Source organism: Anolis sagrei, chromosome 2 (genome assembly GCF_037176765.1).
Source record: "Anolis sagrei isolate rAnoSag1 chromosome 2, rAnoSag1.mat, whole genome shotgun sequence".
Taxonomy (NCBI): Eukaryota; Metazoa; Chordata; class Lepidosauria; order Squamata; family Dactyloidae; genus Anolis; species Anolis sagrei.
In genome coordinates, this window is record NC_090022.1 from 262,201,350 (window position 1) to 262,443,214 (window position 241,865).

Genomic DNA, 241,865 nt, shown 5'->3' on the forward strand with positions numbered 1-241,865 from the left:
GTTTGATTTATAGTTAACTTACAATCAAAGAGCATTCTAAACCCCACCAGCGATAGCATTGGGCCAAATTTCCCACATAGATCCCCCATGCCTTGAAGGGACTCACTGGCGCAAGCCTCCCTCCCACCTTGCACGCTCTCCCTCACTTGCACATGTGCACCAGTCTGCCATGCACCGAGCATGCCTGCTCTCCCCTCTTCGCTTGGAGTCTCAGAAACAGCCTTCCACCTGGCTGAGAAGCTGGCCAATCACAACAGGAGGGGGGTTTTGGTGGAAGGATTCAGCATCTGTTTCCAAAAAGGAAGAGAAGGACAGGTGGAGAGATCTTCACCCTTCTCTGCCAAATAGGTTCCTAAGATTATCAAAAATGTTTTCTGATGGTCTTTGGTGACCCCCCTGAAACCCCCTTGTGACCCCCCAGGGGTTCCGACCCACAGGTTGATAAATGCTAGCCTAGAGTGAAAGAGACAGACGTGCAATTAACCTGCTTCAACATGGAGATTATCCCAATTCAGGCTGATGAAAAATGCTGTGACTCGGACATACTGGCTCCACTAACATTAATCTTAAGGGGGTAAGGAAAGTGGGCCTTCTTGGAAGTTTTTGAAGTTTAGTGTCAGGCAGATCTTCCTTAAATACAGCAATCCTGAACCTCAGACTTTGTGAGAGATGAAGGATCAGATGGATGCCCTATCATATACTCAGACTTCCATTTCAGCCGATTTTGGAACCAAGAGACCTTAAAAATTATCTGAAACAAAATAGCAAAAGAAGGCCATTTCCTTAGATTAAATCTTCAATATTGGTTGTGATGTGTCTGGCTGATGCTGAGGGACTATGTTTAAAACGTGACAAATATTTCAAGACGATGGCAGTGAACAATTACATCCTACGGAGTTCTTGTTGGTTTCCTCAAGGTTATATCTCATCTTTCCTTCAACTTCAATGCATATAATGAAGCTACTAAGCAAATGGCAACATGCTGAAGATATTGTACCTACCTTTTTGTTCTTTAACCTCCAAGAGCTCAGAATTCAATGCAAGTGTTTTTTTTTTAAATAAACCCTGATGGCACTAGCAGTGCACAATATTTATTAATTACATTATTTATAGCCCATCCTGTATCACAGTCAACATAGTGCAGTGATTCCCAACCTTTTTCTTTTGATCAGCGACCACCTGAACAGGAACCACTTTGACCAGGGACCACTCTCCAACATTAGTAACGAAAGGATTACGAATCAGTTTTTGGTCAACTTTAGATTCGGTTTGGTTATTTGGGGTACTGATTCAGAAAATTGCATTGGATAGACCACATCAGCTCTAGTTTCTGATACAGAACATATGCCATCCTGTAGTCGCCATCTGCTCACCCAAAGAAAACCATATTTAATAATCTAGAGCTGATGTTTTGGTAGTAATCTTTCATGGGTAGTCAGCCTCTCTCTTCCAGACATCCTTGTTGCCATAGCACTATGAGGGTTTAGCGAGACCAATCGCTCTTGCTGCTGCATGGTTTTGAGGCAACGGTGTAGTAATGGTGAAGCCGCAGACAATATTTTCGTTCTTGTGGACCGCTGGTGGTCCAAGGATCACAGGCTGGGAACCACTGTACTAGATGCTAGGAGGCCAGGTTTTGAATCCCTGCCCAGCCATGGAAACCAGCTTTGGGGCATGACACACCCTCTGAGTCTTAGAGGAAGGCAATGTATTACCACCTTAGAATAAATCCACCAAAAATCCATATGTAATAGGATTATCGTAAGTCAGAGTTAACATGAACCCACATGACAACAACAAACCAGGGCAGTTTTCAAGGAAATCATAGCATTGGAAGAGATCACAAGGACCATCCAGTCCATCCGCCAGCCATGTAGAAACATACAATCAAAGCATTCCTGAAAGATGGTCATCCAATCTCTGTTTAAAAACCTCCAAAGAAGACTTCACTACACCTCGAGGCAGCATATCACCTGTCAATCACCTCCAATAATGTCGAACAGTAATAACAATCATACTGTTGGAACAAAAATCGTATGTATGTGCTGCTGGTACACACATATATGCATATAATGTTACTGACATTGATTTTTTGCAGAGTACGTTGCAACTTCACAGACTACATTGTCTTTTGTGAGCGATTGAAGGTGGAATTATTAAACTGGAGCCTCCAAAGATTGACTTGACCAATTTGCAATAACCCATTTCTCTTCATGGGTCTTCACCAGTTGGGGAAAATGTGGCATCACGAGGTCACTTTTGTGACAGCTGTCCTGCCCTTTAAAAACAAAAGGCCCCAGTTATCTTGGATAAGTTGAGAGTAAGGTATTTCAACTGATGCGACACCTTCTAAAACAGAAGCCAATGTGTGGTGCAAATAGTCGAGGACCCTAGTCACATTCTGTTTTGCTCAGCTATAGTCTGGAGCTTGGACCTTCCTGTTCATACTAATCTGAATGTGAATGGACTTACTAATATTCTTTTGCCAGCTGTGCAGACAGTTGCTTGATTCTAGGACAGCAAAAGACTGTCTGACACTGAGCTGAAATGAAGGGAAGTAAATGTGTAATTTTCCTCTTGTGAATAATGGACCTTCTCTATTGGATTGAAAGTGTTGTGAATAATAAAGGGAAGGGAGGGTTGTATATTTGCTTACTGATTCATTAAAGTATTTGGTGTCTGCTGTGAATTTGAATCAGCAATTTGCATTTCAAATGGCACAAAAATTAACTCTTTTGTAGCTCCAATCAAGAGCTGCCATTGGATTAAAAGCAAAGCATAGTGTGGACGCTTCACAATACACTCACACATTTTTCCTTGACACCCGGTAAGTTACAAAGCATGTATACAAAACATAATCACTATAAGGAAATACTGAATACCCAAAGTGTTGGTTCTTTGTAAAACATGCTCACTGGTTTTCTGCCTGCTGTTCATAAATGAAGAATTACCCCCAGCTATTTATAAATGTACACAATGCAGAAAATAGTACATGAAAAAGAAATACTCAAGACTATATTCTTCTATTAATTTGCCCAAGAAATAATCCCTATTGAATATGATATAACTTGTTTCTGTGCACTGTACTTGCCTTAAGTGTTAAAGGCACAGGCATGTTTCTGTTGTAGATGCTATGCTACATGAGTTGAATGTTTGTGCAAGCATTTATATGTGTATAATTGGCAGAGGAGTTGTATAATGGAATGTGGTAACTTATGGGTGTTAATCTTTACTGGGCCAAACCATCCTTCTAGTCCAATGGTTCTCAACCAGTGGGTCCCCAGACATTTTGGCTTTCAACTCCCAGAAATCCTAACAGCTGGGAAACTGTCTGGGATTTCTGCGAGTTGTAGGCCCAAACACCTGGGGATCCACAGATTGAGAACCACTGTGAATGTCTAGATGTCTGTCTCAGGACCTTACACATACAACATTAAGAGTTATGCTTAGCTTACTAATGCTGTGGATGGGAGAAGGCATCCACACCTGTCAAATACAGTACTTTTCCAACTTGGAAAAAACAAAACTTCGAGTTTGTAACCAGCAACCTCTATACATTCTTAAGGAAGTTTGAAATCATCCAGACTTCTCTGGAAATCATGGAACACAGTACAGGCTTATAAAAGCACCAAGTCTAAGGGCTGGTTTATATTTGGCAATAAAATAATTATTATACCCAAAGGATCAATCTGCTAGGTAAATGCTGTAGAAACGACAAGTTTACAACCATTTATAAGTAGACAAATTCAACAAAGAATCTGTATTCCTGGATTTACATATAATGTGTGTAAGTGCTTTTAATTACATTGGCAAGTTATCCCTGACCAGCTTGAATGAAGAAAACATCCCTGGGTATTGCACTAGCCATGGTGGCCTACATAGTGGTGCTACTCAGACATCTAGAGCAGCTGGCAGCCAACTGAGGGTTAAGTTTATCTTGTCTAAGTAGTAAGCAGCAGGTCTACTTAAGGAGCACATACGGTCCCCCAAATCGGAGCCAAAAGATGGTATCATTCAAGATAGTTGGATGACTGTAGCTCTCTCTGCATCAAGGCATCTGTGTCATGATTAATGCCCCTTTCAGTGACTTACTTGACACCTAACGCTTGCAAGAAGAAATAGAAAGAGCAGATAGTATAGAACTGGAGAGAAGCAGATTTTTAGACAAAGAAAGAAAGAAAGAAAGAAAGAAAGAAGGAAGGAAGGAAGGAAGGAAGGAAGGAAGGAAGGAAGGAAGGAAAGAAAGAAAGAAAGAAAGAAAGAAAGAAAGAAAGAAAGAAAGAAAGAAAGAAAGAAAGAAAGAAAGAAAGAAAGAAGAAAAATGGGTGGGGAGAGTAGGATAAAAGGAGACCAGGGAAATGGCAAAGGTTTTTGAGGGACAAAAAAGGATACACTGGATCAGATGATTGTCTGCAAAACTAGAAAGCAATGAATTGGGTTTCTTTACAAAAGACGGGACTCTGCAGATCTAAAATAAGATCTGGAGGATTTTTCCAGTCCTCCAGAGAAGGTTTGAGGATTTCACTGGGTGGTTGCAGTGCCTAAAGCTGTTCCATCTATATGCTGGACACTGACCAGTCTTGGCTACTACTATGATGCACTGTGACATAAACATAACCATAAACTACTACATTGCAGAAATGTCTGGTGACAAGAGTTAAACTTTACAGAAATTGAAATTATAAAACTTTATATTTCAATGCACTGCAATAGAGAGCAGCACAGCAAGCAAGTTGATTCTGTCACATAAAAATAAAACTAAAGCTTTAAAAAGTACCACAATAAACTTCCTCAAAATTACTTTGCAGCTGTTCACAAAGGCTGTATGTAAGCTGAAAAACACAGACAAAGCCAGGGGCAAACTGCAAACAGAAAAGGTCAAAACTGATTTGCACAAGCACAATTATACCTCAATGACTTAGAATTTTCAGTTTGAGACACATGGCTTATTTTGCAAGGCAAGTTTAAAAACCTATTTAGGACAGAATTAAGATTCCACAGAAGTTGATAAATTGCTTGTGAAAAGCCTGGAAGCAACCTATGAAAGAAACGGGTTGAATGGAAAGGTTGCAGCAGAGTACATAGCTTTAGGTTCTTATCTCCACTGAGGGCTCCCAGGTAGAAAGCTGGAAGACAAGGAGATGGTTTGGATAAATACTGACAGATAAAACTAGGTGGATTGGTGTTTTGAGCCAGCTGGACCCATGATTTGCATCAATGTAAAACAGGTTCAAATGTACTGTCTCTGAATTATGAAATTAAATATTTTTAAGCATTCAAGTCAGCTTTTCCTAATAGTGCCCACAAAGGGATGGTCAATAATAGTGCTGCTCAGTCTGTGCCAAGGACCAGCACACTATGTTTGTGTCCACTGGTCACAATTCTTTCTTTCCTGGAAACTTTCCAATGACCAGCACCTGTCCAAGGACTACCACTTTTGAGTAGCATTACTCTATCAATTCCAGAGAATACAACTGCTGGCCATGATAGCAAGAATGATCAGAGCAGCACTCCTATACATCTGGAGGGCACCAGGTCAGGTAATCTTCATTAATACCTGTTAATCAGTGTTTCTCAACCTTGGGGTCAGGACCCCCGGAGGGGTCATGAAGGTGTGTCAGAGGGGTCGCCAAAAACCATCAGAAAACACAGTATTTTCTGTTGGTCATGGGGGTTCTATGTCGGACGTTTGGCCCAATTCTATCATTGGTGCGGCTCAAAATGCTCTTTGATAGTAGATGAACTATAAATTTCAGCAACTACAACTCCCAAATGACAACGTCTATTTTCCCCCAAACTCCACCAGTGTTCACATCTGGGCATATTGAGTATTCATGCTCTTTTGGTCAAATCCATCATTGGTTGTGTCTACAGTGCTCTCTGGATGTAGGTGAACTACAACTCCAAAAGACAAAGTCAATGCCCACCAAACCCTATCAGTACTTTCTGTTGGTCATGGTAGTTCTGTGGGCCAAGTTTGGTTCAATTCCGTCGTTGGTGGAGTTCAGAATGCTCTTTGATTGTAGGTTAACTATAAATCCCAGCAACTATAACTCCTAAATGACAATATCAATCCCATCAACCCCACCAGTATTCAAATTTGGGTGTATAGAATATTTGTGCCAAATTTGGTTCAGTGAATGAAAATACATCCTGCATATCAGATGTTTACATTACAATCCATAACAGTAGTAAAACTACAGTTGTGAAATAGTAACAAAAATTATTTTATATTTGGGGGTCACCAGAACATGAGGAACTATTAAGGGGTCGCGGCATTAGGAAGGCTGAGAACCACTGTGTTAAATGAGTGAGTGACTAGTTCCTCTCCGAATCACAAGGATTCTGGTGGTAGATTAAAGCCCAGCAAGTATATAAAAATTTACATTACTATAAGTAACTTGATGGGTGTACAATAGCAAACAATGACTGTGGCCACAGTATTCTGACTGTATGGTCTCATTGAGCTCATTTTAGAAATGAATCATTCATTACACGACAGATCTTTGCTTCTAGACACAACATAGTTTTTTTTTCGTGTCAGGAGTGACTTGAGAAACTGCAAGCCACTTCTGGTATGAGAGAATTGGCCGTTTGTAAGGACGTTGCCCAGGGAACACCCGGATGTTTTTGATGTTTTACCATCCTTGTGGGAGGCTTCACTTATGTCCCTGCACTAGGAGCTGGAGCTGACAGAGGGAGCTCATCTGTGCTCTCCTCAGATTTGAACCTTTGACCTGTCGGTCTTCAGTCCTGTTGGCACAAGGGTTTAATCGGTTGCGCCACTGGGGGCATTTGGGGGAAGAATAATACTAAATAATAGCTTTCAAAGGGATGAGGAAATACTCTTACTAGATTGGTAAGTCAGATGGATTGGAAAATGTTTATTTGGAATACAGTCAAAGCCACATGGCAGTTTGGTTTCTGGACGATTTCGTAACAGCTCCTGTTCACTGCCAGGAGTATCTCTGCCGCATGAGAAAGTTTATAAGCAGGAATATTAAGCAGATGCTTTTGCTGCTTCCCGGGCTTCCATCTGTTTCTTGGCCTTTTCCTTCAGCTCTTTCTCCCTTTCGATCAGACCGGCTCGCTCTTGCTCCCACTCCTTTAGCCTCTGCTTGTAATTTGCAGTGTCTTCCACTTCAAGTGCTGGCAGCTTTGCCTCAACAAGCTGGGTGGTCAGTGTCAACAACGGTGCAGACTCCACCTTGCCAAGCGACTGCAGTTTAGAATTCAGTTCCTGCCACAGTGGGAGAGGGAAGAAAGAAAAAAGAAAACAGCAGCTCATCAACCTGCCACAATACAGCAACAACCCAGTCACCCAGCCCCAGATGATCTTATTTTCACTGGAAATGGAATATAACATTTCTGTCAGATTATTCTGCCTTGGAAACATGTGCCAGTTGCAATAAAGGCTCACTCATTCCTTCCTCCTGTCTCTCCCTCCTTCCTTCCTTCCTCCCTGCCTCTTCCAAGAAAGAGAAGGAGAAGCAGTGGAAAAAAAATAATTTATAGATTAGATTTGTGTTATTTAGCAATAACAAAGCAGAGACAAAAATGAATCAATTTTTAATCCTACTAAGTGCTGGGTTGGGCCATACTGAATGAGAAATGGCACTAATAAAAATGCTAGAAGCCAAGATATGATGAATGGGGAAGCTAACAATCTCAGCATTTCAGGGCCCTCTGTCCCCCGTACTATGCCGTTGCAAGAACGTGCCCTGAGTTGTTTCAGCTAACCTTCTTCTCAACAGATGGGAATAATTTAAATATCCTTGTGCTAATGGCATACTAACTAGCTCCCGTGAGCCACCACACGATTGCCCAGGATATTCCTCTATGGCCTTTTTTCCTAATGCATCATGTGATTTTGAGGTCAGCTCTAAGTACACAACCACGATAAATGCTTTCATTCTGCTTATTGGGGGATGCTGTTGTGGGGGGGGGGGCTTGAGGTGGGGGTATTCCACTCCAATCATGCCAGACATCTGAGCAGTACATCTTATCAGAGTTCCACTTATATATGTGGTGCAGTATTTCTTGCAACACCCCCGGATGAATCATAAAAAATATTAATTCACTTAAGTGCTTTAAGATGCAGAGCCATTTGTGGTTATGGAAGTTTTACTGGACAGCTTGATGTTCCCCAGACAAAAGGCAAATTAATCGTGGTAATGGAGAAGCTTCCCAGAGTGTGGGAGGAGAGATATCTAGGAAGGAGGCAAGATGCCAGCTAGGGGCTCCTGCTTTGCTCTGGAGGCAGAAAGAGACATTTCCTCAAGTTGGATGCATGCTGGACAACAAAGAATTAGGAGATATTGACATGTAATGATGCTAAATAATATTCCGTAATGGACCTTCCACCCCAAGATTCTTAGGTTGCAGCCCATCTGAACCTATTTGCTTTCATATCTGAGTAGACATTTTACATTTACTCAATGGTGTATTTATTAAACTGTCATCTTAGCTAGGAGAGCATGTCACAAGGCATCATGGATATTTATTTATTTATTGGCGACATTTCTACCCCGCTTTTCTCACTCCAGAGAGGAATCAAGGTGGCTTTAAATACAGGCAACAATCTGATGCCCTAAAACACAATGTACACTTAAATGAATATTAAAATAGAATTAAAAAGCACATTAAAACAATTAAAAACAATACAATAAGAGTTAAACATGTAATCCATGAGCGTAATCCGGGCTGTTCCAATGGTCATTGCACATTGTGCCAAGTCTATCCATTGCACAAGTTCTCTAAAGGCTTGGTCACAGCTGAGGGGCCATCAATGAGAAGGTCCTGTCTCTCGTCTCCGCCAATCACGCCTGTGAGGGAGGTGGGACCGAGAGCAGGGCCTCCCCAGATGATCTTAAACTCCATGATAGGTATGCACTTTTCTATATAATTTAATATTTGCAACAAACCTAGGTAGTACATAAGGCTAAGAACTAGCCCAACATCATCTGTTGCGATTCATGGCAGTGTAGGCACCTCAATTCTAGTCAAATGCTCTAACTCAGCAGCGGGACTACAAAATGCCATTGGACTGCACTTCCCAGCATTCCTCGTCTTTGGTTATGCTGGGAACAGCCAACAAAAGCTGGAGGGATGTGCTTGCTCACTTGTGCTCTAACCACAACTTCACAGTGGCTTGCTTTGCAAGTGACAATAGAGGTATGCAGGGTGCCTTATGTGATCAGTAAGATAGATAATTTCCAAACTACAAGGTAGTTCTCTTTAGGTTCTATATCACTGGATTACAGTTCCTGCTCTCAATTACAGCTACCATACTGGCTGCTTCAAATGCCACATAAGTTTGAATATCCCTTGTATTTAGTTCTTGGTCTATGTAACTTGTAATTTCCATCTGACACACAATTCTGATCCCACAATCATCCTTTTTTCAAGGGCAGGTTTCAAAATAGGGAGCTAAAACAGTCATTCTGTGTTGCAGAAGGAGACAAAGCAGGGAGGGGGGTCAACAGTGTGCAATTGATTGTATACAACGATAAGGGTTATAATCATCATCATCATCATCATCATCATCATCATCATCTTTATTTATACCCCAGCACCATCTCCCCAAAGGGGATTCGAGGCGGCTTACATGAGGCCAAGCCCAGAAGTGCATTCCAATACAGTAAAACATAAAAAGCATAAAGCAACATCACAATAAAATAAAATAAATCAAGCATAAAATATAATAAACAGTGCAAAGCAATACAACAGAAAATCAAAGACAATCACAGTGAGCGGGCCACATGTGCAAGATACAATGATAAAAACTAAGGATGGGATAAAAATAAAACCTATATATTTGTAAGGGAGACTCATGAACTGAGTAGTAGAGACAATCCTTCTTGCGGGCAAGAGACAGTACAATATGAGGACACCCTTTATAGAGGAACATGACAAAAGGAGATGTAAAAGCACTCTCCAAAAGCGCAACGGAAAAGCCACGTTTTGAGGTTCTTCTTAAAAGTTTCTAAGGTGGGGGCTAGCTTAATCTCGCTGGGCAAGATTAGGCTAGAATAAAGCCCAGCAGGTATATAAAGATTTAAATTGTAAATTAGTAACTTGATAGGGGTCCTTGGTGGAACAGCGGGTTAAACCGCTGAGCTGATGAACTTGCTGACCGAAAGGTCAGTGGTTCAAATCCGGGGAGCGGAATGAGCACCCGCTGTTAGACCCAGCTCCTGCAAACCTAGCATGCAAATCTGAGTAGATCAATAGGTACCCCCTTGGCAGGAAATAACGACGCTCCATGCAGTCATGCTGGCCACATGATCTTGGAGGTGTCTATGGACAACGCTGGCTCTTTGTCTTAGAAATGGAGATGGGTACACCCCCTAGAGTTGGACATGACTAGACTTAATGTACCGCTTATGTGGGGAGGCTAATTTAACTAATTTACGATGCTATGAAATCTCCAGCAAGCAAGCAAAGAATGAGGAAGTACTCCATCAGTGTCTCAAATGGATGATGAAGCGACAGCTCCCCTTGTGGCCAGAATACCCTCATGAAAGCTGGAAAGTTAAATAGCCTATGTGTGTCTGTCTATATATGTTGTGTGTCTATGGCATTGAATGTTTGCCATGTGAAACCTTTACCTTACTAGTAACTAGTGCACAACAGAATTAATATTGATCAGCTGTTGTTGTTAACTGCCATCAAGTTGACTTCAACTCATGGCAAACCTATATATGAGGGTCCTCCAAATCACCTTGTTATCAACAGCTCTGCTCAGGTCTTACAAACTCGGGGCTGTAGCTTCCTTGAGTGAGTCTTCAGCTTGATCATTGAAATACTGCATATCAAATGTGTCTAATGTTGCTTAGTGGGTTTCTTTGACCTTTCCCCACCATTATCATCTAAAGCACATCCCTAGAGTTATACAGTAAATGACAGAAAGGATGGTGTTGTGCCTTTACTGACACACCAGGCGTGCTTTTTGAACATTTGTTATCCAAAATATAGGCAGATAAGGGTAAATGCGAAAGTGTCCGGTGCTCCTCCCCTGGTGCTACCTGGCTTTTATAGAGAAGTATGTCCCATTCTCAGAGTTTCGTAACTTGATACAAACCAAGAGTATGCGGCACTGCCTGTCTATGACAGAATATGTCTCTATGCAGGAAGCCAGTAGTAATTTGCTCAAAGAACAAGACAAAATCTTCTGTAGAGATAAATAGCTCCTGGATGCAGATAATATTTCATTAAAACAGACAAGCAAAGTAACATAGCTGCCTATCTAAGGAATACTTTTCTAAAATGACATCTTTTCTACACATTGATTGAAAAACTAAGGCTTTTACTGAAAGTATAACCCATGTTTCCACCGTGTTTTCCGCACCCCACTATGAACTTTTCTTTCCCTTAATATCAAAGCATATGGATAGCCCTGTGGGTAAGAAAAAGGCAGTACATTTACATGACACATGCACCATTCAAATTCAGGAAAATTCCTTGTTCAGTTTAGTAAAAAGGATGTCCTGGTTAGAAATGTGACCTTATGGAACAAGGAAGTGAGCAATGCCACGAGACCTATCCTTGCACATATGCACAGTGACTGAGCTCAACTGAAGGATATTTTAAACTGTACTATGCCTGGTGCCATCCCTTTAATTTTGTGTGCTGGTAGAGTCTGGAAACAGTGCTTTGAGCCATGGCAAAACACCAGACACCTTTTTAGGAAGCAGGTCTAATGGAAACACTAGTACAGGTGCAGAACCAGGACCTACATCCTGATCATTAAATGAGCTTGCAGTTATACAATTACACTTAATATTAACAAAATACATGTTTATGTTATAAATATCAAGCACTGAGTACCTGGTGCTTAATCGTTACCCAAATGCATGCACTAATTGGAATTACCATATATCCTCAAATACAAGCCAAGTTTTTCGGCCCCCTTTTTTAGGCTGAAAAAGCCCCCTCGGCTTATACTTGAGTAAAAATTATTTATTATTTTACTCTGTTATTATTTTTATTACATTTATTATTTTACTCTACTTATAATTATTATTACATTTATTAATTTACTCTATTATTGCTAATATCCCCTAGTGTCTGGGATAAGCAATTCAATTTCAGACTTTTCTTCCCTGGAGGTTTTGAAACAGAGATTGGGTGGTCATCTCTTAATGGTGCTTTAGTTGTGCATTCTTGCATCGCAGGGGGCTGTACTGGATAGCCCTTGTAGTCCTTTTCAACTGAATTATTTTGAACATACTGAAAGGAGTTCAGCATAAACAGAGATATTATACTGCATCCACTCTTTAGCCCTGTTCAATGCTGGGAAAACCTCCCCCTTACATTCCCAGAGCTTCCACACCCTCTTCCTGACAAAATGTCACATAGTGAATCACACAGACATTGGCTCTGCATTAAGTCCCTGGCCCACAAGAAGCAGTGATTCATTCTAAGCAACTAGCATGATCATTTCCACTGTTAAGGATGCCCTGTCACAGACAGACAAGAGGGTGAGTGGGCTGTGACATTTTTACAGGTTAGGTATGCTTTTCTTGAAACAAACTCAAGAGGCAAAGCAGAAGATAAGATCAAGTGCTATTATTATCCCTCATCCTGCAGATGGAAAGACAGTCTAAGAAAGGGAGAGACTATTATGTATGCGGTAGTAAAAGTAAAGGTTTTTCCTGACGTTAAGTCTAGTTGTGTCCGACTCTGGGGAATGGTGCTCATCTCCATTTCTAAGTCAACAAGCTGGCATTGTCCGCAGACACCTCCAAGGTCATGACTGCATGGAGTAACGTTACCTTCCCTTTTGATCACATTTACTCACATTTGTTTTCAAACTGCTAGGTTGGCAGAAGCAAGGCCTAACAGTGGGACCTCATCCCACTCTCCGGATTTGAACCACCAACCTTTCGGTCAGTAAGTTCAGCAGCTCAGTGGTTTAACCTGCTGCACCACCAAGAGGGGCTCTATGTATTTGGTAGAGGTGAACTTTTAGTTTTCTGACACATACTTTAGGCCCTTATCCATTATGTGTCAACTCCCACTAAACTCCCTGTGTGTTTTAATAAGTATGGATGTAGGATCCTCGCAGTCCTTCAGCCAACACAGTCAGTGTAAAGCAGGCTAGCTGTAACTGAGCAATAGTCTTTGTTCAGCAAACATGCAAAGAATTGACTACTTCTACCAACTCTAAGTCCTCCTGCCATCTCCCCACTTTTGCACACAAGGGACAATACCAAGGGGGTGCTTCCCCCTGATCCATCCATCCATCCATCCACCACCATATGTTATTGGGAAGAGTCTCCAGATCTTGAAAAGTAATGGACAGCCGTATTGAGTGAGGATACATTTGCATCATTCCTGAAGTGCATTGGCATTGTGGATAAATCCGAATTTCCAAAATGTATGCAATGGCAAAAACTGTGGTGCAAAAGGAGTGCTGGAGGCAACTGAAAATGCCTGCAGCAATACAACTGGATATAAAACAGCTAGACATACCTTGACTCTTGTTTCCATCTTGCTCAAAGTCAGAAAAGACGGTTGTCCCAGTTAATAGTAAAGCTAAAGTTTTCCCCTGACATTAAGTCTAGTCTTGTCCAACTCTGGGGGGTAGTGCTCACCTCCATTTCTAAGCCAAAGAGCTGGTGTTGTCTGTAGACACCTCCAAGATCATGTGATCAGCATGACTACATGGAGAGCCATTACCTTCCTGCCAAGGCAGTACCTATTGATCTACTCACATTTGCATGTTTTCGAACTGCTAGGTTGGTAGAAGCTAGACCTAACAGTGGGAACTCACCCCGCTCCCCTGATTCGAACCACCAACCTTTCAGTCAGCATGTTCAGCAGCTCATCGGTTTAACCCACTGCACCACCAGTGGGCCTGCCCAGTTAATATACTGTTAATATAAGTTTAGTAAGACTGAAAGATAATTATAATTTCCCTATCTTCTTCTCATCCACTTGTTTTAAGAAATAACATGGTTCCTGATTAAATCTCAGGTGGTTAACTACATAAAAATCTATTCCTTACTGCATATTTTATTCTCCTACTGCACAAAATGTGTCCAGCTACACATTAGAATGACGCCTTCCCTGCTGTAGATATTGATCTGTAAAGCACTATCTGTGCCATTTCTAAAAAGGGTCTTTCTAGTGCCACAACAAGAAATAAATACAGAAAAGGCTTAAACTTCACAAAAAATCCATCTCATGTATTATTGTATGGTCTCCTTAGAACTAAGCCAGAAGCAAAATATATTTTCTTAAATATAGAAGCAACAGTAATTTGCTAATTACATGAAAGAGAGGAGAAGGCTCTCAATAATATTATGCTGTGGTACATAACAGCATGATAGTATGAATCATAGAATCATAGAGTTGGAAGAGACCTCGTGGGCCATCCAGTTCAACCCCCTGTCAAGAAGCAGGAAAATCACATTCAAAGCATGAAAAATATCTACTTCCTAAGCTGTTTTTTTTATTGTGTTAGAAGCAATTTGAGAAACTGCAAGTAGCTTCTGGTGTGAGAGAACTGGCTGTTTATTTATTATTATTTATTTACTATATTTCTATACCGCTCTTCTCAGCCTGAGGGCGACTCAGGGTGGTTTACAGAACCAGCACAATTCGATGCCACAATAATATAATATAAACAGTTAAAAGCATATAAACATCATAAAATTCCATAAATAATAGCATCAATAAAACATAAATCCTCTGTATCTAATTCCAGAATCTCTATCCGATTGCATTTGTCAAAAGGGACATTGCCCAGGGGATGCCTGGATGTTTTACAATCCTGTGGGAGGATTCTATCATGTCCCCACATGCGAAGCTGGAGCTGACAGATGGGAGCTCACCCGGTCTTGCAGATTCAAACCGGTACAAGGGTTTAACCCATTGCGCCACCCATAGGGCCAGCTTAGCCTAGCGGTTCCTTCACATTCTCTAAGCTAGCATGTAGAAAAGGCAACAGATCTTTCCTAGAGGAGCAGAGATGAAATACAGAACTTCCCTGAACAGCAAGTTAGTAACCAGGAGCAGTATTATATGTTAGATAATAGCAACTTCATTTACTAATTCTGATGTATGAAACACTAAAACAACATTTTAATAAGACAGGGACCCAGCAGCATGCTTTTACAAGATGATTTCCCATCTGAAAGACTGAGAACATAATTTACTCTCAGGGTTAACTCCAATTATTACCAAGTTCTCCTTTATTTCAATAGATCTACTCTATTTGGGATGGACAACTGAACTCAGTAACCAAAAAAAGCCCTGATGTGCATTACTGATGGAGCACTAAGAGCCTCAGCAGAAGCAGAAGGAAGCATACCTTTTACTGCAAACAGTGGAAACTAGCTCGAACCAGTTAATGCCCTGGAGGAAGGAAGCAGCTTACCGTAAATCGATGCAGGTACTCAGGCAGTCGAGATATCTCTGTTTCTTCAGATTCTGCTTGCTTCAGCGTTTCTTCCGAATCCTTGGCGTCCTCTTGAGAAGCTTCCGCTACAGGAACATTCTGCAAAATGGCTGCCAAAACATCCATCTTTGCAAGAGAAATGGGGAAAGATAGTCAATGGCTTGTAAAGAGTGTCATACTGTCCAAAAATTGTAAGGGAGGTCAATGTGACACTCTCATGGGCACCATTCTGGAGCCTGCGGATCCTTGTTAAAATCCTGAGAAAACACCAATTATTTTAAAAAGAAACCTTTCTTAGCCTCGTAAGTCAAGTTGAAAAACACTCAAGAGTAAAATGCTAGAGGATTGAAAATAGGATGTCAAGCAGCCGTACGCAAATTCATGGTTTTTCAGCACTCATCATTTTCTCTTTCGATTCATGTTTCCCCCTCCCTGGAATGAACTGCTGAACAGTTGCTTAACTCAGACAGTCTGCTGCAGTCTAAATCACATATAAAAACAACAATGCACCAACAAAAAGTGGTGTAATGATCAGCAATGGATTATTTGACAACTGTTGTGGGGGAAAAGCTCTGGGAATTTAAAAGTGAGTTTAGCTTTTCTTTTGAGTGTGCCTGCAGGCAGATCAAAGACGGTCGATGAAGCTGGGCCTTTCTGAAAGGACTATTGATTTCATTATCGGCTCCAGACAGAGCAGAGTCTTTTGCTGAAAATTAGTGAAATATTCTAGTGATTACTTGAAGAGGAAGAGATTACTGTATGCTTCAATTGCATAACAGGCATCGCCACTCTTATTTAGTCAAAATGCATCATGAGCTTATCTTGTCTCAGTTGATTTTCAATACAGTCATCTATTTGTTCCCTCAATTTGATCACAAGCAATAAAGGAGGCTTGCCAGGTCAGGGAATGGCACATAGTGAATCTACAGCTTCTGTCTCTCTTGGTTGGGAAAGATGCAAATATCCAAATTGAGACAAGACAGAAATGTAGGATTTCAGGAAGTCCAAGGAACATGCTGCTCGTTTCTTTGAATCAGTGCCACATCCAAAATCACTCATTATGCATCCCATTCACAAGTTCTCATTGTGCGTATGAATGTGTAAACGATCCCAAATGTGCACTAGCTTGTTCCCAAATAACTGTTTATTTAATGGAGCAGAAATGGTTAAAGAAATCTTAGCAGTTAAGAATCTGCTTCTCATGGTCTTAATACACCACAGACTGTTGATCTGGGTGAGTCTAAAATGTTCTACTAAATCCCATGAGGCATGAACTGCAGTTTCAGAAAAGGGGCTCATCTACTTTCATATCTTCCTTCCCAGGCTTTACACTTTGGGATGTCTCTGCACTGCACTGAAACCTAATGAGGCTCACTTGATTGTGGTGTGAAGGAAAGAGCTCTCTGTTTTGTTATCCTCCATCTGAAACTAAATTTAGGTAGCCTCCTGTGATAGATATTTCCACTGCTAACTAAAAACCCAGCTGTTTGTTTTGACATTTTCCTGATTGTTAGCACTGCCAGGTATATCTGGTTTTAACAAATTAGTTTTAATGGATTGTATTATTTATTTTGGGTTGCTGTGCGTTTTCCGGACTCTATGGCCATGTTCCAGGAGCATTCTCTCCTGATGTTTCTGGAACACGGTCATACAGCCCAGAAAACTCACAGCAACCCAGTGATTCTAGCAATGAAAGCCTTCAACAACACACTATTTATTTTGTTATTATTTTCTTAGGTTTTACTGTGATGTGTTCTTACTGCAAATTTGCACTGAGACCTTATGAAGCTGTCCATAAATTAATTATTAATCCCAGCATCCTTTCCCCCCGACAGTGTTTGTCTACGGAAAACCTTCCACAGGCGATGAGGGCAAGAGCACCTTCCGACTGACATTTTCTAGCAACTGGGATTCAGAAACACAACACAAGGATCTGCAATGGAAGAAAATTGAAGGTCTGCTAGCTTTTGGATGTTCTGTCAAAAGCAGGATCAGGAATTGTGGGAGTCTACCCTTCCATAAGTCATATTTTTCTGATTTTGCAGAAAGTACACCTGCAAACTGTTAGATATTTATGTCACCATGAACCGATTAATGATCACCTAATGGTGAAATGTGACATTGCGCAATGCTGGTATCAGGAGGGAAGATGTGCCTATGTCTCTCAGACAATTATGAAAACGGAGGTAACAATGGTATAAGAGTGCTATGAGATTCATTGCACAGTGGGAATTCCTACTGCACAACAAGGCACTGCAGAGGAGGCCTCAATAAACACTCTTGCAATGGACTAGAATGGTGAGGTGAAGACATTATTACATATCGAACTGCAGCCTCTAATGCAGTCTCAACCAATGTTTATTTTGTGACACGCAAAGAAACACCAATGGAATACAAGAAATTCAATGTATGTTCAAACAATATGAAACAGGGAAAGATTCTGGAGAAGTTAAATTTAGAATAACAGTGCATGAAGAGGAAATAGGGCCAACTGCAACCAGGCTGGTTCTCTACTTTTGATTATACACATGTTTCTCAACCCCTTTGCCTTTCCACTTACAGCTTCCTTGCAAAGCTTGACATTGTTGTCAGGAAGCAAGGCCACACTTTCCATCACTTGCAAGGCTCTGTTCAGGTACCCAGGGGTCCACATGAGGGGCATCTTTCGGTAGACGGCTCGCAGCCCATGATGCAGCTCCCCCTTTCCTGTTAGAAAACATCCACCCAGAAAGTTATTGTGCACCATTTAAAGCAGAAAACATAGATAACTTTTAAAAATATATATTTAGGCCCATTAGGTATGAAATAACTATTGTGTGTTTTAAATAGTAAGGGGTAGGCACAGGATTTAGGAAGGACAACATTTCTCACTAGACACTCAACTTCTGGGAAGGTCCCATTCGTGCCTAAAATTAACTTCAGAAAGAAATCTATCAGGAATGGTGGTGATAGGGCAATTTTCACCTGGATTGCAGTGAAGGAAAAAGTTGAATAATTCAACCATAATTCTCAATTTGGCATCACCCAGACTGTGGCTTTCCTGCTTCTTGCCACCTCTTGTGTTTTTCTGCATCTGATACCAAAGTGCATCTCAGATGCACCAAAGTGCATGAAAGACAAAGGATCTTCAGGAATATCACCAAGCCTACCACTAAAGGAGGAGAACAGTCTTAAACATTTTTGTATGAACTGCTCTCTGTTTCACTTTATGCATAAACTATATTTAATTTTCTGAATTGTCAAGAGCTTTGGAGCACCAATGACTTTGGAACAACAAGCAACATTAAAAACATGCACAGTTTTGTACTGAATGGGAGCTCAGGGATAGAACAATAATATTATTATGTGTTTTTAAAAATAGAATTCTTCAAATGTTTTTAACATTTGTAACATAAAGTTGTAATAAGCTGATTATAGCAATGCTATGAGAAAGATGGAAAACTGAATGAATGAATGGATAAAATGAATCAAATTAAAATTTGTAAACTGATCTTACATTTGCACATGACATAATAACTGCATTTTAAAGGCACAGAATGAGGGCTTATCTGAATCCAACTTGACACACAACAAGACTAATATATCTGTGTTTTCATATATTTATTATTTATTTATTTCAGACAATTATATCCTGTCCTTCCCACCCCCAGAATTGTAAGGGCGGGGAATTACACCAATTACTTCTTTCAGACTGAAGTTTGCCATTTTCCCCCTTGTTTTAAAACCATGACATGTGATTTTTTTCAAATCTGAATATTTGAAGAGTTAAAATGTATTGTTGCTGTGTGCCTTCAAGTTTATTTCTGGCCTATGGAGATTCTAAGATGAATCTATCATGAGGATTTCTGGGGCTGGGATTGTATGACTCATCCTAGATCACTCAGTGGGTTTCCATGGCCAAGTGGGGAATTGAACCCTCGTCTCCAGTCATAAACCAACACTCTAACCACTAGACAGTGTTGGCTGTACAACTCTTTATTAGCAGGACTCAGATCCTGTGCTACCATGCTACTAAAACCTGATATTTGATGTAAAATGCTTTTAAAAAAATGTGGATTTGCTTCCTTTACTGGAGACTGTTATCACCTTTATCTGTCTAGTTCAATCACAAAGGTAACTCTAACATTGGAAATGGGTGCGACACACCTTCACCAAGCCGGGAGCCTATGGAGAACTATAGGACTGTGTGCGCAAACAAATAGTCCACTGAGCTAAGGCTAAATATAAACTGCTAAGGTGCCCAGAGGCCAGGAGATACCTACAGACATCCTTCACTCTTTGCAGCAGTCTACTCCACAAGGATTGGCAAGAATTCAGAACGTGTGACATTGCAGAAAATAGCTTTTGACCTGAATGCCAATGTCGAAGGAGGCAACACACAGCAAGTAACATGTTTTCCTAAGTGATATGTTTTCCCATATTATTCAGGCTGCATTTAAAGTGCTGACCATGCTAGATGGAGAAAGTACTGGGAAAAGTAGATGTATATTGGCACCTCAAGTGAATGGCAAACCAATACTTCCGGGGAAAACCTGCTGCCAGTTTGTTTATAGCTTTGTTCTTTATTCCATCATAATCTGGATGGTTGGACTTTCCCCCTTTTTTTGTCTTTCAGTCAGGCACAATTAGAATCAGCATCCTCAGCCTGTCACTTCACAGGCGCTCTAGCTGTTGTTAACAAATTATGATACGCAGGGAGAGGGCAACTGTCTGACACTCTGAGCCAAAACTGTCTCACACTCAAATGTAATCTGCCAGTGGAAAAACTCTTTCCAAGGAGGACACGACCAACACAGGATTGTTTAACCTTGCATGAAATAAATTAATAAAAAACATTTAAAGGATACTGAAGATGTAAGCCAATGGTATTGTGCTCAGAGAATTGTAGTAATTCTCTATCCTCTCTGCAGCCCTCTGTGCATCATCAACATTTATTCTGACGGGTAGGAAGAACCCTCAAGAGAAGACTTTTGGGCAGAATGGAAAGCTGAAATTAGGAGAGGAGGGAAAGTAGGCTTGTAGTACTAATAGAAGTCTCTTAGCATGACCTGGATTTAGGCCTGAACTAGGGAACTAGACTAGGGAACAAAGATGAAGTCCTTTGGCCACATCATGAGAAGACAGGAAAGCTTGGAGTAGATAATGATGCTGGGGGAAAAGGAAGGAAAAAGAAAGAGTGGCTGACCAAGGGCAAGATGGATAGATGGTATCCTTGAAGTGACTGGCTTGACTTTGAAGGAGCTGGGGGTGGCCATGGCCGACAGGGAGCTCTGGCGTGGGCTGGTCCATGAGGTCACAAAGAGTCGGAAGCGAATGAACAAATAAACAACAACAATAGGGAACTGAACCAGGTCAATGACTCCAAAAGGCTCTTTCTTTGTGTCAAAAATATATATTCCTGCACTCACTATAACTTATGGATTCCTAAGGTAAGGCTTCCTTGCCTCTGGGGTTGGGCTATGGGCTAGAGAGAGAGACAAGTAGACGCTATAGCTGAGCCTTTGGCTCTTTTCAAGCATTCAACAGGAAGGCTCAGAATACCTGATTGATTTTCTGGGCCTCACATTGCTTTGTTTGTATGCTGGCGTGGTAAATTTGATTGAGTTTCAATTTTGTCACATCAAAGGCTATATTAGAATTTAATTGAAGAATTTGCTTTACTCTAGCTGTTCTGAACTAATCGATAAAGCAGTAAGAAATACTTTAATTAAATACTTTTAAGACCTACCAAGAAGTGCATGGCCATAAAGCTGAGAACTGAATCCCACAGTGTTGTTCTGTTTCAACCCTGTTATCAAGAGGGATGCACCAAGATTTTTCTCTTCTTCCCACTAAAAACAGAGCAAACATTGTTTGAAAAAAATGATAAAACAACATGAGGTACATCTGGCAATGCTTTGGCTTTTGTTACCATGCCTTATGTGTTCTCTGCCATAATTATTCTTCTATGAGCTACACTTGACACTTTTTTATTGTGTCAGAAGTGACTTGAGAACATGCTGCATGTCACATCTGGTGTGAGAGAATTGGCCGTCTACAGAGACATTGCCCAGGGGACACCCAGATGTGTTACCATACTGTTGGGAGGCTTCTCTCATGTCCCCGCAAGTTAGAGCTGACAGAGGGGTGCTCACCCCGTCTTGTGGATTTGAACTGGTAACCTTCAAGTCAGCAACCCAACCTACAGGTCAGCAGTACAGCCCACACAAGGGTTTGACACTGACAAGGAAGATAAGTAGAGGACAATGCCATGGTGGCTGCACACATGTGGTCTTTCTCTTATTTGAATATTTTCTGTTGATCAGGAAAATTCACATCTATATTTTTAAAAGCAAAACAAACATTAAACAAGTTCTACTTCCACTGATTCTCAGAGTTAGCATACAGGATACCAATTTTCATACTCCCTCCCCTTATCCAATATACAGTAGGCAGCCTCCAAGTTAATAATAATAATAATAATAATAATAATAATAACTTTATGTTTGTATCCCGCCACCATCTCCCTGAAGGGACTCGGGTTATCTTACATGGGGACCAAGCCCAGTCAAACACGGTTAAAATAAAAATACATACACAACATCATAAAAACATAATTCATCACACTTTCTGTCCCTGTGATAAATGGATTTTGAAAAAACTGTCTTGTTGTGGAAACCAGGGTTGTTGAGAAAGCTTCAGTGGAGGCACTTTTCCCCCATGATAACTCTTTCAGGAGTGAATTTCCTTTCTGAGGGGTAGATTTCTCTCACTTCCTGTTGCTTCACCCCCATTCTATGCACTGCTCTCTCTAAACTGATTATGCCCACCATATTCCTCGTTACTGGTTGTTGAGGTTGGTTTGATACACTTTTACGATGTTCTACGATTGCTGTTTTCAATTGCTTTAGTTAGATTGTTTATGGTATTTTATATGTTATTATGTTTTAACTGTGTTATTATATTTTATCTGTGTTTTAAAGGTAAAGGTTTGCTCCTGACATTAAGTCCAGTCATGTCTGACTCTGGGGGTTGGTGCTCATCTCTATTTCTAAGCCGAAGAGCCGGTGTTGTCCGTAGACACCTCTGAGGTCATGTGGCCAGCATGACTGCATGGAGTGCTGTTACCTTCCTGCCAGAGCGGTACCTTTTGATCTAATTACATTTGCATGTTTTCGATCTGCTAGGTTGGCAGAAGCTAGCGCTAATAGTGGGAATTCGCATCGTTCCCCAGATTCAAACCTACGACTTTTCCATAAGCAAGTTCAGCAGTTCAGTGGTTTAACCCACTGTGCCACCGGGGGCTCCTAAAACTATGTTTAAGCTGGTAAATTTTGCTGTATGTTGAGCTTGGTCCCCATGTAAGCTGCCCCGAGTTTCTTTGGGGAGATAGTTGTGGGGTATAAAAATAAAGTTGTTGTTGTTGTTGTTATCATCTATGAGTTGTTTGTAAGTCAGATGTTTATTCCTCGGGGAAGCCTGTACTCGATAGCAGCTAGCTATAGTAATATAACAAAGTAACATAAACAGCAGAGGCATATATATTGAAAAGAAGAAAAGTGCCGTCTCTTCATCATTCTGAACTGAAGATACTAGTAATGCCTTGTGACCTTCATACTTTCAAGCAGCGCCCTTCTATTTAGGTTCCCACCTGAGCTTTAAGGTCTGCTTGAGGGGCTCTCTTTGGTGTTCCATCAGTCAAGGCAATAAGCTTTGGGAGGACATGGGAGAGAGCCCTCTCTGCTGTGGCACCCAGTTATGGGACATCCTCCCTTTAGAGGTCCAACTGGTGCCAACACTGCTATGTTCTGGTGTCAAGTGAAAACATGGCTCTCCATGAAACCTTTGGGGTCTTATTGATTGTAATGAAATTTTCACATGTAGATGGACTTTATCTTGCGGAAAACTATCCTAATTCTATTGATCTGCCTTTCTAAATTGTTTAATGTGTATTAAGCTTTGAATGCCATTTTCCTTCTCCTTGACACGGGGTTGGACTGGATGGCCCATGAGGTCTCTTCCAACGTTATGATCCTAAGCCTTTAAAAATAATTTAACTAGCCTCACAGTTTTAAATGGGTGGATTGTGTGATTGTAAACCAGCTTGAGATCTCTTGACAGAGAGAGGGAGGATAGCTGTAGGGAGAAGGGTAAAGACTAATCTGATGTTGAAATCATGGTGAGCGTAACATCACACTCTGTGACATTTCCAATTTTAGGTAGTTTCTAGATTAAAGATCTAGATTATTCCCATCTAATAAATCTGTCTTCTTAAATACTTTACGCATATAAAAGGGAAAATGGGAACGTAAAATATATTTTATTTCACCTAGGCATACAGTTAGACCTCCATACCCACAGATTCTACATCCATAGATGCAACCAACCAGAGCTTGAAAATATTTTTAAAAATTCAGATTTTGCCTTTTTATATGAGGGATACCATTTTACTACGTTGTATATAATGGGACTTGAGCATCCATGGATTTTGGTATCCACAGGGCATCCTGGAACCAAAACCCTGCAGATACCAAGGGTCCACTGTATAAAGAAAACAAAGAAAACCACTAACTAGAAAACTTGGAATCATATATGATTACTCTTCCATTTGTTCTCTTTATACATAGTTAAATACAAAGATGAGATAATGTTTGCATATGATTATGCACGCTTATGGTGACACAAATAGAAAACTGGGACAATGCTAAATTCAGAGTTTTACTTTATAATTCTGCCAATACCACTGCATTTTTCTAACCCTCATTAGCAGTGGCCAGGGGCTGAATAGAGACATGGTGATATTCCATTGAACATAAATTTGTGTATGAAAAACAAACCACAAGTGATACCAGAAGATGTGACATAAATGAAAAAGAATCGCAAAGTAGATTGGCCTCACTAAGATGCTGTAATGTACTAAATTTAACATTAATAAATGTAGATAAAAAGAACCATACGTTTAGTAAAGCTAAAGGTTTTTCCTGACTAAGTCTAGTCATGTCCGACTCTGGGGGGTGGTGCTCATCTCTATTTCTAAGCCGAAGAGTCGGTGTTGTCCGAAGACACCTCCAAGGTCATGTGGCTGGTATGACTGCATGGAGCACTGTTACCTTCCTGCAGAAGCAGTACCTATAGATCTACTCACATTTGCATGTTTTTGAACTGCTAGGTTGGCAGAAGCTGGGCCTTGCAGCAGGAGCACATCCTGCTCCCCAGATTCAAACTGCCAACCTGTAGGTCAGCAAGTTCAGCAGCTCAGCGGTTTAACCCACTACGCCACCAGGAATAGGGGGTTGGGGCAAGTACTAAACATCACATTTGTATGGATTGGACATTAAAGGAAAACACACAGCTCTCTCAACCTTATTACACATTATCTTTTCCCTTTAGCACTGTAATATTTGGATAGAAAGTTTCCAAATGTAACACCGGTCAAGCATTTAGTTAATATAGTTCCTCAGGATGGGGCTGCCATGTGAATGAAACTATTTGCAGTCTTTTTAAAGCATGTTATGTTTTTAATATGGTAACCTATTTCATTGTGTGTTAACACATTTCACTTTTAATTTAAGAACCTTGTTTTAATTGATGTCTGAACTGCCTTCGATTCTATTCAGGAAAATGTGACAGAGCAATTAAATATTCAGTTTTGGGACTGATAAAGACCCAATATTTTAACATTAATTCATGATTTACAAAGTATATTTAAAATATATATATATTTTAAAATATATTCAAAAAGTATATTTTTGTAAAACTACATTTTGCTCATTCAAAGAAGAAAGGAAAGGATTGGGGTAGACCAGTTTCAATCATATTCCTAATCCTCTGATCCAGTTTTTCTCTATCTTTGATCTGAATCCTTGACTTTGGGCCATGTTACTTACTGGTACTTAAAAATCTAAAACAGAAATGGTTGAGGGCCACTGCTACATAGCATGGTCTGGAAGACAAGGAATGCTGTGTCTGAACTACATCAATGTTCTACCACTTAAACTACAGCAACACAAGTTCGTTATGCAAATAGCTTACCGTTAATTCTGATTTGGTTGCCAAATATTTGTACATGACATAGAGCGAGAGAAGCTGTGTAGACACTTCCTCAAATTTTTCCTGTATCATGATCTCAGTGACCACAGCCATAGCATCTAAACAATTGAACAAACAAATGTTTATAGTAAATAAAGAACAACACTAAAAAAAAAAACCCAGGGGAATTCCAGAGAAAACACCTCTAGCTAAAATACCTCCAACAAAGGATGCCTCCAGGTAGGAAGCAGCTAGGCTTTGAAGCTGCAAGGCTATTCTATGCTAATCAAGCTGGCCAATTGCAACATTCACACTTGCCTCCAACAGACAAGAGTTCTTTCTCCAACCCTGGACATTCCACAGATATATAATCCTCACTTAGTTTCCAACTGACCTCACAACCTCTGAGGATGCCTGCCATAAATGTGGGCAAAACATTAGGAGAGAATGCTTCAGGAACATGGCCATACAGCCCGGAAAACTCACAGCAATCCAATAATAAAATCATTTTGAAATGGTGGGTTTGCCAAGACATTGACCTCACTGACATTAAGCATTCCACAGTGTTTTCAAATGACATACATACATTACGATTTTGACTCTATAGAGACTCAAATCATATGATAACAATACAGCCAGAAAAGAATATAATAATAAATAATAACAAAACATTTTTTATACTCCACTCTATCTCCCCAAAGGGACTCAGGGCGGATTCCAAACATGAAAGGCAAACAGTCAATGCCCAAATACAACAACAATACATCAATGCTAACAAAATTTATACAACCCAACATATAAATATGAATTATAACTTAACAAACGAAAAATTCAATAAAAAGCACAACCTGTCATAACAGGCATAAGACAATTTATTATTTATTTATTTATTTCACAGTTTTGTATACCGAGCTTCTCAACCTCGTCGAGGGACTCAGCCCGGTTTACAGCCATAAAAACATATACATTCATTAAAATATCATATATCACAAATTACAAAACAACTTTAAAAACACTAAATATAAAACTACAGTGGTCAGTCGCCCTAATAAGATGGATCTATATCCACTTCCATCCAGAGTCCTATGGTGTTGTCTCATTCCTCGAAGGCCTGACTCCACAGCCACGTCTTCACCCGTTTCCTAAATGTTAGGATGGATGGGGCGGTTCTGGCCTCCAGAGGGAGAGAGTTCCAGAGTCGTGGGGCCACCACCAAGAAGGCCCTGTCCCTCGTCCCCACCAGCCGCGCTTGCGAGGCTGGTGGGACCGAGAGCAGGGCCTCTCCAGATGATCTTAGTAATCTTGATGGTTCGTAGGGGAGAATACGTTCGGAGAGGTAAACAGGGCCGGAGTCGTTTAGGGCTTTATAGGTCAACACCAGCACTTTGAATTGTGCTCGGAAGCTAATTAGCAGCCAGTGGAGCTGGTGTAACAGCGGAGTGGTGTGCTCCCTGTACCCAGCCCCCGTTAGTAATCTGGCTGCCGCACGTTGGACTTGCTGCAGCTTCTGGGCAGTCTTCAAAGGCAACCCCACGTAGAGAGCGTTGCAGTAATCTAAGCAGGATGTAACCAAAGCGTGTACTACCGTGGCCAAGTCAGCCCTCCCAAGGTACGGACGCAGCTGGCGCACAAGTTTTAATTGTGCGAAAGCTCCCCTGACCACCGCTGAGACCTGGGGTTCCAGGCTCAGGAGAACTCCCAGACTGCGTACCTGAGCTTTTAGGGGGAGTGTGACCCCGTCCAGCACAGGCTGTAACCCCGTACCCTGTTCGGTCTTACGACAGACCAGGAGTACCTCTGTCTTGTCTGGATTTAGTTTCAATCTGTTGTCCCTCATCCAGTCCGAGACAGCGGCCAAGCATCGGTTCATGACCTGAACAGCCTCCTTAGTGGTAGGTGGAAAAGAGTGATAGAGTTGGACATCATCTGCGTACAGATGACATCGCACCCCAAAACTCCGGATGATCTCTCCCAGCGGCTTCATGTAAATGTTAAACAACATAGGGGACAGTATTGAGCCCTGCGGGACTCCACAGTGCAATGGCCGAGGAGTCGAGCAGGAGTCCCCTAGTGACACCTTCTATTGCATAAATTAAAGAAATATTAATTTTGGACCTAATATTGTAACTTTAATTGATAATTTGCAACAAGAATATATTTGCACATTTTGAAGTTAATCCTGAGGCAGTGCATCTTCTTTTGAGCCCTACTCTGAGCCAGGAAATATAATAAGTATTTGTGTTCCATTAGTCAAACAGACAAATAGAAAAGTGTTCCATTAGTCAAACAGGAGATGAACCACAGCTCTTTGACCCATAAGTGAGATCACCAAAGTCACATCTGAAATGCATTGAGGCCTGTTGTCTTAAGGAATGATCTCTGGCTACCGGGGGGGGGGGGGGGAGAGGGGGGGGGCCACATCCCAAGATCCCAACTCCACAGTTGTCAAATAAGTCTTTAAGATGGAGTGGACAGTTGTGGAAGCTAGAGAACCACATGAATCTTAAAGAGACCTTTGAGGGACACACCATCCCCCCAATCTCACCCCTGCAAAAGTTGAAATTTCTTATGTTTTTCAATCTTCCTGGGTTATTTTAGATTTAAGAGAGGTTCATTTTTACAAACAGGGAATGAAGCAAAGTTACTTACTTCTCACCTGATTCAGAAAAAGGATTCTCTTGGGTTGGATCTACACTGCCCCATATACCACGATCTGATACCAGATTAAACTAGTTGAAGGCAGATTATCTGTGTTTCAAACTGTTTTTATTTTATGTGTTAATAGTTGTTTTATAACTTTTATGTGATAGTGTTGTTGTACTCATGTACCGTCTATGTTATATACAACACTTGTAGTGCCTTGCAAGTTGCACCAAGTTTCTTTTGGGAGATGGGGGCGGGATATAAATAAAGATGATGATGATCTGCTTTGAACTGGATTATATGGGTCTACACTGCTAGATCATCTGGGATAAGAAGATAATCTGGGATCAGGTCCTTGCATATAGGGCAGTATAGATCTAGCTTTGAGTGTAAATTGATCCAAGCTTCTCCTCAAGTGGTAGAAATGCTTTGACACTAGACATAAAATGTTTTAGAGGGGAAATGCCATTTTTTTTACCCAATGTGTTGCATTTGCCCCCCTTCCACCACCTTCAAATTTAAGGCAACTTTTTTTCCTTGTGTCTGGAAAGACTTGAGAAACCGCAAGTCGCTTCTTGTGTGAGAGAATTGGCTGCCTGTAAGGACGTTGCCCAGGGGATGCCCAGATGTTTTGGTGTTTTACCATCCTTGTAGGAGGCTTCTCTCATGTCCCTCTATGGGGAGCTGATAGAGGGAGCTCATCTGCGCTCTCCCCGGATTTGAACCTTCGACCTGTCAGTCTTGAGTCCTGCCAGCACAAGGTTTAACCCATTGCGTCACCGGTGGCTCAAGGCAAACTAATTCACTGTATTACTTTGTATAATTACTGGATTTATTGCTTGAATGAATGGCTCTAGAACTATTTAGGGAAGGAGGTTTCATCAATTAATATTTTAGAAGTCTATTTAGCGATTCAGAAGAGTTTATATGACGCAACTCAGTGAAATACTCTAGACATTTATAACAGGAAGGCACATGATATATGACCAATTAATAGATATTTTATTTCTTACCTTCATAATTTCCATCTTTTATAAAAGTATCCAATAAAAGATTGAATGTAAAATTATCTGGGAATATTCCATATTGTACCTAGAATAAATGAACAGAAAATACAAAAATGTGGAAAGCTTATACTACTGGCATCTTACAGAAAATTGGAGCATGATCTGAACAGATAATACAATCTGCCAAGATGGGAAAAAAATATCAGGATTGAATGTTTTCTACTTTAGTTCTGCTATCAGTGATTAAACCAGGAGATATGCTTGGAACATCTAAAATGTTATCAGCCCGTGGCAAGAGGCAAACAATGTCAAGCAAGCAGTAAACAAACTGGCCTTCCAAATGACTGTCTATAGTTCAGTGATTCTTTTTGGGGTCATGAACCTGTTTTGAGAATCTGATGAAAGCTACTGGTTCTCTCTCCAGATAAAGGAAAACTTTCAAAGGAATAGGAAGGAAACTGAATTGCACAGACAGAGGATTTATTATTATTATTATTATTATTATTATTATTATTTTGCAAACTGTTCATAGACCCCTGAAATTCAACTAGACATCTCACGGATGCTAATGAACCAATGGCCGAGAACCTCTGGTTTGGATGAATTGTCTTGAACTTTAGGAAGGGAGCAGTTCCAATGGGTACCTAGCAATATTTGGGTCTCCATGTGTTTTGGACCAACTCCCAGAACGTTGGGAACCACTCCTATAATGGTACTAGTGCCTGACACACTGGGGGAAAGTACACTGTTTAAACAGAATACACCTCATTAATTGTATCTATTTTTTATTCCAATTATCAGTTCACATACTGTGGTAATAAGTTTGTGTTTGCGACCATCAGATGTATGGGAATGCCCTTGTGTCACTTCTCCAAAACGTTATTTAGTATCAAAGCCCACTTCCTTTATTTCACCACAGATATTAAAATATTTCAGTATCAGTCATCAAAACAGAGAAACCCCTGTGTTCCTATGGATACCTGAATCTTCCTATGGAATACCTTCCTATGGATACCTGAAACCATGATAATAGTGAACCCTGGGCCAGAAGCATACCATACAATTGCTCTGGATGACTTAGAAGAGGGCTACAAACAATGGGCGAATGTTTTCTGGAGCATAGGTAAGTAAAATCATGGGCATTGAGTCTGTAGATAAGTGGGTCATACTGTACAATAGAAAAAACTATCCACCTTACCCTTACAGTCTAAGCTAAAAAGACAAATAGAACACAATCTGCATTTCATTGGAAATATCATATCTTCATTTATGCCTTACATATATAATCATAATCATCATAATTATCGTCGGCACTGAATAGCTGTCTTTGTTGTAAACCGCCTTGAGTCCCCTTTGGGGTAGAGAAAGGCAGGGTATAAATATAGCAAATAAATATAAATAAATAATCATAATATTTATTTATATCCTGCCCCTTCTCCCCAGAGGGACTTGGGACGGCTATATGTGAGCTATATGCTAATACAAATCCAAAGAACTTTTGTTTAATTCAAAAATAATGAAATAATTAAATGATTTATAAAATAATTTATTAACAAACAGGGAACAATCTAGGCAGAATTACAAGTTTTTGTGTCCATAGACTTCATGAAACAATAGACAGAGTTGCTATCATTGGAATCGTTGGGACTTTTTAAACTTTGGCTAGATTTTCTCCAGTGCCAAACGGGATTGAAAGAATGTGTGCCCTTTTTAATTAATATTGCACACTATTATTCTAAAAATGAATGGAAAAGAAGAAACAAATCCAGCGCAAGCTTCCTAGTGTAGCCCATTAAAAGAATGTCCTAACACCACATAAAAAGTGTCTCTTCTCTAAATATTACCTTATTCTGTAAAGTGTACAAGGCTTTGTCCTTTGCACCAAACTTAAAGCATTGCCTGATCCAACTGTGGATTATCCAGTCTCTTAAGTAAAAGCAATTAGGGCTGTGACGAAACCTAAATGATGAGACAAGCATAAAGCATTTAAGAGGATAAAATAAAAGCTGGCCCTCCAAGATGGGCACATTAATTAAACATGAGCAGAACAAAAGGCAACATACTGATTTTACTCGTAATTACAATACATCAATGGAGATTTCCAAATGTAGAATTTAGACCCAATTGCTAATTTCTCAGGTGTAACCAGAGGCCTTGGCCTCTGGGATAATTTTTAGGACCAAAGCACACAAAGTTAACATTTAGTTTCACTATTTTCCATAACAAAATGAAGTGCTCCTTCATTGCACATGTAAATTTAATTTATTTGCATGCGTATTTGTAGATGCAGGTAGTGTGAGAACCCCTATATGTTGCCTGAATCAGCACTGTTTCACACACAATGATACAAAATCTTTGGTTAGCTACAAAGGCAATATTCAGTTGGAGACTCTGCAATCCCAGTTAACTGGGAAATCCATTTTCATAAACATTAAATCTGAAACACATGTTCATTCACACTTTTAGACATTTTAGATATACAATGTTAATGATCTATGCTTTATACCAAAAGTGTGAAGAAAACCTCAGAAGCAAAAACAAACAAACAAACAAAAACAAAAATTAAAAAACTCCTGTTGAATGCATTATCCAATACAGAAACAGAAAACAAACAAAAATACCTACTGAAATCGGAGAAAATAGGTTAGAACCGTAAAAGGTACTAGATCCAACTCAATGTTTAAAAGGAAGCAGTCTTCAGTTACTAGAACTGGAACATTAATATAACAGTTCAATTATATCAGTTTGATCCATCAAGAGGCAGGCAAAACATTAGATGCCCGCTTCAAGGATGCTGTATTCTACTTCTCCTAAATCTACCAGTATTCCATTAGATTTTATGCATGCTTTCCCCATATGGGTCTATTTCTGAATTTCTCTATATATTTTCAGGGTACATTGTCCATCACTACCTAGGGAGCAGTGTATAAGCCATTTTTTTCATGTCAGGAGTGACTTGAGAAACTACAAATCGCATCTGGTGTGAGAAAATTGGTCACCTGCAAGGATATCGCCCGAGAGCGCCCAGATGTTTTACCATTCTGTGGGAGGCTTATCTCATGTCCCTGCATGAGAAGCTGGAGTTGACGGATGGGAGCTTACCCCACTCCCCAGATTTGAATTGCTGACCTTTTGGTCAGCAATCCTGCCAGCACAAGAATTTAACCCATTGTGCCACTGGGGGCTCCAGTATAAGCCATGCAAAAATACAGAGCTGTAAAATAGACCAAAAAGGTTTTTGCAAACTTTGCTAGTGATGCAATGCAATCTTCCACCAAAAAGAGAAACTTTTTTGTCAGCAATATACAAAACATGTATTAGGCATTGGACCTTGGAATCAGCTTCTGCAATGCAAGCCAAGCTATAGATGGTCAAAGGATGAAAACTTGTGGGATAAACTCTGGTCAACCAAAGTTATAGTTCAGAGAAAGTCATCTGATATTGACAAAAGACATACCAAAGAAAAACGCAACCAGAGGAAGTGTTGAAACACCACAAGGTTTTATGGCTAGGCAAGTACTTTCTAGTGAATGCCAGTGGCTTGCAAACTAGGATTTGGAAAAGGAGATGTTTGTTTAGGTTGTGGAAAAACATTCAATTATCTTAAGTTCTCCAATTCTTTCTCATAAACTCTCGGGCCCTTAAAACATTCCCAAAGGACACTAGTTTGCAACTGGTAGCTAATTCCAGGTTAGAAAATACACACTCAAATAGCTGAAGTCTAGTCTGATATGTTTTTATCTGCTCGCAGAAGCACTGCAATATTTCCCAGTAGGAAAGAATGCCATAAGTAATCACATCCCCTTATAGGAGTGTGGCAGTGGCAGAAGAAATCTCTTTAACGTGTACCTTGATCTTTGGGCTGCAGAGTAGAGTTTTAGAATAATAAAAACAGTAAACAACAAGAGGGCAGAATTTATTATATTTAAACCAGAATACAGAAACATTCCTCTTCTGCACAATCCCTGCAAATGTAGAAGGTAACTTTTCTAAGATCTGAATCTGGGAATATTTTTCTGGGACCAGTTTCCCAGAACTCTGAAACTGAGAGGCACCTGAAATAGGGTATTTAATGTTGGAAACCGGCATACAGTAAGATGGCAATTGCTTTAGAAGCAGATAAAGAAAAATGTATTACATTGCTCGTGTAACCACCACACTGTTGCCTCCTCTTAGATTGAGGGGCTTAGATTGAGCCCCCCTCGAAATTCTTATGGTGGTCTGCGAGAAGGCCTTACTGGTACTCAGCCCCCCTCCCGAATCAAACTCACCCCCCCCCCCAAATCAAAATCCTGGCTACGGGCCTGCGTAGAAGCTACGTAGCCAGGTATAGAAGCTACGTAGAAGCTGCATAGACTCTCCTAGAATGTTTTCTAGGAGAGTCTGGACAGTTTTTGTAAAATCATAGTCTCAGGTAATATGGTAAACTTTCTGCAGCATTTTCCTATGTTGCACCGTGTCATAGGCTGCTGTAAGGTTGACAAAAACTGTTCCAGTAATGCAACCTTTCTCATATCCTTCATCAATGTGCTCAGTCAGATTAAGAATTTGGGCTGTACAGTTTTTCCCTGGTCTGAACCCTGCTTGTTGTGCAATACGCTGGGGTTCAATAAGAGATCCTAACTGATTTAGTAGTATCCTCTCATATACTTTATATAGATGACATAGGCTCTTTGGCTTAGAAATGGAGATGAGCGCCACCCCCCAGAGTCAGACACGAAAAGACTTAATGTCAAGGGGAAACCTTTACCTTTATATTGTGATGCGGACACCAACCTGGGAGATTCTGGGAAGTAAAAAAAAAAAAAGACCTCTTCCCCACAATCTGATTTACACTGCAGTGAACTGTAGTCCACAGTTCCTTCCTGAAGAATATCAGGATGAATGAATTGCATTAATGCGCAGATGCTAGCCGCAGCCTGGAGCCAAACTGCAGCACCATTTAGTGGCAGGATTGGCTCTTCCATCTGAATGAGCATCTTTTCCAGAACATTTACCAGACTATTATAGCCACCAACCCCTTTCACTTCCCCCCAGTGCATTTCTGAGAATTGTCCCTTATGGCGAACAGCTATAGAGATTACGAAGTCAAGGGGGAGGGGCTGCTTCAGTCTAGTGTTGAGAGACATCCAGTTGCCAAATATAGAAGCTTTTAAATGAAAACACAGCTAGGGGTGAAGGATACATATACATGCTGTGTCCTAAGTGGTGGACTAATGCCTTCCCCTCCTTTCAAATTAGTCTTCCGGTAATATTTTAAAAAGAGACATACTTTCAGCATCATGCTATGGATGTCCATTTAGCTGATCTAATTGCTTCCCTACACTCGTCACTTTAAGGAGAGAAACAGCCTATATTTTCTTTCATTACGGACCTGCCTCAAAAATTCTTGGTGGAAGCATCAATTACAGGCAATCGGATTGAATCATATTCTGATGAATCAATTATCTAATTGGTACTGACTGGCTCACTAGCCATATAAGAGGTTGGAGAGTTAAGCTTCTCATCCAGTCTCCAAAAAGAAAGCATCTCTGAATATCCTGAATATCCTTTCTGAATTCGAGGGGGGCATGGCAAGAGATCAGGCCCCAAGTTGTCAGAATGATGGATTATTTATTTATCACTCTTTTTGACCAGTCAAGAAGTGGAAATCTCTGTGCAGTGCACGAAACAATGCTTAGAATACAATAACATCACATAAAAAGCAAGATACAACCAGCAACAAATAATAAAGGCACTAAAAAACCTTAAAATCTAGGAGCTCAGTTATAAGAATGGATACCAGAATAGAGTGTCATTTGGACAACTTGGAGAAAACCCCCAATACTGGTCTGGAGTCAACTAAGGAGTCAACTAATACTGGAGAAAGTAAGATTTGTGTGAAGTTGAGTTTTCCTGGTGAAAGCCCATCAGTGGCCACACTCTGTTTTTATATGTGTGTCCATGCCTTCAAATTGCTTATTGACTTGTGAAAACCCATGAATTCCATCAGGTTTTCCTAAGCAACTTTATTTATTTATTTACCATATTTATAAACCACCTTTCTCAGCCCACAGGAATATACAGGCTCAAATCCTCACTCAGCCATGAAGAACTGTGTCCAGTTTTTGGCGGCACAATTTAGGAATAATATCAACAAGCTGAAAAAGCTTTTTAAAAAGGGTAAATACGGGTTCCAGCAACCACTGTGAGAAACAGTTGAGGGAACTAGAGAAGAAAAAACTTAAAGACAAATATATTAAAAGGTTAAGGTTTCTCCTAACATTAAGTCTAGTCATGTCCAACTCTGGGGGGTGGTGCTCAACTCCATTTCTAAGGCGAAGAGCCGGCATTGTCCGTAGACACCTCCAAGGTCATGAGGCCAGCATGACTGCATGGAGATCCATTCCCTTCCCTATTGATCTACTCATATTTGCACATTTTCGAACTACTAGGTTGGCAGAAGCTGGGCCTAACAGCGGGAGCTCACCCCACTCCCTAGATTCAAACTGCCAATCTTTCGGTTAGCAAGTTCAGCAGTTTAACCCGATGTATCACCAGGGGGCCCTAGACAATATGATAAACATCTTGACATCTTTACAAACTACGTCTCCATCATTCCTCTCACTAATAAATGATCCTTTACTCAATTGTCTTCCTCTAGTCTTTTATCCAAATTTTCCCCAGATCTAAGGGTGATTTAAATCTGTGAATCCTCTGGCACATAAACGGATAAATACAATAGAACCTCAAACAAATTCTCTTCTATTTCTCCTCTCTCTAATCTTATTTTGAATGTTAATTTTTCAGATAAAATTATAGTCTATCTTCTGTTTAATCAATTCTGTATTGATAACTTCTCTAATTTTCCTGAATTTTGACTATTTCCATCAGTGTAGTGTATGCCATACATTATATAAAGCTTTTATTTAGTAGAGGTTCAATTTTGTTTTTATATAAAGATAAGCAATAATGCCCCTCAAAAGTGGACTCTTTATCCTGTAATTCAGCTCATCCAAATTAAGACCTCTTCCCAAAATCTTCATATCCTTGGACATAACAGCTACACATGGTTTCAATTTCCTAAACCTGTGTATCCTCTCCAACATACTTTTGATACTCCATCATTGGCCCTGTGCAACTTGAGTGTGCAATAAGACCATCTATGGATAGTTTTCAATATGCTCTCTCTTAATTTGAGCCGATAACAAGTTAGAAGTTTAGGTTTTGATTTCTTTTTTAAACACTGAGGTGACAATCCTACACTCATTTCCTAAGCTATTCGCACTGAACCCAGCATGATCTATTTATGCATAAACATGCATACACTGGATTGAATTGTAAATGTGCTTTATTGTCTATATTTTACAATGAATTTTAAAAATTCGTGGATTAGAAAAAAACCTACGAGATATTTATATAGTACAAAAAATTACGACATAAATTTCGAGTCTTCTTTGTTTAACATAAATCATATGAACATGTAAAATTGCTTATCATTGATTCATAGCATTTCTTCAGGGAAAAACTGTTTTGCAAGAAACCCACATCATTGCCTGCTACCATTTTGACTCTGCCTGATTGAGAAGGATGTAGCACATTTTCCTGGAAAAGTTCTTAAGATTAGTTATATATCAATAGTGCAGACATGGCATGCTGTAGAATGCCTAAACTCCATCCATCTTAATTGGGTGGACAGAGTTTAGAAAACATTCTACAGCATTGGAATTGCAAAAGAAAAACAAACATTGCTTTGTAATACAAAAATACTGATCACTATTTGCATCGGGTATTTGCTTTCCTTGGAAATGGAAGCAACTACAATCGCGATGTTGTGGAGAAATGGATCAGGAAAGAGGTAAGCAAATGGATCAGGTGAGGTAAGCAATGAATAATGTCATGTGGAAGAAGATACCTTTCATGTGGCAATTGACTGACTCTGAAAGGTGAAGCGATTCTTAAAAAGAAAAACAAAATCTGTGATGTATTCCTTAAGGGGGGCTGGAATATTGTGTAATAGGTCCCTTGCTGAGTTGACTTTGACTTATGGTGAACCTATGAACGAAAGTCACCTTATCGTCAACAGCCCTGCACAACTCTTTCAGACTTAGGGCTGTAGCTTGCTTAATTGAAGCTATTCTTATGTGACGTGGTCTTCATCTTTTAAGGGACAGGTGCCTATCTGACATGATGGCCATGTATAAATATGTGAAGGAAAGTCATAGGGAGGAGGGAACAAGCTTGTTTTCTGCTGCCCTGGAGATTAGGACACAGAACAATGGCTTCAAACTATAGGAAAGGAGATTCCACCTGAACATTAGGAAGAACTTCAAAACTGTGAGAGCTGTTCAGCAATGGAACTCTCTGCCCTGGAGTGTGGTGGCGGCTCCTTCTTTGGAGGTTTTTAAACAGAGGCTGGATGGCCACCTGTCAGGGGTGCTTTGAATGCGATTTTTCTGCTTCTTGGCAGGGGGTTGGACTGGATGGCCATGAGGACTCTTCCAACTCTACGATTCTATGATTCTAACAGTGAAAGGTAGAACTATACAAATAAATAGGAAAACACAGCTTGCATTTACACTGTTGAATTAAAACAATTTGACATCACTTTAATTGCCATGGCTCTATCCTGTGGAACCATGGTTATTGTAGTTTTACAATGTCTTGAGCCTTTTCTGCCAAAGACAGATGGAGCCTCACCAAATTATAAATCCTGGGATATAACAGCAATGAGCTGTATTAATTAGACAACGCAGGTGCACCCACTAACATCTCAGCAGATAAATGGTTGATAGTGGTTGTACAAATCCTGCCTAAAAACCGAGCTACCCAGGTTCAGTTGACCATAAACTCAAAACCAGGTCATTGTAGATTATGCTCATCACACCATCCCAAGCTTCATCTATCTCCCTGAGTGATAAAAATAGCCTAGACACAGGATAAAAAAGGAAGAGACACAGAAAGAACTGTCCTGCTAAAGCACTGCAGAGAGTTCAGATATATTATACTCTCTACCTTTTTGTAAAAAATGTTCATGCTCATATATGTTAAACTATTATACTTTTCAATACAATCGTATCAGTCTAAAACTGGATTACAGAGAACAGTTCCCACCCAGCATGTTGCTTTCCAGGCTGGGAAAATAGCTCCTCTGAGATTATTGTAGTTCACACTTCCAACAGATTTATTTATTTTTATCATTATCTGCAAGACTGGAGCATATCTCCTTTTGTTCATTCAAGAGGCAACATTACAGGGTATATTCAAGAGACAGTTCCACAACTGTCTTCTTTTTCAATCTTTACTTCCTTCTTTTTATGGTGTCTTCTTACAATGTAATCCCACAGCCTGAATTTATGTAAGGAACCAATGTTTGTAGGATCTGAATGAAGATTTATTCCTTGGTAACCAGAGAAAACTGTATTGGAAGGGAGGGAGGGAGGGAGGGAGGGAGGAAGGGAGGGGGAAAAGAATCCAGATCAATAATTCTTGTAAGTAAACAGTATCACAGCCATTAGGTAAAAAGCCTTTTCTTATGCTTTTCAGTAAGAAAAGCCAATGGGATTTTGGCCTGCATCAATAGGAGCATAGTGTCTAGATCTAGGGAAGTAATGCTACCCCTCTATTCTGCTTTGGTTAGACCACACCTGGAATATTGTGTCCAATTCTGGGCACCACAATTCAAGAGAGATATTGACAAGCTGGAATGTGTCCAGAGGAGGGCGACTAAAATGATCAAGGGTCTGGAGAACAAGCCCTATGAGGAGCGGCTTAAGGAGCTGGGCATGTTTAGCCTGAAGAAGAGAAGGCTGAGAGGAGATATGATAGCCATGTATAAATATGTGAGAGGAAGCCACAGGGAGGAGGGAGAAAGCTTGTGTTCTGCTTCCTTGGAGACTAGGATGCGGAACAATGGCTTCAAACTACAAGAGAGGAGATTCCATCTGAACATGAGGAAGAACTTCCTAACTGTGAGAGCCGTGGTGTGGTGGAGGCTCCTTCTTTGGAAGCTTTTAAACAGAGGCTGGATGGCCATCTGTCAGGGGTGATTTGAATGCAATATTCCTGCTTCTTGGCAGGGGGTTGGACTGGATGGCCCATGAGGTCTCTTCCAACTCTTTGATTCTATGATTCGATGACTTCTGAGATTATTCTTCAATGGCAGCAATGGATGAAACAAACTGCAATGGCAGGAAAAGCCATAGTGGTCATAACTCCAATTACGGAAACATCAAGTGTTGTTTTGTAATGTCAGGCAAATAGCTAAGGTATGCATACAGATGGTAAAAGATCTCACTAAAAGCATGACTTTTGTGAACATATGTGGATCACTGTCAAAGACAAACACTGAAGAACTGAAGAAGCTCTAGTATAACAGTCTTGAATTTGTGGTCAGATTTTTTTTACTTTAGTTCCCATTGATTGAGGCCTCTAGGAATCGAAGTTCAAAACATCTGGTAGATGTTGAGAACCATTGAGCTAGACAATCTCATCTCTTAGCAGTAAAAAATAAAGCAAGGCATCTGTGCAAACAAATGTTCTTTTATGGTATCATTAGACTATGCGAATCTATCTTCCTTTTGACAGGATATCACCACAGAGTATTCTACCTTGATTGCTATTAGTAGTGATGCGTGTGCAAGAAAGTACAAACATTCAGAAGGCTGCACTCCTGAAGGGTGACTAGACCTATTTTGTTCGGGGGTGGGGGTGGGTGGGTGATGAGCTGTTTTCCAGTAATTTCTCAGATGAGGTGTATTACTTTTGCTCACCATTTTGGCAGAGTAATGGCCTGAGATCTGGGATGTTTAAAAAAGATTAGGAGATGGGTATGGCATGACTTGGGGATGACAACTGCTTGAATAGTGCATTCCAAAATTGGATGGTTGGGTGCTTTTTGTTTGTTTCTTTGTTATACATACCCATACAACCATACCTGATGACTTTTTATACAACTGAATTCAACAATAGAGTTTCTGACAGAAATACTAACAGGATATATCATTAGGCCATGAAGTATATTCTGAGTCCAGAGGGAGACAAGAGGAACGAAAAGATGTATGCCACTAATCTCTCTTCCTTCACAGACATACTGATAGGAATAGAGGCTTATACAGAACAGTACTTGGTAGATTTTGCTCTAATACTACCGAAAGACAGCTATGATAAGCCAAGGGATAAAAACAGAAGAAAATGAAATGGCAAACTCCAGCAGTTCTTATGTACCACATGGAAAGACTAGAGGGTTTCCCTGTGGTTTTTAGCTACCTATGTTCTTCCAGATTCTAATCACACACAGTCCTACAAACAGAGAGATAAGCCTAGTATTAATTCTTGTCTTCTTTAATATTAATGCACAGTGAATCAATACAGCAGACCCTCAGAGCCACTGAACTGGAATGTAGTTTCAAACTTCTCTATCCAGCAGGAAAGAGCAGTTCAAAGGTATTCATCCCTGGGTTTACACTAGAGCTACTTTGACCCAGAAAGAGACAGTCCTGTGTGTGAAAAGTGCAGACTTGAATTCTTCAGGCCAGAAGACTTGCCTTTCAAGATTCACAGTTATTCTGGAATTGCTCAGAACCTGGGAGAGGTAGTCTCTTCTCCAAGAAGGATAAAAAGAAAGCCGCAGTTGAGTAGGGAAAGTTGTTTGCTTGGAGCTAGCCAGAGTGCTGCAACTCTAACCCGACAACACAACTCTCAGGCATTGCTTCTGTATATGATCAGGGTAGAGCTACATTTGCCTAAAAATTAAGTGTGAAAATCATGGCTCCACTAGATGCTCGTTATCAACTTTGAGATGTATGTAACATGATGCTCCTTAAGAAAAGCACTTAAAATAAAATAATGAGTATTCAAAGCCTATTCCATTTTCTGGAATCATATCAGATTTACACAAATTATCGAGTCAGTATTCCATCAGTAAAAAATAACCAATGACATCATTCTTATCTTCTAGGGAAAATGCAAATTAATCTGAAGATACATAAAGATGTGATCTGAAACACACATAAGGTTGTATAAATGTAGTGGAGACTATAATAATATAATTAATAATAAATCTTTATTTATATCCCACTTTTCTCCCTCATGGGAAACAAAGTGTCTTACAACATTTTAAAATCATGTAAACAACAATCAAATACATCAATAAGTATAAAATATAATAAAATAAACAGTTTAAAACAACAATAATATACATTCACTTCCTTGTGGCATCATGTCAGATTATATTTTACTTTGTTCAATATAATCTGATTATATTGCACTATATAGCACTTTGCAAGTTAAACCTTCTGTATCAATGATGTACATTTGGCCCTCCATAGACACAGATTCTGCATCTACAGTTTGTACCATCAACGGCTTGAAAATATTCAAATATCATTTTCCAAAAAAGGAAACCTTGATTTTGACATTTTATATGCTATTGTTTATACTGGTACTTGAACATACACAGATTTTGTATTCCACAAGAAGTCCTGGGATCAGACCCCAGTGGATAGCAAGGATTCGCTGAATCAGAATAGTACTAACTTGGTTTTTCAAGCATTATATATAGTAGTTTCCAAGAGATGACATGATATTGCCTCTACATTTCATCTAGAATATCAAATACTAGAACGATGCTGTACTATTATGAATACATAGAATCCTTCTGTAATACCTCAGCTGGGAGATTACAAGAATCAGAAGTTAGGCTAATAATAATAATAATAATAATAATAATTTATTATCCGTCTTTCCTTGGAGCTCGATAATGCTACACACTATGGGACCAATTTCATGTTTCTCATTGTGAAGCATATCTGATCGCAAGCATGGCACTGAAGGGGATGCCTATGAGTAGTAAACAACTACATTAAACGAGTCTCTTCACAAGTCCTTTCTGTTACCTACCTATAATAACCCAAAGGTGAACCTACCACAGGGTTTTATTGACAAGATTTATTCAGAAGATGTTTGCCATTGACTTCATCTAAAGCTGAGAAAGGGTGTGCCTTACTCAAGCTCACCCAGAAGGTTTCATGGAAGACAGGGATTTGAGTGCTGGTTTCTAGAGTCATAGTTACTAGTCATAGTCCCATGCTCAGCACACTATAAATTTGGCAGATGCCTGTTGTGCTAAGTCAGGCCTCTGCCACCAGGCCTGACTTAGTCCTTGTTATCATTCTGGTCAAATGTTAACAGAGACAAGTATAGAGAAAGAGTCAATCTGAAATAATGACCTTGTTTGATACTTTTTACATTGGCTTGGCATTTTGAGGCTAGGAAAAAAGAAAACTGAAACAGACTGGGGTGTGTGAATCTTCTTAATCTGTTTCCACAATTCTGATTGATATTGGATGAAGGGCTGGGTCACACTTGCGCATTTTAAAATGATTGGGAGCTCATCTTCCATTGGTCTCATCCTGGAGATGGTACTCCATAGTCCAGGTCCCCATGTAGTCAGCAATGAGGAATTTCATCTCCAACTGGAAAAGTATAATTGGTCTGGAGGCCTACTAGTCTATTTTAAATATGATTTTAAATTAACATTCTATTACTGTATTTTAATCTGCGGAGAATGTGCTTTGATGGATGTGTTTTACTGTATATATTTTATGTTGACGTGTTGTGACTGTGTTGTAATCTGCCTCAAACTATGAGGAAAGGTAGGTAGCGAATAAAGTCTTATTATTAATGCTGAACGTATCAGCGAAAAAGCTGGAATGCCTCTCCACTGCATAATTTATCACCAACAAAACTTAGGCGGAAGCAGTAATGTGCATTTGGAGCTGCTTCCAGTTTCAGCATCGAGGATTATGGTACCTTCATCCATGGCAGCCCCCACTATTTTCTGTACTGCACTGAGCTTTTTCATTTATTTTTTAATTATCAAGTCTCTTAAAGTTCTGCAAAGTGCCACCATGTGGCAAACAACTGTACTGACATGCTTCAATATAAACTATTCATACTGAAAGCATGCAGTGTGCCAACAGCACTGAAAGTACATACACTCAGTAATGCACACACAGAACCACTGATTTCATTGGAATTAAGCTCATGCAGCCAGGAAAATGACTGCCAGACAAAGGGAGCGCTCAGTCTTTCTCTAACTGAAAGGGGGAAAGAAAACAAAAGAGAAAGGGAAAGGAATTCATAACAAAGACAAAGAAAACTGGAATTAGTTGGGAGTCTGTGCACAAATTACGGTCGTCTGTTGTTGAATTATTTTATTTGTAAGTGCTTAAATATTGTTTGAGTTAGTCTAATTTGGGCTGGGGGAGTCACAACGGAACAAGTGACATTTTTCATGATTTCTTAGTGTTCTAAAACCACACACCCCATTACAGATTAAGAGCATGTATACACATACATATAATGCAGCATGCTCAGTCATATAGATCCAAAACAGCCTGATATGTCTCTGCCTCCATATTGGATGCTGACTGGAGAGCCAAGTCCAAATCGTACCTCAGAACGACAGAGGTCCCATGGAGCCACTTGAAATGCAACAGCATACATTGTATGTATACCTCCCTTTCCAATCAGCACATGCTCATTTACTTTCACAAAACGTATTTTCTCCTGTTCACTTCAGCTTCCCAAATGATTTGAAAAGAAGTCCCCACAAGGAAACAAATACAACAATTGCTGATGCAAGTTTTAAACAGCCAGCAATAAGCTGATCTCTTGGAGCCAATCCAAGGCTACTTCACTTTCCAAATGCAAGTCATAGCCATGGGTTAAAGCTTTAGCTTGGAAAAAAAACCCCCACCATATCCTTTCATCTCGGGCATATTTTTAGGTACAAAGCTTAATGATCAAATAGATTCTAGGCGGGCTTAGCTCAGAGGACGTCACCAAGAAATCTCTTTTGTCTGCCATTTCAAGCTGCAAGCAATGGGAGAAAGCCCACGGGCAGCGGATCATGCCTCACTGTCAAAGAAAAGTGTCCCACAAACCCCCTTTGCTCCTTTTTAATCATGCATGAGTAGAAGGAGCTTTCCTTTCATTTCCTTGCCTATGTCAACACTGCACCCTCTTGGATGTATGCAAGTCCTTGCCCCGCACTTCTTTTCAAGTCCTTGCTCAACCTATTCAATGCACAAGTTGCTACAATAAAAGACCCAATCCACATTTCAACTTAACCACTCTATCTTCAAATTCCTAGCAGAAGTTCAGGCGTTCCAATATATACATACATACATACATTTCCAGGAATGTTAAAGAAAATGCATTCTCCTTGAGCAAGTATTTTTTTACAGCTACAACAATGGCAGAAGAGAAGGCATATTTTACACAGTTATAGAAATCAAATGGGGAAGAAAGAATGCCTTTGTTGCCCTTGAAAACAAAGACACGGCTTCTTTCCTTGCCGCTTCCCTACTCATAGAATCCTGTCGTTTACACTGTTCAGTCAATAATCCTCGGAAACATAATCATTAGTCACCTGCCATTGTAAATGGGCTACCAAACCTGCAGATATTTTTGGCCAAGAATTTAAGTGATAAATTTCATTTTAATTGTTGTTTCAGCCATAGCTATGCATGCAAAATATTTTATTTCTTTTTATAAAGCACGCTTGTTGCCTAAGTGTTACATTGAGTGCTGCACAGCCACACTTCCAAAAATACAAGGATACAGTTTCTCTTTCTCTTTGCAATCTCCTGCCCCATACAGTATCCAAAGAAGTAGTGCCTTGTCCCCATGTAAGCCACTCCGAGTCCCTTCATGGAGATGGAGGAAGGGTACAAAAATAAAGTTGTTGCTATTATTATTTTACTGACACCAAAACAGTATGTCACAGCAAACGAGATATATGTGCTGGATTTCGTATCACAAAATCACAAGTCAAACACTTCCCAAGCGTCTAGGACTGGGATGTATTTTCGAATGATGCGTGCAGATCCAAGTAAGGCGGCCTTTTGCAGCTGACAGATCATGATTTTGTCAATGTTTATTGTTTCCAAATGCCGGCTGAGATTTTTTGGCACAGCACTCAGTGTGCCGATGACCACTGGGACTACCTGTACTGGTTTATGCCAGAGCCTTTGGAGTTTGTTGTTGTTGTTGTTGATGATGATGATGATGATAATAACAACAAGATTGCTACTGGGCACAATTCAAAATGCGGGCTTTAGCCTACAAAGCCCTAAACGGTTCTGTCCGAATGTATCTCTCCTTATGAACCATCTAGGACTCTAAGATCTTCTGGGGAGGCCCTGCACTCGGCGCTGCCTCCTTCACAGATGCGTTTGGCAGGAACAAGAGACAGGACCTCAGCGGTGGCCCCTCAGCTGTGAAACACCCTTCCCACAGATATAAGATCGCCCCCACCTTCTGACATTCTGCAAAAAGGTTAAAACCTGGCTCTTCGAGCAAGCTTTTGCTAATGCAACTTAATCAGGTAAAAATGAAATAATGGAACAACTAGATGAGGGAGGGGTAAGGATTGAGGGAAGTAGGTAGGGGACTTTTGTGTTTTTATGGCTTTGTATGTTTTTATAATATATGCTAAATGTTTTAATTGTATTCATATCTGTTTTAATTGTATTTTACAATTGTGGAGGCATCAAATTGTTGCCGGCTGTGAACTGCCCTGAGTCACCTCCAGGCTGAGAAAGGCGGTAAATAAATAATAAATAAATAATAGTGCACTGCAAACAAGGTCACTCTGCTGGCTGTTGTATTGGATCACACGTCGGGCACTTTCCAAGTGTCTAGGACTGTGTGATGTATCAGCGAATAATGCATGCAGATACCAGTAGTGTGGTCTTTTGCAGCTGACAGATGGTAATTTTGTCAGCACCGATTGTGTTTAAGTGCAGGCCAAGGTCTTTATGCACAGTGTGTCAATCACCACTGGCACCACCTTTACTCTCCTTGCAGTTCGATCTTTAAATCATTGTATGGTGTCAGCTTTTCCAGTTGTTTCTCTTCAATCCTGCTGTCACCTGGCATTGCAATGTTGATGATCCATACTTTGCTTATTTATTATTATTATTATTATTATTATTATTATTATTGTGCTATAGCTACAAAAGCTTATGCAAAAATAAAAACCAATTAGTCTTAGAAGTGATGCCTCATTTCTTTGTTTGCCCTTTCTTCCTTCTTTTTAGAATCCACCTCTGAATCATAGCGGGGCAAGGACCTAAAACTCAGATCTCAGTGCACATCAGGGGCAAGGACCTAAAACCCTGGACTCAGTGCACATCAGTGGCTTTATGGCTGGCAGACAGGGAACACTTCCACTTTAAGAGGGCTTGGATGCATCAGAAAAAAATGTTTGCACAAAGTTTTTTCAATGCAAATACATGTTTCTACTGAAACATATATTGCCCATGACTGCCCTAAGTCAATCCCTAAGTCAATCCTACTGGCTGTTAGGAATTGTAGGAGTTGAAGTCCAAAATACCTGGAGGGCTGATGTTTGCCCATGCCTGCCTTAGGGTTGCCATAAGGCAGAAGGCGAACAACAACTGCATATTTCAAATACAGGCTAGGGAATATGAGGATTCAAAGCTCATAATGTTTACAGCTTCTCACACAGGAGAATATGTGGGCTGGGACAGAAGCAGCAAAACTCCACACTTGGAAAATAGGCTTGAATATATTTTCTAAATTCCATCTGTTTGACTAATAAGGCCCCAAAGACAGCTACCTCCAAATTGTACTACAGCTATGCTAAAAGTGGTACAGATCACTAGTGCAAGTGATACTTCAGACTTATAAATATGTAATTAATTTTAAAAGCTTTATTGTACTGAACAAAATTATACTGCTTAAATTATACCCAAGAGGTAGTTGCTTCTAACAGTAAGTTGTTAGACAATTAGCTCTATCCGCCTCTTTTGGTTGTTCTAGCTGCTGACACCTTTCCCCCCTATAATTCGTAATTAGATGTTGGGGAATCCTCTTAAGAGAAACAAGGGCACCCCATTTATGTATGTAAGTGAGTAGAGAAATGGGATATATATCTGAGAAAGATAGCAAGTGCAGCTGTCTCAATGAAAATAAATAGTAGGGGAATGTGTGAGGCATCTTCTATGATTTGTGTTATACAGTTAGCTCCCCACATTTGTTGGGATTAGGGGCACAGGCCCCCTGTGAAATTGAAAACCATCAAGTAAAGACATGTTTGCCTTTTTTGTCTAGATATCACTTTTCTTGGAAAGTGTAGGTCCTCCAAGGATGTGTTTATGGGCAGCTTCCAATGGGCAGTATCACAGAAGATTATTTCTTTATTGCATTTACAAGACTGGATAAACACACTCTCAATCCTCTTTACGCTAATTCAAACCCTTAATTCAGCTGAGTCCCCTTGGAGAGATAGGGCTGGCTATAAATAATTATTATATTATCAAATTCTCTTTTCTCAGTACAACTCTAGTCTAATTCAAATCCTTTTCTAACTTCACTCTACTCGAGACTTTAGACAAGTGTTTCCAAAACTCTGGTCTTTCAAGTATTTTTGGGCTTTGGCTCTCATAATTCCTGATCATTGACTAAGGCAGTCAATGCTTCTGGGAGCTGAAGTCCAAAAGGATGAAAGTTTGGAAATCACTGCTTTAGATTCACCTGCTTCAAGCAAGTTTCCTCAAACAATCCACCAATCAGCATTCACGCAAACATTCCATTCTTTGGGTTGTTGTAGGTTTTTCGGGTTATATGGCTATGTTCTAGAAGCATTCTCTCCTGACGTTTCGCCTGCATCTATGGCAGGCATCTTCAAAGGTTGTGAAGTCTGTTGGAAACTAGGAAAATTGAGTTTATACATCTGTGGAAACTCCAGGGCGGGAGTCAATTCTTTCTCCCTTCCCAACAGCTTCTTACTTCATATTTTAATATAAAATCAATCAATCAATCAATCAACATTTTCAAATACAAATCAATGACCTCACATCCCCCCCCCTCCACTTTTGTGTGCAGCGTTTGCACCACTGCTACCACCTGTGCCATCATACTGTTAATTTTCAGTAGGATATTAGAGACAAATTGATCTTTGAAACAAGGTGTTTTGAAACAAGCACATTGATTTCAAATTGAATTGTTATCCAGGGAAGACAAACAATTTTAACTTGGTTCATGCTGAGAAAGAGCAGCAGTGGTTTCCATGAGAGCGACATTTTAGTTGCTCATCCTTCCTACACCTGGTGACAATAGAGTGACTATACTGCTGACCCTATTTCAGTGATGTTTGCCCATTCCTTCCCTAAGTCAATCCTATCACAATGTTTTCTGGGGCCAAGAGCCTGCGACTTGCCCAGGGATTTACATGGCTAGGCTGGGATTCAAACTCTGCTCTCCAGAGTCAAACGCTCAAGCTACATCAACAAGATGTGTTTTAATACAGAGTTTTTTCCTTCTTGACACTTCTATTTATCTATTCTTGTTTCTGACATTATTGATTAGTGCTGTGCTAGGAATAGACTAACATGGATATTATAGTAAAGAATTAGGACCTGAACAATGACACAACTATAGCACAACTATACTCTATTGTTCTCTGACCATGACTGTCTTAATGAATCAATCTTATCTGTTAGTCTGTTACAAACATAACTTCAGAATGACTGGGAAACTTGGGAGTTCTAACTAGCCGGTTTTGTCCAGATATACTGTTATCCGTGAATAGTAATTTCCTCTCTGCAGCGATGTTTTCTCATACAATCAGAATTTTCTGTAAACAAAGGCCTACCGCAGAAACAGGGTATTTTGGCAGTAAATCAGGACACATGGGCATTGGGAACATCTCTGCAAATTCCCCTTTTAAAACAACGTCTCTTTCAATATTAGCTGTCTATAAAATACTGTATTTCTTAGATTCCAAGACATCGATTATAAAATGCACACCCATTTCAGTACTACAAAAAAAGGGATTTAATTATATATAAAAAGCACCCACAATTCTAAGTTGATATTCTATTTTTAGAATATTGTGGGGTAAATAAAGTACATCTTAGAATCAAATAAACAGTGCACAAAGCTTCCTATCTTCACAGTTTTTGCATCCTGTTGTTAACTTACGGATATAGCTAGTCATTCCAGGATTTTGAATAATTAAAAATACCTTTTGACGTGTCATAAAGCATTTGCCAGATTGAGTATGTGATTAATTAATAAATTGTAGTCCAATCTGAGAGGCTATTTCAGAAAACATTCATTCCTATTGATATAATGGGGAATTGGGTAAATATATACTGCCGACGTCTACAAAGACTCAGGGGGCATGCTGTATAAACACATTCTGTGTAATTTCATTTGAGAGAGATAAAATGCAGCTAACGAGCTAATCTGACCCGCAGCTTTACTGGAAAAGGCAATAGGAGTTTTATTATCCAATGAATTCTACAATTGCTGACATTTGGATAATGTTTGCAGACTAAGAAGTTAAACGGTTTGGATAGCTTCCTTAAAATTAAAAAAAAGAAAAGAATAAAACCTCCCATGATAGAAGTAACATGGGAAAATATTATTCAAACAAGCATCTTGTTGTCCGTGAGGCCTTATTGTGATTGCACAAGATGATGAGGGAAAGCACCGCACGGTTGCCATGGCAACAACTCACTCCCTCGTTCTCCTGTGTGTGTGTGTGTGTGTGTTCCAACACTGGATTATTAAAGGAATTTGTATTCAGATCCAGCAAGGAAATCTTTGCTGACTGCTTTCTTTATCTTCGGAATCTTTTGAAAAACCATATGATTTTGTTGTCTATTTCCTTATGTATTCTGTCTTCAATGGGACTGCACCTCTGCAATGAAGAATAGTATCAACTCTTTATTAATAGATGAAAACATTTTATGATACACACACACACACAAGGAGGAGGAGCAGTATTGTAGGGAAGCCGGGACACAGGTTAACTCACAATGAAACTAGTTTCAGATTATTATTTTATTAGATGTCCTTCCCTGGTTGGTTTGTTTTGCATTTCTGTTTCTATTCTTCTTAGAAGAAGAAAGCTGTGTTTGGTTCTTTGTAAACAAACAAATCCTAGATAATATTCCCTCTGTAACCAAGCGCAAACCTTCTTCACTTGAAACCAAAGGCAGGCAGTAGCCGGATACTGTGTTACTGACATGGGGGGTGGGGTGGGGTACATCTACACTGTAAAATTAATGCAGTTTGGCACACACTTTAACTACTATTGCTCAATGCTATGGAATCATGAAAGTTGTAATTTGGTGGAGCACCAGCATTCTTTGTCAGAGAAAGCTAAATACTTGGTAAACTACAGCTCTCATGATTTCATAGCATTGTGCCAGGGCAGTTAAAGTGGTGTCAAACTGCATTAATTCTACAATGAAGATCAGGCATGGGGAAACTTGGGCCTTCCAGATGCTTTGGAATTGTGCCATTTTGTAAACTGCCATGAGTCGCCCTCGGGCTGAGAATGGCGGTATAGAAGCATAGTAAATAAATAAATACATACATACATACATACATACATACATACATTTGGACCTCAACTCCCACAATTCCTAACAACCTCAGGCCCTTTCCTTTTACCCCTCGGCCACTCCAAGATCTGCCGGGGTGGCCCTCTTCTCAGTCCCACCACTATCACAAGTATGGTTGGTGGGGACGAGGGAGAAGGCTTTCTTGGTGGTGGCCCCCCAGCTTTGGAACTCCCATCCCAGGGAGATTAGGGAGGCCTCAACACTGTTCTCATTTCATAGGGACTTGAAGACATGGCTCTTCAATCAAACCTTTGAGAATATTTAGTCCCGAGTTGTCCTACATAGTAATCGCACATCCTGCACTTTATCCCATGTCCTCTCTCCATTACTGCAGCTAGCACTTATTTTTTTCCAATGTTTTCCAGTAATTTACCTCCACGGTTAGAGGATCATAGCTTGATTGAATCTGGATTGATGTTTTTATAGGTACATGTGTTTTATTTTATTGTATTTTATATTACGTTCACTTTTATGTTTGTTTTTAGGCACTTTGTGCCGTCTGTAAGCTGCCCCGAGTCCCTTTGGGGAAATGGTATAGGATATAAGAATAAAGATGTTGTTGTTATGTATCTCCTGTGGATATGTGCTTGTTATATAAGAAGCATTTGAAGAACTTGCTTTGTTGCTGCTCTAATTACATCCAAAACTATTTTTTGTCCAACAAAAATTGAGGAAACAGCCACTGATGAAAAGGTGACAAACTATATTCTAGAAATATCACAAGGTGTTATACAAACCCGAGAAATGTTTTCCTATACAGCACTTCACTTTTTCCTTTAGAAATGATTTTCACTCTGCATTTTTGCATACCGTTTATCTTTTAAACTCAAGACAATGTTAAAGAAAAGCCTACTTATAGTTTTTCAATATTGCTGGAAGTTTGCACTTTTAAAAATTAAGTTAATTCTTTACTAACGCACACAAACCATGGCATATGCTTTTAGGGTTAAACAATATATCACACAATTTTAATTTCATTAATTTCAATTTGATCTGTGCATCAACCCTGCCAAGGAAACACCAGAATCCTTGCCCTCAGTAATGAGATAGTCAAATACAAAGTCATATAGCAGTGATTGATATACTATAGTAAATTAGTCACTGGGCATTAAGAAATTACTTGTCAATTTAACAAGGTAATTTTAATTTTTCTCTCTTCATTCCCAAGAGGTCTTTGAATATCTATACATCTGAATGATTCTGGTTCTGTCATCAGAATTTATTGTTTGCAGTAAGCATGGAGGTTACATACTGAATTGGGGAAATTATGGAAAGTTAGTAAGTTCAAAAATGTAGGCCAATCTGGTTCATGGAGTTTTATACTTCAGTTTATCTTAAATGACTACTTTGAAGTGTCTGTGTCATTTTGCACAGTGACAAAAGCGAATTTTCCACTAAGTATGTATATCTGAGATAGCCAACCACCAATTCCTAGTGAATATATCTGTATGGTGTGTATAATATCTCTCACATTATGCATGCTTCTATACATGAAGAAATGAACTGTTTTCAGAAACGTATAATTTGTCTTTGTACTTATTTTGTTTCATTTTTAAACATTACACTTTGTTTCTACCATTTGACATTAAAACAATGGGTTTTTTTTAAAAAAAGTTAATTCCAAGAAGTACATCTAAAACAAAATAGAGTGAAACTGAAATGGAAACAATATGCAGATAACTCAGCAGATCACAAATTCTAGAAACCAATCAATTAACACCTAATCAAAAACAGATCAATTAACACTTATAAAAATCTTTCAGTTTGCCAGTTGGTGCTTAACTTGCTTTGTAATTAACTTCCCAAGCAGGCACAGATGTTTGACTGTGTACGTAATAGACAAAGAAATATTATTGACCGCCTCCCCTTCCACAGATGCTATGGGTCATTTCCATAAATCTAATTTCTATTCTTAGATCCCTTCACTCTTCTCTAGTTCACTTAAGACATTCCTTTCTCGCAAGTGCCCAACTGACCTAGGTTAACTATACAATCATAGTTTCTCCCATTAAATTACACACAAAACAAGTATATCAGGATAAAAACAAATCTAATGAAGCTTACTTTAAAAAATTTTTTTGCATGTGTTAAAATCATAATTACTTATAATACCTGTTGTAGGCAGGTGGCCAGCCATCTTGACTGCCATCTGTGTTTTCCAACTATTTCTGACCTTTCTATGACATCTGTACCCCATTTCCCAGCTGTTACTGCATGAGCAGGATGGCTAATAATGAAACAATAATTAAATGTTTCTGATGCTGAAAGTATATGCAAATGAAGACTGTCTCTGGGGCCCAAACCAGCATGGTGTATAGACTTTTGATTATTAGGTCACCACTGCACAGCACAATCTTTTCTCAGTGCCTGAAATCTTATTTTTTGTACCTACTAATCTTTAACGTAGCCTGCAATATTTGACAACATCAAAGAGCATTTTAAGATGTATACAATCTGAGGCTTTATGAATAGTGGTGTGATTAGACCATAGGTGAGGCACTTCCACAAGTTTAGTAGCTTGATTAATTGCATTTTATTAGGGGAATATTTAAGAATATGTCCACAATGGATTCACAAGCAAAGGGAACCTTCTTCCATTCTCCTATCCAAACATCAACAAAGGCACTGTAAAAACTCTGTTGTGAGGCATCTCTCCCCCATTCGTCTACAGGAGGTGAGATTCAGGTGAGAGGCATCAGGAAGCCGGTGAAATGCATCCTGACAGAATTGTGACCCTTCTCCCATTGATGTTCATATTGGGAGAAAAGAGGTTAAGGAGACCACTAAATCTGTCTTAGCTTAGAGAAAGTGATTCAAGCCTATTCACACATGAGTGCACAGTTCTTTTCACATTTAAGGGGGTTTCAAATGTAGTGAGGAGTGCACCTTTTGGCTTTGTGTCTGAGCCCACCTTATTGTTGTGAGATGGCTTGGAGTACTTTTGGTTTTCTTATCACACGTTATTTTATAGTCCTTCCATCAGCTGACAGCACTTGTTGGCTGTGGATTACCTACTTGTTAGGTAATTTAGTCAATCTTTATACTTCACAATGACCTAGGGCAATGCTAGGCTGAGGGTACTGTCAGAAATTAAAAGAGTGGCTATACATCCGGCTTCAAGGAGCCACTTGTAATGTTGTATTGGGGGTAGGAATTAAGAAGGAATCTAGGGCAGAAGTGTGTCCCATAAGAATGATGACTACTTGGCACAGTCCAAAAAAGCCAAGTCCTGATGCCAACACTCCTAACAGTATGGGTATGTATTGGGGCAAGTCTTGTTTACCAAAGGTAATATCAGAGATCAAACAAGAAATTCTGGATCTACCAATCTATTGCAAATCTAGCCAAGCCAAACAACAAAAACATTGACTTGAAACCCTGATTTCAAAATAAGGATCTTACTTCAATTCTAAAAATGTATATTATATATTATAATTCAAAATCAACCTAGATGCAATTTCAGTATTGATACCATTTTGGAATTTTTATCTCCTCGGAGCTTTGAGGTACAAAGATCTACATTGTGGAAAAGGGAACAAGATGATAATGGAGACTTCCAGATTACAATGAGTGAAATGCAATGTTATTCCAGCACAATGAGACTTCTCCCTTCTCCCTGTGCTAAAGCCTGGGCCTGGCTTTAGCATAAAAGGTTAACCACCAGCTACAATAAATCTTGGCCGGGTATGGGGGGAGCACCTGACCTTCAGCCTAGCTCACTGCTCAGTTAACAGATTGGAAACAGCTGTGAGTAGATAAATAGGTACCGCTTAGCAGAAAGGTATTTTAATAGTACCATAAGGAAATGCCAGCAATTCAATCAAAAGTAGAAAGTTTATGAACAGGGCTCTTCAGCATGAAGGATGGAGTAACAGCACAAACACACACATCCTGCCACACTGGTGGCCAGAATTGAGCGCAACCTCCAAGACGCCGAAGATGGGGAAAGCCTAAATACCTTTATGTGTACTGTTGTCTGTCTTCTCAGTGTATAATGGCATTGAATATTTGCCATATAGGTGTTCTGTGATCTGCCCTGAGTCCCCTTCAGGGTCAGAAGGTCAGAATATAAATACTGTCAATCAATCAATCAAATTATGTCACACCCACTCCCCAAATCTATTCTAGGGCTTCTCTAACTTTCTTTTGGGACTTTTATGGAGTGGGAATTTCAGGAAGTTGAACTGTCCCACTCCCTTTCAGCTAATGAAAGTCCTTCCATTGGGGAGGCAAATTAATAGGGCCCCAATCCTTCAAGTAGACAACTGTAGCTACTAATCAGCAAAATAACTAAAATAGGAAAACTGGGAAAGCATTGCTGATTCAGACACTTTTAAAAATAAATCTCTTCATTTTTAGTTATATTAGTGTGTATCCTTTGCCAATAGAAGTATACCATGATCCAATATAATAAGTCGGCTGCTTTAAACAAGGTGTCAAAATACATAGTGAAAATGTGGGTATAAAATTGGATTAACCAATTAATCTTAATATTAGTCAAAGGAGGATCAAAAGACTCTGCCAGAACACCTTTCTTTATAAAAACAGAACAGAAAAAGAATTCTAAGTCTTTAAAAGAGCAGCTTTAATTGTGGTCTTCAAAAACACAAAGCAGAAAGAAATGTTATAAATCAGGGGTGGGCAAAATGCAGCCCAAAGCCCCATTTGACCCCACAGGACTGCTTTTGTGATCCCAAGGGAGAAGGGGGGGGGGGGCTTTGCACACACACAAGCAATTGTTTGGGTTTTTTGTTTGTTTGTTTGTTTTGCTCCAGAATGTTTCCAAAACTTAATGGCCCTTCCAGGTCTCAAAATAATGTTAGCAACATTTTTCATTTGCAATGTTACCAAAAGGTACACCAAGGGCTAGGAGAACATTTCACTATATTTGTGGCATCCTTGGATAAATTCAGGTATAGGAGAGGTCTTTTTTGAGATAGGAGGTGAATAGGAAATTTCTTCTGCTCAACTTATAGTTAAAATGGCCCAGAAAGGCCCCCAAAACATGGTGGAAATGGCCCCACACCTCCTAATGTGTGTATGTCTGTGTTTTGTTTGCAGGAGAGGTGTGGTGGTGAAGTACGCTTAAGCATTCACAGTTGCCAATTTCCTGCTGTAAATAGTCATGTAATTTCATTTCTTACAACCTTTTTTCAAAGAAAAACTGAATAATGAAGGAATGAAATATAAAACTGCAGAAAACAAAGCCCCTTTCAGTAAAATAAGACGTATCTGGTACTTTTTGTTTAAGTGAAACCACAGATAAGTGCCAATACTGTATAATGCAAGTTTGACTTGGACACTGTTTCATAAACAAGCTGTCCATTAAGGACACATCCTGATTCTTATGGAAGCTAGCTCTCTTTCTACCATTAACCTCATTTTATAAAATGGGAATAATGGTGGTCTAACTTACAGTAAAATCAAATGAAATACAATTTGAAAACTAAAATTATACAAACATTAAAATAGAATTAAATGTGGATGGTATTAAAAAGTAAACAATAAATGTCCTAGGCATCATCATTTCCCACTATTCTGCAGTTGCAGAGATATTAGATATTGTCCTTGAATTTTTCAAGGCATATAAAATAGGGTTTTCTCTATAGTTCATGTTCTCACTGAAGAAAAAGAAGTGTCCTCTAATAAAGAGCTGTGGCCTTAGTTATCAGTAACAGAAAGTTTGATTATCTATAATGCACTTGAGAGCAAAACTTGATTGATTCTGACCAAGGCCTGGAAGAAAACATATGTATTGTTTTTTATGACTTCTCTAACTCAGAAATGATTTTTTTTTTTAAAGCCAAAAAACCAAAGTTTGCTTACTTGTAGACATAATATTCAGCTTGGTCCACTTGCTCGCGAGAAGAAACGTTATCTATAAACTGAGGGAGAAAAAAAGGCTTTAGAAATATATTGCATAATGTAACTTTAAGAAGCATCCCAATTCTGTTAAAACTGTATAATTCATTATACGATATTATTCACCAAGAGAATCAATGGGAGGGATTCCTTCTGTGGAATTCCTGTCCACAGAAGGCCAAACTGAATCTCAGATCTCTTTTCCTCAACAGATGAAAAATATTTTTACTTAAACAGACATTTGATTATTAATTGGTTGCAGATTATGTTTATTGGGAGATAAGTGCTGCATTTTAATCTTAATGTTTATTTTTAAATGGGTTGTTATAGGTTTTTTTAGGCTATATGGCCATGGTCTAGAGGTATTCTCTCCTGACGTATCGCCTGCATCTATGCAGGCTAAACGTCAGGAGAGAATGCCTCTAGACCATGGCCATATAGCGCGAAAAAACCTACAACAACCCAGTGATTCCGGCCATGAAAGCCTTCGACAATATTTTTAAATGATTTGACACTTTTAAAATTAATAGTATTTAATATAATGTAGTTTAATTGTGGTTTAATTTTTTAAATTGTGGTTTGTTTTTTATCATTAGGGTTTTACCTCTAAATTGTTTTAACCTTGTTGTAAGCTACCTGATATTCCGTATTGGGAGAAGGGTGGAAAATATTCTTTTTCAATATTTAAGTCAAAAAGCTACACTTCTACAGATCTGCATGGACAGGTTGTATCTCTGATCCACAACTGTTTATATTATGATCAAACATATCTGTGTTTTACATATGTGTACAAAGACCTGTCTGTAAACATAATCATCAAAGGTCTTTGAAAAACACACTACATATAAACTCAAGCATATTCAATAATACATAAATATGTTTTGTCAAAACTGGGTCATCTGCTAAACTCTTCTCAAGTCGGTTTTTATTTGGGACACAGATTATTATTATTTTGTATCAAAAGCATTGCATACATAAGTATAAAACTGATAAAACAGAAGGAGAACAAGCGGCTAAATAATTTTTGACCAAAACCAGGCAACAGCGACAGCATTAACTGTAGCTTTAAGCAATTCTTCCTCTGTGCATGAGGCAGGACATTGTGGACAATCATACAGGCATGGAGTTGTTTGTTCTGCTCCACAGCAGCACAGGATAAAGGATTCTTTTAGGCAGTGCCATTTTGCCAGGTTGTCTTTTGATCTGTGCACTCAATTTCTGAGTCTGTTCAGGAACTTCCAAGTTGATCATTCTTGGTTTGCACCTGGAGGAAGATCCTCATGGGCACCATCCAATTGGGATTTCTGGTTTAGCTGGATAAAACTATTAAGAGGGATCTTTGGTGAATGCTCTCAATAGGTTCAGAATTACAAACACGATTGCTGTAATGGATTGGCCTACAAGCAAGCATTGAATTATATAGTAGACATGGAGAAATAGTTTAAGATGTTTCCAATGTTCAATATTGCAGCCAACCAGACATACCTACTTACAGCTACACCATGCCATGACCACTGCTTCCATCTGGTTTTCTGTCCCCCATCCCAATAAAGATTCTACTTAAGCATGGGTGATTCACACTGGACTGTTTGCTGTGGGGTTGTTAGCCTTTTGACTTTGTAAATAAGAAGATTTCAAGCTATTTTATCAGAATCAAACCATAGAAGAATTCTATGCCCTTGACTTTTTTTCCTTTTCAAATGTTTTAGTATGGCAAAGAAAGACTTGGAAAGATCTGGTGAGATCACCAATCAATGGAAATGAAATAGAGAAGCAATACTATAAATGACTGTTTGGCCTTTCAACAAAAATATTTTTTTCTAAATAAGTAATTGAAGCAAAAATGTACTAAAATCTTCCCAAAATAAAAGCCATAGGCACTGTTTGTTTGGTTTTTTTTTGTTTTTTTGTTTTGTTTTTTGTTCAGAGTTGTTACTTTGGCATGAATATTTTCTTAAATGCAAAACACATATGGACCCACATGAAATTAATGGCTTTATCTGGGCCAGAGTGGTTCTGATAAATAGCATTCTCCAGATGTTATGGTCTACCACAGAGTTTCTCAAACTGTGCTCCTCCAGGTGTTTTGGACTTCAGCTCCCAGAAATCCCAGCCAGTTACCAGCTTTTAGGAATTGTGGGTGCTGAATTCAAAAACATCTAGAGGAACACAATTTGAGAAACTTTGGTCTACAATGTAGCAACCTTTGTGGGGGCATTTTACCCATTCCTGATTTATACAGAAGGTACTATTCCTGTACTCATAGCTGATTTTCTTTGGTGGTGGACCATTTCATATGCAGGTCACAGACAACAGCAGAATGGTGGGAAGGCTAGAAAGGACCACATACAAAAAAGCAGTAGGACGCTGAAACCTGGACTTGCCTGAACCTTAAAAGTTGTTGCTTCTCCAGCACTGTAATGGGAAAATAATTACATATGGAGAAACTCTATCTACTTTGAAACTCTTTAAAAAATAGCCGGAATCGTTAAGGATGCTTGCCATGAGATTGTTCCTCAGGTGATGGATGTAGCACCACAGACACATAAAAGCAGTTGCTCTATAAAGCAAGAGCAAGATGCAATTATCCTGACATTAGATAAAGTAATGCCCCTTCTTCTTCCTTCCTCTGACACATGCAAAATATAATGAAGTGAAGAGGATGCAACCCCATCCATAGGGTTTCAGCAGACATGTCTATTGATGATGTTCAGCTTCGAAACAACACAGAAGCTTGTGTTGTTGAAGGTTTTCATGGCCGGAATCACTGAGTTGCTGTGAGTTTTCAGGGTTGTCTGGCCATGTTCCAGAAGAATTCGCTCCTGATGCTTCACCCACATCTAGATATGGATGAAACATCAGGGGAGAATGCTTCTGGAACATGACCATACAGCTGGAAAACTGACAGCAGCCCAACACAGAAGTTGCTAGTCAAATCTGTGCTGGATTAGCTCCTCTCCTTGGGAGATGAAAACTTGGTGGAAATGAAGACCCCAATTTGCAGTATATGTTGAGGAAAGGCAACGGACACCTGATCTCAAGTCCCTGGGTGATACCAAAGAACAATCACCCATTCTCTTTGCTTTGGCGCTTGAGGGCTCATGTCATGCATGAAAGCAGCATATTGAGCTATCCATAATTATCAGTGAACTAGAAGATGTCAAACAGGGAGCAGCTGCTTTGCTTTTGTCACAATAAAATAGAAAACACCCATCTGAATAAACAAACCACATGTTTGTTTGTTTTACAAAACACTTTCCACATAACACTCAAATAACCAATGTAACTTTACACCACTCGATGTAGTTACTGCCAACTATTTAAGTAGGTTCCAAGGGAGAGGAACATGTTCAATGAAAGTAAGAAAACAGACAGCTGTTGGGATAGTCAATATCCCAGCATGAATCCCAAAGATCAGGGTTCTCCATACTAAAAATCCTAGGTACAATCATACGTATCTTCAATTGAAAAGATGGCGATGGCTGCCATTTCAGTGAGATAGTCAATTGGTTCTAGATTCTGATGTGAACTTTCTGCAGTAGAGATATTTGCTTTTCAGATTAAACTCCAGATCACGTCCATTGGCCCACTAAAATCTAAACATAAACCATCTTGGAGAATTGCATCCACAGTGGAACAGTGGACAGACCAAACCACAAGGTGACTTCCTATGTTCCTGTTATATAGTATCACAAGGTACAAAATGACATGGGGCAGAAGCAGCCAACTAACAGTCCTATAAATTTTAGAATCTAGCTCCAATCAGCCCTAGTTGAGATAATTGACTGTAAGCAATGATGGGAACTGCAATCCAATTACATCTGCAGAACTACATACTGCTCACCCCTGCCTTAAAGAAAGAGGATAGAGGATGTAGGAGTTAATGCCTCTCCTTTCTCAGCGGCTCAGAGTAGGCAGGTGAAACAGAAGTTAAAACAAGCAGAAGGAAGAATTACTGACATTTACATGACCTCTCTGTGCCAGCAACACTTTATCGACACTTCAGATCTCAGAATTTTATCTGCTGGCCTAAGGGAATTGGGAAGTAGTGCTTGTTCTACATAGTATTAATGATACATCACAAAAGATCAGCTCAATGAGTGAATGAAGAATATACAGAGGCAGTCCCTGAGTTACAAACATCTGCTGTACAAACAACTCATAGTTAAGAATGGAGGTGAGACAACAGGAAGTGAGAGAAATCTACCCTAGGAAGGGAAATTCACTCTCAGAAGAGTTAGCATGGGGGAAACATGTATCCACTGAAGCTTTATCACCAATCATTGTTTCAATAACAAGCCACGTTTTTCAAAATCCAATTACCACAGGGACAGAAAGTGAGGTGAAATCTTCTGAACAGAGGCACACAGCAAAAAAAAACCAAAAAACAAAACAAAACACACACACACACACACACATACCACAGGGATATTAACCCTTCCCTATGCTCTCCAAAGTGTGTGTATATGTGTGTGTACACACACACACTTGGCTGAAGTTACGCTTAAAATGTACATAAATTCAACTTAAGAACAAACATACAGAACCTATTTTGTTTGTAACTTGGGGACTGTCTGTATATATATATATTAAAATAATATGAAAATATGAGCATATAGATAACAAGAAAGGCAAATCATATCAAAAGAAATCATTTCGGCTGATCTGTCCAAGGCTTTGAATTTTACACAGACACACTTAGCTGTGGTCTCAGCAAAATGCTAACCCAGTACCTGTATTAAGAAACAGCACATTAAGCAATACAGCAAAACATATTTCAGTTAAAATTCTCTTAGAAGAAACATGCTACATCTGTCAATGCAGTTTTCAATACAATTTGAAGCTTGTGTTCTTACCCGAGATAAAGTTAAAGAGCTGACTGGAAGTTTTTTCTCAAAGGTGCTGTCCATCAAATTGGCTAAATCAGCTGTAGAAACAAAATAAGAATCAATAATTAATGGTTATCATAGGAGAGGAGGGGGGATTTCCTAACCTAGGAAAATAGCATGTCTGTTTCATCTCTGTTTGGGAAGGCAAGATGGTAATATTGTTTTCAAGCTGCTATATTTTTTAATATCAGTTGGCTGGGTTGCCTTTTCCTAGGCAAGCTGTTTTGTATGTTGATAGTCCCTGCATATGAACGGCACTTCAATTTCACAGTTCCCAGAGCAGCACAGAAGAAGGAAAAACAATAGATTCATAAAAATGACAATGAAACACATTCTCAAACTGATAGGAGACTATAAACATACATAACCCCATTTAACTGTGTACAAACCCAGTCCCATCTTCCAAAAAAGCTCTGGCTATTGTAAAGAATGGTGTGTATACATTGAGGAGGAGTGGTGGTGGTATAAAGGACATTTCATGGGATTATCTCTAAAGGAAGTTCCAGAGGACAGGAGCCAAGTAATGAGAAGCACAATTCTTAAGACTATCAGATTAAAATTTTGACTTTCTCATTGAGTCTGGAGATCTATATTATGCAACCTAAGAGTATCTTAAGAATGTTTCTTTTGCTAAGTTGAATGTGTGTATATTTGTGTCCATAGTCAATATAATAGCCATACTTGCAATTTTGTAGCTTCATAGATGTCGTCCTCACCCTCCCAATGTCTTGAGTGACATAGTGGGTATGAAGGCAAATGGGCTTATATATTACTGTATATACTCAAGTATAAGCCTAGTTTTTCAGTCCTTTTTTAAGGCTGAAAAAGTCCCCTCAGCTTATACTCGAGTCAAGGTTATTTATTGTTTTACTCCGTTATTATTATTATTATTATTATTATTACATTTATTATTTTACTTTATCTCTTATTATTATTATATTATTATATTATTTTACTTTATGATTTTTGTTATTATTATTACATTTTTTATTTTACTCGATTACTTTTTTTATTTTATGCTATTATTTATTTATTTAAAACTTTTGTTTCCCGATCTTCTCTACCTCCGTAGAGGGACTCTATTATTATTATTATTATTACATTTATCATTTTACTTTATTTTTATGATTACATTTATCATTTTACACTATTATTCCTGTTATTATTACATTTCCATTATATTACTCTATTATTATAATTATTATTATTACATTTATTTTTACTCTATTATTATTGGAAAGATACATCAGTATATTTACATTGAAGAAGGTTAGAATAATGGTTTAATCAGAGTTGGGCAGTCTTATCTTAAATTGCAGCTTTATGTAAATATTTTTTAAAAATTAACCTACCGATGCCTCCATTGATGTATTTGAATTAGTATCTATTTTTATTTTTAAATTTACCCATAGCAGCTGCATTTCCCACCCTCGGCTTATACTCGAGTCAATACATTTTTACAGTTTTTTGTGGTAAAATTAGGTGCGCCTCAGCTTATATTCAGGTCGGCTTATATTCGAGTATATACGGTACTTTTTTACTTTTGATGTAGAAGCAGGTAAGCAGCTGGCTATTTAAGGATTGATGCCACAAGAGTATTACATTTTCACAGGAAATAGAAATGCAGGTTTAAATAAAACACTTTATCTGTTGGATAGGTCACACTGTAGAATAACTTTGCTGGTATTCCTTCACTGTGCTGTATTTTTCCCCCGGCTACTGGGATCCTCCAAACACCAAACACTCTGCCAAAAATACTGAAGGGTGGGTGTGTTGGGGGGGGGGGGGCAAAACAAGGAACTTCCAGAACTCCTTGTTTGGAAAAAATGGAAACTTCTGCCATACAAACATTCCAAATATTCCAAATACCTGTAAAGCAATAATCAGAAGAATATCAGTTCATTCTTCTGAACCTGGTAATTATTGGTGATCTCTTATCCAAGTAGTAACCAGGGCTGACTCTAGTTAGCTTGAAACATCAGACAGAATCTGTTGCCTTTAGCATATTTAAGTGGGCTAGTTTTACACTACCCAGTACAAACAGGATAGTACACAATTATCTTTGTTGGCTTTTGTAAATTAATTTGGATATTTTATGTTAGTTATAATTTTCAATAGCTTATGCTTTTATTAAAGTTACAGATGTCATGTTTAAGATGTCCCATCATCATCATCATCTTGGGTTGTAGGTTTTTCAGGCTATATGGCCATGTTCTAGAATCATAGAGTTGGAAGAGACCTCATGGGCCATCCAGTCCAACCCCCTGCCAAGAAGCAGGAATATTGCATTCAAAGCACCCCTGACAGATGGCCATCCAGCCTCCGTTTAAAAACCTCCAAAGAAGGAGCCTCCACCACACTCCAGGGCAGAGAGTTCCACTGCTGAACGGATCTCACAGTCAGGAAGTTCTTCCTCATGTTCAGATGGAATCTCCTTTCTTGTAGTTTGAAGACACTGTTCCACGTCTTAGTCTCCAGGGAAGCAGAAAACAAGCTTGCTCCCTCCTCCCTGTGACTTCCTCTCACATATTTATACATGGCTATCATATCTCCTCTCTGCCTTCTCTTCTTCAGGCTAAACAAGCCCAGCTCCTTAAGCCGCTCCTCATAGGGCTTGTTCTCCAGACCCTTGATCATTTTAGTCACCCTCCTCTGGACACATTCCACCTTGTCAACATCTCTCTTTGATTGTGGTGTCCAGAATTGGACACAATATACGATTATGTATTCTAGAAGCATTCTCTCCTGAAGTTTTGCCTGCATCTATGGCAGGCATCCTCAGAGGTTGTTACTATTATCTTGTCAATTACCAAATGAGAACTATGTGACCAGCCCTTACAAGCTCACTGGAAATTACTGTGATTAATGTCTATCATAAATATGTATTTGGTATGCTGAAATCACTATAATACCCATGGATAAATGTGGAGTATGCCCTTATGCAAAATGGGGCTATGGAAGTCTTATTAGCTAACCAAAGAAAATCCTCTCTAAATTCATCCTGACATCCATTCAGCAACTAAGTATTACCTTCTACAATAATGAGACCTATTGATGAAATTCACCTAGAAACTGTCTATGGGGATTAAAATTTCTGCTCCCTACAAATGCATGGCTCAAGGGACTAGTAATGAGAGAAAGCTTTTCACCTCCCCAAAAATTGCTGGTTGAATGTAGCACAGGTCACTGCAAATCAATAAAAGGTTATTGTATAATAGTGGCTTGGTATGCTATTACAAATAAATCAGTGGTTCCAGCTTAAGTTCTAATGGACAAATACACAAGGAGTAGCTTGCAGGTAATCACTTTATGTTTGACTTTTTCTCTGTTATCAGTACTCAGTGGGACTGTAGTAAAATTCTGAAGTGCATATAAATATTCCAAATGCCCGGAAAGCAGTAAATATATGCTGCCCCTTAAGCAGACACAAGAAGGTTAAAATTGCTTTGCAGTCTTTAGTCCATAATCAAAACAACATACCTTTCTATCACTAAATACCAAACATTTTATTTTAATCCAATGCATTTAATACGACTATGTCTTTTACTAATATGATTAATTTTACTGTACTTTATTTACCCAATGTTGTAAGTCCGACACTTAAAGTACATCTCTGCTGTAAAATTGTTACAGTATGATACCACTTTACTGGCTATTGCTCAATGCTACGGAATCTTAGGATTTGTAGTTTGGAGATGCACCGGCTGTTTTTGACAGAGAAGCTAAAGACCTTGGAAAATTACATCTCCCATAAAAGCCCACAGTTTAGGGCACTTTCCATTTTCTTGTTCCCAGCAACTGCTATGCAGAAGCCAGCTGCCTCTGATTATGTGTAATTTTGTAGCCTTATTTGTGAATAATTTGTCTAATCCTTTTTAAAGCCATTATTCCAATTGGTAGCCATTGACTAACCTATATCTCTTGTTATTCAACTTTGTTGGATGGAACAGGGTTCTACTAAAAAGAGAATATGGGGATCTGTTCCGTTTCTTCCCACTGTGTACATTTTCATAAATTTCTATTTATGAAAAGTCAGACTTGGCCATGGTAGACCACACTCATTACATTCCAAATAGACTACTGCAATGCGCTCTACATGGGGTTGCCTTTGAAGCCTGTTCGGAAGCTTCAAATGGTCCCACGGGCAACAGCCAGACTGCTCGCTGGAGCAGCATACAGGGAGCATACAACCCCTCTGTTACATCAGCTCCATTGGCTGCCAGTCTGCTACCGAGCACAATTCAAAGTGCTAGTTTTGGCCTATAAAGCCCTAAACGGCTCTGGCCCAGTTAACCTGTATCTCCCCCTATTAACTCGGAGATTAAGATCATCCGGAGAGGCTCTGCTCTCGGTCCCAACACTTTCACAGGCACGATTGGTGGGAACAGGAGACAAGGCCTTCTCAGTGGTGGCCCCTTGGCTGTGGAGCCCCCCCCCCAACGATATTAGATCAATGTATTGTCGAAGGCTTTCATGGCCAGAATCACTGGATTGTTGTAGGTTTTTCGGGCTAAATTGCCATGTTCTAGAAGCATTCTCTCCTGACGTTTTGCCTGCATGTATGGCAGACATCCTCAAAGCTCACATCCTCAACCTCTAAGGATGCCTGCCATAGATGCAGGTGAAACGTCAGGAGAGAATGATTCTACAACATATAGCCTGAAAAACCTACAACAACCCAGATATTAGATCAGCCCCTTCCCTCCTAGCCTTCAGAAAGAGAGTGAAAATGTGGCTTTGGGATCAAGCCTTTGGGGAATAATACAGTGCAATAGATTGATTTGGAATTATGTGCAATGACTACCATAATGTCCTGGATTATTATTGTGGATAGCATGGTTTATAACAGTAATTGTAAAGTTTTTAATTTTTTAAAATTCTTTTTAATTTGATTTTAATTTTTAATTGAAATGTTTTAAGGCACTAAATTATGGCCTATGTTGTAAGCTGCCTTGAGTCCCCTTTGAGGTCGAGAAAGGAAGAATATAAACATAGTAAATACATAAATATTCTGCCGTCTCTTACTCACTTTTTTCCTTTAAAAGAGAAAAGAAACAGAAAAGATCCAAACATAGCAACTTTTCCTGATAGGAAAGTTGCTGCAAAACCCTATTTCATTCTGAACCTTTCCCTACACAATACTACTTTGTCAGTGCTGAGAACTGGAACAATTCTACATCAATCCTTACTCCAAATTAATAAACCTGCTGTGTAATCACAATGTTTTTTAAATGAAATCACAGCCCATTTTAATGTTTTCTAAAAGACTGACCAAATCTAGGCTTTAACTGCTCTGGCTGAGAACAAAAGAGGCTTCAAACAATGCCAGGAAAAAAGTTGTCTATACCAACAGTCACAAAATAACTCTACCAGTTTCTAAAAAAATGGACATGCAGCAACATATGCAGTTGTTTGACTTTTCACATCTGCTTTAACACTATCACCAAACACACACACAATATTATCTCTACTATATGCAACTGTAAAGTACCAATGAATGAGCATTGTTACAAAAACAATGCATCCTTTCACCGATAGTTACCACCATCCACAAAGACAGCAGTGCCATCTTGTGTTCAAGCAACATATGTTGCAAGATGGTTGTTTGAAAACTTACAGATCCTGAAAATACAACCAAGCTTCAAAGAAAATTGTTGTCATGATGCCCATAACCTGTTCACTTATTTATCCAAAATTCTTCTCCTGGGATTTCTATCAATCTGTGGGAACTGGAATCCAAAACACCTGGAGGGCCCAAGTTTGCCCATACCTGATCTACACTGTAGAAATAATGCAGTCTGACACAACTTTAACTTCCATGGCTTAATGCTATAATAATATAAACTTTATTTTTATACCCCACCACTATCTCCCCAAAGGGACTCGGGGCACAGCAGAAGGGAATAAGCCCAAAAATACAAAGTAAAATCTATATAAATAAAAATGTAATGTCCGTTTGTGGGATTAACATAACTCAAAAACCACTGGGCGACTTGACACCAAATTTGGACAGCATATGCCTAACAACCCAATGTATGTCCTTCACTAAAAAAAAAATATGATTTTTTGTCATTTGTGAGTTGTAGTTGCTGGGATTTATAGTTCACATACAATCAAAGAGCATTCTGATCTCCACCAACAATGGAATTGAACCAATAGAAAATACTGGAAGGGTTTGGTGGGCACTGACCTTGAGTTTTGGAGTTGTAGTTCACCTATATCCAGAGAGCACTGTGGACTCAAACAATGAAGGATCTAGACAAATATTAGCAAGAATACTCCATATGCCCAAATATGGACACAGATGGAGTTTGGGGAAAATAGACCTTGACATTTGGGATTTGTAGTTACTGGGATTTATAGTTCACCCACAATCAAAGAGCATTCTGAACCCCACTGATAGAATTGGACCAAACTTTCCACACAGAACCCCCATGACCAACACAAAATACTGTGTTTTCTGGTGATCTCTGACGACCCTTCTGATATCCCCCCCCCCCCCCAAGCGACATCCCCTGGGGACCCGATCCCCAGGATGAGAAATGCTGCCTTAAGGCCAGCCAGTCCAACTCCCTTCACCAGGACAAGAAAACATAACCAAAGCCCTCTTTTACTTTTCCAAATCACCAGAATGGGCCACAGCAATGCGTAGCAGGGGATGGCTAGTATCTATATAAATAAAAATGTAATGTTCATTTGTGGGATTAACATAACTCAAAAACCACTGGGTGAACTGACACCAAATTTGGATACGATATACCTATCAGGCCAATGAGTTACCATCACTCATAAAAAACAGTGAAAAACACAGAGGAAGAGACTTAAAAAGCTAAAAAATAAAAAATACATTACAACGAATGCGCAAAACCACATATATACACAAATATACACACACAAAACACACATACACAGACTGGACCACAGCAACACATGGCAGGGGACGGCTAGTACACAATAAAATAAAATGAAAACAGATTAAAATCCACACCATCAGAAAAATGCGATGGAGTCATGGGAGTTGTAGTTTGATGTAGCACTAACCAAGATATTTGGCAAGAAAGGCTAAAGAGAATGTTTTAGCAGACCGCAATGGAACGATTTGGATTATGTTTTGAACCGCCGAACTGTTTTTAATTGAATGTTTATAATTGTTTTAATTATGTTAATTGTAACTGTGTGTTTTAATGTCTTTGGGTTTTTTGGCATCTAATGGCTCCTTCTTTGGAGGTGAGAAGGACAGGATAGAAATGCCCAAAATAAATAAATGAATAAATGAATAAATAAAGATCCTATAAGACTATGACTCCCATGATTGCACAGCATTCAGCTACGGCAGTTAAAGTTGTGTCAGACTGCATTATTTCAATTTGAAAGAAGAGAGAGAACCCCACAGCTTTATGTCTCCCAAATGTGTAGCATTGCTTTACAGGTCCCTTTGTTCAGCTTTTCTTCTGCAATTTAACATCTGCACACTATGCAAAGAGGTACCCCCACTCCTTTATTAAATATGCCACTATCTGTAAGTCTTGAAGTCTTCTTTGGGGAACCCTGAAGTACACATTCAAAGAATTATTCCATCAACTTATTATCTCATCATTGGAAACTCCAAGAGCCCAAAATAAATGAAGTGTTTCCTTACCCAGGCTGTGCTGTTCTTTTTCTCTTTGCTCCCACGCCGTACTGTCCACATAAGCTGATGAAAGAATACATCTTTTACCTAAGTAGAGGGGAGAGTCAGAATCAATATATAATCAAGATCATTTTAAAAGGTTCTCATTTTTCAAACTCAAAATTTTATTAGTCATCGGTCTTTATATACATTCCATTTTCTAAATTAAATGCAATAAATTGTCCCCACTCATTAACATCTATCATTCTTTGAAATCCAAACTCTATAAAAGGCAGAACCCTAAATTGTCTGTGTCAGCTTTACCAAATATTGTTGTAGACGTGCCGTGCTACCACAACATAAATTAGATTTCCATAAAAGTCCAAATGATCTTGTAAATCACAGACTATTACGATCTAGTCAGTTTCCCAGGAGTACACACATCGTATTCTGCAACATCTACAAGGTTTTGATTAAAAATGAAATGACAATCCATTCAAGCAAGTGTTAGGAATATGGGGAGAAAAGTGAACTTGCTGCATGCAATATATATCACCAAAAAGTACAACAAATATTATTGCTATATTTGAACTCCTAGAAAAGATCGATACAGCAACTAGATCGTCCTTGATGCAGATAGACTTATTACTTGAAAGTATGTAAACTTCAAGGTGGCCTTTCCCAAACTGGCATCTATCAGATGTACTGGATTACAATCTTCATCCCAATTGGGAATGACAGGCATTATGGTGCAACACTACGGAGATTATGGATTTATGGATTATTTTTTAAAATACATTGGTATAGGGCCTAAATACCTTAAACATATCAGATACAGACTGATTCTGGAAGCTAAGCATGATCAAGGGTCTGGAGAACAAGCCCTATGAGGAGCGGCTTAGGGAACTGGGCATGTTTAGCCTGAAGAAGAGAAGGCTGAGGAGATATGATAGCCATGTATAAATATGTGAGAGGAAGCCACAGGGAGGAAGCTTGTTTTCTGCTTCCCTGGAGACTAGGACGCGGAACAATGGCTTCAAACTACAAGAGAGGAGATTCCATCTGAACATTAGGAAGAACTTCCTGACTGTGAGAGCCATTCAGCAGTGGAACTCTCTGCCCCGGAGTGTGGTGGAGGCTCCTTCTTTGGAAGCTTTTAAACAGAGGCTGGATGGCCATCTGTCAGGGGTGATTTAAATGCAATATTCCTGCTTCTTGGCAGGGGGTTGGACTGGATGGCCCATGAGGTCTCTTCCAACTCTTTGATTCTATGATTCTAAGCAGGGTGAGTTCAGGATGAGTTCTGATTAGTACTTGGATGGGAAACCACCAATGAATAGATGCTTAGCTTTCAAGATCTGACTGGCTCTAACAAATTCAGATGAAGAAACTGGAAAACCACCTGAGAGTATTCCTTGCTTTAAAAAACTATGAAATAATAATAATAGTGATAATAATAACACTTTATTTATATTCCACCCTTCTCCCCGAGGGGACTCAGAACTGATTACAGTATATAAGCAGACACAGGCAAACGTTCAATGTCTTATTACAATGACATACAATGAGACACAAATACACAGACAAAGGCTTCTCCTTTCATTTCCGGCTCTGGAGGCGGTGATGAACTCTGGCTCTGGAGAAGGTGCTCTTTCTCTATTTCCAAGCCGAGGAGACTGCATTCATACACACCTCTTGGTCGTGTGGCTGGCATTACTGCTTGGAGCATCTTTTTGCCTTTTCCTGCCAAAGCGGTACCTATTGATCTACTCACATTTGCATGTTTTCGAACTGCTAGGTTGGCAGAAGCTAGGGTTAACAGCGGGAGCTCACCCTGTCTCGTGGATTCGAACTGCCTACCTTCAGGTCAGCAGTACAAAGGTTTAACCCACTGCACCACCGTGGCCCCTCATGAGAATGTCATACAAATACACACATGTAAAGTTTCAGGGGGGGGGGAACCTGAAAACTTGGGGAAAACTTTTTTTCTTGAATTGCTGACTCCATTGTTCTCAATGGTTTAATGACAAGATCTATGAAAAGATAATTTGTTGTACTATAGCACCCCTCCTCCCAGCTGATAACATTCAGACTCTTAAACATAATACATTACAACGAATGCGCAAAACCTGATATTGCTTGCAACCCAAGCAATATCAGAGCCTCGTGATTTCTTATCCTTGTATTATCAGGAAATGAATAATATTCTTGCCCTGGAACCAAGGCCATAGAGATTCCAATTGTTGCTAGTCTACAAGTCCTATCATCCCCAGAACAGTGGTGAGCTCTGCAAAAATTGCAGCCCAAACATCAGAGCCTTGTGATTCTTAACCTTGTATTAGAAAGAAATGAATAATACCCTTGCTTTGGAAACAAGGCCATAGAGATTCCAATTGTTGCTACACTACAACCCCTATCATCCCCAGAACAGTGATAAGTTCTGCAAATTGCAACCCAAACATCAGAGCCTGGTGATTCTTACCCTTGAATTAGCAGGAAATGAATAATACCCTTGCCCTGGAAACAAGGCCATAGAGATCCCCATTGTTGCTAGACTACAAGCCCTATCATCCCCAGAACAGTGGTGAGCTCTGCAAAAATTGCAGCCCAAACATCAGAGCCTCGTGATTCTTAACCTTGTATTAGCAAGAAACTAATAATGCCCTTGCTTTGGAAACAAGGCCATAGAGATTCCAACTGTTGCTAGACTACAACTCCTATCATCTCCAGAAACGTGATGAGTTCTGCAAAATTGCAACCCAAGCAACTTCAGAACCTCATGATTTTTTATTCTTGTATTATCAGGAAATGAATAACACTCTTGCCCTGGAACCAGGACCATGGATATTCCAATTATTGCTGGACTGCAACTCCTATCATCCCCAAAACAGTGGTGAGTTCTGCAAAATTGCAACCCAAACACCACCAGAGCCTCTGGCTTTCTGCTGATCTTATCCAATGAACAAGACTCTTAAAATGTTTCTGAGCATGGTGACACACTGGGGCTACACTGCCCTATAACCCAGTTTCTGAATCTAGATTATTAAGAAGTCTCTAGCCACCAGAGCCTTCTTATCCTTGTATTTGCAGGAAATGAAAAATATTCTTGCAATGGATATTCCAATTGTTGCTGGACTCCAACTCCTATCATCCCCAGAACAGTGGTGAGTTCTGCAAAAATTGCAACCCAAGCAACACCAGAGCCTGGTGATTCTTCTCCTTGTATTAGCAGGAAATGAATAATGCTCTTGCCCTGGAACCGAACAAGGCAGCACAAGCATCTGCAATGGACCCACCTGCCCTGAGCCAGAGGCTAATCCCACTCCTGCTCCGGAGGAACCCACGTTGGAACAGAGGGGCCGCCATTGTGGAGCGTACCAATCTCTTCGGCGGGGGTGATTCAAAGAAGATTGCTCTTCTGTCGCAGTGTAATCACAAGGCCTTGGAAAGAGCAGGGCGCAAAGAGAGGAGGCGGGATGTGGGCGGTCCCTGGTCCCGCTTCCGAACACCCCTCCCTGCAGCCGCGCTTGGTACGGTCCGAGGGCAGAATGGCTACAGCAGTGCTTGGAGGTTCCAATCGGATCCTGCGAGAGGCGGCCGGGCTTCCTCCCTTAAGCGGGTTGGTCGCTGCAGCTTCGCCTGGTTGCTGGAAGTGTCCTCAAGGAGGTACCAGGAGGGGAAAGAAAAGAAGAAGGGTTCTGGGTGGCTTCCTTGCCTGCAATAATCCTCTCTCCAGTCTCAACAGAGGACTACATGCCCCATCATGCACCGCTTGATCATAGACTCATAGGAGTTCAGCCAAATTTGAATGGCGTGTGTCCTTCAAGCGAGGAAGGGCTTGAGCTGTTCAGAAGGAGGAGCTACCAAATACGAATAGGACAAGGAGTGCATCTACATTGCAGAGTTAATGCAGTTTGACACCACTTTAATGTCCATAGGTCAATGCTGGGTATAGGACAAGGAGTGCATCTGCATTGCAGAGTTATTGCAGTTTGACACCACTTTAATGACCATAGGTCAATGCTGGGTATAGGACAAGGAGTGCATCTACATTGCAGAGTTAATGCAGTTTGACACCACTTTAATGACCATAAGTCAATGCTGGGTATAGGACAAGGAGTGCATCTACATTGCAGAGTTATTGCAGTTTGACACCACTTTAATGTTCATAGGTCAGTGCTGGGTATAGGATAAGGAGTGCATCTACATTGCAGAGTTAATGCAGTTTGACACCACTTTAATGTTCATAGGTCAATGCTGGGTATAGGACAAGGAGTGCATCTACATTGCAGAGTTAATGCAGTTTGACACCACTTTAATGACCATAGGTCAATGCTGGGTATAGGACAAGGAGTGCATCTACATTGCAGAGTTATTGCAGTTTGACACCACTTTAATGTTCATAGGTCAATGCTGGGTATAGGATAAGGAGTGCATCTACATTGCAGAGTTAATTCAGTTTGACACCACTTTAATGACCATAAGTCAATGCTGGGTATAGGACAAGGAGTGCATCTACATTGCAGAGTTAATGCAGTTTGACACCACTTTAATGACCATAGGTCAATGCTGGGTATAGGACAAGGAGTGCATCTACATTGCAGAGTTATTGCAGTTTGACACCACTTTAATGCCCATAGGTCAGTGCTGGGTATAGGACAAGGAGTGCATCTACATAGCAGAGTTAATGCAGTTTGATACCACTTTAATATCCATAGGTCAATGCTGGGTATAGAACAAGGAGTGCATCTACATTGCAGAGTTAATGCAGTTTGGCGCCACTTTAATGTCCATAGGTCAATGCTGGGTATAGGACAAGGAGTACATCTAGATTGCAGAGTTATTGCAGTTTGACACCACTTTAATGTCTGTAGGGCAGTGCTGGGTCTAGGACAAGGAGTGCATCTACATAGCAGAGTTAATGCAGTTTGACACCACTTAAATGTGCATAGGTCAATGCTGGGTGTTGCAGTTTTGCAAGGTGTTTACTTAACTTTCTCTGTCATAGGCTCAAATCTACAACTCCCAGGAGGCCGTAACATTGAGCTTTGACAGCTAAAGTGGTTCCAAACTGCATTAATTCTACAGTGTAGATACACCTGTAGGCCAGATCTATGCCCCTTATTTTTTGTTTCCTATTTTTTTGGTGAAGTGACTGGACTGACCTTGAAGGAGCTGGGGGCGGTGACGGCCGACAGGGAGCTCTGGTTTGGGCTGGTCCATGAGGTCACTAAGAGTCGGAGACGACTGAATGAATGAACAACAACATTTTTTGGTTCCAGCATCAGAAAGTTAATGTGTTGTCGAAGGCTTTCATGGCCGGAATCACTGGGTTGTTGTGATTTTTCCAGGCTGTATGGCCATGTTTGGCAGAGACGAAAGACAGAGCCTTCTCAGTGGTCCCCCCCCCCCCCCGGCTATCAAACTCCCTCCCCAGGGATATTAGATCAGCCCCCTCCCTCCTGACTTTCCGAAAAAAGTAAATACCTGGCTCTTTGAGCAAGCTTTTGAGAATGCAGCAGAATAGATAATTTATTATTTATTTATTTACGACATTTATATGCCGCCCTTCTCACCCTGAAGGGGACTCAGAGCGGCTTACAAGATACATATACATACGATATATTATATTAATAGCATAGCACAATATCAGTATTATATATTACTATATTGTTCTATACCATTATATTGTAAAGTCCCTAGAGCTCTCCTCTATGCAAAAATTATACTTTTTAATTTTGTATAATTTTAAGCATATTTAAATGAATATTGCTTCCAAAGCCTTAAATATCTAGCTTACTGTGACTATTTTCTTTTTGTCTTTCTTTTCCAGCAAGGCGCTATTTACTAACAGACAATATTGTACAATTACAAGCATTTCAGCAACAGAAATTGGCAACTGGATATAGAATATATGGTGAAAAAGGTATTCCTTTTAAATACACACACATGTCCCCCAATTTATTTATGGGTTTTGTGAAGCATTGACTTACCAGATTTGGATTTTGAGTACATATTTTGCAGTTGCATATGTAGTCTGAGATATAAATAGGCCTACCCAGACAGTATTTAAACAAGAATTTTAAATGTGTGTCTTTTGTGTATTTTAAGATACACAAAATAACTCAGTGGATTACACAGCTAGCTGCAGAAAAACTTGCTGACTGGAAGGTTGGCAGTTCGAAGATGCAGGTCAAGGTGAGCTCCCGCTGTCAGCCCTAGCTTCTGCCTACCTAGCAGCCTACCTAGCAGTTTGAAAACATGTAATGTACTGCCTTGGTGGGAAGGTAAAAGGTGCTCTGCAGCTATGCTGGCAAAACACAGGAGGGTCTATGGAAAACAGGCTCCTTGGCATGGAAAATGGAACTGGAGCACCTCCCCATGGCCAGAGTTGAGCATCACCTCCAGGCGCCAGTGATGGAAAGTGACACCTTTGACTTGGTTTGTGTCTTGTATGTCATTGTTTACTGTATAAAAGGCATTGAATATTTGCCTACATATGTGTATACAGTAATCCGCTCTGAGTCCCCTTGAGGTGATAGAGCGCAATATAAAGAAAGTGTATTATTATTATTATTATTTTATAGAGATATGTTAACGTTTATAGAGTTATGTTTTAATATGTATATTTTTGGTGTTTTGCTGTGCTTATGTGCTTTAATTGTTCTGTAACCTGCCTCCGGCCATGAGGAGAGATGGGTAAGAAATAAAATTATTATTAGTAATATAGTTATTAGTATTTTAAATAGAACTGGATATAATCCCATATGTCTTTTTCTTTTTTATGGGAAATAACATTTTCTGTATTAATTTTGAAGCACATGCATGCCAACTGTCTTCTCCAGTTCAATCTCTTGGCTTCAGTGGGGAATGGGAGCTAAAGAAAAATCTCATTCCCAAGCATTATTATTCATGAGGATTGGGACATTATACTATCAAGGCAGAGTTATTGCAGTGACGATATGAGGAGCCAATTCAGGATGCTGTTGCAGGAGAGATGGATAATGTGTGGCTTTTAAGATATTGTTGGACTTTAGCTGAGACCAGTGATGAGAGATTAAGTTACAATCCAACAAAATGAGATACATTCCCTCTCGTTCTGAGATTGATCCAATCCAAGCTGAGATACAGCAATTTGCATGCATGTTGAATAGAAATAAAACTACATGTTAATATCTCAATTTCAGATACGTATTTTAAAACTATTGAAGAGAAGTTGGCAAAAAACAGACTGATTCTCAAAGACGAGTTAAAAACATTGCTACATCTGTGCCAGACGAAAGATGAAGTGGAATTAGCCAAGAAAGCTATTTACAGGTAAAACCTGTACAAAGGTTTTATTATTTCATTTGTATTTTACTTTAGTTTACAAGAGCCCAGAATGTGTGTCCATTGTTGATTGAGTTTAATTGTTTACATTTGAAATGTTTCAAACCATGCTGGCTCTAAATCGTTGTGTGCAGGCAATGATTTAGATGTCTAGGTTGACTTTTAAGTAGCTGTTCTGAGACAAAACACAATTTTATCACAAGATACAGCTTTTCAAAAAAAGGGCAGGTCTGTATGTCACAGAATAAAATGGCTGTTAAATTTTTTATCTCTGTGGAAATTTTTTGAAATGCAAGAAGGTGAAGGAACAGTAATATGAGCAGAAGCTTGAATTATCTTCTAAAATTTGTCCGGTATTGTGCCGCTAATATAACAAGAAGGACTAGTTTTGGAAGATAGGTTTGGCCACTCTTTCTCAATTTGATAGCCCCAGATTTTTTTTTTTATTTATCGTGTTAGAAGCTAATTGAGAATACAGTTATAATGCATACAAAAACTACAAACAAAGTTAAAAGCTTTGCATTGTACTAAATTTCCTTTGACCAGAAGCTGGCTACTTCAAGTGCCTCTGGTGTGGCTGTAAGAAGGTCCTCCCTTGTGCATGTGGCAGAACTCAGACTGCATTGTAGGAGGGGATTTGTAGTTTGCTCTTCTCACATTCGAATGTTGTGGACTCCACTTTGTAGCCCCATTTCTTAAGGTTAGCTCTGCATCTTGTGGTACCAGAGCACATTCTGTTCAGTGCCTTTCAAGCCGCCCAGTCTTCTGTGTGCCCAGCAGGGAGTTTCTCATCCAGTCTTAGCCACTGATTGAGGTTCAGAGTTTTAGCCTGCCACTTTTGGACTCTCGCTTGCTGAGGTGTTCCTGTAAGTATCTCTGTAGACCTTAGATTTAAGGCATTGGATTGCTGGCTGATATCTGAACAGAGGATGGGCTGGAGATGTCAATGCCTTGGTCCTTTCATTACTTCCCTTTCATTACATCCTTCCCAACGGATGTCAGGTGGTGCAATACCAGCTAAACAGTGGTGTAAAGTGTAGACTTCCTGTGATAATGTGGCATGTCTCATTAAGAGCCAGATCCACTGTTTTAACATGGTGAGATGTGTTCCATGCTGGGCATGTGTATTCAGCAGCAGAATAACAAAGCACAAGGGCAGGTGTCTTCACTATGTCTGGTTGTGATCCCCAGGTCATGCCAGTCAACTTTCATATGATGTTATTTCTAGCACCCACTTTTTGCTTGATAGTCAAGCTGTTTTTCTTGTAAGTCAGAGCACGGTCCAGAGGAATTCCCAGGTATTTTGGTGTGCTGCAATTTAGATTGATTAGGAATCAGCTTGTTTTCCCTGTAATAAGCAATAAGAGTACCTAAAGCTTCGGAGAGCTTGTCTTCAACCATTTCAAAGCTCCCTCCTTGAGTGGTGGTGGCATGGTCATCAGCATAGCCCCAGATGTGTTGTACTCACAGGACTTTCCAGTCCACACAGATGCAGTCCAACTCATCTGGAAGGCATTCAGTTGCTTGGAGAAGAGGATGACTTGATAAACAACTTTAAATATATGAAGGAATATTGTGTAGTAGTGGAGCAAGCTTGTTTGTTTGTTTGTTTCTCTGGAGACTAGGATATGAAGCAATGGATTCAAATAACAATAAGAGAGATTCTGCCAAAATTAGAAAAGAATTCCTGACAGGTTTGTTTGAAAGTGAAATAGATTATTTTGAATGATAGTGGATTCTTACTCATTGGAGGTCTTTGAACAGGGGCTCAATGACCACATCTTGAGAGTGATCTACTTAGGTATTCTTGCATTGCATGGAGTTGGACTAGATAGTCTTGGGATACCCTCCAACTGTATAATTCAGTGTCTGTTTCCAACTCTTAGATGATGCCACTTGGCATTCATTCTTGTTTCTCTTATACATGTGCTCTTTAAAACTAGATAAAAAACCCAGTCCATGTTTTCTATGCAGGTACCATGCAGAGAACAAAAATACAGCTTTTGGAGAATTCAAATTTGGTCCAGTTTTTATAAGGCTTTGTTATGAACTGGACCTTGAAGCATCTGCATTTGAACTAATAAAAGACCAGGTACAGTTTGCAGTCCTATTTGCCTCAGTGGTAAAATTCTTTTTTATGTATGCTGTCTTAAATTCAGTGGGAATTCTGCAATGGCTGGAGTCGATTATATCTGAGGAAATATAATCTGGCCAAGCTCCAACACCTTTGGATAAGGCCCTTCTCTCAATCCCATCACTTTCCCAGTCTGTGAGTACAAGGAAGAGGACCTTCTTGGGCTCTTCCTGGACTTTCTCTCTAAAGACTCTAGCATAACACCCTCTTTGATTTTCTTCCTCCACCAAGTGAAAACTTTCCCAGCAGGGTTTATGAACTGACAGCAATGGGATTTTAATGGTATGTTGCTTCGTTGTTCTTTTTGTCATGCAGATGTCTGATTATATCTTGTATTCCTTCAAATCTAATCTTGAGGGTTAGAAATAATAAATAGAGGTTTGTTTTATTTCCTATTTTTAGATTGTGCTGTTTTCTTGTACAGATTTTATGTTGGTAATTTGAAATTTATCTTAGCCATATTGTTTTTATGATGTTGTTATGACTGTTTTTATTTTATTTTATTTTATTCATTGATTTTAATTGTGTCTCTGTTTTTAAACTGTAATTTTTGGGCTTGTCCCTTGTAAGCCGCCCCGAGTCCCCTTGGGGAGATGGTTGGTGGGGTATAAAAAATAAAATTGTTGTTGTTAAGAAAGGAAGGGAGATTTGGTCCAAGATAATAGCATCACTGAAGCATTGTTACAAACCAATTCTATTATTTGTATTCTTCAGGCTCTCCGTGGCTTCTTTTCAGAAAGCACGTCTTTCAATATATTGATGGATATGCTGTTTAATAAAGGTCAATATGAACGTAAGTAAAATGTGCTCCAAAGGCCAAACACGGTTAACGGTGAACATTTCTTTTATATAATATGAAGATGTTACCATTGACACTGAATCATTTGATCTTTGGAGATAGCAAAACCTGATTTGATCACTCTTGGGTGCTAAAAGAACTCTTCACACATTTTGTAAATATAATTGAAGAGCCCTCAAAGTGGTTTGCTCATTAAACTCTTGCTGTCTTTCAGCGAATGTAATCATGCAGCCCACAAATTGTCTTCTCTTGTCTTTCTTCTATTTCCTGAGCACCACACTGCAGCACAGCATGTGTGAGGGCCAGGTGTCAGTAGCACTGAATATTAAATCAAATCCTGTTCATGCCTATTCTCTAAAACAGTGTTTCTTAAACTGTGGTCCTCCAGGTGTTTCTGGACTTTAGCTCCTAGAAACCCCAGCTAGCTTACCAGCTGTTAGGAATTGTGGGAGCTGGTCCAAAATATCCGGAGGAGCACAGCTTGAGAAACTCTCCTCTAAAATACTGGAATTCAGTAGATGTGCTGAGCTGAAACTGACTGCAATTCCAGGTCTCCTAAGACTTCCTTTGATGCAACTCCCCCCCCCCCCCCAAAAAACTGCCATACACATTTATTATTACTGTTATTACGTTTTATGATTGTGTTTATTTATACCCTACTTTCTTTCTCTATAAAAGAGACTCAAAGCAGCTTATGTATCTATTTTGTTTGTTTAATTTATATCCCACCTTTCCACTAACAAGGGATACAAAGTGGCTAGCAATAAGCTTCGAACAACATATGGCTAAAAACCCGATAATACAAAAAAATTAAATCAATTAATGTAACTGTCATGGGGAAACACCCATAGTTTAGAACAGTATAAAATCATTTTCAAAACATACTTGTAGCAATAATACTAATACCATTATACGTTTTATTGATGGATAGTTGTTACAAAGAAAAACATTAAAGGTAAATGTGAAGGTTTCCCTTTGACATGAAGTCTAGTCATGTTCAGCTCTGGGGGGTGGTGCTCATTTGTATTTCTAAGCTGAAGAGCTGGTGTTGTCCATAGATGCCTCCTAGGTCATGTGGCCGACATGGCTGAATGGAGCACTGTTTCCTTCCCGCAAAAGAAGTAAAAAATACCTTACAGATGAGATACATTGTTGTCACCTGCTCTTTAAAAAGCTGGTGCAAGATGTAATCCAACTCCTAAACCTTGCTAATTCTCACATTTGCATGTTTTCGAACTCCTAGGTTGGCAGAAGCTGGGGCTAACAGTGGGAGCTCACCCTGCTCCCTGGAGCTGAACCGCTGACCTTTCAGTCAGCAAGTTCAGCAGCTCAATGGTTTAACCTGCTGCACCTCCGGGGGCTCCAGGAAAACATTGCAGCCCTTTATTTGGTGGATTTTTATCTTCTCAACAGATATAGAGTTGGTCCCCTAAACAATAATTCTAGATAGAGCATCCCTGGGCCAATACTATAGATCTCCATGGCTGGAGACTAGGTTCATTGAGTTGTATTGGGCAGCTGTACAAGATGGATGAAAGATGAATCCCTGGGGTTATATAGAACAGAGCCAAACAAGGAAACTGAACTGTGCAGGTGTTACCTATCCTCAATCCTAATAGATATGAAAACTGTACACACATTGCTACAAGGAATCTTTATTCCCTTGATCAGTTTCAGCCAGCTGTGCATCCATGAATTGCCAGGTTAAAGCATCAACCATCTACCAAGGCCTACTGAATATTTCCTATTCACTTCCAGATAAGTATAGGATTACTGTACTAAAAACTGCTAGTCTGTATCAGACCCTGAGTTAAGTAGGAGAAAGCTATGCCCAACAAATATATGCTACTGTAGTCATATGTGGCTGATAGTGTTTAAATTTGAAAGGTATTTTGGGTCAAATATCAGGCTAGTAACTTACTTTGTTCGGTGAGTATTGACATTCTCAGGATTTTCACTATCTTGGCCACACAGACAAAACTTACATTTAATTAGCAAGGTTTAGGAATTGGATTACATCTTGCACCAGCTTTTTAAAGAGCAGGTGACAACAATGTATCTCATCTGTAAGGTATTTTTTACAGGTTATAATTATTTTTCAGACCTTAGCTTTCAGCTCTCTGACATGTTATTAATTAACAGTTGAGGGTATGTAATTATCACAATTAATCAAGTAACACTAATTGAAAATCTGTTTGGCAGGTGCTCTTGAAGTGCTGTTAGAAATGAAGCAGCAAGGCATAAAATTCAACCGAGAAACCTATTTCCTCGCATTTGCAATATGCTACAAACTGGTAATAACAAATTTCATTTAAGATGTGTTTCTAGATTTTGTTAAGAGAGAGAGAAATTGTGTACTATCAATCCTATTCATGCTCTTTCCTAATTTTGGTGTTTTATGTTTTTGTTTTGTTTTGTACATTTGTAACCTTCACCTCAAGCGAGCATACATTTTAGGGTAGCTGACAAGATGTACCAAACCAGTATAGTGAATAAACATTGATAATCTAACAACCAGATAATATGGGAATTGGACTTTAAGGGGTGCTTTGATCAGAGCAGGACATTTCAGAGTGTTATAAAATTTGGAGCTTGTTTGGATAGAAACCAAATAACATTTTAGCAGTCTGTCTAGACCAGATATGGGCAAACCCAGGCCCAGGGGCCAGATGCGCTTGGGGAGAACCCCCTCCCTCCCTGCCCGCCCGCTTCGGCCTACAATGCGTCCCCTAAGTTAGAAAGTTTGCCCATGCCTGATCTAGAAAGTTAGCTCTTAGATATTTCATAATCAGTAGTGTTTTCATAACATTTCTGATGCACAAGAATTTGTTTAGACCGTCTCTTTCTGTTTGATCAGTCTTAGCATACAATAAGTATATGTGCAGTTCGTGGTTATTACTATTTGTTATATTACAATTTTTATGTATAACAAACACTTTAGGGTTTTTAAGTAACAGGAGTTGTCCGTTATAAGTATGTAATAGTGATAGGCTGTGGATGGAGGGAGACTTATCCTGATAAGGTGGGTTGAGGTGTTCTTAGTTTGCTTGATCCATGGTACAAATCAGTCAAGTATCCCACCAAACATACACTCCTTTTTGTAGATCAGTGGTTCCCAACCTGTGGTCCGTGGACCACCAGTGGCCCACCAGAACTAAAATATGGTCTGCGGCCTCACCGTTACTACACCATTACAACGAGAGCGACCGGTCTCGCAAAACCCTCCTTATAGTGCCAAGGCTTGTTAAATATGGTTTTCTGTGGGTGAGCAGATGGTGACTACTGGATGGCATATATTCTGTATCAGAAACTAGAGCTGATGGTGTCTGTCCAATTCATTTTTCTGAATCAACACCCCGATTAACCAAAATAAATCTAAAGTTGACCAAAAAATTATTCATAACCTTTTTGGTACTAATGTTGGAGAGTGGTCCCTGGTCAAAGTGGTCCCTGGTCAAAAAGAGGTTGGGAACCACTATGGTAGATGGACCTCAAGATCTCCTTCCTTGAATCCAAACCTGAAGAAGCAATGAAACTCTTAATCCAACATTCTCTCTTACATGCAGTAGGACCTGCAATGGGTTGGGATGTCAATCACTGGAAAAAAATGTCCCATATTTAGACACAGGATCTAAAAAATGTCTAATTTTTGAGAGCTTTCTTGCTAGTAGTAAACTCTGTGTTCACATATATGCCAAACTGCAGCTTTTTGAGCAGTTTGAAAATATCTAAATCATTTGGGGATACACTTTTTTCACATTTGCTTCCATTTGCTAACAGGGCTATTCCTTTCCAGAGGCTTCTAGAAATCAGTAGAATCTATATTAGGGTTCAAATACCTCAATGGCATTGGGAATTAGAAGTACATTTAGTCCTCCTTTGTGAAATGGATATGTAAAACTACCCTGGCTTTATGTTTTCTATTATTGGAGAATTTACATGCATAAGATTTCTAGAAAATTTGTGAAGATTTTTGGTACACATGAAATTATGTTCTTTGTCATTCAGAAAGTATTCTGTAATATAACCAAGCATATATTATAACCTTCTCCTCTTCAGAACAGCCCAGAGTCTTGCAAAATTTGTACCACATTACTTGAAGAGGCACAGCTCAGAGGAGATCAGATGCCAAGAAAAGCATATTATTTTGCAGTTGCATTTGCTCTGAAACAGGTAATGGATTGTTTGCTTCACTTTCCTTTTTATTTGGATGCTGAGCAAATATAATAACATGCAGCGCGGGTTTTGGTTATTTGACCCTAATCCTAGGAAATCACTTTAATTCATAGATACTATTGTGTATCTATTTTTCTATCTTATTGTGCTACGTCGTTCAATTCATACAACATTTCTCAAAAGGAGAGCCTTTTTTGTAAATGTTGATCATGTATGTAATCTATCTGGAAATCCATAGAAAGGAAGTCAAAGTTAGGCATCACAGTGTGAATATCATGTACCCTTGAGAGTAGTTAATTAAGAGTTTATGGATAGTAGGCACTGGAATATCTTTGGCCTGCTTCCTGGTGGCCTTAATGCCTTAATGATTTTGTAGTTGTCATTTTGGGTATGTTTTGGGAAGGCAAAGTCACACTGCTAGTCTACATGTTGAAGAAGTACTTCAGAAAACAGATTCAACCTGTAGGCTAATTTTACAAAATTCCAATTCATATGCTGCAAAGCTGTAAAGTCCTCTGGCATGTATAATACCAGTTTCACGATGGGGTTAAATTGTTTTAGTCCTCAGATTACAATCTGAAGGTCAGATATCCCAGCAAGAACACAGGGATTGCTCATTCCTGCAGCATGAGAGACTTCCTTTCAGAAGAGGTGCTGTGAAGAAGTTTCAAACCTGGGGTAAATGAAGATGCACCCTAAAATAGTAGTATTTGGGGATATCTTGAGGAAAAAAGATTGCTTTGGATAACTTAAAACTGGTGTCTCTTTTGGGAAAGCTACCCAAAGTGAGTCAAAAGATGTTTTGAAAAATACGTGTATCATGTTGGATACATTATTGAGTCATTGCAAAAGTGAGTTGGTTTTATTTTTATTTAAAAAAAATATTTTTATTGACATTTTGTTTTGTGAGCGGATTTATACAATTAATACATGAAAGTTGTCTATAACCACATTTCTCTACACCCTTCCATTATCCTCCACCTCCTTCATTCAATATTGTCCAAAGTGAGTTGGTTTTAATAATAACACTTTATTTTAATAACACTTTATTTATATTCCGCCCTATCTCCCCAAGGGGATTCTGGGTGGATCACAATACACATAAACAGCAAACATTCAATGCCGTTTTGGATAGACAGGACAGAGACAGACAGAAACAACAAAACAGAAAGGAGATATGTTGTGTCAACATCCAGCATTTTGGCACCTTGGAGGTTGTACTCAAATCCAGCCACTGGGGGGTGCTTTTGCTCCATCCTCTATGACAAAGAGTCATCAAGGTTTCCTCCTTCCTTTTGGTCAGCGGGCATTTTCCGATCTTTTTCTTTATGGTGTTGTAAAATACCTCCCCAGCTTGTTTTAGTGGTACCTAATTTCTCCACCTACAGCTCTATCTGTTTTCAAACTGCTTAGGTCAACAGTAAGCCGGGCTGACAGTAGGGAGCTCACACCAACCCAGGGCTTTGAACTGGCAACCTTTCGATTGGTAGATCTTATCATTGCTGGTGATTTAACAGCTGTGCTAAAGTCTGGCCCTTTAAATTAGGATTGGCAAAGCATGGGCCAAGCACAGCTGCTTTGGGTGCATAGGACTCCATGGACCCCCAAGATGCCTCTTTCTGAAAATTAGAAGGGGAGGTATTTTCTATTCTTAGAAGTGATTGTTTAGCTGCATCCCCCCCCCCCCCCAAAAGGAATAGAAGTTGTTGATTGGCTACTTCCTGATTTGGGTCATTGTCGTCGTCTTCCTCAATTTTTTTGGAGATGTGAAGAAAATTGGACTCCCTGGAACATGTCCATTTCTGACTTAAATGAAATGCTCTGCAATGCTTTACCAATAAATATACCCTGATTGCTGCCTCTGTTTTTTCCTTCCAGAATGATGTCGTAAAAGCCCGCTCCTATTTTTCACAGATCATAAACACAGAAAGTAGGACATGCAATAATCTGAATGTAAGTGTGTGGAATGCCCCTGCTGAACGCTGAAGGCATGATGTTTTTGTTTAAAGGAAAGATTCTCCGGTCATTTGAACAGTCTTAGGGCGTGTAATATCCTTCTGTATTTCACACTAATCAGGAGAAATGATCATTGCCGTAATCTTTTATGGCTTAAGACTTGCATTGCTGGGATGTCATTACTCTTCTTTATAGAAGTAAAATGTTTGAAATTGCTATTTCATCTGTTTTAAAACTGGATTCTCAGATTGTTCTTGGAGTGATTCTTAAATAGTACATTATGACACTTGTATCCATGAGGGATACATTCTTGGACTTACTGTCGTTACTGTAGATAATAATGAACTCTATTGATCAAATGAATTCAGGCAGAAGCATACCATAGAGCCTAAACACAACAGTCATTTATTTGCACCTTACACACCTATCCCGAAGGTAATTTTGCACACAATATTTTGTAATCATTTTGTGCATGAAACAAAGTTTGTGTGTACATTGAATCACCGGAATCACCTCTCATTACCCATGAATCTAGGAGCCTCCGGTGGTGCAGTGGGTTAAACCCTTGTGCCGGCAGGACTGCTGACAGAAAGGTCGGCAGTTCGAATCCAGGGAGCAGGGTGAGCTCCCGTCTGTTGGCTTCAGCTACCCATGTAGGGGCATGAGAGAAGCTTCCACAGGATGGTAAAACATCCAGGTGTCCCCTGGGCAACATCCTTGCAGACAGATAATTCTCTCACACCACAAGCAACTTGTAGTTTCTTGAGTCACTCCTGATATGAAAAAAAACCCCCACAAAAACCCACGGATCTGAATATACTAATTTTGTGTGATTTTAAGTGAGGATCAATTAATATTTATTCATTCACGATTTTATTCAAGCTACTCCTTCAGGCTGAATCGGGGGACCTAGACAACCTTGTTCAAACCCTGGAAAGAGCTGTTGATCCCAGTGCTTCGGATTTTGTGAAAAAACCCGAGTTCTGTGTGGAAGTGGTAAGTGAATGAATGATGTAGAAGCAACAAATGAGAGAGAGCTTTGTATAACTAAACATCTGGCTTATTTTTTGCCATTATCAAAAAGAAAAGTTTACATTTCATGCGAAATTCAAAAGTTTACATTTGATGCAGATGTAATGGGCGGGAATGAGAGACAGGGCCTTCTCAGCGGTTGCCCCTCGGCTATGGCACACCCTCCCTAGGGATACCAGATCGGCCCCCTCCCTCCTAACATTTTGAAAGAGAGTCAAATCCTGGCTGTTTGAGCAGGCGTTTGCAGATGCAGTGTAACAGACTAATTGAGATCCACGGAATGATTGGATGATGCGACGGAAAAATAATTTTAGTGATGAGATGCTGAGGATTTGTGTTTTATGGTTTTTATTGTTTTATTGCTTTTATATGGTTCATATTATATGTAATGTTTTAACTGTATGTTGTTTGGGGGCATTGACTGCTGACTGTAAACTTGAGTCACCTCCGGGTTGAGAGGGGCGGTATATAAATATGATAAATAAATAAATACATTACTCTGTAGGCTCAGAATCATAGAAAACCTATACAGTCAGCTTTCCACTTTCATGGGTTGCATTTTCACAAATTTGCTGATTTGCAGATTATTTACTGCCACATCTGCTAATTGCGTAGTCAATTTTAATAGAGACTGCAAGCATTGTGAGACTGAGGGATTGTATGGTGAAGCTTGTAAATCCCTATGAAAAATAGCGTAGGGCAAAGGTAATGGATAGGTTGGTGGAAGGAAGCAAGTGGGGACCAATTTCTTTCTGAAATGGGGCGAAGAAAGGCAAAGAAATTGGGTATCTGGGCAAGAAGAAAGCCACCAGCAAACACACAGGGGAGACTGCAAGCATTGTAAGACTGAGGGAGACCCTGATTGCATGATGAGGCTTGTAAATAAAAAATAGCATAGGGCAGAGGAGGAGGCAGAGAAAAACACATAGAAATTGTGTTAGGAGAAGAAAGACATTGGTTCATACTTCCTTCCTTCCTTCCTTCCTTCCTTCCTTCCTTCCTTCCTTCCTCCTTTCCTTCCTCCTTTCCTTCTTCCCCTATTGCTGGCATGAGAAAGGCAGTGAGCAGCTATACAGGAGTAAAAGATGGTGATTTTTTTTTGTCCTGATCTTTTCATAGCTGAGTACAGTCAGGGAGAAGCTGGAGGATAACCCGACCCTGTGTATCTGGTTTGAAGAAATCATGGCCAAGCTCCAGGCCTCAGGACAAGTGACCTCCCTGTCTCTCGATGACTTGCTGTGTCAGACCCCACAGCCAAGGAGACGCCACACACAGCTGCTGAGACAGAAACAAGTGAGCCAACGGACTCTGAAGCCGCTACAATCTGCTCTCCTGGCTGAGTAAATCTCACATTTGGACTGTATGTTTTCCTTGGAAGAACTGGGATGAAATAAAATATCTCCTGTGCTTAGGAAAGTGCATTTTCACTTTCTCTGTTTTCCTTGGTGAATTCTAATGTTCCAAACAAACTATCAGAACTTGTTGATACTAGACTTTTAAATACCTATTTCCAAAATCTCCTTAGAGCTTGCCAAAATTACTTCGGAGGGACTGTAAACCTCAGAATCCTGTGGCCAGTTTGCACACTAACTCTAGTATACTAGGGGCTGTTAACTCCACATATACCAAAAAAAGGGAGAAATGTTATAGCTTCACCAGTCTATGCAAAATATGTTAATAAATGGTGTAAAGGTAAAGGTTTCCCCTTGATATTAAGTCTAATCATGTCCAACTCTGTGGTGTGTACTCATCTCCATTTCTAAGCTGAAGAGCCTATTTATTTATTTATTTATTTATTTAAAACTTTTATATGCCTACCTTCTCCAACCTCTGTAGAGGGACTCAGACCGGCTCACAACAGAATTCAATAATAACAATACAATATCAAACATCATACAATAACAAGTTAAAAATACATATAAATTAGATTTAGCCAACATCTCTAGACACCTCCAAGGTCATGTGACCGGAATGACTGCATGGAGTGTTGTTACCTTCCTGCAGAAGAGGAACCTATTGATCTACTCATATTTGCATGTTTTTGAACTGCTAGGTTGGCAGAAACAGTAAGGTTGCTTACCTGTAATCATGTTTCTTCTAGTGGTAACTGTGAAATTCACACCTGTGGTATTTCCCTGCATCCACGCAGCTGACTCGGATCTTTCTTGAAAGCTTTTCCTAATTAGGGACTCCAGCCCCGCCCATCTACTCCTAATAAAGCCAGGCAGCGGGGCTTGGAGCCTTAATTCCGTACCGCGAAAGACAGTCGGAGATAAAAGGCATGACAGAATGTGGGGAGGATGGGCGGGTTGTGTGAATTTCACAGTTACCACTAGAAGAAACATGATTACAGGTAAGCAACCTTACTTTCTTCTGCGTGGTACTGTGAAATCCACACCTGTGGTAGACTAGCGAGCAGTCCCACGGATGGTGGGTGTCATGCCAGTGCAGAAAAAAGTACTGCTCACCCAAAAGCCGTCTCCTTCTTGGCAGCTAAATCCAATTTATAATGGGAGACAAAAGTATGCGGTGTTGACCATATGGCCACCCGACAGATATCATGCAGAGGCACACTGTGCAAAAAAACCATGGAGGCTGTCAATGCTCTAGTGGAATGAGCATGGATCTGAACAGGTAAGTCCAGTCCTGCCATTTCACAAGCTAGCCGGATAGCTGCAACTATCCAGGCCGCCACCTCTGGGTAGAAACAGGAAGGCCCACAGTATCCCTACGGTACTTAACAAAAAGTCATAGTGAGTTCCGTAATGGAGCTATGCGGTGGACATAAAAAGCAAGAGCCCTCCGCACATCAAGAAGGTGCAAAGACTGCTCCAGGGGAGTAGAAGGATTTGGAAATAAGGTTGGAAGGACAATGTCCTGAGACATATGAAACTATGATGCTGCCTTAGGTAAGAAGGGAATGTCTGTGCCCAGCATGACGTTATCCTTATGAAATTTCACGTAAGGACTATCGACTCAAGAGCCATAAGCTCGCTAGCGCGACGAGCAAAAGTAATAGGCACTAAAAATGCTGTTTTCCATGATAGATGGAACAAGTCAGAAGTGGCCATTGGCTCAAATGGTGGTTTCGTAAGGGTGAAAAGAACAACCTCCAACCTCCAAGAGGGGGGCACAGGCCTACTTGGGGCCAGAAATTTCTAAAGCCTTGCAGAAATCTCTTTACAAGAGGATCGGATAAAGGAGAGGGAAGAGAATGCTCGCTTCTAAACGAATCTATATTTGCCAGATTGACCTTCAAGAATGATAATGAGAGTTCTGAATCTGACAGAGATCTCAAAAAAAAAAAAAAAATCCAGGAGGAGGGAAGTGGAAGCAGACAGAGGCTGAACCCCTTGCTTTTGTGAAAAAATGCAAAAATGACACCACTTACAAATGTAACAATGTTTAGTGGCAGGTCTCAGGGCAACGTCCAAAATGCCCTTTACTGGTTGAGAGAGGGCTGAGGCTGGAGCTGCCACGCCGTCAACCGGAACTGAGTGACCTGGGAGTACGGGACTGGGCTGTTGCCCATAGCCAGCAAGTCTGGCCTGAGTGGCAACTGAATGGAACAGCTGCCTGCAAGTTGGAACAGAATGACAAACCATGGCTGGCGGGGCCACCATGGTGTGATGAGAATGCAATCTACCTGCTCTGCTTGAAGACGAGAGACCACGCTGGACAGAACTGGTAATAGTGGAAAGATGTACAGGAGGGTGGATGTCCAATCCAGGAGGAAGGCATCTCCCAACAGCCTGTCTGGTGGAGGCAAGACGTGCTCCAAAGAATTGGCACTTCATGTTGGCGGGAGAGGCAAACAAGTCCAAAAGGGGAGTGTGCCATTTGACAAAGAGTTCCCATGCCTGGGAAGGAGGAAGGGACCATTAGTGGTCAGTATAAACTGTCTGACTGAGGGAGCCAACAAGAGAGTTCTTGATGAATGGCACTGATGGTTATGGTATACCAGTCCCAGATTCTGATGATGAGGGCAAGCAAATCACAATCGAGGTGGTGGTAGTAAGGTGGACAATACTGTCCATGAGCAAATGAGAGATAAGGTGCAGTGCCATTTCTACTGCGAGTAACTCCAAATAGTTGATGTGCTCCATGCCCTCTATGGCCGCCTAAGGACCATGGATGGTGTGACCCTTGAGGTGAGCTCACCACACTGAGAAGGAACTGTTGGTTGCTAACATCGCCCACACAGAGATTGGAGCGATGAGTCCACTAGTTGAGAGACCTGTGGATGGCTAGAGGGACAATGACACATTCATTGGGCTCATCCTGCATGGGATGAAGTGCCCGAAGAAACCAATTCTGGAGAGGCCGAAGGTGCAAACAGGAGAAAGGAGTGGCAGCTGTGGTGAATGCCATGTGTCCCAAAAAGCACTGGACATCCTTGGCATGGATGTATGGCGTCTGCCAGACTCAAAGAGCTAATGAATGCAGATTCAGAAACCTGTCTGCTAGCAAGTAGGCCCTTGCATGCCAAGAGTCCAATACAGGCCCATGAATTGGTTGTTTGGATAGGCTGAAGAAGAGATTTTACCTTGTTGATAAAAAGACCAAGCGTCTGCTATAAAGACAGAGTAAAGTGAATGTTCCTCTGTAGATACTCACAGGACTGTGCACCAGCAACCAGCCAGAAATATAGGGGTAAACTACTACCCCGTGCACCCAGGGATGAACCGGCATACAGCCATCTCCTCAGTAACACCTGTGGAGCTGTGGAGATACCAGAATGAAGAACTTGAAATGAAAAAGCCTGACCCATGTCTTGCTGGATAACAGAGTGAGGATGGTTGGTAATGACAATACCTGAAATTTGCAATATGCAATATATGCATAAAATCCTGTAAGGTCCAAACCTGGCCAAAGCCCACTGCCTTTATTGGAAACCAAAAAACAGCTGGGGAAAAGGAAAAAGAAGGAAACATAGAAAGATGTAAAGAAGCTACTGCTCCTTTTGAAACAAAGTAATTACCTCCTGCTAGAACACAGGAGGAGGAGTGGCCCGTAGAGTCCCTACTGGGGACAGTTTGAAAAATTCAATTGCATAAACATGCTCTGTAATCTCCAACACCCATGAGTGAGAAGAGATCTAATGCCATGCATCTAAAAATGATGAGGTGGAGCTCCAAAAACTGGAGCTGAAGGGTTGGAGGCTATGAAAGAAGAGAAAATGCATGCGAAAAAACTATTGGCCCTGATCTACTTCTTCCCTTTAGTTTGTTGTCACCCCTGGATAATTAAGCTGAGGGGCTGGCCACCACAATCTAGGCTAGATTGTGGTAAAAAGCCAAACTTAGAAGCAGGCTATGTTCTGCCATGGGCAGTTATCCTGCCATTGCTCTGCCTTCTCTGGAGAGGGTAGAGGATCTACACATGCTGGTGGATGGCTGCTGCAACAGCAGCAAACACCTTAGTACTGTATCGGTGCTGTGCTTAGCCGTAGCGTTGTGATGAGAAGCTAAGGTGAGATACTACTGACAGAAAGCCCTTGGGATCTGTTGATGTTGTAGGGGAAGAAGATCCAAATAAGGTGCTGAGCTATGCCACAAGAGCACCTGATAGGCTGCCATACAAGCATGGTAATGAATCATGCAAGTGAGTAGGCTAGCAGTGGGGTGGATCTTCTTATCACAGTGGATTAAACAACTTTGACCACAATAAAGTTCAGTTTAGTAGGCTTAACTAACCACTCTGCTGAAGAGGTGCGTATGCAGTAAAGTGCAGTTACAAACTTAGAAATTCCAGACACAGATACAGGAGTTGCCCTTTGTTTTTCTCCAAGCTTAAGCGAATATGGAAGTGCTGGGAGAACTGTACTTGGAGCTTGTTTCTGCTGTTGCTCAACTGAGAAAAGCAGATCCTCTAAGCAATCAAGGAGGAAAAATTAGGTAACACATCCCCTAAGGAAGCTGGGATGGAAAAATCCTCCTCAAGAGTAGGAGAAATCTGCTACTCATAGGAGTCAGAATCTACATCAGACTCATTGACTGGTTGCAGCTGAAGGAAGCACCAGAATGAGCTTAGGAAAAAGTTTTAATAAACTCCTGAAAACCAAAAGAAGGGACTACAAATCCTTGAAAAGGAAAGGAGGGTGCAGTTTGCCTATGCAAAAGAGTAGCAACCTACCTGTTGAGGCATGGGCCAAGTGGAGATGGGGCCCAAAAGACACAGTACTTACAGTCTGAGCCGTCACTGAAGCTCCCAGGCAGCATGACACAGAGGGAGGATAGTAGCCCGAAGGCCCCTCCAAGGAGTTATATTCCATGGGCTTAGACCCAAAGCCTTGGTAGCCATCACTCACACAGATGGCGTGGCTACCTTGAGCCTCCCCTCCCCTGAGGAGGGCAAAAGCATGGCAGGAATTGTTGCAACCCAAAGGCCCCTCCAAGGCGTTATATGCCATGGGCGTGGAGGTAAAGCCTTGGCTAGCCATCACTCACATAGGTGGCGTGGCTGCCTTGAGCCTCCCCTCCCCTGAGGGGGGCAAAAGCATGGCAGGAATTGTTGCAACCCAAAGGCCCCTCCAAGGCGTTATATGCCATGGGCGTGGAGGCAAAGCCTTGGCTAGCCATCACTCACACAGGTGGCGTGGCTGCCTTGAGCCTCCCCTCCCCTGAGGGGGGCAAAAGCATGGCAGGAATTGTTGCAACCCAAAGGCCCCTCCAAGGCGTTATATGCCATGGGCGTGGAGGCAAAGCCTTGGCTAGCCATCACTCACACAGGTGGCGTGGCTGCCTTGAGCCTCCCCTCCCCTGAGGGGGGCAAAAGCATGGCAGGGATCGTTGCAGCGTCCACTGCCTGCTGGGGTAAATGGGGCAGGGAAAGCACGGGCAGTGAGAGCAAGCTGTCCTTAAAAAACAGAGACAGCTGAGAGGCGTGGCTGCAACCCAAAACAAAGTTATTGGCACAAAGCCACAGTGGCAGTTTGTTGCCACAAGCTCTACCAGTTCCTGGGTCTGTAAGGGGTGGTAGGCTGGTAAAAGTCTTCTTCCCTCCTGCTTTCTGAGCGAAGGGAACAGAAGAAAAAGAAGGTAAGTTACTGCCCATTGCCAAAGGCAAAAAAGTCTGCGCCTCAGAGGACACGGCATTTTTTTTTTTTTTAGAGGGAGGGAGTGGGTTTGTCCTCCCACTAGCCTAAATAGGATAAACAAAGGTCCCAGAACACAAGTTGGAATTGCTGTCTGTTAGAGTAGTCAAACTGGAGTCCTTGAGTCAAACCAATAGTTGTTTTAGGAGAGAACACCGAGTTGTTGCTGCTTTCGCGGACAAAAGGAATTAAGGCTCCAAGCCCCGCTGCCTGGCTTTATTAGGAGTAGATGGGCGGGGCTGGAGTCCCTAATTAGGAAAAGCTTTCAAGAAAGATCCGAGTCAGCTGCGTGGATGCAGGGAAATACCACAGGTGTGGATTTCACAGTACCACGCAGAAGAATGGAGCTAATAATGGGAGCTCACCCTGTCCATGGATTTGAACCACCAACCTTCCAATCAGCAAGTTCTGCAGCTTAGTGGTTTTACCTGCTGCGCCACCACGGTCCCTGTGAATGGTGTATCAACAAGTAAATAATAACTGTACCTAGAAATGTCAAAAGCACTCATTTTGAAAGAAAGGTTGCATGATGGACTCTAAAGGGAAATGGACATCCTCTGTGCCAAGTATATCTCTTTCCTGATCACAAGTGTCCAAGCAGAATGATACAGCTTTATCAGTGTTTATAACTACAGGGTAGAGAATAAATTCTCATCACTTCCTTCTGGGGGCCCTTCCACACAGCCCTATATCCAAGCATATCAAGGCAGAAAATCCCACAATATCTGCTTTGGACTGGGGTATCTGAGTGATATTTTTTGAGCATCCTCATTGTGCAGTCCATGTTCTCTCTGTGTTGAGAGAAACATCCCAATGAGCCATCTTTCAAGGGAGGTATGCAAGCCCAGGGTTGTTCTAAGAGAGCCTTCGTCATTGTCCATGTCTCTAACCCATTGCATAGGGCAGGAAGCATGGTCGAGTTGAACAATTGAGCTCGTAGAGGTGTCCTTCTGGTTAAGTCTGCAGCGGCTTTAATAGAATTGTAAGCAGCCCATCCTGCTTTCCTGGAAGACACTGAGAACTCCAAAGAAGCTAGACAGTGTTATCTTATTGCTTGAAAGAACAGCCGTAGTCAGTAAACAGCGTGCCACCATAGAGAATGTTTCAGTTCCCAAGCATTATCGCTGTTATAATTCAGTTGATACTTCCATATAGGAGCTCAGAATTGCCAAAATAGCAGTAAAAAAACTTTCTCAGTTTCTAAGAAGTGATAGGGCTTGAAGAAAATTCAGGAGATACTATTAAAAGGTCAGGTTCAAAGAAGAGAAAAGAGAAGGCATTTCTTTGAGCAACTGATCCAAAACGGTTTAATTTTTTTTTTATGAAAGCAAATTCATCTAATTATACCTGAACACTAATGGAAAGCCAGTCAGGATATTTTTCACACCAACAAAATATGTCATGATGAAGTCCAGTGATCATTGTCTACATTATTCAAGCCCCGCATGTGATACGTTGGAGTAGTTTAAACCAGAATGTAACCAGAGTAGGCAAAACTATTACAATTCTGTCTATAGTCATGAGTGGGGGTGATGGCAGAGGCATATCTAGGAAACCATCCTGAAAAAGTTAAATTTTCAGTACATGAGCCATGCTTATATTCAAAGGGTGCATCTGCACTGTAGAATTAGTGCAGTTTGACACCACTTGAACTGTTATGATTCAATGCTATGGAATACTAGGATGTGTAGTTTGATGAGGCACCAACACTTAAGCAGAAAAGGCTAAAGAGTCTGTGAAACTGCAGTTCCTATGATTCTATAGCATTGAGCTATCGCAGTTAAAGTGGTGTTCAACTGCATTAATTCTACAATATAGATTCACCTAATGTCAAAACTACATATTATAGATTGTGCTGTGAGCTTGCCAATTTAGAGGATATATGCCACCATCTAGAACAGGTGAAACACCATCATTCATAGCAGTTGAACTATTCACTATTGGCTCATCCAGCCCATGACCAAATTGGGACAGGGTTTTGTTTTCTATAGTCTCCACAGTCCAAATTGTCTCAAAAACAAAAAAGGACAAATGTTGCTAGGTGTCATAGGCATAAGGATGATGCTTCATTCTACAGTTCCAGGTAAACAGCTCACAATAACTAATATCACATGTGATATTAGTTAGAAAATGTCCTATATTAGAAAATGTCCCATAATACAGCACGAAGTTTTAGAAAAGGAAATTTAAGGCTGGGTTAAGGAATTCTAATAACTTGTCTAAATCGTATAGAGCAGGCAGCAGAGGGCAGACTGGATCACACTATCTGGAACAATACATCTAGTTCCAACAGGGAAGTATAAGAATACGGCACTGAGTCAAAGAAACTGAACCTTCTGGAGTTAATAATAAATGTGGGGTTTGTATGTGCTAAAAGTCAAACATTTATGAGAATTGTACCTTTTGTGAACTATATTCTAAATTCATATGAGAAAAAGATCCATAGTAGTCTTCATACGAAGCCATCTCCAAAACTCACAGCCTTCGTCAACCTGGATTCCTTTCGATTTCAGCTCTTGTCAAATCCAGCATGCCCAATGGTTAGGGATGATGGATGTTGTAGACTAAACCAAAGGAGGGTTTCATATAGGGAAAAGCTGTCTTAGTGCCATTCTAAACAGACCCTATAACCCAGACTCTGATCCCAAGGTTTCTGCTTTAAACTGGATTATATGAGTCCCCACTGCTAGATAATCTGGGATAAACGGAAAACCTGGGATCAAATCCTAGGATATAGGGCCTGCCTGGGGTGGCCCTTAGAACTCATTGTGCAACAGTTTAAAAAGGATCAAGACATAACTCAATAGGCTTGTGTTGGTTTTTAATATACTTTCCATAGTGAACAAGTTTGAGCAAGTTAGGTCAGTTCTATTGTTCTTTGATTGTCACTCTTTAAGCAAATCTATTACGATGCTGTACATTTGTGATCTGGGTGAGTGACAGGTATCTATATGCAGTATGAACCCTTATCCACAGATTTGATATCCAAGGTTGCATTTAAACCATTATCCAATAATATATTCCCCTTGGAAGTGTTTGTGGGCCTCTGTAGATCCTTTGGCGTGATTCAATAGTATGCTTCCTGCCCAAATGTAGTCAAAATATAAGGCTTGCTATTATCCACACTTTCAGGTGTCCAAGGAGGATCTTGAAAAGTATCCCCTGCAGGCACAGGAGTCACACTGAATACCAAATGATGCATTGTAATCAAAGTCAAGTATCTCTAGCAGATGATCATTTGAGAAAGGGATATTGCTGAACAGACAAACAAAGAGTCTGAATAACAGAAAAGAAAGAAAAAGACAGACCTTTAAAGTTGCAGTCCTACTCACCCTGAGCAAGAAGCAAAAACAGGTTGAGTATTCCTCTGAGGATGCTTGCCATAGATGCAGGCGAAACATCAGGAGAAATGCCTCTAGAACATGGCCATATAGCCCGAAAAAACCCACAAGAGCTGAGGTTGAGTATTCCTTTCTCCAAAATGTTTTAGACCAGAAGTGTTTTAGGTTTCAGATTTTTGATTACCTGCATTTGCATGTGAATTCATAATGAGATATCTTAGTGATGGACCCAAGTTTAAACATAAAGTTCATTTATTTCATGTACGCATTGCCTGAAGGAATTTTTATTTAAAAAAAATTTGGTGCAAGAATTTTTTTGTGTACATTGAACAACCAGAAAGCAAAGTGCCACTATCTTATCTACCCATGTAGATAAGACTTGGAAATATTGGATAAGGGATAATAAAGGTAAATGTTCCCCCTTGACATTAAGTCTAGTTGTTTCGGAATCTGGAGGGTGGTGCTCATCTCCATTTCTAAGTCAAAGAGCCAGCATTGTCCATAGATACCTCCAAGGTCATGTGGCCAGCATGACTGTATGGAGCACCGTTACCTTCCCACAGAATGTGAGTAGACCTATTGATCTACTCACATTTGCTTGTTTTCGAACTGCTAGGTTGTCAGAATTTGGGGCTAACAATGGGAGCGCACCCTGTACGTGGATTCGAACCACCAACATTCCAATCAGTAAGTTCAGCAGCTTAGCAGTTTAACCCTCTGTGCCGCCATGGCTTAACCTTTATTAAAATCAGTGATATTATTAATTTATTTCTATAGTGCCTTTCTATAGTGCCTTTCTCCAAAAACCCAAGGCAGTTTACAGCAGCAATTGCACACAAATATAAAAATAACCACCAAAAAAAGTCCATCAAATAAATATTGAAGGAAACATAGTAGGATTGATCCATAATAATTACTAATATTCCACCATAGCAGAATGGTTTCCCTTATGTTATGTCAGCTTGGCCTTAGGCTTACAAAAGGCAGTATTCTTTATATGTCACCACTATTGCTTCTGATCAATGGAGAGACTCTATTATCTTCCAGGAAAGAAGGGCTGACATCAAATTTTATTAAGAGGAATAATCAGTAAATTAACAAGAGCTGGGAAAAAGGCCAGGTAGAACAGCCAACTGAATAACGTGTTTCAGTGCTGTGGATCAGACTTCTGTCAGGAAAAAATGAATATAACATTTTAAAAGTGGTAATTAAAAAACAACAGCACTGAAGCCCCTTTTGCAGTTCCATGTGTAAATAAGAGACTCAAAGTGGGACAGTGGAGGTGAACCAATGCATTTACATTAAATAATTTACACACTTGCTTTAAGAGACTTTGCAGTGACAGAAAAAAAGCTAAAGTGTAAATGGGAAATGGGCCTATGGGGATTGTATCAATTGATTTTTATGTCACTGCCGTCTTTTCATTCATTTTCATAAGTAAGTTGGGAAATGGGGCCTTTTGCTTCATTGGCCATCTACGAAACAGTGCCTTCCATCATCTTGCACCTGTCAATCGCTTGAGTGTCACTGAAGCACAAGCTGCTTTCTTCTTACCATTAGCTTCTGTGGCAGTTGATCAAAGAATCTTGTCATGTTTACTTTGCACTGCTGATTCCCAGCTGCTGCTCTGCTGTAAAAGTGATACCTAGCATTTCTGTGATACATTTCAAGCCTTCAAAATGATTTCCCCAAATACAATCTTTATGAGCCATCTCAGGTCCTTTCAATAGATTGGGAAGGAGGTTAGTTGGATCAATTAAGATCACCAAGACCATGCAGGGAGCACAATTCAGAGGCATGATTCAAACTGCAGAGCTGACTCACTGCTCATTCACTCTCCTCAGGCCACTCTTGTAGATTGTTGTAATTTTTTCAGGCTGTATGGCCAGTCTCTTCTGACGTTTTGCCTGCATCTATGGCAGGCATCCTCAGAGGCTGTGAGGTCAGTTGGAAACTAGGCAAGTGAGGTTTATATATCGGTGGAATGTCCAGGGTGGGAGAAAGAACTCTTGTCTGATTGAAGTAGGTGTGAATGTTTCAATTGGCCACCTTGATTAGCATTTCAAGGTCTGGCTTCTTACAGTCTGGGGGAATCCTTTATTGGGAGGTGATTAGCTGGCCCTGTTGTTCCTAGTCTGGAATTCCCCTGCTTTTGAGTGCTATTCTTTATTTACTGTTATGATTTTAGAGTTTTTTAAATACTGGTAGCCAGATTTTGTTCATTTTCATGGCTTCCTCTTTAGTCAAAATTATCCAAATGCTTGTGGATTTCAATGGCTTCTCTGTGTAGTCTGACATGGTAGTTGTTTGAGTGGTCCAGCATTCCTTGAAACCAGATCTTGAAACTGCTAGGCCATTAAATGTTAATCAAGGTAGCCAGTTGAAACATTCACACTTACCTCAAATAGACAAGAGTTCTTTCTCCCACCCTAGATATCCCACAGATATATAAGCACCATTTTTCCTAGTTTCTGACAGACCCCACAACCTCTGAGGATGCCTGCCATAGATGCAGGAGAAACAGCAGGACAGAATGCTTCTGGAACATGGCCATGCAGCCCGAAAAACTCACAACAACCCAGTTATTCCAGCCATGAAAGCCTGCGACAACACACTCTTGTAGATTTTGTCATCACATAAAGATCAATCAGAATGGTCTGTTAATGAGTTGTCCTCATTTTGCTCCTGATTTTATTTGTTCACCTGCTTTCCCATCCATGGAAGGACTTTTGCAGGATTCTTCTCCTGTGGCTGTGTCTCCTGGTGGCAATTTACATTGAGTTGGCTTTCCTCATCAGCCCATTATCCTCTGCCCATTCATAATGCTAGCACAATACACATTGAGCATCCCATGCTTGGAATACTGACATCTGGAATATTCCAAAATTGTCCAAATGGATGGTTAAAATAGTAACACCTTTGCTTCCTGATTGTTCAGTGCACAGACATTTTGTACAAAACTATTAAATCTATATAAATAAAAATATAATATTCATTTGTGGGATTAACATAATTCAAAACCACTGTGCAAATTTGGACACAAAACACCTGTCAGGCCAACAAGTGCCCATCACTCATAAAAGCACTAAAAAACACAGTGGAAGAGACTTAAAAATAAAAAAAAACATTACAATGCATACGCAAAACCACATATACTCATATATATACACACATATACACATATATACACACACACACAAAAGACCTATACACAGACTGGGCCAAAGCAACACGTGGCAGGGGACAGCTAGTATCTATATAAATAAAAATGTAATATTAGTTTGTGGGATTAACATAACTCAAAAACCACTGGACAAATTGACACCAAATTTGGACACAATACACCTATCAGGCAAATGAGTGACCATCACTCAGAAAAACACTGAAAAACACAGCAGAGGGGACTTAAAAAGGCAAAAAGGCAAAAAGATGCTACAGTATATGCGCAAAAACAACTCCCCTGGCAAACAAAACACACAATAGCATATCTACACTCTTTTCCAGACTACAGCTCCCAGCATCCCCTAGACTAGGCCCTTTAGGAGAGGAGGATGCTTCAAATGCGCTGCTTTCAAGATGCAAGCTTTCTTCTCCTTGGATTTCTTTGAGAGCATCCCAAACCCTGCATATTTCCAATTTCTTATTCCTGGACTACAACTCCCAGCAATCCTCCTGATAGATAGATGAGATAGAGATAGAAGTGAGAGGGATCCTCTCGCTTCTGCAGGAGTCTACCGTATACACTGCAGCTGTGGACAAATCTACATAGGGACCGCCAAAGGCAGCGCCCAAACACGAATCAAGGAACATGAAAAGCACTGTAGACTACTTCAGCCAGAGAAGTCAGCAATAGCAGAGCACTTGATGAACCAACCTGGACACAGCATGTTATTTGAGAGCACAGGAATGCTGGACCACTCCAACAACCACCATGTCAGACTACACAGAGAAGCCATTGAAATCCACAAGCATGTGGACAATGTCAACAGAAAGGAGGAAACCATGAAAATGAACAAAATCTGGCTACCAGTATTAAAAAAATCCTAAAATTACAACTGCAAAACAACAGAGAGGAAACAATCAGGGACAGCTAATCACTTCTCCACAAAAGATTCCCCCAGGCACTAACAAGCCACACCAAAAAAACTGCCAGGCCAACAACCCAGATAGGTAGATAGATTGATCAGGAGGACTGCTGGGAGTTGAAGTCCAAGAATAGGTAGAGAAGGAAGAAAGAAGAGAAAGAGGAAGGGAAAGAAAAGGGAGGGGTGGAAGGGAAGAGGAAGAGAAGGAGGGAAGGAGAGAAGAAAAGAAAAAAAGGGAAGGAAAGAGAGAAAGAAAGAAGGAGATAAAGAGGGAGGGAAGGTTGGCCACAGCAACGTGTGGCGGGTACAGCTAGTATTATATAAAAGTACTTTTAGACTGTGTATATAAGGGGTGTAGGAAACAAATGAATTTTGTGTTTAGGTAGTTTAGATACCACCTCTAAGATATTTTCCAAAATCTGATCTTACACAAGGGCATATCAAATCTAGCAGCAGAACCGATTCTGTTTGAGCAGTAGCTACATGTCACTAGACTACAAATACATTTCCCACAAACTTTCATTTTTCAAACAATGTTATGAGAGGGGAAGGAGAAATAAAAAGACACCGTATTTTGTGAAGAACTTCTCCTTTGTGTATCAAGTTCTGTCAGTTCTCACAGCAAAATGCCCAAGAAAAAGAGAACTGGAAGAGAGAAAGACTGATACATGTACAAAACCCACCCTGTGGTTTAGTAGTTTCAGGGGAAATTCCAACCACAGGACCTGATTTTCAGCACTTTTACTACCTTTCAGGGAGGTGTTTGTTTTAGGAGCTGTGATAAAATTGAGGCTTTGAAAGTCTCACAGTTTCCTCTGAAGAATGAGACAAAGATTTATTTCTCAGTAAGAATGCATCCATATCTGGTATCTTGAGATTTACCAAATATGCTATCTTTCAACTCTTGCAGTTCGGCAGAAATATTCCAAATTAATCCTCCGGCATTATAAACATACTAGTATTCATGGTTACAGCACAGGGTAAAGAGTTGGTTTTATGGTTTGAGTGTTGGTTCTAGATTCTGGGAGATCAAGTTCAAATCCCTGCTCTGTCATAGAAACCCAACAAATAACTTTGGATAAGTCTCAGCTTTTGCCTCAGACAAAGACAAGGGCAAACTGCCTCTCAATAAACCTTTCAAGAAAATTGTAAGGGTTACCATAAACTGGAGTTAATTTGAAGACACATAACAACAATATGTTTTGGTTCTACCAACCACTGGAATGAAGTCATTCTCCAATAACTTCTTTAAGCTTGAAGTGGATCTCAAGTTGAAAGAAATTCTCTTTTGGGGTAATCTTGATTCTGGTATCATATCCAACAGAACACATATCCTGCCTTGGTAATTCATTCCTTTTTATCTTGTAAAATATCCTACAAGGAAAATACTTTTCCTTGCTGTTGTCCACCTATGTGTAATCGCTGGCCATTATTTTCAAATGCAACTGATTTACGCTTCAGGTCCAGCCTATCTTAGGGACCGCACCTCCTGCTATGAACAGGCACGGGCCCTGAGATCTGCCAGGGAGGCCCATCTCCGTCTCAAGCGTAGTTGTTGGGGACGAGAGAGATGACCTTCTCGGTGATGACCTCTGGTTTTGGAATGCCCTCCCCAAAAAGATTAGGTTAGCCCCCACTCTTCAAATGTTTTGAACCAATTTGAAGACTTGGCTTTTCAAACAGGCCTTTGACCTTGTTTAAGATTTTGATTATATTGAGGACTTAGTTGATTATTTCCCCTAGCACTGGCAGACTGATATTGATTGCAATTTGTTTTAATGATACTATTGCATTTTATTGATTTTAACTATTGGGGTTTTTGGTTTTATGCTTTTGTTACTGTTATTGTTATTGTGATATTGTTTAGATGGCAACTGATGGCAACAGTTTTGGTCAACAATGGCTCCCGAAGTGACCCATTTAAGGTGGAATCAGGTGTCAAACAGGGATGTGTTATTGCCCCAACTTTATTATCCATCTTCATCACTATGATACTTCACCTTGTTGATGGGAAGCTTCCCAGCGGAGTGGAAATCATCTATCGGACAGATGGCAAGCTGTTTAACCTCAGCAGACTGAAAGCCAAAACCAAGGTTACAACAACGTCTGTCATAGAACTCCAGTATGCTGATGACAACATCATCTGCGTGCATTCAGAAGAAGATCTACAAGCCACTCTAAACACCTTGGCAGAAGCATACGAGAAGCTCGGCCTGTCATTGAACATTGAGAAAACCAAAGTGCTGTTCCAGCAGACACCAGCCAATCCCTCTCCAATGCCAGCAATACAGCTTAATGATGTAACATTAGAAAATGTTGATCATTTCCGCTACCTTAGCAGCCACCTCTCCACCAATGTCAACATTGACACCAAAATACAACACCGCCTGAGCTCTGCGAGCGCAGCATTTTTCCGAAAGAAGCAGAGAGTGTTTGAGGACCAGGACATCCGTAGGGATACCAAGGTGCTTGTCTATAAAGCTATTGTCCTCCCAACCCTGCTATATGCTTGCGAAACGTAGACTGTCTACAGGCGTCACATGCAACTCCAGGAACGATTCCTTCAGCGCTGTCTCGGAAAATCCTGCAAATCTCTTGGGAAGACAGGCAGACAAACATCAGCATGCTGGAAGAAGCAAAGACCACCAGCATCGAAGCAATGGTCCTCCATCATCAACTCTGCTGGACCGGCCACAATGTCCAGATGCCCGATCACTGTCTCCCAAAGCAGTTGCTCAACTCCGAACTCAAGAATGGAAAACGGAATGTTGGAGGACAGGAAAAGAGATTTAAAGATGGGCTCAAAGCCAACCTTAAAAACTCTGGCATAGACACTGAGAACTGGGAAGCCCTGGCCCTTGATCGCTCCAGCTGGAGGCCAGCTGTGACCAGCAGTGCTGCAGATTTTGAAGAGAGGGTGAAAGAGAGAAACGTGCCAAGAGGAAGGCGCGTCAAGCCAACCCCAACCGAGACCACCTCCCAACTGGAAACCAATGCCCTCAGTGTGGGAGAAGATGCAGGTCAAGAATAGGGCTCCACAGCCACCTACGAACCCACCCCCAGGTCACCGAACTTGGAGGACCATCATCCTCGGACTACGAGGGATCGCCTAAGTAAGTAAGTAAGTAAGTAAGTAAGTAATTGTTTAGACCAGGGGTCCTCAAACATTTTAGGCAGAGTTTAACTACAAATCCTGCTGTAATACTCCTGATTTTTGTGAATGGTAGTGCTTGTTGTTAAACACAAATAAATAAATATATTTTAGTAGCCTCCAAATGTGTTTTATAAATAACCAAATTATATATTTTATAAATAACCAAATTATGACTACTTGCCAGCTTTCATAACGGGCAATTGATTAACCAGTTCGATCCATACATATTGATGCTACAAAAGAATGCTTTTGTTAGGACAACCAACAAAAGACATAAAAATCTCTGGTAGGGAAGGATGTGATAAGAAATGTACTCCAGAGCCTCTAAAACATTCTGGGTCAAGGATGAAACATCGAGATTTGTGTGAATGAAATCACAGCCTGATAGTTCTCGATGTAATAGAAAGGGTCACTGAAGACAGACAGATCTGTTTCTAGGTAGACATGTATTGAATTTAATTATCCATGTTCAGCCATAAAAACTGAAGCGAACACTCATTGATGCTTCACATATGCTGCTCAAACATGATGTATGTTTCCATATTTTTCAGCATAAAAGGTCATGTCTTTTAGTTGAATACACAGTGTGGATGATGTGACATTTGCTTGCACGTTTTCAAGAACTTAATGAAATGACTCAAACCTCTCCAATGTGTTTCAAGAAAAATGTTGCATGAAATTTATCAAGACAGTTCCACAGGAGGCACAGATAACGGTGGCTGTAGCTAAGCATTATGAGTTCTCTTCTATTAAAGGGGAATAGTATTTATTGCAAAGGTAGTGAAAAGTAACATACTGACATTCAAAACAAAATGCAATCTAGCTCCAGGCAGTTGCAAAAATGGGTTTAAATTTCCACCTAATATTAATTAGGGCATAACATGTGATGGAGACAAAAGCCATCTTAGGACACTATCCGTTCTGAAATATATAAATCAGAGGCTCTTTTGCATTGCATAATATATTGCTATGATTAAACTATGAGCTGCCATGGTTGTTTCCTATGGGATTCAGAAGTTTGTAGTTTGATGAAGAATGTAAATATCTGCTCCCATCCACTCGCCCCACTCCAAAAAAATCCCCAAAACCCCAGCACAACTCAGGGTTCCATAGGATGCAACCATGGCAATTAAAGTGGAATCATGGCAGTATAACAGAAAGGGCCTCTGGGGTGAACAACTGCAGCAGGGACTATAATTTTTATTTATTTATTTGACCAGTCATATGACCATTTCAAAATACAACACGAATAAAAGACAAGGCAAAAAGGAAAGGACAGCAGCTGACCTTCTATTTACAGTCAGAATCTTATTTTTCTGGTTCTTCTTTTAGGAAATGTGTTCTTTTCTTGATAGCTTTCAGAATAAAAAGGCTTACTCTGATTATGGTGGATCTTTCCTATCCTTGCAAGAGTAATGTCAGACGATCATTTCTGTTGGGGGACCTGCAGTTGGATAATATTGGATGTAAATATCTGTTTCGCAGTTCAGTATATGCTGGACAGTCAATTAAGAAATGTCCGATATCTTCCACTGTGTGTTCTCCCCATACGCAGAATCTCTCACTTCTTGGGATGTTACAGTAACGCCCAATTTGCATCATAATACCAAGTTGTTCAAATCTAGCCCTAGTATATATTCTTCTTAAGGGTAGCAGAAATGGAATTGTCAGATAGTATTTTAATGAATATTGCTTTTGTGGGAAGTCTACTGGAATTCATCCGGTTTATTTTTGACAAGTAATTGAATTGTCTCATTAAGATTTGAGCTTTTACTGGGGGCATTCCTATCTCCGCCCTTACTGCTGCCATCAGCGTTGTTCTGAAAAGACCCAGGAGGGTACGAAGCTGCTTAACTTGGAAGGCTTCAATCTTGGTAAGTGACTAATTTGGGATGGACAATTGCAGCAGAGGCCGGAATTAGCACAGCGGGTTAAACCTCCAGCAATAGAAAATCTTGCCTATCGAAAGGTCGACAGTTCAACCTGGGTTGGGGTGAGCTCCAGCCGTCAGCCCAGCTTCTGCTCACCTAGCAGTTTGAAAACAGCAATGTGAGTAGAAAAATAGGTACCGCTTCAGTGTGGAAGTAATAAAAAGCTCCCATGTGGATTTGTCAGCAATTTGATCAGGAGAGTGTCTAAGGACAACAAAGCTCCTCGGCATGGAAGATGGAGTGACAGCAACGCTACCACCACCATCCCCGGTTGGCATCAAGCACAGCCTCCAGATGCCAGAGATGGAAAAAGATGGGAAGCCTTTATCACTGTGTACGTATTGTATGTCTTTGTTAATTGTATAACAGCATTGAATATTTGTTGTATATGTCTACTGTAATCTGCCCTGAGTCCCCTCAGGGAGATAGGGCAGAATATAAACAAATTATTATTATTATTATTATTATATTAACCCCTGCATAGCTGCACCTCATTTGTTTTAATTCAAAAATCTCAACAAGAAGTCACATCTAGTTTTGATCTTTCCGCTCGATAATATGCTTTACATGGAACTGGAAAGAAGTCTTGATTATGTTAAGCCAATCTTCAATGGGTTGCCGTGAATCTTCCAGGATTGGCTGTCTTCCAGAAGCGTTCTCTCCTGACGTTTTGCTCACATCTATAGCAGGCATTCTCAAAGGTCGAGGGGTCTGCTGGAAACTAGGCTAGTGAGATTAATATTTCTGTGGAATGTCCAGGATGGGAGAAAGAACTCTTGTCTACTTTAGGCGGGTGTGAATATTGCAATTGGACACCTTGATTAGCATTTAATGGCCTTGCAGCTTCAAAGCCTGGCTAGGTAAAATGTCAGGGGACCATGCTTCTGGAACATGGCCATACAGCCAAGAAAACTCACAGCCAGTGATTCCGGCCATGAAAGCCTGCTGGTGCAATCATTATGAGAACAACACTGCTTTCAGGTGAAGAGCTCTCAGTTTTTCGGGGGCTATGTTCTTGGAATTCATGTATTCAAATTTCTACGCTGTTCTTGATTTTAGTTCATGTATGGCATACTGTGCCTGCCTTGGATTTATGTTGCCTTGTCCTTGGATATCCATGTGGATTGATTGTGGAGATTTTATTTGTCTGGATTTTTGGACTCATGGCTTTCATGAAAATATCCTTTTGAACTTTGATTCTCTCTTTTGAATTTGCTTATTTTTTATACTCCTCCTTTGATAAACTTTTACTTATCGGATTACTTAGACAGTGTGTGGATTGTGGTGAAAAGAGGTTTTGGGGCCCTAGTGCAACACCCCTGATGTCACTTTACTGCTGGCATCCTGACACAAAACCAGAAGGGACCCATTACACCAAGGTAGGTGACAGGAATATTGTGTGATTGTGAGGTGTTGACAGATTTTTTTTCATCAATAGCAATTGATGAGTTAATCACAGGGAGGAGGCAGACTGACATCAGAATATGCATGATGCTTTACAATAGGGATATCACAAACATGACAGCCCAGTTGCAATACTGCCTCGTGCAATACGGTCCAAGATTCTATAATTCATCCATTTGGGAGAAATGCATATAAAAATGCACCAAATATCACTGGTTGTTTAAAATTGCACCACATTAAGAAAATGGCATAGTAGACAAAATGGGTTTGTTAGAAAAAGTACATCTCCTTCTACCTCTGAATGAATGCAAACTCTTGTCATTTTTTAAAAACCTCACCACTTGGAACAAACCAAATGGGCACATTTTCTAAGTAAACGATGAACCAAATTAAAGATAAGGAGAATGAGAAATGGAGAGAAGCCAAAACTACAAGATTACTTCATTTTTAGTGCATATATCTCATTCTGATTATTAAAGGAATCAGATGAAATCAAATCATTTTGGGCTTCCCTGCGCTGCTGCTTGCACAGATGGTCCACTGCAGAGCTTTCTACTTACAGACAATAATCATCAGCCTCTCCTCCACCACTCCAGCAGCCATGATTTGTTTCAGTCATTTCCTCTATTTTATCTAGGCATTCCAGTGTTTTCCCCAGGAAATTCTTTCCTATTCATTTTGAGTGTCTTTCAGGGAAGCCAACAACATGAAAGTTCTGAAAAATGTTGTCTTATTTTGACATCATAATCAGATGTTTCCCCTTTCTTGTAGTTATGTGAGAAGCAGCCCTTGCAGTCCTTGGGACAAAAAAGAACAAGAAAAAGAAGAGCTATTATAACCCTGCGTAGTTGCAAGCACATAGTGAAAACTTGGCAGCCGAAACCAGTGAATAAAGATACTCTGAAAGGGAATTCTCAAATAGGCATAGGACGTCTTGGGGACTGTAGCCTAAAAAGTAAATTTTCCAAGTTCCATGCAAATCTAAAGAAGGCAATCTAATTCAATAATTCTGAGATTGTGTTGTTGAAGATTTTCATGGCCGGAATCACTGGGTTTTGTGAGTTTTTAGGGCTGTATGGCTATGTTCTCAGTAGCATTCCCTCCTGATGTTTTGCTTGCATCTATATATCTACTTGCTTCACTGCCAACAGAACCTCTGATGATGCCAGCCACAGGTGCAGGCCAATGTCAGGAGAAAATGCTACTGGAACATGGCCATACAGCCCTAAAACCTCACAGCAAACCTGAAGCAAGAGAGTCCATAACATGGCAGGAAATCAAACCAGAACCAAAGACCAATATGCTTTTATAGGATGCTACCATACTGGTTGAGATTGAATCATAGCACTATTATTATGTAGCATGAAAGCCCCTAGGATTGATGCTATTACAGATTGAATTCCACTTCTCCAAAACGCTTGGGACCGGAGATGCTTTAGATTTTGGGTTTATATGTATTTGCACATGTGTACATAATGAAATATCTTGGAGATGGGACCCAAGTCTAAAGATGAAATTAATTTATGTTTAATATGTACCATATACAAATTCCCTGATGCAGGCATGTAGTCCAGGGGGGTGGGGGTGGGTGGGCTTGAGGGGCTTCAGCCCCCCCCCCCCCAAATTCTCAGGGTAGTCTGCGAGAAGGCTTTACTGGTACATTATTTAAACTGTTACGTTTATTCATATCATGATCTGATCACCATGGTCAATATATCCCATATGCATGGGGGTATTGGGGTAACGATACAAAAGGTTTGCTAGGGTAGCCACCCCCCCCGAATCAAACTGGGGATTACCAGAATGACTTCCCCTTTCTTGCTGCAAGGCAGGTTTTGTTCCTGCCACAATGGTGTTACTACTGCACAAAAGGAATAGAGAAGGAGATTGCTGAATATTTTAAGAGATTTGTGGGGATAATAGGAGAAGAATGTTTGCTTCATTACTAAAACAAATATAAGATATTTACCCTAGTCTGCGTAGAACTGGTTAGGTTGTTACCTATCCACTTACCCAACATATATATGTCCATGTTTTTATTAATGAAAGCCTTTTAAGAACAGTGAATGCATGAATCCCTCTCCCACTTGCTAGACAGAGAGTAGGTCAAGAAAATCTAGACTAACTATAAATTTATTGCTGCCTGTCCAAACACTATTCATCGATGTCCAGTGAGTACTGCAGGGTTTTAAGGGTTAAACTGACTTTGCCCTGTAATGGGCAAAGTCAAGGGGATAAACCAGCGTATCCTATGGTTTTGAAGCAATCTAGACAGCAGAATCAAGTCTGATTCAGATCACTCTGCTGTCCAAACAGGACACTCTTTTTCTGCACTGATCAGTGAAGAGAAAGGTGATGGATCATGTCCATATTGTAACCACTGCCCATCCCAGCTAGCCAAGGAGCTCCATCCAAGCATCTCACAATAATGGGGCCCCATTCTGATATCAGCAGGTTGCCTCCCACCTTCTTGCTGTTTGCATAGGGCCCCCTGCTGATATCAGAACAGGGTGCCAGCAATGGCCAAAAGCTTGGACAGAACCTTGTAGCTGACTGGGAGTGATGGCAACACATAGAGAGATGTGATGTGATGGTCTAGTAGACCCTATGCAGTTTTGTCTGCCATCATAGAGGCTTGGGCCAGATATATCTTGCCACCTCTTGGACCAGTCCAGAGCCTTTCAGACTGATCCCAGAGCTAGCAGCCAATGTAGTCTTGCCCAAACTTCAAGTTTCCCAAAGTGCCAATTAACAGTCCTATAGAAATCTCACACTTAGTGTTTTACCTTTAGTGGTTCATGAAAGCCAATTGATAGAAGGACAACCCAATAATAACAAATAACACATTGAAGATGTGTGTGTGTGTGTAGATAGATAGATAGATAGATAGATAGATAGATGATAGATAGATAGATAGAGAGAGAGAGAAATAATTTAGTGTATCAGGAGCGAACCAAGGGTACAGTTATAATGTATTTTTTAAAAACACAAAGTTTAAAACTTGGCATTATATTAAATATCCTTTGACCAGTAACTGGCCTCTTGGAGTGCCTCTGGTGTTGCTATAAGAAGGTCCTCCATTGTGCATGTGGCAGGGCTCAGGCTGCAACGTAATAGGTGGTCTGTGGTTTGCTCTTCTCCACGCTCATATGTCATGGATTCCACTTGGTGGCCCCATTTTTTAAGGTTGGCTCTGCATCTTATGGTGCCAGAGCACAGTCTGTTCAGCACCTTCCAAGTCATCTGATCTTCTGTGTGCCCAGGGCGGAGTCTCTCATTTGGTGTCAGCCATGGCGTGAGGTTCCGGGTTTTAGCCTGCCACTTTTTGACTCTTGCTTGCTGATGTGTTTCTGCGAGTATCCATACACACACACACACAACACGCACGCACGCATATAAAACAGAAAAAGGCAATTATTACTCCTCTGTCTCCTAAACGGTTTCTTTTATCCAACTACAGAGACAAATTCAGGGATCTAATCTGGAAGAAAATAGATAAAGGCAGTGGTGTCTGCCTGGGATCTCATTGTTATAACTGAGAGGGTTTTGGTTTGTTTGTTTGGTCATGTCAGGAGCATAAACAGAGAGGGTAATTCCTGGGGGTATGTTATGTATTAAAATATGCATTTTACTATTACAGCAAGCTCAGTAAAGTGTGTGGGTGGGTGTATATATATATACATGAGATTTTTGCCCAGCTCAAAACAGAAAAAGAAGGAAGTTTGTACATCAGAGAAATTGCTTCCTATTGCAGTGTGAATAACCCAACTGGTAGCAAATTGGCTGTTTGCCATTTCAAATTCAACTCCAAGTTGAATGGTGGCCGGCTTGTTCTCTTGACCAGGATTGATAATATCTAGCCACAACTCCTATGCAACTGTTTTTTGGCTGTCAGTGTGGAACAAGAACAGAACAAGAAGGAAGCTTGACAGACAATATGCTTTGTTATCTTCTATTATCTTGCCACTGGCAAGTCATCAAGGTTCAGGGGTCCTGAAACACCTTTGTTAGTTATGCCTAGTTTCATAAATAAGAACACACTTGTGTGCTTGAAATCAAGTATTCATCTGTTTTTAAATGAAGAATCCTAAAACTTTCTCATAATCTCCAGGCATTCTGCGGATGACAAATGCCAAAGTTAGGCTTTGTTCACCAAAGCTTCCCATACCCCTAGGAAAAGCATGAGCTGGAATCATGCACTGCCAAATTTACAGTTCATCAACAAACAAAACAGCAGTATAAAAAGAAATGATGAAAGACAGTAGAAGGGCCGCAGCCAAAATAAGTCAAAAGTAATCAGTGGCCATGATAACCAAAACTAAATGGAAAGACAAAGGGCCACTTAAACCAAGTTAGGGGTCAATAACCAAAGCAAATCCATGAGAGCACTTTAAGACACAGGCAGAAGGAACAAATACAAGAAGAATTTGCAGAGCAGCTGGGAGATTTATAGCTGTTTGACCTTCAGATGCCGGGTGATTAATTGCTTGGTGTTAAATAGAGCATTGGCTCTTTTTAATGCTGCTGCTTTAAATAGACATATGTATGACATATTCTGTTCTGTTCTTATGTTCCCAGAAGTCCCAGACAGCATGACCAGTGATCAGGAATTCTAGGAGATGAACTCTAAAACATCTGGGAAATCAAAGTTTCAGAACCACGGTCCTATCACACTCCATTCCCATGTCTGACTCTGAGAACAGTCTCCTTTGTTGAGAATGAAGCTGGCCACTTTGCACAGCTGATATAGCTCTCCAGCTCAAAGGAAGACAGAAGGGAACCAATGGAGAATACATTGATGAGGATAGCAGGTAAGACAGGGAGCGGTGAAGGGGATTCTCCTTGACACCTCAAGTAGTGAGAGTGTTTGCATTCATGCTGTACAAATTATACAACCAAAATATAAATGGGAAGGCCTTCCTGTTCTCTACAAATGAGTAGATACTGATGGGCTTATTCTACACAAGGCTAATGGGATCTGAAAGAGGGTGCATCTACACTGTAGAATTAATGCAGTTTGACACCACTTTAACTGTTATACTCAGTGCTATAATGGGGGCTATAGTATGGTGAGGGACTAACACTTTCTGGCAGAGAAGGCTGCAGTAAAACATCAGCTCCCATGATACCTCTATAGCAGTGTTTCTCAAACTGTGTTCTTCCAGGTGTTTTGGACTTCAGCTCCCAGAAATCCCAGCCAATTTGCTGTCTGTTAGGAATTGTGGGAGCTGAAAGGCAAAACATCTGAAGATGCACAATTTGAGAAACTTTGTTCTCTATAGGAATTTTCTAAGTCCTCCAGCTAGACTGGAACTTCTGATGGAAGGCTTCGTTTCAGTAGGGTTTGCAGTTATCCACACTTTCCTGTTCCCATTGTAAATTCATGAATATATCCCCCCCAAGGGCATTGGGGTCATATTGTATGTCACCTTTTCTTACAGATAGGCTTCATTCCAGGCACTGACCTTGAAACAAATAATTTAGCTTCAGACTGCATGCCATACTACTTGATTTGAGACCAAGCTTCACACATCCCTAAGAAAAGTGTGGGCTGGAATCAGCCAGTTTAGCAGCAAAAGCTCTTCACTGCAAACATAACAAAAGGGATCTTGGTAACATTACTTAAGGTTTGGGGGGGGGGGGGGCAGTTAACGAAGTCATTTGTTAACATTTTACTTCAATAATATAGGCTATTATCTTAACTATATAACTTCTGAAAAGAGTCAAGTAAATGGTAATAATAATAATAATCTTTATTTATACCTTGCCACCATCTCCCCACAGGGGACTCGGGGCAGCTAACATGAGGCCAAGCCCAACAATTACAATAAAGCAAAACAAAATACATACAATAGATAATAACATCAAATAAAATGCAAACAATAACCAAATAATACATAAGGTAAACACAGAATATGAAATAAAGAAGTTAAAAACAAAAAGTTGAACACAGTGGACTGGGCCAAATGCAGGGATAAAACCATGGAAACCTGAGATAGGTAAATAGAGTAGTGTATCTGGTGGGAGAGACAGATGGGACAAATGTTGGGGTTAATTTTCACTAGGGGATGAGATAAAGTGCATCAAGAGGACAAATTTGTACTAGGACGGTCATGGTATGGGATTTGATTAGGTGGATACAGAATAGGTTTTTCCCCTCAACTCTCCCCATCAGTGTGGCATTGTCTTTTAGTCGCCATAGTGATATCTCTTAAGGCAATCAGCCAGCTTAGCTGTCTTTGGAGCCCTCCTACTAATATTGCTGAGTGGGGTCCTCAATGTTTGTTTCAAAGTCCTGATGATATCACTAGGCAATAGGCATAGGTGTAGATCTCCAGGAATGTGTTAGGTTTTTGCCTATGTGTTGAAATATTCCTAGGCAAAATAATTCACAATTATAACAATGATTAAATGACAGTGCTTGTATACAAACCAGTGTTACTTTTCAGCTTTGAAAAAAAATGCATCTGATTCTTATTTGACCACAATTAAATTCGCCAACAGAGCTGGAAATCCTCAAGCTGAGACCTCCAGCTGTTTGCTCCAACATACAAGTATTCAGGTGCCAACATCAACAGGCTCCGTGCTCACGTACACCTTGGGTTCAGTTTTGAAAAATAACTCCACCTGTGGTTCATCTACAGTTGTATGTACAATTTTATTGTTCTCTGTAAAACCAGTGCAGTTAGATAGCATTAATAGCGAGGGTTCATGGAAACACATGTATTATTGCAGTGAGATTGTACATAGGGAGGATGGTTCCCCAGATATTGTTAGGTTACACATCTCATTGTCCTTGCATGTTGTACATCCTGCCTGGAACTGATTTGAATTAGTATCCAACAACATCTGAAGAACTACCAGTTCTCTAGCCCTAGTCTAGTTCTTGATTCCTTAAAGCTTAAAGAAGTTGCAACTATTCAGACTTATCTTGTTATTGTAGTTTAATCTCATTATTTTCTATGAACTGCTACAAGGGTAGATGAATGGGTTTTAGAGCCAAAAAAAACTGAAGTCTCACTAGAAGTAAAGCTAGGTACACTGAGGCTATTATACTTGGAATGTATCTTGACAAAGTGTGACTCCATGGTAAAGTAGAAGGCAGTAAAATGATGGTTTGAGTCAATCCAAGAAGCCACATCCCGGAGTTTGCAAGACCTGAGCAGAAAAATTGATGACTAGGGTTCTTGGAGAAAAAACAAATGTTGTTTATTGCTGTAAAACACTGATTCTAAATGGTACTAAAACAACCTGGGGACCCTTGTCATCTTTGTTTTGCTTCTTCAAAAACATTTTAGTTGAATATTTACTGGTTGAACCCAAGATACATCAGAGGAAAAAATGATGAAGCTTTGATTGGACTAGAAACCTCCCACGGGAGGGAGTATTTGCTAGCCACTATTAAGTGATTTATGTAATCTTGATGCTTTAACTTTGCTAGCTACTATTAAGTGATTTATGTCATTTTGATGGTTTAGTTGCATTAAATTGATGTTTACATGTTCTGTCACCGCTGGACCTGAAATTAAGTGCCTTTAAGAGAGGATGTATGGCTTGAATCCAGCGGGAAGCCAGGGGGCCTGAAAAGAAGCCTTTGGAGAAATTTCCCTCATTAAACAGTCTTTAGGAGTCTTGAGTTTAAATATAACAGTCTTTTATTGATGAACAAACAGGAATTGTAAAGCTTTCTGGGCAAAAAAACAGTTCTCTCAAACCTGTCCACAGGGAACAGGCACTATCTTCAATAACTTTGTTCAAAGGAAAATTCCCCTTTCTAGCTCCTCCCAGGCTACTATGAAGCTAAACCTGACTGATTTGAATCCACTACCAGCTGAATTGCATCTCAGAACCGAGCAGACGTACCAGCAGGCCTGTAGTCACTTAGCTGGAGATCTTGACGATTAGAGTTCTTTTTCCCTCCGGAATTCCTCAGGGCTGTAAGGCTGTTTCCCCGGAACCTTTGGGAATCTTTAGAGGCTCTTAAGACTGTTCTCCCCCGGGAAGTCTTAAGGGACGAAGCCTTTGTACAGGAGGACATCTGTATACATCCTCTGCATTGACTTCCTGTGCTGAGGCTAACTGAAAAATGGCCCCTTCCCTCCAAAAAAACCCAGAGCGGGGTGGGACCAGGGATCCTAACTATAATTGGCAGGTGGCTTGCCCTATGAATGCAGCCAAAGGAAGCCACCTATCTGCAAAGTCCCTGCAACTTAGGACTATGAACAAACACTCAGTGCAAAACACAAAATTGGAGCTCCTGGAACAGCCGTTCCAGAGCATTACATACTTTAGTAACCTTTAGAATCAGTGTTACAGCAGTAAACAACATTTGTGTTTTCACTATATATAAATATCTGTGCTATTCTATAGGATTCTTGGAGGTCTCAAAGTCCTAAATTTGACTTAAATGACAACCGATACATGATCCAATTTAGTCCTTATGTGGAGACCTTCCAAAGTATTGTGCTATAACCATACCTGGAGACTAGGACGTGGAACAATGGCTTCAAACTACAAGAGAGGAGATTCCATCTGAACATGAGGAAGAACTTCCTAACTGTGAGAGCCGTTCAGCAGTGGAACTCTCTGCCCCGGAGTGTGGTGGAGGCTCCTTCTTTGGAAGCTTTTAAACAGAGGCTGGATGGCCATCTGTCAGGGGTGATTTGAATGCAATATTCCTGCTTCTTGGCAGGGGGTTGGACTGGATGGCCCATGAGGTCTCTTCCAACTCTTTGATTCTATGATTCTATGATTCTATACCACAGTGTGAGAAACTAAGCAGAACAAGGTCAATGACCTGGCCTCTCTCTGCACATCCAGATGTCCAATCCTCATGTACACGCAGTGGCATAGTGATCCATTTTGAGGTGCATGTGCTCATTATGACGTTCCTCATAGCTACATAACCAAGGGAGGCCAGTGTAGCAATGTGATTTGAGGGCTGGACCAGGACGTCAGGAAACTAGGCAGAACTCAACTGGAAAAAGAGATCTGCGATCATCTACCAGCTTTTCCAGGAGGAGATCCAGCTTGAGATGCTACTACTTTCTCCGTGTTGCAGAAATGAGTTGGGTGCTACGTGGTGCCTCTACCTCCCTGCAGGCCGTAAATGCCCAAGGCAGCATATTTCAGGGGCTTGGAAGCTTCTTGGAGGAAGGGAGTAGATGTTGTGGAAGAAGGTATCTCCTTCCACAATATCCAAAAAAGGATAGGCGCATGCATAGCCTCTGATTACACCTGTATACATCACTAATAAGATCCTGTCCAAAGTGTATACAAATGAAAGTCTGCTTAAGCAGTGGATTAGGCTTTGAGCAACCGTACGTCTTACCAGACCAACTCCAGGATCCCAAAGGAACCTCATTCAAATTTAACTGAAACCATGAAATACGTGAATTATGAAAATGTTGTTCAAGTGTTTTTTTTTCTATTAAAATTATTGTTGAAGCTAGCAAAGAGGAAATGCCGAGAGCTACTGATACTGAGCAACACAGGACTGTGCTGGTCACTCCCAGCTATCAAAGACACAGAGCTTCCTCCACATGCTGAATGCTTTTAAAGTGCCAATAAAACATACAATCAAATTATTTCCCCCTTTATGCGGCTCCCTGAAATGAACTGTACACAGAACTACAATTGCTAACCTTTGCCTCAAATCTATTCTGTTGTTGCCATGTGCTCTTTTACATGTGTTCATGTCACTGTTCATATCAAGCCATTCTAATTCACAACTCTATAAAGATATTGGATTTCTAGTTCTGGTGTTCCAAGTTGATTTAGGATTAACATAATTTGGAAGGAAATTCCTTGGGGAGGTAGAACAGAATATAAAATTATTATTATTATTATTATTATTATTATTATTATTATTATGCTGCCTTGGTGTCTTCAGTAGCTGTGGAGGACACTGTTCCATTATCAATGATGAAAAAAGATCATGCTGTTGTTGTTCTAGTTGGCTTGGACACACAGAAGGGGAAGGTATCCATCTTCTTTTTCACCTCAAACAGTGAAATAGATAGGCACCTGTTATGAATATTAAGCCTGTATTCCTCATGTTGGATAATTGTTGGATGAAGCTATTTTCTGTGTCTGTTGTTGTCCATCTTTAGGAACAGTAGGAGAAAAAATAGATATATTCAGGACATCACAGTAACCACTTTGCTTGGGATAAGTGGAGCATTCCTCGCTTTCAGTGATAAAGAACTGCTTTTCCTAGGATCTGACCCATGAGCAGTTGTTGCAATGTCACCATCACCATGTTCCTAATTAATTTTTGCATGACAACTATCAGAATCTGCTGCCAGCATTTCCACTGGGCATCGTAGCTGATGGATTGCAGCAACTAAAGTCCAAACAATGAGTTTTTCCAAGCTCATATAAATTATCAGGCCTCCATTTCCTTTTCTCAAGCCAAGTAAGTATCCCTTTAAGAAGGTATACCTTTTTCCTGGAGATGTTTGTTAGGATGTTTGGACTGAATACTGTGTAATTATCAGTAAATATACCCAGAACAAAAATAACCAGATTTTGTTCATTTTCATTGTTTCCTCCTTTCTGTTGAAATTGTCCACATGCTTGTGGATTTCAGTGGCTTCTCTGTGTAATCTGACATGGTGGTTGTGAGAGTGGTTCAGCATTTTCCGCTCTACATTGCAACAACTGCAATGTGAAATTCACATTGAAATTGTTGACTTAAAGGAACAGAGATGTCTGGGGCTGAGATTGCTGACAAAAAAGTTCAACAATGTGTTTGGTATAATATTATTTATTTGTTTTAAATTAATAAAATAATATTACTGGCTATCAAAAACTATGCTGAAACTTTCCTAAGATTTCCCTTGTCTACAGCACACTCACCCACATATCCCAATATACAGATACAATAATACAAATGCTTAATGCTGTTACTTATTTCCCCCACAAAAAATATTATTCAATGCTCTCTTTGGTGTTATAAATATTGCATTTGAAAGAGAACCTTTTTAGATGTGAGCCATCTACAACCAAATGCAAAAACCATGAAAACAATAAGACGGAGAACCAATATGAAAGTTTTAACAGAAGATCAGCTTCAGAAAATCAACTTGGAGATAAATAATTTAGATAAAATATGTGAAAATGACTTGTTTTAAAAGAGGAAAGCATCAAAGCCATGTAAAATTCGTTTAATTATTTGCGGTTTGATCTTTTTTCACACTAAATGTAAAAGTAAATTTATAATCTATGGGCTACTAAGATCACCTTAGGAGAAAGTGGCTTGATATGTCACAATAAATCAGAGTTCAGCCTTTATATTGTGCACCAGTTTATCCTGGACTCAGGAGGCTTCCAAATGCATCTGAGCTCTCCTGAGTCAGCTGTTATAAGACCAAACTCATTTGTTAATTGATCATCATGTTACTGATACCCTTTGTTGTCCTAGCCACATCCTTTCAACATGAGCTGTGATCAATATTTCCTTTGCATTTTCCACTTGTCTGATCTGTTCTGCTGCATCTGGTATTTTGATTCTGAACTGCACAGTTGCATTTCTAACATTACAGACTTATCATTGTCAAGGCCCAGAAAATCTTAGTTGCTCTTAAACAATTCTGAATGCTGCCATTTTGTGAGAATACTGGTGTTAGATGGTTCAAGTTTATTCAGCAGGCCTACATGTAAGGTAGATGCTTCAGTTCAGTGTTTCTCAACCTGGGGGTCGGGACCCCCGGGGGGGGGGTGTCACAAAGGGGTGTCAGAGTGATTGCCATAGACCCATCAGAAAACACTGTATTTTTTGTTGGTCATGTTGATATGTGTGGAATGTTTGGCCCAATTCTATTGTTGGTGGGGTTCAAGGGTCTCTTTGATTGTAGGTGAACTATAAATTGAAGCAATTACAACTCCCAGATCTCAAGGTCTATTTTCCCCAAACTCCACCAGTGTTCACATTGGGTCATATTGATTATTCATATCAAGTTTGGTCCAGATCCATCATTATTTGAATTCACAGTGGTCTCTGAACGTAGATGAACTACAACTCCAAAACTCAAGGTGAAAGCCCACCAAACCCATTGAGTATTTTCTGTTGATCACTGGAGTTCTGTGTGCCATGTTTGTTTCAATTCTATCATTGTTGGAATTAAGAATACTCTTTGATTGTAGGTTAACTATAAATCTCAGCAACTACAACTCCCAATGACAAAATCAGTCCCGTCCCCCCCACCCGACTCCAACAGTATTCAAATTGGGCATATCGGGTATTTGTGCCAAATATGGTCCAGTGAATGAAACTACATCCTGCATATCAGATATTTACAGTACAATTCATAACAATAGCAAAATTACAGTTATGAAGTAGCAACGAAAATAATTTTATTGTTGGGGGTCACCACAACATGAGGAACTGTTTGAAGGGATCGCGGCATTAGGAAGGTTGGGAACCAGTGTTTTAGTTAATCATGTTATGGTAGGTTCACACCCTAATCCTATCAGATTGTATGATGAAACTGATCATTTACTCAGAGGACTTCATAGCTATAGAACACACATGCTCTGACCTAATGTTAGGAGAGGAACAAGGTTAGAATAATTAAATATGTCCTTGCATTGAATGCACAGATGTTAAAATGCATATAGCATGAAGGGATGTCGAACATGGAGAGAGAATTATGTAATATGCATACTGAGGCAGGCATGGAGGAAACATTTAACCTTCTGTTTCCCTGGTGCCATACTAAGGAAGGAACCATTCTCTTCTCAAGTTGTCACCTTACCAATCTTCCATATCATCCAGTTGCATTCATAGGCAAGGTCAGAATGGTAGAACTGAATACAGGAACAGGCTTATAGACTGAGTTAATATCTATGATATTATTACAAATAATATTGCAAAGAAAATTAACAGCTGAATGATAAGTGAAAATTATCTTAAATAGTATCTACTAATTTATGCTTGTTCTCTTCTTATCGTTTGCCAGTCCTGGTGAATTTCAGCTCATGCTAATGAAAACTATTGATTAACATCTGTTTTCCAAGAGTAAGTTAACATGTGTTCATTTAGATGCCGAGAAAAACATTTTGCTTTTCCATTTTCCTTTCCAGTAGTTCCTTTAAACTCTTATTTCTGTGTCGGAAATATAAGTAGTCAGAAAGAGATTGTGTAAGTCTGTCATTTTCAAAGTGGCTGAAGCTCAGGCGTTCCTCACTGTCATCCATAAAGTCTCTCTCTGCCTGGCTTTCTTTCCTTCTGCTTTCTTTCTTCTCCTCATGTTCCCCATTCAGTCCCTTCTCTTCCCCATTGTTGTAGGGCTCTCTGAAGTCTTTCGTGTGATACTGTGATTGACTAGGAAGATCTTGCATTAAATACGGATCGTTGCTGTAGTACATGCCAGGGCTGTATCGTCCTGTCTCGTAGCAGTTGTCTTCCTCTTCCTCATGGCATGAGCTCCCCTTCGCACTTTCACCATCCGAGTGAATGGACAGCCCCTTCTCTTGGTTTTTTTGAGAAAGGTCAAAGGGTTCTTCCTGTTCCAGGTCTCTTGGCACATCCATTTGTGATACTCTCATTCGATCCTTTCCAAGTCCTGTAAGTATTTTTAAAAGACAGTGAGAATTACACACAGGGAGAGATTAATTTCTTAACAGAAACTGTAGCAGCTGCATAGGGAAGCTGGTGAGGAAGCACAACTTACAAACTATCTATAGACCCACTAAGAAAATCCAACAAATGCTACATTCAGCAAAGGACAAGAGGGATCTCTTCACTTCTGCAGGAGTCTACAGTATACCATGCAGCTGTGGACAAGTCTACATAGGGACCACCAGACGGCACATTGCTCAAGGAATCAAGGAATGTGAAAGGCACTGCAGACTACTTCTTCCAGAGAAGTCAGCCATAGTAGATCACCTGATGAACCAACGTGGACATAGCATATTATTTGAGAACACAGAAATGCTGGACCACTCTAACAAGTACCATGTCAGGCTACAAAGAGAAGCCATTGAAATCCAGAAGCATGTGGACAACTTCAACAGAAAGGGAGAAACCATGAAAATGAACAAAATCTGGCTACCAGTATTTTAAAAAAACTTTAAAATTATAACAGTAAATAAAGAACAAAACTCAAACACAGGGGAACTTTAAAGGAGTTGTCCTGTTTTGGAGATAAATCTCAGCCCTTTCAGTAGCCCCTTTGAAGTTCAGATTGTGGTTGGATCTACACTGGCATATAATCCAGATTATCCACTTTGAACTGGATTATACGAGTCTACACTGCCATAGAATCCAGTTCAAAGCAGATAATCTGGGTTCAGAAAATGGATTTTATGGCAATGTAGATAGGGACTTAGGGTGTATCTAAAACTGTAGAATTAACACACTTTGACTTCACTTTAATTACTATAGCTCAATGCTATGAAGTTGTGGAATAGTTGGTGCCTGACCAAACTACATAACATGGATCCATGGCAATTAAAGTAGAGTCAAGCTACCTTAAATCTACAGTGTAGATATACCCTACCCAAATCTAGCCATGTGTTTTTGGCACTTGAGGAAGAAAACCCTACTCGTTCCCTGGTGGTACAATAATGAAATGAAACAAAATGGAAGTTAGTAACTCCCAGTTTTCTATTCCCCCCCCCCCCCCCCCCGGATATCCCAACCTGGTGCCTGAGATAGCTGCCTCACTTTGCCTGATGATTATGATACACAAACTGCCTTTCAGATGTTATATTTGATATTATTAAATCTACAGTAAATCAGCCATGTTGACAGTAATTTACCTTGAGCACGAAATCCTCTTTCCATGACTCCATGCTTGACTTTCATGTGTCTTGTGAGGTTCCCCTTCAAGGTGAATTTGCTGGGACAGTAGAGGCATTTGAATGGCTTGCTGTCTGAATGCAAGTGCATGTGCCCCATTAAATTGTGCATCCGATTAAATTCTTTTCCGCACAGCTGTCAAAAGAGCAATGACAATCACAGTGATTTATTCTGCAGATACACTTTCCAAAGAAGATCATTTTGCTTTCTTGAGGCAGCAGGCTTCTGCAGCTAAAACAACTTCTCAATATTTTAGCAACCTAACATTTAGCACTGAGTTTTGAAAGAAATCCGAAAACTTTCTCTTGTTTTTAGGCCATCGGAAGCCCAGTTCCATCCCTTTTTCAAAGCTTGGCTCCTGGGAATGAATAAATTTAATGATTTTTTTTCCTTTATTAGTTATATTTTCATCCCATTTTCCCTCATGCACATGGGCTTCTTCCTCCCCACTTTTTCCTGTTAGGTAGTTTAGGCTACAATAGAGTGACTGGCCCAAGATCATCAAATGGTTTACATGGCTCACTGGAGACTAGAATCCATATCTTCTAAAGACATGTCCAGCACTCTAACCACATCACTACAGAGGTTTAAAGTGAAGCGTTAGAAAATGATTGTATGATTTTAATGTGATTAAGCCAAATGGACAGTATGGTCAAACAAGTGTCTGGCATACCCACCATTCTATGTAAAATGTCTTTACGAGCAGGTCAAAAGGATTGTAAGATTGAGAAATACAAATAATGGTGTACACAAAATGGTAAGATTGTTGTTGTGTGCCTTCAAGTCATTTCCAAACTATAACACCCCTAAGACGACCCTGAGGATATGTGATCTGCCTAAGATCACCCAATAAGTTTTTATGGCCAAGTGAAGAATCGAAACATGGTCCACAGAGCCCTGGGGCTCTTCCAGAAAGGCCCTATACCCCAGGATCTGATCCCAGGTTTCTGTTTATTCCAGATTAACTGGCAGTGCAGACTCATATAATCCAGTGTAAAGCTGAAAGCATATCATATCCTGGGATATAGGGCCTGTACTGTGGGAGGCCAAGGTGTCTTAGAAATAAAATTGCTTTGGACTTTCTCAGCCAATCAATGGCCCCATCTACACTGACTATATAATGCAGTTCCAAATTTCATTATATGGCAGTATAGATGGGGCCAGAGTTGTGAACGGTAAATAGATAGTTCACTTACCTAGAAAAGTACTTTTTTGTACTTTTGTTTCTCAGGCAACTTTCCCCAGACTAGTTGGGGTATTTGGAAAATTGCAATGCATCCCCCCCCCCCTCAAATATATGTTTTACAAAAGACATCTAGTATGGTTTTGTCCTTTATTATTTCTGATTCTCCTTAAATCAGTTGGTGGCTCTTAACCTTATTCACCTTGTACACTTTGTACACTTTCGGAGAAAAAGGGTCTTTGGACCATAATAAAATGTTGTTCTTGTAACAGGATGTAGGAAGGAACAGGTAGGAAGAGAGTCACCTGCGGGCTGAGAGGGGCGATATATAAATATAGCAAATAAATAAAAAATAGGAAGACAGTTACTCATCCATGATATTACTGGATTTGGAAATCTATGTGCAATATATTTTCTTAAAGAGGCATTTCTTAATGTATCCCCCCCCCCCCCCAAAATGAGAACACAACAACAAAATGTTTTCACCAGAATTTGACTGTGGCAGCTTGTTGTTGAATCTAGGTTTGTAGCAGTGTAATGCTAGTAATGTGTGTTGCTAAGTCTGGAGTTTTAGAAACTCAGAAAACCTTTAATATGAAGTACAGCACTGGTTCAGATGGATTCCCACATCCTAAGGATGTGGCCTTTGGAATGTCTGGAATGCAGAAGGAAAACAAAACAAATGAAGAGAACAGTTGTGCATTTCCTCTCTCGGCCTCCTGACGCCTCCTTTTCTTCCCTTCCTTTTCTTCATTACTCTTTGATTGGGCCCAAATCAGCCTCACCCAAAGCCATTCTTTCACAACCTCTCAAACATTTCCCCTCTTGGGGCCTTAAAAGTCCTCTTGATCTTCAAAAAGTGACTTTGTTGTGGTGGGGATACATTTTGGATGTCATAGGAAAGAAGAAGGATGGGTTCTACCTGAGCACACTGTTTTCACATGGCAGAAGTTCTCGCTTTGCTTGGAAAAGTAATTTTTAAAACAATTTGCTCAGTTACCCACTGCAATCTTTCAGAAGTAGTCCACTGCTCTTACTTGTTACAAGAATGAAAGCAAGTCACTACAGTAGAGTCTCGCTTATCCAACCTTCGCTCATCCAACAGTCCGTATTATCCAACACAGTCTGTCTCCCTCCCAGATCCACAGTTCTTTCAATACATTGCAATGTTTTGGTGCTAAATTGGTAAATACAGTAATTACTACAGAACGTTACCATGTATTGAACTGCTTTTTCTGATGATTTGTTGTAAAACATGATGTTTTGGTGTTTAAAATCGTAACATAATTTGATGTTTAATAGGCTTTTTCCTTAATCCCTCCTTGTTATCCAACATTTTTGCTTATCCAACATCCTGCTGATCTGTTTATGTTGGATAAGCGAGATTCTACTTACTTTACTCATTGCACTCATTGCTTTTCTATAACTTTGTGGTACTTAGGACTAATAAGAGAAGGGCATTACACTTGAAAAATTCATATCATTATGGCTTTTCAAAATGATATTGGAAAGTAACCAGAAACTTACTTATTATACTAATTAAATACTTCCTTTGTTCATCATGTTTCTTTTGAAATTTTATTTTTAAACACCCCCCCCCCCCCAATTACCGTACCCCCCTATCAACAAATTACATGCAGCTCTTACTTGGAGCTTAGTATTTCCAAGCTCTGGTGGCCAGCAACTAAAATGCCTCCTGCCTTGTCAATCCCTCCTGGATTTCCCCTCCAAATCCAGAGAGGTCGGAATATAATTATACATTATATATATATATATATATATATATATATATATATATATTGATTCCTTAAAACATTTTACATGGTCCCCTTCAAGAAGATGCAGATATGATGGGCAAGATAATCAAAGCACTCAAAGATAGTCCAAGTGGAATCATGCTGTCATAACTGCTCAATGTGAAAGGGACCCATATTCCTCTCCCAAGATCAGAGCTCTATTATTTTAGTTGCATGACTTCACCGTAATCCCATGGCCACTATTGCCAAGACCATAAAAAGTCAATGTAAAACAAAACAAAAATACAGAAATGTATCAATATATTAAAACAAAGAAAGCAGTGAATATGATGAACTCAACCAGCCAATTGAAAAAAATTAAAATCTTTTGAATTGGTTGAAATAATTGCAGTTCTGCAATGATTAAAGGTAGTAAAGTCAGTTGAGAGGATTCGCTCCACTGTTGAAAGATAAAACGCTCAAGATATGGCAAGGAGCTTCTTATGTTTGTTAGTAAGCTTTCTTATGATGACACAGCCTATATTATCCTCATGCATAAACACCACTTACCAAGTGATAGACAGCAAGGACTAGAATCCAAGTTTAGTTTCACTAAGGTTAGTTATTGTTGTTATTTACTATCCAGTAAGCTTCAATTTATGGAGACTGCATTAATTCCCATGAGTCTTGATCATCAACAATCTTGCAAACTCAGGATCATGGTTTCCTTAATTGGATCAACCCATCTGTAATACCATTTTCCTCTTTTCCTATTGCTTTCCATTTTACCAAGCTTTATCACCTTTTCCAATGTCATGTTGCCTCATAATTTGTTTCATGATAGGTCCCTATAATAGACCCATTGAAATGAAATTATATGGAACTTTTTGGGCACCTCTATTCTGTTTATGACTAAAAATTCAAACCAGTTAAGTTTCTATAATCTTTAAACTAGGTTATAGTGGTACCAATACTGAGTTTAATGACTTCATCATATTAGAGAAAAAAATCTACTTATAATCCTCTTACAGAATTCTGGGGTTTGTAGTTTAGTGATGCTGTTAAAGGCTCCTCCCTAAACTACAAAACCCAGAATTCTGCAAGAGGCAGAAACTGGATTTTAAGTGGATTTTTTCTCTAGTGTGATGAGGCCTTAAGACAATGTCATTTGAGGGTTCCTATTAGGTCATTACCAAAAGACTGCCACTCACTTAGGTTGCATCTGCACTATCAATTTAACTAATGAAGTTTTGATACCACTTTCAGTGCCATAGCTCAATGTTATGAAATCATGAGAGTTGTAGTTTCACAAGGGCTTTTTCCTTCTCTGCCAAATGGTACTAGTGCGTCACCAAACTATAAATCCCATTATTCCATAGCAATGAGCTGTGGCAGTTAGTAGTGTCAAACTAAATTAATTCTACAGTGTAGATGCACCCTTAGAGAGCTTTCGAAGGGTATTAGATGGACTACAGATTTATCAGCAGATAATATCTGTCAAAATCATTTTTTAACAAAAAAGGCAAATGTTGTTAATGTAAAACAATTCACTCAGTTCTTGTGGGGTTTTTTCGGGCTATATGGCCATGTTCTAGAGGCATTTCTCCTGACGTTTCGCCTGTATCTATGGCAGGCTTCCTCAGAGGTCTGCTGGAGCTGGGAAAAAAGGGGTTTATATATCTGTGGACTGACCAGGGTGAGACAAAAGGCTTTTTGTAAGTTGGGCTAGGTGTGAATCTTTTCAACTGACCACCTTGATTAGCATACAATGGGCTGACTGTGCCTGGAGCAAACTCTTAATGAAAGGTGCTTAGATGTCCCTGCCTGTTTTTCTCTCTGCTGTTTTAATTTTAGAATTTTTTAATACTGGTAGCCAGATTTTGTTCATTTTCATGGTTTCTTCCTTTCTGTTGAAATTGTCCACATGTTTGTGGATTTCAATGGCTTCTCTGTGTAGTCTGACATGGTGGTTGTGAGAGTGGTCCAGCATTTTTGTGTTCTCAAATAAAATGCTGTGTCCAGGTTGGTTCATCAGGTGCTCTGCTATGGCTGACTTCTCTGGTTGGAGTAGTCTGCAGTGCCTTTCATGTTCCTGGATTCTTGTTTGCGCGCTGCGTTTGGTGGTCCCTATGTAGACTTGTCCACAGCTGCACGGTATACGGTAGACTCCTGCAGAGGTGAGAGGATCCCTCTTGTCCTTTGCTGAACGTAGCATTTGTTGGATTTTCTTGGTGGGTTTGTAGATTGTTTGTATGTTGTGTTTCCTCATCAGCTTTCCTATGCGATCAGTGGTTCCCTTGATGTATGGCAGGAACACTTTTCCTCTGGATGGATCTTCATCTTGACTCTCATGGCTTGTTCTTGGTCTTTCAGCTCTTCTGATGTCTGAGGTGGAATATCCATTGGCCTGTAGAGCCCAGTTGAGGTGGTTCAGTTCATCTTGGAGGAGGTGGGGTTCACAGATTCTTTTTGCACGGTCTGCCAAGGCTTTAATGGTGCTTCTTTTTTGACTTGGGTGATGGTTGGAGTTTTTATGTAGATATCTATCTGTGTGTGTGGGTTTTCTGTAAACGGTGTGACCCAATTGTTGATCTGGTTTACGGATGACTAGGACATCTAGAAAAGGCAATCTTCCTTCCTTTTCTTTTTCCATAGTGAACTGGATGTTAGGGTGGATGCTGTTAAGATGTTCCAGGAACCTGTTGAGTTCTTCTTCTCCATAGCTCCAAATGGTGAAAGTGTCATCCACATATCTGAACCATATAGTGGGCTTTTTGGTTGCTGTTTCAAGAGCTTGTTTTTCAAATTGTTCCATGTAGAAGTTAGCTATGACTGGGCTGAGAGGGCTCCCCATAGCTACTCCATCTTTCTGTTCAGCCCAGTCATAGCTAACTTCTACATGGAAGATTGCCTTTTCTAGATGTCCTAGTCATCCGTAAACCAGATCAACAATTGGGTCACACCGTTTACAGAAAACCCACACACACAGATAGATATCTACATAAAAACTCCAACCATCACCCAAGTCAAAAAAGAAGCACCATTAAAGCCTTGGCAGACCGTGCAAAAAGAATCTGTGAACCCCACCTCCTCCAAGATGAACTGAACCACCTCAACTGGGCTCTACAGGCCAATGGATATTCCACCTCAGACATCAGAAGAGCTGAAAGACCAAGAACAAGCCATGAGAGTCAAGATGAAGATCCATCCAGAGGAAAAGTGTTCCTGCCATACATCAAGGGAACCACTGATCGCATAGGAAAGCTGATGAGGAAACACAACATACAAACAATCTACAAACCCACCAAGAAAATCCAACAAATGCTACGTTCAGCAAAGGACAAGAGGGATCCTCTCACCTCTGCAGGAGTCTACCGTATACCGTGCAGCTGTGGACAAGTCTACATAGGGACCACCAAACGCAGCGCGCAAACAAGAATCCAGGAACATGAAAGGCACTGCAGACTACTCCAACCAGAGAAGTCAGCCATAGCAGAGCACCTGATGAACCAACCTGGACACAGCATTTTATTTGAGAACACAAAAATGCTGGACCACTCTCACAACCACCATGTCAGACTACACAGAGAAGCCATTGAAATCCACAAACATGTGGACAATTTCAACAGAAAGGAAGAAACCATGAAAATGAACAAAATCTGGCTACCAGTATTAAAAAATTCTAAAATTAAAACAGCAGAGAGAAAAACAGGCAGGGACATCTAAGCACCTTTCATTAAGAGTTTGCTCCAGGCACAGTCAGCCCATTGTATGCTAATCAAGGTGGTCAGTTGAAAAGATTCACACCTAGCCCAACTTACAAAAAGCCTTTTGTCTCACCCTGGTCAGTCCACAGATATATAAACCCCTTTTTTCCCAGCTCCAGCAGACCTCTGAGGAAGCCTGCCATAGATACAGGCGAAACGTCAGGAGAAATGCCTCTAGAACATGGCCATATAGCCCGAAAAAACCCACAAGAACTGAGTGATTCCGGCCATGAAAGCCTTCGACAATACATAAAACAATTCAGTTTATTTAATGATCCATAGCTAAAACCCATAGTATATTATTGTTGCTAAGTGCATTTAGGTCAGACTTGAATTGAACTGCGCTGGAGTCAACGTTGAGAAAACAACAAACAAGTATAGGTTTTTTGTAAAAGAAAGATCCCAATCCATTAAGAGATATTGGTTAAGGGTAAACCCTTTTTTGCCAAAGGTCCACATTAACAAAAATCAATGATAAATTGTTTTTTTAATTGCATAAAATAAAATAAACAATTTGAACAAAACATTTTGCTGAGACTTTTGCATTAGAAAAAGATTGTGTTTCTAAGCAAATATCTACCCCTAAGAAGAAGAAGAAGAAGAAGAAGAAGAAGAAGAAGAAGAAGAAGAAGAAGAAGAAGAAATAACAATATCAAACATCTGGATGGGCTAACATGAAAGGCAACAGGTAGCACTGTCTTCAGAAAGGAAAAGCCAAGGAAATGTAGTGCCAAAGGTTTTCTTCTGCTTTGGGGTGAGGCCACGCATGGTTGGTCTCTGTGCCGCTGCGATTAGCTTGGTAGGAAAGCTGGTGTTTTCTTTTGCTTTGAGAAACAAGGTGAAGAAAGCTGCAGCCTGCCGTGCGGGAGAAAGGCCACTGCTGTGCTGTCCTTCCCTTGTATTCTTCTTCAAGGGGGAAAAAAATCTAGGGAAGGTTTAATAAGAAGGGTGTTCCTTTCCTGAAAGCAAGAGAGATGTAGGGAGAGGGAGAAAGACTGTAAACTGTCCAAAAGGGCCGTGAGAAAACAGGAAGCTCTGAAAAGTACAAGAGAAAGCAAGATGAAATCTATTTGCAGGCCATTCCCGGGGGACACCACAGGCCATTGTTAAGCGAGCAGTTCGTACAGCTATATCCTTCCTTCTGTTGAGGAGGAGCATGGTGCCAAAAAGGGGCTATCTGGTCATTGCCCTAACTTGCTGAATGCCAGCCAAAGAGTCTTTAACTGAGCCCAACTTCCTCAGGGCAAAGAGGGGCTCCAGATGTTGGCCTGTCAGATTCTCTGCTTTTTGAAATGCAGGAATCAACACCCCCAATTTTATTCTTATTTATATATTCATTTAGTTGGTTGTTTTGTCAATATTATCATCATCATCATCATCATCATCATCATCATCATCATCATCGGGTTGTTGTAGGTTTTTTGGGCTTTATGGCCATGATCTAGAAGCATTCTCTTCTAACATTTTGCCTACATCTATGGCAGGCATCCTCAGAGGCAACCTGGAGATGCCATACATCCCCAAAAACCTACAACAACCCAGTGACTCCAGCCATGAAAGCCTTCAACAATACATTATTATTTTACCGACACAAAAACACAATATGACACAGCAAACAAGAGATATATGCTGGATTTTGTATCACAAAATCACAAGTCAAACACTTCCCAAGCATTTAGGACTGTGTGATGTATTTTTGAATGAGTGCAGATCCAAGTAAGGTGGCCTTTTTAAATTGTTGTTGTAATTATTATTATACTGACACAAAAATACAGTATGTCACAGCAAACAAGTTCTATATGTTGGATTTCGTATCACAAAATCACAAGCCGAACGTTAACTTAGAACAGGGGTCCTCAAACTTTTTAAACAGAGGGCCAAGTCATAGTCCCTCAAACTGTTAGAGGGCCGGATTATAATTTGAAGGAAAAAAAGAATTAATTCCTATGCACACTGCACATATCTTATTTGTGGTGCAAAACTACTTAAAAACAATACAATAATTAACATGGAGAACAATTTTAACAAATATAAACTTATTAGTATTTCAATAGGAAGTGTGTGCCTGCTTTTGGCTGATGAGTAGGATCGTTGTTGTTGTTGTTGTGTGCTTTCAAGTCATTTCAGACTTAAGTTGACCCTGAGCGAGGGCCGGGTAAAAGACCTTGGAGGGCCGCATCCGGGCCCCGGGCCTTAGTTTGAGGACCCCTGACTTAGAACTTGCAATGCAGGGAACAAAATTAGAGGCTGAAGTTCTGTATCACAGAGACATGGTGTAAAATTCCTGAATCTGGAACTGTATCATATCTTCCTACCTCTTTCTTCTCCCCACCTCCAACATGACTAAGTGGTTGTTGATAAAGAGCAGAGGACATACAAGATACATCAGGCTGATGATGGCAAAGGCATCCTCCAGGAGGACCTCTCAAGGGTCCTCTGAAGATCTAAAGATACCATAATCATTCTCAAAGATCCTCTACTCTTCACAACAATAATATAATGGACAGAGACATGTTGTGTTCACCTCTGTTAGAGATTTACATTTAAATTTTCCCATTGTGTGAGGAGGTAGAGGAGTCCAACTACTGTAACAGTCAAAAGGATGCATGAGTATATTGAACTCACAGAGGTGAAATTCACTCATAGTAATCATGACATATTATTTTTAATTATTTTATTTTATTTATTTACTTCATTTATTTACTGCTTTTCTCACCCCTGGGGTGGGGGGACTCAAAGTGATTTTGAACATATTCTTGGCAAAATTCAATGCCTTAAAAAACACAAAAACTAACATAAAACAACAGTAACATAAAACGATCAATTAAATCATAAAAACGTAACTACATTAAAACATTAAAACAAGGGATTAAAAACATATTAATATAAACATTAAAATAACATGATCCAAAAGCATGGATCATGTGCTTTTAATGTTTATTTTTCATTCTAATTTAGTGTTACTCGAAAGTGGTGATCTGCAGGCCAGCGCCAGTCTGTGAGCATTCAGCTTCTAGCCTACAACACATTTCCAGGAATATGATGATTATAAGGCATGGTATCAGCTTCTGGTACACTGGATAGGGGATGATGGCTTGCCAATTCAGATAGCTTGAAAGGCATTGCTTTAATGGATGTTTTAGTCACTCTCCATAAATTTGGATAATTTGACATTGCAGAAATGTGTCTTAGACTTGCAACTTTATCATACAGGTCACCGGAATTGCCCCGGATTGTGGTGAATCCATCAGTGCCCTTCAGGGAGCATGGAGAACCCATTGTCGCATCATCCAATTCACCAATAATCCCATCTCACAGGGAGAAGCGTTGGCCATCTGGCTTCTCCCCATTGTTGCTGGTGCAACATAGGAAGCCTTCTGTGTTGCCAGTTTTGTGATAGTTTAGTCACAAAGCCTTGCAGGAAGTAGTATTACATCATGGCATGGGAGCTGGTGGACTCTGTAGCTAAACTATTGATGAACCAGCGTATGCTGGCAAAATAAGCCCCGTCTGAGGAGGTCAATAGACCTCAAGCATTGGGGCATATTTGAAGCACTACATCTCTAAGATTATTTGGAGAAGCCTTCTCTATGCATGCCCTGTTATCCTTGGAAAGGAAAAGTTGTAAACAAATCCTCACTAAACTTCATACTTTAGCGAAGTGGTTTCTTTTCTTATGTAATAAGCATATTCTAAGTAATGGAGATGAAAACTGGTGACTTATTTAAAGGCAACTGCCAACTAACAAAGTGGCTGAGAGCCAGCAATATTTGTGATATGTTTAAATGTTTATTGTTTTTTTTATTTTATCAGAAGGATATTATTTAGTTTACCACAAGTTTTGGCTACTTACTGTATATTAAAAAAAACCCGATATAGGCATTTAAGAGACTGATTGCAGGTTATGTTCGAGTTAAACTGGAGTGTAATTTCAGGCAGATCCTGCTTGAAATATCATGACACCCAAACTAATTTTGGTAATATACTTCCTGCCCTAAGGTATGGACATCATTTGTATTTTATACCAATCCAATGTGCAGCATGCATGGATTGATTCAAATGTTTAGCCAGTATATCAGATTGTTAAGCATACTTGACCTCCCTTTGGGATGAAATGTGCTATGCAAATGTCAGATGTATTTATCATCAGCAGACTAGCAATTACATTAAGTGCTGTGAAAATGCAGTTTCAAGATGAAGAACAAAACTGGAAGGAAATAGAAAAACAAAGTCTAAGAATCTAGTTTCAAAAAATTCTGGTTTAGAATAAGGAGGTAAGGCTCAAGGGAGGGCAAAATAGGAACATCTCAATGTTTTATTAGCCTCACATCTCACCAAGATCACATTCAACAGGGCTCTGTAAGTACATTCATCCTGCTTTCTCCCTCAACATCTTACAGAACAATTACTTGGGTGTCATTTGTTTCACTTGTCTGGATCTTTGAGGATTACTCACCTTACATTTGAAGGGCTTGACATCTGAGTGGACAATCATGTGGGCTTTGAGAGTCTGTTTTTGGACAAAGCTCTTGAAGCACAGGTGGCACTGGTAGGCTCTGATGTTGGTGTGAATTAAAACATGCCTTTTCATATTGGCAAGTAGTGTGAACTCCCGACCACAGATCCCACACTTGTGCTCTTTTACACCCTTAGAAAACATAATAGCAAGGTAACTATGAAGTATAGTTATCACAAAAGAAATAATCCATTTATAATTCCCCATTCTAGTTGGAAAGACTGATGTTGTATCTTGTCCTCTCTACTCCTTATGATGCCCATCAGAATGTTATTCAATAAATATCCCACTTTGCTCACCCAGTATGCATAATGGGGAGTGACTGTGGAAAGTTTCAGATCATGGTTGTCCATGGTTTCAAGTCAAAGATGCAATGGGACACATTTTGAGTCTTGCTGCAGGCAGAAGATGGCATGTAATAAATTTTTATTATTATTAAATAAATACAATAATAATAATAATAAAGGAATATTGGGTTCTAGAACCTGAAACCTATGGTTCAAATTCTATCATAGACCTCAAAAACTCATGCAAACGTACAACCAATGGTACTAGGTACCTTTTATGTCAATTGAGCACTACATGTGCTACAGGGTCTTTTTTATCATACAGAATTATAGCACTATGATTCCACTTGAACTGACATGATAACATTGTAAGGAATCATGTAGGTTTCAGCTTAGGAAGGTTTGTTAGGAATTCTTAGCCAGAGAACTCCAGTGTCTCACCTACAAATCCCAGGATTCCATAGAATGTAACTGTGGCTGCTTTGAAAGTGGACCCATAGTACTATAATTGTGTGGTGTGGTATCAAACCTACTTTGAGGGCGAATTTCAGCACCTGGGACAGCTCTATGAAGCTCAAATAAAAACTCTGAGCAGATTCAGGGCATGAAAGCTACCAGATGCCATTAAGTGTAACAAGGAATATCTTGGCTTAATTAAATATATACTTTCCTGATAAAGGAGGCTGTAAGTCTGAAAAGATGCCACAATACTGGCAAGACAAGCCTCTAAATTCCTATAGATGTTTACTCTGAAAAGCCCACTGTTCCCAACCAAGTAGATACCGTAGTGACCGTGATTAGAATGGCAGCCTAACTCTACTCTATGTGTCTATTCAAAAGTTAAGTCCCATCAAGTTGAGGGTAAGTCCCATCAGCTTCCAGTAACCCTAGTAGCAAAGCCAATGTTAAGAAATGCTAAAGTTGCTGTTCCACAATATCTGGGGATGGCACACAGTTCCCATCTCAGAAATAAATGATTGCAATTCAGTGCATCAATCTCAATTTATGAATGCTTAAATGAACATGCTTCATCCCAAATGACATGTTGAAGCATAATACAACAAAATTAAAAAGTCATAAAAGAGAGATATTGTTATTGGCCAATCATAATGTAGAAAATACATCATGCAAGCTTTATATGATGTATTTTCTGCAATTTGGTTGCCCAATTTGCTCATTTGTGAATTTTGGATTTTGCTCTTCTTCATCCTATCATTTTGCAAATCCTGGTGTGGACCTACCTTATGAGTCAAAGCATGCTGCTTGAGGTGATGGGGCTGCACAAACTCCATGCCACATTCAGAACAGATGTATGGACGAATGTCCTTGTGTTTCATCATGTGATTCTGCAGCTGGCTTGGGTACTGGAACGTTTTATCACACTCAGTGCAGTTGTACTGTATGGGCCCTCGGTGAGTGGTTAGGTGCCTCTTGAGCTGAGCCAAGGTTGGGAAGTCAAGGCCACACTCAATACAAATGTTCTCTCGACCATTCTCATGCTTGGATTCATGGGCTTTCAGTTCACTGGGATAGGCAAAACCCCTCCCACAGATCCTACAGCTGTAAGGTTTGACCTCACTGTGCTGCATCATGTGTCTTTTCAGGTGGCTTGTTTGGGTAAATGCCTTGTGACACACTTGGCACTTGTGAGGCCTGGTGCCCTGGTGGGTCAACATATGGGTGTGCAAGTGACTCAACTGCTTGAAAAGTTTGCCACACCTGGAGCAAGCATGTGGCTTGATGCCACTGTGGCCCAAAATGTGAGTCACCAAGTTGTACTTGGAAGTGTAAGACTTGTCACACATCGGACACTGCCAGCGTTTTTGTTCTCCTCCTACATCGACATAATAGCTGTCGTCAATCTGGATGTTCACATCCACTCTTTCTACCTTTTGTTTATTTTCAGCATGTTCTCCTAGGTCAGCCCTCTGGAAGGGTGACTGTGGCGGCCTTTGGGGTGGGAAGGGACTTCTAAAGTGAAAACTGGGGGGCATAATAAAAGGAAACATTAGGGCTGGGTGAACTTTGGGATAGTATGGATAGGGGGTATGCAGAAATGGAGGTGGTCCAGGCCAAAGCACACTGGGTTTAATAACTTCTTCTTTTATAGGCTGGGCTCCAAAGTGCTCCAAAGTTCTGTAGAATTGAAGACCAATATTACACAAGTCAATCATGTGGGCATTGTACTTTGGCTGTGGGTGGTGTTGCTGGAAGAGTAAAGGAAAGCCAGGAGGAGATCTTCTGGCTGGATTGTGTTCCGATCTTGGCAATGGAGACATGGGATCTTCTGGAAAGATAGTAGAAGGCATTTTTGTAGGCATGCTTTTGCGCTTACGAGATCCCCCTTCTAAAGCCCCATGGAAGTTCTCTTGTTCTTGAGAAGGAGGACCATATCCACACTGGACATGTGGAGTTCTGAATTCTTCATTGACAGGCGATGCTGTGTCTGACCTCACCAAGTAATGGGGGAAAGGAAAATTCTGTATATCATCCATATTGCCATGAGTGTCTTCTTTCTTCATTGTGCCAAATTCCTCTTGCATCACCTATTCCTTCAAATAAACAGGAACAATGCTTAGAGTCCTTCTCTCGCTGCTTGCCATGTCTAAAAGCAAGGATGGTTATAATCCAAAAACTATTTTTCAAAACTGCCTCTAAGACCTCTATTTTAGAAGCCTCTCTCCTGCTCAAGCAACTGTTAGTGTAATAACCTCATCTGTTGATGCCGACTGGAATGGCTTTTAGTAATTGTGGAGGAGGTGCAAGCAGTGAGGTGCAGAAAATGCTCCCAGCCGCCAGGACAAAAAAGCAGATAGTTCTGAAAAGCTTTTTTGGTGGCAGCTGAGAGGCCAAAAACATTTTAGTCTTACTAGTTGATGCATAGACTTGATTTGGAAGATGACGTGAAATGGAGAACTGTTTAAATATACTTATACATGTTTTTTTAATGTAGGTTAAGTGTATATTACATTTGTTTATTGTTCGGCACTGAATGGTGCATGTTGGTAGCCGTCTGAGTCCCTCTTCTGAGGCGAGAAATGCTCCACATTTCAGCAACCTCACAAAAAGGCATGATATAGATTGGCTGCTCGTCTCTCATTAAGGAGCAAATCTCCATATGGAGGCATGAATACTCACAGTCTCAGTTTCTGGATACTCAGAAGATTCCAAATACAGTTGCATGTTCCATGATTCGCTGTGTCTGTGTGCTACTTCCTTGAGTACAGTTGGGTCACTTATTAATTAATTAATTAATTAATTTCATTTGTAGACCAATTTTCTCACCCCAGGGGGGAGAGGACTCAAAGTGATTTCCAACATATTTATGGCAAAATTTAATGCCTTACAAACATATAAAACACAACATTTAGCAACAATAACATATAAGTATCAATTAGCTCATAACAACGTAACAACATTTAGATAATTGAAATGTGGAGTTAAAAACGTATTAATATAAACGTTAAAATCACATAATCCAGAAATCATGGTCCAAAGCCATTCCAAATGTCAAATATCAATTACACATAATCCTTGATCATTCCTTGTATTGCTTACTGCCCAAAGGCTTGGTCCCATAGCCAAGTTTTTACTTTTTTTTAAGGCCAGGAAGGAGGGTGTTGATCTAATTTCATTGGGGAGGGAGTTCCATATTCTATTTGTTGTATAAACAAATAATGCAAACAGAATTACATTTGTGTGTGTGTGTGTGTGTTTGTAAAATGCTTGCCAAAATCATGCTGCTCAACAGTCACTGTAAGCAACCTCAAAGCCCTAATTCAAGTTCCAAATTCTCATCCCTAACAGAAATAGTTTCTCTGTGCTTTAGTGCTCTCCACTCATTCTTTGTGGACTGATTTAGCAAGTACAATATCATCTTCAGAGCTTCCTCACCCACTGGGCAATACCAATAATTCATAGGAGTTACAGAAGCTTGAACTGTGGTGACAGCATAGGTCTTCCTTAATAGCAACAAAAACCAACCACTACCACTGTTTTCCTCAACTTATTTTCTTCCCTAGCAATGTACCTTCCCCTACTGCCAGCCAACCAAATGGGTGACATATTGGTCAAGCCTGAACTTTTCACCAGCTGGGCACCAAAGAAAGGAATCAATAAACATATTGGTCAAACCTGTACAATTTTTACCAGCTGGGCTAGCAAGAAAAGATAGGTTGATTGGTTGACATCTCATGACAGAAAAAGATATTCTGGAAAACTTCTGTTCTTCTACACACTGAATTTCACCAACAAGGCTCATAATTGTAAACAGAAGGCACCGGATATGATTTTGGGCATTTTTAACTAAAGCTAGGAAAGATTCATGTCTAAAACCCAGTCTGTGTACTTGATGGGCCAGTGGTCTCAATATAAGTCAACTCCCTGTGTTATTGTGTTCCAATTTCACACAGCCACTGTAAAATATTTAGACTAGGGACCTCTTCAAATGGCCTTTCTGGGCCTTGCCATTTCACTGGCAATTGCAGAGTGGTTTGTGGTGCCCCACGTACCCTCCCTCCTTTCCCCATCATACAGTTGGGATGGGACAAGGTGAGTTGGCATCCTGTCACCATCAGATGGGAGAAAGGGCAGCAACACATGGCAACGCACATTGCCTCACTGCCCTTTCCCCCATCATATGGGGATGACACTTGGCATTCTGATAATGCTTGGCAGTCACTGTCCTGGCCCTTCCAAAAGCCCCTGTTTTAGCTCCGTGTGAAGAGGTCCTAGAAGTCAGGGAGCAATAGTTGGTACTGAAACAATAACACCAGGACTCTAAACTGAAGACATCTTTTTGTCATTTCCATTGCCTAGCAATTCACATCACGCCAGGAATCTGCTTTTCCTATCTGACCTAAAGTACATCATCTATTGAATAAATATACATTTAGGACATTATCTCCTGGATAGGAAGGAAGTGGGGGAAAGTGTTCGGAAGAGTGGGGGCTCTTCTTACCACAGAGAGGTCTATCTCTGAAGAGGATGGCCAGTCATCTCACATCCTTTCCCTTGCTTCTTTCGATTCCGGGGGGGGGGGGGGGGGGGATGAGTTTGTTTCGGGGGAGGGGGGCTGAGTCTGAGTGAAAGAGGGTCTACCCTAGCAAATCTTTTATATCGTTACCCCAATACCCCCATGCATATGGGATATATTGAGTATAGTGATCAGATCATGATATGAATAAACATAACAGTTTAAATAATGTACCAGTAAGGCCTTTTCGCGAACCATTATGAGAATTTCGGGGGGGGGGGCTGAAGCCCCTCAAGCCCCCCCCCCCGGCTACATGCCTGCCCTCCCCCATTGCTTTCTTCAACCAGGAGTCAGGTATATACCTAAAAATGGAGTCTTCTCTCCATCTTCATACACTAGCAAGACAGATTCCCACGATAGCCATTGGAAGTGGACATGGGACTCCATTTTGCCATCATGTGAAAACAGAGAGAAAACTGGGGCGGGGGGGGGGGGGGGAACGGGACCCAATGACTTGCATGGGATGAGGTCCTAAGTATAAGAATCAATAGTGCAGCATTAGTACTTACATTAATTCATCTCCTTTGTACCAAATATGCTTTAGATGTTTTGCATAGGATCCAGAAGGCATTTGTGTCTAAACAATAAACAGAGAACAAGCATTTTTTAATTGTGTTATGTTGCAAATGATGATATAATCTCTCTTTCCCTGTGTATAAGCAAAACTGAAATGACACTAATTTTGAAGCCAAGGTTCTAGCATTACTTTATGATGCTAAGTCAGACGCAGTAACACTGTTGTCCTAACTATTATTATTTTGTGCAATTTGTTATTTTGTAATTCTCATAGTTATTGTTGCAGTCATTTTCAAGTTGTGGTGATCCTATCACAAAGTTTTCTTGGCAAGATTTGTTCAGAGGGGGGTTGTCATCACCTTCTTTGAGGCTGGGAAAGTGCAAGTTGCCCAAGGTCACACAACAGATTTCTAGAACAGAATGGCCATTCAAACCCTGGTCTCCCAGTGTCCTAGTCCAACACTCAAGCACAGCACTGCATTGGCTTTCATTCCAAATATAGACATATACTCAATTGTCCCATTAAAAATAGACTAGTTGACTCATTGACTGCTATTTTACTTTTTCTGTATTTTCCTTTTCTATTGTGTAGCTTTTTTTTTACATTGCTTGATTTTATTTTACAATGTTTTAAGCACACAAAAACATGCAATGCTACTAATTCATTTGACAAACTGTGATAAGTTTTTGTTAATATTAAAACTAATAAAAACTGAACAGGTAAAACAGGTAAAACAAGAGATAGGACTTAAAGTTGAAAAGAAGGAGGAATTTCAACAGGCTTGTGTGTATATCACCTGTAACACTTGCTAAGTTGTCCTCTTCTACACAACTCTGTCAATAACACAGATTGTAAGATCTTTTAAAACCAAGATTATGGCAACAAGAATGATTGACAACTGGAAAATAGAGGGAGAAACCGTGGAGGCTGTGACAGACTTTGTATTTCTAGGTGCAAAGATTACTGCAGATGCAGACTGTGGCCAGGAAATCAGAAGACGCTTACTTCTTGGGAGGAGAGCAATGTCCAGTCTCGATAAAATAGTGAAGAGTAGAGACATCACACTGGCAACAAAGATCCGCCTAGTCAAAGCCATGGTATTCCATGTAGTCACCTACGGATGTGAGAGCTGGACCTTAGGGAAGGCTGAGCGAAGGAAGATTGATGCTTTTGAGCTGTGGTGTTGGAGGAAAGTGCTGAGAGTGCCTTGGACTGCGAGAAGATCCAACCAGTCCATCCTCCAGGAAATAAAGCCTGACTGCTCACTGGAGGGAAAGATACTAGAGACAAAGTTGAAGTACTTTGGCCACATCATGAGGAGACAGGAAAGCCTAGAGAAGACAGTTATGCTGGGGAAAGTGGAAGGCAAAAGGAAGAGGGGCCGACCAAGGGCAAGATGGATGGATGGCATCCTTGAAGTGACTGGACTGACCTTGAGGGAGCTGGGGGTGGTAACAGCCGACAGGGAGCTCTGGCGTGGGCTTGTCCATGAGGTCACGAAGAGTCAGAGACGACTGAACGAATGAACAACAACAACAAAGATCTTTTAAAACCCACATGAGAATCTATATACCTTGAACTCAATGCTACAGAATTACAGAAATTGTATAGTATTTAGCCTTTTCTGACAAACAATGCTTTTTATTTCTCATGTCAGAAGTGAATTGGGGGTACAATTAACTTGTATTTGAAAACACAATGTGTAAAAACTTGGCATTATGCTAAATGTCCTTTGACCAGAAGCTGGCCACTTGGAGTGCCTCTGGTGTCGCTGTGAGAAGGTCCTCCATTGTGCATGTGGCAGGGCTCAGGTTCTATTGTAGTAGGTGGTCTGTGGTTTGCTCTTCTCCACACTCGCATGTCGTGGACTCCACTTTGTAGCCCAGTTTCTTAAGGTTAGCTCTGCATCTCATGGTGCCATAGTGCAGTCTGTTCAGCACCTTCCATGTCTCCCAGGCTTCTGTGTGTCTAGGAGGGAGTCTCTCATTCGGTATCATCCACTGATTAAGGTTCCGGGTTTTGACATGCCACTTTTGGATTCTTGCTTGCTGAGATGTTCCTGAAAGTATCTCTCTCAATCTTAGGAAGCTGTTTCCTGATTTAAGGCGTTGGAATGCAGCATGCAACCAACCAAACCAACAATGCTGATGCTTCACAAAATTACAAATCCAAGATTCCCATAGCACTGAGATAACAAATTTTGAAGCAAGTCAAGATGGAAAATTTAGTTCACCAGCATTAAAATTTTTGGACACTAATTTAGACTAGCTTGCTTGGTTTAAGATGGAAAGCAAGGATAGGGTTGAGTTGCATCAGCATTTTCGTGGAAACGAAACTCTAAACTAGTCTTCTGTGAAATAGGTTTTTTTATATATATATAAATGTGCTCTGATAGGTTTTCTAAACACTCGTTTTTCTTTATCATTGTTTTTGTGCACACTGAAGTTTTATTTTCAGCTAGGTTTGAAGTACATTGCCAAAATCCCTTGGTCACCACAAATTCAGATCAATAAACCTCAGCAAACAAATGTTTTCATGAGTTATACAAGGCCATAATTTCTCCAAGTCCCCATCTAAGAAATTGGTATACCTCTGCTAACGAGGGAGGTTAACGATAAACTGCATATTTTTCGCACTGATGTCCTTTAAGAAGTCTTGGGTGAATGCCATCTGTCCTCATTTGCCTGTTTGCTCTGAAGCTGTATATTCATGTCAGTTACTTCTAAAGCTTCAGCTATTGTTGGGCCTGTTTGAGAAAAATTCCTAAGATGCCATTTCCAAATACAATCGTTTGGTTATGAGTCTCTCACACACTGAAAATGAACGGAAAACATTCTTCAACTTCCGTACTAGCTCCCTATCAACTACTGGCATTTATTTCACACATCTGTGTTACTGAAGTCGTGCCACCTCTCGGACTTGCTTCCTGCTCTAAATATATTTAAATAAATCTATGTTGTTGTTCCTATGCTTTTTATGTTCCATTTATTTTCCTCCCTTGTAAATAACTTTGACCTATGAAGGTTCCTGCTTTGTTATCCCCCCTTTAGCAAATGAAAACTTTTCTATTCTAACGGTCATTTAGAAATGAACTGTAAAGATTTTTAAAGGTTTTATTGACCTATGTCAAAAAAGTGTTTTAAAACATTTTCCATCTTTATATAGTTTTATATAGTTTTAACAATAACTGTTGGTATACTACTATACATGTCTTTTCATGTACTTTTAATTCTACTTTCAATTTTTATCATATATCTCAAATCCTAGTTTTTGGAAAGAGGTTGAAGAATTAATAGATGATGGTAGTTTTGTGGATTCTGTTTGTTTGTTTGTTTTCCTTCTCTGATAATTAATTCTAGTCTCCATAAAATAGTTTTTGGTCTTCCATGGCTGCTATCTAGCCACATTTCTTTGAACCATTTTAATCTGCAGTATATATTTCATGGGACCCTTTATTATAATGATATGCAAGGATTTTAAATCTCCCTGAAAATATCAGGCACTGGTACACCAATTTTCTCCAGCTTCGTTTCCAGAAACCACCTTCACTGTACAGCATTTCCCTGTTCTGAAAATAGATGTGACAGTTTTGGGCTTTCTAGGCAGTTTCAGAAATAAGAGGCACACATTTACACACATACGTTTTGGAATTGATATATTCCCCCCACCCACGTCCCTTCCACGGGCCAAACTTGCCAACACAACACTAACCAGATCCTGGAAACTTCAATGCTAGGATGTCAGTTTACTCCACTATGCTTGAGGACTCCCTGTTCACATACATGATAGATATGACCAAGCAGCATCAGAGTGTGGTCAAGATGAGAAAAGTGGACTAAGAGAAAATTTCTACATTATGATGTATAGATGGCACATGAGGCCAGAAAGATGGAACCATTTTTTTTAATGTTAGTTGGAAATTTCATTAGAAGGAACTTTTTACCATATGTGGTGGACATGTCCTAAAGTAAAAGAAAGTGGATTATAATTGATAAGAACATTGAAAACTTTTTTAAAAATTAAAGTACCATTAGAGTTAGAAGCCTTTATGTTGGGACTTACAAATTCAGCACTACCAAGCTGCAAAGCTATTCAATGTTAATCAAGGTGGCAAATTGCAGCATTCACACTTGCCTCAAACAGACAAGAGTTCTTTCTCATTCCCTGGACATTCCACAGATATATAAACCCCATTTTCCTAGTTTCCAACAGACCTCACAACCTCTGAGGATGCCTGCCATAGATGCAGATGAAACGTCAGGAGAGAATGCTTCTGAAACATGGCCATACAGCCTGAAAAAATTACAACAACTCAACATTCGATTAATTTGCACTATTCCTATCAAATCAGGATAGTTGTCCCAATTTGTAAGTTATGCCAACTTAATCTTTGTTTGAAACCTGTATGGAGGATATAGATATTGCTACAGCTGACAGGGAGCTCTGGCGTGGACTAGTCCATGAGATCACAAAGCGTCAGAAACTACTGAATGAATAAATGACAACAAGGGCGATACAGGCCCAATAATGCACTCTTGTTCTTGTTTCCTAACAACTGACAACTGAGGCACATTGGCTCAGATACAGGATGTAATATATGGCCATTATGACTAGTATGAGGAGGAATGGAAGTGGGAATACTGATTGGCATCAATGTACATAATCCACCTTGATCAAGAAAGAATATGAGACAAACAATCAGATCTGAGTCCCGGTGAGTCTGAATGCTTATTGTTTTTCTTATAGTATGTCCTAATATTTGTCACATTTGAGAAAAAAGGAGGATCCATTCTCTACTTCTGTACACAATGTTCTGTTTTATAAGTATGGGAAGTAGGCGTTAAATGCTTTAAAAGCTGCCAAATGCAATAGTAATAGCAAAGGAAGACGTGCTTCCTGTACTTTGAATAGCTGTGTAAGAGAAAGATAGTTTTGCTTAGCCTTTTTGACAAGATCCTACTCCTTTGACTGTATGCCTATTTAATTTATAGGAGTTCTGGGCATCCCCCATGGCATCCTAGCTATCTTATGCTGCATAGATCAGGAATTTTCCCTCTACATTTGTTTTTAAAATGTTTGGGATGCAGCAATGCCATATCAATCATTCAGTGTCTCAGTTCTGAAGTCACAATTCAACAACTCTCTAGTTTCTGCCCTTTTGCTATCAATTTCAGTTTATCCTTCCCATGAAAATAAAGGTAACATGTACTAATTGGAATAAAGGTGTAGTTAATAAAAAACATTTTCACAGAAGGAGCTTATATTTCCTATGAAACATTGACTGTAAGGACCTCATCACAAAGCCCTATGGATTTGTCACCTATCATGGTGAATCCATGGGGTCCCAATGTGGTGTGTGGAGAACCTGTCACTCAATGCCCTACATCGCCTGCCTCACCTTGACCAGCATCCCATTAGGGAAAGCATCTTGACATGAGTTGACATGATGGTAACATATGCTGCGTGCTCTCCTCTTACGGCACAGAGCCCAGCTGGAAATCCCTGTGCATTGTATAATAGGATTCATGTTGGAAGTGGAGAGCAAGTGGCATACAACAGGCAAATCAGCCCACCTGATGAGGTCATAATTAGATCATGTACTTCAGGGAATCAGGATATATTTAATTATTCTAGGAATACAGCCTCAATTAGTAGTCCTGTCACACGGCACAATCATAGTGCTTTGATTCCACTTTCACTGCCTTGGCAACATCCTATGAAAGAATTTTCATCCAAAGATTTGTAGTTCCCTTATGAAACTACACCTTTTGTGTTTGGACATTGTCACATGATTGGTGCTATTCCCCACTGTTGCTGCAATGCAGGATAGTGACAACTTACCATTATGATGATGGGTGGCTCTGTGCAATCACTAGCATTATGTGATTGCAATGCTACCAGCTGTGCAAAGTTGAACTTCCAGTTGTGCAGGTAACTCCACCACCATTCCTGCTGTTGCTATTATTATTATTATTATTATTATTATTATTATTATTATTACTATTATTATCATTATTATTTTGCAGACCTTGTGCATTAAAAAATTAAGTGAGGAGAGCACATCAGATGCCACCTCAGAAGTGTCCTGCAACTGTGGCTTTGGCCATCATTGCAAGAAATTAGGGGGCCAGCAATGTGATTTGCACAATGTCATATGATTGTTCTGGTTCACCATCTCCATGTGACAAAGTCTGTTGTATGCCTTCAAATTGTTTCCAATGTATGGTAGCCCTAAGGCAGCACTATCACAGGGTTTTCAGAGATGGGTTGTCTTTGTCTTCCTCCGAGGCTGACAGACTGGGACTTCTCCAAGGTCACCTAGTGGGTTTCCATGGTCAACTGGGGATTTAACTTCTGTTCTCCCACTGTCTTCCTCGTACACCATGCTGACTCTGCCCTTCTCTTGCAGCCTTCCAAATCTGCTCCAGAATGTCTCTCAAATCTCTTTAGCAAATTGGGGGGCACATGATGGATTGTATACTCTCCTGATTTTGCAGGGACAGTCCTAATCAGTCCTCTGTCATCGAGCTTTTTAAAAATGTCCCAGTTGCTCATTATTCTGCCTACTTTACCTCGTTTTCGTCAGTGTACTTCGGTTTCTGCAAACTGAGTTCAAAAGTAGTTTGCACTCAATTCAATTTACAGAGAGAAGAAGTGGAGCCAGAATCTTGCTCTCCCAGCAGACTCAGGCAAAAGCAAACTGTTGCAGACTCTCCTGCTTTGTATGTTCTTCTTTAATAATAATGCTTTCCATGTTGACACACATATGTGGCATCCTGGTTTTCATCTGTGAAACATTGGAGGAAATGGGACTATCTTTATTGTAGATGGATACATTTGGACTTCTTAGCTCACTAGTCAGTTTAAATTAAAATTTCATTTTACATAATTCTAAATCAATAATATGAACCAAAAATAAATAAAGCAGTAAAATTATAATTCTAGTCTGCATGACTATCTCTGAGTAAGCAGCACCAAAATCCAATGTAATTTAATTCTGAACATGCACATTAATAATTCCATGGCGTGTTACTGGTAGCCTCATAATTTGGACTTCACGTTATACTGTTTAATATGTCAAATGTAGTAGGGATTGGACTTTTGGTACTTTTTAACAGAGCTGAACTCAAACTTTATTAAATTAAAAAAGCTGCTCAATATGCAAATTTTGGAATTCGAATGCAACATCAGAATTCAGATAGTGAAAAATGTTTCAGATCTTTTGGTATGAAATAAAAAGGTTGTCTACCTATATTTCATGATAAGTAGTAACCACAGCAGATTTTTAATTTAACCCAGCGGCGTGATATATTTAGACCTTTGAAAGTTTGGTGCTTTATTTCCCTAAAGAATTGTGGGATATATAATTTAGAACTTTGCCAAAAAAATAATTCAGTTTTGACCTATGAAATAGAGGGATTCAATGTAACTTCTAAAATAAAAACAATCTCGCATCAGCCGGCTGCAGAAAAATTGAGGAACCCCAACTTTTTTCCCTGCCTGCAGTGCTTACCATTGTACCCTAGGGATTTTTGTGTCATTCTTGTCACAAAACTACCAAAACACTTCAGAATCTGTTAAAGGCTGAGAAGTTTACTAAGAATATAAGACTCTTAAAAACCCTGTGATGTTAACAGCAGAGACTAAAGCTGAGATGATAAGTCTCCAGATAGGAAACTGACATTTAAAATGTACACATCATACAGTTCAGTCAATTTTAATACATGACTCTGTAATAAAGCTCTGAACACTTCAGAATAGCAGAAGATAAAACTGGACATACGTGACAGCTTCTCCAGGAATGAGTTCTCCCTTATTGCTGTTAGGGCACCCAACCTGATCTGGTATTGTTAATGTGATGACCTTTCAAACATAATAGAACTTTGATGATTATAAACCTTCTTATTCATTCCCAGTTATTGTTACATGTTCCAGATTAAGGATTATAGAATTATAGGCCCCTTCCACACAGCTATATAAAATCTTACATTATCTGCTTTAAACTGGCGTTGTGGACTCAGATAACCCAGTTCAAAGCAGATATTGTGGATTATCTGCCTTGATATTCTGAGTTATATGGCTGTGTGGAAGGGCCCATAGAATTGTAGGGAACGTTGAGAATCATTTAGGTGAACTTCTAGACAGGTAGGAAATTGACTACATCAGCATCTTATAATTGGTGGACATCCCAATTCTCCTTGAAAACCTCTAACAAAGGACAATCCACCTCCACCTGGGCCAAGAGGAAGGCACATCAAGCCAACCCTGACCAGGACTGCCTTCCACCTGGAAACTGATGTCCTCACTGCAGGAGAACATGTGGATCAAAAACAGAGCTCCACAACCACCTATGGACCCACCACCAAGACACAACACTTGGAGGACCATCATCCTCAGTCTACAAGGGAGCACCTATGAAGAAACCTAAGACCTCAGCCAATTCGTTCTACTATCAAATAATTCATACTACCAAAATGTTCTTCATAGATATCCGACCTCCCAGCAACCATGAGTGTTGTCTTGAAAAATGTACATGTTCTTCATTTGTTAAAATTTGTTAATTTTCTTTGAGCAACATATTCTGTGCAACTATAGTTGATGTTTAATGGCAGGATCAGGAACTGTTCTTTGATATGAGAAATTATATTTTGACCTTTGTAACATGACCGGAGTCTCCCCCTGTGAAGTCAGAAGTGGTCATTTCAGATTTTGGTGCTGAAATCCTATGACATGGCCCAATCTTATCTAATAGGCTTTGGTAAGAGGCTGTTATAAGCTAGTTTCCATATAAAGGCTTGTAGTCAAAGTGCTGAACTAGTCACCCAGGTAATCCACAAAACTAAACAAGACAAAGAAAATCTTGGAAACCTGATTGAACAAAAATAACATTCATATGCAGGTTCTCATTTTTCATCAAAGACCGGAAGGCTTGCATACAATTAGAGCTTTAAAATTACTATTTAGATTACCCTTCCAGGATCCACCAATTATCATGCCTAATGCTGGCTGCATGGCTAAATGCAAGAGCATGACTCAAAATCAACATCTCCAAACTCTGTTCATCAGTCCTGCGCTAAACATCCTTAGGCATTCAGGCTCCTTTAAAAAAAATTAAATGCTTAGGCTGGATTAATCCAATATTTTTGATGTTCAAAGCAAAAGGCTAGATGTCCACCTCTATTTCTTATGTACATAATCATTACCATCATCATCACTATTTATTTGTCTTATGACTTCTATGCTATCAATATATACATGGTGCTGTAAAAAAATGTAAAACAATTCAACTCTGTCCAAAGCTTACAATCTTTTAAAAAAGGAATACCAAGATTCCCAACCTTTTTTTGACCACTTTGACCAGGGACCACTCTCCAACATTAGTACCAAAAGGGTTACGAATCAGTTTTTGGTCAACTTGAGATTCGGTTTGGTTGTTTGGGGGTGCTGTTTCAAAAAATTGTATTGGATAGGCCACATCAGCTCTAGTTTTTGATATAGAACATATGCTATCCAGTAGCCGCCATCTCTTCATCCACAGAAAATCATGTTTAATCAGCCTCGGCACTATAAGAGGGTTTCACGAGACCAGTCACTCTCATTGCAGCAGTGTAACAATTGCGAGCCCGTGAACCATATTTTAGTCCTTGCGGACCACTGGTGGTCCACAGACCACAGGTTGAGAACCACTGGTCTAAAACAAATACCTAAATAGTCCAAATACATGAAAACTAAATATGCAAAATATAAAGGTGAAATTGCAAATCCAGTATGGTGTAGTGTAGTGAGTGCTGCATTTGAGCAAAGACTGGGGAATTCTAATTCCTATTCAGCCATGCAAACCCAGTGGGCGAGTCACATTTTCTCAGAATCCTAAGAAGGAACAAGGACCCCCCCCCCCCAATCTGCAGATCTTGTCAAGGACCCCCATTCCAACAGATTTGCCTTAGGGCCAGGATAAGTCACAAGCAACATACAATTAAAACAACAACAGCAGCAAAATTTAAAATTAAACTGGAATTCCACAATGACTTTAAGAACTAAAGTGCATAACTGAATTTCAGATCTCAGAATCAGCTGGCCACGCTCATCATGACTTTGCAGGAATTGAGAGTGGGAAGTACGCAGCAAAAACATTGTCCCTAGGCTAGGTCAGAAGCCAGCATGGAAAGGCTGAGCCACATCTCACTTCTCTGTGGGAAATCACCTTCAGGTAGTGATTCAGGCTACCAGCCATAACTTTTCCCTAGCAAGAATCACTTCCTCTGTTTATTTCATGCCCATATTATTGAAGATTTGACAATAGACATTATGCAAGAGTCAGAATCACCTACCTACAAAGCCACAGTCATTGCTAACACTGCAGAAACTAACGCACCTATTCATAATTGGGGGAAGAAGGAGTTAGAATGGAAGGAATACTTCATGCCCTTGATTTATAATGCGGTCACGCAGCCATATGTATTTCATAATATTCCTATAGAGGTAAGTCAAAGAGACGATCAAAATATTGTCCTCACTCTAAACCAACTTCATGATGTCACCACATAAGTAATTTAATTTGACTTCACAATGATGTTAGGAAGCCACTGCAGAATGATTAATTCCTATCCTGTATTGTCAAAGGCTTTCATGGCCAGAATCACTGGGTTGTTGTAGGTTTTTTGGGCTATATGGCCATGTTCTAGAAGCATTCTCTCCTGATGTTTCACCTGCATCTATCGCACGCATCCTCAGAGGTTGTAAGGACCTAACATGGTCATATAGCCCAAAAAAATCTACAACAGCCCAAATCCTATCTTCTTTTTTCATAACATGATCCTAGTCGGTTTTTTGATAAATTCCCACCAAAGACTTCTTCAAAACAGGCCAGGGGATTGTCTATACTAACAAAAAGTAGTGGACTCACTCAAATTGAAGTGTCTCTCTTTTCATTTTTGAATTGTAAACTACTTTTTTAAAGTTACACTAGTTTGCCTTGCTTCAGGCAAAGAGGAGGAGGCACTTCAGAGTTTGCCAGAATGGGTCCTATTCAGTCAAATCCAGACAGAATATGGGTGTCATCACCCTTTCCCTGCACTCATCAGTTCAAGGAAAGGGATGAATTGTGGCTGTGTTGCCACCACTGCTATGGAGCTTCCCGCGAATCCCTACCCATCATTTGCAGCCCTGCAGACATCAGAATGTGGCACTCACACCACCAACATAAAGAAGGGGATCAATCCCCCCTCATTCCTCCGGGTTGTGTGGATGCCGCTGCCAATTGCAGAACAGATGCCCATGAGACCAGGGAGAAGGATGGAGGGAGGTTGCTTCCCTCTCTCATGAAACTTCACAGTTGATTCTATGGTCAGCTAGGAGCAACGATGGCAGCGATATGGAGGAGGTAAGATGTGTGCCACCCCACAGAGTGCCTGTGTTAACCAGGTAGGTGAGCAACACACCCCGTATGTATGTGCCAAATGCAAAATAGATGTATAGGTGGCTAAATCTCTGTAGATCAGCCCTAAGAAAGCTTACCAGATCATAGGGAAATGCAGCAGTATATTTGGTAAGCACCTATATTTAAAGAACAATCTTAAGTTTGGGTTGTTGTGAGTTTTCCAGGCTGTATGGCCATGTTCCAGAAGCATTCTCTCCTGACGTTTCACCCACATCTGTGGTAGGCATCCTCGGAGGTTGTGAGGTCTGTTGGAAACTAGGAAAGTGGGGTTTATATATCTGTGGAATGTTCAGGGTGGGAGAAAGAATTATGTCTGTTTGAGGTGGATGTGAATATTGCAATTGGCCGACTTGATTAGCCTTTAATGGACTTCCAGTTTCAAGGTCTGGCTTCTTATTGCCTGGTGAAATCCTTCATTGGGAGGTGATTAGCTGGTCCTGATTGTTTCTTGTCTGGAATTCCCCTTCGACAGTCCATTAAATCTAAGTTTGCCTGCTCTGTTATAATTGGCCTCTTGTTTTTCACTTTATATGTAGTTTAGTAAAAGTTTTTTTTAGAGTCAACCAGTCCCCAGTTTTTCAAAACAGGTTAAAATGATTATTTGCTTACAGTATAACAATGTCTAGAAAGTCACAGATCCCTCCCTACCTCTTAACACAATCCTAGACATGCCTTCTCAAATGTAAGTAAGTATGTCCCTTGGTTTCTACTGGGTTATACCCAGCCTTAGACTCTGAAATTATATACCCAAACCCAGGTATAATCCAGACTGTTGTTTTCTGTTTTTTCTTGGCAAAATTAGAAAACTTTAAAGTAAAACCAATTGAGAAAGAATGATTATAGAATGTGGGTTGCTGTGAGTTGTATATTCCAGAAGCATTCTCTCCTGACATTTTGCCCACATCTAAGGCAGGCATCCTCAGAGGTTGTGAGGTCTGTTGGAAACTAGGTAAGTGGGGTTTATATATCTATGGAATGTCCAGGGTGGGAGTTTTATTTCATTTTATAATGTTTTATTTTAGAATGATCTATATAAATAAAAATGTAATGTTCATTTGTGGGATTAACATAACTCAAAAACTACTGGATGAATTGACACCAAATTTGGACACAATACACGTATCTGGACAACGAGTGACCATCACTCATAAAAACACTGAAAAACGCAGTGGAAGAGACTTAAAAAGCAAAAAAAACAAAACCCCAAAATACATTACAACTCATGCACAAAACCACATATATGCACAAACATACACACACACACACACATATATATATATATGCATATATTCACACACAAAACACATATACAGACTGGGCCACAGCAACGCATGGCATGGGATGGCTAGTAAATAATATGTTTAAAACAAGAGCATTTGTATATTTACTATCTTAATATTGTTTCTAAAATCTATATAACTTGAACACTTATACATAAGGAAATGGACAGTATCTAAGCATTACTCATCTTGATCACTTTTTATCATTTATTTTTAAGAAAATTAACATTTTATGTTTCCTTGAGACTATGTAAGACTTGAGGAGACAAAATAATTATCTGTTTTACTAATTTTGATGGTTTCTTCTGCTTTGATTATTTTTGCCTGCTCCTAATAAAGTGGTAGAGCCAAAGAGGTCCCTTGTGTTTCAAGATCCATTTGTAATTTCTTTTCAAATATATTATCTTTTGGACTGTATCTTGATAAAAACGTTAATGACTTCCATTTTCCTGCACTTTGATGGGGATAGCAAGCTTTCAGTTTCATTCAGGATTTCTTGATTTGTTACTCTGGCCTTTTCTTTCTGTTTCAGGAGCGACTTGAGAAACTGCAAGTCACTTCTGGTGCAAGAAAATTGGCCGTCTGCAATGACATTGCCCAGGAGACACCCAGATGTTTTGAAGTTTTACCATCTTTGTGGGGGGCTTCTCTCGTGTCCCTGCAAGGGGAGCTGGAGCTGACAGAGGGAGCTCATCTGTGCTCTCCCCGGATTCGAACCTCCGACTTGTTGGTCTTCAGTCCTGTCGGCACAAGTGTTTGACCCATTGTGCCACCGGGGGCTCAGTAACTAAAAATTAGCATGAACAAGACTGTGGAAGATTTAATCAATGTCTGAGCAGGCATCTTGTGAGTTCATTGCTAAGACTAGAACCAAGCGAACATCAAAGTTACCATTATTTCCCACTGCATAACCTTGAAGACAGATGTCACTACATGTAATTTGGTATGTTTATACACAAATGGTTCTCCAAATCCTTCCCTGCTGATGATGCCAAGTGATAAAATATCAGGAATGGGATCCGGGGCTGGTGCTGGCTGATTATATTTGATGGAATAGGACAATTAAGATATTAACAATATGTCCATAAAAGGAACTGTTCATATATGAGAACCTCCCATTTCATCTCATACAAACAAAAGGTAAACAAAAGCACTGGGTTCCAACCCATCCACTATGATCAATGGAAATATGAATGTCCTGAGTATGTTCTATCTGTCCAGCATACAGGAACAATCCTTTAAAATATTTATTTATTTATTTGCTTTATTTCTATACCGCATTTTTCAGTCCTTAACAGGCGAAATAAAGAATATTCAACAGTCTTATAAACACGCCATAACATTTTCACATTCACAACTATTTTTCTATCCTTAAGTCTTAATTCACTTGCTTTGACATTTTAGGAAAACATAAAACAGCTAATCACTTCCAACTTCAAACAAATTGTCTTTTGACATACAAAGCGTGTCTCCAACATCTCAAATGTGTATGCTTGCCACAGATGCAGGCGAAATGTCACAAGAGAATGCTTCTAGAACATGGCCATACAACCCTAAAAACCTACAACAACCCATCTCAAATTGTATTTATTAAGGCCCCACAGCTTGCATTAAATCGGTCTGGGCTGTCCACTTACCAGTTGCTGACACTGCAAGGATGGGTGGCCCACATTCTGTACTTGTGGGGACCTAACTGGTGGGATCTCTCGCTTCTGGTCTAAGGGCAGGATGGATTCAGACAACGTGGAGGGACAGTGTTCCAAATGACTTAAGAAAGGGAACAGGAACAATCCCTTCGTTCCTCTCTCTCTCCCCCTTTCTTTTTCTCAGATGAGTTCTGTACCTTCAGAAAGAAGGAAGGAAGGGAGGGGAGAGGAAGTCAACAACCCTGAGCTTTCCTGCAAAAAAAATAAGGAAACGACAGATAGCCATCTCGTTTTCTCTCAAACAAAATGTTTGGAAAAATAAATATCACCAAACCAAAAGAAATTCCTCAAGTATTATATCTTTATGATGGATTTTGTAGGCTGTAATTTATAACTCAATGGGTGGAATGCCATCAAAACAAACACAATGTTCCAAAAGCAGAGCCTTGCTTGAGGAGTAGGATGCCCGTATCTAGAAACATTTTACTGCCTTAGCAAGGAAAACACACTGGGTGATAGAGAAAGGAAAGAAAATAACTTGGTGGACACACTGAAAAAACCCAAAGCCTTTCTCAATGCTGGTCAAAATACACAGACACACGTTTTAAGTATGTGTTTATCTGATTGATTGTTATATTACAAAAATCCACATTTGTTATCTCCTACTTAGGACCAAAACATATACTATAACAAGTTTTTGAACCTATATTTCAACTATTTCACATAATTGTTTTATTGTTTTTAAAAATATTGATCTAAATAAATACACAGTTATTGGTTTTGTTAATCTGTGAGTGTGTTGCAGACACGTATGCACACGTACACATATTGCAATGGCAAATGAAGAGATATGTGGAAAGTGCAATCACAAGCAAGTTAGTCCCATATGTGACTACTATATAGAGATTAAAAAAGGTAAAGCTTTCTCCTTGACATTAAGTCTAGTTGTGTCCAAACTGGGGGCGGGGGAGTTGTTCATCTCCACATTTAAGCCAAAGAGACAGCGTTGTCTGTAGATACTTCCAAGGTCATGTGGATGGCATGACTGCACAGAGTAATATTACATTCCCTCTGTACCTATTGATCTACTCACATTTGCATGTTTTCAAACTGCTAGGTTGTCAAAAGCTGGGACCCACAGCAGGAGCTCACCCCGCTTTCCGGATTCAAACCTCCAACCTTTCAGTCGGCAAGTTCAGAAGCTCAGCACTTTAACCTGCTGTGCCACCGAGAGCTCCAGATATAGTTAAAATAAATGATTAATTCAGTTGGAAATGTTTTAATGTAAAGGGTAGATTAACTACATTGAATGAGTGTAATTATTACAGTCACTCACCAGGAGCGTAAAACTTTAGAACAAAGGTTCTCAAACTTTTTCAGACATGAAACCCTTTTTGAAGCAAAAGTTGCTTGTGGAGCCCCAATAAATGTTTATATATTTTATTATATATTATATTATTTATAGTGTATATATAACAGGCATGGGCCAGGCCAGTGGCAAATGGATGGAGAGTTTTTGTGTGAAATAATTCACACAGTGCAAAAAAGCAAAAAAGGAAAGAAAGAAAGAACAATACAATATTTAGAATGACGAACAACTTTAACCAATATAAACTTAACAGTGTTTCAGTGGAGACCCCAGGAGCCACCCAGTCCAACCCTCTTCTGCCATGGAGGAAAAGCACAATCAAAGCACTCTCAACAGATGTCCACCCAGCCTTTGTAGTAATAATAATAGCAGAAGCCCTGAGGCCATCCAGCCCAACCTCTTCTGCCATGCAAGAAAAACACAATCAAAGCACTCCCCTGAGCAGTGGGAGGGGAATAAGCTTTTGGAAGCAAAGAAAGTGGGGTTGTGTGGGTGTGGGTGGCAAGGAAAAGAGTCTGGGCAGCAAGGGAGGCAGTGGAGAAAGGGTCTGTACCCCAGGAGAACGCTGTTGCTGCTGCTGTTGCTGCTGCTGCTTTTGTTTCCAGCCGCTCAAAACTTTAATTTTCCAGCGTTTCTCAGGAGGAGGAAACAGAAGGCAAGAAGCAGTATGAGTGATCATTCACAGAGCCCCATGTCTGAGATTCACAGAGCACAGTCTGAGAACCTCTGCTTTAGAACATTAAAACATTAAAACAGGCTTTTTTCTTTAAAAAGTGTTAGCTTAATTACATTTGGTATTAACTTTAATTGATTGATTTACTTGGAATTTCAGCATTAATATAATCTAATTAAACTGTTAATTAAATTCATCAATGACAGTGCTGAAATGTCAGCAAATTATACATTCTGAAATGGTTCTCTACCCAAAGAGAAGTTTTATTGAATTTTTGCAAAATTACTTCTTGCTTTCTGTGAGTCCATCCATGTTGGGGAATTACAGTGTACAGAGCGAAACCAGTTATTTTAGTTCATGATTAGAGTATAACAGTTTAATATATTCCAAGGCCATTTAAAAAAGGAATTGCTTCTTGGAAGAGTGATTTTCCTTGCATTAGGATAGCCCATTTGTGTTTTATGCTAGACACCACACAGAAGCTCCTCATCTAACCAAAAAAGTTACATTTTGAAACTTTTAACAATTGGAATTTTGTTGGGATTCATAAGAAAATGAATAACTTTTTAAAATGTGAGATAAAAATTTAGGGGGTGAGATGGATGAGAAATGGGATTTTCAGAAATTCATGCAGCTGTTTCCTACTCTTCCTTGCTCAAACAGTGGTAATTGAGTAAGGAAGAGTAAAGTAATGGATGCCATTTTTAATGTATTGTCGAAGGCTTTCATGGCCGGAATCACTGGGTTGTTGTAGGTTTTTCCGGGCTATATGGCCATGTTCTAGAGGCATTTTTTCTCCTGACGTTTCGCCTGCATCTATGGTAAGCATCCTCAGAGGTAGTGAAGTCTGTTGGAACTAGGAAACAGGGTTTATATATCTGTGGAATGACCAGGGTGAGACAAAGGACTCTTGTCTGCTGGAGCTAGGGGTGAATGTTTCAACTGACCACCTTAATTAGCATTTGATGGCCCTATTTCCTAGTTCCAACAGACCTCACTACCTCTGAGGATGCTTGCCATAGATGCAGGTGAAACGTCAGGAGAAAAACATGCCTCTAGAACATGGCCATATAGCCCAGAAAAACCTACAACAACCCAATGCCATTTTTAGTTTGATTCTGGTATGAATTTTAGTGCATACTGCATTGAGTTAATAACACAGACCTAAATGGTAATTTAACATAATCTTAGTAATGAATCACCATCCTCCTTAACATATATGCAATTGAATTAGATTTTTTTAGCTTATTAACTATTAATTGTATCCATTAACCCTTCTCTGTTAATATTCCTATCTCTAATGTGATGCACTCTCAGTAATCTTTAGTACAGTGGTTTCCAATCTGTGGTCCGCAAGAACAAAAATATAGTCCACGACCACACCATTACTACACTGTTGCCTCAAAACCATGCACCAACAAGAGTGACTGGTCTTGCAAAACCCTCTTATAGTGCCGAGGCAACAGGGATGTCGGGAGGGGAGAGGCTGACTACCTACGAAAGATTACTACTACCACATCAGCTCAAGATTATTAAATATGGTTTTATGTGGGTGAGCAGATAATAACTACTGGATGTCATATGTTCTGAAGCAGAAACTAGAGCTGATGTGGTCTATCCAATGCAATTTTCTGAATCAGCATCCCAAATAACCTTACTGAATTTAAAGTCGACCAAAAACCGATTCGTAACCCTTTTGATACTAATGTTGGAGAGTGGTCCTTGATCAAAGTGGTCCCTGGTTTTAAAAAAAAAGGTTGGGAACTACTGTTTTAGTCAGTGACTGGCAAGTGTGGTCATCCAAATGCTTTCGTAGTGTAAGTCCTATGACATTTCATTTTTCTCTATATTGGCTAGAACTTATGGGAGCCACAAGTGGAAAACATCTTGAAGGTCACAAGTTCCTTGTACTTGCTTTTTGAAGTTCAGGTTGGGAGAACAGTATCAAAAGGGCTTCAGGCATCAATCAGCAAAGCAGAGGTAGTCACAAGTCAAGATCCAATGATATCCTGCTGGAGAAAAATGCTCCACCAGAACTTTTGTACTGGGCTCCTACTTGCAATGAAGCATATCCTACCCCAATGAAGCATATCCTAATGGTGCCAAAGTAGGCTTCAGCTTCTAGTTAGTGTCTGAGGAAGTGCAGATGTGTTACTGGCAGAAGTCAACACCCATCCTCCACCAAGATCCAAAGTACACTGGATGTACTTTGGGAGTGCAGTTGACCTAACTAAGAAGAAGATGCCTTGTGTGAGGAAATACTCACTACCTGCCTCCACATTGTCCCTACGATCATGTATGTATGCTGGTATAACCCTGAGTCATCCCAGTGCACGTTGCATGGGGTATTTTTTTTATTCATGCTCCTTTTTATTTCTATTTCTTTTTAATTGGGTTTTAAAATATAGCTACAAAAGAAAAGAGGGGAAAGTGGGAGAAAACTGAAAGGAAAAAGAAATTATACAGAATATTATCATGTTCTGAATGTACACAGTGATTTAAGCTGATCATATGTCAAGGAAAATGACAAAATGCTGCTTGGAGTTCATGTCAATAGAGAATGATTCTTCCCATAAGTACTACAAAAGAGTAGTCCACAACAATTAGATCAGTATGGTCTATTTCAGGATTTCTGGGCACATTCTTTCTGAGCATAGAGAGAAATCTTTTGCTTCTGGTTTCAGGGAAGGTTTTTCAGGCTAATTATAATATGAATTGAATGTAACAATGGTTAAATTTGTGTTATCTCTGATGATATTTATGGCTGCTCTTTGCAATGAGAGCCACAGATCCAGAGTAATTGCATTTTGAATCACATGTCTCCAACCTGTTGGCTTGCAGGACTTGAATTGCCCTCATCCCTGCTAGCAGAGACAATTGCCATGCAGGCTGAGGATGACAGAAATTGGATTCCAACATGTCTGTAGATGTATTTTATTTATAGTGTCAGAAGCACATTGAAAATATAGTTATAATGTATAAAAAACCCAAAGTTAAAAACTTGGCATTATACTAAGTTTCCTTTTACCAGAAGCTGGCCACTTGGAGTGCCTCAGGTGATGCTGTAAGAAGATCCTGCATTGTGCATGTGGCAGGGCTCAAACTGCATTGTAGTAGGTGGTCTGTGGTATGCTCTTCTCCACACTCACAAGTCATGGACTCCACTTTATAGCCCAATTTCTTAAGACTGGCTCTGCATCTCATACCAGAGCGCAGTCGGTTCAGTGCCTTCCAAGTTGCCCAGTCTTCTGTGTTCCTAAGAGGAAGTTTCTCATCATATCAGCCACTGATTGAGGTTCTGGGTTTTAGCCTGCCACTTTTGAACTCTCACTTGCTGAGGTGTTACTGCGAGTATCTCTGTAGAACCTAGGAAACTATTTCTTGATTTAAGGCATTGGCATGCTGGCTAATATCCAAACAGAGGATGGGCCAGAAATGTCACTGCCTTGGTCCTTTCATTACTGGCTGCTACTTCCTGGTGGATATCAGGTGGTGCAATACCAGCTAAACAGTATAATTTCTCCAGTGGTCCAGGGCGTAGACATCCTATGTGTGGCAGGTCTCATTAAGAACCCCATCCACTGTTTTAATTTGGTAAGATGCATTCCACACTTGGTATGCGTATTCAGCAACAGAGTAGCAAAGTGCAAGGCAGATTCCTTCACTGTCTCTGGTTGTGATGCCCAGGTTGTGCCAGTCAGCTTTCGTATGATATTATTTCTAGCATTCATTTTTTTGCTTGATAGTCAAGCAGTGCTTCTTGTAAGTCAGAGCACAGTCCAGAGTAACTCCCAGAAATTTTGGTGTGCTGCAATGCTCCAGTGGGATTCTTTCTCATGTAATCCTCAGCGTTTGAGATGCTTGTTTGTTCTTAAGGGGAAAAGCATATCTGTAGATCACCTAGGATGAGTCAATTGTGATCCATATTGTCAGTGAAGTAATACCATGAGCACAGTTGGACTTTATTTCAAGCAGTAGACAGGGCAACTCATTCTATAAATCCAAAACATCTATTTCATCATGTAACTGTGGAAAAGTGCTAGTGCCTTTGACTGGAACAACTGTCAAGGGATAAGATGGTTCTTTAATTGTCTAATGTTTCCTTTATGTTTTATTCTGTCTACTAGTACAAAAATAAAACAGTACTCTTCAAGGCAAACTAATAAATGTGGGGAAAACATTAGTAGACACCGTAAAGGAAAGAAGAATTCTAATTTGAAGCCTAGGCTTTCCTTTCTTGAGCAAGGCAATTTGCATTTCACCTTTTCCTGTCACATAAAAATAAAACACATCTCTTTTGAAAGAATAAAACCTGCTGTCTTGATACATCTTAGCTCATTATACTTATGAAACGATGGAAAATATAAGATCACAACTTATTTATCTCCTAAAATGATGGGAAACTACGGCCATCTTACAAGTCAGTGTTATTCCTGTCTCCTTTGTTTTCAATGTTGAATTCAGGCTCTATACAACAGGGTGGCAGAATTCTTAATAATTTGGTCTTTCCTGCTCAAAATGTTTATCTTTTCAGCAGAAGGTTGCTGGGTTTTGTTTTTGTTTTTTTCATAATTCTATGAAGATGTAAACAACAAAAAAATCCCCCTCAAATGATGGGGATCAGGGTAATTTTTTGTTATAATAACATTAATATTTCTCCATGTAAATTGTATCTCAAGATGGCCAGCAAAGAAAAGCCCGCTTTTGGATTGCAGCTCCCATGATATTCCATCTAGACGCAGTGGTTCTCCACCTGTGGGTCCCCAGATGTTTTCGCTTTCAACTCCCAGAAAACCTAACAGCTGGTAAACTGGCTGGGATTTCTGAGAGTTATAGATCAAAGTACCTGGGGACCCACAGGTTGAGAACCACTGATTTAGAGCATTCTGAGAACTCTCGCCTGAAATGTAACATTTCCAAATTGTGAATAAAATATAATCATTGGGAAAATATTCCTTCCCATTTAATATATATCCTTAACAGAGGGGCTTTTTTTAACACCCACCACTTTAAAGATAGACCACTTTATAGACCTGCAGTAGCAAATTAATTGTTGCCAGCTTCAGAGAAATCATCATTATCAGAAGCTAATAGAATAATTACGTAGGTGAAAATAAAAGTAAAATCCTTCAGTCTGTAGCATTTCCTCTAAACATACAAAAGGGGGGGAAATATTAAAAGAAGATATGTTTGAAGTGCTGTCTGCTTACACTATCATTGTTTAATGGAAAGAGTATTTTGTTGAAACTTTAAGCATAGGGTGGAGAGGAGGAAGCTGATTTACCGGACACAGTTCAGACAAGTATTGGAAATCTAGCACAAGGTTTCCCCTCCTTTTTTTGTCTGCCTTTGCTATGAAGAACCTAGCTTACTGTGAACAAATAAAACCAGTTTTTTTTAAAGTCAGATAATTCTAACTTTGTCTGAAGTATGCAATGATGTCAATACTTCATAAGGACAAGAAGACAAACAGGTTTATCTTTATGCCTTCATTCACAGTGACAGTTTAGTCTTGAATTTTCCAATGAGGACTATAGCGTTGTGATTATGTAGTGAATTCAGCTAGCACTGCAGTTAAGAGAAATAAGTTCCCTAGGTTGAAGGCAAAACCACAAAGGTTTATTATGATTTGGCCAAAAAGAATGCAAGTACACGCAATATGCTTCAAAAGGTACAAGCATAAAACTCACAGAGAAATACATGACAAGGTTGCTGTAAGTTTTTCAGACTGTATGGCCATGTTCCAGAACATGGCCATATAGCCCAAAAAACTTACAGCAACCCAATGATTCTGTCCATGAAAACCTTTGACAACACATTAAATACATGACATCTTATACAGTTCTGACAATTGTTTAGACTTCCCGCTGCCTCCCCTGATTGGCTGAAAAAGAGGCAGGCTAGGATCCACACCTGGATTAGCTGGGGATTCCATTGATGTCACAGCCTACAAGAGAAGGTTCCTGTGGTGGGAAGAATGATAGCTGGTGCTTGGTCACTTCAAAGAGCCAATCTGTTTCAGGGACACCCCTTGGAAGGGCACAGTCCATGAGGAAATGGTGATGTAGATATGCTGATGAGTCCCTGATTGACTTAAGTGTTCATTCTCGTGTGAGAAAAAGGTGCAAGTCTCAAAAGACAAAGGTGGTAATTTTAGACAAACAAGGGCTTGGTTGCTGGCATAGAGAGTTGGTGAATTCATATCTACTAAACCTCCTCTTCCATGGGAACGGCAGACTGAATGAATAAGTGAGAAAAAGGTGCAAGTCTCAAAAGACAAAGGTCTTAATAAAGTTAAATGAATTCTGGGCTTCTTTTGTTGACAAAGAGGATCATTTATCTGCACACATACACTAAGATTCTGATAGCATTATGGATTGGGAAATATCTGGAGGGATCCTGACCATCCTCTCCTTTCCCAAGGGATTGTGTAAACTGGGGGCACAGAAAGGTGGCTGCCTTCAAAAGACATTTTGATACATGCATTTGATACAGTTTACACACTGCATATTGGTAGGAGTTGACACAGTACATAAAAGATACAAATTATATAGAAATCATCAAATCGATACATTTTATTAAAGGGTTAGATTTGATAGAGTTTGTAGGTACAGCTGCTGCTAGGTCCATTCCAAAACCTCGAGCACTTTGGCATTTCACAACTCCGGGTCCACAATAAATGTTTTAATAAAAAAGGGGAAAAAAACATATTTGTTTGAAGTCTCTTGATGTTCTATAAATCTTTGTGGTGGGGGTTCTGTGGCTTGACAACAATTATGAAAGTGTGACATACAGCCATATGCCACTCTGAGTCCGTTCACGGTAGATAAGGGCGGTATACAAATGAAATTAATAGATAATAATCAAATACTACATGAAGAAAATAAATTGAAATTGTATCTGAATAACATTTTAAAATGGTCTCCCAAGGGAAAACAACAGAAAAGCCATGGTGTTGTGTGAAAAGCCCCAAGAGAAGGCATTATTATTTTAAAATGGTCTCCCAAATTGTCTTTTTCCTAACACAAAAAAGCTATTGTTGACCTTTCCCCCCCATTTTTGTCATGCTATGATTTCCTGCATGAAAGTTCAGTTGTGTCAGTTTTGGATGGTTAATGGACATGAGCTTTGGGCAGGAGATTGAGCCCCTTTCCAGAGTTTCTGTTGCAACAATGGTACAGTACTGTGGTATTCTACTGCTTCTCTCTCTCTCTCTCTCTCTCTCACACACACACACACACACACACACTACTACTACTGTGGGTTTACAGTGCATAGGACTGGGGTGGAAAACAAATAGTAAGTCACTGAGCCAAAAGAGTATACTACAGGAAATTTTTAAGTCGATGCAAATATATTTCATTTTGGTGTTTTTTAAGGATGATGTTTAGGCTGGGATCGGAGATTATGAAAGTCAATCGTTAAAGCTAATTTAGAGTAATTATTATTTATTTGGACATGAGACATGAGGCTGTATTTTTAGTCAATCAAGTTTTTTGGTGAGGAGCCAGAGTAAATGGGCTAAACAACTATTGATAAGAAACAATAGTGTGGGTAGCATGGCAAATGAACTCTCAGTTACAATGGCAACACACCATAGTTCACACTTGAAAGTACTGTTGAGACAAAGCCATGGTAAGTACCTTTTAAATATCTTTTCCCATGAAAACTCTATGATGAGACTATCAAAAGAATCACAGAAAACATGTGATAGTGCCAAATGATAAGACTGGATATTACTGGGTTGCAGCAGAGGACAAGTAGTGCTATAGCTTATGATCCAGCTCAACTGAAGTCAAAGAATGTTCAGATATTGACATGCTCTCAGAGGCTAAAAGAAAGTCGTATTTATAGGAACAGAATTTGTTAGTCACTCCATGTTGGAGAATTTAAAGATACTGTAAAAAATAGAAGTTTTCACCATTAAGCCTAATTAACCAGTAGCTAGAAGAATTCAGGACTCAAGCCAAAGGCACTGTAAATGTGCAATACAAAAAGACACTGGACTTTATCAGATGAAGTCACCATTCCACAGCGGTTTCATTATCATTGAGAGTAGATTTATACAAGGATGAAGACCTTCAATATCACACCTCTCTTAATTTGTACAATTGTGTCAATTTGCCAATCCGTGATCCTGAAAGCATATTCCACATACCCTCATAACACCGCGTTCGTGTCCTTCTGCTAGTCTGCAAAGTATTAAATATACATAAAACAGACAGCTTGGAAATAGTGAAGAAAATTGAGAAGAGTGGGAGAGGAAGAGAATTCTACCCCTTAATGTCACTTTATTGTCAGCATAACGTAAGCGATGGGAACACTGTGGGTTTGTGAGCTATTGACAGGTTTTGTCTATCAATAGCAGGGAACAGGTTAATCATGGGGAGAAGGCAGACCATCAGCAAGATGTGCACGGCATCATGCTTCAATGCCAACTTGCCTGTCTCATGTGATAAAGTCCACTTTCCACAGCCAAAAAAGAAAAAGAAGCCTCAATAGATGGCAGATGAAACTCTTCAAGCAGTTAAAGATAAACAAGAAGCAAAAATAAAAGGTGACAGAAATAGGGCCAGAATCTGAATGCAACTGCTCAACAACATGTGTGCAGGATAAAAAAAACTACTAAAGCAATCATTGCAGAGAAACAGAATACCACAACAAAAGGAACCAGCAGGGGAATACACTACATGATCAAGAAGAAATAAAAAGATGATGAAACAATACACTGTAGAACTAATACGAAAGAGATGAAAGGGTGACAGATTCATTCAAGGAAGAACAATTTGAAGATGAACCTACAATGTTAGAACATGAAGTAGAAGCTACACTCAGATCACCTGGGAGAAATAAATCAACAGGAACAGATGGCATATCAATGGAGATGTTTCAAGGTGCACACACAATCTTCTTTAGTGCTAACAAAAATCTGTCAACAAATATGAGGGGGGAGAATAAATGCCCGCAGATTGAAAACACTCAACAATTTATTTATTTATTTATTTATTTATTTGAAATCTCACTTTTCTATCAACATGAGATCCAAAGCAGCTGAAAATAAGGTCCAGAGTTCATTCACATTTTGGACCAGTGTAAACAGTTGTGCTACCTCATATTCAAGAAGTAACAATGACTTTTCCATCAGTGCTGCCTCTGGAAAATCCTGCAAATCTCTAGGGTAAACAAGCGGACAAATGTCAGTGTGCCAAAAGAAGCAAATACCACCAGCATTGAAGCAATGGTCCTCTGCCATCAACTCCGCTGGACTGACCACGTTGTCCGGATGCCCGAGCACCATCTCCCAAAGTAGTTGCTCTACTCTGAACTCAAGAATGGAAAATGGAATGTTGGTGGACAGGAAAAGAGATTTAAAGAGGGGCTCAAAGCCAATCTTAAATACTCTGGCATAGATATCGAGAACTGGGCAGCCCTGGCCCTTGAGCACTCCAGCTGGAGGTCAGCTGTGACCAGCAGTGCTGTAGAATTTGAAGAGGCATGAATGGAAGGCAAAAGAGAGAAACATGCCAAGAGGAAGGCACATCAAGCCAACCCTGACCGGAACTGCCTTCCACCTGGAAACCAATGCCCTCACTGCGGGAGAAGATGCAGATCAAGAATAGGGCTCCACAGTCACGTATGGACCCACCGCCAGTACACTGATCCTGGAAGACTATCCTACTCAGACAATGAGAGATCACCTAAGTAAGTAAGTACGTGATTTTTCACACCATCATCTTGCTTTTCCCAAGTTTGGGCACCCCAGGAACAGAGGATGGTACTTACCTTGTCTTGTTGATAATGACCTTTACAAGAATCACCAGGTATGAAAATGGTGGTGGCTGTTGCTTGGTACTTGTAATCATTCTAGCTGAAATAATAGGGAAGCAATAGGGAGTTCTCCTTTCCCCTCTACTCTCTTTTACATTACTTTGTTGGAGTGGCTATTGTCATTATAGGCACTGAGCAGTTATTACCAGCATTTTCATGCCCAGTAGTCCCTACAAAGGCTAGATTGATGGGGGCATAAGGGTGGCAATCCAGCAGTGCCAAACTGGCTCCAGTGCCACTGAGCCATGCAGACACCACCCAGCTTCTAAGCGGACTCTAGAACATGCAGCATGACACCCACCAGCTCCCAAGCAGACTTGGCACCTGACCGTGCAGACCATGGTGACTCTTACTCCAGATCAGCATTGCTGTTTATGCCCCATGTAGCTGGCCCCATGGAAAAAGGTTGATTGATTATTTGGATTGCTAAAAAGACAAAGAGATACACCCTGGAGCAAATTAAGCTTAAAATGTTAATAGAAACTAAAGTAACTAAACGGAGACTACTGTACTTTGGACATATTGTGAGAAGACATGACATACAAGAACTTATTAAGATAAAACACAGAAGGAAAAGAAGACTGTTTTCCAGATGGACAATGATGGTGACGATGATGATGATGATGATAATAATAATAATAATAATTATTATTATTATTATTATTATTATTATTATTATATTCCACCCTCCCTCCCCAAGGGGACTCAGGATTCCAACAAAAATGACCAACATTTAATTCAAATAAAAAACAAAAAACAAATTAATCAAATATCAGAAGGAAACAACAGCTTTGACAGAACTGAGCAAAATTAAATAATCTACCAAATTCTCTTCCTCTTCATATGCAACTGAACAGAGATAAGTTTTTAATTGTTTTTTAAAAGAGAGAAGGAAGGGGACCATTTTTATTTCTTTTGGGAGGGCGTTCCAGAAGTGGGGGGTAATCATGGAGAAGGCCCTCTCTCACGTTTCCAACAACCGTGCTTGTGACAGGGGTGGGACTGAGAGGAGGGCCTCCTCCATTGACCGCAGTGGTCAAGATGGTTTATATGGATAAACTCAACCAGGGAGCCAGGACCCTGAATCTCCCAAACTTGAAAAGGCTGTTAATGATAGGTTTCTCATTGATAGAGTTCCCACAATTTGAAGTTGATGGCAGTTAACAACAACTAGCATGATAATTATGACCTCAACACTCAAGGTGAAATCAGTGTCCTAACACGCTTCCAGGACGCTTCCTCCTTGGAGCCTGATGGATGCCATCACACAGCATATTCCAATGTCCAGGAGGGCTCTTTGGAGGAAATGTACTGACAGCATGGTAAGACATTTCCCTCGGAACATAGGAGGCTTCCCGTGTTTCAGAGAGAACGTGGGCAGAGCAGGGGGAAGCCAAGTGCTGCTTCCCCACGTGTGATGTGGAAGTGTTACTGCAGGCAAGGTGGGGCATGTGGCACTGGGATTGCCTTGCTATCCCACCTATTCACCACTGAGGCTGGGGAATTGCCCCACAGGACCTCATCAATGTGATGAGGCCCTTAGTTTTAAATGATCTGATCAACTGGATCATCATTATGATCAGCCCAAGAAACACAGTGTGTTTCAGTTAGCTTCAATGGCATAATCACATAGGTCAAGATGGAGCACCTGGTGGAGCAATGGGTTAAACCCTTGTGCTGGCAGATTTGCTGACTGACAGGTCAACAGTTCAAATCCAGGGAGAGTGGATTGAGCTCCCTCTGTCAGCTCCAGCTCCCCATGCAGGGATATGAGAAAAGCCTCCCACAAGAATGATAAAAACATCCTTGCAGACTTCCAATTCTTTCACACCAGAAGTGACTTGCAATTTCTCAAGTGGCTCCTGACACAAAAAAGGGGTCAAGATTGATCGACTAAACACTATCATGATATAATCACATGAAATGTGATTAGTCCACCTCATTCAGAAAATTGCAATCAAATGGACCAGTTGTTTAGCAAGGAGGAAAAGTGGACTTTTCACTTTTCTAAAAGAGCCGTATATCTAGAGTCCTTGTAAATGGACTTACGAAGAAAGCACACATGATAACTGTCATCTGTTTGTACAGTTCATGATCCAGGCTTGAATCTGCTCTCACGCACATTCTTGCTTCAATGTGTTTTTTTTTTTTTTTTGCCAGCAGTTGCTGATAGTTCTAAACAAGTTATCTCCTTTTTTCCAAGACTCTTGTGCACTGCGTAAACAAACACATTTTTTTTAAAAAAACAACCATTTCTGTTATTTAAAAAACTAGCTTTAGACGCCTACCATGAGTCACGTTCATTATGTGCAATAAATTATTTTAATTCCCTTGGGACAAAAACACTAACAATAAGAGGTTGTGGGTTGTGTCGAAATGTGCACGGATTGTGCATGAAGAGCTGGCTCCAAAATCAGTGTAGTGGGAAGTGTTCAATATTTAATTAGTCTTCCTGAGGCTGTCAAAGCAAGTAGAAATGAGAAAGGAAACTCAGAGGAAGGCGAGGCAGAAAATATGCTGATGAATAAGAAAGGAAGAGGGGGATGTATATCATTTCACTTGAAGAGCTAAAGGACATATCTGCTAGAAAGATCAAGCTGGCAGCTTCTCAATCTGCTCACAATTTCAAACAGGTAGGAGGGCAAAAATAAAAATAAAAAATAAAGAGAGACCTACCCCAGTTGTTATTATCCAAAGAAAAACAATTATATCTGATATCAAGGAATCACTCTAACAGAAAATACTCATGCAGACTAATTGCAGATCAAATTAGTGTGCATGTCTCAAGTCATCTATCAGTTTATGATATCATCCATGAATTTCATAGGATTATTTTAGGCAGGGGTGGTTTGCCAGTTCTTTCCTTTGCAGTATGTGTGAAAAAGATCTTTGAGTCCTCATGGACAACAAGTTAAACATGAGCCAACAATGTGATATGGCGGCAAAAAAGCCAATGGGATTTTGGCTGGCATCAATAGGAGCATAGTGTCTAGATCTAGGAAAGTAATGCTACCCCTCTATTCTGCTTTGGTTAGACCACACCTGGAATACTGTGTCCAATTCTGGGCACCACAATTCAAGAGAGATATTGACAAGCTGGAATGTGTCCAGAGGAGAGCAACTAAAATGATAAAGTGTCTGGAGAACAAGCCCTATGAGGAGCGGCTTAAGGAGCTGGGCATGTTTAGCCTGAAGAAGAGAAGGCTGAGAGGGGATATGATAGCCATGTATAAATATGTGAGAGGAAGCCACAGGGAGGAGGGAGCAAGCTTGTTTTCTGCTTCCCTGGAGACTAGGACGCGGAACAATGGCTTCAAACTACAAGAGAGGAGATTCCATCTGAACATGAGGAAGAATTTCCTGACTGTGAGAGCCATTCAGCAGTGGAACTCTCTGCCCCGGAGTGTGGTGGAGGCTCCTTCTTTGGAAGCTTTTAAACAGAAGCTGGATGGCCATCTGTCAGGGCTGATTTGAATGCAATATTCCTGCTTCTTGGCAGGGGGTTGGACTGGATGGCCCATAAGGTCTCTTCCAACTCTTTGATTCTATGATTCTATGAACAGAGCCAATATCTGCTATTAGTTGGTGGTCTCCCATCCAAGGACTGACCAAGCTTAAATTTCAAGATTGGACAGGATCTTGTAACATTAGCCCACAGTATCTTTTAAGAACTGCTTTTTAAAAAAATGCAGATTGATATAAATATGCGGTAATACAGAATGTTGTTCCTTTCCCCTTCTTATATTTTTTAATTTTGCATCTTGTCTTTAAGATTATAATCTTTTGGGCAGGGTTGGTCTCATTTCTGATATTTGTAGACCATTCTAGGAGATCTGAGGGATGAAACAGAAGATAACATTCATATCTGTCAATTATTTCAATTTGGTAGGGCAGTTCTGATTAATATTCTGTTGTCCCACTTCTCCAGCTCTTTTTAAAATATCCCATTTTCTCTCTCTTCCTCCTACTTTCCTTCATGTCGTCAACTTACTTCAACTATTCTATTAACTCAGCAGATGGCAGTGGAGTCTTGCAAGCGTGGTTGGTGGGGACGAGGGAGAGAGCCTTCTTAGTGGTGGCTTCCCGGCTTTGGAACATCATCCCCAGGGAGATTAGGCAGGCCCCCACACTGTCCTCCTTCTTTAGGGACCTGAAGTCCTGGATGTTCAAACAAGTTTTCAAGAATGCCTAGTCCCTAGTTGTTCTACGCCATAGTTATGCAGCACTGCACTTCATCCCATGCCCTCATTCCATGATTACAATTTCACACTTATCCCATTCCCTTGATACGTTTACAGCCTGGCCACTCTTACAGTAACTTATCATCATTGGTTATTGAGTGCTGCTTTATTGAGTCAAATAGGGAAAGGAAGAGAAAACAGGTGGGCAGGAGGGCATCTATAGCATCAGAACATGTTTTATTCTGTTGTATTTTACATTGTGTTTTATTTTATGTTCTGTTTTTAGGCACCTTGTGCCATGTGTAAGCCACCCCGAGTCCCTCAGGGAGATGATGGCAAGATACAAGAATGAAGTTATTAGTAGTAGTAGTAGTAGTAGTAGTAGTAGTAGTAGTAGATTGCCCTTCCTAGTGGGCTCAGGCAAAAACAAACCACTACAGCCTCTCCTAGCTTATGTGGGCTTCTTCATGAATTCTTTCTGTCATCTTGGCCACATTCTGATGTTTCCTGGCCATGTGTTTCGTGGTTTTCATCTGTGAGATTTTGTATTGGATCTTCTAAAAGCACAGCTGTAAACAAATAGGGAAAGGAAGAGTAAAGAGGTGGGCAGAATGGCACATATAGCATAAGAACATGGTCTAGGTGTGTTATATGCACTTTGCAAACCTACCATACATCTGAAAATGCATTTTCATAAAGCTGATTACTAGCCAAAACAACAGCTGGAAGAGATGTGATATTGTTTGTTTGCTTTCAAAGCACCTGAATGTGATGGGGTGATCCGAGGGGAAGGACAGTGGAGGTGAAAATATATTATGAATTGCCCATCCCTCCTCTAAGTCCTCGTACGGAATTAGTGTTTCCATGATGTATTCTGGAGAGACAGAATTAATATTATGCTAGTTTGACTCTGTGTTAGAGTTTGGCCCATAATTGGATCATTTGGATTCCAGGTTGACCTAACACCGTCATTTCTGTTCCAAGCAGCACAGAGACATCCACTGGGTACCTGATGCAAATTGCCTTTTGGCATTCAGCAGTTTTTGTTGCTTGAGAGGGTCAAAACGATGCCTTGCATTCTAAAGGAATTCTGCCAGACGCGCCTTGACTTTCAGCCAGACTCCAAAGATGTCTGTGGAGGAAGGGCTGTGTGGCTGTATCTTAAAAATATATATTGTGCACACCTTTAAGGAGAGAAACCAGACAGCTGCTAACACTTCATGTTTATGTAGGCTCTATTCATGCAGAAGGCTCAGGGCATAATGCACTTTACATGCAGGAGGCAGACTGATCATGACTGTCTGCAGTGAAGGATTCTCATCTCATGAGGCTGAGGAACAGCATGATACATTAGCAAGGCTTCACAACAACATTGCATTAGGATGGCAGAAGTGAAAAGTTAACATTCACGCTAAAACTTCTGGAGAAAATGTAGGTCAATGCAGCAGAGACAAAGTAACTAGACTTGAAGCCAACTGGGACTTCTAGTGCAACCCTATAGCTCTCCACTTGGAACAATTACTTGGATAGAATTGCTACCATAACTACATTTTTAAAAAATGTCATGGGATCTCTTCTGTCATTTCCACTTTATGTATAATTTTCACATTTTTAATGTTTCAGTTAATAATTTATTTTGATAATCTGCCCTGCCTGGATGATGGCACATTTTGTGGCAGAATGAACATCATGTGTAGTTTATGTCTTTACCAATCCCCACATTGTCTTGCTAGAGAAAAGATATGCCACGCAGATGATCAATAAAAAAATAAGATGTTTAATCTTTGTTATACAGAGCAACATATATACAGTCATGTGAACAGTTGCATTGACTCACACAATGTCCTTTGAAAGAGATTCCAATAGTCCTTAGGTGTCCATGTGAAAGGTCTTCTTCCCACAGCTCAGAAGCAGAAAAATATACGATACTAACTATCCTTGCACAGAAAAATCTAAACATGTAACTGTTCCCAAAACTCCCAGGCTCAGCTTGCTTCTGGGTATAGCCTAACCAATCAGCTTTGTGCTTTGCATTTTTCAGTTAACATAGCAACTGATTTTTACATGCTCCAACACATTTGACTTGATAATGGTTCTTCCTTGCTTTGCATTCCACATTACCAACACAAAGGAGAGCCAGAGAAAGGAGTGTAGCTGTCAAGGAATTGCCTCTCAACCAACAATTGAATATTCATTCCACCCCCTTCCCCAGGTAATGTTCCTTCAGTCCCTACATTTCTAGCATTGCAACAAGTTAAACTATTCCTTCAACTTTTAGAAACGGTTTGGGCATCCAAAGAGAAGGGGGCTACAGTGTGCCCAAGGGACTGATAGCACAGCAAATACAAGAGTTCTAAGTGTTGATGGTTTTCAGTGTCTCTGTTGTGCTAGAAATTTGGGAGCCAAAGAAAGACGTATGAGTGGAAGTATTCTTATTTGAGAGGAAATGCTCTCACTTTGCTTTCTCTGTTGCTAAAGCCCAAAGCACAGCTAAAAGTGTTCTTATTATTCCTTGTGAAAACCATTGAGCTTTTAAAAAAATTAACTTTTAAAGCACAACCTCAAGAATCTCCAGCTAATTTATTTATTTGGGGATTCTGGGAACTATAGTTTCCCAAAATAACTTTCACAAACTCTAGGAAGCTATCATTTACAAAGAAAGTGCTTCCTAAATTTGATAGCCAAAAAATCATCATTCTATCCTAGGTCAACACTTATTAGTTCAAGGACAGAGTGCCACCTATTGACTTAAGTCTAGCCAACAGCTATATTCTGGATCTAGATTCAAAAGAGGTATATTCCAGGTATAGATAGATTTGTAAACAAAGTTATCTTTATGGGTATGATTGATACTTAAAATGAAGCATTAGTTCAGTAGTATACATTCTGAAAAAATAATTTTCCGATTTAGCAGTTGAGGGAATGTCTTTAATCTGCAAAGAAGGTTCCTTTGGCATTCTCTTCTTTCTCCAGCAGTGACTGGATACTTTGTCCTTGTAGGTGAGTTCTTGGGTTCATCCCAAAAGAACAACCTCCAGCCAAAGGCAGTCTATATAAAAGGACATCAGTGCTTTCGTTTTCCTCGGAATGAGTCATCAGCTTCATTCACAACATAGTCAGGAGATACAGAGCAATAAAGGAGCACTTTTAAAAATTGAATCAATTTTCAAAATGGCAAAGCTAAGAAGAGGAATGATCTAGTCTGCTCATAATAAAGTGAGCTCCGAGTCTGTTAATCTGTTTATAGAACAGCATTCAAGCAACCTACATAACAATCTCAAAACAACATTACTGTGCCGAAAATAGAAAGCCCCAGCACAGGCTATGGTCTCAGGTCTGATGCAGGTTCAGCTGTTATTGATACCAGTTTGGTAGAACTGTTCTTGCTCACTGCTTGCTGTACCATGCAGGTAGCACTACTTCCTCCATATGTGGGTCTTTGTAGAAGGAAATCTGACCTAGGGGAAAGAGTACACAGCAGCTTATTTAAATAGACACAACACTGATCAGAGTCTGACATGCCCTTGGGGTCAAACCAGCTACCAGACAGTTGCATCAAGGCTTATATAAAATTCTTAGAAATATGGTGGTCATGCGAAGTCACCAGTGCACTATTTCCAAACTATGCATGTCACACTTGTTATTTGTATGTCACACTTTAATCCAGGGGTCCTCAAACTTTTTAAACAGAGGGCCAGGTCACAGCCCCTCAAACTGTTGGAGGGCCGGATTATAATTTGAAGAAAAAAACATGAATGAATTCCTATGCACACTGCATATATCTTATTTGTAGTCCAGAAAACACTTAAAAATACAATAATTAAAATGAAGAACAATTTCAGCAAATGTAAAATTATTAGTATTTCAATAGGAAGTGTGGGCCTACTTTTGGCTGATGAGATAAGATTGTTGTTTAGTTGTGTGATTTCAAGTCATTTCAGACTTAGGTTGACCCTGAGCGAGGGCCGGGTAAATGACCTTGGAGGGCTGCATCTGGCCCCCGGGCCTTAGTTTGAGGACCCCTGCTTTAATCCTTTATCAACAAAATGCATCAGCTTCAGGGATAGAAAGCTGCCACTTAGACATAGTTTGCCTATATTTTTCAGGAGATGTCTGCACCATCAGCAGTGGGTTTAAAATTGTAATAACTCTTTACACTTATGTATGTTTATAGTTTTCAGTGGTTATCTAAATATGACACGTTCAGCTTCAAGGACAATAGTTTCAAACTTACAAAATAATAAACTTCAGATCTTCTCAAATCCTCTCTAAAGTAAACATGATCTCAGAGAATGATGGGGCTATATTACTGTGCTATTCCCAAAATACTTAGCTATCCCATAGAGAAATTGTCATTAAATTATTTTTGTATTTAAAAAGGAAAGGAGGTAGAGAGACATATTATAGAAATGATCAGTATAAAACAGGATGACGCTGCCGTTATAATCTAAATTTAAAATTGTTCTCTCTTTGATTATACTACTACTTTCATTTTCCATTATTTCTGCGTGGTGAAGCTCCATTTATTATAATTTATTTATTTACTACATTTATATACTGCCTTTCTCAGCCCCGAGGTGACTCAGGGCAGTTCACAGTGGGCAACAATTCATTTAAATGCAATTAAAAACAAATATAAATACAATTAAAACATTTAGCATACAATATAAAACCATACAAAGCCATGAAAAACATAACTAAAATAGTTATCCAGTTGCATTGTCAAGTTGTTCCGTAATTTCATCTTTACCTGATTATGTTACATTAGCAAAAGCTTGTTTGAAGAGCCAGGTTTTAACCTTTTTACAGAATGTCAGAAGGGAGGGGGCCGATCTTAAATCCGTGGGATGGGTGTTCCACAGCCAATGGGCCACCGCTAAGAAGGCCCTGTCTCTCATTCCCACCAAATGCATCTGTGAAGGAGGCAGGACTGAGAGCAGGGCCTCCCCAGAAGATCTTAGAGTCCTAGATGGTTCATAAGGGGAGATGCGTTCAAACAGGTAAGCTGGGCCGGAACCGTTTAGGGCTTTATAGGCTAAAACAGCACTTTGAATTGTGCCCAGTAGTAAACTGGTGGCCAGTGGAGCTGGCGCAACAGAGGAGTTGTGTGCTCCCAGAGTGCCTCTCCTGTTAGCAACCTGGCTGCCATGTGCTGGACCATTTTAAGCTTCCGAACAGTCTTCAAAGGCAACCCCACGTAGAGTGTGTTGCAGTAGTCTATACAGGATGTAACTCAAGTATAGACTACCATGGCCAAGTCAGACTTCCCAAAGTATGGGCTTAGCTGGCGCACAAGTTTTAACTGTGCAAATGCTCCCCTGGTCACAGCCAAGACCTGGGGTTGCAGGCTAAGCGATGAATCCAGGATCACACCCAAGCTGCAAACTTGTGTCTTCAGGGGGAGTGTAACCACATCTAGCACAGGCTGTAACTCTATGCCCTGTTCGGCCTTGAGACTGACCAGGAGTACCTCTATCTTGTCTGGATTCAATTTCATTTTGTTTCATGGGGGATTTAACATTCTTTTAAAAAACAGACATAATAAAGATGGAGAAAAGGGAAGGAAATGAAGACGGGATAAAAAGAAGAACACACAGAAAATTCAGATGCACATATGTCATCTCAATTATATAAGGCACCCTCTTCTAACCTACGACAGTCTTAACTGTTTTGGACTACACCACCCCATCTAGATTGGCTGTTTCCAGTTGGTATGATGGGAGTTGCAATCCAACACAATTGAAAGGCAACAGGTTGGAGAAACAGTGAAGTATTGGGACTAAAATGCCACACAGAAATTTTTGGTATTTTGGTGGAACTTGGAAGATGATAAGAGTGTTGTATAATGTGCACTTTGTGTTGTATAGTTTGAAAATATGTACTTAGCATTGTTTCACTCCAGAATAAACAAATGACAACTCAGGTGGTAAGAAAAGCCTTTAAAAACTTGATACAGATTTTAGAAGAGATGGCTGAGAAAGCCTGTTGCAACAAAAACAGAGGGTATCTGGTGGTATTTTATAAATTAACACATGCATGGAATAACAGATTTCATTCATAAAGCTTCTGCTATAGTAATCCTGTTAATTGTTAAATTATCGTTATTTTCACATTAGCACAATGGAGGGTGAAGGGCTGGAGGCATAGCAATGGGAGTGGTAAAATCATCATCATCATCATCATCATCATTATTATTATTATTTGTAGCACAATACTCCTGACCTCATGATCATGTTAAAAAACAAAGTATGGCTCATAGATGTTGCAACCCCAGGCAACAGCAGGATTGAAGAGAAACAACTGGAAAAGCTGACATGATACGAGGATTTAAAGATCAAACTGCAAAGACTCTGGCACAAGCCAGTAAAGGTGGTCCCAGTGGTGATTGGCACACTGGGTGCAGTGCCTAAAGACCTTGGCCTGCACTTAAACACAATTGGTTTAACAATTGTGTTTGACAAAATTACCATCTGTCAGCTGCAAAAGACCACCCTACTAGGATCTGCACGCATTATTCACTGATACATCACACAGTTCTAGAAATTTGGGAAGTGTCTGACGTGTGGTTCAATACAACAGCCATTTGTATTGGGGTGATCTTGTTTGTTGTGTACTAATCTTGTTCTGTTTCAAATAATAATAATAATAATAATAATAATAATAATAATAATAATAATACTTTCTTCTCTATCTCCCTGAGGGGACTCAGGGTGGATTCAGCCATACACAAACACAAAGGCAAATGTTCAATGCCTAGAAACACGGCAATGAAACACAGATAAAGGCTTCCCCTTCCTTCTCTGGGGGGTGGTGCTCATCTCCGGCTGTGGGGACTGATCCTTATCTCCATTTCTAAGCAGAAGAGCCTGTGTTGTCCGTAGACACCTCCTAGGTCATGTGGCCGGCACGACTATATGGAGTGCCATTTCCGCCAATTGATCTAGTCACATCTGCATGTTTTCGAACTGCTAGGTTGGCAGAAGCTGGGGCTAACAATGGAATCTCACCCCATCCCACAGATTCAAACCTCCAACCTTCCAGCCAGCAAGTTCAGCAGCTCAGCAGTTTAACCTGTTGCGCCAACATGGCCCCTTAGCCAGATAATTCATGGTCAGTGATGCTGTGGCAAGTGAATAAGATTATCATAAAGCTTTTCAGACTTACTACTCTTTTGGACAGACTACAATAGAAAAGGCAGAGGATTGGGAGAATAGTTCTAGATACTTTTTTTGTTAAAATGATATTTATCCTTAACAATTTGATATTATCACTAAAAATTGTGCATGAATTTATTTGGTTCACATTTGAAACATACACACAAACACAAAGAAAGTGGTTTTCTGACACCACCCAGCCCAATTTCTTCTGGAATATGTATACATTTCTTCTGGGAAATGTATGTGTACAAACCTGTGCATTTTTGTGGGCAATTTCCCTAAATAGATAGCATTTCCATATTTCTTTATCTCAAATATTACACTTTTAAATCAATGATATCATTTTACTTCCTTAGACATCACTGGATATAAACACCTTATATCAGTCTTATAGGCTGAGCATTACTTAACTGAAAATCCAAAATATTCCAAAATCCAAGCATGTCCCTATAGGCTGCTGCGATGGTGATGCTTTAGCTTCCTGGTGGTTCAATGTACACAAACTTTGTTTAATGCACAAAATAATTTTTAAAATATTGTATATAAAACTACCTTCAGGCTATGTATATTTGTGTATATGAAATATAAATTAAATGTCTCCACCTGCGTAACTCCTCAATAGATGGCAGTACTGGTATGCGGCAGGTACTGGCTTGTTCAGTAGACTCTCCTCTACAGTTCCATTTTGGCAGGAAACCTTAGCACTGAGCGGTTGTGTTGTTAAAGTGCAAAGTATGGAACCCTTCACAGACAGTCAGTCAATGCGATTTAATCAACATGCAGTCATTGAATTCTTGACAGGAGAAGGTGTCACCCCAAACGAGATTAATCAGAGAATGCATGCTGTTTATGGTGATTGTGTTGATGTGAGTACTGTGTGTCATTGAGCAAGTAAGTTTAAAGATGTTGAGGTGACACCTTCTGCTGTCAAGAGTCTACTGAACAAGCCAGTACCTGCTGCTTACCAGTACTGCCATCTGTTGAAGAGTTACGAAGGTAGAGGCATTACTTTTCATTCAATCCTCGTATTTTCTTATATCCGTAGATGCAATTCAGATATTCCAAAATCCAAAAAATCTGAAATCCAAAAAACTTCTAATCCCAAGGAATTTAGATAAGGGATACTCAAGCTGTGTTACTCCCTCTTGAGTACTAGCAGAGGCATATATAGAAACAGCATGTGTGCTAATGCTTTGGAATGGGAAGAGAATCGCTTGTTGACTTCCTTTAGTTCTCTGTCCAGGAATGAATCCCCATGAAGTATGTTAATAATCTCAGGCACACAGAATGAAGACTTAAATATAAGGGACTCCCGGTTTATGTATGTAGTGACTTTGGGGAAATGGAGCCTTTAAATCAGAAACTTGGCTATGTAACAAGGACAAATGCTTTTTCATCAGAGAAGCTCTTTCATCATGGTTATAAATACACCCAGCCTCTAATGTGCCACAGTGACAAATCAGTCCAAATGCTTTTCCATTTGGATTAGTGAATGTGCAAGGAGAAGCCATGGTGTCCCATTGTGTAACATTGTCCTGAATTGATATTTCTCAGTGTCACCTATTCAGTTTTCGTGGATGAAGTATGCATTGTTCCTGACCTTGGAATTTTTTGTTTTTGCTTCTGCTTCTGTTGTTGCGATTTCCATAATTCTTGACATAGGGTGGCAACCTGTGCTTGATGGGGTTACACTCCCCCTGAGGACACAAGTCCACAGCCTGGAGGTCCTTCTAGATTCAGTGTTGACACTCGATGCTCAGGTGTTGGCAGTGGCCGGGAGGGCCTTCGAACAATTAAAACTGGTGCGCCAACTGGGACTGTACCTCGAGAAGCCTGACTTGGCCATGGTGGTCCACACCTTAGTTATATCCAGGTTGGATTACTGCAATGCACTCTATGTGGGGCTGCCTTTGAAGACAGCCAGGAAACTGCAGTTGGTGCAAAGGTCGGCAGCCAGATTGCTAACTGGAACTGATTACAGGGTGTAGACAACACCCCTATTAAAATAGCTCTACTGGTTGCCCACTAGTTTACAGTCCCAATTCAAAGAACTGGTCATCCCCTATAAAGCCCTAAACAGTTTGGGCCCTGTATATCTTTGTGACTGCATCCCCCCCCCCCCCCACTTGCTCTTATGTGAGCATTAAGATCTACCAGGGAGGCCTTCCTCACAGTCCCGCCACTGTCACAAGTGTGGTTGGTGGGGATGAGGGAGAGGACCTTCTCATTGGTGGCCCCCAGCTTTGGAATGCCCTCCCCAGGGATATTAGGCAGGCCCCCACACTGTCCTCCTTCCGAAAGGAATTGAAGACTTGGATGTTTAGACAAACCTTTGAGAATGTCTAACCCCAATGGTCCACAATTAATGACAGAGCACTGCAGTTTCGTCCCATGCCCTAGTTCGTGAGCTACATCCTATTTCCCTGTTCCTAGTTACAGTTGGCCATGTTTTACAACAATTCTCACCATAGGTTATTCGGTGCTGTTTTGAGTTTAAGTTATTGTTTTATATGCTAGAGGTCTTTATCTTTTATTGTATTGTGTGTTTATTTTATGTATTGTTCCAGGCACATTGTGCCATATGTAAGCTGCCCCAAGTCCCTTCGGAGAGATGGAGGCAGGGTACAAAAATAAAGTAGTAGTAGTAGTAGTAGTAGTTGTTGTTATTGGCCAGTCCAAAGAAGGAACTTCACTACAATAACTGAATGTTCAGCCAGAGATGTTGATGTGATTCCTCTCATGAAAGCAAAGGTGGCCTGACACAACAAATTAAGTGACAAGTCAGAAGAGATCGGGGAACACATTTAGCCTTCTTTTACCACCCAAAGAAGAAAGCATCAGTGGATCCATAGCTGCATGTCTACCCAAGCAACACAGCCAGCTCAAAATATTTTGCAAACTGAGTCAAAAGATTTTCCGGCATAATGTATGGAAAGACTATTCCAGCATCTCTTATAGAAGATCATTTATACACAACACATCCTTTATCCATTATGCCCTGTCAGGCCCGTAGCCAGGATTTTGTTTTTGTTTTTTTGGGGGGGGGGGGCTGAATTTTTTTCAGGCGGGGGTTCGGGGGGCTAAGTTTCGGGGGGGGGGCTGAGTCTGAGTGAAAGAGGGTCTACCCTAGCCAACCTTTTGTATCATTACCCCAATACCCCCATGCATATAGGATATATTGAGTATGGTGATCAGATCATGATATGAATAAACATAACAGTTTAAATAATGCACCAGTAAAGCCTTTTCGCGAAACACCGTGAGAATTTCGGGGGGCTTCCCCTCCCCCCCCCCCCCCCCCGGCTACATGCCCTGTGCTGTTGTTGTAAGTGAAAATGGAATATTGCAAAATTGCTTTTGGTGATCCAGAACTTCAGTGCAATACAATATGGTCAATATAGGGTAATTTCTTCTTTTTTTTCCATGTCAGAAGCAATTTGAGAAACTGCAAGTCGTTTCTGGGTAAAAGAACTGGCCATCTGGAAAGATGTTGCCCAGGGGATACCCTGATGTTTTGATGTTTTACTGTCCTTGTGGGAGGCTTCTCTCATGTCCCCGCAAGGGGAACTGAAGCTGACAGAGGGAACTCATCCAAGCTCTCCCCGGATTCGAGCCTGCAACCTGTCGGTCTTCAGTCCTGCCAGCACTGGGGTTTAACCCATTGCACCACCGGGGGCTCCAGGGTAATCTCTAGAAAGTATTGGTCAGACGTTGAACTTTGGAAATATTATCTAGCAATGAAGGTAATGAAAATACAATAGATAACCCCCCCACCACCACATTCCCCAGACACAATTGCAGCTATATAAAATTCCATTTTACCAATTAAGATGAATAAATGGAAGGTCTGAAAATAAATGCAGCCCCTGTGTCACCCATCTCTGAGCAAATATGACTGATCTTGTGCAATTGGGTGCAGTGACACAACTGGCTACAGAGCACTGAGTCATCACACATAATGAATATTAACAGCCAGATCAGAGGTATAGAAATAAAGGGGAAAATGTTCAAGAATTTGTAAGCTGCGATTGACATATCACATGAAAAATTTAAAAAGAAATGAAATTGGTGAGAAAAAAATGTATTTTGATACTCACTTTGTATTTTTCTCTTTGCTTTTCATATATTCTGAGAAATGTTCTTATGCATGTTATTCTACTCCAACTTTATTCTCTCATCTTTAAATTATGTATGGCAGAATATTCATGGTCCATTAAAGTTTCTTTCTTTAACAAAGGGAAGACGAGTTTCTTTATGTAGGATGCTGGAATAGTTTCTTGAATTTCAAAGATGTCACAGAACTATTGTCTTGCAAATGGTTCCACCAGACCTTAAGCTGTGAAGCAGTAACTGCGGCTTGCGTTTTTCCGATCTCTGAGTGGTAACAGTTGCTGATCAATACTGTATGCAAAACATGTATTTTTTTCATTACCAGTAAAGAAAACAAATTGTTATGATTGGGGGTTAGCAGGTATAATATCTAGTGGAATCAATCAGCAAACCCTTAATAAATTAATGAAACCAGTAGGCAGCTGTACTGCCTTCTGAATAATAATGTGAATAGTTCATTTCATTTAACATTATACGACTTGGTGAAATGTTCTGTTTGCATGAGTCACCTAGTTTAGCAGAACATTTGGTTCCCTAAAACCATCTTGCCTGCCTCCACATTTCAAGGTTGACACACAAAATTATATTTTAAAAGGCATGATAAAGTGGGACTATGAGCAAAATCCATATAGGGGCTTGGCAACAATTCAATGCCAACACATACAAAAACACAGTATACCATGATATTACACATTAGATAAAAACAATTCGTTAAAAATCAATTTAAAACATTATCAACCATCTAGCCATATCCAAGTCCAATTCAGCATCCAAAAACTTAGTCCAAAACCTGTCCATTGTCAGTTCTCATGAACATTGCAGTTGCTGCAAAGCCTGCTACCCCAAGGTTTAGTCCCAAAACCATGATTTGAGCTTCTTCCTAAAGGAAAGGAGGGATGGAGCTGACCTAATTTCACTGGGGAATGGATTCCATAAGCGGGGGGCCACCTCTGAGAAGGCCCTGTCTCTCGTCCCCACCAAACGTGTTTGTGAAAAAGGCAGGATCGAGAGCAGGGCCTCCCCGGATGATCTTAAACTCCAAGGCAAGACGTAGAGGGAGATACATTTGGACAAGTAAGCTGGGCCAGAACCATATAGGGCTTTATAGACCAAGACCAGCACTTGAGGCTTGAGCTTGACTTCATGGTGAAGGAAGATGGAGATCATGAACCTGAGTGCTTTAGGAAAAGTCAGGCAGAAGATCTTGAAGTCAACACCAAGGTTCCTCTGGGGTCAAAACTAACATCTGTACTATCATATTCCATTCTTACCGATGCATCCCCTTTAGAGCTAGGAAATAATATTTTAAGTAGAGCAAATGAGCTAGTCTAACAATAGTTACAACAGCATATCCAACAACCTGTGTCTCTGTGATGAAAACTTTGAAAACAGTAGTGTCTTGGGTAGTAAATCCATGATCGGTTTTAACATGAACTAAAAAGGGTAATGAACCTATTTTTGGCTCCTTTTATGTTTAGACTTGCAGTTTAAAGTAATTCATTGACTCATTGACATAGAAGCCACCAGCTAGTGCAACTATTTCATGCAACTATTTTTGTCACCAGGTGATGAGGAGCCAGTCCTTACTTAGCTAGGCTGGTTCCCAGATGAGAGACACGCAGTCGAATCTGTACTAAAGAGAGTCACAGCAATGGTAGGGGTCCTTTCAATGGCCCTTTGCATTCAGCCACCTGAGGCCAAGACTTTACCCAGCTCTGCTAAAAACACAAGGAACATAAAAACCAATTGTGCAATGTTGTATTGGGTAATGTCCTTATGCTGCTTCTGCATATTTAAAACCTTTTGTGCAATGAATAAGGACTGGTTCAAATCAAGGACTGTAGGAAGATAAGACACAGAATAGCGACACTGTAGGTGGATGGGAACTTGGAAAATAGGCTGTGCATGCCAGCTTTTATTTCAAGAATCCAGTGTACACATTCATATGTGGTAAGCTTATTGAGGGCTTCTACATATGATGACTAAACACTACTTTCCAGGATAAGTTGTATCAGTGGAAGATGGCTACTGTTCTCATATCAGGCTTTGAGATTACCCATAGCTAGCCCTTACAAAGAGAAAAAGGGTACTGGAGTGGATAGGGCTTTGGTCTGATTCTGTAAGTCTCTTCTTATGTTCACACATTAACTGGAAGCAACTGGAAGCTACAATACCAGTAAACGGTTAAAATATCAATCTAAATCTCATTGAAACATTCCACGGAGAATCAGGAGTTACGTTATGGTAAGCAGAAGAAATGGCTCATCTAGCTGATTTATGTTTTTATTATATCCCTGAAAAACTTCCTTCCAAAATCTATTAGCAACTGCATATATCTTTTTTCAAATATTTTTCTGACATTTTGGTGAAATTGTGCCATGTACATGGCTTGGTGTGGCTGGCCATACTGTCCTCGTGACATTCTGTCTTATTATGGTTGAAAATATAAATGGTTTTTGGACCATAGGGAATCCCAATTTTGTGGTTAATGATCTCATTAGGATCATTTCCCCCAAATCTTTCCAACGACCAATACATTAATCCAATTGATTCTCATTTAAATAGAGTACATATTGAGGAGCCCATACCACAGGTATTGTATTGGTTACCAGTTGTTATCTGTAAAGCACGTCAAAGGACTCATAGCTTGAGTCTTTACTTCATAATGCATGCTGAAACACAGCATCAATGGATTTGTAGTTAACTGATACTGTTTTCTTGTAGTTTTTTGTCGTGTATCATGTTCTGCAGTTGGTGGTGGTCGATGGTGGTAGGTCTAGCAGTTGGTGATGGAAAGGTTAATGTAAGTCTTAGTTCTAAAGGGTCGAGCAATCTGTAAGTAAGAATTCATGGGTGAAAGCAATTAAGGGTGGAGGTATGCAAGAGATAGGCTGCAGCTGGCTGTTTCTGGATATAATGAGCTAGCCTTGAGACTGATCTTTGGGAGAAAAGTATTTGTCTTATTTTGGTAGTAGAAGCTGCTGGTTTGTGGATTTTCAGTATCCTGACCTGTCTCTTGAACCCTTGAATCTTTGGATTAGCTTTTGACTATGGTACAGACTCTTGATCCCTGGACTTTGCTCATTGAACTCTCGGCGCTTGACCACTGGACCGGACCTTTTGACTATGGTGTTATCTTGAACCTGCAACAGCATTTGCTATCAGTTTTTGTTTTATATTCTATGGCTGAGTCCTATCTTTACGTTTTATGTTTTGGACTATTAAAACAGCCAGACAGTAAGTGCTGCTTTAATTAAATTGTTTAACCCAAACTGGGTGATTGTTTGATTCACCTCTGCCTGAATAACGACAGTGCTCTGGCATCGTGACACTTTTTTCCATTTCAGGATCTGCTTTTGAGTTGACCCTCAAGTCTAAACCTCTGATCTGGAACAATCCCTTGAATTTCTATTATTTATAGTAGTTTATAGGAGCAGTATAATGATGGAAGGTGCAAAAAGGACAGAAAGCCAGCATGGTATAGAGATATGAGTGTTGAACTAAAATTCCAAAAGACTCGGTCATAAAAGTCCACTGGGTGATCTTGATCAAGTCTTACTCTCTCAAACTTAGAGGAAGGTAAGTTGCTTTTCACCAACCTATCTGTTGTTTCAATTTCATGTGTATGTTGGTTTTATATTTTGCTGTGACTATCTTGGAAACAGCTTTGAGTCTACCCAGGGCTGAGAAAAGCAGTATATAAATATAGAAAATAAAACAAAGGTAATAGTACACACACACACGCCTTGCAAAACCTCATGACAGGGTCACCTTATAGTTTCCATAAGCCAGAAATTACTTGAAAGCACACAATAACAGCAACAAAGGAACATTACAGAAGAAACTGAAGATATCAGAATTGATTGTCATTGCCCTTCCCATTTTTAAGGTGAGGGACTGTGGGAGTGTCAACAAAAGTGTTAATTTCCCATAACTGGGAAGAGGCAGAATTTTCTTTTCCTCAAATAAGCAAAGATGTTTTTGAATCATTGACCCAGTTTTGGAGAATTGATTTTTAAAAACATGTTAAACAATGGGAGAAATATACACCAAATGTATTTAGTAAGAGAGATATCCCCAGTGATAAACAGCATGATGGGTACTAAACAACAACAAGAAGAAAATGCAGTTGACACGGAGAAGAATGTCTAGTACTATTCACTTATATAAATTAAGTTAGTCACAGAATATAGCATCTCAGATTCCTTCTTCAATTCCAACCTTAATTGCCCATATAATCAGCTTCTTAGCATCTTAAGAATGACTTGTCCAGATGCCCAGCAAATTTGAGCCTTTTCCACATAATGAAAATATTATTGCCTAGATACTGATGACAGGGATTAAACCTCACAGGATGTAATGAATAAGCAAAGATGTTTTTGAATCATTGACCCAGTTTTAGTACAGTCTTATTTAGTACAGTCTTATTATGAATGCCCATTCTTTTTCTCATTTAGTATTCCAGAGTTTTTTTCTGTTTTAATAGACCTGCATAAACTTCTCAGTTAAAATAAGTACCAGTCTGTTGTGGTTTTGGAAGACTGTGCAGATCCCCATGGAATACCACAGTTCTCACAGTTTGATGCAGTCTAAAATGCCGCTTGGAAATTTGGCTTGAATTTTACGAGCTTCTTAGGACATCCTCTTCAAATATAACACATGCTAATGGTCTTTGCTACTACAGATTCATAGCATTCAACACCAAAAACAAGACTCTGGGTTCCCTAAAAACATGAGAGCATCTCTCTCTGTAGATCAGTGTTTCTCAACTTGGGGTGTCAGGACCCTTGGGAGGGGGGTTGCTAGGGGGCGTCACAGGGGTTGCCAAAGACCTTCAGAATACACAGTATTTTCATGGGGGTTCTGTGTGGGAAGTTTGGCCCAATTCTATTGTTGGTGGGGTTCAGAATGCTTTTTTATTATAGGTGAACTATAAATCCCAGCAACTATAATACCCAAATGTCATGATCTATTTCCCCCAAACTCTACCAGTATTCACATTTGGGCATATTGGGTATCTGTGCCAAGTTTCGTCCAGATCCATCACTGTTTGAGTCCTCAGTGCTCTCTAGATTTAAGTGAACTACAGCTCCCAAACTCAAGGTCAGTGCCCACCATGGGAGTTCTGTGTGCCAAGATAGGTTCAATTCCATCGTTGGTAGGGTTCAGAATGCTCTTTGATTGTAGGTGAACTATAAATCCCAGCAACCACAACTCCCAAATGACAAAATCAGCCCCCCAAACCCTACCAGTATTCAAATTTGGGCATATTGGATATTTGTGGGTAGATTGGGTATTTGTGCCAAATTTGTCCAGTGAATGAAAATACATCCTACATGTCAGATATTTATATGACAATTCATAACAGTAGCAAAATTACAGTTATGAAGTAGCAACAAAAATAATTTTATGGTTGGGGGTCATCACAACATGAGGAACTGTATTAAGGGGTCATGGCATTAGGAAGGCTGAGAGCCACTGCTGTAGATCAAGGAAGAGAAGAATACATTCAATTCATAATACTAGTTTTAAAAGTATATCAAGTTAATACATTTTAAAACAATCAATACATACTTTAAAATTTGTTGATGGAAAGAGGAAGAGAAGGAGGGCGTTATAATTCAACTCTTCCCACCTTTCAGATATGTGTGACTTTTCATATATATTCTATGGGAGAGTTTAGACAAGAAGCAATTTATTGGCACATTATAATGTTGCCCATTGTTATGCTCTCAAAGAGCAAGCCAGGCAAAATCAGAAGAGAAAGACACTGAATATTATCACAATTGTTTTAATAGCATAAAAGAAGAAATCCTACGCACACATAGCAGCCCATAGTAGCTTTCCATAGTGGAAGGAGAATTTTTCCTCCCACTAGTACATTTGCCTCTGAAAAAGACAATTACATAGAGACAAATCTGAAAGGAGAGAACACCTACACAAAATGAAATGCATTTTGCTTAGCTACATTCCCTGAAAGGAGAATAAAACCATGACGGAATGAAACAATTCACTACTATTGGGTGTGCCATTAGGTGAGGCACAGGTACTCCCTGTGTCTTCTGAGCTCCAGGTACAATTACGTTTCATTTTTAGTGAGAAAAACAGCCTTTGAAAAGAACTCATTATTCTTTATACACTTTCAGAATCACCTGCTGTTGCGCAAATCTCTCCCTGTCAAAGTCTGCCTTCACAGTTTATATGCTAGAGTTAGAAGAAATCACAAGGACCATCTAGTCCAACTCTCTGTTATGAAGGAATATACAGTTAAACTACTCTTCAAGGAGTTTAAAGAGTTCTATTGAAAGAGACCTTTTTATAGACCTCCAACAAAGGGGAACCCATCTATTCCAAAGTAATCTTATTTGATTGTTGAACATCTCTAATTGCCAAGACATTCATCCTAATATTTAAGTTGAATGAGTAGGTTTGTATTCTGGCCTTGTTCCATCTTGTATATTGTTGTAAAGCCACAGCACCTCCCTCTTCAAATGTTTAAGAATAAGAAAACTTCATGAAAGAAATATGATTTTTTTTATTTTTTAAACATTTTCCGTGGTTTTGAAATGTTGAAGCCACTCCCTGATATTTTACACTGCCATATCTCCCAGTGTTTTAAAATTTTTAATCCTTGAAATTGGCCATGGTGATCATTTTTAATGTCTTTAATGTTTTGATTCTATATTGTTGTGTTGCTTATATACATTGGTTTTGTATTTTAGGTTATTTTATTTTCTGATTTTCCATTGTGTTTTTGTGTTATATTGTGTATTTTGTATTGATGGGCATAGCCTCATGTAAGCTGCCCTGAGTCTCCTTGGGGAGATGGTGGTAGGGTATAAATAAAGTATTATTATTATTATTATTATTATTATTATTATTATTATTATTGATACTTGGAAGGACATAGTGGCAGATGTACCCAGAACTCTATCAAATCTAAACCCTTTAATAAATGTTTAAAACCGATACTTTTTGCATAACATGTATTTCTTGTATCCTGTATCACTTTCTAAATGTATAAACATGTATCAAATGTCGTTATCATCATCATAGGCTATCACACACGGCTGAGTATGATTACATTCCAATTTTTTGTGGTGGGTCCATTAGTGACTATAGAGACCTATCCTTGATCTGCATGTTCTTTCACAGTGAGGACATTGATTTCCAGATAGAAGCTGGTCCCAAGAAGGGCTGGCTTGACATGCCTTCCTCTTGACACGTTTCTTCCTTTTGCCCTTCATTTTTGTCTCTTTGAATTCTACAGCACTGTTGGTAACAGCTGACCTCCAGTTGAAACACTCGAGGGCCAGGACTTCCCAGTTCTCAGTGTCTGTGCCACAGTTTTTAAGGTTAGTTTTAAGCCCATCTTTAAGTCTCTTTTCCTGTCCACCAACATTTCGTTTTCCATTGGGAGTATAGTAACTGCTTTGGGAGACAGTGATCGGGCATTCCAACAATGTGGCTAGTCCAGCGAAGTTGATGGCAAAGGATCATTACTTCAATGCTGGTGGTCTTTGCTTCTTCCAGCATGCTGGCATTTGTCTGTCTGCCTTCCCAAGAGATTTGCAGGATATTTTGGAGGCAACGTTGATGGAATCATTCCAGAACTTGAGTGTAACACTGGTGGACAGTACAAATGTATCCTGAAGGCACCGGCTGTCCTTGTGCCCCCTGTTGACATAAATTCCTGGGAATGGATATCGCTACACAATTAACAAAGATCTTTCTAGCAATCCCTCAGGTCACATAAAGTCAAACCCTTTGTGTACAGATGTGAGCCAGATGATCCTTTTTGTCATCAATATAAGCTTAAGATGTTTTTCTGTTTGGACATAGCTAGAGACTTGTTGATTCCACATGAATATTAGTCTTCTGCATAGGCAGCCAAGCCCCTGATTGTTTGGTATTGTCACCCTTTGTCTTTTGGGTCTTGCACCTTTGTGTCCACCAAACTGGACACTTAAGTTTATCAAGAGATCATCTGCATATCCATGTCACCACTTTCCTTTGTTTCACGTGCTCCACATGGGTGTCTCTGCAATGCACAGGGTCTTTGAACTGACCAACCATCAGCTGCTCTCCTTCCCACCATGGGGGCCTCCTTCTTATGATTGTGACATCAGGGGAACCCATGGGCAATTCATGCATGGATCATAGCTTTTCAGCCAATCAGGAAGGGAAAAGGGCAGGAAGTCTGAATAGCTGTCAGAATTGCATAACATGTCTTGTGTTTTTCTATGAATTTGTGCTTGTACTTTTGAAGCATGCTGCATGTACTTGCATCCCTTTTTGGCCAAATCATAATAAACCTCTGTAGCTTTGCCTTCAACGTAGAGTGCTTGTTCTCAATCTTGGCTGATCTGGTTTAGAGGAAGCTTGCCTGGCACAGACCTCCTTATCCATGGTCCTAGATAAAATCTCTACAATATGACATCCCTCCAAATATTTAAAGGCAGCTATCATCAATTTTTGGGGAGCATCTACACTGTAAAATTAATGCAGTTTAATTATCATTAAACTGCATTATCATGGTTCTGTACTATAGAATCATGGGAATGGTAGTTTTTACAATGCCTTCTCTGGTAAAGAGTGCTGGTGCTTCTCCAAACTACAAATCTCAGGATTCTATAGCATTGAGCTGTGGCAATTCAAGTGGGCTCAAACTGCATTAATTCTACAGTGCAGATGTACCCTTGGTCACCCTCCTCTGGACAAATTTTTGCTGATGCTTCCGGAACTGCATTGGCCATTTTGTATTTATTATTGCTTCATTGGAGTATCTTAGGAAACCTAGTGTCAGACAAATTAGACTTAACATCTTATGTGTGTGCGTGTGCTTTCAAGTCACTTTCCCACTTAAGGCAATCTCATATGCATCTTTAAAACGCTGCTGAAGGGATATGTTCACGGTATTGTTGTTCTTCTGTATCTTCAAGTCATTTCCAACCTATGATGAATTTAAGACAAAACTATCACAGGTTTTCTTGGCAAGATTTGAATAGAGCAGGCATGGGCAAATTTTCTAACTTGGGGGCCACATGGCGGGCTGGAGCCAGATGGGTGGGCAGAGAGGAAGGGGTTCTCCTTGTGCTCCCACCCTGCCCTTTTCTCACCTTCTTCTTCTCTTTTAGAGACAGAAAATGAAGAAAATATAGGAAATGGTTGGATCCCAAAAAAGAGTTGGCCTCAGCCGGAATGAGATGGTGAATGGGTGAGGAAAAAAAATGTATCCATTAGATACATATTACCTAGTCCTGATATATAATCCTAGTATCCTAGCGCTGGAGGAGATCTCCAAGGGCCATCCAGTCCAACCCCCTGCCATGCAAGAAGCCACAACCAAAGCACTCCTAATAGACAGCCTCTACAGAAAAGCCTCCAGAGAAGGAAAGTCCACCACACTACCAGGCAGCCCACACCACTCTCCAACAGCTCTTACTCTCAGTAAGTTCTCTCTAAGATTTTTTCAGTGCAATCTCTTTCTCTGCCATTTGAAACCATTGTTCCCTTGTGCCCCGGTTTCTAGAGCAGCAGAAAATCAGTTTTCCTCCTCCTCCACCTCCTCCTCCTCCTCCTCAAGATTTAAAACCTTTTTAAATCTTGAAACACAATTCTCATGCTCTACCTTCTCTTCTCCCAGACAAAAGGGAAGGATGGATGGATGGATGGATGGAAGGGGAAAGAGGGAGGGGAGGACAAAAGGATGGAAGGGAAGGATGGAGGGAGGGAGGGGAGGAGGAAGGAAAGAGAGAAGGATGGAGGAAGGATAGGATGGTGAGAGAAGAGGATCTGAGAAAAGATCCCAAAGGGCCACATCTGACCCCTGGGTCTGGGTTTGCTCATACCTGGAAAAGAGACAGTTTGCCTCTATGAAGCTCAGACTTGCCAAAATCACCCAATGAGTTTCATAGTCCAGCGGAGATTCAAATTCTGATCTCCAGAGTTGCAGATCAATGTAAAAATCACTGCACAATCCTGGCTCTGGGACACATTGGTTCGGCTAATGTAAGGGTGACACTAGACATTGCTTAAACTACATGGTTAGCATCTATGCTATTTAGCAGAGGGTGAGCAGGGAGATGAGGAGCTTGTCAGCCAAGACCAGTGCTGAGAGTGAAAAGAAATCAACCCTTTAGTTTTCAGTTACAATTTCAGCTGAGTGTCCAAGCCACAGTTTTATGTAACCTTCACCCTTTGACTCCTCTCAGCTTCATAAATTCCCTTCATTGTTTTACATGCCTAAGACCTTTCCTTCTCTCTTGATTTGTAGGCTTTATGTTCCTTAAAAAGAGTGGGAGTGGAGGAGAGGAGATAAAGAAACAGCTTTATATAGTAAGTACAACTGATGTATAATATTTTATGGAAAATGAAAGTGTATTCATGATACGAAAGGAGGTACCCATTAAAAAGTGGAGTAAAGGCAAAGATACAATAATTTTAGCTTTGCTAGGTCAGTACCTGCTGTAGAAGAGAAGCCTACATGTAACATTTAGATTTAATCTTGATTAAATCTAAATGTAACATGATCAGATTTGCCAATAAATTGTAATTCAAGTAGATTACATATTTTCTCTGACCACATTAATTGATTACCTAAACCCTTTTGTTAACAATCTCAAATACATTTTATGAAATTTCCTCTTCTTTTAGTGACAGACAACACTATCTCTACAACAACAAGCAGATTGACATCTTTTATTATCAATTATTTTAATGCATGATACAAAATAGCCTCCAGAGGATATAAATGTATGTATTCTGGGTACTTTTTAATTGCAACCAGTGAATCTGTGTGTAAACATTTTGTAAAAATGATTCCCCTAGTTGGAAAGCCCTCTTTCCTGTGTTTACACAAAAATCAATGTGGTTAAGTTCCATCCCTGAAAAGTAGACTTTAGAAGCTAGCATAATATAAATATTTACTGGGGCTCTCCATTCTGCATCATTAAAGCAGCCTGCCATCATGTTAACCATAGATGTTTCTGAAATGATTTCTAAAACCCCTTTTTTGTTTTTGCATGATTAGAGTCTTATTTTACACAGTGTAGTTCGACACCACTTTAACTGCTGTGGCTCAATGCTACAGAATCCTGGGTGCTGTAGATTTACAAGGCCCTCAGCCTTCTTTACTAAACAGTTCGGATGCCTCACCAAACTACAATCAAAGGACTCCATAGCATCGACCCAAGGCAGTTCAAGTGGAGTCAAAATACATTCATTCTTCAGTATAAAGATGCACCATAAATTTGTGCTTAGATACAGACATTATCCTCAGAGTGAAAAAGAATTGGTGGGAAAAAGTCTTAGGGAATGCCAGCTTTTAAAACTATACTAACTGATTTTATTTTGGAGAACCATATGATTTTCTTTTTATCTTGAAGAATTTCCTGGGATCTCCCAGCATTATTAGAAACTTTTTTCCACTCTATTTGTTTTTGTTTATCCATTCAGTCACTTCCAACTCTTCATGTCCTCCTGGCTCAGCCCACGTCAGAGCTCCCTGTTGACCATGGCCACCCCCAGCTCCTTCAAGGTCAAGCCAGTCACTTCAAGGATACCATCTGTCCATCTTGCCCTTGGCCAGCCTCTCTTCCTTTTTCCTTCCTCCCCCCCCCCCCCGCATCATTATCTTCTCCAAGATTTCCTGTCTTCTCATTATGTGGCCAAAGTACTTCATCTTTGCCTCTAATATCCTTCCTTCCAGTGAGCAATTGGAAATTATTTCCTGGAGTATGGACTGGTTTAATCTTCTTGTGGTCCAAGGCACTCTCAGAATTTTCCTCCTACAGTGAGGCATTTACCACCTGCAAGACTCACCCTATTATTCTAGCACCACAGATTATATCAGCTAAGATGGGCAAAGGCCAAGCTTGAAAATGATACAATTCGTCAATTCAAACATCTTGTCCAGATGATCAGGTTGCATCAATTAAAAATTGATCCCAGTTCAAAAGCATCTATTTTCCTTCTCTCAGCCTTCCTTATGGTCCAGCTCTTGCATCCATAGGTTACTATGGGGAATACTATTGATTTAACTATGTGAATCTTCATTGCCAGTGTGATGTCTCTACTCTTAACTATTTTATTGAGATTGGTCATTGCTCTCCTCCCAAGAAGTAAATGTCTTCTGAATTCCTGGCTGCAGTCTACATCTGCAGTAATCTTCGTGTCTAGAAAAAACTGTCACTGCCACTGCCTCCACGTTTTCTCCCTCTATTTGCCAATTATCAATCAGTCTGGCTGCCATCATTTTGGGTTTTCTTAATGTTTAACTGCAACCCAGCTTTTGTACTTTCTTCTTTCCCCTTAATTAGAAGGCTTCTCAGCTCCTCCTCACTTTCAGCCATCAAAGTGGTATCATCTGCATATCTAAGGTTGTTAATGTTTCCACTCTATATGCCAATTTAAATTAACCCAGTACTTTCTAAAATGTAATGCAGTGGCCACATTGCATTTCTACAGCCCTGGACCCAATAAAGATGGTGCAGAATAAGCACAGTTAATGTTTCCAGGATGTATGTTCAGCAGAAATCAGGTTAAAGAATTAGAATTGTTAGCACTAAAACAAAACGATCCTAATGCTTCATTAGACTTTGAGCATCCTGTATCCAGAATTCTGAAATACTCCAAAATCCAAAATCATCAACATGTGTGGCTAAGTTAGTGATTCTTATTCCTGCTCTTTTTAAGCACAATGGAAAATGGTGAAAATTAATTTCTGAAATGTTTCATGACACTCAGGATACAAGGGAGGAAAACCCAATGTATTTCAGGAGAGGACTAGAGGCAAATCCATGAATATTTGGGTACTATTAAAACAAAACTGAAAACTCCTGATATTTTGAGGGAGTCTGGATGACTCACCATAACACATTTGGAAAGCTCATTTTGGGTATTTAATCATAAATAACCAAAAAAACCATAAAAACCAAAGAGACGTCATATCTTTTTCCCTGTGACATGTCACTTTATAAACCTTTTGACTTTGAATTATTCCCATAATTTTCTGAATGCTGTGAAAGTCAAAAATTTAACAAACGAGGGCAACACCAAATGCAACAAATGTTTTTAAACATAGAGTGAAACATTAACACTGACTCTGGAAGCAACTGTGAGCCTAATTTCACTACTCTGCCCTCTTGGTTCTGACAATCGATGGAACTTACAGCAGCCCAGCTATGGGAGCAATTTGGAATGGTTCCAGTATTGCGACGAATGAAAGTGCATCAAGTTTCAAAGTTACATTTAACTTTCCTGGATGGAGATTGGATGTCCCAGCTCTTTTCTGAATCTCATTTCCATGAGCTATGACTGTTATTAAAGCCTGGTTTGGCTGCTGTCCGAGGTATGTCAAATGCACATACTATCCGGAATAGGTGCACCTGTCAGAAGTAGTCAAAATCCAGTATATCATACTGCCATAGTATATTATACGTTGCATGCAGACAAAGGTCAAATTCCGGTCCAGTTTTGTTTCTTTTTCTTCCTTCTTCAGCATCTATGTTTTAACCTTTATGTTTCCCCAATCTGCTTATTTTTAAGGGTTATATGACTGAATTTGCTCTACACATGGTGTTTATCTTATACACAGTTGCTGGGATAGGTGATACCTGTGCATACAAACAGGAGGATAAATGAAATTTACTCAGATTAATTAGGGGAAATTATTATGATGCTATGTCAGTGTAGCACTAAAAAGGTCAATTAATACCTTGACTTAAGAATTAAATTCATTCTGTGATTGAGCTCTTAAATCAAAACATCTTATCACAAAGCAGCCTGAGGCATGCGGGAAGAGGGACTGAGACACAAGGTAGTCAGGCGGCTCCCTCTTGCGGTGCTTGTGGCGCTCGCGAGGCCACTCCTTTTGGCGTGAGTGCCCTCTCTGGTGCGAGCGTGCTCTCCCCATTTGGTGCAAGGTCTCTGGCATGAGTGCTCTCCCTTTGGCATAAGAGTGCTGGCATGCATATGTGCTCTCCATCTGGCACAAGGTCTATCTCTGGTGCTCATGTGCATGCTCCATCCAGCATAAGCACTCTGTGTGGCACTGTTTGTTAGTCAAAATGGGTCTTGGATGTCAAAGCCTAGGCCGAGCAACTGCTTGTAGGTCAAAATGTACGTATGTTGGGACATTAATAATTCGAGGTTCCACTGTACTTTATATCCCTCTAGCAACACAACTACTCTAAGGTGCTCATATATATTGTGACTTGGTTGGAGAGAATCCAGGTCAGATTCCACTGGAACACATTTTTCAGATTTGTGCTACTTTCTGAGATTTTTTTTCCAACACCAAACCTAATATTAAAATTTCTACTGGAAGGATATTATACCTGCTTTCAGATAGAGAATGCAACGTTTTATGATTGAAGCAGTTCTAAGAGGGGAAGTTCAGGAGATAAGAGGGCTTCAAATCAGGATATATTTTGTTCATGTCTCTTGACCAACTCTGGAAAAACAATTAAAATCTGCTACTATGAAAAGCCCTGCAATCATCCCTCTCAAATGAATAAAAAAATAGGATAGTGACATCAGCACAAAATGCCAGCTCATGTTAAATAAATACTGTACAGCATGTGTACGTCACTGGATCATTTTCTTGCACCTCTCAGTATAATCTGTTAAGCCTAAATCTTAAAAGTGATGGGAGCTAATGGTCACATGTCTATCGTTTCCAAGCGATTTGTAATCGTATCAGTCTTTGCGGTCCAGATGAATGAACAATGCTGATGCATTCCCAGTATACAAACTGGAAAGTGAAGGAAAGAGGGTAATTGGAGAATTGCAGGCTAAATAAGGGAAAGATGATGAATTGCTCCAATATGGAGCAGAAGAATGTATACCTTTGTTGTAGTCTTTGTTAGCATAAACAGTCTTGCTGGGGAGAATTTGATTCCTTCTGGATCAGATTTGCCTTGTTCAAGCAGCAAAGTTCTTTTATTGCTGTCTAGTGAACTGGAGCAAAACTGGAGCAGGTTTTCACTAGATCAGAGCCAGCAAACAAGCATAAGCAACTCTGTCTGGCATTAACAAAATTCCACACATCAGTCACAAACTGTACACCATATAGTGATCACCCAAGAGCTCAAAGTGCTTAAGTCACTGAATGCGTGCTTAAGCTATGGGGCTATTTCATTTCCTTCTACCGAAAGAAGATTATATCAACTTCCAGACAGGGCTTTTAACATTGTTTTTAGAAAGTCACTACTTACTTAGGATTTTATTACATGAAGTCACTATTCCATGGCAGTTACGGGAGCAGAGATAGTCAACACATATCAGCATGAAAACCGTTGTTATTGTATCCCTCTTCATTTATGCCATTGTGCCGATAAGTGGGCCTACAGCCCTGCTTCCACATACTCTCCTAACCCCATCTTCCTGCACTTCTGTTGCTCCATAATTTTTAATTATTTTAAAGCAGTTACACAGTTTCAGCAGTCATTAATTTTTAAAAAGTAAAAAAAATACTGTGAAATGGAAAGAAATCAGTTCTGGAATAGAAAGGAGTGGGGTGGAGGGAGGAGTATAATAGCTTCATCACACAAGTTTGGTGATGGAAATGTGGGATTGGCAGCAATTGATGGGTTTTGCTAAGAGCCAGACTAACATTGAGATGCACATGGAGGGATGCAATAGGAACTGTCATAGGGACTGTCAATGTTGGGGAATCTGAGCTGTTAGGCTCGGGGAAAAAAACTCCTCAGTTGGGGTGATTCCACCATAAATATAGCAGAGTACCCAGAACTAAACTTCATAACCAGCAGAAACTTATATGTGGTGAGCCAGGATAAGCTTCTATTCAACAGGATGGCACAGAATTGCAGCGACAGAACTTTAGGTTCAACGTATTTATTGAAGAAGAGAAATCCGTTCTAGGTAGAAAAGGTCTTGGAGCTAACTAGCTTGCTAAATCTCCATCTTCTGAGAAAGGTAAAAGGATAAAAAGTCAAAAGAGAGAGGCAAAATGTGTCTTCAATGGAAGGAAGTAAAAGGTAGAAGGGAAAGACAATGGAGGATGGCAGCATGGCCAAGCCCAGAGCAATAAAAATACATTTAAAACAAAGTTACCTCACAGAGATTCCATTGCTACATCTTCAAAGAGGGGGAGGAGATAGTGGCAAGGAGGAAGAGTAAAGCCAAAGCCCTTTCTGGGAAAGCATGCATAGGAATGTGGGGGGGAGGAGTCCTTCACTCTAATCCTATCTCTAGTCTAGCTACCCAATGAGCTCTGAAGACTTATCTCCTGTTGAAATATTAAGAAGAATTCATTACCTGAAGAAGGTGTTTTCATCACCAACACCGAAACAAGGAACTACACCTGGAATACCTTGTTGTAACCTGGAAACTGTGTAGAACTCTTCTCTGACACAACCTTAGATGCCACAAATAGTCCTTCAAAACATCTACAAGTGACTTTTTAAATCATCAGACAGATTGGACTATTATGTTTATCTACATGAATATGGACATTTATCCATGACAAAGAGAAGTTGTTCCTCTATATTGTGTATATAAGTAATAAACCTGTCCTATGGCATCATATTTGAAGTTTCAACAACAATAACATAATACAGGGTGCAGCAGCATAACTTCCTTTTTTCAAAACTTAATAAAACCCATTGTATGAATCAGAATTATTTTTTTATAATGTAGGCACATACCTAAAGTTTTGTTTTATGTAGTTTTGAAGATCAAATTAGGTAGGCCTGTAGCCAGGGGGGCGGTTTAGGGTTTCAACCCTCCCCCCCCCCCCCCCCGGATTTTTTCTGGTTAAAAAAAACTGGTTTACTCATGAATTTTAACTGGTTAACCAAATCCCCATGCTAAGTCTAAAAATTAAGAGTCCCTCCAGAACTGCAAGCACCAGACCTGTAGCGGCGGGGGGGGGGGGGGGGGGGGGCTAGGGGTCCACCCTCCCCCCCCCCGAATTTTTTTTTCTGGCTATGGCCCTGGTGACGTCCCCCATTCTCCATACAGTGAGTAAACCGATTTCTGGCATTTGTCATGACTCTTGCCAGCATAGCAGGCGTTATGTTGGCAATTTCTTCCTGGATGTTGGTCTTCAAATATTGTAGGGTCCTTGGACGGTTCACATAAACACAGGATTTCAAAAAAACCCATACAAGATGTGAAATCAACATCCAGGAAGAAATTGCCAACATAACGCCTGCTATGCTGGCAAGAGTCATGACAAACGCCAGAAATCGGTTTACCCAGTGTATGGAGAATGGGGGACATCACCTACCTAATTTGATCTTCAAAACTACGTAAAACAAAACTTTAGGTATGCGCCTACATTATAAAAAAAAAATCTGATTCATACAATGGGTTTTCTTAAGTTTTGAAAAAAGGAAGTTATGCTGCTGCACCCTGTACTTTGTGTATCTTAGTAATAGATATCTGTGTTCTATATATGTTGCCGTTTCCCCCATCAGGCGAGGGAAAGCCAAAAAACCAGAGGTAGCTCCGTCAGAGCTACCAAAAAATGGAACATTCATTGTGGTTGGCGAGGAAGCTTCTTGCAACACCTCCTCACCATTTCAGCTATTGATCGGGCAGGGCCATGGCCTTTGTCATATGATGGCATTCGTCGGGCTCTATGGCCAAAGAAGAGCAAGGGATTATCCCAACCCCCAATCTTCCCATGTGATTAGGTGACAAGAATATCAACAGGACATCCTGCAGCTTATTTTGCTATAGTTTTTTTTCAATGAATATCTCATAAGAGTATTAACCAATTGAACATAGTTTGTGGCAGCCACAAAAACTATGTTTCTAGAGTATAACAACTACTTTCAAAGTAAGTACTGCACAATTAAACAGGAAATAACACTTTCAAACCAGTAACATTTTTTTCGAATTTTGTTACATAGTGTTATTGTAAGCTGCCTCTTTCTTATTGTCCTCTTAAATGCATTCATTTATGGTTATTTTCCAAGTTCTCAGTGTTAAAGACAGAAAAGCAAAGGAATATCTAACTCACTTTTCTCCTTAGCAATATAATTGTCTGCCTTTTCTTCGCTAACTCATTTAAATGGTCCATTATTTCAAATGCTGCCTGAGATACAGAAAGCAATTTGCAGACCACCAAACGTGGGTGTACTGCTAAATGCTTTAATTGTCTTTGGATGTGATTTTTCTCACAATGGCCTGTCGAAACTGCACAAGTTAATAGTCATATATTTTGCAAGACACTGAGTCCAGTGCCTCTTCATGGGGCTATATTTGAAGTGTGTTTGGAAACATTGTTCACTGGGGCCAATTGCAGGGAACACACAACCCTCTTCTGGGCACAATTCATAGTACTAGTTAGGTAAAGGCGAAGGTTTCCCCTTGACATTAATTCTAGTTGAGTCTGACTCTAGGGGGTGATGCTCATCTCCATTTCTAAGCCAAAGAGTCAGAGTTGTCCATAGACATTTCCTAGGTCATGTGGCTGGCATGACTGCCTAGAGCACTATTACCTTCCTGCCAAAGCGGTACCTACTGATCTACTCACATTTGCATGTTTTCGAGCTACTAGTTTGGCAGAAGCTGGGGCTAACAACAGGAGCTCACCTCATCCTGTGGATTCCAACTGCCAACCTTCTGGTCAGCAAGTTCTGCAGCTTAGCAGTTTAACCTGTTGCACTACCATGGCCCCTTCTAGTGCTGATTATGACATTTAAAGCCTTATAGGGCTTAGATCCAAGATATTTGGCTTATAGTACAGTTGGCTCTCTGTATCCACAGATTCTGTATCGGCAGATTCAAGCAAACCTTGATTTTGCCATTTTATGTAAGAGACATCATTTATAATGGAACCTGGGCATCCACAGATTTTGGTATCCATGATGCATGGGTGTATCCTGAAACCAAACTCAAACCAAGGTCTCATTATCTCTCTATAAGAGGCAGCCTGGATCCTGACTTCTTCAGGAAAGTCCTTTCTTTCAGTTCTGCTACCTTCAGAGCCATTTCTTTTGTAGATGTGGATATTTCCCCATGGTTACTGAACTTGAACACCCGAAGGGCAATAGATAAATCTGGGTATCAAAAATTGATATGTTTTGCCTATATCTTCCAATCTCTCTTAGTGAGCACCAAAAGATATAGAATGTCGGCAAGGTTTTGCCGGGCTAAAACTAATGGAACAAAAGAGTTGTATTACTCCCCATATGTTATAATCATCACCCCAAATGAAATATTTCATAGAGCTAGAAAGCCTATTGGAGGCTATTTACTTCAGCGTCTATCAAGTGGTTGCTTTAAGATGCTGTGTTCACCTGGACAAAGTCAGGGATGTTTGGAAGGGTACTAAAGAAGAGCTGTACAATGGAGGAATGGGGGTATGGTCCAGCCTGCTGGTCACTTCAGGATTTGCAACAACAGCAATCTTGTTTCGCAATTATGTAAGAATTATATAAAGAAAGAAAAATAAAGCTTAAACAATATTCAATAAAGTTATAAGTAAGCACAATAGTGGTGGAAATCAACGTATGAACTGCAATAAACAGTGTCCAAAATTATCTATTCAAACTTCTAAACTGTATGCCATTCATTCAAATGCTGAAAGGGCTTGAAGATTTGAATAGCTTTAGGATATTTATCTTTCCAGGGTGATGATTATCTATTTATTTACATACAGTATTTATATTCCACCCTTCTCACCCCTCAGGGGACTCAGGGCGGATCACAATGCACATGTACATGACAAACATTCAATGCCATAGGCACACAAGATATATAGACAGACTCACAGGGGCTATTTAACTTTCCAGCTTCATGAGGGTATGCTTCAAATTCTGGCCACCAGGGGAGCTGTTGCTTCACCGTTCACCTGTGACACCAATGTACTTCCTCGTTCTTTTGCATGCTGCTGGAGATTTTTATGGCATCATAAATTAGTTAAATTAGCCTCCCTGCATAAGCGGTACCTAAATTTCCTATTTGACAGATGCAACTGTCTTTCAGTCTGCAAAGGTCGACAGTGTTGCAACCCAGATCAGGAAACGAGACCATAAGATTAAATCCACCACACTTGACTGTGGGAAAAACAATCCTTTTTTATTGATGAAAAATGGTTACAAAATAGAGGAAAATACAAAGTCAAAAAGCCACAGTAAAACTCAGCCGTTGTGAGAGCCGTTCAGCAGTGGAACTCTCTGCCCCGGAGTGTGGTGGAGGCTCCTTCATTGGAAGCTTTTAAGCAGAGGCTGGATGGCCATTTGTCAGGGGTGATTTGAATGCAATATTCCTGCTTCTTGGCAGGGGGTTGGACTGGATGGCCCATGAGGTCTCTTCCAACTCTTTGATTCTATGATTCTATGATTCAGCAGTCAGGAATGTCTCTGAACTAGATCAAAATTCCAAAAGCAACACTATAAGAACCTGGAACCTGTTAGCATTTCACTAACCGTACTTGGAAACTAGAAGCCTCTGGGAATGCAGGCCATGGGAAATGGGAAATCTGCCAAGGTAATGCCTCAGTCTAAATGATGCTTGATCTAACGAGACAGCCCGGGGAGAGACACTTAAAACTAAAGAAACTGTTTCGGGACACGCCTCCAGGCTTTGAAGCCTCCTTTTCCCTTAATCTACTTGACCTTCGCAGACTCTGTGATTCACTCCTGTTTTTCCAAATCTGTCCTTTTCTATCCTCATTAAAAAAGGCAGGTGCTAGCTCCTCTGAAGAGTTATCACCGCTTGATTCTGAAACATTCCCATCAGGATGTGTAGTTTCACTTTCCAAGCCACTGCCCTCAGAATCAACAGTTTCCAAATCATCAGGGAAAAATACATGTTCAGTAACCTGTTCAGTTGCATCAGGAAATACAATCAGAGAATCAGGTTAAGGTTCACACAGAGGCTGAGGGTCAGGTTCACACGGAAGCTGAACCCCAACAGACAGCAAGCTAGACAAATGGTCAGGAGCTTACTCTGACGCGGGCTGGCTTCAAACTCATGGCCTTCTGGTCAATAGTGATTTTAATGTAGCTGACTCCCAAGCAGCTGTGCCCCAACCGGGTTCACTAAACCTTTAGTTGCAAGAAGAATCGATTTCTGTTGACCACTAGAATCAAGTAGGTAATATAAAAACACCTGGACATTTACAAATTGAAAGACTGCTCTAACACAAAATTAATGAACAATGTTGAATACAACTATAACTGGCTAGTCATATGTCTAAAAGGAACACCTAGGGAACTATAATGTCAACATTTAGGCAATTTACTCAAACCTTTCTTGAAAAGGCATTTTGGTGACTATCTAGAACACAGAGAACATTGTTTTTTGCTGACTATATCTTAACTTAAGATCCCGAAATACAGTAGGTGCAGATGGCCAAATGCTCATGTGACTGACTAGGGAAAACATGGCAGTCCAATGCTTCATTCCATTTATTCATTACATCAGGGCCCTCTATGCAGGCACATGCTTGTGTGTACACACACACCAGTGTGTCCAGCTGCTACACCAGTAATAGTGTTGCATTTCTGGTCACCATTTCTGGACAATTTTGGATCATTTGTGGGGCAGGGATGGGAAGTCCCAAAGGAAAATTTGGAGACATTTAGGGATGAAATGTCGACTTGGGGATATTTTTGGCAGCTAATGGTTTCCATGTCAATGGATTAGTAAATACAATCTGGGTTTTAAATTCTTGAATGAGTAATTAGAAGGGAGTTAGAATCAACACCTTGGATATCATCTTTAAAGGACAGACTAAACATTAGAGCAGATTCACCATCCTATTGAGATAGAAACCACTGGTCATCTATGGCAATTATCCTCAGAGGTTGTGAGGTCTGACTCACAACCTCTGAAGATGCTTGCCATAGATGCAGGTGAAACGTCAGGAGAGAATGCTTCTAGCACATGGCCATATAGCCCGAAAAACCTACAACAACCCAAGACTATAGTAGTTAGGAGTTTATTGAGTGATGGCCATTGATTTGGTTTAAATGATGATTCATTGGGCCATTTTTTATTATTATTATTGGTTATCCAAAAGCTTTTTTGCGATCTTTTAAACTTTCTAATATTATAGATTTTGGGGAACCCCATAAACACACCTGAGGTTTAAGGGATAGGAAGCAAAACAGCAGCTTCTGTTCAATATTTGATGTTTTGTCTTATGTCTGATATAACAGGCTGCGTTTTCAATTTAATTTTAGTTGTTAAGTCATAATTTGTTTTTATATGTTGGGTTACCAAATTTCGTTACTATGGATGCATTGTTGTGTTCGGGCACTGAATGTTTGCTTTTTATGTTTGGAATCCACCCTGAGTCCCTCTGGGGAGATAGAGCGGAATATGAATAAAATTTTATAATTTTATTATTATTACTCCAAGCACATTGGCTGTTATTATTCCCTCTGCCCCATCATTGTCCTTGTCATGATAAATGAATATATACTCTATTGACTTGTATCAGATTTATTGATTAAACAGAACACAACCCAAACATTGTATTCAGTGCTTTAGAATTTCATATTTACTTAAATTGGCTGTTGATTTATTATATTTTTTCCAAGAACTGTAATCTGTGTACACATACACATGTACATATGGAAGATAAGAACAAAAGAATTGTCATATTAGAACACCTTATTAAGTGCACTACAGTGTTTTTGCCCAACTTGAAAGTTGCCTTTGGAGCTAGAAGGATTTTGAGAAGTATAGTAGAGAAAAGCTGCTTTTCTAAGCTTTGCCTCTTAGCAGAGGGCAGCTGGATATCTCTGAAGTTCACAAGCTGAATACTAATAGCAGCTTTTTTTCTGCTGTTTGGTTCCTTCACCTGACATATGAAAGCACATTACCTTTACATATGTATGTTCAGCCTAATAATAATTGGCACTCCCTTGCTCCATGCATCTAGTTAATCTTTTGAAGCTATCCATGCTAGTGGGCCAAAAGTCACACATGGGTTCTAGATACACTTTATATGATTTTATGGTATTGGACATCATTTAAAAATTTGATTTTTCACACATAATGTAAACTTATTTCCTGTATACATTGTATATAATACCATGGTATTATAAATAAAAAATAAAGTAGCTATTAAATATTGAATTCCCTATATGACTTTTGGCCTGCAGTTATAAGTCAAATAAACATTGCATAAAGTGTCAGATCATTTGAGAGAGATGCCAGAGCAATGTGTGTGTATCTAAGTCCACATTCATTTAACTAAGAAACAATTTAGATCTAAAGTACAAGCTTCAGACTGGACCCAACACAACATATAGCTCACTACTAATGCTGCTGCAGTTAAGTTCTACACCACAAAGGGAATTATTTCCCTCTATTTGTCCTAAACCTAATACCAATCAATCCCACATATATAAGAACACATATATGGCAGACATTCAGTGCCATTATACAATTAATGAAGACAGACAGTACACAAACGAAGATAAAAACTTCCTATGTTTTTTCCATCTATGGCATCTGGAGGCTGTGCTCAACTCCAGCCATGGGGAGGTGCTGTTGTTCCATTTTACATGCCAAAGAGCTTGTTGTCCTTGGACGCCTTCCTGATCAAATTGCTGGCATGTCTTCATGGGTATACTACTATACAATATCCCAGAATACATGTAGGTATCAGAACAAACACAAAACAATCTATGTGTAATATCAAAGTGTAATACCAAAAGAGCATATAGTATGCAATTTACCAAAATCCCCAGTACATAGCTCAATTCAGTGGCACAAAGCAAAATCAAAAGGAGCAACCACTCTCAAACTTAACAGCGGTACCTATTGATCTACTCACATTACTGTTTTCAAACTGATAGGTAAGCAGAAGCTAGGGCTGATGGCGGGAGCTCACCTCAACCCGCAGCTTGAACTGCCAACCTTTTCGTTGGCAACATTTTCTGCAGCTAGCTGTTTAACCCTCTGTGCTAACCACAGCTCCATTTCCTTTCTGATGTTCTCTTCTTACTCCATCCATTCATAATTTTATAAACCTCTATTGCTCACTTCATATGCTGAAATCCTATGTATACATGCTAGAAAATGGGAATTACTTCTGGATAGACAGACACAATTGCAGAGGCCCTTTGGTCTGCCAGATGCCATCAAATAAAAAGTCTCATCGTCCCTTTTAATACAGGTTCTGCTTGCAAAGGCTGGTGGTAGCTGAGATCATTCATTGTTAAGAGGGTTACACATTCCTCACTTCCACTCAATCTTACCACATTGAGAAATTTCCCAGGTGGAGCAATTTTACTTGGTAGATTAGGATACTGACCCAACAGACCTCAGTAAGCTCAGTAAGCAACACAAGTCCCTTTAAGACAGTACTTGTCTTTTAAGATGGAGACCCAACTATAGTACATTAGATGCAATGCTTTTTCTTTCTTTCGTGATTTGTATCAGTACTATCAGTGTGTAAGTATAAGAGCCTTGAATATTCTTCCTTAACTCATTTTAATATAAATTCACCACCGCATCACACTGGCGATAATCAAAGGAAGGGAGAACATACCTCTATTGGTACTCTCATATGTTTACTTGGAAGTTTTAAAAAAGCAACTAACATGCTATACTTTAAAATAGTTGAACAATCAAGATTCAAGGTTTCCATCTCAGTAGTGTTTGGGCAGCCTGACATTTTTATTTTAATGTGCTGCCCCTTTGTATGAGCCAAGCCGATTAAACACAGAGCTCCTTCTAGGATTCATTCTACTTCACACAAAGACTGTATAAATTCTCCAGCTGTTTGCCATTTACACTGAAGAATAGTTTTGTGTGTGTTTTTTAATTAATAGGAAAACATAGCTGGATATCAACTTCAACGAAAAGCTATATAATTTTGTTTTCGATGGTGTTACATATGCCTTCGGGAAAATACTGTTTTTGCTACTCCTCCATATCTTTTAAGCTGTTTAAATAATCGTACTGTGTGGGTGTTGAAATATCTAAACGCTAAAATACTGTACTTATGTGCAGCGCTATCTATGCATTCTCCAGAAAGCTTTTGAAAGTGCATGCCTACTGAAAAACTGGATGTCTGTCAAGAATATTCTCCAATGAATATGTGTGTGTGGTGTGTATTTTTGCCTTACATAATGTTTTCCAAGTTCTTTTGTTAAACAAAATTTGAATGTTACCTGCCACTTCAGAGCACATAGTAGTTCCTCTTCATAACAATAAGGACTAAAGGGAGTGTAAAGTGCAAAGTGCAAAGATAATATGTTCTATTGAAGAGTCTCCATAAAGTTGTGAGTCATTCTCTACATGTATTATGACAGCTGTGTCGTGCCAAGTATAAGCTCATTCAGTGGACTCTATAAGATGATAGCAGATAGTAGATGCATTGCATTTATAAGATAAAATCCATAGCTTGGTGAAATTATTATTTTCAGATCCGTTTCCAGAGTCCTCCAGCCAGCATGGTCACTGCAACCTGGTCATGCAAAAAAGGGGGGTGATCTAATGAATTAATTTCACTCTACATCATTCAGATCAGGGAACATATTCTAGTGCCAAAGTATGTGCTCCACACAAAGTTGATTAAGGTTCAGGCCTTATTACCTTCAGTTTAAAACATCCTATCACCTGTAATGAAAAGGATACATAATGTATGATTTAAAGGATTATATATTGCCTGTTGTGAAGGTTGTTCACCTACCCCATCTCTGCTACAAATTATGAGCACTTGTATTTACCCCATCACTACAACACCAAATGTGGAGATCTCCACTTGTCCCATTGCTGCCAGACTATTTCTGGAGACCTTGTGGGTATACATTGGCCATACAACAAACCCACATAACTTTGTGAACTTTAGTTGGCATTTGTAAATCAATGTGGATGTTTAATGTTCAGATTTTATGTCATTATATAATTGTTGTTTGATTATGTTTTGTTTAATTTAATGATGCTGGTTTCTAATGTTGTTTTCTTATGTGGGGTTTTTCTGGGATTATTATGTCGGTATTTTTTTGTTCTATGTTGGTACTGAATGTTTGCCGTTGTAGGGGGGAATCCGTTCTGAATCCCCCTGGGGAGATAGAGCAGAATATAAATAATCATTTATTATTATATTATTTTGTTTCTCTTTCTTACTATAATTACACTAACTGGACACCAACTTCCTTGACTAACTGAATTCAGCCAATGGCACTATTGTAGCATTCCCAACGGCACATGTAGAAACAAGAAAATAATGTATTAAATGGAAGATCAATAAACTGCTAAAGATTCCTGAGCACATCGACATCTTTATTAGTTCACATGAGGAAGACAAATTGCAATTGCAGCACGATAACAGTGCCTTTGCCTTGGACTTATCAGATGACGTTGCTCCTTTCTTGGTGGGAGATCATTGAAAGGTATTTCTTTTCCAAAAGGACATCAAATAGATTACCTGTGTTGGTAAAAGGAATGTTTTCCAGGCTGTTTGCTACCCAGAGAGATGCAGGAAAGGAGCAACATCATGTGATAAGTCCAGTACAAAGATGTTGATGTTCTGGTGCAATTACAAACAGATCACTTGTTCACTGTCTGCTCATAATCCTAGCTGAACCTACCTAGCTGTCCTGAGACTCACTAAATCTTCCTACTTATTTATTCAAACTTTTTTGGACTCTCAGTCTAACTTTCCTATATAACTGTCTTTTTAACATCCCCAACAGATCCAGCCAATTGCGAATCACACCCAACATTCCATATGTTCACTCCTCTCAACAGATCACTTAGCTTATTGCATTTCCTAAAGAACACATACACAACCAGACTTTATTTTTCTAATAAACATGATGGCATTCCTCCTCCTCCATTCTTTGCCCACTGAACAAGGAAGCTACACTTGTGCCAACCCACTTGGATTGTTACCTACAAGCACACACAAAAAAAGTCAGAGTGGGAACATGTTTGAATACAACATGTCATCTTTAGGGTCTTCATAAATTAAAAATCATTGGATACCTCTGAAAACAAATCTTCCTAACCCAGTGGTTCCCAGCCATACTTTGACCAGGGACCACTTGAACAGGGACCACTCTCCAAGATTAGTACCAAAAGAGTTACAAATCAGTTTTGGTCAACTTTAGATTTGGTTTGGTTATTTGGGGTGCTGATTCAGAAAACTGCATTGGATAGATCACATCAGCTCTAGTTTCTGATACAGAACATATGCCATCCAGTAGTAGCCATCTGCTCACCTACAGAAAACCATATTTAATAATCTAGAGCTATTTATTTATCGTGTCAAGGGCATCCAGACAATTGTATTACATTTCTAACAGAACAAAACAAACAGACAGACAAACGTAAAATTTGCAAGTTTGGTAGTTGATTGAATGTCCTTTGACCAGTATCTGGCCACTTGGAGTGCCTCTGGTGTTGCCGCAAGAAGGTCCTCCATTGTGCATGTAGAAGGGCTCAGGCTGCATTGCAGCAGGTGGTCTGTGGTTTGCTCTTCTCCACACTCACATGTCGTGGATTCCACTTTGTAGCCCCATTTCTTAAGGTTGGTTCTGCATCTAGAGCTGATGTGGTAGTAGTAATCTTCCATGGGTAGTCAGCCTCTCCCTTCCCAATATCCCCATTGCCTCGGCACTGAAAAAGGGTTTCACGAGACCAATCGCTCTCATTACCATGTGGTTCTGAGGCAACAGTGTTGTAATTCTGAGGCTGTGAACCATATTTTCATTCTTGCAGACCATGGGTTGGGAATCACTGTCCTAAACAATGGAAGGTTTAGTATCCACTTTGTTTTTCTGCCTATCTTATCTATCTGCTGATGCAAGACATTGTGCTGCCCAAATGGTGCTTGCCTGCTAACACTTAAAAAAATATCTTGCTGCCTCCCTGAGACTCCAATTTCTGCCTTCCTCTGCCAACTCCACAAGGTGCCACTTAAAGCAATCCTTTCAACCTGCTGCTTGGTAGAATCAGAGTTATCTATTTTTAAGGACACTGATAAAACAGGGAGAAGAAGAACAAGCACCAGATAAGGCTTGTTCTTGGCTAGGAAAAAAACTTTTTCAGACACCCCTCCTATTAATCATAGAAAATAACATTTGATGATTGCATAGAACTGCCAAAGAATTTTCATAGATGAGAATTTCTGAGTCCTCGGAATCTGGAAAATGCACAAGAAGAAGCTATGCATAACAGGAACAATAACTATGGTAAAGCTTGAAGAAACAATCACAATGATTAACCTTGAGAATATAGCAAAAAATAAATGTATCAGAGTCAGACACAACTAGATTTAATTTCAGGGGAAATCTTTACCTTTGCACTATAAAATTAATGTGGTTTAGAAATACTTTAAAGGTCCTGGCTCAGTGCTATGGAACCATGAGAAATGTAGTTTTACAAGCTCTTTAGTCTTCAAATAGTGCTGGTGCCCAATCAAACTACAACTCCCATGATTTCACAGCACTGAGCCATGGTAGTTAAAGCGGTATCAAGCGGCATTAGTTTTACAGTGTAGGTGTACCCTGTGACATGCAGCACCAAAGCCAGTGTTCATGATTGCAGATGTTTCACTGATTCAGCATATCTTATCCTACAAGAACAATACATGGTAGTAATAAAGTAATAATATATACCAACCACCATTTTTCCATAAATCTCAGGGCAATATATGATTTAAAAAAACCAGATGTAACAAATTCAAAATTGTATAAATAAACAGGATATATATATATATATATATATATATATATATATATATCACATTAACCAGTTGAAAGAGTTAAAGACAAATTAAAAGGTTAAAAATGGAGTTAAGCCATGTGAATCTGAAAGATTTCTAAAAGACTGCAAAAGCTTTCATAAACAACTATGATTTTACTTGACATGTACACAGCAGCATTGTTGGTGCCAATAAGGCCTCTAAGAGGAGAGTGTTCCATAACTAGGGTGCCACAGCTAACAAGGTCTCCTTCCATACCATTGTGTAACATTTTTTAACCTCTCCAGCAGACCTTAAATTTCAGGCAGCTGAACATACAAAGAAGTGTTCCTTCAAGTATCAAGGTCCAAAGTCATTTAGGGTTTTAAATGTCATTGAATTCAGATGAAAAAAATGTATTTTCAGCCAATATGATTTAAAACCAGTGTTATGGGAGTTCTCTCCTGTGTCCCTCTCATTTCCCCTCTTCTGTATTGATTACTTGCTGGCTAGACAAGGTGGCATGGGTGCTATAATAGGAAAAGAGTGTTGTACTTTTATTGAAAATGGTTCTGATATTCAACAACATGGTATTAAGTTGATACAAAATGCTGCCTCAGAATGGGAAAAATGTAAAGAACAATCAAGTGGATGGTTTTATTGGCTTGCAAGTTGGCTACCAGGCCTTTCTTGATGTAAACCTATATTTGTTCTTTTCCTGTTTATAATTGTTTTTTCTATAGTCATTTGTGGTATGATTCAATTGTTGTCTGTTATATGAAAATGTTCTATGTCTTCATACCAGCACATGATAGGAAGGACTCCTCAATCTAAAGTTTGGATTCATCAATTGGACTGACAGCCTTATGAAATGAAGTATAGAATTCTTAGAGTCTTAAATGGGGGAATATGACAGCGCTGTACATTATATTCTTGATTTCTTAAAAAGTGGGCTTATGTTGATGCTTTTTGGGTTCCCATTTACTCAGAAAAACAGAAAGAGACAATCAAGAATTAATGAGCAAACCAGTAACAATTTGACTCCTATGCAAAATAACAGCCTTAGACTTCAAAGGAAAACTAATGAGGCTGAAATGTTTTTCTCTCAAACTAGTGCAAACCAGTTTTGAAATTCAACTAAAGCCAACAACATTTTGGGGGGAAAACCCCAAAACTGGGTGAAAGGTATTCATTTTCATCTAATTTTTCACACCCCCTTTAAATGTATTTTGTTGCTATATTACTTTTGATACACATGTGCAGACATCTCTACTCGTTATACTTATTAGAAGTATTATATTCACCCAATCATAGCTTATTATGTTAATAGATAGATGTTCTATCAGGCTTAGCATAGCAGGGCTTAGCACAGCAGGTTAAACCACTGTGCTGAAGAAAAATCCTGCCGATCAGAAGGTTGACATTTGAAGCCCAGGTCAGGGTGAACACCCACCATTAGCTCCAGCTCCCCTTCTCACCTAGCAGGTCAAAAGCAGAAATGCAAGTAGATAAAATAGGTACCGCTTTTAGCAAGAAGGTAATAAAGGCACCCACCCTTAAGGAGGAAAGCTCCTCAGCATGGAAGATGGAGTGACAGCAAATCCGTCCCCCCTTGTGGTGGAATCAAGCATATCCTCCAAGATGCCAGAAATAAGATTGGAAAAAACTGCTTTTACCTCTGTTTGTGTTGTCTGTTCTTGTTAATTGCATAATCAGTATTGAATGCCATATGTGTGTTCTGTAAAGCAGCTCTGAGTCCCTTTTGGAGTGAAAAAGGTGGGGTATAAATACTGTAAATAAATAAAATAAATGTTCTGACAATATACATTTGCTGTTTAAACTGAAATATTTTGCCAGACTTGATTTGGAGAATAACAGTTACCCTGTAAGATCCATTGCTGCAAAATGAATAAATACACTGATGTAGTAACTTATTCTTAGTGTTATCATTCGATTATATCAAGCTGATACAGAAATAAATGGGTTAACTCTTGAGAGGGATGGAGTTTTTATGGTTGATGGCAACTCTACCTCCTGACCATCCAATCTATGTATTGTATCTATGTTGGTGCTGCAATGAGTACAAATGGATAAAGCTGACAATGATCCACTCCACCAAACTCATCTACCCAAGTCCCAGTAATGCATCCTTTTACCAGCAACGTAGGAGGGGTTCCAAATATCCATCCCACCTTTTCCTATACCAACAAGCAATGTGGAAAGCAAGAGCAGGAGCTGGTTTTGCTGAATATCATCTGAACCAGCTCTTAGGCAATCTTGCATGAGTTGCAATTGAACTGACATACACAGGCTGAACATTTTGTTTCAGTATCTATTTTTTCTGATAGATGTCACCTCTATTATTGGGTCTAGAAGACCAGCTGTCCATCCATGCTCATTAAGCAAGTCCTCAAGCTACACAAAAGCAGAGAAAGATGGCCAACTCCTCATTTTGTACAGTCACAACAAAATTATATCTGCTGATTTGGTGCTGAGCCAGACTCATCCAACATTCCTAATAGCAGCACATGACTGTTATACCCGGGCACCCTGCCTGAATTCTGCACCATCTTTCAAGTGGGATGCTCCTTCTGTTTGTACTGAATGTCACATTGACACACAATTCCTATGCTTTTTTTTTTTTTGCTTTTTTTTTGTTTTGTTTTTTGGCTTTGGGACTATTCTTGTAATTTACAGTGGAATTGCTAGTTTTCAAAAGTCTGTTCTTATGAAAACCTACATACACAAAAGAAATATGCCAGGATGGCAAAACATGAATAGAACTGACAAAAACAGCGAACTGGAATTTCAATTTCAAGTTTGAGGTTCTATCAACCTCTCTACCTCATTAATAGTAAAATAGTTTTGGATTAACAGCTGATTCCCCCCCCCCCCAAATGTTTATCATGTGGAACATACTAGTATAGGGACTGTTGTTGGTGTTGTGTTGTTGTTGTTGTTGTTGCTGTTGCTGTTGCTGTTGCTGTTGCTGCTGCTGCTGCTTGCCTTCAAGTTGTTTCTGACTTATGTGACCCTACAATGAAGCTGTCATAGGGCTTTCTTGGTACGATGTGTTCAGAAGAAATTTGTGATCTCCTTCTTCTGAGGCTGAGAAAGAGTGAGACTTCACCATGGGTGTCATGACCAAACAAGGATTCAAACCCTGGTCCCCAGAGTCATAGTCCAATGCTTAAACCACCACATCATGCTGGGGGCTTCTAATGCCATTTTTAAAGGTACCCAGACATTTCTGCAAAGACAACTACTTACTTACTTATACAGTCTAAGGCAGAAAAAAAATGTAGTTTAGTGAGGCACAAGCACACTTCAACACTCATGAGCCAATAGCATTGAGTCAGTTAAAGTACTGTCAAATTACATTACTTCTACAGTGTAAACCACCCTTTAGTAACTTATGGGAGACTTTGTAGGATTTATTTTAAGGATCAGTTGTGCGTACATGTGCATTTATGTTTGTTTGTAGGTGTATGTAAGTATGTGGAATGTACATGCTGTTATTATCCTGTACAAACTGTGTTTAAAGACTACTTTGGTTTACATCTTTACAGAGAGAACAGCATTTCCTCCCTACTAAAAACACTCCATCTGAATTGTTAGCTTGAGCAAGAGACTCTTGAAGTTTATGCACTATTTTCTTACTTCAATAGAATCAATAAAATATATACCTTACCCAGAAGATGATATCCTAACTTATAAAGAAGGATAAGCAAATCATAGATGTGGTTGAGATCTGCTGTTAAAAGAGAGGTGGGGAAAATGCAGTCTGCAAGACATCCTATAGTAACTTTTATACTGCCCAGATTTTCAGCAGCAAACCACTAAATACAATGATATTTACTGGCGAGAGGAGTGATGCTGACTGCCATATGAACTATTGTCAAAGAGATGGTCATTATCCTATTCAGTAGTCACATCTGAGCTCTGCAAGTGCAGCATTTTTTCGAATTAAGTAGTGAATGTTTGAGAATTGGGACATCCGTAGAGATACCAAGAAGGTACTTGTTTATAAAGCTATAAACAGAGTCCTCCCAACTCTGTTATGCGCCTGTGAAATGTGGACTGTCTACAGACATCACATTCAACTCATAGAACGATTCCATCAGTGTTGCCTTTAAAAATCCTGCAAATCTCTTGGAAAGACAGATGGATAAATGTCAGCATGTTGAAAGAAGCAAAGACCCCCAGCATTGAAGCGATGCCCCTACACCATCAACACTGCTGGACTGGCCATGCTGTCTGAATGCCTGATCACCGACTCCCAAAGCAGTTACTTTACTCCCAACTCAAGAATGGAAAACATAATGTTGGTGGACATGAAAAGAGATTTAAAGATGGGCTTAAAGCTAACCTTAAAAACTGTGGCATAGACACTGAGAACTGGGAAGCCCTGGCCCTTGAGTGCTCTAACTGGAGGCCAGCTGTGACCAGCAATGTTGTGGAATTCAAAGAGGCAGAAATGGAGGGCGAAAGGGAGAAATGTACCAAGAGGAAGGTGTGTCAAGCCAACCCTGACTGGAACTGCCTTCCACCTGGAAACAAATGCCCTCACTTTGGAAGAACATGTAGATCAAGAATAGGACTCCACAGTCACCTGCATGTCGACTGCCAAGACACTACACTTGGAAAGCCATCATACTCGTACAGCAAGGGATCACCTAAGTAAATAGTCACATCTCAATCAATATCATATTAAAGTCACCTTAAATCAACTTAATTTTCATGAATATTTGAATATGGGTCCTAAACAACTTGTCAAATCAGGCTTGGTTAGTGTTTGGAAGAGAAACTGCCAGAAACACTTGGTGCTGTGGACTTTATTCAGAGACACGCAAGTTTACATTTAGCTTTGCAATGCATTTACATATAGCCTTGGTTTGTCAAGAAAAAAACAGCGATAGGGTTGACACAAGAGTTGATTTGAAGACGCATAACAACAAATGCATTAGATTATCATTATATTAATATGAATGGATGGTGTTAACAGTCTAGGTAGAAAATCACTATAGGTTCAGGGTCTTTGTTTCTTTCTGTTTTTCAAGGTGGTAAGCCTGCTTCAGGAAAAATGATTTTCTGATGGTGAGAAGGACTACTTCAGTACACTTGACAAATCTCTTTGTGTACTGTGGAAGAAAATGATATTAAACAATTGCAATCACGTCTCTTGATCTTTAGGATGACACTTCTGATGATGTTCCTCTAGTTGAGCCCACTCAGTTCAATCAAACAAGTTCTAGTTTTTCAGTTTCAGCTTTTAGTGGCAGGTGACCATGACAATATTCAGCCTTGAGAATGTGCATTGCTTCATAATCTCTATCCTTCTCTCCCTCCCTGCCTTCGTGCATTTTCATACTGTGTTTTGCTCAAGGCTATAAAAATGACTCTGTGACAAGTGGAAGCTACTGGCTTATAGATCAGTCAAGTGGGAATCCTCTGTGGGTTTTAGCCTGTGCTTTAAAGAAGCTGTCCAAGGTTCTCAACCCACATGTTGGGTTAGCCATCCTGTAATTTAATATAATAGGAACATAAGACATGCTTTAAACCAGGTCAGGCTGTCCATCTACTGCAGTTTTATCCCCTATGGCAATGAATCCCTAAGTTCTTAAACAGAAGCACTAGCTTGTGGCTCCAGTGGAAAAATAAATCTGCTCTGGATTTTTATCTGAACTTTACCGCTTAGGAGCAGCAGTGGCGCAATAGGTTAAACCCTTGTGCCAGCTGAACTACTGACCTGAAGGTCGGTGGTTCAAATCCATGAGATGGGGTGAGCTCCCTTCTGTCAGCTCCAGCTTCCCATGATGGAACATGAGAGAAGCCTTCCACAGGATGTTAGCACATCCAGGCATCCCCTGGGCAATGTCTCTGCACAGTGCCAATTCTCTCACACCAGAAGTGACTTACAGTTTCTCAAGTTACTTCTGACATGACAAAACAAAAAGGTAAGGGTGCAGCTACACTGTGGAATTAATGCAGTTTGACACCACTTTAACTGCCATGACTCAATGCTATGGAATCATGGGAGCTGTAGTTTGGTGAGCAACCAGCGCTTTTAGGCAGATAAGTCTAAAGATCTTGTAAAACTATAACTCAACATGATTCCATAGCATTGAGCCCTGGCATTGTCAAATTTCATCAATTCCACAATGTAGATGCATTTTAAGATGCTGTCAGAGAGACTGTTATGGAGTTCAGCACCTTGGATGGCTCTTTCAAAGCCTGAGCTAAAATTAGTCTGCAAATAACATCTCTGTGTGTATGTTCTGGGCCAGGAGAAACGTGTTTTTTCGGGACTGCTCATTTGTATGGCAAGAAAATAACCTTCTCGGCATGTGTAAGAATCCTATGCATGTTTACTGAGAAAGAAAATACATTGTGTTTCAGTTATTTAATCCCACCGTTGATCTGGATTGTAACTTGTAACCAGAGTCCCAAGCATATTTGGAAGACAGTTTGATAAGATTACATGAGTAATCATAGTTACATCTAGAACAAAGTGGATCTGGAAACAAACTGAGGGAAACTACCAATACATCCCAAACAGGAACAGCTCATATTAAATTTAACAGCTGCCTCTACTGAGCATATATGAAGAGCAAGGCCTACAAGGGGAAATCAGATTAGCTTGCTGGCAACCCTAGCAGGTTGAAAAACATAGATTTCTAAGTTTCACCACCAAAATGGAAATCATAAAAGAAATGGGAAAGAGAAAAGGTCATCCCAGGATGCATTCTGGAAGACGTTTTCAGGTGGTCTCTAGAAAACACGAAATGTTTTTGTTTACTTGTGCAAGGCTTACCTGATCTGGTTGTTTTGCTACACGTGTGCTTATTGATAGTATTCAATTTAAAATATGCTGAAATGGGTTGAACTTCTCTTCTTTTTTGTGCCGTAGGAACCTATTTCCATTCTTTCCCAGTTATTAGTGCCAAAGTTTATATTAAAGAAGTAAAACCCAGGAATACATTAACTGAGCTATACCTGTACAATTAGGAGCCCCTGGTGGCACAGTGCAGACAGAACTGCTGACAGAAAGGTTGGTGGTTTGAATCCAGGGAGCAGGCTGAGCTCTCATCTGTCAGCTCCAGCTTCTTATGCGGGGACAGGATTGTAAAACATCCGGGTGTCCCTGAGCAACACCGTTGCAGACAGCCAGTTCTCTCACACCAGTTTCTGAAGTTGCTCCTGAAATGGAAAAAAAACAAAAACAAAACTATGCAATTAAGTATGTGAGATGTGTAATGATTTCAGTGTTGGACTACAGCTCAGGAGAACAGGGTTTGATTCCCTGCTCAACCAAACAAACCCATAGAGAAGTCAGTGGCAAGAATAACATTATCCCCAGTGGTATCCAAGGGATCCTGGAAAGTTAATCTACAAGAGATATGAAGTTTTTATGACAAACTTAATATTTTTTTGATTATGAAGAGGACAGCAGAGACAAGGTAGGAAGCGTTAGTTAGAGCTTTCTATTCTTCCATTCTCAAAGGTTGTATCTCCTTTGTTTCAAAAAACTGTGTACCCACTTTTCTATCCTTTTTGTTGTTTGTTGTTTATTCATTCATTTGCTTCTGACTCTTCTTGAACTCATGGATCAGCCTAAGCTAGAGCTCCCTGTCATCCGTCGCGACTTCCAGCTCTTTCAAGGTCAAGCCAGTCATTTTAAGGATAACATCCATCCATCTTGTCCTTCATTGTCCTCTTCCTTTTTCCTTCCATTTTCCTCAGCATCATTGTCTTCTACAAGCTTTCCTGTCTTCTCATTATGTGGCCAAAGTACTTCATCTTTCCCTCCAATATCCTTTCCTCCAGTGAGCAGCTGGGCATTATTTCCTGGAGTATAGGCTGGTTGGTGTTGTGGTTCAGCACCAACTTGATGGGAATGGGAGTGAGGAGAGTGCTGGGAATGATAGTGCAGATGTGGGCTCTCAGTTTTCTTCCCATGAATTTAGAGACAGGCAATTTAGAGACAGGTCTGTGTCTTCAATGCTTTCACAAGATTGGAATGTGGTTGATAAGACAGATGCTGGGAAGCAAGGTCAGACAGTTGCGGGGATGCAAGGCCGCGCAGGGCAGGTGGTGCGAAGGAGTGCGCGGCTGGCAGAGAAGTGTTGACCTCAGCTGTGGGAAAACTGCTCGTTAAGGCTTGTTTGATGTTTGCTGTTTGATGTGTAACGTATAAGTATTCTGCCTGGACATGGATCCTGTGTTAGTTTCAACATTGCAATATGGCTTGCAGTAGCTCCAGCTCGGGGGCTAGGGATTTAGAAACGGCCCGTCTCATGTAACCTTAAGCTACTTCCTGGTTTTGGCTTCCTGCTTGGCTTTATGTCTCCTGCTTAAATTCCAAAGGATTATATTGAACTTTTTACTTTGTAACCACTGAATTTTTACTGCTTCTACTTGATTGCTTCAATAAACTTCCTACCTCTCAAGTTTGGCTGGTTTTGTCAGAGAAAGCAAGGTGAATCTATTCTGAGACGCAACAGTTGGATCTTCTCACGGTCCAAGGCACTCTCAGAACTTTCTTCCAGCACCACAGTTCAAAAGCATCTATCTTCCTTCGCTCAGCCTTCCTTATGGTCCAGCTCTCACATCCAGAGGTTACTACAGGGAATACCATTGCTTTAACTATGCGAATCTTCGTTACCAGTGTGGTGTCTCTACTCTTCACTGTTTTATCAAGATTGGTCATTGATCTCCTCCCAAGTAGTAAACGTCTTCTGATTTCCTGGCTGCAGTCTGTGTCTTCAGTAATCTTTGTGCCTAGAAATACAAAGTCTGTTACTGCCTCCACGTTTTCTCCCGCTATTTGCCAGTTATCAGTCAGTCTGGTTGCCATAATCTTGGTTTTTTATGTTTAACTGCAACCCAGGTTTTGCACTTTCTTCTTGGTTATATGCCTCCTCATCTCCTCCTTGCTTTCAGCCATCAAAGTGGTATCATCTGCATATCTAGGTTGTTAATGTTTCATCCAGCAATTTTAACTCCAGCCTTGGATTTGTCAAGCCTCGCACGTCGCATGATGTGTTCTGCATACAAGTTGAATAGGTTGGGTGAGAGTATACAGCCCTGCCATAGTCCTTTCCTAATCTTGAACCAGTCTGTTCATCCGTGGTCTGTTTTTACTGTAGCTACTTGGTCATTGTACAGATTCCTCAGGAGACAGACAAGGTAGCTTGGTATCTCCATACCACCTACAACTTGCCACAATTTATTATGATCCACACAGTCAAAAGCTTTAGAATAAATAAGACAGAAATAGATCTTTTTCTGAAACTCCCGTATGTTTTAGGTTTATTTATTTCTCTTTTCTTTTTAACATCATAAAAACCTTTTTTGTATAAGATAGCAATAAAAGAAGATAAAAATATAATTTATTTATTTATTTATTTATTTATTTGCTTTATTTCTATACCGCGTTTCTCAACCTATATTAGGTGACTCAATGCGGTTTACACAGTATTAATTACCACAACAATAACAATTAAAACACAGCATACACAATAGCAAACACACAACATTCATACAATGCCTCGATCACAAACAAGATCCAGTCTCATATCCTTATGCCGTTCCTATGTTCAGTTTACCGTCATTCTGTGTACAATTGCGCTGATTAGCCAAACGCTTGCTCAAAGAGCCAGGTTTTGAGCTTCTTCCTAAACGCCAGCAGCGAAGGGGCCTGTCTGATGTCGTTTGGTAGGGCATTCCATAACCGAGGGGCCACCACCGAGAAGGCCCTGTCTCTCGTTCCCGCCAGCCGTGCCTGTGACGCAGGCGGAACCGAGAGCAGGGCCTCCCCGGACGATCTTAATGTCCGTGTCGGTTCATAGGAGGAGATGCGTTCGGAGAGGTAGGTGGGGCCGGAACCGTTTAGGGCTTTGTAGGCTAATGCCAGCACCTTGAATTGTGCCCGGTAGGGAATTGGCAGCCAGTGGAGCTGGCTCAACAGAGGAGTGGTATGCTCCCTGAGAGCTGCTCCTGTTAGCAACCTGGCTGCCGAGCGCTGGACCATCTGGAGCTTCCGGGCAGTCTTCAAGGGCAGCCCCACGTAAAGCGCGTTGCAGTAATCTATACGGGATGTGACCGTGGCCAAGTCCGACTTCCCGAGGTACGGGCGCAGCTGGCGCACGAGCCGGAGCTGTGCAAATGCTCCCCTGGCCACCGCTGAGACCTGAGGCTCCAGGCTCAGCGATGAATCCAGGGTCACACCCAAGCTGCGAACCTGCGTCTTCAGGGGGAGTGTAACCCCGTCCAACACAGGCTGTAACCCTATGCCCCGTTCGGCCTTTCGACTGACCAGGAGTGCCTCTGTCTTGTCTGGATTCAACTTCAATTTGTTCACCCTCATCCAGTCCGACACAGCAGCCAAGCACCGGTTCAGGACCTGAACAGCCTCCTTAGAAGTAGGTGGAAAGGAGTGACAGAGTTGGACATCATCTGCGTACAGATAACACCGCACCCCGAAACTCCGGATGATCTCTCCCAACGGCTTCATGTAGATGTTAAACAACATGGGGGACAGTATTGAACCCTGCGGGACCCCACAAGACAATGGTTGTGAGGACGAGCAGCTGTCCCCCATCAACACCTTCTGGGTACGACCCTCTAGGAAGGACCTGAGCCACTGTAAAACAGTGCCACCAAGGCCCATTCCCGCGAGGCGTCCCAGAAGGATACCGTGGTCGACGGTATCGAAGGCCGCTGAGAGATCCAGCAGGACCAACAGGGACACACTCCCCCTGTCGAGCTCCCTGCGGAGATCATCCACTAAGGCGACCAGGGCTGTCTCGGTACCATGTCCCGGCCTAAAGCCAGACTGTGCCGGATCCAGATAATCCGTGTCTACCAAGAATACCTGGAGTTGTGAGGCCACCACACGTTCCAGGACTTTGCTCAAAAAGGGAAGATTGGAAACAGGCCGATAGTTGACGAATTGAGTGGGATCTAGTGATGGTTTTTTCAACAGCGGTTTTATTACAGCTTGTTTTAAGCTGGCTGGAATATTGCCTTCCCGAAGGGAGGCATTAACCACCACCTCCACCCACTCGGCCAATCCCCCTCTGGCCTCCTTTAGAAGCCAGGATGGGCAGGGGTCTAGGATGCATGTGGTAGCTCTCATTCCTCCAAGTATCTTGTCCACATCCTCGGGTTTCACCAATTGAAATGAATCCATCAAAATCGGACAAGCAGATGCTCGTGTTACATCCTCAGAGACTGCCGTTAACGTGGTATCCAGGCCAGAGCGGATCAAAGCGACTTTGTCCGCAAAGAACCGAGCAAATGCTTCACAGCGGGCCGTCGAGTTGTCAGGGTTCCCATCCGGAATGGTGGGGTTCAATAGCCCTCTGACAACTCGAAACAACTCCGCCGGACGGTTCTTTGCGGACGCAATATTGGCCGCAAAGAAAGCTTTCTTTGCCGCCTTTATTGCCACGGCGTATGCCCTTAATAGGGCAACAAACCGTGTTCGATTTAACTCGCTCGGGTCCGAAAGCCACACGCTCTCTAGTCTCCTCTTCCTTCGCTTCATCGCTGCCAGCTCCTCGTTGAACCAAGGTGCTGGTTTAGCTCGGCTACTTGAGAGGGGACGTTCCGGAGCAATCGTGTTTATGGCCCTAGTCATCTCCCCATTCCAGAGAGACACCAGGGCTTCAACAGGATCACCAACCGAGGTGGCAGGAAAATCCCCAAGAGCCGTCAGGAATCCATTCGGATCCATAAGCCTCTTGGGGCGGACCATCTTAATGGGCCCCCCACCTCTGCAGAGGTTGGAAGGTGTGGTGAGTCTAAATCTGACCAGATAGTGGTCGGTCCATGGCAACGGAGCGGTGGATAACTCCTCAACACCGCCACCTTGCTCCCATCCCTGACAGAAAACCAGATCTAATGTGTGTCCCGCACAGTGGGTGGGGCCAGATACTTGTTGGGACAGCCCCATGGTTGCCATGGATGACATGAAGTCCTGAGCCGCTCCTCCTAGGGTAGTCTCGGCATGTACATTGAAGTCCCCCAGCACAAGAAGCCGTTGAGACTCCAATGCCAGGCTCGAGACCACCCCCGCTAGCTCAGGTAGGGAGACCGTAGTGCAGCGAGGTGGGCGGTACACTAACAGAATCCCTATTCTGTCCCGGTCGCCCACCCTCAGGTGGACACACTCGAAGTTGGTTGACTGTGGAATGGGGCCTCTGGTCAGAGGGATAGAATTTTTGTAGACCACCGCAACTCCGCCTCCCCGCCCTCCAGGTCTCGACTGGTGCTGTACGGAGAATCCTGGCGGACAAAGCTGGGTCAAATTAACTCCTCCAGCTTCATCCAGCCAGGTCTCCGTAATGCACGCCAGATCTGCCCGCTCCTCCAAGATTAGATCTTGGATGAGAGATGTTTTGCCGTTGACAGATCTGGCGTTCAACAGCACCATCTTCAACCCAGAGGGACTGCCAACCTGGGTACACCCACTTACCAAGTCAGGAGACCGATTACAGGTGATTAAGTTTTTTTTCCGTCTTTCCCTAGGCCGAATTTGGGTTGTTAAATTTTTACTATTTCTAGGCCGAATTAGCCGAATTAGTGGTCTCCTTTTCCCGTATCTCCCCCTCCCCGTCACGGACTCTATGGGGGCCCCTTGAAAATATAAGATGTTCAAAATGCCCCCATTTTATATCCATTCTTGTATCCCTCTCCTTTCCTCATATATTTGCAATAAAATTATATGTTAAAATAAAGACTGTCACCAACATGAAATGTTTGGAAAGCTCTGCTATATATACTATGAACAGTGTATAATTAATTTAATACAATGGCTAGAAAAGAATATAATTATTCACCGAACAGCACTGACAGTGTTCACGATGTAAAAAGAATAAATAAAACACATCGTGAAGTTAAAATTTCTAGAAATTATTGTTTTGTACTTGCAGAAATATCTATTATTGTGCCTGAGGATTTACACTAAAGAAATAGAAATGCACTCGCTAGCCTGGTAGGTTTCCTCCATCGTGCTTAGAATGTGGCCGTGGGTAGCATAAGAGATATCATTTCATGGCACTGCCAGCATACATATTTGCAGGATTTATTACTGAGTTCATGCCAGATGAATTATGGATGTCGGCCAAGAGATGCTTGAGCACAGAGCTCTTGGAATGTCTCCCTTGTGTGGTTCGGAGGCAGTGAGCGGCATTAGGAAGCAGCCCCGACACAGAGCAAGGCAGCAACTGCTACATTCCTGCATAGTTCCATTCAGTGCAGAATTTTGAACAGATACATTCTGCAGTAACCTTTTCACTCCCACTACTCAGAACCATCAGGGATTAAAATGCAGCATGCAAAATTGCGGCAGTGTTTGGAAATACAAAGATGAAATGCTTATGAGGCTGCCAAAGGTCCGTCGTTCAGAATATTATAGTCTTTCATTCTTTTTTTTTAAAGGGAATGTACCGAGAATGTATAAAAAGGGAATATAAGCCTCCAATAATCCTCCATCCAAAATAGAAAATAATAAATCTTGGAAGACTAGGTTGATACAAAGGTTGTTTATCTAAAAGAAACATGCCTCTGCAAGAAATATGTACATACTAATGGTGGATAAGTAGCATATCACCTGTTGAGCAAATAAGGGTAATAGCTAGACTGAAACCTAATAAACTGAATAGTTAAATATTGTTAGTATAACAGCCATTACATCATGTCTTATTTAACTGTGGTCAAATATCCCACACGTTACTGTATGGCTGACAGCTTAGCCTGATTTTCTTACAATACCTTTTGTTAGCAAGGCAAGAGTAGGCACTGCTGCAATCAACACATAGTAAAGTATGCATTGACTGGTCACTTGTTAATTCCTTTATTATTTATTTTGTTTGACTCAAATCCCAAGGAGGGTGTTAAAGCTGGTACAGATAAACACATACAAAACAAGAAGTTCTCATGCTACAACACAATTAAACATAACATGTTATTGAAATGTGGGTGTAAATATCCTAAATGCTTCAGGTCTTGCCCAACTGGAAGTGAAGCAGGATCAGCCCTGCTTAGTCTTTGGATGGGAGACAGCCAAAGAAAACCAGGTGTTGCAAGTTATATTTCAGAGAAAGGGGCTGGCAAACTACCTGAGTGTTCCTTCTCCAAAGCCCCTTCTACACAGCCATATAATCCAGATTATTAAACCAGATAATCCACAGGAAAAGCACAAAGTACCTCCAACAGATTTGTTTATTTACTTATTTATTTATTTACAATATTTATATTCCGTCCTTCTCACCCCACAGGGGACTCAGGGTGGATTATAATGCACATATGCATGGCAAACATTCAATGCTATTAGACATACAACATATAGACAGGTACAGAGGCAATTTAACATTTCAGCTTTCTGGCTTGGTGAGGGTATGCTCGATTCCGGCTACAGGGGAGCTGCTGCTTCACCGTCCACTTGTGGCACTGAGTCCTTGATGGAGTACTTCCTCATTCTTACGCAGGCTGCTGAAAGGTTTTTTTTAATGGTGCATAGGTCAACAGCAAGCTAGACTATTAATGGTCAGGAGCTCACTCCAACCCGGGCTGGCTTCGAATTCATGACCTCTCGATCAGTAATGATTTAATGCAGTTGGCTACTAACTAGCTGCGCCACAGCCTGGTCCAGATGGCCATCCAGCCCTACTTAATGATAAGTCATAACAACAACAGCAGCAGCAGCAAGAACAACAATAGCAACAGCAACCCCAAGGGCCATCCAGTCCTACCCCATTCTGCCATGCAAGGGGAGGCTTGCAGGCTGTGGTGGCACCAGAAGCGGGGGCTCCCCAGGCCCCATGCTTCATATGGAGGGCAGAGCGGGGTGGCATGGAGCCTCCCAGAGCCCCTGACTACTTCACTGAGCCCTAAGGGCTCCACGGAGCACAGTTTTAGAACCACTGCTCTAGATAAAGGGATGTGAGGCCCAGAAACAAAGGCCAGCTCTGCACATAATGAAGCAAAAGCACAAAGGAAAATACAGGCAGTCTCTGAGTTACAAACATCTTACAAATTACTCATAGTTAAGAATGGGGGCAAGACAACATTAAGTGAGAGAAAGCTACTCCTTGAGAGGGAAATTCTCGCCTGAAAGAGTTATCATGGGGAAAAGATGTCTCAACTCAAGCTTTCTCACCAATTCTTGTTTCCACAACAAGCCTTTTTTTTTTTCAAAATCAAATTATCACAGGAAGATAAAATGAGGTGAAATCTTCTGAACAGAGGCACAGACAACAAATCTAACACCACAGGTGGTCTTAACCCTTAGCCCTATTCTATCCAAAGCTAAAACATATACAGTAGAGTCTCGTTTATCCAAAACTAAATGGGCCGGCAGAACGTTGGGTAAGCGAAAACATTGGATAATAAGGAGGGATTATTATTATTAAACGTCAAATTACATTATAATATTACAAATTAAGCACCAAAACATCATGTTTTACAACAAATCGACAGAAATAACAGTTCAATACACAGTAATGTCAGGTAGTAATTACTGTATATATGAATTTAGCACCAAAACAAATAAGTGTTCTTTCTTACTCCCACCCTGGACATTATTCCACATGTAAATATACACTCCACTTCCCTCACCTGTGGATCCGGGTGGGAGGCAGACTGCGTTGGGTAATACAGATTGTTGGATAAGCGAAGGTTGGATAAGCGTATTTGGCTGGAGTTACACTTAAAATGTACATGTTCTGACTTACAAACAAATTCGACTTAAGGACAAACCTACAGAACCTATTTTGTTTGTAACCTGGGGATTGCCTGAACAATGTCTTCCGTGTGGTGTCCAGGACTAAGCCAATGACCAGTTCCGTGGCATGGAGCATCTCATTTTAATCTATGAGCACTTGTTTTCCCACTGCATTAGAATCATTTGCCAGCATGACTCATTAAAAGGCAAGGAATCACTCCTCCTTTATTTTGCTGTCGCACAGCTTGAATGTTTGGAACTGTATGCTGTAATGAATCTATGTATGATGTTTTTCATTTCTTGGCAAAATGCAAGTATTTTATTCATACTCACTAGGTATAAAATATTATACGATTTTGTATCACAGTGCATTTCAATTTTACTTAAGTTCGAAAGGGATTATAAAGATGTCCCTGGGCCCTTTCACATTGTGTATTAATACTTCTGTATTCCACTTTAATTGGCAGGGCAATGTTCTATCTGTTCTAACCTCCTGGTGTTTGAACTTTGGGGAGGTAAGAGTACTACTCTTGGATTGAAAAGTCTAAAAAAAACCCCACCTAAACCGCAGATCCCAGGATGTCACCATGACAGTTTAAGTGAAATGTAATTGTGTTGTCGAAGGCTTTCATGGCCGGAATCACTGGGTTGCTGTGAGTTTTTCAGGCTCTATGGCCATGTTCCAGAAGCATTCTCTCCTGACATTTCAGCTGCATCTATGGCAGACATCCTCAGAGGTTGTGAGGTCTCTTGGAAGCTAGGCAAGTGGGGTTTATTTATTTATTATTTACGACATTTATATGCTGCCCTTCTCACCCTGAAGGGGACTCAGAACAGTTTACAAGATATATATACATACAACATATTATGTTATTAGCATAGTACAATATCAGTATTAAATATTACTATATTGCACTATACCATTATATTGTAATATTATTAGTAATATTACATATAATATAAATATTTAATCTGCCACATGCACAATGGAGGACCTTTTTGCAGCAACACCAGAGGCACTCCAAGTGGCCAGCTACTGGTCAAAGGACATTTAATCAACTACCAAGCTTGCGAAGTTTGTGTTTTGTTTGTTTGTTTGTTAAAAATGCAATGCAACTGTTTGGTCTGCCCATGACACGATAAATAAAAGTAGTAGTATTATATTGCATTACAATATTATAAATATATGTATATACAATATATTATATTATATTATATTATATTATATTATATTATATTATATTATATTATATTATATTATTAGCATAGCACAGGAGACAAGTCGGAACTGTCCCCTGGCCACTTCTCCCTTCACTGTCGAATGTCCAGGGTGGGAGAAAGAACTCTTGTCTGTTGGAGGCAAGTGTGAATGTTGCAATTGGCCACCTTGATTAGCACTGAATGGCCTTGCAGCTTCAAAGCCTGGCTTCTTCCTGCCTGGGGGAATCCACAAAATGTGGGTGAGATATCAATTTATTAAATGCAGTTGGCATTTTTGCTGTACATACTTCTGCAGACTTTCCACAATTGTGTTATTCTCTCAATGCTAGAGAATTGTGGGATTTATAGTTTCTCGTGAGTTCTCTGACAGCAAAGGTTAATTTCACAAAACTATAAGGGTGTTATTCTGTCAGTGCTATAGAATTGTGGGATATATTGTTTTCGTGACAGCAAAGGTTGAATCTCACACAAAACTAGTAATCCCCAAATTAGAACCACCAGTTAAACTGGTGCCAAAATGTAGCCACATTAGGTGCTTCCACACTGCAGAATAAATGCAGTTTGACACCTCTTTTGACTGTTATGGCTCAATACCAGGGCTACCCAGACAGTATTCCATAGCCTTGAGCCATGGCAGTTTAAAGTGGTGTCAAACTGCATTAATTCTACTATACAGACACCCTATAATGCAGGCATGGGCAAACTTTGGCCTCCAGGAGTTTTGGACTTCAACTCCCACAATTCCTAACAGCCTATTAGGCTGTTAGGAATTGTGGGAGTTGAAGTCCAAAACATTGAGCCAGGCCAGTCAAAAGGTGTCACATTGGTATAATATTGCAGAGGGGTTGCCACTCATCTTGTCTTTCATAGTTTAACATGACGCTGCCCTGCCCAATCCCAAGCCACCATTCTCTGCGTGGACCCGCCTTCGTCACGCCCGCCAGCCAATAAGAAGGGTCGTATCCAATCAGCACCGAGGCGCTTTGGTGGCCATTTTAGAGGCCGGGGAGGGCTGGACGTGGGGTTGAGGGCCTTGTTCTTGTCGTCGCGAATATTTTGGAGGCCGCTGTGGGGAAGGAGGTTGTTTCTATCCCCAAGCTTTTCATTTTGCCGCTTATGGCGCCTGTTTTGTGTTTATATAATTGTTGCCCAAGGTGTTCCCGCTGAAGGAAAAAAAAAGCCAATGGGATTTTGGCCTGCATCAATAGGAGCATAGTCCAGGGAAGTCATGCTTCCCCTCTATTCTGCTTTGGTTAGACCACACCTGGAATATTGTGTCCAATTCTGGGCACCACAATTCAAGAGAGATATATCGACAAGCTGGAATGTGTCCAGAGGAGGGCGACTAAAATGATCAAGGGTCTGGAGAACAAGCCCTATGAGGAGCGGCTTAAGGAGCTGGGCATGTTTAGCCTGAAGAGGAGAAGGCTGAGAGGGGATGTGATAGCCATGTATAAATATGTGAGAGGAAGCCACAGGGAGGAGGGAGCAAGCTTGTTTTCTGCTTCCCTGGAGACTAGGACAAGGAACAATGGCTTCAAACTACAGGAGAGGAGATTCCATCTGAACATGAGGAAGAACTTCCTGACTGTGAGAGCTGTTCAGCAGTGGAACTCTCTGCCCCGGAGTGTGGTGGAGGCTCCATCTTTGGAAGCTTTTAAACAGGCTGGATGGCCATCTGTCAGGGATGATTTGAATGCAATATTCCTGCTTCTTGGCAGGGGGTTGGACTGGTTGGCCCGTGAGGTCTCTTCCAACTCTTTGATTCTATGATTCTAAGGAGTCCGTTTCAAGGTTCCCAGCGTCACCCATTGCTATTTTTGTAACCTCAGACATTAATTTAGGCCTGTAGAGTTGCTCTCTGTCCTTGTTTTGTATGCATCTGGAACCACTTTTAACTGCCTTGACCCAGTTCTATGGAATCATGGGATTTGTAGTTTGGCAAATCACCCTACACCAAACATTCCAAAATTTTCAAAATGCTGCTATCTGACTTATTCATGAAATATCTGCAATTAAATCAAAGTACTCTCATTACATGTAAATGATAAATGGGGTGTCAGATGTCACAGCCAGATCGCCCTCACATCCACATGTAAATAAGGCATACTGGTAGCCTGTAATATGGGATTTTAAATTATCCATCAATTTATGGTGGCTCCATGAATTGTGCAGAGTTTTCTTAGGTAAAGAATATTTCAGAAGGAAAGCGTGCACCATGTGGTATTCATTGGTAGTCTCTCATCCAAGTAGAAAACAGGACTGACCAGTCTTAGTTTCCAATTAAGATGTGATGCCTTCGAGCCTTTATAGATTGATCACTTTATAGATTGAAAAAAAGGAAAAATACAGCTCAAGATATTTATTGATAACTGACATTTTTAAAAAGCCTAAATCCCACTTGTGTGCGTATACCTTTAAATCACTTGTTGACTTAGGATGACCCCATGGATTTCATAGTTCCATATAATTAATCCTTTGAACAATAATCATGTATAAATAGCACAAATGGGTATGCTGAAATCCTAGAAAAGCAATGAACTGCTGTAATCTTCTTAGATTGGATTATGTGGCTTGATGCATTGACCAAATTATTTTTCATCTTTGAAATAATTCTGTGGCTTGTTGTGAATATGGACTAAGGGTTAAATAAATACTTATTGAACGAGTGCAGAGAACATGCAGTGTCGTGCTAAAATACTCTTTAATCTGGATTGTGCCAAAATGAGCTCATTAGAGTTTAAAACTGATAAAAAACATAGGCGTTTGTACAGTCTTGCATCTGAAATGCTGAATCCTGAGGGCATGCTAGTACAAACTGCAGTGACTATTTATCCATAACAGAAAACCTTTTAATCTGCTATATCCTTGTTTTGTCTGAATGCTAATTGGTATTAAATTCTGACCAGTTGTATCTCAGCATGTTTCTGGGATCTTGGTTTATTCCGGAAACATGCTGAGATAAAACTGGTTTATCTTTATTGCTATTTTATAGTCAAGTAAACTGTTATCTCAGTGACACAATAATGAATAAATAATGTTTGTTTATTTATCTGTATCCTGCCTTTTGGAACTCAGAATTTCTCCCAAAGCATCTTACAACATTTGAAAACTATACAGAATCAAAAGACAAATAGCAACTGAAGGAATTGATAGAACCACCTGTATAAATGTCATTAGTGATGGGACCAATTGAATTTTTGTTCTGAAGGTATTTCAGAGGGCAGGTTTCCACAACCAAGGACGTTTTTGTTTTTTTTACAATATCTCCATAAATTACATTTCTGCCCATGGCTGTATGAGGAGAACATCTTGTGGTGGAGGCAATGAAACTGTAGGTTCATATGGTGGGAGGTACATCCTTAAATATCCTCATCCCATGATTTTCTTTTTGGCTTTTGTAGGTAAAATCCAGTGCCTTCAGTTGTGTCCAGAATCCAACGAAGTTCAAATAAACATGAGTAGAAAATGTATGTGTGTAGTGGGGGAGAGATGGAGAAGATGGAAGGAGAGCTTTCTTGCTCCACTGTACACCATTCTTTCCTGCAAATACTGTCCATGCCCCCCCCCCCCCTTTCCTCATGAGTTTTTTCCTGGGTTTTGATTCAGGCAAAGAAAAGCAATGATACAATTTAGTAAGAAGTATTTATATGGGAGAATAATAAACACCATTTTCCTGCTGGTTGTATCCTGGAAATACTTCTTCCACAATTTCCACAACTCTAGTTCTCCTATAAGCAATATGAGAGAGAAACATAGGGCTAAAATGTGATGGGCATACTGTAGATTAGCAAGAAAAAATTGCATGGAGCTGTGTGTTTATCTATAGACAGTCAGTGCTTGGTTGCCATGCAAGATCTTATGGTGTACATGTGAGAGCATATGATGTCAATTTGAGTATTCAGAAATTATCCGCAAAGGATGAAGTTGAGCAATACATGCAGGTCATTTGATCTTTTCCATGGAAGTGATTTTGCATTTCCCAGACTGAATGCAAAAATGCAGTGGTAGTACTTCAGCTTTGAGCTTCTGCAATCTATTTATTTTTGCATGTCTGATGGTACAACTATTCCAATAAAAACCAAATATGTGTATCAGCTGTTACGGGTAATATTTATCTGGAAATGTTTGGACAACGTGCTACATAAAATATATTTTGCTGTTTTTGCACAGTCCCCAACTCCACATTTTTATTCTGAAAAACTTGATAAAAAGTCAATAATAAAAACAGCTGAGTGGGTGGTCTTTTTTTAAAAGTGCAAAATGTCTTGTCCTAAATATCTTAAAGACAACAGGTCCTGTCTAATCTTTTAAACTAGCCAGGGTCAGTCATGGTGAGTACTTGGATGGGAGACTGCTAATGAGTACCAGGTGTTGTGGTCTGTATTTCAGAGAAATGATCTGTCAGCAACACCTATGAATATTCCTTGCCTAACAAGACTCAATGAAATATATCCAGGGGTAGCATAAGCCAAAGGTGACTTGAAGACATGCAATGCCTTACCAGTCTAGATCTCTTGTGTGTTTAATATTGTTCATAAAAACTGAGCCCTTTTGTATGATTTAAATAAGGTTTGTCTCTGCATATTTGTTATTGAAAGTTGATAAAATTTGTTTCCAACTAAATATGCACATGTTGATTCTATAATAATGCCTAAATCCATTTGCTTATCCTGTGTTCAAATTAGTCCCATTGCATCAAATATTTAATGGTTAACTGACTGAATTCAACAAGAAACCAAGTTTGAATTTCTTGCTTTATTTGGGCCTAAGGCTGTTAGACCCTCGTACTCCACATAGAATCTTACTGTAACTATTGTTGAGTAAGGCCAATTGAAATCTCAGGGAGTATGCTGTGTTGAGGTGAGCTTAAAACACACTGAATCAAAGGGGCTATCTTCTAAGGAAACAGTATTTAGGTATTAGACAGCAGCTTTCTGAACTGTGTGTTGCGACACATTAGTGTGTCGATTGCAGTATGTAGATGTGTCGCACAAACATAAGGAGAAACCTCTGAGCTTGTTTGAAAGAAGTAATACATTATATTTTAAAACATATAAATGAAAGGTTTTTACGAGATATGTTTTGTCCCTACACACTTTGCTTTTACAATTGATTATGTATTTGTATCTCTTATAAGGGGTTGGTTTGACCACCTTGCTAGAATTATTGTGTCGCATAATAATATATGTCTTCAAAGTGTATCACCATCACAAAATGTTTGGACAGCTCTGTATTAGACTAATAACATGGGAGAGCAAAAATGGAACTGCAAGGGAGAGGAATATATTATTGCCTAAGACATAAAATATAAATTGGTAAAAAGCATTTATTACAGAGCTGAAAAGAGGGCAGTTACAAGAGGTGTTCATTAAAGATTTCCCCTAACCCACTTCTATTTTTACAGGACACTGAAACTACACATGTAATGATATAAGTCTCTATAGGTTACATGCCAATTTACAACTCAGAACTGATAACGTTCTTGATATTACAGGTGCTGAAGTAGTATGAGGTTTGATAATGGACCCAGTGGAATACACGGCAGTAATCAAGTTCCTTTACTTGAAAGGCCACACACCAATGGAGACATTCAATGAGATGAAAGAGGTTTATGGTGATGATTCCCCATCATATGATGCTGTCAAGAACTGGCATAATTAATTCAAGTGTGGTCAGACTTCAATGTAAAACAGCTCCAATTCCAGGGCGATCCCACTCTGCTATTGAGAAACGTACCATCCAGCAAGTGGAGGTTCAAAATATCAAGATTAGTGTGGGAACATGGGAAAAAATAATTTAAGATCATCTTCATATGCATAAGGTATCTGCTTGCTCGGTCCCCCAACTGCTCACTCCTTTCCAGAAGGAGGAATGAGTTGACTCTATTGATAATGTGCCATGGAAACCAGGAAGATTTTTTCAACAGACTGATAACACAGGATAAAGCTGGGTCCATCTCTATGATCCTGAGGCTAAAGTCCAGTCGATACAATGGAAGCATCATGACTCACTACCTCCAAAAAAGGCACATGCCTAACTCTCGGCAGGCAAGATCATGCTTACCGTATTTTGGGACCAGCATGGAGTAGTGTTGATGGATTTCCTAGCAAAGGGTACCATGATCACTGGGGCATACTATGTTTCACTGCTGCAGAAATTGCGAGAGGCCATCAAAACCAAGAGATGTGGCATGCTCACCAAAGGTGTCCGCCTTCTGCAAGACAGTGCACCAGTTTACAACTCACAGGTTGCCCAAATGGAAGCATGCTCCTTGGCTTTAAAATTGTACTATGTCCCCCTTATTCACCCGAACTTGCACCATCGGACTTCCACCTCTTTCCAACAATTTAAGTTATTTTTGAAGGGCAGGCAGTTTTCAGATGATGAAACTCTGATTTCCAAAGTCACAACATGGCTTTTGGAGCAACCTGCTGACCTCTATAAGAGGTGTTTACAGTTGTTTAAAAAGATGGGAGAAGTGTGTGTCCCTAAGTGGCACCTATGTAGAGAAAGACTAATAACTGCTCCAAGTTTCATTGCTCTCAATCCTCAGGAAGTGTGTCAGGGGAAATCTGTGATGAACATAGTACTTGTGCAACTTTATGAAGTTAAAAGCTCCCTAAAAATAGAGAGACTTTGCATCAAGAAAGAGATTCCTGGATTTTTTGATGGATTTTTAAAATGAGAGATACAAGCACATTGTATATTTGACAAAAATAAGCCTTAGCTGTTTTAAGTGAATTACTGCAAAAAAAGAAAAAACCCTTGTGTTGTGGAAGATTGTTTTCTATACCCTGTTTCTTATTTATTTGAAGGCTATTCACATGGATCTTTGCTCTTGTTTAACTAAGCAAGCTTTGAGTCTCTCAGTTCAAATTGTACAAAGAAGTCTCAATGAAGTGATCAAAGTAACAGCAAATGGATAGGTCACTATCTAACAAGAGTTATTTGTGTTTAGGTCCATTGATTTTATTGCTGGATTGTGGCCATGGGTGTAGTAAAGTGCAAAGTCTCTTTCATCTCACAAAGAGCTATTTTGAGTATGATATGCATATCGAAATGTTTTAACCTTCAGAGCATCTGCAGAAAGTTAAACTGTAAAATATATGAAAAATTAGGATATTAAGGACGACTGGGACTCTTGAAATTTCATGGAGGAAACATGATATGGGTAGGGTGGGCTTTGAATGAAAGTTCAGTTGTCAAACTTTTTGTGATCCCAACATTGAGCTAAGGAGAGTCAATTTGGGGTCAGAACCTACAGTCTTAGAAGCAGTACTCTAGCACATAGTCCCCACGGGAAGATAGGGCAGGATAGTTATTATTATTTCAAGTTTTGCCAGAGAAGGGAGAGTACCATCCGATTCTCAGTGATTTGAGCTGAATTGGCAGTATCTCCCTCTCCAAATGAACCATCCTTGCTCAGTGGACAGGGTACAACTGTGACTAACAGGCCACATTTTAATCTAGACAGTTGGACAGGTGCGTTTGCAAACTAATCCTCAATGTGCATTCATCCTATTATGTAGGGGGCAGCATTCCTTCTGAAGTATCAGAGATGCGGTTGGGAAGTGCTGAACTCTTGGATGCTCAGGTTGCAGCTATGTGTCACATGGCTCTTTTTGTATGAGTGACTATCCCCTGAGAAAACTGATTTGGTCACTGTCATATGTGCTGTGGTCATGTCCAGGTTAAACTGTTGCTAACTAACCATTGAAAATTGCAGTTGATAAAGAATGCAGCTGTCAGATTGTTATTCAGGACTGTATTATTTGCTATTATTTGCCTTTTCTGTGGTGGCCCCTCGGCTTTGGAACGCCCTCCCTATGGAGATAAGGTCAGCCCCCTCGCTGATGGCGTTTCGGAAAAAACTAAAGACATGGATGTTTGAACAAGCATTCGGATAATCCGACGAAACGAATTTTGACGATTAAGGATTGGTAATTACAGACGACGAATTTGGATTGTGATTGCAGTTACGAGATGCATTTGGATTGTTATTGGTGGCCCAATAATTCTGTATTTTATATGTGTTTTTATGTTTTTAAATTGAATATTGTTGTTTTTTAGATGTTGTAAACCGCAATGAGTCGCCGACTTAGGCTGAGATATTAGCGGTATACAACTGTAATAATAAATAAATAAATAAATAAAATATATAATCTGATAGCATTCGATGGAGAGGGGTTTCTTTTCGGGGAGGTGTAGTTAAAATGCAACTTGATTTAGAAGTTTAGAACCATTACTGCTTTAACTAATTAATGTGGTCATTGAACACAGCAAAATTACTTTCTAGCTGCACATAGGAAGATTAGATTGTAAATCAATAAATCATCAGTTTGAGTGATAAACACAGCAATCCTAAGAATGTTTGTAATTGGCATGCTGTTGTTCAGTTTAAGATTTAACATTTAATATTTATATTCTACTTTTCAGTATCCTAGATAAAGATAAAAGTTTTCCCCTGACATTAAGTCCAGTCGTATCCGACTCTGGGGGTTGGTGCTCATCTCCATTTCTAAGCCGAAGAGATGGCGTTGTCCGTAGACACCTCCAAGGCCATGTGGCCAGCATGACTGCATGGAGCACCATTACCTACTTTGTATCCTACTTTGTATGATTTATATTCTGACTTTAAATCACATTGACAAGGTATTGTGTGATCAAATTAAATAAAACAACTTAAAATAGAAAACAGATTAAAGCAACTAAACTGTATGATAAAGCAAATGGCAAATTAATTTTTTAAAAAAACAGAATAAGAAATTAGTCATAATAAAAACAAGCAACAAACGTTTATAAGCCTGGAAAATAGAAAGGATTTTGTCTTGTGCTGTAGAACTTCTGAGTGGATGCAGGTCCCTTCCCACAAGGACCACCTGCCATAGCTCAGATGACAAGAATGCTTGAGAACAAATATTTCACAGTACAGGAGGCACGTGTGAAGGAAAGAGATCCTTTAAGTACTCAGGACTGAGGTTGGCAGGTCAGTTGCATGTCATTCCTTGAGTTTTCAAGGCCAAAACCCAAGGATGGGTTTTTGTGATATCACACAACCAGATCAAACAAAGTTTGGGAGGTAGAGTAGAACTGCTTTGAGGTCAGCTCAGTTAAGAAATAGGGATGACAATAGCCTACAAATGGGTGCAGAAGCTAAATAGAACTATGCTAACTAGGTGATATGATAACTTACAAGCCAAAGCAACATAAAATCATTTTCGTAAGTGGCAACATGTACCTACTAATTTCATAGAGTTGCTGTATTCCTGTCCCATCACATGTGGCCTTACCTACAGTACACAGGACACATCGTCTTGTATGAGCTCTGGCAGCAGCAAAAGACCTGGAAGAAAAGGCTCCTCAAAGTTGTGAAGACTGTTGGTGACCTCAGCCCTACACTATCGCTGAGGTCACCAACAGTCTTCACAATTTTGGGGAGCCTTTTCTTCCAGGTCTTTTGCTGCTGCCAGAGCTCATACAAGATTCATCAGTTCCAGTGCTGATCATCCATTAACTAACTTGCTCTATAAACCATGAGACACCCAAGTGATGCATCCACCATTTCTCCACAACCCCATCCCCTCAGTACTGGCTCAGGAGCCCCCGGTGGCACAGTGGGTTAAAGCCCTGTGCCCGCAGGACTGAAGACCGACAGGTCGCAGGTTCGAATCCGGGGAGAGGCGGATGAGCTCCCTCTATCAGCTCCAGCTGATATCACCTAGTTAGCATAGTTCTACTTAGCTTCTGCACCCATTTGTAGGCTATCGTCATCCAGGGGACATGAGAGAAGCCTCCCACAAGGATGATAAAACATCAGAAATCATCTGGGCGTCCCCTGGGCAACGTCCTTGCAGACGGCCAATTCTCTCACAACAGGATGCTCCTGACACGACAAAAAAAAAGTACTGGCTTTTTGATGCACTGATGTTGCTCTAATATGCATCCAAGTACCTTTGCACTGAGACACAGAATGCTGAAATGGTTGAAAATGGGCTTTAACACCCCAATGCCTTCATTTTCCTCCTCTTCCTCTTTTATCCCCGCTTCCTCCACGAGTAATGTTATGTTGAAATTTTCTCTCATTTTCCTCTGCCTAAACATGAAGACAGACAACAGTTATTCAACAGTTTAAGATAGTGCCCCCAAACACACAACTCTACTTAAAATGACTTTAAAAATCAAGAGTAACAAGAGTTTTGTTGGGCCTAGAAATGGATGAGGAATGCCAATATAATATACTAACAAAATGTACTTCCAAGTAACAGTCAACAATTCGATGCTGAATTTACAGTAATTTCTGAATTTGATCTGGAGATTATAAAAGCATGAATAACAGAAGCCTGATTGCCTCTTTCTTTGTAGAGATGCAATGGTTGGGCCTGTTTAGGTTGGTAAAAGAAGCATTGTGCCATGGAGGGTGCCTCTACTGACATCCTTACCCTTCAAGACTAAGGGCATCCTGTCCACGCCAGGATGAGCGCCCACTCAGGAGGGCAGCTGAACCACCACCAATAGCAATTCTGTCAAAGTAGGCAGGCTCATTATAAGTTTCAAAAGCAGTGAGTTATCTAATTGGTACTTTGGTCACATCTTCATTGCAGAAGAAAAATCTTGTTGATTAAAATGAAGTTATTCAAATATTTCATTAAAGTAAGACTGTCAGTGTGTAAAGAATATAAATTGGGAAGCATGTTCATGTCAAACCTGAACTCATCCTTCTGTCAGTATTGCTAATCTGGGCTTCTTTTACTTAGCAGTATATTAATCATTGGACAAATTGGCACTGCTGTATTGTTGAAAAGATTTGGGATTTTTTTTGAAAAGCACAGTTTCACTAGTAACAGGAAGCCTTAGTCAGAATGTACCTCCTGAAAAAACATAACTGTACTTTTATTTGATATAATGGAGCAGGTTGGGACAGCTCGGGCTGGGAAAATGAGGATAGTAATAGATTAGATTGGTTTTACAGATCGTTAAAATGTTGCATTACGAGTTTACCATTCCATATACAGAAATAAATGGGCCAGATTAGTTTATAATATAAATCCTATTACAACATAATCTTTCAATAGGAATTTAAATAAAATGCAAGGCTTGTTGAAATCCTGACAAATAATTTCAGTTAAAATAAATTGATTTTTGCATAGTTGCAAAGACTTCTGAATAAAAACAAAATGTAATAATAAATTCATATTCCATACCATGTAAAATTAAAAAAATGTAAACTTTCCAATATTGGCAAATAAAGTAGGGAAGAGTACTAGGCTTTGTATGCAGTCAGGGCAAACAAGGAATTGTATATGTATGTATGTGTGTGTTAATAGCCAGAAACCTAATATAATTTGTGCATGTGTGTGCACATGCTGCTTTGACAACTCACTGTAGGGTTGAGAAGTAGAATGTAAGTTACTGAATGTATTAATTCAGGTCTACACATGTTTTGCAGCTGAAGTAGACATACCATATCTGCGGGTTCCAGGATCCTGTGGGGATACAAAAACATGGATGATAATGCTTATGGTATTAAATGGCAGGAGAAAGAACATACATTTTTCAGTGTATCCACATGCATGTTTTTGCCATTTAATAAGGGGCATGATGATCAGTGGTTGGTGGAATTTGTGGCTCCGCTGTATTAGTAGGAACAATTTTCTCCACATTTTCAGACTACGATGGTGTTCAGACTCAGAAAATTATATACTATACTACTATTCCCTTCACACATATGTACTAAAGCAGCATGGATTCTTTGCATTATTATTTAACTCAGATGGTGTTGCCTGAAGTTATGGTAGCTTTTGTTTTTAAAGAGAATGTTACTCGCTCTCTTAAGAGTATGCATATCTTTTGGAGCACCCATAATTTTACCCAAGTATTGGACTTGGATACCACAAGGGTAAATAACTGCTTACACATATATTTTCCATCGTTTGGGATGTCTTAATATAACGTCTGAACTTACATTTCACTGACGTAAGTAGCACTTGAGAGTGTTAGATAGTAGTCTTATATTCCAGACAGAGGCTATAGAAAGTACTTCATCATGAATCATGTACAGCATTTGTTGTTGTCAATTAATCCGTTTGAGAGAGTGTGTTTTTAATTACAAAGAACAAAGACTTAAAAGTCTTAAACTTACCAAATATTGCTTCTAGAAAAAAATATTTTGACTAACCTGTGTCTTGATTTAGTTCATCATAATTATAATACTGATTTTATTGCCCTTTATTTTTCACTTTTATATAAAAGTGCCAGGCAGTGAAGAAAATATTCTGTAAAAAATGACAATGATTATATTGTATTAAATTGTTTTTATAACAATAAATATGCAAATATGCCTGCCTCTAACATCGCTCCAAGATCATAAAAACTAGGCCATGAAACTTAGCATGCATGCAAAAGGGGCCCCGAAGGTGTGTGTTTCAGAGTTACCTTGTTTTTAAAATAGATTAATTCATTTTAATTTAAGAAAAAATAAAATCCAGTAGTACATTTTATCATTAGGTGGCAAAACCTATGCCATTCAAGGGGCCTCCCTTAAAAAAACAAAGAACCCCAGCAGTTTGATCCATTTCTGGTAGGGCTAGGACTTCTGTTGCACAACACAGGGCCTACTTTTGTATAAAGTAATTGTCCCTGAGCTCCATCAGTCCATGGTTTCATGTAGTGTGTGTGTATATAGTATGAGTATGTGTGTGGGTGGAAAGAGAGAACAAGAATTTCTTACTGCATGATATGCGATGTAAGGAAAGGTTGAATGTGTGGTAAGGGATGGTGAGAGACAAAAACCAATAAGAGAGTGGAAGTACAGAGACCTCGGTGCTCAGTTGGTTGGATTTTACTTAAATTCTAGTCACATCACGTCATGCATAGACTGCATTCCTTTTCAGTATCTGTACTGGACAATTACATGAGCAGACCCTCCAAGATTTTACCTTTCTCCTCCTCCTCTCAGGCACAACTGTTACTCTGGAACCAACTGCAAACACACTTGCTGTTTCCATTGTGGACCTGTTTCCTACCACTGCAGTTGTTGCCTCCCCCCTCCCCTAAACTTGTGGGTCTCCAGGTGTTTTGGCCTACAATTCCCAGAAATCCCAGCCAGTTTACCAGATGTTAGGATTTCTGGGAGTTGAAGGCCAAAAGACCTGGGGACCCACAGGTTGAGAAACACTGTTCTAAGAGCCCTAAATACTGGTTGTTGTTGCTCCCCTAGCAGTCAGTCATGCAGCTGGGGATCAATATGGGTCCAAGCTGGAGTGGCTGAACCAAAAGTGTGAGTGACTCTCCTGAGGCTATGGTGAATCACTGCATGTTTGATGAAGTGTCAGCTGGTCTGCGTGAAGGAAGTGGCAGTGGTGAAGATTAGAAGGAAGGCTGCCCTTAGCAAGGGCAGCATTGGTTTGCCAGGTGGAGAAGGTAGCAACAACAAAGATGAGGGCAGAGACCTAACTCTTTGCATGTTGCTGATACTTGTGATGATGGAGGCTATCCATTTCATATCATTTTAATTGCATTGACAGGAGCTCCCAGTGGTGCAATGGGTTAAATGCTTGTGCTGGCAGGACTGCTGAATCTGGGGAGCAGGGTGCGCTCCCGTCTGTCAGCTCCAGCTATTCATGTGGGGACATAAGAGAAGCCTCCCTCTGGGTGTCCCCTGGGCAATGTTCTTGCTGATGGACAATTCTCTCACATCAGAAGGGACTTGCAGTTTCTCAACTCACTGTGGCCCCCAACAATGGCAGATCAGGACCAAATTTGGCACACAGACCCCCCATGACCCACTTTATGTCCTGTTGTGGTTTGGGGAAGGATGGACCATGGATGATGGGATTTGCAGTACCTTAACTAACTTCCTGAGACCACTGTGACCCACACAAATGACAGATCAAGAACAAACTTTGCACACTTTACAACCTGGTGTGGTTTCGGGCAAGATGGACCATGGACGATGGGATTTGCAGTACCTTCACCCAATTCATTTCCCACAGAACACTGCGGCCCCCACAAATTACAGACCTGGACCAAACTTCGCACACAGAGCCCCCATGACCCACTCTACATCCTGGTGCACTTTGGGGGAGGATGGACCACGGATGATGGGACTTTAAGTACCCTCACTCACTTCCCGAGACCACTGCGACATTCATCCAATGAACGATCAAGACCAAACTTGGTGCACACAGCCCCCATGACCCCACTCTACATTGTTTGAGTGCTTTCAAGGAGAGAGGGCAGTCTAGAAATAAGTTGTTTTTGTTGTTGTTGTCTTCTGAATGGATGAAAACAGACCTCACCTCCCCCAAGATAATATAACACTGTTGTCTGAGGAGAACAAAGAGAAGAATCTACAAATAAGATGAAAAGATTCCAAATTTTCTACATGTTATGTTTCAGCTTGCTTTAACTTCAGAAATGGCAATTGTTTGTATTGCTCTTACATTTCTAAAAAGTGAACCATAAAGCACAGGTTGCTATAAAATATTTTATGAAATGATTGTAGGGCAGGGGTCCCCAAACGTTTTGAGCAGAGGGCCAGTTCATGCCCCCTCAAACTGTTGGGGGAATTGGACTATAATTGGGGGGGACGACAATTTCCTGTGCACACTGCACTTATCTTATTTGTAGTGTAAAAAAATGGAAACAATAAAATATTTAAAATGAACAATGTTCACTAACATAAACTTACCAGTGTGGGCCTGGTTTTGGCTGATGAAATAGTCAATTAGAATTGTCGTGTGCCTTCAAGCCATTTCAGATTTAGGGCAACCATAAGTCTAAAGTTTAGGGCAAGTGGTGGGTAAATGAGATAAGAGGAGGAGGAGGAGGAGGAAAAATTGAACAGACGAACTACAAACAGACACAACTCTGTGGCCCAAATGATTCACTGGAACTTATGTCACAAGTACCACCTGTCAGGAGTAAAGAACTGGTGGGATCATAAACCTGCAAAGGTAGTGGAAAATGAACACGAAAAAAACTGGGACTTTCGAATCCAGACTGACAAAGATTTGGAACACAATACACCAGATATCACAACTGTGGGAAAGAAAAAAGTTTGGATTCTTGATGTCGCCATACCAGGTGACAGCCGCATTGAGGAAAAACAACAAGAAAAACTCAGCCGTTATCAGGACCTCCAAATCCAACTGCAAAACCTCTGGCATAAACCAGTACACGGGGTCCCAGTGGTAATTGACACACTGGGTGCCGTGCCAAAAGATCTCAGCCGGCATTTGGAAACAATAAACATTGACAAAATCATGATCTGTCACCTGCAAAAGGCCACCTTACTTGGATCTGCACGCATCAGTTGAAAATACATCACACAGTTCTAGACATTTGGGAAGTGTTCGACTTGTGTTTTTGTGATACAAAATACAGCATATAGATCTTGTTTGCTATGACATACTGTGTTTTTGTGTCAGTTAAATCATCATCATCATCATCATCATCATCAT

General features: G+C 40.1%; 3 protein-coding genes across 4 annotated transcripts; 1 reads left to right on the forward strand and 2 right to left on the reverse strand.

Moving 5' to 3' along the window:
• Positions 1-6,864: 6,864 nt before the first annotated feature.
• MRPS27 (mitochondrial ribosomal protein S27) lies at positions 6,865-72,317 on the reverse strand. The gene is made up of 11 exons (XM_060761690.2): positions 72,149-72,317; positions 68,883-68,960; positions 61,211-61,281; positions 56,319-56,377; positions 30,909-31,023; positions 29,071-29,149; positions 25,418-25,533; positions 21,135-21,237; positions 17,967-18,112; positions 15,386-15,532; positions 6,865-7,240 (listed from the first exon to the last, which is right to left on the reverse strand). Exons 1-11 carry the CDS (start codon positions 72,216-72,218, stop codon positions 7,001-7,003), a joined length of 1,224 nt encoding a protein of 407 aa, XP_060617673.2. The 5' UTR covers positions 72,219-72,317; the 3' UTR covers positions 6,865-7,000.
• Positions 72,284-87,699, forward strand: PTCD2 (pentatricopeptide repeat domain 2). The gene is made up of 10 exons (XM_060761689.2): positions 72,284-72,518; positions 74,686-74,778; positions 76,040-76,169; positions 78,156-78,273; positions 79,030-79,108; positions 81,317-81,408; positions 83,174-83,287; positions 85,169-85,243; positions 86,129-86,242; positions 87,398-87,699. The coding sequence occupies exons 1-10, from the start codon at positions 72,329-72,331 to the stop codon at positions 87,620-87,622; spliced, it is 1,230 nt and encodes a 409-aa protein (XP_060617672.2). The 5' UTR covers positions 72,284-72,328; the 3' UTR covers positions 87,623-87,699.
• Positions 87,700-118,442: 30,743 nt separating this feature from the next.
• Positions 118,443-153,680, reverse strand: ZNF366 (zinc finger protein 366). 2 transcript variants are annotated; one of them, XM_060761687.2, is made up of 6 exons: positions 153,494-153,680; positions 139,129-139,196; positions 134,826-136,130; positions 133,238-133,429; positions 122,056-122,230; positions 118,443-120,857 (listed from the first exon to the last, which is right to left on the reverse strand). In XM_060761687.2, exons 3-6 carry the CDS (start codon positions 136,125-136,127, stop codon positions 120,331-120,333), a joined length of 2,196 nt encoding a protein of 731 aa, XP_060617670.2. In that variant the 5' UTR covers positions 136,128-136,130; positions 139,129-139,196; positions 153,494-153,680; the 3' UTR covers positions 118,443-120,330. The 2 variants fall into 2 exon arrangements, with proteins under 2 accessions (XP_060617670.2, XP_060617669.2); XM_060761686.2 differs by having other exon boundaries at positions 134,826-136,136.
• Positions 153,681-241,865: the final 88,185 nt, after the last annotated feature.

Excerpts from the sequence above, each read along its gene's own strand:
- MRPS27 (XM_060761690.2), bottom strand. The coding sequence starts at position 72,218 with ATGGCGGCCCCTCTGTTCCAACGTGGGTTCCTCCGGAGCAGGAGTGGG. Across the intron at positions 25,534-29,070 it reads AAAAGATGGAAATTATGAAG|ATGCTATGGCTGTGGTCACT; the intron begins GTAAGAAATAAA and ends TCAATTGTTTAG. Across the intron at positions 7,241-15,385 it reads AGTACCTGCATCGATTTACG|GAACTGAATTCTAAACTGCA; the intron begins GTAAGCTGCTTC and ends CCACTGTGGCAG.
- PTCD2 (XM_060761689.2), top strand. The coding sequence starts at position 72,329 with ATGTGGGCGGTCCCTGGTCCCGCTTCCGAACACCCCTCCCTGCAGCCG. Across the intron at positions 74,779-76,039 it reads TAGAATATATGGTGAAAAAG|ATACGTATTTTAAAACTATT; the intron begins GTATTCCTTTTA and ends TCTCAATTTCAG. Across the intron at positions 81,409-83,173 it reads TTGCAATATGCTACAAACTG|AACAGCCCAGAGTCTTGCAA; the intron begins GTAATAACAAAT and ends TCTCCTCTTCAG.
- ZNF366 (XM_060761687.2), bottom strand. The coding sequence starts at position 136,127 with ATGCAAGAGGAATTTGGCACAATGAAGAAAGAAGACACTCATGGCAAT. Across the intron at positions 133,430-134,825 it reads AGCATGCTTTGACTCATAAG|GGTGTAAAAGAGCACAAGTG; the intron begins GTAGGTCCACAC and ends ATGTTTTCTAAG. Across the intron at positions 120,858-122,055 it reads AAGAGGATTTCGTGCTCAAG|GACTTGGAAAGGATCGAATG; the intron begins GTAAATTACTGT and ends AAATACTTACAG.